The sequence below is a fragment of the Struthio camelus genome, chromosome 3, assembly GCF_040807025.1.
Source record: "Struthio camelus isolate bStrCam1 chromosome 3, bStrCam1.hap1, whole genome shotgun sequence".
Lineage (NCBI taxonomy): Eukaryota > Metazoa > Chordata > Aves > Struthioniformes > Struthionidae > Struthio > Struthio camelus.
In genome coordinates this window covers 5,300,064-5,575,353 of record NC_090944.1, presented here as the reverse complement: position 1 = coordinate 5,575,353, position 275,290 = coordinate 5,300,064, and the positions used below count along the sequence as shown (strand labels likewise).

Below are 275,290 nucleotides of genomic sequence, written 5' to 3'. Positions count from 1 at the left end.
CACTTATGGAGAGGAGAAGAAAATCACAGATGTGATGTACAGGCCATGGTATTATCTAGGTGTGTATCTTGCTGCTTCTGCTGTTGGCTATTGTTTGGGTTCTTTGCAGAAGGCTAGCCCTTGAGGTGATTGTATACATGTTTCCCAGAGTAAGACTAGCAACTGAAATACAAAGGCATGAAATGAAATGCAGCTTCCAGCAGCAATGATCTCTTGGACTGCTGGCAAGGGATGCCAATACATTCAGGCCATTGCCATTGCAGACCGTTTTGGCGCTGGGAGATGCTATGTGGAGGGGATAGCTGTTCCAGCTCAGAGATCACATCTGTCTTTGGGCACTTTTCCCCTTCTGGAGGGGTTGCTCCTTTGCCCTCCAATTGTGCACAGCAATCTTGTTGCAATTGTGAGCGGAAACGGCACACAAGCCATTTGCAGCATGCCTGCGGGGAGCTTTCTGGGGTGAAATGGGAATGGGGCTCCCTGTGTGCGTGGGCAGTGGCAACCAAGCTGTAATTTGGGGAGTAGTCACTCAATGTGCAAAACCTTTCCTTAGCTCCAAAACCAGATTGCTAGCTGTACGTTCTAACCATTCCCTCAACTGGTTTAAATCAACTAGGTGAACCAACCCCATGCCAATCCATAGGACCTATAGCATTGGAACACTACATGAGCACATTACAGGCGATTGTGGAAGGTGTGTGATGGGCTCGACCATCGACGGGAACCAATTCTGAGAAGAAAGGAAAAGAAAACTTCTGGGATGTGAGTGTTAAAATTTTAGCCTTAACATTTCACAGAATCACAGGCTCAGAGAATGGTGGAGGTTGGAAGGGACCTCCGAAGATCCTGGAGTCCAACGCCCCTGCTCAGCCAGGGTCCTCTGGAGCATATTGCCCAGGATTGGGCCAGGCGGCTTTTGAATATCTCCAGGGAAGGAGACTCCACAACCTCTCTGGGCAACCTGGTCCAGTGCTCCGGAACCCTCTCCGCACCCCCAAAAAAAGGCCTAGATTCCCTCAACACCCCCATGACAAGGCCCAGCACCGCCAAAACAACGCCCAGATCCCCTCAGTACCCCGAAAACAAGGCCCAGATCCCCTAAGCACCCCAAAAACAAGCCTAATTCTCCCAAAACAACGCCCACCACCCCCAACACAACACCATGACCACTCAGGACCCCCACGACAAGCCCAGCACCCCCAAAAAAAGGCCCACGTCCTATAAGCACCCCCAAAACAAGACCCAGATCCCCTCTGCACCCCCATAACAAGCCCAGCAAACCCTACACAATGCCCAGCACCCCCAACACAATGCCCTGATCCCCTCAGCACCCCCACGACAACCCCAGCACTCCCAAAACAAGGCCCAGCACCCCAAAAACAAGGCCCTGATCCCCTCTGCACCTCCACAACAAACACAGCTCCCCCAACACAAGGCCCATCTCCTCTAAGCACCCCCACAACAACACCCAGATCCCCTCTGCACCCCCAACACAAGGTCCAGATCCCCTCTGCACCTCAAAACAAAGACCAGCACCCCCAACACAAGGACCAACTCCCCTCTGCACCCCCCACGACAAGACCAGCACCCCCAACACAACGCCCAGATCCCCTCGGCACCCCCGCCACAAGCCCAGCACCAGGAGACACCCTGACCAGAAGGCTAGCCCGCGAGTTTATTGTATACATGTTTTGGGAAGTACGACTAGCATCTGAAATACAAAGGGATGAAATGAAATGCAGCTTCCAGCAGCAATGATCTCTTGCACTGCCTGCAAGGGATGCCATGGGAAATGCATCCTTTGGCAAGAAGCATTTTATTTCTTCCTCTCTGTTTGGCTCTTGCTTGAAATGTTCCAGCAGAGTGGTCTCACTAGGGAGGTTTATGTTTGGTTCTGCAGGAGGAGGTGCACTGGAAGATACTTTGTAGAGCCATTGTTTCCAGAGGCTAGCCAAGTGTTGCCGCAGCTTTTCTTCATGCAGCTCTTCCTTCTTTAGCGACAAAGCCACCAGTTGCCTTCTCTTGACAAGCTCGTGTTCACATTCTGGCTTCTTCTGATGCCCTTTGCTCGGATTCTTCTCCCGTTCAATGAACTCGGCAGACTTTCTCTGTGTCTCTTCCACAAGTGCTTCTCTCAGATCTTGCGGTTGATTTTCAATGCTTGCTTTCCGCTGAATCAAAAGCCCACTGGCGTCATCTTCCCTGAAATACGGTTCCAAGCCTTTCCAGAGGGTCTCATATTTATCTTGCACTTCCTCCATAAGGCTTCTTCAGGTCACATGCGGAACGTCTCCCTTTCTAATCCGATTGTTCCATTTCATTTGCAAGTCTAGGATGTGGCTCCCCAGCTGCCAGGTCCACTGGCTGTCGGTTGTTCCTAAGCTGTTGTCTGCGGCAACTTCCCGAGTGTTTTGGAAAGGGAAAACAAACTTTTCATTCAGCAGAGCCTTCCACAAGTCACTCATACGAACTTTCAAGCTCGAGAGCCTTGAAATAGAGCCCTGCGATCCCTTCTTGGCAGCTTGGAGAATTGTGCTCTTTAACTGCTGCACGTGCTGGCTGTGTGTGGGGTTGGGTGGGGCCCTGGGTGGGTTTCCTTGCCACCCAGAGGTGAGCAAAGTACTGACTGTGGGTTACATGGCAGAATGCCTGCTGGGCGGCTGGGCGGCTGTCCCTGCCATTTCCTCCAGCTTTTCCTGCAGGCGTCTTTGTCCTTGCATGTTTTGTTCCTGGGCAGTTATTTCTCCAACATTGTGGTGCACAAAGCAGCAGCTTGGCGAAAGATTGACTTGCTTCATGCGGAGAAAAGCCTGCCCAGCTAGCTGAAGGACATCTTGCATGTCTCCAGGATTTTCTCCCAAGATATTGATCAGAGTCATGTTGCCAATGCCAATGCCAAAGGTGGCTAGCTCATTGTCATCATTAAGTGACTGCTTATTGGCCACCTCCATGGCACAAAGTCCTCCCGTGTCAACAATCAGCCTGTAATCAAAGTCCACGGCCTCTTGGGGTTTCTCGTCCACCTGAAGCAGCTGCACAAACGCTCCCCGCGTGCCTCTCCCCGCACTGACGTTCCACTGCAGCCCAAACATGGCATTCAGCAGGCTTGACTTCCCCGGGCTCTGGATGCCAAGCACTGAGAGAACAAACGCTCTTCTCTCCCCTAGCTTCTCAATTAACTTGTCAAAGATTGCCCCAAGCCATCGTCACCGTACAGACGAAGCATCACCATCCACCACTTCAAGGGCATACCCTGAAACCATCAGATCGACTGCCACTTCAGGTAGTTTGCAAAAACATTCATCTTTTGAGTTCAAGGATTCTAGAGCTTCACGAATCTGCCCTACTTCTCTCAAAAGACGTTTGAGACCAATGGATGAATCATTGACTGCATTGGAGAGGGCTTCTAACTTATTCATCAATGCTGTTTTCAGACTGGTTTTTTTCCTTGCTTTTCTTTATTTCCAGGATTTGATACCTTCACTGATGATACTCTTTCTGAAGTTCCTCCAAGTGCTCAGAGGACAGGTCATCCCTAAAGACCTTCCTCCACTGCAGCAAGTATTTCTTGGTGTCTCTTGCCTGTGCCTGGAGAAAAGCAAGGACTGATTTCATCAGCTGCTTGAGGGGGAACGCTCTGTCGAGTTGCTTTCTTCGTCCTGCACACTTCTCTGGCTCAGTTTGGCTCCCATGATGTTCTATGTTCTTGTTCCTCTTTTCCTGCAAGCGGGGGAGCTCTTTCTCCTTTTTACACCATGGGTACCATAGTTGTCCTTGAAGAGGCAGTAGCTGTGATTTGATCTCAAACACAATTTCTCCTTTGTCAAGAATCCCACCAAGGTTCTTGCCTTTGCTTTGGCTCTCACACACTCTTCTGCCTCTTTAGCCACAATAAATCCACGTTGGCGAGCTGTGTCCTGACAAGCATCAAGCCTTAAAAGGTTGTTTGACCTTGCTAGTAGGTCTCTGATTGTTTTTATCAGCTCCTCTACTAATTCTGCTGTGTTTCTGTTCTGGATACCTCTTTTTACATTCTGGCTAGATCGGCCACATGCAACATTCTCTTCTTCAGTGAAAAGACAAATCAAAGGCTTTTGAGACTGCCACGGGTCACGTACAATGTTCATGCCTTTCTTGTCACTCTGGTCAGACTCAGCTAACTGAGAGCCTCCTTCACAGAAGAGATCTGCTGTAAAAACGGCAATTGTTGTTCATGACCTCTAGCATCTCCATGCAGGTTACAAAAAGCAACACAGCCGTCAAAAGTGTCATCAGCACTGCCACTGGCACAGGACCAAGAGATCTGCACAACACCTGTCATTAGAAGACAGCCTTTGGTGCTGCCTTTGCAATGTCGATGGAAGAAAGTGTCGTGTTTGTGTTTAGTCGGCAGAGCATTCAGGAGCTGAGCCTTGGAAGAGGAAGGAGAACTCCCGATCCGTATGAAGGACACGATGAGTGTGTCTGCCTGATCAATCGGTTTGTTTTTGTGCCTCTGAGTTGTGGTCTGCTCCTCTGAATTGTGGTCTGCTTTCCCAATTGTTCTGTGGCTTTCCAGCTCTTTTTAACTTGGCTGAGGGAACTCTCTTGGTGCGGTGCATGGATTTGGTAGCAGGAGGGGGAGCGCCAAGTGGCACAAAGCGAGGTTTGTTGAAATGTACTGTCTCGTGAAATCATGGGCACCATGAAACATCGCCACCTGGAGGTCCATGGCATGTGTGTGTGTCAGACCTGCTGTAACAGAGGCATCCCCTTCTTCACGCTCAGCATTGAAAAACTCACTGTCAATATCTGAGGCACTATCTGAGCACTCAGTGCCAAGGCTTGTTGCATTCGGAGTGCTCAGAACGCCTTCTTTTGCTTTGCCATGCTCCGGGCAAACCAGATACCTTCCACGGTAGTCCAGCATCAGCAGCTTGTGCCGAAAATGGAAGGGGTATTCACTGCCAATCCTGGGCTGGCTGTCACACAGGGCAGTCTTGTCGATAACCAGAAGATCTGCCCTCCCCCTTTTCCTTGCGTAGCAATTTTCTAGTCCCGGGTGTTTGATCAAGTGGAAGACCTCTTGGCCTCTGGAACGCTCATTCCTTTTAGGATCCTCCCACTGTTCTGCTGAGGGTGATGGCTTGGATGAATCTTTCTGCTCAGCCCCCTGACCGATATCAATTCTCCCCTGTTTTACAACTTCTTTCTGCAGATCACTGTTGGAGGCTACATAGTCTCCATTCACAGGGGAATTCAGATCTTGCTCCAGAGCGCCCCCAGGATCACATCCACCGCACTTTCTAAGGATCTCACGGACTTCTTCTGACAGCCAGTTTCCTATGTGATGGTTCATCTGAGCTAAGCATTTAAACTTCTGTTCTGGAGACATGTTTTTGCATGTTGCTGCTCTACTCAGCCCTGTCAGGAGCAGGAAAGCCTGAGTTCGGGGAACGGCTGGCTTCCTAAGACTCAGGGAGCATTCCTGCGCCGCCTTCTTTTCACTTCACATGGTGTTTCACTCTCGCCTCCCGCAGAGTCTTGCTCAGAGGTTTATTGACGCTGGCCCGGAGGTGGCGAAGGCGTCTAGCTCCGCGGGCGCTGGTTACTGGCACGTCTGCCCAGGCGCGGAGCCTGCTGCTGGCCCCAATCAGCTGGCCCTTGCCTGGCGCCTCCTCAGCACTCGCCGTGGCCCTCGCAGGAAGGAGGCGCATCTGCGGAGGCCCTTGCGCAGCCCTCTGAAGGCGCCTGCAGGGCAGGCTGGGCAGGCTGGGCAGAGCAGGCAGGCCAGGGCCGCTGTGCAGCCGGCGGCTGCAGCGGGAGGGGAGGGCGCCTCTGGTGGTGGGCTCCAGAGCTGCATGGTGGGCCAGCGCTGCAGGGAGGTGGCACACGCTGGCTCCTCGTCCTCTTCCTCCTCGGACTGCTCGGGGGGCAAAAGTGGCCGCACTGTGCCTTCCCCTGCCAGCGGGACGGGTGCCCAGGCACAGTGCAGGATGGACCGGCGCGGGATGTGGGCTGGCCAGTCGAGGTGTGGGGCTTTGGGGAGGCAGTCCAGCAGCTCGTGTCCTTCCTCGCTGAGCAACACGGTCTGGTTGCGCCCAAAGCGGACCCGCCTGCGTGGTGGGGATGGCGGGAGGGCTGTGGGCACAAGCAGCTCACCCAGCACTGCTGCAGGTGTTGGGGGAGCGTCCAGCAGGATGGAGGGTGGTGGCAGTGGGAGAGGGCCATCCAACTTCCATCCATCCGTGTCTGGCTCGGAGGTGGGCAGGAGGTGGCGAGGGGGCAAGGTGTCCTCGCTTGTGAGCCTGGGAGGGAGAAAGGAGGTGAGGAGGCTGCCTTGGGTGCCCCAGGGGGAAGCCCTGGTGGCAGCAGATGCTAAAGGGTGGCAGGGTGCGGGCGGAGGGGGCGCTGGGGCCAGGGCTGCAGCAGTGGGCAAGGAGCAAAGGGGCTTCCCAGTTGGTGAGCAGCAGGCATGCGGCATGTCCTGGGCATCCCGCGCATCGACCCCAGCCCTAGCCATGCCATGCCCTGCTCTTTGGGGGGCCCAGGCCAGGCGCAGGTCTGTGGCTCTGGGCTGCATCGGGCTCTTGCCTGCGGTGGGCCTGGCCAGGGCTGTGGAGGCCAGGCCTCCGCTTACCCTGCCTGCCGGCTGGCTGCACAGTCCTGCGTCTGCACCGTGGGCAGGAAGGAGGCTGCTGGAAGAGGAGGCAGAGAGGCAGTGAGCGAGGGCAGCCCGTCGGCGGAGCCCCAGCAGGGGCCGAGGGCGGTGGGCGCTGGCGGCGCTGGGCTGTCTTGGCCGGGAGGCGCTGCCGAGCGCGCCTACGCTCCGGGCCGGGGCTGCTCACCTCCGGGCTCGTCCACGCTGCCGTTGCCCAGGCTGCCAGCACTGCCGCGAGGCCCCTGCACAGCCCAAGAGAGCGCTGCCTTAGTGGCGAGCATCCAAGCTGCGCCAAGAGGCGCCCTGCTCGCGGAAGGGCTGCGCGGGGCACGCAGAGCTGAGGCTGCAGGCAGGCTTGCACGCAGCACCGTCAGGCTGCCCTTGCTGCAGGTGCTGCCGCGGCCTCAGCCCTCTCGCTGCCCGCGCCAGCTCGGGGCCATGCCCAGGCTGACTCCTACCTTGGGCCAGGGCCTTTTCCCCGCCGGCACCAACACCACCGCTATGCACAGGATTGTGAAGACGTTGACGACCGAGGGCATGTGGGCCAGGCACACCACAAAGAGGCTCAGCACCACAAACTCGCCCACGACGCTCAGCCTCCGAGGCTCCATGTCGCCACCGGAAGCACGCCGCGAGCGTGCAGCCTGCTCAGCGCTCCGCCTCCACGTCCTGCTCCAAGAGTGCCACCCAAAACACAGCACCCACCTCTGAGCACGCCGCCCCTTGCAGCCACCCTCCCCCTCCCCGACCAAGGCAGACCAGCAGCCCCCAAAGCCCTGCTCCCCACCGCCCCTCCAACGCCCCTCCACCAACCTCCCCCGACCCTGACCGCTCCGCTCTGCTCTGCGGCTCACCCTGTGCACGCTCCTCCGCACCCCAAGATCGACAGCGTCAATCTGCCACCAGGAGAAGAGCCAAAGGCCGCCGAGAGCAACTCTGCAAAAAGCAGGGCACGGTGCCCTCACTCCGTCGGCCTTGCCTGGCTGCCCGCTCCCGCGGCTGCTTTCCCACGTGTGATGCGGGGACACCGGGTCGTGAGCAGCAAGGGCGCAGAATGGTGCCCGAGCGTGGCTGGGCTTCGCGGCGGGGACGTTTGCCTGATTGTGGCACTTGTGCCCACCGAGGGAGCGTGCAGCGCGTGGTGGGCGCTGGGGGGGCGACAAAGCCAGGGAGAGTGCCCCGAGGGGAGGAGAGACTGCAGAGAGACGGAAGGAGCCAGCTCTTACCCCGCTGCCTCGCTCCTTCGCCCCAGCTCAACACCACGCTCTCCACCTGCTCGCGCACTCGCTCGCACACTCGCTCGCTCGCTCGCTCGCAGGCAAAGTGACAGCGGCACTTCCCCCAGCCCCACCTCCAGAAAGACCCCGGCATTGTGATGCCATGGTGACATCACTTCCACACACCTGGTCTGCCAGGGCACCCCCAGGCCCCACCTGACGCTGCTCTCACCCAAACCCCAACAAGGCGCAGCCCACCAAGGCCAGCCCCAACACAGCTCCCGCCAGCACAAAGCCCAACCAAAGCCCAGAGTCGTCCCTGACAAGCCCATGCCGAGCCCGTGGCTCGTTCTTCCTTTGGGCACTTTTCCCCTTCTGGACGGGTTGCTGCTGTGCCCTCCAATTGTGCACAGCAATCTTGTTGCAATTGTGAGCGGAAACGGCACACAAGCCATTTGCAGCATGCCTGCGGGGAGCTTTCTGGCGTGAGGCCCCAACTGGCAGAAGCTGCTCCTGCTTCTCTAGACTTTGTATAGGCAGCTTCCTTGTTATCCTCAAGCACAAGGCAACAGTGACTTGCTACAAGACTGGAGCAAAGGGCAGGGACCAACTGATTTCTTCTAACCCACTGGCTACCATTGAGGACTTGAGGGCGATGGAAGTGAACACTGTGGTCCCCATCAGGAGCACGTATTGTGTCTGTGCAAAGAGCGCTGCAGAATGGGCATTGCTTCCAGCAGCCGTGCAGCCCTTCAACTCCGATTGTATGAGGTTTCCAGTTCCAAGCTTTCAGATGAGGCATGGAAAATGCCTGTTTCAGGTTTGCTAGCACAGGGGCCAGAGCTTTACTCATTGCCTCCTCCAGGAGCTCTAGCTCCTTTCTTTCTTGATGCTCAATGCTTTTCAGATGACTTCTGGGAAGTTCAGAATTAGCTCCAAGTCTGCTCCCAAATTCCTCTAGCCACAGGGAGACATTGCCACAGTTCTCTTGGACAACTGGAGTTGTAGGCGCAAAGCTAGCAGCAGCAACAAGAGTCTGGAATGAATTCAGGGAAACATGGAACAAGTTCTTCAGCCTTGAATTGTTCTTGTCTAAGCAATAGTTGTTAACACACTTCTCAACGAAACCTTCTAAAACATGTTGGGGGAAATGAATGTGCTGCCTGAACTTCTCACAATTCTCTTCCTCCGCAAGAGACAGGAGAATAGCCGTTTCTAGTTGAGATCGATGGCCACTGAAAGCTGGAGAGTTAGAGCTCCTTTCCCAGGCTATATCAAGAGCAGTCTTCACAGACACTGCCTGTCAAAGAGCTCCTGAAAGCTCGTCACATAAAAAAAATCAGCAACTGCTGTGATAGAGGGCACTGCTTGGCAGGACATGTGGAAACTTGTGAAGAAGTCTTCTCTCTGGCCCCGCAGGTAGAAAGTGGGGTTGTTTGCTCTTGTGAAAGCCTTCTGCACTTTGCCTAGAGACACTGCTGAATGTCTTCTGTATCCATGAGTGAAGACATATGTGGAGTTCCTGGCTGCCGAGTCCACCTGTTTTCCTATTTCATGCAGTCTGTCATGAATGCAACTTTGGTTGTCATGCATTGGCTCCTGTTCCTTTGTGTCGATGGGGAGGCTGATGAGCTGTGTGATGCGGTCGTGAAGCTGCTCCGTTCTGGTAATAGCGCAGCTGCGCAAAGGCTTTTTCCTGAAGGGCAGTGCTCCCTTCATGACCACCTGCTTGGAAATAGCTTTGATTGGGCAGGTCTCTCTCAGGGAGCGGTCCTCTCAGGTCCCGAGTACAATTGTTTGTTGTCCCCACTGTAACACTGAGCCATCTATTTCGTAGGCCCTACGCACGGTGTCTGGTTCACTCCCCCAGGTGACATGACAGTTTTGATCCCACGCATTCCTCCAGTTCAAGTCTTGTGGAAGATTCATGGCTTGCTAGACATATGATGGAGAGATGGGAGTTTGAGACTTGTATGCCCAGGCCCCAATCATATAGACGCACCATTGGTATTATTCCAGATACGGTTGATTCTCTCTTTCATATTAACTGGAATGATCCCAAGGGGAATGGGGCTCCCTGTGTGCGTGGGCAGTGGCAACCAAGCTGTAATTTGGGGAGTAGTCACTCAATGTGCAAAACCTTTCCTTAGCTCCAAAACCAGATTGCTAGCTGTACGTTCTAACCATTCCCTCAACTGGTTTAAATCAACTAGGTGAACCAACCCCTATAGCAACCATATGACCTATAGCATTGGAACACTACATGAGCACATTACAGGTGATTGTGGAAGATGTGTGATGGGCTCGACCATCGATGGGAACCAATTCTGAGAAGAAAGGAAAAGAAAACTTCTGGGATGTGAGTGTTAAAATTTTAGCCTTAACATTTCACAGAATCACAGGCTCAGAGAATGGTGGAGGTTGGAAGGGACCTCCGGAGATCCTGGAGTCCAACGCCCCTGCTCAGCCAGGGTCCTCTGGAGCATATTGCCCAGGATTGGGCCAGGCGGCTTTTGAATATCTCCAGGGAAGGAGACTCCACAACCTCTCTGGGCAACCTGGTCCAGTGCTCCGGAACCCTCTCCGCACCCCCAAAAAAAGGCCTAGATTCCCTCAACACCCCCATGACAAGGCCCAGCACCACCAAAACAACGCCCAGATCCCCTCAGTACCCCGAAAACAAGGCCCAGATCCCCTAAGCACCCTGAAAACAAGCCTAGTTCTCCCAAAACAACGCCCACCACCCCCAACACAACACCATGACCACTCAGGACCCCCACGACAAGCCCAGCACCCCCAACACAAGGCCCACGTCCTCTAAGCACCCCCAAAACAAGACCCAGATCCCCTCTGCACCCCCATAACAAGCCCAGCAAACCCTACACAATGCCCAGCACCCCCAACACAATGCCCTGATCCCCTCAGCACCCCCATGACAAGCCCAGCACTCCCAAAACAAGGCCCAGCACCCCAAAAACAAGGCCCACCTCCTCTAAGCACCCCCACAACAACACCCAAATCCCCTCAGCACCCCCAACACAATGCCCAGATCCCCTCTGCACCCCAGAACAAAGACCAGCACCCCAAAAACAAGGCCCTGATCCCCTCTGCACCCCCATGACAAGACCAGCACCCCCAACACAAGGCCCACCTCCTCTAAGCACCCCCACAACAACACCCAGATCCCCTCTGCACCCCCAACACAAGGTCCAGATCCCCTCTGCACCTCAAAACAAAGACCAGCACCCCCAACACAAGGACCAACTCCCCTCTGCACCCCCCACGACAAGACCAGCACCCCCAACACAATGCCCAGATCCCCTCGGCACCCCCGCCACAAGCCCAGCACCAGGAGACACCCTGACCAGAAGGCTAGCCCGCGAGTTTATTGTATACATGTGTTGGGAAGTACGACTAGCATCTGAAATACAAAGGGATGAAATGAAATGCAGCTTCCAGCAGCAATGATCTCTTGCACTGCCTGCAAGGGATGCCATGGGAAATGCATCCTTTGGCAAGAAGCATTTTATTTCTTCCTCTCTGTTTGGCTCTTGCTTGAAATGTTCCAGCAGAGTGGTCTCACCAGGGAGGTTTATGTTTGGTTCTGCAGGAGGAGGTGCACTGGAAGATACTTTGTAGAGCCATTGTTTCCAGAGGCTAGCCAAGTGTTGCCTCAGCTTTTCTTCATGCAGCTCTTCCTTCTTTAGCGACAAAGCCACCAGTTGCCTTCTCTTGACAAGCTCGTGTTCACATTCTGGCTTCTTCTGATGCCCTTTGCTCGGATTCTTCTCCCGTTCAATGAACTCGGCAGACTTTCTCTGTGTCTCTTCCACAAGTGCTTCTCTCAGATCTTGCGGTTGATTTTCAATGCTTGCTTTCCGCTGAATCAAAAGCCCACTGGCGTCATCTTCCCTGAAATACGGTTCCAAGCCTTTCCAGAGGGTCTCATATTTATCTTGCACTTCCTCCATAAGGCTTCTTCAGGTCACATGCGGAACGTCTCCCTTTCTAATCCGATTGTTCCATTTCATTTGCAAGTCTAGGATGTGGCTCCCCAGCTGCCAGGTCCACTGGCTGTCGGTTGTTCCTAAGCTGTTGTCTGCGGCAACTTCCCGAGTGTTTTGGAAAGGGAAAACAAACTTTTCATTCAGCAGAGCCTTCCACAAGTCACTCATACGAACTTTCAAGCTCGAGAGCCTTGAAATAGTGCCCTGCGATCCCTTCTTGGCAGCTTGGAGAATTGTGCTCTTTAACTGCTGCACGTGCTGGCTGTGTGTGGGGTTGGGTGGGGCCCTGGGTGGGTTTCCTTGCCACCCAGAGGTGAGCAAAGTACTGACTGTGGGTTACATGGCAGAATGCCTGCTGGGCGGCTGGGCGGCTGTCCCTGCCATTTCCTCCAGCTTTTCCTGCAGGCGTCTTTGTCCTTGCGTGTTTTGTTCCTGGGCAGTTATTTCTCCAACATTGTGGTGCACAAAGCAGCAGCTTGGCGAAAGATTGACTTGCTTCATGCGGAGAAAAGCCTGCCCAGCTAGCTGAAGGACATCTTGCATGTCTCCAGGATTTTCTCCCAAGATATTGATCAGAGTCATGTTGCCAATGCCAATGCCAAAGGTGGCTAGCTCATTGTCATCATTAAGTGACTGCTTATTGGCCACCTCCATGGCACAAAGTCCTCCCGTGTCAACAATCAGCCTGTAATCAAAGTCCACGGCCTCTTGGGGTTTCTCGTCCACCTGAAGCAGCTGCACAAACGCTCCCCGCGTGCCTCTCCCCGCACTGACGTTCCACTGCAGCCCAAACATGGCATTCAGCAGGCTTGACTTCCCCGGGCTCTGGATGCCAAGCACTGAGAGAACAAACGCTCTTCTCTCCCCTAGCTTCTCAATTAACTTGTCAAAGATTGCCCCAAGCCATCGTCACCGTACAGACGAAGCATCACCATCCACCACTTCAAGGGCATACCCTGAAACCATCAGATCGACTGCCACTTCAGGTAGTTTGCAAAAACATTCATCTTTTGAGTTCAAGGATTCTAGAGCTTCACGAATCTGCCCTACTTCTCTCAAAAGACGCTTGAGACCAATGGATGAATCATTGACTGCATTGGAGAGGGCTTCTAACTTATTCATCAATGCTGTTTTCAGACTGGTTTTTTTCCTTGCTTTTCTTTATTTCCAGGATTTGATACCTTCACTGATGATACTCTTTCTGAAGTTCCTCCAAGTGCTCAGAGGACAGGTCATCCCTAAAGACCTTCCTCCACTGCAGCAAGTATTTCTTGGTGTCTCTTGCCTGTGCCTGGAGAAAAGCGAGGACTGATTTCAGCAGCTGCTTGAGGGGGAACGCTCTGTCGAGTTGCTTTCTTCGTCCTGCACACTTCTCTGGCTCAGTTTGGCTCCCATGATGTTCTATGTTCTTGTTCCTCTTTTCCTGCAAGCGGGGGAGCTCTTTCTCCTTTTTACACCATGGGTACCATAGTTGTCCTTGAAGAGGCAGTAGCTGTGACTTGATCTCAAACACAATTTCTCCTTTGTCAAGAATCCCACCAAGGTTCTTGCCTTTGCTTTGGCTCTCACACACTCTTCTGCCTCTTTAGCCACAATAAATCCACGTTGGCGAGCTGTGTCCTGACAAGCATCAAGCCTTAAGAGGTTGTTTGACCTTGCTAGTAGGTCTCTGATTGTTTTTATCAGCTCCTCTACTAATTCTGCTGTGTTTCTGTTCCGGATACCTCTTTTTACATTCTGGCTAGATCGGCCACATGCAACATTCTCTTCTTCAGTGAAAAGACAAATCAAAGGCTTTTGAGACTGCCACGGGTCACGTACAATGTTCATGCCTTTCTTGTCACTCTGGTCAGACTCAGCTAACTGAGAGCCTCCTTCACAGAAGAGATCTGCTGTAAAAACGGCAATTGTTGTTCATGACCTCTAGCATCTCCATGCAGGTTACAAAAAGCAACACAGCCGTCAAAAGTGTCATCAGCACTGCCACTGGCACAGGACCAAGAGATCTGCACAACACCTGTCATTAGAAGACAGCCTTTGGTGCTGCCTTTGCAATGTCGATGGAAGAAAGTGTCGTGTTTGTGTTTAGTCAGCAGAGCATTCAGGAGCTGAGCCTTGGAAGAGGAAGGAGAACTCCCGATCCGTAGGAAGGACACGATGAGTGTGTCTGCCTGATCAATCGGTTTGTTTTTGTGCCTCTGAATTGTGGTCTGCTCCTCTGAATTGTGGTCTGCTTTCCCAATTGTTCTGTGGCTTTCCAGCTCTTTTTAACTTGGCTGAGGGAACTCTCTTGGTGCGGTGCATGGATTTGGTAGCAGGAGGGGGAGCACCAAGTGGCACAAAGCGAGGTTTGTTGAAATGTACTGTCTCGTGAAATCATGGGCACCATGAAACATCGCCACCTGGAGGTCCATGGCATGTGTGTGTGTCAGACCTGCTGTAACAGAGGCATCCCCTTCTTCACGCTCAGCATTGAAAAACTCACTGTCCATATCTGAGGCACTATCTGAGCACTCAGTGCCAAGGCTTGTTGCATTCGGAGTGCTCAGAACGCCTTCTTTTGCTTTGCCATGCTCCTGGCAAACCAGATACCTTCCACGGTAGTCCAGCATCAGCAGCTTGTGCCGAAAATGGAAGGGGTATTCACTGCCAATCCTGGGCTGGCTGTCACACAGGGCAGTCTTGTCGATAACCAGAAGATCTGCCCTCCCCCTTTTCCTTGCGTAGCAATTTTCTAGTCCCGGGTGTTTGATCAAGTGGAAGACCTCTTGGCCTCTGGAACGCTCATTCCTTTTAGGATCCTCCCACTGTTCTGCTGAGGGTGATGGCTTGGATGAATCTTTCTGCTCAGCCCCCTGACCGATATCAATTCTCCCCTGTTTTACAACTTCTTTCTGCAGATCACTGTTGGAGGCTACATAGTCTCCATTCACAGGGGAATTCAGATCTTGCTCCAGAGCGCCCCCAGGATCACATCCACCGCACTTTCTAAGGATCTCACGGACTTCTTCTGACAGTGAGTTTCCTATGTGATGGTTCATCTGAGCTAAGCATTTAAACTTCTGTTCTGGAGACATGTTTTTGCATGTTGCTGCTCTACTCAGCCCTGTCAGGAGCAGGAAAGCCTGAGTTCGGGGAACGGCTGGCTTCCTAAGACTCAGGGAGCATTCCTGCGCCTCCTTCATAGCACTTCACATGGTGTTTCACTCTCGCCTCCCACAGAGTCTTGCTCAGAGGTTTATTGACGCTGGCCCGGAGGTGGCGAAGGCGTCTAGCTCCGCGGGCGCTGGTTACTGGCACCTCTGCCCAGGCGCGGAGCCTGCTGCTGGCCCCAATCAGCTGGCCCTTGCCTGGCGCCTCCTGAGCACTCGTCGTGGCCTTCGCAGGAAGGAGGCGCATCTGCGGAGGCCCTTGCGCAGCCCTCTGAAGGCGCCTGCAGGGCAGGCTGGGCAGGCTGGGCAGAGCAGGCAGGCCAGGGCCGCTGTGCAGCCGGCGGCTGCAGCGGGAGGGGAGGGCGCCTCCGGTGGTGGGCTCCAGAGCTGCATGGTGGGCCAGCGCTGCAGGGAGGTGGCACACGCTGGCTCCTCGTCCTCTTCCTCCTCGGACTGCTCGGGGGGCGAAAGTGGCCGCACTGTGCCTTCCTCTGCCAGCGGGACGGGTGCCCAGGCACAGTGCAGGATGGACCGGCGCGGGATGTGGGCTGGCCAGTCGAGGTGTGGGGCTTTGGGGAGGCAGTCCAGCAGCTCGTGTCCTTCCTCGCTGAGCAACACGGTCTGGTTGCGCCCAAAGCGGACCCGCCTGCGTGGTGGGGATGGCGGGAGGGCTGTGGGCACAAGCAGCTCACCCAGCACTGCTGCAGGTGTTGGGGGAGCGTCCAGCAGGATGGAGGGTGGTGGCAGTGGGAGAGGGCCATCCAACTTCCATCCATCCGTGTCTGGCTCGGAGGTGGGCAGGAGGTGGCGAGGGGACAAGGTGTCCTCGCTTGTGAGCCTGGGAGGGAGAAAGGAGGTGAGGAGGCTGCCTTGGGTGCCCCAGGGGGAAGCCCTGGTGGCAGCAGATGCTAAAGGGTGCCAGGGTGCGGGCGGAGGGGGCGCTGGGGCCAGGGCTGCAGCAGTGGGCAAGGAGCAAAGGGGCTTCCCAGTTGGTGAGCAGCAGGCATGCGGCATGTCCTGGGCATCCCGCGCATCGACCCCAGCCCTAGCCATGCCATGCCCTGCTCTTTGGGGGGCCCAGGCCAGGCGCAGGTCTGTGGCTCTGGGCTGCATCGGGCTCTTGCCTGCGGTGGGCCTGGCCAGGGCTGTGGAGGCCAGGCCTCCGCTTACCCTGCCTGCCGGCTGGCTGCACAGTCCTGCGTGTCCACCGTGGGCAGGAAGGAGGCTGCTGGAAGAGGAGGCAGAGAGGCAGTGAGCGAGGGCAGCCCGTCGGCGGAGCCCCAGCAGGGGCCGAGGGCGGTGGGCGCTGGCGGCGCTGGGCTGTCTTGGCCGGGAGGCGCTGCCGAGCGCGCCTACGCTCCGGGCCGGGGCTGCTCACCTCCGGGCTCGTCCACGCTGCCGTTGCCCAGGCTGCCAGCACTGCCGCGAGGCCCCTGCACAGCCCAAGAGAGCGCTGCCTTAGTGGCGAGCATCCAAGCTGCGCCAAGAGGCGCCCTGCTCGCGGAAGGGCTGCGCGGGGCACGCAGAGCTGAGGCTGCAGGCAGGCTTGCACGCAGCACCGTCAGGCTGCCCTTGCTGCAGGTGCTGCCGCGGCCTCAGCCCTCTCGCTGCCCGCGCCAGCTCGGGGCCATGCCCAGGCTGACTCCTACCTTGGGCCAGGGCCTTTTCCCCGCCGGCACCAACACCACCGCTATGCACAGGATCGTGAAGACGTTGACGACCGAGGGCATGTGGGCCAGGCACACCACAAAGAGGCTCAGCACCACAAACTCGCCCACGACGCTCAGCCTCCGAGGCTCCATGCCGCCACCGGAAGCGCGCCGCGAGCGTGCAGCCTGCTCAGCGCTCCGCCTCCACGTCCTGCTCCAAGAGTGCCACCCAAAACACAGCACCCACCTCTGAGCACGCCGCCCCTTGCAGCCACCCTCCCCCTCCCCGACCAAGGCAGACCAGCAGCCCCCAAAGCCCTGCTCCCCACCGCCCCTCCAACGCCCCTCCACCAACCTCCCCCGACCCTGACCGCTCTGCTCTGCTCTGCGGCTCACCCTGTGCACGCTCCTCCGCACCCCAAGATCGACAGCGTCAATCTGCCACCAGGAAAAGAGCCAAAGGCCGCCGAGAGCAACTCTGCAAAAAGCAGGGCACGGTGCCCTCACTCCGTCGGCCTTGCCTGGCTGCCCGCTCCCGCCGCTGCTTTCCCACGTGTGACGCGGGGACACCGGGTCATGAGCAGCAAGGGCGCAGAATGGTGCCCGAGCGTGGCTGGGCTTCGCGGCGGGGACGTTTGCCTGATTGTGGCACTTGTGCCCACCGAGGGAGCGTGCAGCGCGTGGTGGGCGCTGGGGGGGCGACAAAGCCAGGGAGAGCGCCCCGAGGGGAGGAGAGACTGCAGAGAGACGGAAGGAGCCAGCTCTTACCCCGCTGCCTCGCTCCTTCGCCCCAGCTCAACACCACGCTCTCCACCTGCTCGCGCACTCGCTCGCACACTCGCTCGCTCGCTCGCTCGCAGGCAAAGTGACAGCGGCACTTCCCCCAGCCCCACCTCCAGAAAGACCCCGGCATTGTGATGCCATGGTGACATCACTTCCACACACCTGGTCTGCCAGGGCACCCCCAGGCCCCACCTGACGCTGCTCTCACCCAAACCCCAACAAGGCGCAGCCCACCAAGGCCAGCCCCAACACAGCTCCCGCCAGCACAAAGCCCAACCAAAGCCCAGAGTCTTCCCTGACAAGCCCATGCCGAGCCCGTGGCTCGTTCTTCCTTTGGGCACTTTTCCCCTTCTGGACGGGTTGCTGCTGTGCCCTCCAATTGTGCACAGCAATCTTGTTGCAATTGTGAGCGGAAACGGCACACAAGCCATTTGCAGCATGCCTGCGGGGAGCTTTCTGGCGTGAGGCCCCAATTGGCAGAAGCTGCTCCTGCTTCTCTAGACTTTGTATAGGCAGCTTCCTCGTTATCCTCAAGCACAAGGCAACAGTGACTTGCTACAAGACTGGAGCAAAGGGCAGGGACAAACCGATTTCTTCTAACCCACTGGCTACCATTGAGGACTTGAGGGCGATGGAAGTGAACACTGTGGTCCCCATCAGGAGCACGTATTGTGTCTGTGCAAAGAGCGCTGCAGAATGGGCATTGCTTCCAGCAGCCGTGCAGCCCTTCAACTCCGATTGTATGAGGTTTCCAGTTCCAAGCTTTCAGATGAGGCATGGAAAATGCCTGTTTCAGGTTTGCTAGCACAGGGGCCAGAGCTTTACTCATTGCCTCCTCCAGGAGCTCTAGCTCCTTTCTTTCTTGATGCTCAATGCTTTTCAGATGACTTCTGGGAAGTTCAGAATTAGCTCCAAGTCTGCTCCCAAATTCCTCTAGCCACAGGGAGACATTGCCACAGTTCTCTTGGACAACTGGAGTTGTAGGCGCAAAGCTAGCAGCAGCAACAAGAGTCTGGAATGAATTCAGGGAAACATGGAACAAGTTCTTCAGCCTTGAATTGTTCTTGTCTAAGCAATAGTTGTTAACACACTTCTCAACGAAACCTTCTAAAACATGTTGGGGGAAATGAATGTGCTGCCTGAACTTCTCACAATTCTCTTCCTCCGCAAGAGACAGGAGAATAGCCGTTTCTAGTTGAGATCGATGGCCACTGAAAGCTGGAGAGTTAGAGCTCCTTTCCCAGGCTATATCAAGAGCAGTCTTCACAGACACTGCCTGTCAAAGAGCTCCTGAAAGCTCGTCACATAAAAAAAATCAGCAACTGCTGTGATAGAGGGCACTGCTTGGCAGGACATGTGGAAACTTGTGAAGAAGTCTTCTCTCTGGCCCCGCAGGTAGAAAGTGGGGTTGTTTGCTCTTGTGAAAGCCTTCTGCACTTTGCCTAGAGACACTGCTGAATGTCTTCTGTATCCATGAGTGAAGACATATGTGGAGTTCCTGGCTGCCGAGTCCACCTGTTCTCTTATTTCATGCAGTCTGTCATGAATGCAACTTTGGTTGTCATGCATTGGCTCCTGTTCCTTTGTGTCGATGGGGAGGCTGATGAGCTGTGTGATGCGGTCGTGAAGCTGCTCCGTTCTGGTAATAGCGCAGCTGCGCAAAGGCTTTTTCCTGAAGGGCAGTGCTCCCTTCATGACCACCTGCTTGGAAATAGCTTTGATTGGGCAGGTCTCTCTCAGGGAGCGGTCCTCTCAGGTCCCGAGTACAATTGTTTGTTGTCCCCACTGTAACACTGAGCCATCTATTTCGTAGGCCCTACGCACGGTGTCTGGTTCACTCCCCCAGGTGACATGACAGTTTTGATCCCACGCATTCCTCCAGTTCAAGTCTTGTGGAAGATTCATGGCTTGCTAGACATATGATGGAGAGATGGGAGTTTGAGACTTGTATGCCCAGGCCCCAATCATATAGACGCACCATTGGTATTATTCCAGATACGGTTGATTCTCTCTTTCATATTAACTGGAATGATCCCAAGGGGAATGGGGCTCCCTGTGTGCGTGGGCAGTGGCAACCAAGCTGTAATTTGGGGAGTAGTCACTCAATGTGCAAAACCTTTCCTTAGCTCCAAAACCAGATTGCTAGCTGTACGTTCTAACCATTCCCTCAACTGGTTTAAATCAACTAGGTGAACCAACCCCTATAGCAACCATATGACCTATAGCATTGGAACACTACATGAGCACATTACAGGTGATTGTGGAAGATGTGTGATGGGCTCGACCATCGATGGGAACCAATTCTGAGAAGAAAGGAAAAGAAAACTTCTGGGATGTGAGTGTTAAAATTTTAGCCTTAACATTTCACAGAATCACAGGCTCAGAGAATGGTGGAGGTTGGAAGGGACCTCCGGAGATCCTGGAGTCCAACGCCCCTGCTCAGCCAGGGTCCTCTGGAGCATATTGCCCAGGATTGGGCCAGGCGGCTTTTGAATATCTCCAGGGAAGGAGACTCCACAACCTCTCTGGGCAACCTGGTCCAGTGCTCCGGAACCCTCTCCGCACCCCCAAAAAAAGGCCTAGATTCCCTCAACACCCCCATGACAAGGCCCAGCACCACCAAAACAACGCCCAGATCCCCTCAGTACCCCGAAAACAAGGCCCAGATCCCCTAAGCACCCTGAAAACAAGCCTAGTTCTCCCAAAACAACGCCCACCACCCCCAACACAACACCATGACCACTCAGGACCCCCACGACAAGCCCAGCACCCCCAACACAAGGCCCACGTCCTCTAAGCACCCCCAAAACAAGACCCAGATCCCCTCTGCACCCCCATAACAAGCCCAGCAAACCCTACACAATGCCCAGCACCCCCAACACAATGCCCTGATCCCCTCAGCACCCCCATGACAAGCCCAGCACTCCCAAAACAAGGCCCAGCACCCCAAAAACAAGGCCCACCTCCTCTAAGCACCCCCACAACAACACCCAAATCCCCTCAGCACCCCCAACACAATGCCCAGATCCCCTCTGCACCCCAGAACAAAGACCAGCACCCCAAAAACAAGGCCCTGATCCCCTCTGCACCCCCATGACAAGACCAGCACCCCCAACACAAGGCCCACCTCCTCTAAGCACCCCCACAACAACACCCAGATCCCCTCTGCACCCCCAACACAAGGTCCAGATCCCCTCTGCACCTCAAAACAAAGACCAGCACCCCCAACACAAGGACCAACTCCCCTCTGCACCCCCCACGACAAGACCAGCACCCCCAACACAATGCCCAGATCCCCTCGGCACCCCCGCCACAAGCCCAGCACCAGGAGACACCCTGACCAGAAGGCTAGCCCGCGAGTTTATTGTATACATGTGTTGGGAAGTACGACTAGCATCTGAAATACAAAGGGATGAAATGAAATGCAGCTTCCAGCAGCAATGATCTCTTGCACTGCCTGCAAGGGATGCCATGGGAAATGCATCCTTTGGCAAGAAGCATTTTATTTCTTCCTCTCTGTTTGGCTCTTGCTTGAAATGTTCCAGCAGAGTGGTCTCACCAGGGAGGTTTATGTTTGGTTCTGCAGGAGGAGGTGCACTGGAAGATACTTTGTAGAGCCATTGTTTCCAGAGGCTAGCCAAGTGTTGCCTCAGCTTTTCTTCATGCAGCTCTTCCTTCTTTAGCGACAAAGCCACCAGTTGCCTTCTCTTGACAAGCTCGTGTTCACATTCTGGCTTCTTCTGATGCCCTTTGCTCGGATTCTTCTCCCGTTCAATGAACTCGGCAGACTTTCTCTGTGTCTCTTCCACAAGTGCTTCTCTCAGATCTTGCGGTTGATTTTCAATGCTTGCTTTCCGCTGAATCAAAAGCCCACTGGCGTCATCTTCCCTGAAATACGGTTCCAAGCCTTTCCAGAGGGTCTCATATTTATCTTGCACTTCCTCCATAAGGCTTCTTCAGGTCACATGCGGAACGTCTCCCTTTCTAATCCGATTGTTCCATTTCATTTGCAAGTCTAGGATGTGGCTCCCCAGCTGCCAGGTCCACTGGCTGTCGGTTGTTCCTAAGCTGTTGTCTGCGGCAACTTCCCGAGTGTTTTGGAAAGGGAAAACAAACTTTTCATTCAGCAGAGCCTTCCACAAGTCACTCATACGAACTTTCAAGCTCGAGAGCCTTGAAATAGAGCCCTGCGATCCCTTCTTGGCAGCTTGGAGAATTGTGCTCTTTAACTGCTGCACGTGCTGGCTGTGTGTGGGGTTGGGTGGGGCCCTGCGTGGGTTTCCTTGCCACCCAGAGGTGAGCAAAGTACTGACTGTGGGTTACATGGCAGAATGCCTGCTGGGCGGCTGGGCGGCTGTCCCTGCCATTTCCTCCAGCTTTTCCTGCAGGCGTCTTTGTCCTTGCGTGTTTTGTTCCTGGGCAGTTATTTCTCCAACATTGTGGTGCACAAAGCAGCAGCTTGGCGAAAGATTGACTTGCTTCATGCGGAGAAAAGCCTGCCCAGCTAGCTGAAGGACATCTTGCATGTCTCCAGGATTTTCTCCCAAGATATTGATCAGAGTCATGTTGCCAATGCCAATGCCAAAGGTGGCTAGCTCATTGTCATCATTAAGTGACTGCTTATTGGCCACCTCCATGGCACAAAGTCCTCCCGTGTCAACAATCAGCCTGTAATCAAAGTCCACGGCCTCTTGGGGTTTCTCGTCCACCTGAAGCAGCTGCACAAACGCTCCCCGCGTGCCTCTCCCCGCACTGACGTTCCACTGCAGCCCAAACATGGCATTCAGCAGGCTTGACTTCCCCGGGCTCTGGATGCCAAGCACTGAGAGAACAAACGCTCTTCTCTCCCCTAGCTTCTCAATTAACTTGTCAAAGATTGCCCCAAGCCATCGTCACCGTACAGACGAAGCATCACCATCCACCACTTCAAGGGCATACCCTGAAACCATCAGATCGACTGCCACTTCAGGTAGTTTGCAAAAACATTCATCTTTTGAGTTCAAGGATTCTAGAGCTTCACGAATCTGCCCTACTTCTCTCAAAAGACGCTTGAGACCAATGGATGAATCATTGACTGCATTGGAGAGGGCTTCTAACTTATTCATCAATGCTGTTTTCAGACTGGTTTTTTTCCTTGCTTTTCTTTATTTCCAGGATTTGATACCTTCACTGATGATACTCTTTCTGAAGTTCCTCCAAGTGCTCAGAGGACAGGTCATCCCTAAAGACCTTCCTCCACTGCAGCAAGTATTTCTTGGTGTCTCTTGCCTGTGCCTGGAGAAAAGCGAGGACTGATTTCAGCAGCTGCTTGAGGGGGAACGCTCTGTCGAGTTGCTTTCTTCGTCCTGCACACTTCTCTGGCTCAGTTTGGCTCCCATGATGTTCTATGTTCTTGTTCCTCTTTTCCTGCAAGCGGGGGAGCTCTTTCTCCTTTTTACACCATGGGTACCATAGTTGTCCTTGAAGAGGCAGTAGCTGTGACTTGATCTCAAACACAATTTCTCCTTTGTCAAGAATCCCACCAAGGTTCTTGCCTTTGCTTTGGCTCTCACACACTCTTCTGCCTCTTTAGCCACAATAAATCCACGTTGGCGAGCTGTGTCCTGACAAGCATCAAGCCTTAAGAGGTTGTTTGACCTTGCTAGTAGGTCTCTGATTGTTTTTATCAGCTCCTCTACTAATTCTGCTGTGTTTCTGTTCCGGATACCTCTTTTTACATTCTGGCTAGATCGGCCACATGCAACATTCTCTTCTTCAGTGAAAAGACAAATCAAAGGCTTTTGAGACTGCCACGGGTCACGTACAATGTTCATGCCTTTCTTGTCACTCTGGTCAGACTCAGCTAACTGAGAGCCTCCTTCACAGAAGAGATCTGCTGTAAAAACGGCAATTGTTGTTCATGACCTCTAGCATCTCCATGCAGGTTACAAAAAGCAACACAGCCGTCAAAAGTGTCATCAGCACTGCCACTGGCACAGGACCAAGAGATCTGCACAACACCTGTCATTAGAAGACAGCCTTTGGTGCTGCCTTTGCAATGTCGATGGAAGAAAGTGTCGTGTTTGTGTTTAGTCAGCAGAGCATTCAGGAGCTGAGCCTTGGAAGAGGAAGGAGAACTCCCGATCCGTAGGAAGGACACGATGAGTGTGTCTGCCTGATCAATCGGTTTGTTTTTGTGCCTCTGAATTGTGGTCTGCTCCTCTGAATTGTGGTCTGCTTTCCCAATTGTTCTGTGGCTTTCCAGCTCTTTTTAACTTGGCTGAGGGAACTCTCTTGGTGCGGTGCATGGATTTGGTAGCAGGAGGGGGAGCACCAAGTGGCACAAAGCGAGGTTTGTTGAAATGTACTGTCTCGTGAAATCATGGGCACCATGAAACATCGCCACCTGGAGGTCCATGGCATGTGTGTGTGTCAGACCTGCTGTAACAGAGGCATCCCCTTCTTCACGCTCAGCATTGAAAAACTCACTGTCCATATCTGAGGCACTATCTGAGCACTCAGTGCCAAGGCTTGTTGCATTCGGAGTGCTCAGAACGCCTTCTTTTGCTTTGCCATGCTCCTGGCAAACCAGATACCTTCCACGGTAGTCCAGCATCAGCAGCTTGTGCCGAAAATGGAAGGGGTATTCACTGCCAATCCTGGGCTGGCTGTCACACAGGGCAGTCTTGTCGATAACCAGAAGATCTGCCCTCCCCCTTTTCCTTGCGTAGCAATTTTCTAGTCCCGGGTGTTTGATCAAGTGGAAGACCTCTTGGCCTCTGGAACGCTCATTCCTTTTAGGATCCTCCCACTGTTCTGCTGAGGGTGATGGCTTGGATGAATCTTTCTGCTCAGCCCCCTGACCGATATCAATTCTCCCCTGTTTTACAACTTCTTTCTGCAGATCACTGTTGGAGGCTACATAGTCTCCATTCACAGGGGAATTCAGATCTTGCTCCAGAGCGCCCCCAGGATCACATCCACCGCACTTTCTAAGGATCTCACGGACTTCTTCTGACAGTGAGTTTCCTATGTGATGGTTCATCTGAGCTAAGCATTTAAACTTCTGTTCTGGAGACATGTTTTTGCATGTTGCTGCTCTACTCAGCCCTGTCAGGAGCAGGAAAGCCTGAGTTCGGGGAACGGCTGGCTTCCTAAGACTCAGGGAGCATTCCTGCGCCTCCTTCATAGCACTTCACATGGTGTTTCACTCTCGCCTCCCACAGAGTCTTGCTCAGAGGTTTATTGACGCTGGCCCGGAGGTGGCGAAGGCGTCTAGCTCCGCGGGCGCTGGTTACTGGCACCTCTGCCCAGGCGCGGAGCCTGCTGCTGGCCCCAATCAGCTGGCCCTTGCCTGGCGCCTCCTGAGCACTCGTCGTGGCCTTCGCAGGAAGGAGGCGCATCTGCGGAGGCCCTTGCGCAGCCCTCTGAAGGCGCCTGCAGGGCAGGCTGGGCAGGCTGGGCAGAGCAGGCAGGCCAGGGCCGCTGTGCAGCCGGCGGCTGCAGCGGGAGGGGAGGGCGCCTCCGGTGGTGGGCTCCAGAGCTGCATGGTGGGCCAGCGCTGCAGGGAGGTGGCACACGCTGGCTCCTCGTCCTCTTCCTCCTCGGACTGCTCGGGGGGCGAAAGTGGCCGCACTGTGCCTTCCTCTGCCAGCGGGACGGGTGCCCAGGCACAGTGCAGGATGGACCGGCGCGGGATGTGGGCTGGCCAGTCGAGGTGTGGGGCTTTGGGGAGGCAGTCCAGCAGCTCGTGTCCTTCCTCGCTGAGCAACACGGTCTGGTTGCGCCCAAAGCGGACCCGCCTGCGTGGTGGGGATGGCGGGAGGGCTGTGGGCACAAGCAGCTCACCCAGCACTGCTGCAGGTGTTGGGGGAGCGTCCAGCAGGATGGAGGGTGGTGGCAGTGGGAGAGGGCCATCCAACTTCCATCCATCCGTGTCTGGCTCGGAGGTGGGCAGGAGGTGGCGAGGGGACAAGGTGTCCTCGCTTGTGAGCCTGGGAGGGAGAAAGGAGGTGAGGAGGCTGCCTTGGGTGCCCCAGGGGGAAGCCCTGGTGGCAGCAGATGCTAAAGGGTGCCAGGGTGCGGGCGGAGGGGGCGCTGGGGCCAGGGCTGCAGCAGTGGGCAAGGAGCAAAGGGGCTTCCCAGTTGGTGAGCAGCAGGCATGCGGCATGTCCTGGGCATCCCGCGCATCGACCCCAGCCCTAGCCATGCCATGCCCTGCTCTTTGGGGGGCCCAGGCCAGGCGCAGGTCTGTGGCTCTGGGCTGCATCGGGCTCTTGCCTGCGGTGGGCCTGGCCAGGGCTGTGGAGGCCAGGCCTCCGCTTACCCTGCCTGCCGGCTGGCTGCACAGTCCTGCGTGTCCACCGTGGGCAGGAAGGAGGCTGCTGGAAGAGGAGGCAGAGAGGCAGTGAGCGAGGGCAGCCCGTCGGCGGAGCCCCAGCAGGGGCCGAGGGCGGTGGGCGCTGGCGGCGCTGGGCTGTCTTGGCCGGGAGGCGCTGCCGAGCGCGCCTACGCTCCGGGCCGGGGCTGCTCACCTCCGGGCTCGTCCACGCTGCCGTTGCCCAGGCTGCCAGCACTGCCGCGAGGCCCCTGCACAGCCCAAGAGAGCGCTGCCTTAGTGGCGAGCATCCAAGCTGCACCAAGAGGCGCCCTGCTCGCGGAAGGGCTGCGCGGGGCACGCAGAGCTGAGGCTGCAGGCAGGCTTGCACGCAGCACCGTCAGGCTGCCCTTGCTGCAGGTGCTGCCGCGGCCTCAGCCCTCTCGCTGCCCGCGCCAGCTCGGGGCCATGCCCAGGCTGACTCCTACCTTGGGCCAGGGCCTTTTCCCCGCCGGCACCAACACCACCGCTATGCACAGGATCGTGAAGACGTTGACGACCGAGGGCATGTGGGCCAGGCACACCACAAAGAGGCTCAGCACCACAAACTCGCCCACGACGCTCAGCCTCCGAGGCTCCATGCCGCCACCGGAAGCGCGCCGCGAGCGTGCAGCCTGCTCAGCGCTCCGCCTCCACGTCCTGCTCCAAGAGTGCCACCCAAAACACAGCACCCACCTCTGAGCACGCCGCCCCTTGCAGCCACCCTCCCCCTCCCCGACCAAGGCAGACCAGCAGCCCCCAAAGCCCTGCTCCCCACCGCCCCTCCAACGCCCCTCCACCAACCTCCCCCGACCCTGACCGCTCTGCTCTGCTCTGCGGCTCACCCTGTGCACGCTCCTCCGCACCCCAAGATCGACAGCGTCAATCTGCCACCAGGAAAAGAGCCAAAGGCCGCCGAGAGCAACTCTGCAAAAAGCAGGGCACGGTGCCCTCACTCCGTCGGCCTTGCCTGGCTGCCCGCTCCCGCCGCTGCTTTCCCACGTGTGACGCGGGGACACCGGGTCGTGAGCAGCAAGGGCGCAGAATGGTGCCCGAGCGTGGCTGGGCTTCGCGGCGGGGACGTTTGCCTGATTGTGGCACTTGTGCCCACCGAGGGAGCGTGCAGCGCGTGGTGGGCGCTGGGGGGGGCGACAAAGCCAGGGAGAGCGCCCCGAGGGGAGGAGAGACTGCAGAGAGACGGAAGGAGCCAGCTCTTACCCCGCTGCCTCGCTCCTTCGCCCCAGCTCAACACCACGCTCTCCACCTGCTCGCGCACTCGCTCGCACACTCGCTCGCTCGCTCGCTCGCAGGCAAAGTGACAGCGGCACTTCCCCCAGCCCCACCTCCAGAAAGACCCCGGCATTGTGATGCCATGGTGACATCACTTCCACACACCTGGTCTGCCAGGGCACCCCCAGGCCCCACCTGACGCTGCTCTCACCCAAACCCCAACAAGGCGCAGCCCACCAAGGCCAGCCCCAACACAGCTCCCGCCAGCACAAAGCCCAACCAAAGCCCAGAGTCTTCCCTGACAAGCCCATGCCGAGCCCGTGGCTCGTTCTTCCTTTGGGCACTTTTCCCCTTCTGGACGGGTTGCTGCTGTGCCCTCCAATTGTGCACAGCAATCTTGTTGCAATTGTGAGCGGAAACGGCACACAAGCCATTTGCAGCATGCCTGCGGGGAGCTTTCTGGCGTGAGGCCCCAATTGGCAGAAGCTGCTCCTGCTTCTCTAGACTTTGTATAGGCAGCTTCCTCGTTATCCTCAAGCACAAGGCAACAGTGACTTGCTACAAGACTGGAGCAAAGGGCAGGGACAAACCGATTTCTTCTAACCCACTGGCTACCATTGAGGACTTGAGGGCGATGGAAGTGAACACTGTGGTCCCCATCAGGAGCACGTATTGTGTCTGTGCAAAGAGCGCTGCAGAATGGGCATTGCTTCCAGCAGCCGTGCAGCCCTTCAACTCCGATTGTATGAGGTTTCCAGTTCCAAGCTTTCAGATGAGGCATGGAAAATGCCTGTTTCAGGTTTGCTAGCACAGGGGCCAGAGCTTTACTCATTGCCTCCTCCAGGAGCTCTAGCTCCTTTCTTTCTTGATGCTCAATGCTTTTCAGATGACTTCTGGGAAGTTCAGAATTAGCTCCAAGTCTGCTCCCAAATTCCTCTAGCCACAGGGAGACATTGCCACAGTTCTCTTGGACAACTGGAGTTGTAGGCGCAAAGCTAGCAGCAGCAACAAGAGTCTGGAATGAATTCAGGGAAACATGGAACAAGTTCTTCAGCCTTGAATTGTTCTTGTCTAAGCAATAGTTGTTAACACACTTCTCAACGAAACCTTCTAAAACATGTTGGGGGAAATGAATGTGCTGCCTGAACTTCTCACCATTCTCTTCCTCCGCAAGAGAGAGGAGAATAGCCGTTTCTAGTTGAGATCGATGGCCATTGAAAGCTGGAGAGTTAGAGCTCCTTTCCCAGGCTATATCAAGAGCAGTCTTCACAGACACTGCCTGTCAAAGAGCTCCTGAAAGCTCGTCACATAAAAAAAATCAGCAACTGCTGTGAGAGAGGGCACTGCTTGGCAGGACATGTGGAAACTTGTGAAGAAGTCTTCTCTCTGGCCCCGCAGGTAGAAAGTGGGGTTGTTTGCTCTTGTGAAAGCCTTCTGCACTTTGCCTAGAGACACTGCTGAATGTCTTCTGTATCCATGAGTGAAGACATATGTGGAGTTCCTGGCTGCCGAGTCCACCTGTTTTCCTATTTCATGCAGTCTGTCATGAATGCAACTTTGGTTGTCATGCATTGGCTCCTGTTCCTTTGTGTCGATGGGGAGGCTGATGAGCTGTGTGATGCGGTCGTGAAGCTGCTCCGTTCTGGTAATAGCGCAGCTGCGCAAAGGCTTTTTCCTGAAGGGCAGTGCTCCCTTCATGACCACCTGCTTGGAAATAGCTTCGATTGGGCAGGTCTCTCTCAGGGAGTGGTCCTCTCAGGTCCCGAGTACAATTGTTTGTTGTCCCCACTGTAACACTGAGCCATCTATTTCGTAGGCCCTACGCACGGTGTCTGGTTCACTCCCCCAGGTGACATGACAGTTTTGATCCCACGCATTCCTCCAGTTCAAGTCTTGTGGAAGATTCATGGCTTGCTAGACATATGATGGAGAGATGGGAGTTTGAGACTTGTATGCCCAGGCCCCAATCATATAGACGCACCATTGGTATTATTCCCGATACGGTTGATTCTCTCTTTCATATTAACTGGAATGATCCCAAGGGGAATGGGGCTCCCTGTGTGCGTGGGCAGTGGCAACCAAGCTGTAATTTGGGGAGTAGTCACTCAATGTGCAAAACCTTTCCTTAGCTCCAAAACCAGATTGCTAGCTGTACGTTCTAACCATTCCCTCAACTGGTTTAAATCAACTAGGTGAACCAACCCCTGTAGCAACCATATGACCTATAGCATTGGAACACTACATGAGCACATTACAGGTGATTGTGGAAGATGTGTGATGGGCTCGACCATCGACGGGAACCAATTCTGAGAAGAAAGGAAAAGAAAACTTCTGGGATGTGAGTGTTAAAATTTTAGCCTTAACATTTCACAGAATCACAGGCTCAGAGAATGGTGGAGGTTGGAAGGGACCTCCGGAGATCCTGGAGTCCAACGCCCCTGCTCAGCCAGGGTCCTCTGGAGCATATTGCCCAGGATTGGGCCAGGCGGCTTTTGAATATCTCCAGGGAAGGAGACTCCACAACCTCTCTGGGCAACCTGGTCCAGTGCTCCGGAACCCTCTCCGCACCCCCAAAAAAAGGCCTAGATTCCCTCAACACCCCCATGACAAGGCCCAGCACCACCAAAACAACGCCCAGATCCCCTCAGTACCCCGAAAACAAGGCCCAGATCCCCTAAGCACCCTGAAAACAAGCCTAGTTCTCCCAAAACAACGCCCACCACCCCCAACACAACACCATGACCACTCAGGACCCCCACGACAAGCCCAGCACCCCCAACACAAGGCCCACGTCCTCTAAGCACCCCCAAAACAAGACCCAGATCCCCTCTGCACCCCCATAACAAGCCCAGCAAACCCTACACAATGCCCAGCACCCCCAACACAATGCCCTGATCCCCTCAGCACCCCCATGACAAGCCCAGCACTCCCAAAACAAGGCCCAGCACCCCAAAAACAAGGCCCACCTCCTCTAAGCACCCCCACAACAACACCCAAATCCCCTCAGCACCCCCAACACAATGCCCAGATCCCCTCTGCACCCCAGAACAAAGACCAGCACCCCAAAAACAAGGCCCTGATCCCCTCTGCACCCCCATGACAAGACCAGCACCCCCAACACAAGGCCCACCTCCTCTAAGCACCCCCACAACAACACCCAGATCCCCTCTGCACCCCCAACACAAGGTCCAGATCCCCTCTGCACCTCAAAACAAAGACCAGCACCCCCAACACAAGGACCAACTCCCCTCTGCACCCCCCACGACAAGACCAGCACCCCCAACACAATGCCCAGATCCCCTCGGCACCCCCGCCACAAGCCCAGCACCAGGAGACACCCTGACCAGAAGGCTAGCCCGCGAGTTTATTGTATACATGTGTTGGGAAGTACGACTAGCATCTGAAATACAAAGGGATGAAATGAAATGCAGCTTCCAGCAGCAATGATCTCTTGCACTGCCTGCAAGGGATGCCATGGGAAATGCATCCTTTGGCAAGAAGCATTTTATTTCTTCCTCTCTGTTTGGCTCTTGCTTGAAATGTTCCAGCAGAGTGGTCTCACCAGGGAGGTTTATGTTTGGTTCTGCAGGAGGAGGTGCACTGGAAGATACTTTGTAGAGCCATTGTTTCCAGAGGCTAGCCAAGTGTTGCCTCAGCTTTTCTTCATGCAGCTCTTCCTTCTTTAGCGACAAAGCCACCAGTTGCCTTCTCTTGACAAGCTCGTGTTCACATTCTGGCTTCTTCTGATGCCCTTTGCTCGGATTCTTCTCCCGTTCAATGAACTCGGCAGACTTTCTCTGTGTCTCTTCCACAAGTGCTTCTCTCAGATCTTGCGGTTGATTTTCAATGCTTGCTTTCCGCTGAATCAAAAGCCCACTGGCGTCATCTTCCCTGAAATACGGTTCCAAGCCTTTCCAGAGGGTCTCATATTTATCTTGCACTTCCTCCATAAGGCTTCTTCAGGTCACATGCGGAACGTCTCCCTTTCTAATCCAATTGTTCCATTTCATTTGCAAGTCTAGGATGTGGCTCCCCAGCTGCCAGGTCCACTGGCTGTCGGTTGTTCCTAAGCTGTTGTCTGCGGCAACTTCCCGAGTGTTTTGGAAAGGGAAAACAAACTTTTCATTCAGCAGAGCCTTCCACAAGTCACTCATACGAACTTTCAAGCTCGAGAGCCTTGAAATAGAGCCCTGCGATCCCTTCTTGGCAGCTTGGAGAATTGTGCTCTTTAACTGCTGCACGTGCTGGCTGTGTGTGGGGTTGGGTGGGGCCCTGCGTGGGTTTCCTTGCCACCCAGAGGTGAGCAAAGTACTGACTGTGGGTTACATGGCAGAATGCCTGCTGGGCGGCTGGGCGGCTGTCCCTGCCATTTCCTCCAGCTTTTCCTGCAGGCGTCTTTGTCCTTGCGTGTTTTGTTCCTGGGCAGTTATTTCTCCAACATTGTGGTGCACAAAGCAGCAGCTTGGCGAAAGATTGACTTGCTTCATGCGGAGAAAAGCCTGCCCAGCTAGCTGAAGGACATCTTGCATGTCTCCAGGATTTTCTCCCAAGATATTGATCAGAGTCATGTTGCCAATGCCAATGCCAAAGGTGGCTAGCTCATTGTCATCATTAAGTGACTGCTTATTGGCCACCTCCATGGCACAAAGTCCTCCCGTGTCAACAATCAGCCTGTAATCAAAGTCCACGGCCTCTTGGGGTTTCTCGTCCACCTGAAGCAGCTGCACAAACGCTCCCCGCGTGCCTCTCCCCGCACTGACGTTCCACTGCAGCCCAAACATGGCATTCAGCAGGCTTGACTTCCCCGGGCTCTGGATGCCAAGCACTGAGAGAACAAACGCTCTTCTCTCCCCTAGCTTCTCAATTAACTTGTCAAAGATTGCCCCAAGCCATCGTCACCGTACAGACGAAGCATCACCATCCACCACTTCAAGGGCATACCCTGAAACCATCAGATCGACTGCCACTTCAGGTAGTTTGCAAAAACATTCATCTTTTGAGTTCAAGGATTCTAGAGCTTCACGAATCTGCCCTACTTCTCTCAAAAGACGCTTGAGACCAATGGATGAATCATTGACTGCATTGGAGAGGGCTTCTAACTTATTCATCAATGCTGTTTTCAGACTGGTTTTTTTCCTTGCTTTTCTTTATTTCCAGGATTTGATACCTTCACTGATGATACTCTTTCTGAAGTTCCTCCAAGTGCTCAGAGGACAGGTCATCCCTAAAGACCTTCCTCCACTGCAGCAAGTATTTCTTGGTGTCTCTTGCCTGTGCCTGGAGAAAAGCGAGGACTGATTTCATCAGCTGCTTGAGGGGGAACGCTCTGTCGAGTTGCTTTCTTCGTCCTGCACACTTCTCTGGCTCAGTTTGGCTCCCATGATGTTCTATGTTCTTGTTCCTCTTTTCCTGCAAGCGGGGGAGCTCTTTCTCCTTTTTACACCATGGGTACCATAGTTGTCCTTGAAGAGGCAGTAGCTGTGACTTGATCTCAAACACAATTTCTCCTTTGTCAAGAATCCCACCAAGGTTCTTGCCTTTGCTTTGGCTCTCACACACTCTTCTGCCTCTTTAGCCACAATAAATCCACGTTGGCGAGCTGTGTCCTGACAAGCATCAAGCCTTAAGAGGTTGTTTGACCTTGCTAGTAGGTCTCTGATTGTTTTTATCAGCTCCTCTACTAATTCTGCTGTGTTTCTGTTCCGGATACCTCTTTTTACATTCTGGCTAGATCGGCCACATGCAACATTCTCTTCTTCAGTGAAAAGACAAATCAAAGGCTTTTGAGACTGCCACGGGTCACGTACAATGTTCATGCCTTTCTTGTCACTCTGGTCAGACTCAGCTAACTGAGAGCCTCCTTCACAGAAGAGATCTGCTGTAAAAACGGCAATTGTTGTTCATGACCTCTAGCATCTCCATGCAGGTTACAAAAAGCAACACAGCCGTCAAAAGTGTCATCAGCACTGCCACTGGCACAGGACCAAGAGATCTGCACAACACCTGTCATTAGAAGACAGCCTTTGGTGCTGCCTTTGCAATGTCGATGGAAGAAAGTGTCGTGTTTGTGTTTAGTCAGCAGAGCATTCAGGAGCTGAGCCTTGGAAGAGGAAGGAGAACTCCCGATCCGTAGGAAGGACACGATGAGTGTGTCTGCCTGATCAATCGGTTTGTTTTTGTGCCTCTGAATTGTGGTCTGCTCCTCTGAATTGTGGTCTGCTTTCCCAATTGTTCTGTGGCTTTCCAGCTCTTTTTAACTTGGCTGAGGGAACTCTCTTGGTGCGGTGCATGGATTTGGTAGCAGGAGGGGGAGCACCAAGTGGCACAAAGCGAGGTTTGTTGAAATGTACTGTCTCGTGAAATCATGGGCACCATGAAACATCGCCACCTGGAGGTCCATGGCATGTGTGTGTGTCAGACCTGCTGTAACAGAGGCATCCCCTTCTTCACGCTCAGCATTGAAAAACTCACTGTCCATATCTGAGGCACTATCTGAGCACTCAGTGCCAAGGCTTGTTGCATTCGGAGTGCTCAGAACGCCTTCTTTTGCTTTGCCATGCTCCTGGCAAACCAGATACCTTCCACGGTAGTCCAGCATCAGCAGCTTGTGCCGAAAATGGAAGGGGTATTCACTGCCAATCCTGGGCTGGCTGTCACACAGGGCAGTCTTGTCGATAACCAGAAGATCTGCCCTCCCCCTTTTCCTTGCGTAGCAATTTTCTAGTCCCGGGTGTTTGATCAAGTGGAAGACCTCTTGGCCTCTGGAACGCTCATTCCTTTTAGGATCCTCCCACTGTTCTGCTGAGGGTGATGGCTTGGATGAATCTTTCTGCTCAGCCCCCTGACCGATATCAATTCTCCCCTGTTTTACAACTTCTTTCTGCAGATCACTGTTGGAGGCTACATAGTCTCCATTCACAGGGGAATTCAGATCTTGCTCCAGAGCGCCCCCAGGATCACATCCACCGCACTTTCTAAGGATCTCACGGACTTCTTCTGACAGTGAGTTTCCTATGTGATGGTTCATCTGAGCTAAGCATTTAAACTTCTGTTCTGGAGACATGTTTTTGCATGTTGCTGCTCTACTCAGCCCTGTCAGGAGCAGGAAAGCCTGAGTTCGGGGAACGGCTGGCTTCCTAAGACTCAGGGAGCATTCCTGCGCCTCCTTCATAGCACTTCACATGGTGTTTCACTCTCGCCTCCCACAGAGTCTTGCTCAGAGGTTTATTGACGCTGGCCCGGAGGTGGCAAAGGCGTCTAGCTCCACGGGCGCTGGTTACTGGCACCTCTGCCCAGGCGCGGAGCCTGCTGCTGGCCCCAATCAGCTGGCCCTTGCCTGGCGCCTCCTGAGCACTCGTCGTGGCCTTCGCAGGAAGGAGGCGCATCTGCGGAGGCCCTTGCGCAGCCCTCTGAAGGCGCCTGCAGGGCAGGCTGGGCAGGCTGGGCAGAGCAGGCAGGCCAGGGCCGCTGTGCAGCCGGCGGCTGCAGCGGGAGGGGAGGGCGCCTCCGGTGGTGGGCTCCAGAGCTGCATGGTGGGCCAGCGCTGCAGGGAGGTGGCACACGCTGGCTCCTCGTCCTCTTCCTCCTCGGACTGCTCGGGGGGCAAAAGTGGCCGCACTGTGCCTTCCCCTGCCAGCGGGACGGGTGCCCAGGCACAGTGCAGGATGGACCGGCGCGGGATGTGGGCTGGCCAGTCGAGGTGTGGGGCTTTGGGGAGGCAGTCCAGCAGCTCGTGTCCTTCCTCGCTGAGCAACACGGTCTGGTTGCGCCCAAAGCGGACCCGCCTGCGTGGTGGGGATGGCGGGAGGGCTGTGGGCACAAGCAGCTCACCCAGCACTGCTGCAGGTGTTGGGGGAGCGTCCAGCAGGATGGAGGGTGGTGGCAGTGGGAGAGGGCCATCCAACTTCCATCCATCCGTGTCTGGCTCGGAGGTGGGCAGGAGGTGGCGAGGGGACAAGGTGTCCTCGCTTGTGAGCCTGGGAGGGAGAAAGGAGGTGAGGAGGCTGCCTTGGGTGCCCCAGGGGGAAGCCCTGGTGGCAGCAGATGCTAAAGGGTGCCAGGGTGCGGGCGGAGGGGGCGCTGGGGCCAGGGCTGCAGCAGTGGGCAAGGAGCAAAGGGGCTTCCCAGTTGGTGAGCAGCAGGCATGCGGCATGTCCTGGGCATCCCGCGCATCGACCCCAGCCCTAGCCATGCCATGCCCTGCTCTTTGGGGGGCCCAGGCCAGGCGCAGGTCTGTGGCTCTGGGCTGCATCGGGCTCTTGCCTGCGGTGGGCCTGGCCAGGGCTGTGGAGGCCAGGCCTCCGCTTACCCTGCCTGCCGGCTGGCTGCACAGTCCTGCGTGTCCACCGTGGGCAGGAAGGAGGCTGCTGGAAGAGGAGGCAGAGAGGCAGTGAGCGAGGGCAGCCCGTCGGCGGAGCCCCAGCAGGGGCCGAGGGCGGTGGGCGCTGGCGGCGCTGGGCTGTCTTGGCCGGGAGGCGCTGCCGAGCGCGCCTACGCTCCGGGCCGGGGCTGCTCACCTCCGGGCTCGTCCACGCTGCCGTTGCCCAGGCTGCCAGCACTGCCGCGAGGCCCCTGCACAGCCCAAGAGAGCGCTGCCTTAGTGGCGAGCATCCAAGCTGCGCCAAGAGGCGCCCTGCTCGCGGAAGGGCTGCGCGGGGCACGCAGAGCTGAGGCTGCAGGCAGGCTTGCACGCAGCACCGTCAGGCTGCCCTTGCTGCAGGTGCTGCCGCGGCCTCAGCCCTCTCGCTGCCCGCGCCAGCTCGGGGCCATGCCCAGGCTGACTCCTACCTTGGGCCAGGGCCTTTTCCCCGCCGGCACCAACACCACCGCTATGCACAGGATCGTGAAGACGTTGACGACCGAGGGCATGTGGGCCAGGCACACCACAAAGAGGCTCAGCACCACAAACTCGCCCACGACGCTCAGCCTCCGAGGCTCCATGCCGCCACCGGAAGCGCGCCGCGAGCGTGCAGCCTGCTCAGCGCTCCGCCTCCACGTCCTGCTCCAAGAGTGCCACCCAAAACACAGCACCCACCTCTGAGCACGCCGCCCCTTGCAGCCACCCTCCCCCTCCCCGACCAAGGCAGACCAGCAGCCCCCAAAGCCCTGCTCCCCACCGCCCCTCCAACGCCCCTCCACCAACCTCCCCCGACCCTGACCGCTCTGCTCTGCTCTGCGGCTCACCCTGTGCACGCTCCTCCGCACCCCAAGATCGACAGCGTCAATCTGCCACCAGGAAAAGAGCCAAAGGCCGCCGAGAGCAACTCTGCAAAAAGCAGGGCACGGTGCCCTCACTCCGTCGGCCTTGCCTGGCTGCCCGCTCCCGCCGCTGCTTTCCCACGTGTGACGCGGGGACACCGGGTCGTGAGCAGCAAGGGCGCAGAATGGTGCCCGAGCGTGGCTGGGCTTCGCGGCGGGGACGTTTGCCTGATTGTGGCACTTGTGCCCACCGAGGGAGCGTGCAGCGCGTGGTGGGCGCTGGGGGGGCGACAAAGCCAGGGAGAGCGCCCCGAGGGGAGGAGAGACTGCAGAGAGACGGAAGGAGCCAGCTCTTACCCCGCTGCCTCGCTCCTTCGCCCCAGCTCAACACCACGCTCTCCACCTGCTCGCGCACTCGCTCGCACACTCGCTCGCTCGCTCGCTCGCAGGCAAAGTGACAGCGGCACTTCCCCCAGCCCCACCTCCAGAAAGACCCCGGCATTGTGATGCCATGGTGACATCACTTCCACACACCTGGTCTGCCAGGGCACCCCCAGGCCCCACCTGACGCTGCTCTCACCCAAACCCCAACAAGGCGCAGCCCACCAAGGCCAGCCCCAACACAGCTCCCGCCAGCACAAAGCCCAACCAAAGCCCAGAGTCTTCCCTGACAAGCCCATGCCGAGCCCGTGGCTCGTTCTTCCTTTGGGCACTTTTCCCCTTCTGGACGGGTTGCTGCTGTGCCCTCCAATTGTGCACAGCAATCTTGTTGCAATTGTGAGCGGAAACGGCACACAAGCCATTTGCAGCATGCCTGCGGGGAGCTTTCTGGCGTGAGGCCCCAATTGGCAGAAGCTGCTCCTGCTTCTCTAGACTTTGTATAGGCAGCTTCCTCGTTATCCTCAAGCACAAGGCAACAGTGACTTGCTACAAGACTGGAGCAAAGGGCAGGGACAAACCGATTTCTTCTAACCCACTGGCTACCATTGAGGACTTGAGGGCGATGGAAGTGAACACTGTGGTCCCCATCAGGAGCACGTATTGTGTCTGTGCAAAGAGCGCTGCACAACGGGCATTGCTTCCAGCAGCCGTGCAGCCATTCAACTCCGATTGTATGAGGTTTCCAGTTCCAAGCTTTCAGATGAGGCATGGAAAATGCCTGTTTCAGGTTTGCTAGCACAGGGGCCAGAGCTTTACTCATTGCCTCCTCCAGGAGCTCTAGCTCCTTTCTTTCTTGATGCTCAATGCTTTTCAGATGACTTCTGGGAAGTTCAGAATTAGCTCCAAGTCTGCTCCCAAATTCCTCTAGCCACAGGGAGACATTGCCACAGTTCTCTTGGACAACTGGAGTTGTAGGCGCAAAGCTAGCAGCAGCAACAAGAGTCTGGAATGAATTCAGGGAAACATGGAACAAGTTCTTCAGCCTTGAATTGTTCTTGTCTAAGCAATAGTTGTTAACACACTTCTCAACGAAACCTTCTAAAACATGTTGGGGGAAATGAATGTGCTGCCTGAACTTCTCACCATTCTCTTCCTCCGCAAGAGAGAGGAGAATAGCCGTTTCTAGTTGAGATCGATGGCCATTGAAAGCTGGAGAGTTAGAGCTCCTTTCCCAGGCTATATCAAGAGCAGTCTTCACAGACACTGCCTGTCAAAGAGCTCCTGAAAGCTCGTCACATAAAAAAAATCAGCAACTGCTGTGAGAGAGGGCACTGCTTGGCAGGACATGTGGAAACTTGTGAAGAAGTCTTCTCTCTGGCCCCGCAGGTAGAAAGTGGGGTTGTTTGCTCTTGTGAAAGCCTTCTGCACTTTGCCTAGAGACACTGCTGAATGTCTTCTGTATCCATGAGTGAAGACATATGTGGAGTTCCTGGCTGCCGAGTCCACCTGTTTTCCTATTTCATGCAGTCTGTCATGAATGCAACTTTGGTTGTCATGCATTGGCTCCTGTTCCTTTGTGTCGATGGGGAGGCTGATGAGCTGTGTGATGCGGTCGTGAAGCTGCTCCGTTCTGGTAATAGCGCAGCTGCGCAAAGGCTTTTTCCTGAAGGGCAGTGCTCCCTTCATGACCACCTGCTTGGAAATAGCTTCGATTGGGCAGGTCTCTCTCAGGGAGTGGTCCTCTCAGGTCCCGAGTACAATTGTTTGTTGTCCCCACTGTAACACTGAGCCATCTATTTCGTAGGCCCTACGCACGGTGTCTGGTTCACTCCCCCAGGTGACATGACAGTTTTGATCCCACGCATTCCTCCAGTTCAAGTCTTGTGGAAGATTCATGGCTTGCTAGACATATGATGGAGAGATGGGAGTTTGAGACTTGTATGCCCAGGCCCCAATCATATAGACGCACCATTGGTATTATTCCCGATACGGTTGATTCTCTCTTTCATATTAACTGGAATGATCCCAAGGGGAATGGGGCTCCCTGTGTGCGTGGCCAGTGGCAACCAAGCTGTAATTTGGGGAGTAGTCACTCAATGTGCAAAACCTTTCCTTAGCTCCAAAACCAGATTGCTAGCTGTACGTTCTAACCATTCCCTCAACTGGTTTAAATCAACTAGGTGAACCAACCCCTGTAGCAACCATATGACCTATAGCATTGGAACACTACATGAGCACATTACAGGTGATTGTGGAAGATGTGTGATGGGCTCGACCATCGACGGGAACCAATTCTGAGAAGAAAGGAAAAGAAAACTTCTGGGATGTGAGTGTTAAAATTTTAGCCTTAACATTTCACAGAATCACAGGCTCAGAGAATGGTGGAGGTTGGAAGGGACCTCCGGAGATCCTGGAGTCCAACGCCCCTGCTCAGCCAGGGTCCTCTGGAGCATATTGCCCAGGATTGGGCCAGGCGGCTTTTGAATATCTCCAGGGAAGGAGACTCCACAACCTCTCTGGGCAACCTGGTCCAGTGCTCCGGAACCCTCTCCGCACCCCCAAAAAAAGGCCTAGATTCCCTCAACACCCCCATGACAAGGCCCAGCACCGCCAAAACAACGCCCAGATCCCCTCAGTACCCCGAAAACAAGGCCCAGATCCCCTAAGCACCCTGAAAACAAGCCTAGTTCTCCCAAAACAACGCCCACCACCCCCAACACAACACCATGACCACTCAGGACCCCCACGACAAGCCCAGCACCCCCAACACAAGGCCCACGTCCTCTAAGCACCCCCAAAACAAGACCCAGATCCCCTCTGCACCCCCATAACAAGCCCAGCAAACCCTACACAATGCCCAGCACCCCCAACACAATGCCCTGATCCCCTCAGCACCCCCATGACAAGCCCAGCACTCCCAAAACAAGGCCCAGCACCCCAAAAACAAGGCCCACCTCCTCTAAGCACCCCCACAACAACACCCAAATCCCCTCAGCACCCCCAACACAATGCCCAGATCCCCTCTGCACCCCAGAACAAAGACCAGCACCCCAAAAACAAGGCCCTGATCCCCTCTGCACCCCCATGACAAGACCAGCACCCCCAACACAAGGCCCACCTCCTCTAAGCACCCCCACAACAACACCCAGATCCCCTCTGCACCCCCAACACAAGGTCCAGATCCCCTCTGCACCTCAAAACAAAGACCAGCACCCCCAACACAAGGACCAACTCCCCTCTGCACCCCCCACGACAAGACCAGCACCCCCAACACAATGCCCAGATCCCCTCGGCACCCCCGCCACAAGCCCAGCACCACGAGACACCCTGACCAGAAGGCTAGCCCGCGAGTTTATTGTAGACATGTTTTGGGAAGTACGACTAGCATCTGAAATACAAAGGGATGAAATGAAATGCAGCTTCCAGCAGCAATGATCTCTTGCACTGCCTGCAAGGGATGCCATGGGAAATGCATCCTTTGGCAAGAAGCATTTTATTTCTTCCTCTCTGTTTGGCTCTTGCTTGAAATGTTCCAGCAGAGTGGTCTCACCAGGGAGGTTTATGTTTGGTTCTGCAGGAGGAGGTGCACTGGAAGATACTTTGTAGAGCCATTGTTTCCAGAGGCTAGCCAAGTGTTGCCTCAGCTTTTCTTCATGCAGCTCTTCCTTCTTTAGCGACAAAGCCACCAGTTGCCTTCTCTTGACAAGCTCGTGTTCACATTCTGGCTTCTTCTGATGCCCTTTGCTCGGATTCTTCTCCCGTTCAATGAACTCGGCAGACTTTCTCTGTGTCTCTTCCACAAGTGCTTCTCTCAGATCTTGCGGTTGATTTTCAATGCTTGCTTTCCGCTGAATCAAAAGCCCACTGGCGTCATCTTCCCTGAAATACGGTTCCAAGCCTTTCCAGAGGGTCTCATATTTATCTTGCACTTCCTCCATAAGGCTTCTTCAGGTCACATGCGGAACGTCTCCCTTTCTAATCCAATTGTTCCATTTCATTTGCAAGTCTAGGATGTGGCTCCCCAGCTGCCAGGTCCACTGGCTGTCGGTTGTTCCTAAGCTGTTGTCTGCGGCAACTTCCCGAGTGTTTTGGAAAGGGAAAACAAACTTTTCATTCAGCAGAGCCTTCCACAAGTCACTCATACGAACTTTCAAGCTCGAGAGCCTTGAAATAGAGCCCTGCGATCCCTTCTTGGCAGCTTGGAGAATTGTGCTCTTTAACTGCTGCACGTGCTGGCTGTGTGTGGGGTTGGGTGGGGCCCTGCGTGGGTTTCCTTGCCACCCAGAGGTGAGCAAAGTACTGACTGTGGGTTACATGGCAGAATGCCTGCTGGGCGGCTGGGCGGCTGTCCCTGCCATTTCCTCCAGCTTTTCCTGCAGGCGTCTTTGTCCTTGCGTGTTTTGTTCCTGGGCAGTTATTTCTCCAACATTGTGGTGCACAAAGCAGCAGCTTGGCGAAAGATTGACTTGCTTCATGCGGAGAAAAGCCTGCCCAGCTAGCTGAAGGACATCTTGCATGTCTCCAGGATTTTCTCCCAAGATATTGATCAGAGTCATGTTGCCAATGCCAATGCCAAAGGTGGCTAGCTCATTGTCATCATTAAGTGACTGCTTATTGGCCACCTCCATGGCACAAAGTCCTCCCGTGTCAACAATCAGCCTGTAATCAAAGTCCACGGCCTCTTGGGGTTTCTCGTCCACCTGAAGCAGCTGCACAAACGCTCCCCGCGTGCCTCTCCCCGCACTGACGTTCCACTGCAGCCCAAACATGGCATTCAGCAGGCTTGACTTCCCCGGGCTCTGGATGCCAAGCACTGAGAGAACAAACGCTCTTCTCTCCCCTAGCTTCTCAATTAACTTGTCAAAGATTGCCCCAAGCCATCGTCACCGTACAGACGAAGCATCACCATCCACCACTTCAAGGGCATACCCTGAAACCATCAGATCGACTGCCACTTCAGGTAGTTTGCAAAAACATTCATCTTTTGAGTTCAAGGATTCTAGAGCTTCACGAATCTGCCCTACTTCTCTCAAAAGACGCTTGAGACCAATGGATGAATCATTGACTGCATTGGAGAGGGCTTCTAACTTATTCATCAATGCTGTTTTCAGACTGGTTTTTTTCCTTGCTTTTCTTTATTTCCAGGATTTGATACCTTCACTGATGATACTCTTTCTGAAGTTCCTCCAAGTGCTCAGAGGACAGGTCATCCCTAAAGACCTTCCTCCACTGCAGCAAGTATTTCTTGGTGTCTCTTGCCTGTGCCTGGAGAAAAGCGAGGACTGATTTCATCAGCTGCTTGAGGGGGAACGCTCTGTCGAGTTGCTTTCTTCGTCCTGCACACTTCTCTGGCTCAGTTTGGCTCCCATGATGTTCTATGTTCTTGTTCCTCTTTTCCTGCAAGCGGGGGAGCTCTTTCTCCTTTTTACACCATGGGTACCATAGTTGTCCTTGAAGAGGCAGTAGCTGTGATTTGATCTCAAACACAATTTCTCCTTTGTCAAGAATCCCACCAAGGTTCTTGCCTTTGCTTTGGCTCTCACACACTCTTCTGCCTCTTTAGCCACAATAAATCCACGTTGGCGAGCTGTGTCCTGACAAGCATCAAGCCTTAAGAGGTTGTTTGACCTTGCTAGTAGATCTCTGATTGTTTTTATCAGCTCCTCTACTAATTCTGCTGTGTTTCTGTTCTGGATACCTCTTTTTACATTCTGGCTAGATCGGCCACATGCAACATTCTCTTCTTCAGTGAAAAGACAAATCAAAGGCTTTTGAGACTGCCACGGGTCACGTACAATGTTCATGCCTTTCTTGTCACTCTGGTCAGACTCAGCTAACTGAGAGCCTCCTTCACAGAAGAGATCTGCTGTAAAAACGGCAATTGTTGTTCATGACCTCTAGCATCTCCATGCAGGTTACAAAAAGCAACACAGCCGTCAAAAGTGTCATCAGCACTGCCACTGGCACAGGACCAAGAGATCTGCACAACACCTGTCATTAGAAGACAGCCTTTGGTGCTGCCTTTGCAATGTCGATGGAAGAAAGTGTCGTGTTTGTGTTTAGTCGGCAGAGCATTCAGGAGCTGAGCCTTGGAAGAGGAAGGAGAACTCCCAATCCGTAGGAAGGACACGATGAGTGTGTCTGCCTGATCAATCGGTTTGTTTTTGTGCCTCTGAATTGTGGTCTGCTCCTCTGAATTGTGGTCTGCTTTCCCAATTGTTCCGTGGCTTTCCAGCTCTTTTTAACTTGGCTGAGGGAACTCTCTTGGTGCGGTGCATGGATTTGGTAGCAGGAGGGGGAGCACCAAGTGGCACAAAGCGAGGTTTGTTGAAATGTACTGGCTCGTGAAATCATGGGCACCATGAAACATCGCCACCTGGAGGTCCATGGCATGTATGTGTGTCAGACCTGCTGTAACAGAGGCATCCCCTTCTTCACGCTCAGCATTGAAAAACTCACTGTCCATATCTGAGGCACTATCTGAGCACTCAGTGCCAAGGCTTGTTGCATTCGGAGTGCTCAGAACGCCTTCTTTTGCTTTGCCATCCTCCTGGCAAACCAGATACCTTCCACGGTAGTCCAGCATCAGCAGCTTGTGCCGAAAATGGAAGGGGTATTCACTGCCAATCCTGGGCTGGCTGTCACACAGGGCAGTCTTGTCGATAACCTGAAGATCTGCCCTCCCCCTTTTCCTTGCGTAGTAATTTTCTAGTCCCGGGTGTTTGATCAAGTGGAGGACCTCTTGGCCTCTGGAACGCTCATTCCTTTTAGGATCCTCCCACTGTTCTGCTGAGGGTGATGGCTTGGATGAATCTTTCTGCTCAGCCCCCTGACCAATATCAATTCTCCCCCGTTTTAGAACTTCTTTCTGCAGATCACTGTTGGAGGCTACATAGTCTCCATTCACAGGGGAATTCAGATCTTGCTCCAGAGCGCCCCCAGGATCACATCCACCGCACTTTCTAAGGATCTCACGGACTTCTTCTGACAGCCAGTTTCCTATGTGATGGTTCATCTGAGCTAATCATTTAAACTTCTGTTCTGGAGACATGTTTTTGCATGTTGCTGCTCTACTCAGCCCTGTCAGGAGCAGGAAAGCCTGAGTTCGGGGAACGGCTGGCTTCCTAAGACTCAGGGAGCATTCCTGCGCCGCCTTCATATCACTTCACATGGTGTTTCACTCTCGCCTCCCACAGAGTCTTGCTCAGAGGTTTATTGACGCTGGCCCGGAGGTGGCGAAGGCGTCTAGCTCCGCGGGCGCTGGTTACTGGCACCTCTGCCCAGGCGCGGAGCCTGCTGCTGGCCCCAATCAGCTGGCCCTTGCCTGGCGCCTCCTGAGCACTCGTCGTGGCCTTCGCAGGAAGGAGGCGCATCTGCGGAGGCCCTTGCGCAGCCCTCTGAAGGCGCCTGCAGGGCAGGCTGGGCAGGCTGGGCAGAGCAGGCAGGCCAGGGCCGCTGTGCAGCCGGCGGCTGCAGCGGGAGGGGAGGGCGCCTCCGGTGGTGGGCTCCAGAGCTGCATGGTGGGCCAGCGCTGCAGGGAGGTGGCACACGCTGGCTCCTCGTCCTCTTCCTCCTCGGACTGCTCGGGGGGCGAAAGTGGCCGCACTGTGCCTTCCCCTGCCAGCGGGACGGGTGCCCAGGCACAGTGCAGGATGGACCGGCGCGGGATGTGGGCTGGCCAGTCGAGGTGTGGGGCTTTGGGGAGGCAGTCCAGCAGCTCGTGACCTTCCTCGCTCAGCAACACGGTCTGGTTGTGCCCAAAGCGGACCCGCCTGCGTGGTGGGGATGGCGGGAGGGCTGTGGGCACAAGCAGCTCACCCAGCACTCCTGCAGGTGTTGGGGGAGCGTCCAGCAGGATGGAGGGTGGTGGCAGTGGGAGAGGGCCATCCAACTTCCATCCATCCGTGTCCGGCTCGGAGGTGGGCAGGAGGTGGCGAGGGGGCAAGGTGTCCTCGCTTGTGAGCCTGGGAGGGAGAAAGGAGGTGAGGAGGCTGCCTTGGGTGCCCCAGGGGGAAGCCCTGGTGGCAGCAGATGCTAAAGGGTGCCAGGGTGCGGGCGGAGGGGGTGCTGGGGCCAGGGCTGCAGCAGTGGGCAAGGAGCAAAGGGGCTTCCCAGTTGGTGAGCAGCAGGCATGCGGCATGTCCTGGGCATCCCGCGCGTCGACCCCAGCCCTAGCCATGCCATGCCCTGCTCTTTGGGGGGCCCAGGCCAGGCGCAGGTCTGTGGCTCTGGGCTGCATCGGGCTCTTGCCTGCGGTGGGCCTGGCCAGGGCTGTGGAGGCCAGGCCTCCGCTTACCCTGCCTGCCGGCTGGCTGCACAGTCCTGCGTCTCCACCGTGGGCAGGAAGGAGGCTGCTGGAAGAGGAGGCAGAGAGGCAGTGAGCGAGGGCAGCCCGTCGGCGGAGCCCCAGCTGGGGCCGAGGGCGGTGGGCGCTGGCGGCGCTGGGCTGTCTTGGCCGGGAGGCGCTGCCGAGCGCGCCAAGAGGCGCCCTGGGCCGGGGCTGCTCACCTCCGGGCTCGTCCACGCTGCCGTTGCCCAGGCTGCCAGCACTGCCGCGAGGCCCCTGCACAGCCCAAGAGAGCGCTGCCTTAGTGGTGAGCATCCAAGCTGCGCCAAGAGGCCCCCTGCTCGCGGAAGGGCTGCGCGGGGCACGCAGAGCTGAGGCTGGAGGCAGGCTTGCGCGCAGCACCGTCAGGCTGCCCTTGCTGCAGGTGCTGCCGCGGCCTCAGCCCTCTCGCTGCCCGCGCCAGCTCGGGGCCATGCCCAGGCTGACTCCTACCTTGGGCCAGAGCCTTTTCCCCGCCGGCACCAACACCACCGCTATGCACAGGATCATGAGGACGTTGACGACCGAGGGCATGTGGGCCAGGCACACCACAAAAAGGCTCAGCACCACAAACTCGCCCACGACGCTCAGCCTCCGAGGCTCCATGCCGCCACCGGAAGCGCGCCGCGAGCGTGCAGCCTGCTCAGCGCTCCGCCTCCACGTCCTGCTCCAAGAGTGCCACCCAAAACACAGCACCCACCTCTGAGCACGCCGCCCCTTGCAGCCACCCTCCCCCTCCCCGACCAAGGCAGACCAGCAGCCCCCAAAGCCCTGCTCCCCACTGCCCCTCCAACGCCCCTCCACCAACCTCCCCCGACCCTGACCGCTCTGCTCTGCTCTGCGGCTCACCCTGTGCACGCTCCTCCGCACCCCAAGATCGACAGCGTCAATCTGACACCAGGAGAAGAGCCAAAGGCCGCCGAGAGCAACTCTGCAAAAAGCAGGGCACGGTGCCCTCACTCCGTCGGCCTTGCCTGGCTGCCCGCTCCCACGGCTGCTTTCCCACGTGTGACGCGGGGACACTGGGTCGTGAGCAGCAAGGGCGCAGAATGGTGCCCGAGCGTGGCTGGGCTTCGCGACGGGGACGTTTGCCTGATTGTGGCACTTGTGCCCACCGAGGGAGCGTGCAGCGCGTGGTGGGCGCTGGGGGGGGCGACAAAGCCAGGGAGAGCGCCCCGAGGGGAGGAGAGACTGCAGAGAGATGGAAGGAGCCAGCTCTTACCCCGCTGCCTCGCTCCTTCGCCCCAGCTCAACGCCACACTCTCCACCTGCTCGCGCACTCGCTCGCACACTCGCTCGCTCGCTCGCTCGCAGGCAAAGTGACAGCGGCACTTCCCCCAGCCCCACCTCCAGAAAGACCCCGGCATTGTGATGCCATGGTGACATCACTTCCACACACCTGGTCTGCCAGGGCACCCCCAGGCCCCACCTGACACTGCTCTCACCCAAACCCTGGCTGCAAGGCCAAGCACTGGAGGGCACCGAGGAGCAGCATCCCTCATCTGCTTTGCTGGAGGGTGATCCAGGCCTTGCAGCCACCACTAGAGCAGCACCCTCAGCTTTGCACAAACTCCAAGCCCAGCGTGGGGCAGAAGGAAATGCCAAGTTCTGCAGCCAGGCAGAAACAACTCCATGCACCAATACAGGCTGGGGCCAATCGACTCCAAAGCTGCAAAGGCCAACAGCATCATGAGCTGCATTAGGAAGAGCTTTACCAGCAGGTCGACGGAGGTGGTCCTTCCCCTCCACACAGCACTGCTGAGGACACACCTGGAGTACTGTGTCCAGTTCTGCACTCCCCACTACAAGAGACACACGGAGCTCCTGTAGTGAATCCAGCAAAGGGCAACGAAGATGATTAAGGCACTGGAGCATCTGTCAGACAAGGAGAGCCTGAGAGAGCTGGGGCTGTTTAGCCTGGAGAGGAGAAGCCTCTGGGGGATCATCTTAGTATGTGATTGGGGAGGGGGAGTAAAGAAGAGAGAGCAAGACTCCTCTCAGTGATGCTGAATGACAGGACAAGTGGCAAGTGGCACAAACTGAAATACAGGAAATTGCACTTAAAGATCAGAAAATACTTCTTTACTGTGAGGGTGGTTAAACACTGCAATGAGTTCCCCAGAGAGTCCGTGGCGTCTCCATTCTTGTAGAGAATACAAACTTGACTGGACATGACCATGAGCAAGCTGCTCCAGCTGGCCAAGCTTCAAGCAGCGCGGTTGCACTCGAAGATCGGCACAGGTCCCTGACCACATAAACTATTCTCGAGTCTATGGTGGCATTTGGTATATATGTCCACAGCCTAGTGGGCAACGGGTCTCCGCCCTGGGGGGTCCAATCTGTGCTCGGGGCTGGAAGTGAACCCCCAGGGCACGTGTGGCTGGGTAACAGAGGGCAGTGGCAGACAGCAGCTCTTCTGGAAGAGCTTAAACCAACTTTTATTGACAAACCAAAACATCATCATCCTAAAAACAACCCCAAAAGCTCCCCAGGTAGTGAGTAAGGGTCTTGCACACTTGAAGCTGAGAAAGGTGGATCTTCAACAGCTTAATATTGCAGTGGGCTGAAGAAAGAGACCTTCCCTCCCTCCCCCAATATACACAGCAAGAAAAGCCCCAGCCCCAAGAAGTAGTGGTCAGTACAAAATAAATAGGTAAACCAGCAGACCACGCTGAGCTCACACTGCACCAGAGAACGTGGCTCCATGGGAGCCTTCAGGCAAGTCCCACCACCACTGCTGCTTTCAGTGGCCTTAGAAAGATGCTTGAGCTGCTGGAAATCTGCCTTCCTGGGGATGGGGCAGCCCAGTCTGCCCCTTGCAGAGCCCAAGGGCTCTGCCAAGTCTCAACTGCTGTTGGGGCAGGGTGGCTGGCGTGCCCTGTGGTGGCATCAGCCCCTGCAGTCAGGGGCAGTGACCTTCAGGGCTAGGAGGGGGGCAGCGGCAGTGCTGGCATGGAGGCCAGGCTTTGGGGCTGCTCTGTGCCTTGTCCCCAAGCCCGAGGGGCTGGCGTGCTCCCAGCAAGCCCTGGCTGCTCTGCCCCGCCCCACGTCACTGGTTCATGACTGCTTTTAACGTGTCCTGTGAACAAGCATTTAGGCAGCATTCCCACAGCTCCAGCAACACAACCCTAGTGCTCCCTCTGCTTTCTGCTGGGGCAGAGGAGCTGAGCTGCCCAGAGGGGGCACCGACCTCTGCCCCCAGTGGGTCAAGGCATCTGGGACCCACAGCACGGGTGACCCAGAGTAGCCAGCCACGCATCTCTGCCAGCCCAGGTGAGGGACACAGGACAGCCTGGGGACCAGAGGCCTTCTCCAACCCCACTTCTCTGAGAGTAAAGCCAAGAAAGGGATCCACAAAGCAGAAACGCAAAATAGGAGGCACAGCAGCAGGGAGGAGATGTCCCTCAAGGTTGCTGCAAGGCAGAGGCGAGGAGAAGGGCATGGGGCTGGGGCAGGCGGTGGCACTGGGCTAGGCGTGTGGGGGTGGCCCCTTTGCCTCACGCTCCCAGGAGCTTCTTGACCATGTAGCCTGGCATGCTGTAAAGGAAGAGGGCCAGCAGGATGAGGAGCAGCAGGGCCAACACTATTTTGATGATGAGCCACTTGTAGCGGGTGCAGGTGAGGTATTTGATGGACTTGAGGGGGTTGAGGAACCTCATGAAGGATGTGTCTGGGCGGCTGTTGGGGAAGCAAGCATCTGTCATGAATGCCATGGCCACAGAAAGGGAGGGCAGGCACAACAAGCAATACAACCAACATGTGAGCCAATGCGGTGGCAGCATTGTGTCCCATCCAGCCACTCCAGGGTGCAGCAGGCTCTCTCGGGGTTGGGGCCACAGCAACCATCCCCACCCAGATGTGGCTTTCCTGTGGCTGCCCAAGTGCATGATCCTCCCCGGCTCACCGCAGTCTGCTCGCACCCTGGCACAGCCTTGACTTTCCTTTTACAAGCCCAGCTGGCAATGGAGAGGGGCACTGTGAGAGAGCCCACGATCTCCTTCCTTGGATAACCCTTCACGCAGTGAAAGAGCCTGACCTTGAGGATCAGGAGGGTTTCCAAGAGGAGCCAGCAGAATTTGTCCCAGAAGGAGTGCAGGGACTTGAGTGGGGGGGTGGGGGAGGGGGTCCTGATGAAGCTGATGTCCTGGCAACGGGTACCAGAGGGGAGGAAGAAGAGGTGGGAGGCTGGGAAAGGGGGATGGAGCTAGGAAGGGAGGGAGAGAAGGAAGAGACTAAGGAAAGGCAGGGAAGTAAATAGAGGGCACTGGAATGAACCAGGAGAGGTGACTCTGCCCCTTTTACCCTGCCCGCAGCCCTCATTCCTACATCCCCAGATAAGTGACCCCTTTCTAACCTTCCCCTGCCTGGCTACCTCCCCGGGAACCACCCGACGCAGCATCTCCCACAAATCCAGGCATCTGCTGGGGGAGAGGCGTCTCCTACTTACTTGGGTTTCTCCAGTGGGTCAGGCTCATTGCGAGCCAGCCCAGCAGGCGATTTCTCTGCCTCCTCTGCTCTCAGGAGGTGTAGTTCAGCTTCAACTTTTCCCTGCAGGGAGCAGAGAGAGGCCTGCTGAGACATGGGCAACGCTCTCCACCGCAGGCCCCAGAGACGGTGCCAGCCAGCGACATGGTGAGCAGAGGGGGCCCCATGTAGCAGAGGCAGGCATGAAGGAGCTCTGCAAAGGGGCCTCCGTGTACACAGAGGATGCACTCCCCAGGACAGAAAATCCCCCCGCTTCTCCCCATCCTTGCTGTCATCTCCAGCTCATCGTTTTCATCCCTGGCCACAAACGGCCACCAGCCTTTCACTCGCTTCTGCTTGAAGAGGGAAACCATGGTCAGCTCTGCCTCATTTGTCCCCATCTACATGCTGCACTGCTTTGCAGTCTTAGCTCCCCGGGGAAAGCGCTTCAGGTCCAGCTCGATTGCCCCTGGTAGGAGAGGGGGAAGGATACATGGTGGCACCCCTCAACTGTGAGTCTTTGGCTGGAGGCGGGCTGGGCCAACATTTCCTGCCCTGGCGAGCAACATTTCCTGCCCTGAGCTGTGTCCTGGCATCCTCCCACACATCTATGGCCATGCATCCTCCGATCTCTCCACTATAGCCTGCTTTTTGGGTCACGTCCCCACCTCCTCTCACCCTCTCAAACATCTGCCCATGGCTTCCAGCCACCCTGCACTCCAAAACTAGCTTGGGCATAGAGCTCCCAGACAGGCACCTAAGGGAAAAAGCTAATGCCTTTGCTACAGGAGCAGCCTTTGAACAGCAGCATGAAGACAAGGCCTCTTAGCCTAACTGCTCTTACCTGCAGCATCCAAAGGTGTTTGTAGGACACAATTGGCTTAAAGACCAGGGCTGTCCTTCCAGGATCTGTTCCTACATAAACCTTGTCTCATCCCACATGCCTTCCTGCTCCATCAGCCATGTAACCTCCCCCTATCCCTCCACCTTCCCTGTCACCCCAGCTCAGCTGGCCCTCCCCTCTTACCGAGGAAATCGTCGGCCGAGAAGTGGTCGGCATCCCAGACCTGCAGGGTGAGGCGAGCAGGGAGCTTGTCTTCAGTCTCATCCCAGGAGAACATGGACTCCTTCTTGGAGATGACCATCTTCTTCTCTGCCATCAGGTAGTCAAAGGGAAAGGTGGAGCGCCAGCTGAAGTTGCCCTCGCCAGTGAGTGAGGGGTAAGGGACATGTGTGTCTTGCTTGTCCTCCTGCTGGCCCTTCAGCCACCTGCAGGGCCCAGAGGGATGAGAGGGGTGGCACATATTAGCAGGAGGGAGGAGAGGGCAAAGGGCCATCCTGCGCATACAGCTGGCATGTCTCCAGGCCAGCAAGGCATGGACACACTGGAAGGACTCAAGAGTAACGAGCAATGGGCTAGGGTTGCTCAAATCACCATGTCAGCCTCGCCAAGAGACAACATGGGCATGAGGGCCCTAGAGGGAACAGGCTGATTGAGGGAGCAACATGCAAGCTGGTTATCGGGGTCCTTCTCTGGGCAGGGGGATGTTCAAGAGATGGAAAGGAGCAGGCAGCACTGCTGGGAAGTCTGGAGCAGAGCTTGCTGGAAGGAGCATTATGAATGTTCCTCAGCTTCTTCGACATGACAGGACACCTCTGTTCCTCAGGGAACTCTCAGATTTGTGTGAGTCTCTTGGTCCAGAGGGGCTGCAGCCAGCAGGGACATGGGTCCGTGCTTAGACACTTAGTACAGGGTTGTTCCCCTGGCCTCTGAGCATGCTGACACTCCCGCTCTGCCCTGCAAAACACACAGGGCAAGCAATCCCACCCCAAGCACAAAGGGAAGGCCTCTCACGTTTCAGATTCAGAGTCATCGCAGAAAAGCCACCCATGCATAAACCACCTACTTACCGGCCTTGAAACGGACAGTGACAAGACCTTGTCCCCCTCACGCACATGTACACAGACACAAATTTCACACGCCTGCCAGTATGCAGCAACGGCATGAGAGAGCATGGGTCCTGCCAGCATGTTAAAGTTCATCGCTCCAAGGGCACCTGCCCTCTGTGCAGCATGGCACTGGGAATGCCGAGGCAGGCACTGCATGCACTGCCCTAAACAACCCTCCACTGCACTCTGCAAACAGGACCAGACATAGAAAATGGAACACGTTCTCCAAGAGCAGCATGAGGTGCAAGACAAGGAGACCTGGCCCAAAAGCTCAGGGTAGCTTTTGGGAAGCAGTGAGCAGTTTAGCAGAGCTGTGGGAAGTCACTGCATGCTGTGATGTCAGCCATCAGCCTTAGATTCTGCTACACTAATCTGACCTTCCTCCTCATGCCTCTTTGCCATGACATAGGGTTTAAGCCTTTGGAGAAAGCTTGTTTTCTTGCCTGCTGCACATTGCGCTATGATCTAGTTGCATCTTAACCTGTGCGTGTCAATTTAAAATGAATGAAAGGATCTGGGAAATCCAAATCGACTCTTGCTGAAGCAGGACAGTTCAGGCAGCTCCGCAGGGACGGGAAAGGGAAATCTGGGGACCAAATTTGGCGGAGCCCATGCTGAGGGCCAGTCTCAGAGCCCTGCTATATGAGGACAGGAGAAAAGGGACTCACAAGCACGTTAAGGTAAGTCGTGGGCCAGGGCTCACTCAGAGATGGCCCACAGGTACCATCTGCCCCATGCTGAATATGGGGAGGGTCAGTGCGGTCTGAGATCAGATAACCTGAAGGGACCAAGCAGCAAGACCTCGGCCATTACCCCCGACAGACATCTTCTCTCCCACCAGGAAAGCATCATCTTCCAAAACCACCTCATCCGTGTTCCAGAAAATGACCTGCAGCTCAAAGCTGGGCAACCAGGCCAGGCAGCACAGACAGACACACACAGTAGGTCAAGCAGCCAGCAAGAGACACACAGAGGCAGAGACAGAGCACAGCACATAACAGCACCACTGGCATCATCTGGCCCTCCCCATGGGGAAACCCTTCCTAGCTGCATCACAGAACCCCCCTCTCCAAAACCAGGCCTAAGTGAGCACCAGGACCCCACCTCGAGGAGAAGTGGAAGTGGTGGCACTGGCCAGCCACATCGTACATACCCCGCTGACAAAAACGTCCCTGGATTTCTCGCCAGTCAAGTAGTCATCGTCCTCCAGGATGACCTCGTCTGTGCTCCACACTATCACTCTAAGCTCATATCTGGCAGCAGGAAGGGAGACCAGGAGGTGAGGCACAGAGGGGGGAACAGAGGGAAGGGGCAGGAGGAGATGGGGTGGGCAGAAGGGAATGGGATGATGCTGCAGGAAACAGGGCGGCAGGAACGCCAACTGCAGGGCTCCACTCGCAGCCGTCTTGTCCTAGGGACCAACAGGGCAGGAACACAGAGGGAAATGGTGCCTCAGCTCGGAGGCAGCCCAGGCAGGGTCAGAGGAGCAACAAAGGGACTTTTACCTTCATCTACTCTGAACTGCTGCATGGCCCGAGCCAAAGGCTCTAGGAGACAGCACAGCCTTAGTCTCAGGTACATTTGTGGTTACAATGCGGGTCTGTTGGCCCTGCAAAACAGTCTGAAGCCAGCTCTTTTCCTCATTTCCCCACCTTACCCACCCGGGCCACCCTCCTGGAAACACAGGACAATTTTCCCCTGCCTTCAGAAGTCAGCTCCAAAGGCTCTACCTGCTCTTGTGTCCCAGTCACTTCATCGGGCATCACTGCCTTTCCTAGGACTCCAGCAAGTTTGGAGCCTGTAAGATATTCCCAGCATTGCCTTTGGTGTGCAGGCAACTGGGGTTTCCCAGACACACTCAGTTCGCTTGGGAATTGTGCTGATGGATAAACCAGCTCCCGTGGGAGTTGCCAGAGGAAAAGCAGAAGCCAGTTTCCTTGAACTGGAAGCAGCTGCAGTGTGGACGGGCTAGAAGAGGACTGGAAGACAGTGGCAGAGAAAGGCAGCCCTGTGGCCACAATCACATCACATGGCTGCAAGTGCCAGGGACTCCTGTGGAACTGTGAGATTCCTGCCATCTTCAGTGCCAGCACCCTCCGGTCTGCTCCTGTTGCGGGGGAGGGCAGGGGGGGGCTTTCTCTGTGCTGTTCCTCTATAGCACCTAGCACTTGTCCAAGCAACACAGGGATGCTCTTCAGAGCTAACAGGCCACACCGTCAGCTCGTGTTACATGCTGAAACTCCTGGCAAAGAGGGGGGAGCTGCGTTAAATCCCTAGGATGATACATCAGCAGAACCTTGCTGAAATACAGCATCTTCCTACAGACACAGGCACTCACGCAGGTGCTCTCCAGTGCACGTGTGAAGACATACATGGGCTGATGTGTCCATGTGTAACTTGACTGGAGCTCACGTTTATCCCTGCCAAAACAGAGCGACCAGAGCCATAGCCCTTCCTGCTCCATTTTCCCCACAGGGAAGGGTGCATTGGTGTTTTCAAGGCTACTGAAATCCTCCCTTCAGCCCCTCCCGGAGGAATGTCTCAACTCCAGCACACGGGGCACTACTGAGCATGGCTGCCCCTGGCTGCATTGCAGATAAACCTCTGTTTTTTCCAGGCTGCTTCAGCAACTAGAGCTTTCTCTGGCTTCAGCTTTCCTGCAGCTGCCTGCCCTGCTCTTCACATCCAAGCTACGGCCCTCGGAGATCAGAGGAAATTGTCTCCACTTTCATTGTGCTTTGGAGCCAAACACCAGTCGACTGAGCACAGGAGTGCAAGAGATTCCCACGAGGATGCAAATATGGCCTCTGCATCCCAGCCCCCGGGGACGGGCAAAAGGGGCCCAAGGACACAGTCTAGCTGGGTAAAATTGGCCTAGCATGGATGCTGAGGAACGCAATGTCTTCCTTCTGTCTAAAGGACTCCTAGAGGGGCTGAGCATCGGAGGGCAGAGGCGGAGAGGACAGGAATGGGAAGGAGAACTCTCTAGTTCACTGTCTGCTGCCTGCTCTGTCCTACCTGCCTTTACCAAGTCTCTCCCAGTGATCCGCCTGGGGCCAGGGCCCTTCCTTGCCCAGAGCCCCAGCCAGACTGGGAAACTCTCCCCTCCAGCCAAGGGCCTGTGGACGCCCTGACCTAGGCTAACCCCTGCCCCTGGGGCTGCGTTCGGGCTGGCTGCATTGGTCTGCCCCCTTCCCCATACCAGGCACTAGCTAGCAATTTGAACTCCTCGTCTAGACTGACACAGAGAGGTGAGGAGCTGCAGGGAACTGAACAGATGGGAACTGAAGCACCCTGCAAGGGCAGCCCCACAACCTGTGGGGAAGCGGAAGACAGCATTTGATGCCTCCAGTCTTGGGATCTCTGGCCACGCCAGTCTGGTTGGGGGTCCCAGGCACATGGCTGTGCTGAGCTGGGCCATGGAGAACCAGTAGAAGAGTGGGGAAGCAGGGCTCCAGCCCCAGCCATGGGTTTTCCCTGGGGTTTGTTGGCTGGCAGATTCCTTACTTCTTTGGTTTCCTGGGGAAAATATCAATGGCAGGGCCTGGTGCCAGCATATCCATGGGGAACACGTCCACCCACATCTCCAGGCGACCCTGCAAGGCTGGAGTCGTGCAGTCAGCTCCCCGAGATCCTCCTTGCCCAAAGACACCTGCAGCATTCCCCCCAGCTCCTCCCGCCCTTCAGCATCAGTAAGGCTGTGCCAGTCCTGCCAAGGCAATGCAAGGCCTGCAGCACCACACTAAACCCTGCCGGATGTGTGGTTGGGCAGGGCTCCACTGGGCTGTTTGTCTTTTATTGCCCCAGTAGAGGAATTTTTCCTGGCACAGCATGGCGCCGAGGAAGAAGAACATAGGCATGGGGGAAGCAGGGGACCCAGAGACTTCAGGGTATGAAATAGGTGCCAACTGAAGAGGCATTGAAAATTTAGTCAGCTGGGCTCAACAGGCCGAGTGTTAAGGACTGCTATGTCCAAGTGCCACTTTTCGTAGGCTGCCTCCCTCCCCACTGCTCCCCATGACAAGGGGGGTTGCAGCTTGTCTGCCCAGCTGAGGTCTCTCCTCCCTGCTTGGAGGCTAAGCAGGCCCTGCCCTTCCCCCGGATCTTGGGCTGCGGGGACCTGTTCAATGCCCGGCTTGTCAGGGTTCAGCAATGGACGCGGCTCCACGTGCTCAGGGACCAGCCTGCAGCCTGCGCGTGGAACGTCTTCCCAGTGGTGCAGCACGGTCAGTGCTAGGCGCTCCTCTGCCTGCTTCTTCTGTCCCGTCTGGGTAAAGGGAGGACTGAGTGTGGAGAACTGGGCAGAAGAGACACCAGGGACAGCAAACAATCCCAAGCAGGACCCAACCTCCTACTGACAGCAGGACCTCCAGTCTGGCTTTGCAAACTTCTGCTGACATCCTCTTCCCCAAGGCCACACACACTGCTCCTGCTGGCTACCTCTTCCAGCTCCTACCAACTTCAAGGCAGCAGGACTGCCTAGTAGTTGCTCCTCTCCGTTTCCTTGGGCCCCCTTTGTTCTTGCACCAACACTCCCTAACTCCTCTTTCTCCCCTTTCTACTCCTAGGCACTCACAGAGAAGGTCCAGATCCCCTACCAGCCTGTATTTTCCCACGCTCAACAAGCTCTATATCCACCGACACTGCTGCCCCCCTCCTCCGCACCCCTCCTGGTCTGCATTCAACTGTGTTGCGTATATACGAGTGATTTGGACACAACCATTGTTTGGGGATGCAGCTATATGGACAGTGGCTTCCTAAGCCCTGCAAGGGCCAGGATGGGCTATCTGCATTGGTCCTTTGCCATAAACTGCCAGCAGGAAGGTTTCAAAGGCAGCTTTGGTCATGCCATGCCGTGGATGCTCACCAGTAACTCTGACAGCAACCTGGGTCGTCTATAAGACACTGTCTAGCTGGTGACATAACGCAGGCCCCACACAAGGGGGTGGCTGGAGAGACATTGCAATGCTGCAGGGGGTGATGGGATTCAGTTCTGGATGATGAGGGGACACCCCATGCCCCTGCTCCCCTCCCCACCTTCACGCCATGGGGTGCGTACCATTTTCATCCTCCATCTCCGTGGCGCCACTGAAGACCCTCGTGGCCACTTTCACTCTTCCTCCTGGACCAAAGGGCAGCCCATCCACTTGGCCCTCTTTACACAGCTTGGACAGGATTTGGGAAGGCTTCATGGGGTCACGCCACATGTTATACCCATGTCTGTGAACAAGAGCACAAGGTCAGACTTGGAGGAAGAAGGAATTTTTGTTTCCATCTGCCAGAAACGCAAATGTTACTGCCCCTCAGGAGCCAGGATTCATCAGGGAAGGATCTGAGGCTCCACATGTGAAACTGCAGAGCAAGGTAGGGCCATCCGTGCCCAAACTCTACGCTTTGCCGATACCTTTCCACCCCAGGCCCCTCACTCTGTGCTGACCCAGACCTGCAATCCCCAGCGCCCTCCACTTTGCCACTGATGCTCAGTTCTTCTGCTCCGGCCCAGCCGCTATTTCAGCAACCTCTTCATTTCTATATCCAGACCTACCAATGCCCCTCAGTCCCTTCCTCACCGCCCTGTGCTCCTGCTTACAACCTGCTCTCCTGCTACCCCACTGTGCTGGTCCCAAAGCCCATGTTAAGAGTGAGGGCACAGCACAGATTCCCTCATCATCAGGCAATGAAAGAGGGAGATCCCTACAGGAGATCTAGGCCTAGTGCGGAAGATGAAACTGACACGGGTCCAGACACCAGGTTGCACAGGGAAAGCTTGGCTCATACATGGCATAAGGCTGTGACACCCCACAAGTAGCTCGGTGCTTGCTGTAGTAGTGGTTCTCCAGGTCAATCTTGGTCTCTCCAACGAGGTCGTCGGTCCCCACCAAGTCCCAGTCGTACACCGCCACCCTCAGCATGGACTCCATGGGAAAGGTGGCCTCAATGTCAAAGGACCTGTGGCGGGAGAAAGGGTGGAGAGGGAGAACAGGCTGTAGCCATCCAAGGGTTTGGATGGCGCTCAAGACACATGCATGGGTGAGGTGGGTCTGCTCCAGTCTCTGGACAGTGTTTAATTGCACCTCCCACTGCAGTACATTCAGCTTACGTGTTGTCACTAATTCTCTGCGCGGACTGCTTCTGAACTAGCAGCCCTAGAAGGGAGAGCGATCATGAGGATCGCTTGACGCCGATGTCCCAATAGCCCTGAAACTAAACGTGTGTGTCACTGGAGAGCCGGCAATGCTGTTACTTGGGTCCAGGCCTAGCGCTTCCTAAAGTAGGCACCTATCTTGATCAGATACGGATAGCTCTTCAACACTCTTGACAGCGTTGACGAGACTGCTGACAAAGAAGGACAGATGACTTCAATGGGGACAGCTACACTGCATCCAAGGAAAGTTCAGGGCGATCAGTCCCATCTTTCGACCCCAAGCTGGGGCTATGGGATGGGTAGGGTGCAGGCCCAAGGGCTGGTGAGCTTCACTCACTCTTCAGGGTGAAGACAGGTAACAGGGCTGGGGCAACTCACTCGCCAAAGACAGGATTCAACTGTTGGGAGATGTAGTTCTCCTCATCTTTGATGTCTGTCTTCCCCAGCTTGATGGCAATATAAGGATCAGCTTTCCCATTGATGTCAGCTGGGGGCAGCTCTGTGGCCTGTAGGGAAAAGATAAGATAGGCCAGGCCAGCCCAGTCAATGCTAGGGAACAATTCAGGGACAGTCCCTATTCTCCATCCCTGAGACCAGCTGGCCTTATCTGGCCACAGCCATGTGCCTAAGTCCTTTTATAAGGTCACCTAAATATAGGGACTCAATTTAAACCAGGGATCAGTCCTGCCTTCTGCTAACCTATGTCCCTGCCTAGGCATGGATTGGGGCTAGGTGTGTTGGTCTGGGCTGACTCAGGTCAAGCCCAAGTGGCTGTGTCCCCTTCGGAAAGACATAGTCACAGTCTCCTTTGGCTTCTCTCTCATCAGTGGAAAGACGCAGGTTCCTCTAGCTAGAGACCCTCAGCAGAAACCTGACTGAGATGTCCAGAGACATCCCTCCACCTTTCTCTTTCCCTCCATGGATTTATTAGGGCCACGGGCTTCTATAAGTAGCCCCCGCAAGCAGGGGTAAGTATCCTCCATCTCTCCAGTTCAGAGTCTAGTTGGAGGTCTATAACAAGCAGTGTGCCCCAGGGGTCAATACTGGGTCCAGTCTTGTTCAACTTATTCCTCAGTGACCTGGATGAAAGGACAGAGGGCCTCCTCAGCAAGTTTGCTGAGGATGCTAAACTAGGAGGAGCGGCTGACACACCAGAAAGCTGTGCTGCCATTGCGAGGGACCTGGACAGGCTGGAGAGTTGGGCAGAGAGGAGCCTCATGACATTCAACAAAGGCCAGTGCAGGGTCCTGCACCTGGGGAGGAATAACCTGGTGCATGGGCACCAGGACAGGCTCGGGGAAAGCAGCTCTGCAGAGAAGGACCTGGGAGTCCTGGTGGACAACAAATTGACTATAAGCCAGCAATATGCCCTTGTGGCCAACAAGGTCAATGGTACCCTGGGCAGCCTTAGGAAGAGTGTTGCTAGCAGGTGGAGGGAGGTGAGGGCCTCCCCCTCTCCTCAGCCCTGCTGAGACCACACCTCGGGTGGTGTGTCTAGTGCTGGGCTCCCCAGTACAAGACAGACATGGAGCTCCTGGAGTGAGTCCAGCAAAGGGCCACTAAGATGAGGAAGGGCCTGGAGCATCTCTCCTAGGACGAAAGGCTGAGAGCGCTGCTACTCTTCAGCCTGCAGAAGAGAAGACTGAGAGGGGAGTCTCATCAATGAGTCTAAGCATGTGAAGGGAGGGTGACAGGAAGACGGGGCCAGACTCTTCTCCATGGTGCCCAGCAACAGGACAAGAGGCAACGGGCACAACCTGAAACATAGGAAGTTCTGTCTGAACATGAGGAAATACTTCTTTCCTGGGAGGGTAACTGAGCACTGGAGCAGGTTGCCCAGAGAGGCTGTGGAGTCTCCTTCCTCGAAGATATTCAAAAGCCATCTGGACACAATTCTACGCAACATGCTGTAGGTGACCCTGGTTGAGCAGGGGGGAGTTGGACTAGATGATCTCCAGAGGTCCCTTCCAACTTCAACCATTCAGTGATTTTGTGATTCTGGGATTGCAATCTCACCTGCTATCCCCTTCTCAGGGCAATGAGATGTAGCACTGGATGGGAAACCAGGTTAGTGGGAAACGTAGGTGAAAGTAGGTTGCATTTATAAAACAACAGGGACAAGGGGTTGGCAAAGAGCCACCCAGGTGCTTCCAGCAGGGCTGAGATTTCTCAAGATATCTTATCTTGACATAAGAATGGAGGTCAAGAAGGACTTTTTCCAGAGTGCACTCCATATAAAGAGACAGGCATTAGCTGGACCACATTGATTATCACTCGGCATGTGTCCCACAAGGTGACAGGCCCTTCAGCCAGATCTACTAATCCCTGCCTCCTCCTGGTTTGCTCAGCACATGCCTCATTGATTATCTAAAGGGGATTATGTAAAGAACCAGAATCTCGTAGTCTGGGCTGATCCAAATTCTTCTCTGAAGTTGAGCACTACAACGGACACCTCCATCCATCCTGTAGGCCAGGTGTCTGGACCTCACACAGGCTTAGTATCCCAATGGGGAGAGCACAAAGCTAGGAAGACGCCCCTTTCAAGGGCCCATCAGTGAGCTGCTTTAGTCCTCATGCTGCATCCTTGACCTTGCTGCCATCTGCTATCAGGTGGATGCTGGCACCAACAGCACCAAGAACTAAAAGTCAACTTCTCTGCAGCTTCAGCACCAGCTCTGGGTGCGAGCACTGTAAGGGAACACAGCATCACGCCTTGGCATACAACATGGGTTATACTCACCCAAACAACAGAGACTCAGACCAGCACATTGATGGGGTCATTGCTGGCGATCCCCTGGAACATGCCCAAGTCGGGGTCGTATCCTGCCTCCTTGCCCGTATCATCACGGAGCGGCACTTTGTAGACACAGATGGAGCCCTAGCACAAGGGAGTGCACAGCCTCAGTAGTCCTGCTGCTCCCGAGGCTCGGAGCGAGCAGACCCATCCCAAACCACCCTTCCTGAGAGCCCACTTTCTCTCCTTGTTTCTAGCCCTGTGCTGTAGTAGACAGGCGAGGTCTGGAAGCTTCCTCTGCCTCACAAGCACCCCCTGCAGAGGATACAACCCTGAGCAGAGCAACTGGACAACGTGAAGGACACCTGCAGAGGAATCAGACTAGCAAGGTGCTCACAGGCAGGGAATTCCAGGAATACAACTGGCAGAAAACCAAGAGCAATGGAAATAAAAGGTGCTGTCAAGGGAGGGGCTGGGAAATCCAGGAACTACCACGTGAAACACAGTTCATTTCCATGCTCCCTGACCGTCTGATCACTCCCTCCAGCAAGAGTTTAACTTGCATGCATTGGTGCAACATGGCAGGCAGCTCCGTGCTACTGGTGAAAAATAGTCTGCAAAGATAACTCCAGGCATGGCTTATATCCACAGCGGGTGATAAAGAGGATCTGCTTTGCCCTTGGCCTTCTGTAGGAATCACAAAAGATCTGGTTGCTGCAAAGGACTGCCCTCTGCAATGCACTCTGTGGAGCCATCTGACTCCTGGGGCTATCCTTGGAGGCTTACCCTCCCTGCAAGGAGATGTGGTTGGGTCAATGCAAATTGGTCTCTCTTACATCCAACCTCCTTTCAGCTAATGCACCTTCAGGAGAGAACCCTACAGGCAAGGCTTTCCCAAGCTGTCCCTGCCCTGACCCGACTCAGCAGCCACACTCACTCTGAACCTCCCCACTAGCCGCTCCTCTTCTGTTGTGTCGTCATCATTGTCCCCGATCTTTCCACGGAGCAGGTTGAAGGTGTGCAGCCAGTCCTCAAAGTTATCAAACTCTCTTTCCAGCTCTTTGTTGAAGACCTGTGATGACACAAAATTAGAGGGGAGCAGTTTTAAAAAAAAAAAAAAAAAAGATCCAGTGGTTACCCAAGGACAATCAAAGAGATCATGGACATTACCGTTCCCAGTGACTAATTCTCTAGGATGCCCAGTGACTAATTCTCTAGGATGCCCAGTGACTAATTCTCTAGGATGCAAAGGGATCTCCAGGTCATTGGGTCAGACCTTGATGACATAAGCACCTTCCCAAACTGATCATGTATAGGAGGGAACCTCAGCTGAATGGGCTGTGTAGCTATTCCCCTTACGTGTATAATCCGGGTTCAAATTCCTTCTCAGGCCCAGAGTCACAGATGATAATACAGTAAAGTCCATGGACCACTAACCTGAACCAGGGCCCTTTCCTGCACTGAGTCTTGGCCAGGCTAGCTATGGCCCACAGGAAGCTCTCCCCCACCCAGGGCCCATCCAAACTGCCCATGGGATAGCCTTGCCCCAGGCTATTCCCTGCCCCTGCCCAGCAGTGGGATGGGGCTGGGCACATTGGCCTGGAGCCCTGGCGCCAGGGTCCTGGTTTGGGTTGCTGATGGGCAATGCCTGGCCCCGATCCATCTCCTACTATAGCTGTAGACTCTGATTCCACCGTGGGGAGGGTGTTCTCACCAACTTAGAACATCTTCCTCCACTCTCAAGACCAAGTTGATGCCTTTCTCATACTACTCATTAAGCTACACGATTGCCTGATCCTTCAGTGCAGTTACAGAGAGCAAATCATAGCTCCCCCCACCTTTGGTTTTTTTTCTCCCCTGTAATTCCTGCAAGTACTTCTGGTTCCAGCTGCATTGTGTGGGACAAACCCCTCCAAGAACTACATACAGTGATGGCTGTGATTCCTGCTGCCATGAGGCATGTTGGGTTTCAGCCCCACATACAGCAGCTGTTTGGGCACTCAGGATGCCAGTCACCTCAGGAGCTTTAGACATCCACTGGCTGAACATGGGAGCTGCCTGATCAAATGGGGGCATCTCTGGATGGGCAAATCATACAGTCATATGGGAACCGAGGTGGGAAGGGACCGCTGGCATTCAAAGTTAGAGAAGCTTGCCCAGGGTCAAGCTCCCATGTCTCCAAGGACTGAGAGCTCTGCAAAGTTGCAGCACACTCATGATGCATAAGTTCATTGTAGGAAACAAATGATGCTTTACGTCCAACAGGAATTTCCTTTGCTGCATCTTGCGTCCATTTCCTTCTGCACTCTCCTTTGTCCTCTGCCATATCCCCCTGCCATGTACCATCAGGTACCTGAAGATGACAATTCAATCCCCCATTCACCTTCTCCTCTCCAAGCTGAACAAACCCAGCTCTCAGCCTCTTCTTCTTCTTGCATGCCACGTCCTCCAGACCTGTGACCAGCCTGGTGGCTTCCACCACTGGACTCACTGCAGTAGGTCAGTGTCTTCCTTGTGCTGGGGAGCACCAGTCAGGACAGAGAAGCCAGAAGGGATCTGACAAGTGCCAGAAAGAGGGGAAGAATCCCTCCCCTCAACTCGCTGGCCAACTCTTGCTAACACAGCCCAGCATGCACTTGGCCTTCACTGCTAGAAGGGTTCACTGCTGACTTTTCCTGTCCCCAAGATCCCAGGTCCTTTCCTGCAAAGCTAGTTACCCTGAACTCTCCGTCTATGCAGAGAATTTGACAGTCCCAAGGCACATCTCACCCAGTGCTAGATACCCCTCACACAGGTGAGATGCATCCAGCAGGGCTGATCCACCCTACTGTGTTTTCCACATGGCTAGGATCTGACTTCCATCCTGCTGCTGAGCAGGCAGAGCCTCCTCCTCCCCCTGCCAACACACATACCTTCAGTTCATCAATCTTCGGCTTGTTCTGCTTCTCAGGAAGCTCAGTGGCTCACTGCTGCTGCTTCTTCTTATTATCTTTGGGTGCCTTGGACTTCTTGCTCTTTGCCTGACCCTTGGAGCCTTTCATGGGAGAGTCATCCGGTTTGATTTCTGAGTCCAAGGGGAAGCAATGGGGATGGAGGAGATGGAAACGAGGGTGAGGTGGAGCGGAGGAAGACAGAGAAGGGGGAACATGATCACAGGCACTCAAACAAGAGGAACATGAAAGCTGACAGCTGCTACTGCCTGCAATTCCCATCTCAGTCCCACAGAAACCCTTCAGCCTCTCTCCTCTCTTTCCTCAGCTCTGGCCATTGCTACCCAGCTCACAGCATTTCCAGGAGCCCACAGATCTCCGTGTAGGGAACTCCCACAGTTGACCCGAGCAGGAGTCATTTGGAGGACTACGAAACATGGACTGAGAGCCTAGGCTCTGCCTAGTTTCAACAGCACTGAAAATATCTGATCCTGCCCATAGCACCTTCTTGTCTTCTTTCCACTTGTCCTGCTGGGCTGCTAGTACAACACCTTTCCCAGTCTTCCCTGAAGGACTCATTTCCCCATCTCACTCTGGTCTCCGCTACGTCCTTTGAAGCTGACAGCAATGGTGTTGGAGAAAAGAGAAGGGAGTGAAAAACATCAAGGGCACCTGGCTGGGCCCTGCTAGGTGCGCCCATGGAAGAGAATGCTTCCTGTGCCCAGACCCCTGACATGTGCGCAGCTTGCAGAGCAAAACCCCTGCCTAGGTGTGGCTGAGGTGACAATGCTTGAAGCTCAGTGCCAAAGCACAGACTGCTGCTCTTCAAGGGTGACGCCAATGACTAGCTGCAACAACAGGCTCTTAAGATCTCTCTCTTCAGAGCAGTCACCAGCCAAGGACACAGTACAGTCTACCTAGAAAGGCATGCTCAAAGGAGGCTGCACAACACTGCACGCTTCTCCCACTCATGTGCAATCCCCAGCCCTCACTGCCTCTATCCCGCCAGCTTTCATGGCTGCTGCGCAAGGCAGATGAGAACAGACAGATGACAACAAATAAACCTTTAATGTGGAAGAGGAAAGCAGGAAGGAAGGGCAGTGTAAAAGGGGAAAGTGAACCCTGCTCAGAATGACTGACAGAGAACGAGGAGGCATACAAGGACACCCCCCCCCAACAGCTCTGCTACTACAGCAAGCCCAGGCAGAAGCTGCTCAGAGTCATCGTCAAGCTCAGCAGCACCTGGCCTCATCTTTCTCATGATACAAAGGCTAGTCTTCCAACAGAAGCCAGACTCTCTATTTTTCCCACCTAATGGAGTCTGCATGAACAGGACAACCACCCCCTCTCCTCTGAATTCACGATCTATGGAGAGCAGGGGAAGCAGGCAGCGCTGGGAACTCAGTGCTATCTGCTGCTACCCTTCTTTACTCCACTGCCCATTTAGTCCATAGGGTGGCCCTTTGCTGAGCCCCTACGCAGAGGCTCCTAAACCTTCTCCCTCTGCCCATTCCCATATCACAGAATCACAGAATCGTTTAGGTTGGGAGGGACCTCTGGAGATCATCTAGTCCAACCTCCCTGCTCAAGCAGGGACCTCTAGAGCATATTGCCCAGGATCACATCCAGACTGGTTTTGAATATCTCCAGCAAAGGAGACTCCACTACCTCTCTGGGCAACCTGGTCTAGTGCTGTCACCCTCACAGTGAAGAAGTTTTTCCTTTCCCTAAGTGATAAGCTATACTTTTCTGTGGATGAGAAAGTGGGCTCAAGAACATAATTCCACGAGAAGAATTCACACCGTGGATTCATATAAAAAAAGGCAATTCCTGGCCAGAGCTGGTCATTTGCCCCATATGAGGTTAACTGCTTCGGTACTTAAACCCCCTCTCCTTCCTTCATCTTTCACCCTGCTATAATTTTGGATTCTTTACTTGTTGCTATAGAGCCATTCTTTTCAAAATTCCATTCATTCACCATTTGATAGGAAAACTTGGCCTCCTAACTCAGAAGATTAAGAGTTTTCCTGTAGGTGGCAACTGCTTCAGGATTAAGCGTGCAAAAATCAACATTAACGCGTGACTAGCTTTCAGTTCCTAGCACTGCTCTCCTCCTTCCCTCATTGTACAATGACTAAACTTAGTTCGAGTCTGTAAGAACAACTGTAATATAAATAATAACAGTAGGAGTCTGTAAGAATGACTGCAATACAAATAATAGTAACAAAAATTACATTGCTGTTTTTCTACACAAAGAACAAGATAAAAATCAGATAGATACCACTGCGGAATGTTATTCTCCTGCAGCTTTTCTCACATTTTTTTATTTTTCTTCTCAGTCTTCATGACTGAGCTGGCCAATCATGGCTCCTCAGGGAAACACTCACCAGCCCTGCTTACCAGGGACTGCCAAAGAGCCTGCAGGGTGGACAAGGTCACCCTTGGACAGCAGGTCCCAGCTCACTCATGTTCACAGCCCATAGTACTCTTGGTATGAAATTGGCCTCACCCAGCTTGAGGCATCTGCAATGCCCCATCTGAGCTACTGTCCCCCAGACTCCTTGAGAGAAAAACACACTTAGGGCACACTTCATCTCAGGACAGTATCTAAAATAGGTCAGAGAACTGGCCCTGAAAGGCATAGTTTTCTCTACTGCCCATTCTAGAAAACCAGAACACAGACTGCACTTTCAGCTTTAGATCACAGACTACACTTTCAGATTACACTTTTTTTTTTTTTTAAACAGATCACTCTCCAGCTTTACACTGAAGATAAAAGCAGTCAGGTTAGATGGATCCCAAACATCTTGCCTAGTTGACTCTTCCCTGGCAAAACTGGGGCAAAAGGAGGCCTCCATAAAGCCTCCCTCATGGTGACGAGGGAAAACCCTGCAAATGTGATATTAACGTTATCTGTTCTTTGCTGTTCTCAATAGACTTTGAGCACACAGCCTTGCAGCTCTATAAACGCATGGGCAAGGGGATGCGACTACTAACTTCTGAAGGCACAAAAATGCCTTCAGTCAATAACACAGATCCTAGTCACTAATCTCATTACTTCCACACAGCCTTCCTTCCAGCAGGGATGAGCTGGAGGCTGCCACAATGCCACACTCGGACTGGGAGTCCCCTGGCATTTGCAGCCTGATATGTCAGCCCAACACAATCCATACCAGGTCTGCATTCACAAAAATTGATCCTGCCTGGAGATATGCAACACAGCACGAGTATCTGATTGAGCAGAAGAGCAATTGCATGCTCGGAATTGGGTGCCCAAGCACCAAAAGGAACTCTGGTCCTACCCTTCCCTGCCCCGTTTCCTCCCTTGCTTGCAAACAGCTCACCCTCAGCAGTCTCCATTCCCTCCTCCTCCTCTGCTTCTGCTGCGGCTGCTTCCTGCTGCCAAAGTTGCTGGGGGAGAAACAAAATGAACAACGAGTGGCCAGTTGCACTGAGCTCTCTGTGCTCATTGAAAGTGCCTAGCCTAGGGGTCGCAGCTCTCCCTTTCTCCTTTGAGCAGGGAGCTAGGATCTAGCCAAACTGGAGAAATCAAAGTTGTTCAACACAGTCTTCAACAGTGACGCTGCTAAATAACTGTGCTCTGAATACAAACGAGACACAAAATAAGTACACTCAAGGAAAAGAAATCCTGCTCAGCTCTGCCAGGTGAAAGCCTGGTTGACAGTCAGGCAAGGCTGGCGAGAAAAGCAGCATGGCCCCAAGCCTTTGGCCACAAGGCTGCCCCGGTCTCTGCAAGAACAGCCTATTAGACAGCTAAAGCACTTTTACCTCTCTCTTGCACTTGTTTAAATTGTGTGTCCATCCAGGAAGCTGGACAGAGCCCAGGCAAGTGGGGATGGCTCTAGGGTATCCAAGGAGCAGTTCCCAAGGCCAGGGATGTTGCCAGTGCAAAGAGCCTTTAGTTTTAAGGTGGTTCTGTGTAACAGCGGAGGATCAGGCCCCACAAGAGAAAAGAAACACCCTCTCCCTCACTGTACAATTTTTCAGCACTGGTACGTGAGCAGGAATTCTCACAAAGGCAGGGCTCAGCCATGAGCAGGACTGTGTGCGAGGGAGAGTCTCTCGCAGGGGATGGGGCAGGAGGACGTGTCTATGTTTGCATGGCATCCTTGTGCACTTGGGCAGTTCACAGCTGAGACACTGGGAAGACGACTGGGCTGGTACCAGAAAGGGAAACGGAACGAGCACCTGGCTGGCGCAAGCCCACGTGCCCCTTACCAGCTCGGCAATGATCAGGGAGGCAACAGGCAGAAACAGCAGCTGATCGTTGCTTTTCTACCACCCCATTTTTCACACCGGGGATGGGGACTTCAATACACATACTTCCCCTCCTTCCTTAGGCCAGTGGTCCCAGCCTTAGTGCTGGGAATGGGCACTGTTTGCATTTCAAAAGCAGTCCACTGCTGTGCTGTCCCAACAGATGTTGGGACTGTGTTGTTCTGCTGGAAATAGCCGAGACCTTGTAGGCAGGGAACATCTTCCTGCACCCCTCCACTGCTCTGCACCCACTCTCCTCCAATGTCTCCATTGAAGCAAAATACTTGGACCACCAGTCCAGCATGCTCTCATCCGGCTCCTCCTCTTCTCCTTCCTCTCCTCCTCCTCCTTTCTTCTTCTTCTTCCTTTTCTCCTTCTCTTCCTCAGACTGCAGGAACAAAGGAAGCAAAGACAGAGAAGAAGAGGGATCAGATGGAAGCAAGATGTCTCTCAAAGGGCCAAGGTGATAGGTAAATCCCTTGAGAAGGCAGAACCCTCCTGGCTGGGCTGTATCATTAGCACCTGCCACCTTTTACAACTGGAGAAACTGAGGCTCCGAGTAGCAAAGGGAGCTGCCCAAGGCTCCAGAGAGACAGTGTCAGAGTCCTAAACCAGAAATGTCCTCATCCCTTTTCCACCATCCCTTTCACTCATGCATTTCCCAGGCTGAAGCACCTGAAGCTTACATGGTACCAGGCCCCCCTGTCCCAGCAAGGTATCCTGAGCCCGCTCAGTGCGTCACCATTAAGCCTTTGGGAGGTGGTACCACAACCACATAGTTGTGGTGGGAATAATCATCATGCACACTCGCAGGGTGCTGTCTCTCCTGCTCCTCCCAGCCCAACTATGCCCTGAAGTGCTCACCAAAAAGTATTCCCAAATTTGCAGGGACCAAGCCAGTGCCATAGCTATGGTCTAAACAACATAGCTCTGTCTTTGCCTTGGCATGAAGGGGCCCAGGTCCCTGCTTGCTCGGGGAGGGGTGTGGAGGATGCATGAGGGCGGCTGGTGCCATGGTGGCCACTGCCTTGCTTGCTGGGTCAGGGCCCTCCTGTGTCTGTGCTGTGCAGCCCAGCCCAGCTCCACTCACGCCCAGCAGCCAGAGGACAAGCAAGGCACAGGATGGTTCACTGAAAGCCACACAGAAGGTAGCATAGGCTGCGGAGGGGTAGAAGCACACATGCAAGGCAGATCCGTCACTTACCACCTCCACCTTCACCACTGCATCCGAGTTCTGCCGCCAGGGCTAAAAGGGAACAGGGAGAGGGAACAGCAGGCTAGTGGGCAACTGCACCACCAAAAGGCAGCAGAGTACAAATGCACACAGACACACAGGTGCACAGTGAGCTGCGAGAAGTCACAAACAGCTCCCCACGGTTGCAGGAAGCAAAGGCCTGGCTGGGAAGCTCTGCATACAAGGGAAACGTCTGCTGGGACACATCAAACCCATCTCCTCTCGGGAGAGCTCTGCTAATGAAGAACCCCAATCCCAAACAATGAGAGCACGGGCCTGGAAAGATACCTGGGCCTTCAGTATGGATAAAGACCGCTTTGCTCCCTTGGAGCTTCTTTTTGTCTAGCTAAGGAGGTTTGCAAGTGTTTGTGGTACATTTCCCAAAGCCAAGAAGCATGTGCATGCCAGGGCTTTTCACACATGCACACATGCTCTGGGGGTCCTCCTGAACACAGCTGGGCCAACAGACTCCTTGTGAATGCAAATGCAAGTGACAAGAGTTTTTTGTGCACCTGCTAGGAACTCTAGGTATAGTAGGAACTCTAGGTAGAGGTGCATTTCTAAATCCACCAAGGACTTGTGGGTTGTACGTGTGTTTGTGTGTTTATGCACATGTGCATCTGTGCAGAAGTGGCTTTGTGTGTGCTGTGGTCTTTCTGTAAATGTGCCCATGAGGGGCCATGGATATGCATGCACATTTGGAGCCCCCAACGTGCCCATAGGCACATGCATGCACACATGCTGCTTGCCTGCAGAGGAGGACATGTCCCTACAAAGGGCTTCCTGTAGAGACACAGGCATTTCTTTTGGTAGAGAGCGCTCTGGAGTAGACAGCTACAGGAGGGTGCTCCAATTTCCATTCTGGGCAAGAAAACGGTGACAGGCTTATTCAACACGTGAGCAAAGTCTGACTCCTCGAGGACACGTTGCTTGTCCCATGTGTAGACTGCTGATTTTTCAGGGCAGACCCAGTAGGTCTAAAGGGCTCTGCCTGCATCAGGATGACTCTGTGTGCCTGGATCAGCCCCGTGCCACATGCATCTGAGGTGCATGCATCTCGAGTCTGCACCATTCACAGAACGATGGTTCAGACAGAGCAACACAGGGGCAGGGTTATGCTCATGGGGGCTCATTCCTATTTAACTGTCTTCACAGGAAAACGTACCAATACCTCATTTTCTTAGCCCAGGACAGGCTGTCTTGGGGCAGCAAGCACCAGCTGAGTTCAGCCAGGACAGGACAGGACGTGACTGATTAGTGCAACTAACTATGACCCCAAGGCCTTTAATTCCAGGCATCAGTCCAACTACATGCCCAACAGCACAAGGTCGCCTCTGCTTGCGGGGGGATCACCCAGTTATTGACAATGCAGTGAAGACAGACATGCTAAAGTATGGTCTCCATCTTCTTGATGGGAACCTCAGGTTCCACCTTGACAACAAGCTCCCCCGTGGGGCAAGAGGGAGGACCTCTGATGGCCATTGCCAGAGAGCCATTGAGCAGTTCAACTGGACAGAGGACAGAGAAAGACAGACAACAAGAGAGAAAGGATAGTGCAGAGTGGAAACAGAGCTCAAGTGCGATCCTACAGGATTCAGACAGGAGTGGCGTGTGACCCTCTTGTTCAGAGAAGGACCAAAGCACGGAAATTAGTACACTGGTTGGGATTCAAACACTGGCCACCTCAGTGCCAGGAACACTGCTGGTCTTGCTGCTGTCCCCATGACTTTTCAGGTCTCCTTGCTACAAATGTCCACAGGGAAGGCACCTCCACCTAAGCAAGCCATCCCAGGCTCTCGTTATAATCGCCAGAGATCTAAGTAATTCAGTCTAGTCTAGAGCACAAGGCCCGTGCCCTGGACAGAAAAGCTACTTGCAATGACACAACGATGAGTCCAGCCCTCCAGGCTGCATTAAGTGTATTGACTATATCTCTTCCACGGGAGCCTGAGCTGTCTGTCCTGAGCAAATTCATCTCCCAGTCCTAAGGAACAGTTGGAGATTGTAGAGCCATGGAAACACAGCTGTGTTAGTGGTGAACCAGGCTTTCTTGTCTGACAGGTGTCAGGAAGAGTAGGCAGTTATCACAGTGAGACCCATGGATCAAACCAATCAAAAGGCAACGATGACCTCATGCCCCCACGGCTTCCCAACCCCTTGATGTGAACCTTGAATCCTAATTCATTTAACAACCAAGCAGACAATGCCCCATAGTCCTTACAACCCACTACCCATCTCCCTTCTTTTCTGTATCGCTCACTTGTGTGCGGTGCCCCACCAATGACCCACACCAGCCTGTCCCTCTTGGCCCAAGCCTGGTACCTGTCATATTCCAATGGTGGGCTGCCTTCTCTGGTGGGCGACAGATGAACTTTCAGACGGAGCTGACAGCATGGGACCCCACTAGGGTATAACACCCAAAAGCCCGGCACTCCACCACTCGGATGTGGAGGGGCGGGTGAAGCAGTTCATTCTCTGGGAGGTCCTGGAAGCAAAGGGGTCCTGGTTATCAAGGGCTGCATGTAGGCTACAGCATGTCTATTGTGGTGGTTGCCAGTAGGGACTCAAAGAGAGATCATGTTGGAGGAAGAGGTCTCATGTAACTCCAGCAGAGCTGGGCCTGGGAGCCATCACAGAAAGGGGATCCCCAACTAGGCTGGAGATCACTTCCTTTACTATCGTGGGCAAACGGAAGCAAGGGGCCAGCAGCCACAATTTGAGCTCCAGCCAAGCCTGGATTTTGGCCAAGGGCTCAGAGGAAAGAGGCAACACTCACCACTCCCAACCGCTTGACTGAAGTGCTGAAGTTGGCGCTTTTCTTGTAGTTCTGGATGAGAGCTGACTGGACCCCCTTTCCAGCACACTCAATTGTCCACGCGGGGCCACTCCACCTGAGCCACGTTCACTCTCTTCAGGTCTCTGAGTCCCCAGAACAACATCTAGGGCAGCAGGAGGAGGAAAGGCATACAGGTGAGAAGAACTGCCCCCAACTGCTGCCAGACCTCTTTGCTGGAGCCAAAGGAGTTGGCTTTCCTCATCCCCTGGGAGCAAGGATCCCTCACGGCACACAAAATCACCTGGGCAGCAATGGAGCCCTCAAGCTTCTTTTCCTTCTCCATGCGGCTCTGGCATGCAGCATGCTCTCTCACTGACCCCACACAAACCACCCCATGACTCACCTGCAACAGCCTAACATCTCCTTTCCAATGCCCTCAGCACTCCTCTCCTAGCCCTCTTCTGCCCTCAGACTCCATAGAGCAGGACCACATCAGTGTAGCCCATCTGCAGTGGCTCTTCATTCAGCACTGGCAGCATTTTGTCAGAAACAGGGAAATGACTGCCTCCTCCCCTTTCCTTTCTTGGGATAATAGACCAACACCATGATTAAAAGTCCCCCTGAAACGAGCTTTTTCCACCTCCTGTCCCCCCATGGCCATATTCACACTGCGCACCAGAGGAATAGTATTTCTTTGACCAGATGAAAAAGTCTGCAAAACGTGGACGTAGGATCTCTTTAGAGCCCCTGGGGATCCGATCAGCAGCATCTCCTCCTAGCAGAGGCACCTACAACAGCCGGGTGAGTCATGCACCAAACCTCACTGTCTTTATTGCCCACATCACCATTGTCTACCAAGTCAGCCTAGGGTGAGGAGCCCTGATGGATGTGTCACCATATCTCACTAGAGAGAAGCAGCAGGCATCCTGTCCTTGAGGTCCAAGATTGGTAGCCTGAAGCTCATTTGACCTATCTTGGGTTTTTCCCCTCCCACCGATACTAAGGGAGAGTCAGCGTGACTACTTCAGGTGTAGGTGTACACCCCTAATGTGCATTCCTCTGAATTGCAGACCAAGTGCCCTCTACTGCAGCTCCTAGGCTTGCTATGGTGCCCACAGTTAAGAAAGAAAGCAAGTACTAATCCAGTCATCCTGCTTTTTTTTTAGGGCTGCTGCAGCTTAACTCCCTGTGCAGCTAGTACAGGCAGGTCCTTGCAATCCAAACATCTGGCTGTAGGTGCTTAACTTGTCATCAGAACCTCTAAGATCCCTCCTGGCCTTCAAACACCCACTGACAGAGTCTTCTGCCTTACATCACCCTCGCCTAACAGCTGGAGCCCTCATAATGGGATCTGGTCGAGGCCATGACAACACAGTACCTTCTGCTGTGTAGCCATCTGGCTGCGCAGCATTCAAGTCTGGTGCCCCAAGACGAACCCCTCTGCTGTCAACGCATTTGCCTCCACTCTGTATTTACTCAGCACCGGACGAATCCCCAGTGGCACTGGCAGGATGGGACCCCTGTCAATGCCTGGGGGTCCATCGACACGAGGCAGGTCTGACTTGCCCCCAGCTCCAATCTGGAAGAGATGCATCACGGATTAAGGTCTGCTTTTTTGAACTGGGGGAACCGGCACACCCTGCTCTCCTGCACTGGGTCTTGTAGAGTCTTAGACGATTCAGCAATCCACTGACTGTACAGTACGGGCACTTTGGGAAAAGGTGTTCATAGGAGCAGAAGAGGTGGTGCTATGCTTCCACACAGGGCACATTCAGCAGCAAAGCAAACTTCCAAGCCCACCCACTAGTGCAGCTGACAGGCTGATACGGACAGGCTTTGGCCAGCTCAAAGCCTGAGCAAAGCCAGCAGGTCTCTACTCCACCACCTTCAACCACTCCAGGCATCTCCTGCTCTGTCTAGTCAATGGAAAGAGAGGGATACCTACAGAGAGAGATTAGCCCCACCCTGAGCTCCTTGTCAAAGATGCTTAGCATACACCATCTTCCTCTATGAGAGCTCACACCCCTTTTACCTGGGACCTTCCCATTGACATCTCTTGAGAGAACCAAGACTCCCATTGACAGCTTCCATAGCCCAGGGATGTTGCAGAGACTTTGTGCTGCTGCAACGCTTTAGTAGGGTTCCCTGCCAGAAAGAAGCTGGCATTCATTGCACACCAGCATAACTCTGCAGGAGCTGCCCTCACACTGAGCTGCGAGTAGCTATACTACACCCTGCTAGCTTTTCTAGGATGCATGAACTAACCACTCTTTGCAGCACCTCAGAAACAGAAGCGTGGATTAAACGCGGTTCTCCCCCACACCCCCTCCCGCTCTCTTCCCTCCCTTGGTCTGGGATGGCTCTGTCCAGCTGCTACCTGCAGTAGCTCAAAGGCAGCCAGCAGGTCGCCTGCTGTGGAGTTGCCCCGGTATATCTGGTAGCACTCCAGCTGCGGAGGGAACCGTGGAGGGCAGTACTGTTCATCTGACATCTTCACCACAGGTTGGGCAAAGGTGCAGCCCATCAAGTCAGCTTTGCCCTGGCCAGGCAAAGACAGCACTCGGGTTTTTAGCATCGGGCTTCTTGTCTGCCTTGAGAGACCAACCAAAGGTCTCCACAGTTAGCCCCACAGCACTCCCCAGTGTGGGCAGAACAGGATCAGTCTGCTGCACGTACGTGACCAAAGCTCAGTGCCACCTTCCACTGGTGCCTTTCCATCCACGAGGCCTTTCCTAATGCACCAACATCTTTAAGGAAGGTGAAGGAGGTGGCCCAGGGTTGGGGCAGCAATGAGGCCAGGACTGAGCACTGCTCTACAGGGAGAGACTACAGTAATATATCCTTGCCTCCAGCCTCACCTGAACTCTTGCTTCTGGCTCCAAACATAAGACACCAAGGAGTGCAAGAGATCAATTAGCAGCAGAGGCTCCTAGTTTCTTCTGTGCCCTGGGAAACAGGGAGGAAACATCTTCCACAGGTCAGGAAAAACACTTCTTCTCACATCTGCTGTACCAGCTGCCTTGCCAGGAGTGATCTCAGTACCTGAATCAGAAATGCTTTCCTCTGCTGAGATTCATCTTACCACTGGGTCCTGCTCATAGATCTCAATGACAACTATGGGAGGGTCGTCCCGCATTTCGTGAGCTTCTCCATATAGCTCCACATTGTCAAAGACCAGCAGCTGGTCCCAGCTTGGGCAAAGGCTTTCATTGAGAACCTGGAGGAACAGAAACAGCATTTACCACTACAGCTAGGAGTAGCAGCCAGGGCCTAAGGCCCTGAACAACGGGAGCAGAGAGGATATTGATCTCAGTTTTCCTGCACCAGGACTTTTGCAGCGCTGCGAGCAGCGGGGAGGTTACTTTGAAAATATGAGGGGATTTATCTTGGGTCACATTGCATGTCCACAACATAAAGGCTCCCTTACTTCATGGTAGGCACCCCAGGATCCCTGACTAGGGAGGGGAGAGAAAAGAAATCTCTTTATGGCACCGCTTGTCTCTTCCTAAGGTGTATGGCTAAAATAGATGAGATGTATTTTGTCTTGTAAAGGTCCTTTTCTCCCCACTGCTTATTCAGAGAATTGAGGCAGCCCTGATGCAGATGTGGACACTGTGGCAGTCTGCAGTCTATTGGGTATTAATGCTATTGCCAAGCAGTGCTTTGGATCACAGATATTTACTGGATCATACTGTGAAGGCACCTGGGGCTAAACCCATTAGAGGGTTGATGGCTTATGGGGCAAGAGACAGGAAAGAGCCACATTAGGATCTGAAGCCTGATCCAAAGGAAGGGGAATTACAGGTCTAACTCGCTTGGCAGATCTTGACCCAAGATACTTGCAGCTCCCAGAGTTCACCCCTTGCTCTGATGGTCTAATTTTCTCTGCCTGAGCATCTGCTTCCTTCTGTCAAATCAGGACAAAACAGTACCCTGCAAAGGGGTAGCCACAGGGATGACCCCATTTCCGTGAATGACCCCAGGCCTGGCCTGTCTGAGCCAGGCCACAGGCTGCAACTTCAGTGCTGGCAGCACCCGTAGGCTGGCGCTTGCTCTGCAGGCAAGTGAGCCATAGCGCATCTCCCATGGACTCTCCCAGGAAAAAACAGCAGGCAGGCACAAATTATTCCCAGCTTCCACAAGGTTTGCTAAAGCTCGGCAGCCTTCAGCACAGGAAGAGATGGCACAGAAACACCTCCTGCTTCCTGTAGGGTCCAGTTTCTCTTCACCAGGCAGCTGAAAGCTCAGTCACACAGAAACAGGGTGGCTGTGTGCTTGTGCCCAGGGACATGCAGTGAAAGGGCTGTTGGACTTGCCTGCAGCTGGGGAAGAGATTTCCAACAGGCAACCTTGCACTCAAAGGAAGCTCGAGATAGATAGTCAGGCCCCAGTGCTATGGCTGCTTTCGCACCCCAGGACCCCACGGTCAACCTGATCCATGATTCTGCAGGAGTCAGGAGACCCAGCCCCATGGCAGGGCAGCAGGATGGACAGATGAAAGGACAAGTACCACATTCAACCCCAGGGATTGCCCACTCCTCCAGGTCAGGAAATAGTGTTCACCTCGGTGCATTGGCTCTGGGTGAGGAAGACGACTCGGGCAAAGGGAGCCAAAAGGCCACTACTCTCAGCAGCAAACAAACTCCTGGCCTGGTACATGTGGGCTCGCAGCTCAAACACCTGCTTCTCTGTGACAGAGAGAGAGGGGGAAGTGAGACAGCTTGGGATGCATCCCTGGAGCTTAGCCATGGAGAGCAAGGTCTCAGAGGCACACTTTTGCTCAGGGCCAACACGGATGAAGGAAGTCGGCTTAAAGCATGGATCCTGAATGGATATGGACTTCTTCAGGGTCCTGCTCACGATGTGCAGAATGACAGCTGGGAATGGGGTAAGGAGAAGGGCGCAGAAGTCCCCCACCCCAGCTCCCCACGGGAACAGTGGGAGACCTCAGACTGGCACATGTGGAAGTATTTCCCATATTTCCCCCTCAGTTCCTGCAGGTCCTTGGCCCAAGTGGTGTTGAACCAGGCTCCCGCCTGCCTTTTCCATAGCCTGCCCTCTTACTCGTGTAAAGGAGGCTGATGCGTGGAAAGGATGGCAGGTTTGGGCCTCTGGCTGTCGTCTTCTCCTCAAAGCCACAGGGCACGCCGCTCAGGAAGTCTTTGCGCTGCTTGTTGAGGCCCAGCCACAAGTAAATCTCCATCTTGGCCTGAACTGTCCAGTCTGCAGGTCCAAAGCCCCTCTTCCCAGGTAGCTGGGCACAAGGGACAAGAGAGTTTACAGGGACATAGGAGGGGCCTTAGAGATTGGACAGACCACCTCTTGCAGTGCCCACCACCTTCTGCGGCCTCACCTTGTACCACTGCTCCTTAAACCCAGGGAGCCACCCCTTATCATTCTGGATCATGTCCGCTACTCTTTCTCATGCATCATGTTCTTCCCAGCACACTGGCTTCCTCTTCTCAAGCCACTAGCTCCCCTCCCAGCAAACTCAATAGGACATCTCTCTCCTTCCAGACCTCCATCACCTACCAGACCCATCTGGTACCCAGCTCTCATCTCCACCCCCATCCCCCCCATTCTGTCTCTGCTTCACCTCCCTCCTTGTGGTTTCAGCTCCCCCAAGGAAGACGGGCAGGCACCTTGAGGAAGACGGTCTTCACTTCGGCCCAGTCCTTTCCCATCTCCTCATCCACAATGCAGCAGAGAATATCCTTGCAAGGGAGACGCCTGTAAGCAATGCGTTTGTTATTGCTCATCATCCAGATGAAGAGGTCAGCAATAGTGTGCTGGGGCTGTGAACACCAACAAAGAGCCCTGTCAGCATCTTAGCCCTTTCTGACCCCTGAGACACCGGCAAGGTGAAGCCTAGCAGGAAAGAAACTGGGATTTACATTTGTTCTGATAAAATTAAAAAAAAAAAAAGATATTAACTCCAGATTGGAAGGCTGAAGATTTTCCTTTTCTCTTAGTTCAGTGCCCACAAGGACTGTAGGGCAGGTGCCCTGCACTTCCATTCCCTACAATGGAAGCAGTTCCCTCTCTGGACATCTCCTATCATGCCTTAGAGCCTGCTTTATTTTCTGCTGTGGCAAGCCAAAGCAGAGAAAAGAGTTACTTTATAATGGGCTATTTCACCAAGCCTAGGAGCCTCGCCCATATTGGGAAATGAGAACAGCAAGTGCCAAAACTACAACTTCCACGGGGACCAATAACCCCAAATGGCTGCAGCCACACAGACCCAGGTAGAAACTGCACGAATTTCAGAGGAACTGCAATTTTCTGCAGGAAGGAACAAAAGATTTTGCAGAAATAGCATCTTTTTGGAAATTTTGTGAGCAGCTCTAACAATATTCGGCTATTAACTGTCACCCATGAGGTGGAGTGAAGCAAGAGTACACCACAGTGATAACAATTAGATGGCTTCATCTGAAAGCTCTCCAAAGAGCTACCTACTTAACAATTTCCTCTACTTAGCAAAAATCAGAGATGGCTGCAGGCTGCTCACTTGAATATTGGGTGGACATTTGCCACCTTCTGGGGGCTGCTCCCCTGGGGAATTGCACGGCCTTGTCACGGCTCAAGGCAGGCAAAACCATCCTCTAGCTCAACTGCAAGAGGACCCAGTTCTGTTACTGTCTGGGAAGGGCTCTTCAACTTATATTAATACTCATCCTTCCCAATCCAGGAGCGTATAGGCAAACCTGGGAGGCATGGGGCAGTTTATAGACTGACTATGCAAAGTTGCCAGATGGTGAAAAGTATACTGGTGACCTATTTCAGGCCAGGGCCCTGCCTCAGGCCCTGGGCCAGGCTGGGAAACGCCCCCACCTCAAGGGGTCCCTCCAACCAGCTCCAGGGATGCCCTGTCCAGGGCTAAGCCTGGCCTCACCTGCGGACGGGTTAGGGCTGGGCATTTTGGCTTGGGCTCACGGTGCACCAGGATGGACAGCCAGGCCTCAGTTCCCACCACAGACTGGTTAATTAGCACAGGAGATATAACTGGTGTAGTCAGTGGAGGGAAGTGGTCATGCTGCCTTGGCTGAGCACTTCTATTGGGTCGTCTGAAGAGAGGTTTAAGCACCTGTCTTGACACAGGAGGAACATACAGGTCCTTTAGAAAAGGAGCAGAGCCCAACAAAGGTCTTTTCGTCTTGGACTGGCTCCTTGCAGAAGACCTGTGTCACTAGGGAACTCTCCTGCACGCAGGATTTGCCCATAAGCTGACCCAGCTAACAGGCACTCTCCATGTGGAGGGCAACTCACCTCATCAGCTAACAACCAGAGTTTCTGGAGGAAGTTTTGCACCAGCTTCACCTTGTCTTTCATGGTGGTGTTCTTCACCTGCGAGCACAGAGTCGTGGCTTGCTGACCCATGTTTTCCTGTGATTAAAAGGGAGCCCAGGACACATTGTGAATGAGAGCACAATGGAGCACAGAGAAGGCAAAAGCAGCAGACAGGTCTCCCTGCGTTTAGGAAGGCGTGGTGAGGACACAAATGCCTTAGTCCTGCCACGTGCATCCAGATAATGGTACTTCTGGCGCCCCTTTGTTAACCTCAGCAGGATATAGGAAGGGTCCCACAGCACAGAGGTTTCTGCCCCAGCAGGGCCTGCCAAGGGACAGAGAGGTGTCAGTTGTGCTTATGGCATTTTGCAGTGGCTTCAAGCCTTGTCTTAAGCATAGCCTCTCCCCTTTCCCTGACTCCACTACAAATCAGCATCTGGCAGTTCAGAAGAGGGGACATAGAGGCTTCCACATGTCACATTCATCACTCTGTTGTATGCAGCTGGCTAATGAAGCTTCATTGTGTCAGCTGGATAAACCACTTGGTCTTTGCACAGCTCCTTTCCAATAAGTTGGCCTACCAGCTCCAAATACCCAGGCTAGGGTTAGCCCTGCAGCATCTATACTCGGCAGAGTCCCCTACGTTCCTGCTTTCCCCTCTCCTGAACTCTTTGACAATAAAGCGACTCCTTTTCTGCACTCCGGGATTTCTTCCCAATGAAAAGCAGAGCGTGATGGAGGGGACGCAGTGGTGTGGACCCAAGGGTCATGTGGGACCTGTGCAAGACAGGAAGTGCTCTTGGGTCCCCCTCTTTAGCAATAAACCTCAAACCACCAATCCGCAGAGACTGGAAGTCAAGACCCCTAAGGACCAAGGTTCCCCACCGCATTGATGGGGTCCAGCCCCATTCCCGAATCTTCCTCCCCAGCTGAATCACACTTACCAGCTCCCTCATGCAGGACTCGAGTCTTTCTCGATCCAGCCTCATGCAGGAAGAGTGGTGCTGGTCCTTGTCAGCTAAGGTCACAAAGCACCTGATGGAAAAGCTCGTCAGCATGAATCCTGCGAGAGCCTGCTGGCTCTCTGCAAGCAGCCTTGCCAGGCTGGATCTCTGCTAGCAGTAGGGCACTTGCCTACACAGAAGCACCCTTGTTCTTTCAGTGTGCGCTGCAATCACAGCCAAGTGGCCTATTTACACCCAGCACTCAATGACGTGCATGAGGAGAAGGTACCGCCCAGGCACTAGCCTGTGGAGGCCACAAGACTGAGTCTGTGTGGCTTTCATCACTGGCTGGGGGTCTTTGGAATTCAGAGGCGAGTACCACCTTGCCCATGCTCCAAGGCAGAAGGCAATCAATATGGTGGTGTACTAAGCCAAGAAAATGATTGCCTGTCATCTCGGAGCATAACGCAAGGGGAGCTCATGCTCTCAGTCCCATGATCTTGCCCATATCCCGGCTGAGAGCACAGGTCCTTGGTGGGCAGCTTTTGCTAGTCTTTTACTCACAAGCACCCACTGCTCAGCTCCTCCAGGACCCCTCGGAGCCAGCGCTCCAGCTGTGGCTTCTCCGTCTTGATCGTTTCCTGCACATCACTGAGGCCTTCCTCCTGGAATGGCAATGGGGGGGAAGCAGTGAAGGGGGCAGTGGAGCAGAGCCCCACAGCAGGCTGAGGTTTAGCACCACAGCCACTCCATGAAGAGCAGCCCTGGCACTGCCAATAGCACACACCTGCTTCTTCCCCAGGCTTTCCTGCCACAGAGCTCAGCTCTGGCACATGTTTGGCTGGGGGAGGCTGGCTTCAGTTGATGTGAATTTCACCTCTCTCCACCTGCAGGCATCACAAAGGCTCCTCAGCAATCAGTTCAGGCTACAAAGGAGGCTCTGCCACAAAAGGGGCTCACTCCAGGAGTCCAGGCAGGTAAAGTCTCCCACCTTCCTTCAGCCTTCTGGGGGACACTCTGGGTCTGACCCACACCAAAATTCATTCAACCCCCAGGGTTTGGCCATTCATTCTGTGGAGTGTTTAGTATTGCGGAGCTTCCTCTTTCCTGGCATGAGTTTGATAAAGGCTCTCTGCAACGGTCTGGCCCTGCTTTGTAACAAGCTGCAGAGACATGCAGGGAGCCTGAATGTGCCAGGAATGGCCTACCCCATCCCCTGAGCCAGCTCCATCCCCAGCACATACTGACCACCTTGTCTGCAATCTTGTCCATGATGGTGGCATTATACAGTCTCCGGCGCTGGTCTGGCCACCAGCTCTTGATGTACCTGCAGGCCTTCTTCTCAAAGTATGGCACGTGGAAGCAGTTCCTGCAACAGGAAGCAGAAGGATGTTCTGTGGTAGGACCACTCCCAGCCAGGAATGGCCATTGCCCCCCACCTCTCCCAGCATGTCAGAGCGCTGGGATGGGGAAATGGATATACATGAAGTCAGGCCAAAGAGGAAAGGCGCTGGGAGTAGCATACATGAATTGCACATTCAAGGACAGAGACTCCATCTCTCCTAGCACCCTTCCGCATCTGGAGTACTGTGTCCACGTCTGGGCTCCCCAATACAAGAGAGACATGGAGCTCCTGGAGTGAGTCCAGCAAAGGGCCACTACGATGATGAAGGGACTGGAGCATCTCCCCTAGGAGGAAAGGCTGAGGGAGCTGTTACTCTTCAGCCTGCAGAAGAAAAAATTGAGGGGGAATCTCATCAATGTGGACAAGTATCTGAAGGGAGGGCGTCGAGAGGAGGAGGCCAGACTCTTCTGCGTGGTGCCCAGTGACAGGACGAGAGGCAACGGGCACAAACTGAAGCACAGGAAGTTCCATATGAATAGGAAGAAAAACTTGCTGACTGTGAGGGTGACAGAGCACGGGACCAGGTGGCCCAGACAGACTGCAGAGTCTCCTTCCTTGGAGATATTCAAAAGCATCTGGACACAGTCCTGGGCAAAATGTTGTAGGTGACCCTGGTTGAGCGGAGGTGGGGGTTGGACTAGATGATCCCCAGAGGTCCCTTCCAACCACAACCATTCTGTGATTCCTAGCACCAGACCAGTCCCCACCCAAGTCCACAGCTGGGCCAGCCATGCCTGGGGGAAACTTTCCCCTCCCAGCCAAGGCCCACCCAAACTGCCCCCAGGCATGCCCTGCCTGGGTTAACCCCTGCCTCTGCCCAGGGAGGGTTGGGGCTGCATGCATTGGCCAGGTGCTCCAGTGTGACAGCGCATGCAGGCAGACACCATGAGCGAGCACAAGTGAAACCAAAGCACTAACACCCTATTCTGAAAGCCAGCGAGCATTTCTTATAGACCCCCCTGGCCTTCACAACAGGCAGAGGTCTCCGCTGTTTGCAGAGCTGCCAGATTTCCATTCGTCTGTGGGATGGACGTGGCATGGAGAGACAATAGTCATGGCACAGAAAAGGGGGGGGAAGAGCCAGGATCGCAGGCATGCCCTGCAGAACAGGTTCATGCTTCTGGTTTGCCCAAGGCAGCCTGAGCATCCGCTGTGAGCCAGGATTCACCCTGGATAAAGCCACTGCAGATCCTGCTGCAACTGGAATCACCCTTAGGTTACAAAACAGCTTCACTTCATCTTGTGAAGCTGTCTGGGTTATTTTTAGCCAGATGATGTCAGCAGAGTCCCACAGTTGATGGGGAAACTCCCTGTGCTCTGATAAGGCAGTAGGAAAAGCAAAGCCCAGGGGAATACGCTCTGTAAAACATTTGTGCTTTCCATCTCCCTTCTGCATTCACCTTCCCAATGGGCTGCTTAACAAGTGCAGCAACCCCAGGCAGACAGTTCTATCTAGAATGCAAACAGCCTTGATTCAGGTTAGTCTCTTTCATTTCCCAGTTGAATTAAGTCAGTCAGTTAATTTTGATTAGCAACATCTATCTGCTGGTATAATAGTTACAATAATCCACTTTCAATACATCTCCTCAGGTTAAATCCGATTAGCCTTCCTGAGTACAAGTCCTTTGTATTCAAATCTTGACCAGGGATGGCGTGCAGCCTAGACACACCAAGACCCGGGTCCTGATCCCATTTGCTTCTGGGCTTTCTGAAAAGCCTTCTGAAGCTCCAGGTGCTTGCGGTAGTGATAGGCGCCACACAGGCAAGTGTGGGACTCAGGATGGTGCAGCCCCTAGAAGAGGGGTTTGCTCTAGGGTGCTCCCCAAGAGTTTAGGAACCCCGGGTGCACCACGGCCAGAGCCACCACACTGTGGGGGTGCCGTAGCCTCATGAGTGCACAGCATGAGTGCAGAGCAAACCTAGTCAGCAAAGGAGAAGGGACACCGCAGACTCACATTGTAAGCATCTGGATACCTTGGAATTGCGCACTGATAGCGGCTGACTGTGCGCACTGATAGCGGCTGACTGTGCGCACTGATAAACATGCACACTGATAGCTGCTGAATATACTGATAAGCATCCTGTTGGCATCCCTACTGTTATCACCTAAGACCATCCGTTCCGTTGTCCAGCTATGGTCTGGCACTGATCAATGAACTAAGCCCGGGAAGGATAAGAGACAGTAAGCCACATACCTCTGTGCGGACTCGGACTCACCATCAGCTGGCCTGCGGACCCCACAACCCACCCATCAGCGGGGACGCCCCTGATGCCAACTGCCAGGGAGAACCTGAATCCTCTTGGCGCAGCTCGAGCGTGGTGAGAACAAGCCGGGGAAAACTATACCGCAGGGGTGGCCCATAAGGACAAGGAAAGGGCGAGAGCGGTCATTATACCGTGCATCCGAGAGCAGTCATTGTACTGGGCTTCCGTGGCTTAACCATAGAGCTCTGATACGTGGGGGTTTTGGATTCCTTACTATACTTCTTAGCTTTGTTATACTTGTAGATTGTCTGCTGGTCATGGTTTAGTGTTGTCCAGTGTCCGTCATACGTGCAGAACCGCTTAGATCTAATACATTCTTACATCTGACAAAGAACCATCTCTCCAGTTCAGTGCAACTAACCCCAGAATACAAAAGAATCCCGGACGCCCCACTAGTGGCACGTCACAGGTAGAAAGCATCGAGTAGACTCACATTTGCAGCTGTCTGGATCACCTGTCTGTTAGGGTAATTTCTACCTGCACATCGCAAAGAATTGCCTCAATTCTACAGAGGGAGAACCTGAAGCAGACAGAACAGAACTCATCTGCCCAGTGAAACTCACCAGTTTTGGCACAGTCCCAGGAATAGGATCTACTTTCCCCATATCCTGATTCTCTGACACTGACACACGAGAACGAGGCATGCCAATAGTTAGAGGGAATGGGAATAGACAGACTGACCAAAAGAGAGAGAGAAGCTACAAATCTAGACACTGAAAGGATTAAGACTTTTACCCCAAACTCCTGCTAACCCATCCTCATGAACTTCCTCAAGCAGTTCCTGCATCCTCCCCTCTGTGTTTGTGACCTCGGCTAGCTTTTCAGACCCCAAGCGATTCCAAATGCACCTTGCCCCAGCACAAATTACCTTAATTACTGAAATCTATGCCTTATTTCAAGGTAGACTTCTTGCCAATCTCTAAACGGTCTCCAGGATGCTTTCAGATGTCAGGCAGCTAGAGAAATCAAAGACACAAAGCCCAGGCACCTCCCTCCCTCTTTCCTCCCTGATGGGCAGAAGTGCGTTTGTGCATTCACACATTTGCTGTGGCATCAAAGAGTCCTAGGGAGGGACCTGTCTTTTAGGCTGGTTTTCTGAATGTCTGAAACTTGCATGTGCAGCAGTCCATCTGCTTTTTTTAATGCCAACCAATGATTTTTGAATCCACTGGTTAACTTTCCCCTAATTTGCCACAGAGGTAGAGCGTTAAAGGTGTGGATAGCTAGGAGCGCTGGGCACATAACTGGCTGCGTAGATGAGAGGGGCCCTCTGTAGGGTAGGCTGAGAGGTCAGCTCAACCTTTATGAGACAACAGGCAATCGACAAGAGTGCTCAGCACTGTAGGCAATGGCGGTGGGTGTTCAGCTCTTCTTAGCTGTAATACCCAAGATGGGGTCTCTACAAGCACTTAGCTAAGCTCCCTTCACAGGGCACAGAGAGCTAGTGGCGGCTGCTGCTGCTCCTAGGGCTGGCTGGCTGAATGACTCTCCAGGTTCCTGGGACTGCACTGACTCCATCTCTGCTGACTCTCGGGGGAGCTCAGATACCTGGCACACATGCCAACACCTTCGGACAAGGAACTAAGTCACATCTCTCCCCACGAGCTTTTAGGTCTGCTGCTCCCATCAGCCTACAGACCATTCAGAAACCAGATGCTAATTCCCTCTCCTGCAAGGCAAGGGAGCACACTGCCTCTGTTTCCCAGCTGCTGGCAGGAGACAGACCTCTCCTACCTCACTACAACACTGCACTGTCCCTTCCCTCACTTTCCCCTTGCCATGTTCAGCAAGGCGGCCCTCTGGTGGCCAGGAGGGCACACTTACCTGTCTGTGACCAGGGGTTTCATGGGTTGAGATGAGCAAAGGGAGACCAGCTCTCCATCCTCATCACCATCTTCCTCACTTGAGTTCTGGAGCAGCTCAGACTCTGCTTCGTCCCCATCCCCTCCATCTTTCTTCCTCCACAAGGTAGGCTTGGCCATGCCATCTACGGGAACCAGATTGTTACCTCAGGAAAGAAGTCACAGGGCTATAACTCACACTGGGGTTAAACAGGCTGTCACCTGCCTTTAATTCAGGCTGGGGAGCAACTTCCTCTGCAGGAACCATGGGGGACAGTGGAGTTCAGCTTTCTGAAACCCTGACCAGGGATTACAAACTAACAACAGAAATCTGTCCTCTACTCATGCCCCCTTCCAAGCCACTAGAAACATACATCCTTCCTTTGGTGGTTAACCTCTGGAAACGCAAAGCCAGGTGCTCTCAACTGAGAGATGGAGCAGATCCACTGCTGACAGGAGATCACGCAGCAAAGAGCTCATCTGGGGACACGCATGGCTTGTGCCAATGAAGTAGCCATCACCTTCTTCCTAAACTGAGAGCCTCGGATGCTCTGTCAAATGTTAGCATGGAAAGAGGGGGTAAGAAGCCTGCTTTTGGCCTTGGCTCCTGCAGTCTCTGCCGGGCATGTTTCAAAACCAACCTCCTCAGAAAACCACCAACCTATTGTGACCTCAGAGTTGATGGGTTTGTCACCAATCTTCCTGTCCATCACGGTAGCTTCCAGGAAGGCTCCAAAGAGGAAGAACTCCTCCATTTTCCCAGGACAGTTCTGCAGGAAAAAAAACAGGCAAGTAGGATACAAGGTTAAGGTCAGCTGGATGGACCCTTAGGAGAACAAGCCACAGGGCAGGGGGTCCCAGAAGGCCACATTCAGCACCTTGAACACCTACACGGGCTCTATGAAGGGGACGTGCCACTGTCTAGGTTTTCATGGAGACTATGAGGGTTTTCTCTCCCTCTGCTCAAGCCTTCTAAGAGATAGGTGTCTGGCTGAACTCGGTGTCTAGGCTCACTGCACGTTCTTTTTGAATGACCATAAAACCTGAAAAATCTTTGCAAGATTTGTTGTCGTGCTGGGGGATCCAGTGCTTTTAGTGCAACACCAAATAAAATCCTCAGTCTATGAGACCAGGCATAACTACCAAGGGGACTGAGCAAACTATCACTAACACCCAGCACTTGTCACTGGCAACCAAAGGGTCAGGGAAGACTCACATCAGCAACTCATCTCCAAGATCTCCACAGCAAGGCTTATCAAAAGCCTGGCCCGGAAAGAGATGCCTTCACCCAGACCCTCATTCAGATCTTGGTGCTCATCCATCAGGGTGTAGTTCCGAGTGGAGCCGTACATGTTCACCCAGGCACGGCCAAAGGTGGGCAGGAAGCCTGCAGGAGACCAGACACACATGTAGTGAAGGGGATGTGCAAGAAGGAGGGCATGGCTTTGTCTCAGGGCTCAAGCTGGCTCATGGAATGGCATCACTTCCCTGCTCTGGGTATTGTACTACAGGATTGAGCATGCGTATGTGTGCGTGCGCGTGCACATGGAAAATACACACATGCAACAATATATGGAGATGATTTTGTGGTGACAGCAGTGAGGGGGATTGTGCAGCTCACCACGCCAAAGACACACACAACTACTCCGTTGGGCAAGCCACCCAGCATGAGGCAACAGAGAGGAGAAACCCTCATTAGCCACCTTCGTAGAGCCCTCTCTGCTTTTACATTGGTCCTGTCCACGTGTGCGCTAGTGCATTTGTGCATGTGTGTGCATTCGTGTGTGCATGTGTGTCTGTGTGAACATGAGAGCCTGTCACATATTCATCCATTCACGGCCATGAATTTTCTGGAAGGGCCAGTTGTTCTTGGGTGTCTTTTCTTTCAAGTTTCTGACTGGAGGCATGTTATGGGACTTGGTTTTCAGGGAATGGGTGCCCAGTGATCTCAGAAAACCACTGCAGGGAATAAAGGTCTCTCCTACTGGCCACCAAGGAGCAGCTGTCTCCAGGGCTGGGGAAGGAGCCTGGGCTATTTTGCTAACTCTCTGCCAAAGGGAAGCCTCTCTCTACCATGAGGAAGGTGTCTCAGTCCTCCCCTCATATTAGCTTTACCTTTGTCTCCTTCGTTAGAGACCTCCTGCCAATCAATGAAATGGGTCCCAATGGCCACATCATTGACTTCGTCAGAGTCTCGGACCTGGATCTTTATCCTCTTGCACAATGGGGGGAACATTCCTGTGAAGACTATTTGCTCATTCCAGAGGGGCTCGTAGCTGCTCTTCCGCACAGATGTCTTCCCCTGCCAAGTGGGAGGAGAAAGCACATGTTTCACAAGGGTCTGAGCCCACAAGCCACCCACCTTCTTTCAGACCTCAACTCCTCCCCTGCTAATGACCATGATAGCAACATGTGTTCTGCTCGGGACTTTCTTCTCCCAAATAGAGACTGCTGGAGACTGCAGACTGCTGCAACCCCCTCATAGTCTGGGCAAGAGAAGGGAACGTGGCACAGGACAAACAAGCAGCTTTGTCACACAGGTCAGCATCTACATGCCAGGACAGCTGAGATCATCCTTGGCCACGTAGTCCCAAACCTGCATAATGGCTAGCCCTGCTCACGTTATCATGTCACAAAGGTATAGCAAGCAGCTCACCCACCTTCTGCCCTGCAAAGAACACCTCCACATCGGGGTCCACCAAGTCCTTGCTCTCCCCAATGAGAGCCTTCTTCACATTGGCCATGAGGCTGGTGTTCATACAGGGCAGCCCCTCAGCTCAATAGATCTTTAGGTAGAAACGAGCCCATTGCTGCTCCAGAGGGACCCCATCTGGAAGGAGGAGGTTCCTGCAACATCAGAAAACAGGACTCAAAACAGCTCCTGGGCCTGGCAGGTTTGTCAGGAGAGACTTGCAGAAGAGGGAGAAGCTGCCCCCCTTGTGGAGCACAGGCTGTGAGGAGGTGGAAAGGTAGCCATTTCTGCAGCCCTATATTTTATCATAGTCCTGTTCCTGCCCACCCTCCCGATTCAGGACAGGGAAGGGCGGTTTCATAAGGGAAACCTTATGGCAACACATTGAGGTGCCTCAGAGACAACCTGCATCTTTCTAAAGGGATATAATCATTATCAGCAGTGGAGCCGAGGGGAAGACTAATCTCTACCTAGTTTAGACATCTGCAGCAGCCCAGATGAATGGGATGTTAGAAGGGCCTTTATCTTTGGAAAAGGCCCTCATACCCTGCCAGGGTATAAGGAGAACTGGGGTGGTTATACTGGAAGGAAACTTGAGCTCCATGAAATGGCTTCTCGTGGCAGGTCTTGCCTCTTCTCTCTTCCCCGAGAGCTACAGAGGACGCCGTGAACAACAGTTCTAAAGGAACTTTGTCCACGATAAAGTGGGATAAGAGCATGACTGCAGCATGGAACAACAGTCCAAAAGAGTTCACATGCTGCTCTAAGCCCCTTGGTGCCCTCTCTGTCCTTACAGCGAGTAGGGAGACCTCAGCCATCATTTCCCATCTTCCCTTCAACCTCACTTCTGTGGCTCCCATTCAACGGCCAACAGGAGCAACAGCTAAAAAGCACGGACATCACGTTGGTTCACATCAGGCTGGTGCTGGTATGCACAAGTGAACAACCAGCAGCAGAGGGTCTGAACTGATATAAAGGACTGGTCTGTAGTGATGTGACCTGGATTTGCATCAGTAATCTAGCAACTCTTCTCTTTCCGAGAAACAATCTAGTTGGCACTTCTGATTGCAGTGCACGACTACTAGAGGGGCTGTCAGCCTAATCGGGAAGGGATGCTGTCCTTACTGAATAATCCAAAATAAAGTGACACGAAAAGCTCATAGCTCATTCCCAAGGAAGGATACAGGAAACTGGCTCCACAAATCCTTACCCCTCAATATCATCCTCATCTGTCTCATTGGCTTTGTGTGGTGTCTTGATGTTGTCCCCTTTCCCTACCACGGCAACGGCACCCTCCAGATAACCTTTAAGTCCAGCAGTGAGACCGACCCTCAGGGTCAGAAAGGATGGCCCGTTTGCGATAGAACTGGTGCTCTGAAAGCCATGGAACAAGACAGACATTTATCACAATTACAGGAATTACTGCGAGCACTGGGCATGTCTGTCCACTTGACTGCAGAAGCCTGCATGCATGCATAAAGAGACCTCTCCAGGTGTGAGGAATTCCAGACAGAACCCCCTGAAAATCCATTGGGAGGATCTGCCCAATGTTGGAGACAGAGAAGCAATGGGATAAACTGCTTGCAGAGGTGTGGAGTTTCCATCACTGGACATTTTTAAGGCCTGGTGCCTCTTAGATGGGCGAGAAAGATCTCATCCTTCTGTGGAGTGCATCAGAAGAGATGCTCTCTTCAGATCCCTTCCAGCATCGTTTGCTGAGCACCCCTGAAATGGAAACTTAGCTCTCAGGACTCTTCAGAGGGGCAGAGTGCTACAAAAAGGCCTGATGCATAAGCTAAGATAAGATCCCAGTGATTCTGGATGTCTCTTCTCTAAAGGGAAGTTTCAGGTCTTCCTTACGCTGGCATGCTGCAAGCCCTGGGCCCTCCAAGGAGCCATGCTCTTCTGTACAGAACAGGCATTTCTTAGTCTCCTCTCCTGCAGATGGGTTTGCTTCATCAGTCTGCCAGACACGTTCAAGACGATTCACTGATTCAGTGACTTTTCAGGCAGAAGCTCAGCGGGGAGCCTGTCACGGAGTAGGGCTGATCCTTCCCAAGAGCAAGGGTATGGACTGAATGACCTCTCCAGGGACCCTTCTGGACCTCCTTTATACTAATCCCAACCATGCCTGCTTTCGCTGCGCACAGCGAGTGCAGGATGCTGAAAGCTTCCACATTTCTTTTATGGTTCTATAAAACAGGCTTCCCTGAAACAGAGGTCCTCTAAACAAAGCCCATGATAGCACAGTGGATTTTAGTAGCACTCATTGGGCCCCTCTGTGCTAAGTCAAGGCAGGCTGTAGCATCAGTGAGCAACATGACATTCTCACAGAAGCTCTAATTAACCTCTCTTTCTTTGCACACTGGGCATCTTCCTGTCTTGGTCTAAAGGCCAGCCACACAGGGCTAGACCTTCAGCTCTCGGAAAGGTCAACATCTTGCCTAAGCAAGCTAATCTAAGCTTCTTAGGAGGTCAGTGGAGAGAGAATGGCACATCTGAGGACAATTCTACCTGCGTGCATTATGCCTTATCCTAGAATGGGATATACCATCTTCTGGAGATGCTGAGGGCTCTTTTCGGACTGCAGAAGGAGCCTAGATGACATGCTTGCACCTGGGATACTAAAATTAAGTTGACTAAGTGTTGCCAAAGGAAACTAGTGACTGCCTGGCTACCTTGCCAAGACATTTGTTTGATGGTGAAGGTAGGCATCTATATGACCCCTTGCAAATTGTGGTGACATACCAGGCTGGGTGTAAACAGTTCCAACATCCACCTTGAAGGAGCCTACCAAAGTCCCACTGCGCAAGAGATTTTTTGAGTGGATCACCTGAAAAGCGAGGGAGAACAACAAGTCAGAGCTTTTTCTGTGCCCAGCCATGCTGGGAGGGGTAGGGCTGTTTCTAGAACGGTTCAGTGTCAAACATTAAAGGATTTGATGCATCTTGCTTAGTTTGGGCAGGAGATATAATCACTCACTGTGCTGTGTGAAGCACAGTGTGGTTGGCAGCTCTTGTTTAGCAGTCTTGCAAGCAAGTGTACACTTGGATTCAATAGGAAAAAAAAAGTAAAAAAAACCCCATCTTTGAAACAAGATGCAGTGTTCCAGCCACTATGGCACCAAACACTGAGACATTCTCCTCAAGGAAGTGTCTCAAAGATGCTTGAAATCTATGCTTTAATTCCCTTCCTGGGAGAAATTACACAGCCAGACTATGCATGGGATAGATGTGGATGCTCCTAGCCAGCCTGCTTTGATCTGTGAATCTACGAATCTCCTTCCTAGTCTTCCTTTGCGGCTCTGGGGAGAGCTGGAGCCTCTGTTTTGCTCTCATTATTTACAACTCTGAATTTCCTCAAGAGCTGTACCCACCCTCATGCTTCAGGGAATCCACTGGCAGCCTCAGGAAGCTCTTGCTTCTCCCCAAGCCTAAAGAGACATCCTGAGACAGGCTTAGTTTTGCCTAGCTAGGAAATACCAGAGAGCAGCCACAGAGCAACAGAGGGAACACGAGTGGAGGGGTGTGTGGCTGCAGCAATAAGGACACTGACAGAGGGACTGGGGGGGTCTGCAAAGGAGGTGAGGCTCGTAGGACATGAGGGCTCAGAGAGAGGGACTGAGCACCTCCGCTCCTGCCAGAGGTCTCGCATCAAGGGTCTAAATCCATCCCAACAAGTAAGTAAAATGGGTTGGTTTCCACCAAAGCCCACTGAAAAGGGCAACACAACCATGCTCACTTATGGACAGCTTGATGATCTTATCGAACACGACATCTGGGGGAACATGGAAATCAAAGACAAAGCACTGAAAGAGAAGGAGCATGCGTGAAAGCAGGGAAGCAGGCATGGGCTCCTCCTGAATTGAAGGACAATATTATGGTCCATATCCCACCAACAGAGACGTGTCTGGGCAGAGGAACAGCCTGCAGTTCACGTCACAGCTGCAGAGGGACCCATGTCAGCCCAACAACTGACAGCATCAGTGATCTCAGAAACTAAAATAAAGCATTAACTTCTTGGAAAGACTCAGAAAGTGGGCACAGGATCATTTAATTTGAAACTGATCAAGTGAGGGGTTTTGTTTTGCTTTGGTTCTTTGTCACCATTTTGTAAAATACCAGAGGGCCAAGGTTTCATCCCTCCTTCTGCATGGTTTCTGATTTCATCTTACTCCATCTTACTTACTAAAAGAAGAAAAAGAAAAAAAAACCAAAGTCAAATAAATGTCATTTGCTGTCAAACTGCAGTCTAGGCCTTGAGGAGCAACGAGCCTGGAGCAGCACCTCAGGAAAAATCCAGCTCACCTCATTGTAGTAAGGGCAGTTAGTCAAGTCCTTCATGGACGTGCATTTCTTTTCATCTCCAACCTCCACACAGGCCACGGGGTCCATGTTGAGCCCAACCAGCTGCCGTGCCTCAATGACTGTGATGCTGACCTGGGGAGAGAGATTCATGGACCTCCACCTTGGCTGCCCTAAACTGTGTCTCCACCTGGCTCTCCTCTCCAAGGTGCTTTCAGTGCCGGGGTGGCAGCTGGGTAGTCTCTCTTCATCACACAAAAGGGACAGGGCTGCTCCTACAAGCCTGAGCACGCTGCGGCATGGCATGGGAGGTAGGAGCATCAGAGCAGCCCTGTCCGTTCAGATGGCTCTTCTGCTCCAAGAGCACGTAAGGCACAAAGTTGAACAGATTTAGCTAAGCTGCGGGAGCAGACACTCTGCTACTGATGCCCTAACTGGCTTAACTTGCTTCTGCTAAAAAATACAAGGGGTAAACCGCTCATAAAAGGAAGCTGATAAAAGACAGCTGAGCTCTCTAAAGAAGAGGACAAGACTGCCTGGCATTGATTGCTGCACAAACTGACTTACTGCAGAGGAGCTGAGCTGCAAATGCAACCTCCTACCCCTCACCCAAAGCTGCACCAGCTTAACAAACCCAGCTCAAATCCCTTCCTCGTTTAAAGCGCAGCAAGGTAGGTGCGAATACTCTCAGACTCCTTCTGAGGAGGTAAGCAGCTAAGGTCACTGCTCTGTTCCCTCACCATTCCCAATGAAAACCAGCCTTGTGATACTCCTGTTTGCACTGGCCAATTAACTGAACCTCTTGCTGTCTTGCACATAATTCGTCTTGCACCTTCCTCCTCCTCCTTACATTCCGATTATACTATTCCAGAACCAGGGACACTCAGTCCTCGCAACTTGCTTTAGGCTTTTTATGCGTATAATTAAACCTCTTCCACATACTGCTCTACTGCATCTTCTGATGTCAACTGGTCTCTCGTGGGATTTAGAAGTGGACGCCGTATATGGTCTACAATAAACCTTTAACAACAAATCATTATTTGCATTGTTCCCAGACATCCCTAGGAACGTGCTACTGCACTAACACGCAAGGACAGAAAAGTAAACGGCTGCCGAATCAGCATGACTCGGTGAAAACGAGAAGAGGAACAAGATAACAGCAACCAGGCACCAACCTACCAGAGGAAATCCAACGAGTACTGCCAGCCAGGCCTCGTCAATTGGGAACGCTAAAACAGGTACTGAAAGCCTTTGGAAATTAAGAGAACTGTGTTGGAGATTGCCTGCTTCAAACCCTGATTACGCTGGGCTTTCTGGGCTTGTCACAATGGACAGCAAATCCAGTTAACTACTTGAGATATAGCTTATCACTCTAGCATTTAAACACCAGCTTTTTGAAAGTCATCCTCCCACAGGAACAATACCTGAAACAGTCGTTCACACGTGAGCCAGCCTTCAGACTTAAACAAATTGTCAGTTGCTTTTGTGAGCGCAGTACATTGAAACCTGCGCTGGACTCACTCCCAACAACGCCATGCCAAGATCCATAACCTGGTGCACGGGGAGGAGGCACAGCCTCGGTGGGACTCCAGCAAGCCTAGGCCTGCTCAAGTGACTGTCAGTCCTTCCTCCTGGTCCCAGAGCTGTCCCACAGGCCATCGGGGACAAAGGCTTCAACTAAGAGATTCAGCTCCTCAAGGAACTACTCTGCTGATAGTTGTGGTCCAAGAAAGCGTGAAAGAAAAGTTCTCAACTTGCCTCTTCCTCCCCTTAAACACTCCCTGTGAAATGGTCTCTCCCTGGGCTCTGAACCCCCCGAGCTGAAGTTGGGGGCACAGCGTTGTCACCTACCTGATAATCCATCGGCCTCCCAGCACTCGGCTCCATTTTGATATCAGGCTTGGACCTTCCAAAGGGCAGGAAAAAAGACCTCCGTCAAACAACAGAGGAACTCACTGCAGACTGTGACAGAGCATTTCCCAGGGTTACTCCTCACAGTGCCAGCTCCCTTGGCATGAGAGGAATATAAACTTCAGGGGCTGTGAAATGCCACTGAACATTCTTTGTTCAAGCGTTTCTGAAAACGGTTGCATGGGGCAACGTGATTTCCAGCATAGCTCAGCTCAGGGGACACATGGCTCTGGGGAGCAGGCACGTCTGAGAGTTTGCCATCACCTCCTGGCTTGCACAAGCTCACATCTGGCCTTCACCTCTTGTTGGAGACACTGGTGGTTACAGCCGTGACGGAAGCCAAGGAGACTGTGTCTGGGTCCAGTCCACCTCCTAGTCTCATGGCTTTTCGGTCCAGGTCTTCTGCTTCCAAAACAGCAGGTTCCTCTGCATAAAGGCACACAGACAAAAGAACGTCTCTTGTTGTTTCCACTCGGTGGATAATTAAAGACTCCGAGAAAGGTAACCAATACATCCTATCAACCTCTCCTGGAAATACAAAGAACAGTGGTCACCTGGTCAGGTCACAGACAACCTGGTTTAAAATGAATTTTAAAAGAGGTTTGCGTAGCGTGACACATTATTCCACCTGTGCTGTGTGCCAGCACAGTTTCATGAAGGCAATAAGCTTTGGAAAACTGAAATCCGACAAATGAGCAATGCAGACTTCACGAGGTAAAAGAGCATGTGAACATGTGCACATGTGCTGCAGCTCTAACTGCCATAAGGTGATGCACTGCTGAGGATGAAGGGAGGTGGGGAGCTGCTTTAGGGTCACTGGTTTGTTTCGTTGGCACAGGGGGAAATACTACCAAAACCACGCCTAGAGCACAGACATCGCTTTTGGGAAACAGGTTTCCTACCTCGTGGCTAATCCAAGACTTGGATCAGTTGCTTCACCATAGTCTGGCCCGGTTCTGTGAGATAATACAGAAATAACCTTGGGCTTCAGCTGAAGTGAGGGGGATCTAGGCTGGATGTTAGGAAAAGCTTTCCTAGGTGGAGAGAGGCACTGCAGCAAGTTGTGTGTGAAAAGAGTGTCCTCATTTCCACTGAGGGACCTAAGCAGATTCCATCCTGCCACGTGTGGGTGGAGGGACAGACCAGCACCTTCCCAGCTCTGCTTGCAGTGATTCAGTGGGTTTGTTTGACCCGAGCAGAACTGGCAGATGGCAGAAAGAAGCAGACCACCACTCAGGAGGGATGCTGGGAGGACTACGCCCTGTGGAGGGCAAAGGGGGAGGAAGGATACACAGCTGTGAGGCAATGACCACATGAACAGTTGTTGCAACTGTTCCCCCACCACTGGTAAATCTACATGTGAATGTACTCCACAATCTGAGAGTACAGCCTTTTCATGCCTTTGCATCCCAGATGGCTTTCCTCATCACCTTAGGTGAAGTCTCCACCACAAGAAGAATGCCCTTTCACTGGGGAGAGCAGGAAGATCACCAAGGTTTCAGTATTATGCCTCTACAGTCTGCCAAGGCCTCTACCTCTATAGTGTCTCAGGCCAAATCCCTCCTTTCTTCTCTTAAAAGCTGGCTGAACAACAACAAAGATTTGCCCATGAAGAATATCTAAAGCAACATTTGGTCTTCCTCCACAAAAAGGCATTCCCCAATTTCTTTGTCACTGAAACATCATAATTTGAGCCGAATGGAAACAACAACAAATTTCCGATCGCTAACCACCTTCTGCCTTTCCAGAAAGGTGTCCCATTTCAGCACTGTAGCAAGTATCGAGACCTTGGAACGGACAACCTTGAGGCAACAGAGCCCTACCTCTCACTGTGCTGCTGCAACGCTATTCATGCGGGTCTCCATGCATCACAGAGAAGCAGTGAAAGGGCTAAATCACACTTTTTGCTCTTACACTTGCAAGTAATCCTTAAAATAAGCCAGAAACTGCCCACCTGACTTCCAGGTTTCACCATGATCTCACAAAGCGGGTGAGATCTGGCAAAGCCTTCAGTGTAAGGCTCTCTCCATCTATCCCTGCTTCCCAGATTCCCCCATGGAGACCCTCTCTCCAGCCTTCACCCTGTCCACCAAATGCTCCCTGTCTAATCCCTGAGTTACCAACAGCATTGATGTGTGCCACTTACGGGGCCGGGGGGGGAGGGGGGTCGGGGTCGGTCTCATCCGTAAGTGGATGGGACCAGGGGCTTTCCTGGAACAGCAGTACTGGATCAGGGAACAACCTCCTCCCAGCACCTACCTTGCTTCCGATGATCATCCTTTGGTGGACGCGTCTTGCCAAGCTTCATGGCTGAAAAAACTCCTTTCCCAGCTCCGGAAGAAGACGTGGGAAAGAACTCATTGTATCCTGTACTTTTAGTGGTGTTCTCTGTGACACAGGGGACAACAGGAGGTTTCACAGAATGGTTGAGGTTAGAAAAGGGACTGCTAACTTCCTGCTCGCTTCCTCCCCCAGCTCCTTTATCTGGCAATACAAAGGGTCAACCACAGCACACCTTGCACAGGAGAGCTGACTGTCAGCCCAGGCCTCACAGAAAGGCCCCAGGCACTGCCTGCAGCCTGACACCTGCAGAGCTGCATCTGCTGTCTGAGGGTCTGTCTGGGTTGAAGCCTCACACACAGCTGAGGCAGCACCTCCAACAGCCACTGGGGAATGTGCTCTGCAGCATGTCATGACCATGCCCCAAGGAAGGACACACCACTGCAGAAAAGGGAGAGGCACCTTCTTTGCCTGCTGCCCAAACTGCTGCCTCTGCCAGCCCCACTCTAGGAGCTGGGCTCTAGGCCTGGCTCTTATATAGGCCTCTGCCCAGCAGTGACTCACAAGGGTGCTTGACCCACCCAATCAGGAGCCACCTGAAACAAAAGCCCCAACTCCCTCTGACCAGGCCAGCCCAGAGAGCTCGTTAGCAGCAGCCCCACCTAGCTAGAACTTCCCAGGAGAAGTTAAGTCAAGGCCCCCTGCAGTAGTCCTTGCCTAGCTCTCCCTTCCTGCTAGCAGCAAGCACTGTCTAGTTCCTCGGGGGTCCCCAGAAAGTCTCCACAACTTCCAACAAGGCCCACAAAAGGCCCAGGCAGAGCCCAGACACTGCTGCGCAAACTGCTGCGTCTGTTTGCTGCCTCTGTTTGCTGTGCTCTGCAGCTCATCACTGCACCATGACAAGAACAGGTGCGTTTTCACCAAAACAGAGCCATCCGGCTCTGCCTGTGCAGTGCAGATGTTGCTGTTGCCCTCTTCTCAGCACCCCCCCACCACCACCACAATCCTTTCTTGGCCTCGGCAGCTCAGCACGGCCATGCCCACCTCTCTGCCTCTGGGCTGCATCCTGCTCTGCCCCGGCCTGCGCCTCCCCCTGCTCCTGGGGCATCTGCACAGGCCACAGGCACACACTAGTGCCCTCCCCATTCCAGCACCTGCCGCAGGGGCAGACCTCTGCAGCCAAGGCCTCCCCTTAACCCTGCCTCCCGCCTCTCTGCCCAAAGCTCCCCGTCTGCCGGGGGGAAGCAAGGAGGCTGCGGCAACAAGAGCCACACAGAGAGTGAGGGAGGGCAGCTCCTCCGTGCCCTTTGGGGGAGCTGGTCTTGTCATAGGTTTGCTCAGGGGATCTGGGCCTTGTGTTGGGGGTTCTGGGCTTGTTGTGCGGGTGCTGAGGGTCACTGAACTTTGTGTTGGGAGTGCTGAGGGGATCTGCTTGTTGTGTTGGGGGTGCTAGGTTTGTTTTTGGGCTGCTCAGTGGAGCTGAGCCTTGTGTTGGGGGTGTTGGGGTTGTCATGGTGGTGCTTAGGGGATCTGGGCGTTGTGCAGGAGGTGCTGAGCCTTTTGTTGCGAGTGCTAGGCTTGTCGTGGGGGTGCAGAGGGGATCTGGACCTTTCTTATGGGGCTGCTGGGCTTGTTTTGGGGGATCTGGGCCTTGTGTTGGGGGCGCTGGGCTTGTGGGTCTGCTGAGGGGATCTGCACATTGTGTTGGGACTGCTGGGCTTGTCATGCAGGGTGCTGAGGGGATCAGGGCCTTGTGTTGGGGAGAGCAGGGCTTGTTGTGGGGGTGCTGAGGAAAGCTAGGTCTTGTTTTCGGGGGGCTGGGCCTTGTTTTGGGAGTGCAGAGGGGATCAGGGCCCTGTTTTGGGGGTGCTGAGTAGATCTGGGCTCTGTGTTTGTTGTATTGGGTTTGTGGGAGTGCTGAGGGGATCTCGAGCTTGTATTGGAGATGCTGGGCTTGTGGTGGGGGTGCTGAGGGGATCTGGGCGTTGTGTTGGGAGTGCTCGGCTTGTGGTGGGGGTGCTGAGGGGATCTGGGCGTTGTGTTGGGAGTGCTGGGCTTGTGGTGGGGGTGCTGAGGGGATCTGGCCATGTTTTCGAAGTGCTGGGCCTTTTTTCCATGGTGCAGAGGAAATCTGGGCATTGTGGTGGGGGTGCTGGGCTTGTGGTCGGGGTGCAGAGGGGATCTGGGCGTTGTGGTGGGGGTGCTCAGGAGATTGGGGCCTTGTATTGGGGGTACTGAGGGGAACAGGGGCTTGTTTTCGAGGTGCTGGATGTGTTTTGGGAGTGCAGAGGGGATCTGGGCTGTGTGTCGGGGGTGCTGAGGGGATCTGGGGATTGTTTTCGAGGTGCTGGGTTTGTGTTGCGCGTGCTGGCCTTGTTTTGGGGGTGCTGAGGGGATCTGGGCCTTGTGTTGTGGCTTCCGGACTTGTCATAGTGGTGCTGAGGGGATCTGGTCCTTGTGTTGGGGGTGCTGGGTGTGTTGTGCGAGTGCGGAGGGGATCTGGGGCTTGTGTTGGGTGCGCTGGGCTTGTCGTGGACGTGCTGACGGGATCTGGGCTGTGTGTTTGTTGTGTTGAGCTTGTGGGAGTGTTGAGGGGATCTGGGCTTGTTTTGGAGGTGTTGGGCTTGTGTTGCGGGGGCTGGGATTTTTGTGGGGGTGCAGAGGGGAGCTGGGCGTTGTGTTGGAGTTGCTGGCCCTTGTTTTGGGGGTGCTGAGGGAATGTGGGCCTTGCGTCGGGGGTTCTGGTCTTGTGGTAGGGGTGAGGAGGGGATCTGGGCATTGCGTTGGGGGTGCAGAGGGGATCTGGGCGTTGTGGTGGGGCTGCTGAGGTGATCTGGGGCATTGTTTTGGAGGTGTGGGGCTTGTAGTGGGGGTGCTGAGAGGATCTGGCCATGTTTTCGAGGTGCTGGGCCTTTTTTCCGTGGTGCAGAGGAGATCTGGGCATTGTGGTGGGGGTGCTGGGCTTGTGTTGGGGGTGCTGGGCGTGTTGTGCGAGTGCGGAGGGGATCTGGGGCTTGTGTTGGGTGCGCTGGGCTTGTCGTGGGAGTGATGACGGGATCTGGGCATTGTGGTGGAGGTGCTGGGCGTGTCGTAGGGGTACTGAGGGGTCTGGGCCTTGTCTTGGGAGTGCTGGGCCTTGTGTTGGGGGTGCTGATGGGATGTGGGCCTTGTGTCGGGGGAGCTGGTCTTGTAAGGGGTTTGCTGAGGGGATGTGGGCCTTGTTTTGGGGTTGCTGAGGGGAACTGGGGTATTGTGGTGGGGGTGCTGGGTGTTGTTTTTGGAGTGCTGGGCTTGTGGTGGGGATGCTGAGGTGATTCAGGCCGTGTTTTTGTTGTGTTGGGCGTGTGGGAGTGCCTAGGGGATCTGGGCTGTGTGTCGGGGGTGCTGAGGGGATCTGGGGATTGTTTTCGAGGTGCTGGGCTTGTGTTGCGGGTGCTGGCCTTGTTTTGGGGGTGCTGAGGGGATCTGGGCTTGTTGTGGGGGTCCTGAGGGGATCTGGGGCTTGTTTTCGAGGTGCTGGGTTTGTGTTGGGCGTGCTGGCCTTGTTTTGGGGGTGCTGAGGGGATCTGGGCCTTGTGGTGGGAGTGCTGAGGGAATATGGGGCTTGTTTTTGAGGTGCTGGGCTTGTCATGCAGGCTGCTGGTCTTTTTGTGGAAGTGCAGAGGGGAGCTGGGCGTTGTGTTGGAGTTGCTGGGCCTTGTTTTAGGGGTGCTGAGGAGATCTGGACGTTGTGTTGGGGTGCTGGGCTTGTGGTGGGGTTGCAGAGGGGATCTGGGCATTGCGTTGGGGGTGCTGGCCTTGTCTTGGGGGTGCTGAGGGGATCTGGGCGTTGTTTTTTAGGTGCTGGGCTTGTAGTGGGGGTGCTGAGGGGATCTGGGCTTGTTTTCGAGGTGCTGGGCCTTTTTTCCGTGGTGCGGAGGAGATCTGGGGCTTGTTTTGGAGATGCTGGGCTTGTGGTGGGGGTACTAAGGGGATCTGGGCGTTGTGTTGGGAGTTCTGGGCTTGTCATGGGGGTGCGGAGGGGATCTGGGCGTTGTGTTGGGGGTGCAGGGCTTGTCATGGGGTTGCAGAGGGGATCTGGGCGTTGTGTTGGGAGTTCTGGGCTTGTCGTGGGGGTGCGGAGGGGAGCTGGGGCTTGTTTTGGAGATGCTGGGCCTTGTTTTGCGGTTGCGGAGGGGAGATGGGCATTTTTTTGGAGGTGCTGGGCTTGTAGTGGGGGTGCTGAAGGGATGTGGGGCTTGTTTTCGAGGTGCTGGGCCTTTTCTTGCTGTTGCAGAGGGGATCTGGAGCTTGTTTTGAAGGTGTTGAGCTTGTGGTGGGGTTGTAGAGGGGAGCTGGGCCTTGTGTCGGGGGAGCTGGTCTTGTAATGGGTTTGCTGAGGGGATCTGGGCATTGTGTTGGGGGTGCTGGGCTTGTGTTGGGGGTGCTGGGCTTGTGGTGGGGGTGCTGAGGGGAGCTAGGTCTTGCACTGGGGGTGCTGGGCTTGTTGTGGGAGTGCTGGGCCTTGTTTTGGGAGTGCAGATGGGATCAGGGCCTTGTTTTGGGGGTGCGGAGGGGATCTGGGCCGTGTGTTTGTTGTGTGGGGCGTGTGTGTGGGAGTGCTGAGGGGAACTGAGGCTTGTTTTTGGGGTGCTGGGCTTGTGATGCAGGGTGCTGAGGGGATCTAGGCCTTGTGTTGGGGGTGCTGGGCGTGTTGTGCGAGTGCGGAGGGGATCTGGGGCTTGTGTTGGGTGCGCTGGGCTTGTCGTGGGAGTGCTGACGGGATCTGGGCATTGTGGTGGAGATGCTGGGCTTGTCTTAGGGGTACTGAGGGGTCTGGGCCTTGTCTTGGGAGTGCTGGGCCTTGTGTTGGGGGTGCAGAGGAGATCTGGGCCGTGTGTTTGTTGTGTTGGGCTTGTGGGAGTGCTGAGGGGATCATGGGCTTGTTTTCGAGGTGCTGGGCTTGTCATGCAGGGTGCTAGCCTTGTTTTGGGGGTGCAGAGGGGAGCGGGGCATTGTGTTGGAGGTGCTGGGCCTAGTTTTGGGGGATCTGGGTGTTGTGTTGGGGGTGCTAGGCTTGTTTTCGGGCTGCTCACTGGAGATGAGTGCTGTGTTGGGGGTGCTGGTCTTGTCATGAGGGTACTGCCCGGGATCGGGGCGTTGTGTTGGGGGTGCTGGGCTTGTGGTGGGGGTGCTGAGGGTATCTGGGCGTTGTGTTTGGGGTGCTGGGCTTTGTTGTGGGGGTGCAGAGGGGATCTGGGCATTGTTTTTGAGGTGCTGGACTTGTCATAGTGGTGCTGAGGGGATCTGGGCTTGTGTTAGGGGTGCTGGGCGTGTTGTGCGAGTGCGGAGGGGATCTGGGGCTTGTATTGGAGGTGTTGGGCCTGTTATGGGTGTGCAGAGGGGATCTGGGCTGTGTGTTTGTTGTTTTGGGCTTGTGGGAGTGCAGAGGGGATCTGGGCTTGTCATGGGGGTGCTGGGGGGATCTGGGCCTTCTTGTGGGGGTGCTGAGGGAATATGGGGCTTGTTTTGAGGTGCTGGGCTTGTCATGCAGGCTGCTGGGCTTTTTGTGGAAGTGCAGAGGGGAGCTGGGCGTTGTGTTGGAGTTGCTGGGCCTTGTTTTGGGGGTGCTGAGGGGATCTGGGCTTGTTTTCAAGGTGCTGGGCTTGTAGTGGGGGTGCTGAGGGGATCTGGGCTTGTTTTCAAGGTGCTGGGCTTGTAGTGGGGGTGCTGAGGGGATCTGGGCTTGTTTTCAAGGTGCTGGGCCTTTTTTCCGTGGTGCGGAGGAGATCTGGGGCTTGTTTTGGAGATGCTGGGCTTGTGGTGGGGGTACTAAGGGGATCTGGGCGTTGTGTTGGGAGTTCTGGGCTTGTCATGGGGGTGCGGAGGGGATCTGGGCGTTGTGTTGGGGGTGCAGGGCTTGTCATGGGGTTGCAGAGGGGAGCTGGGCATTGTGTTGGGAGTTCTGGGCTTGTCGTGGGGGTGCGGAGGGGAGCTGGGGCTTGTTTTGGAGATGCTGGGCCTTGTTTTGCGGTTGCGGAGGGGAGATGGGCATTTCTTTGGAGGTGCTGGGCTTGTAGTGGGGGTGCTGAAGGGATGTGGGGCTTGTTTTCGAGGTGCTGGGCCTTTTCTTGCTGTTGCAGAGGGGATCTGGAGCTTGTTTTGAAGGTGTTGAGCTTGTGGTGGGGTTGTAGAGGGGAGCTGGGCCTTGTGTCGGGGGAGCTGGTCTTGTAATGGGTTTGCTGAGGGGATCTGGGCATTGTGTTGGGGGTGCTGGGCTTGTGTTGGGGGTGCTGGGCTTGTGGTGGGGGTGCTGAGGGGAGCTAGGTCTTGCACTGGGGGTGCTGGGCTTGTTGTGGGAGTGCTGGGCCTTGTTTTGGGAGTGCAGATGGGATCAGGGCCTTGTTTTGGGGGTGCGGAGGGGATCTGGGCCGTGTGTTTGTTGTGTTGGGCTTGTGGGAGTGCTGAGGGGAACTGGGGCTTGTTTTCGAGGTGCTGGGCTTGTCATGCAGGGTGCTAGCCTTGTTTTGGGGGTGCAGAGGGGAGCGGGGCATTGTTTTGGAGGTGCTGGGCCTAGTTTTGGGGGATCTGGGTGTTGTGTTGGGGGTGCTAGGCTTGTTTTCGGGCTGCTCACTGGAGATGAGTGCTGTGTTGGGGGTGCTGGTCTTGTCATGAGGGTACTGCCCGGGATCGGGGCGTTGTGTTGGGGGTGCTGGGCTTGTGGTGGGGGTGCTGAGGGTATCTGGGCGTTGTGTTTGGGGTGCTGGGCTTTGTTGTGGGGGTGCAGAGGGGATCTGGGCATTGTTTTTGAGGTGCTGGACTTGTCATAGTGGTGCTGAGGGGATCTGGGGCATTGTGTTGGGGGTGCTGGGCTTGTGGTCGGGGTGCAGAGAGGATCTGGGCTTTGTTTTCGAGGTGCTGGGCCTTTTTTCCATGGTGCAGAGGAAATCTGGGCATTGTGTTGGGGGTGCTGGGCTTGTCGTAGGGGTAGTGAGGGGTCTGGGCGTTGTGGTGGGGGTGCTCAGGAGATCGGGGCCTTGTATTGGGGGTACTGAGGGGATCAGGGGCTTGTTTTCGAGGTGCTGGATGTGTTTTGGGAGTGCAGAGGGGATCAGGGCCTTGTGGTGGGGGTGCTGAGGGGATCTGGGCGTTGTGTTGGGGGTGCTGGGCTTGTGGTGGGGGTGCTGAGGAGAGCTAGGTCTTGCACTGGGGGTGCTGGGCTTGTTGTGGGAGTGCTGGGCTAGTGGTGGGTGAGCAGAGGGGATCTGGGTGTTGTGTTACGGGTGCTGGGCTTGTGGTCGGGCTGCTGATGGGATGTGGGCCTTGTGTCGGGGGAGCTGGTCTTGTAAGGGGTTTGCTGAGGGGATGTGGGCCTTGTTTTGGGGTTGCTGAGGGGATCGGGGCGTTGTGTTGGGGGTGCTGGGCATTGTTTTTGGAGTGCTGGGCTTGTGGTGGGGATGCTGAGGTGATTCAGGCCGTGTTTTTGTTGTGTTGGGCGTGTGGGAGTGCCTAGGGGATCTGGGCTGTGTGTCGGGAGTGCTGAGGGGTTCTGGGGCTTGTTTTCGAGGTGCTGGGCTTGTGTTGCGGGTGCTGGCCTTGTTTTGGGGGTGCTGAGGGGATCTGGGCTTGTTGTGGGGGTCCTGAGGGGATCTGGGGCTTGTTTTCGAGGTGCTGGGTTTGTGTTGGGCGTGCTGGCCTTGTTTTGGGGGTGCTGAGGGGATCTGGGCCTTGTGGTGGGAGTGCTGAGGGAATATGGGGCTTGTTTTTGAGGTGCTGGGCTTGTCATGCAGGCTGCTGGTCTTTTTGTGGAAGTGCAGAGGGGAGCTGGGCGTTGTGTTGGAGTTGCTGGGCCTTGTTTTAGGGGTGCTGAGGAGATCTGGACGTTGTGTTGGGGTGCTGGGCTTGTGGTGGGGTTGCAGAGGGGATCTGGGCATTGCGTTGGGGGTGCTGGCCTTGTCTTGGGGGTGCTGAGGGGATCTGGGCGTTGTTTTTTAGGTGCTGGGCTTGTAGTGGGGGTGCTGAGGGGATCTGGGCTTGTTTTCAAGGTGCTGGGCCTTTTTTCCGTGGTGCGGAGGAGATCTGGGGCTTGTTTTGGAGATGCTGGGCTTGTGGTGGGGGTACTAAGGGGATCTGGGCGTTGTGTTGGGAGTTCTGGGCTTGTCATGGGGGTGCGGAGGGGATCTGGGCGTTGTGTTGGGGGTGCAGGGCTTGTCATGGGGTTGCAGAGGGGATCTGGGCGTTGTGTTGGGAGTTCTGGGCTTGTCGTGGGGGTGCGGAGGGGAGCTGGGGCTTGTTTTGGAGATGCTGGGCCTTGTTTTGCGGTTGCGGAGGGGAGATGGGCATTTTTTTGGAGGTGCTGGGCTTGTAGTGGGGGTGCTGAAGGGATGTGGGGCTTGTTTTCGAGGTGCTGGGCCTTTTCTTGCTGTTGCAGAGGGGATCTGGAGCTTGTTTTGAAGGTGTTGAGCTTGTGGTGGGGTTGTAGAGGGGAGCTGGGCCTTGTGTCGGGGGAGCTGGTCTTGTAATGGGTTTGCTGAGGGGATCTGGGCATTGTGTTGGGGGTGCTGGGCTTGTGTTGGGGGTGCTGGGCTTGTGGTGGGGGTGCTGAGGGGAGCTAGGTCTTGCACTGGGGGTGCTGGGCTTGTTGTGGGAGTGCTGGGCCTTGTTTTGGGAGTGCAGATGGGATCAGGGCCTTGTTTTGGGGGTGCGGAGGGGATCTGGGCCGTGTGTTTGTTGTGTTGGGCTTGTGGGAGTGCTGAGGGGAACTGGGGCTTGTTTTCGAGGTGCTGGGCTTGTCATGCAGGGTGCTAGCCTTGTTTTGGGGGTGCAGAGGGGAGCGGGGCATTGTTTTGGAGGTGCTGGGCCTAGTTTTGGGGGATCTGGGTGTTGTGTTGGGGGTGCTAGGCTTGTTTTCGGGCTGCTCACTGGAGATGAGTGCTGTGTTGGGGGTGCTGGTCTTGTCATGAGGGTACTGCCCGGGATCGGGGCGTTGTGTTGGGGGTGCTGGGCTTGTGGTGGGGGTGCTGAGGGTATCTGGGCGTTGTGTTTGGGGTGCTGGGCTTTGTTGTGGGGGTGCAGAGGGGATCTGGGCATTGTTTTTGAGGTGCTGGACTTGTCATAGTGGTGCTGAGGGGATCTGGGGCATTGTGTTGGGGGTGCTGGGCTTGTGGTCGGGGTGCAGAGAGGATCTGGGCTTTGTTTTCGAGGTGCTGGGCCTTTTTTCCATGGTGCAGAGGAAATCTGGGCATTGTGTTGGGGGTGCTGGGCTTGTCGTAGGGGTAGTGAGGGGTCTGGGCGTTGTGGTGGGGGTGCTCAGGAGATCGGGGCCTTGTATTGGGGGTACTGAGGGGATCAGGGGCTTGTTTTCGAGGTGCTGGATGTGTTTTGGGAGTGCAGAGGGGATCAGGGCCTTGTGGTGGGGGTGCTGAGGGGATCTGGGCGTTGTGTTGGGGGTGCTGGGCTTGTGGTGGGGGTGCTGAGGAGAGCTAGGTCTTGCACTGGGGGTGCTGGGCTTGTTGTGGGAGTGCTGGGCTAGTGGTGGGTGAGCAGAGGGGATCTGGGTGTTGTGTTACGGGTGCTGGGCTTGTGGTCGGGCTGCTGATGGGATGTGGGCCTTGTGTCGGGGGAGCTGGTCTTGTAAGGGGTTTGCTGAGGGGATGTGGGCCTTGTTTTGGGGTTGCTGAGGGGATCGGGGCGTTGTGTTGGGGGTGCTGGGCATTGTTTTTGGAGTGCTGGGCTTGTGGTGGGGATGCTGAGGTGATTCAGGCCGTGTTTTTGTTGTGTTGGGCGTGTGGGAGTGCCTAGGGGATCTGGGCTGTGTGTCGGGAGTGCTGAGGGGTTCTGGGGCTTGTTTTCGAGGTGCTGGGCTTGTGTTGCGGGTGCTGGCCTTGTTTTGGGGGTGCTGAGGGGATCTGGGCTTGTTGTGGGGGTCCTGAGGGGATCTGGGGCTTGTTTTCGAGGTGCTGGGTTTGTGTTGGGCGTGCTGGCCTTGTTTTGGGGGTGCTGAGGGGATCTGGGCCTTGTGGTGGGAGTGCTGAGGGAATATGGGGCTTGTTTTTGAGGTGCTGGGCTTGTCATGCAGGCTGCTGGTCTTTTTGTGGAAGTGCAGAGGGGAGCTGGGCGTTGTGTTGGAGTTGCTGGGCCTTGTTTTAGGGGTGCTGAGGAGATCTGGACGTTGTGTTGGGGTGCTGGGCTTGTGGTGGGGTTGCAGAGGGGATCTGGGCATTGCGTTGGGGGTGCTGGCCTTGTCTTGGGGGTGCTGAGGGGATCTGGGCGTTGTTTTTTAGGTGCTGGGCTTGTAGTGGGGGTGCTGAGGGGATCTGGGCTTGTTTTCAAGGTGCTGGGCCTTTTTTCCGTGGTGCGGAGGAGATCTGGGGCTTGTTTTGGAGATGCTGGGCTTGTGGTGGGGGTACTAAGGGGATCTGGGCGTTGTGTTGGGAGTTCTGGGCTTGTCATGGGGGTGCGGAGGGGATCTGGGCGTTGTGTTGGGGGTGCAGGGCTTGTCATGGGGTTGCAGAGGGGATCTGGGCGTTGTGTTGGGAGTTCTGGGCTTGTCGTGGGGGTGCGGAGGGGAGCTGGGGCTTGTTTTGGAGATGCTGGGCCTTGTTTTGCGGTTGCGGAGGGGAGATGGGCATTTTTTTGGAGGTGCTGGGCTTGTAGTGGGGGTGCTGAAGGGATGTGGGGCTTGTTTTCGAGGTGCTGGGCCTTTTCTTGCTGTTGCAGAGGGGATCTGGAGCTTGTTTTGAAGGTGTTGAGCTTGTGGTGGGGTTGTAGAGGGGAGCTGGGCCTTGTGTCGGGGGAGCTGGTCTTGTAATGGGTTTGCTGAGGGGATCTGGGCATTGTGTTGGGGGTGCTGGGCTTGTGTTGGGGGTGCTGGGCTTGTGGTGGGGGTGCTGAGGGGAGCTAGGTCTTGCACTGGGGGTGCTGGGCTTGTTGTGGGAGTGCTGGGCCTTGTTTTGGGAGTGCAGATGGGATCAGGGCCTTGTTTTGGGGGTGCGGAGGGGATCTGGGCCGTGTGTTTGTTGTGTTGGGCTTGTGGGAGTGCTGAGGGGAACTGGGGCTTGTTTTCGAGGTGCTGGGCTTGTCATGCAGGGTGCTAGCCTTGTTTTGGGGGTGCAGAGGGGAGCGGGGCATTGTTTTGGAGGTGCTGGGCCTAGTTTTGGGGGATCTGGGTGTTGTGTTGGGGGTGCTAGGCTTGTTTTCGGGCTGCTCACTGGAGATGAGTGCTGTGTTGGGGGTGCTGGTCTTGTCATGAGGGTACTGCCCGGGATCGGGGCGTTGTGTTGGGGGTGCTGGGCTTGTGGTGGGGGTGCTGAGGGTATCTGGGCGTTGTGTTTGGGGTGCTGGGCTTTGTTGTGGGGGTGCAGAGGGGATCTGGGCATTGTTTTTGAGGTGCTGGACTTGTCATAGTGGTGCTGAGGGGATCTGGGGCATTGTGTTGGGGGTGCTGGGCTTGTGGTCGGGGTGCAGAGAGGATCTGGGCTTTGTTTTTGAGGTGCTGGGCCTTTTTTCCATGGTGCAGAGGAAATCTGGGCATTGTGTTGGGGGTGCTGGGCTTGTCGTAGGGGTAGTGAGGGGTCTGGGCGTTGTGGTGGGGGTGCTCAGGAGATCGGGGCCTTGTATTGGGGGTACTGAGGGGATCAGGGGCTTGTTTTCGAGGTGCTGGATGTGTTTTGGGAGTGCAGAGGGGATCAGGGCCTTGTGGTGGGGGTGCTGAGGGGATCTGGGCGTTGTGTTGGGGGTGCTGGGCTTGTGGTGGGGGTGCTGAGGAGAGCTAGGTCTTGCACTGGGGGTGCTGGGCTTGTTGTGGGAGTGCTGGGCTAGTGGTGGGTGAGCAGAGGGGATCTGGGTGTTGTGTTACGGGTGCTGGGCTTGTGGTCGGGCTGCTGATGGGATGTGGGCCTTGTGTCGGGGGAGCTGGTCTTGTAAGGGGTTTGCTGAGGGGATGTGGGCCTTGTTTTGGGGTTGCTGAGGGGATCGGGGCGTTGTGTTGGGGGTGCTGGGCATTGTTTTTGGAGTGCTGGGCTTGTGGTGGGGATGCTGAGGTGATTCAGGCCGTGTTTTTGTTGTGTTGGGCGTGTGGGAGTGCCTAGGGGATCTGGGCTGTGTGTCGGGAGTGCTGAGGGGTTCTGGGGCTTGTTTTCGAGGTGCTGGGCTTGTGTTGCGGGTGCTGGCCTTGTTTTGGGGGTGCTGAGGGGATCTGGGCTTGTTGTGGGGGTCCTGAGGGGATCTGGGGCTTGTTTTCGAGGTGCTGGGTTTGTGTTGGGCGTGCTGGCCTTGTTTTGGGGGTGCTGAGGGGATCTGGGCCTTGTGGTGGGAGTGCTGAGGGAATATGGGGCTTGTTTTTGAGGTGCTGGGCTTGTCATGCAGGCTGCTGGTCTTTTTGTGGAAGTGCAGAGGGGAGCTGGGCGTTGTGTTGGAGTTGCTGGGCCTTGTTTTAGGGGTGCTGAGGAGATCTGGACGTTGTGTTGGGGTGCTGGGCTTGTGGTGGGGTTGCAGAGGGGATCTGGGCATTGCGTTGGGGGTGCTGGCCTTGTCTTGGGGGTGCTGAGGGGATCTGGGCGTTGTTTTTTAGGTGCTGGGCTTGTAGTGGGGGTGCTGAGGGGATCTGGGCTTGTTTTCAAGGTGCTGGGCCTTTTTTCCGTGGTGCGGAGGAGATCTGGGGCTTGTTTTGGAGATGCTGGGCTTGTGGTGGGGGTACTAAGGGGATCTGGGCGTTGTGTTGGGAGTTCTGGGCTTGTCATGGGGGTGCGGAGGGGATCTGGGCGTTGTGTTGGGGGTGCAGGGCTTGTCATGGGGTTGCAGAGGGGATCTGGGCGTTGTGTTGGGAGTTCTGGGCTTGTCGTGGGGGTGCGGAGGGGAGCTGGGGCTTGTTTTGGAGATGCTGGGCCTTGTTTTGCGGTTGCGGAGGGGAGATGGGCATTTTTTTGGAGGTGCTGGGCTTGTAGTGGGGGTGCTGAAGGGATGTGGGGCTTGTTTTCGAGGTGCTGGGCCTTTTCTTGCTGTTGCAGAGGGGATCTGGAGCTTGTTTTGAAGGTGTTGAGCTTGTGGTGGGGTTGTAGAGGGGAGCTGGGCCTTGTGTCGGGGGAGCTGGTCTTGTAATGGGTTTGCTGAGGGGATCTGGGCATTGTTTTTTGCTGAGGGGATCTGGGCATTGTGTTGGGGGTGCTGGGCTTGTGGTGGGGGTGCTGAGGGGAGCTAGGTCTTGCACTGGGGGTGCTGGGCTTGTTGTGGGAGTGCTGGGCCTTGTTTTGGGAGTGCAGATGGGATCAGGGCCTTGTTTTGGGGGTGCGGAGGGGATCTGGGCCGTGTGTTTGTTGTGTGGGGCGTGTGTGTGGGAGTGCTGAGGGGAACTGAGGCTTGTTTTTGGGGTGCTGGGCTTGTGATGCAGGGTGCTGAGGGGATCTAGGCCTTGTGTTGGGGGTGCTGGGCGTGTTGTGCGAGTGCGGAGGGGATCTGGGGCTTGTGTTGGGTGCGCTGGGCTTGTCGTGGGAGTGCTGACGGGATCTGGGCATTGTGGTGGAGATGCTGGGCTTGTCTTAGGGGTACTGAGGGGTCTGGGCCTTGTCTTGGGAGTGCTGGGCCTTGTGTTGGGGGTGCAGAGGAGATCTGGGCCGTGTGTTTGTTGTGTTGGGCTTGTGGGAGTGCTGAGGGGATCATGGGCTTGTTTTCGAGGTGCTGGGCTTGTCATGCAGGGTGCTAGCCTTGTTTTGGGGGTGCAGAGGGGAGCGGGGCATTGTGTTGGAGGTGCTGGGCCTAGTTTTGGGGGATCTGGGTGTTGTGTTGGGGGTGCTAGGCTTGTTTTCGGGCTGCTCACTGGAGATGAGTGCTGTGTTGGGGGTGCTGGTCTTGTCATGAGGGTACTGCCCGGGATCGGGGCGTTGTGTTGGGGGTGCTGGGCTTGTGGTGGGGGTGCTGAGGGTATCTGGGCGTTGTGTTTGGGGTGCTGGGCTTTGTTGTGGGGGTGCAGAGGGGATCTGGGCATTGTTTTTGAGGTGCTGGACTTGTCATAGTGGTGCTGAGGGGATCTGGGCTTGTGTTAGGGGTGCTGGGCGTGTTGTGCGAGTGCGGAGGGGATCAGGGGCTTGTATTGGAGGTGTTGGGCCTGTTATGGGTGTGCAGAGGGGATCTGGGCTGTGTGTTTGTTGTTTTGGGCTTGTGGGAGTGCAGAGGGGATCTGGGCTTGTCATGGGGGTGCTGGGGGGATCTGGGCCTTCTTGTGGGGGTGCTGAGGGAATATGGGGCTTGTTTTGAGGTGCTGGGCTTGTCATGCAGGCTGCTGGGCTTTTTGTGGAAGTGCAGAGGGGAGCTGGGCGTTGTGTTGGAGTTGCTGGCCCTTGTTTTGGGGGTGCTGAGGGGATCTGGGCTTGTTTTCAAGGTGCTGGGCTTGTAGTGGGGGTGCTGAGGGGATCTGGGCTTGTTTTCAAGGTGCTGGGCTTGTAGTGGGGGTGCTGAGGGGATCTGGGCTTGTTTTCAAGGTGCTGGGCCTTTTTTCCGTGGTGCGGAGGAGATCTGGGGCTTGTTTTGGAGATGCTGGGCTTGTGGTGGGGGTACTAAGGGGATCTGGGCGTTGTGTTGGGAGTTCTGGGCTTGTCATGGGGGTGCGGAGGGGATCTGGGCGTTGTGTTGGGGGTGCAGGGCTTGTCATGGGGTTGCAGAGGGGAGCTGGGCATTGTGTTGGGAGTTCTGGGCTTGTCGTGGGGGTGCGGAGGGGAGCTGGGGCTTGTTTTGGAGATGCTGGGCCTTGTTTTGCGGTTGCGGAGGGGAGATGGGCATTTCTTTGGAGGTGCTGGGCTTGTAGTGGGGGTGCTGAAGGGATGTGGGGCTTGTTTTCGAGGTGCTGGGCCTTTTCTTGCTGTTGCAGAGGGGATCTGGAGCTTGTTTTGAAGGTGTTGAGCTTGTGGTGGGGTTGTAGAGGGGAGCTGGGCCTTGTGTCGGGGGAGCTGGTCTTGTAATGGGTTTGCTGAGGGGATCTGGGCATTGTGTTGGGGGTGCTGGGCTTGTGTTGGGGGTGCTGGGCTTGTGGTGGGGGTGCTGAGGGGAGCTAGGTCTTGCACTGGGGGTGCTGGGCTTGTTGTGGGAGTGCTGGGCCTTGTTTTGGGAGTGCAGATGGGATCAGGGCCTTGTTTTGGGGGTGCGGAGGGGATCTGGGCCGTGTGTTTGTTGTGTTGGGCTTGTGGGAGTGCTGAGGGGAACTGGGGCTTGTTTTCGAGGTGCTGGGCTTGTCATGCAGGGTGCTAGCCTTGTTTTGGGGGTGCAGAGGGGAGCGGGGCATTGTTTTGGAGGTGCTGGGCCTAGTTTTGGGGGATCTGGGTGTTGTGTTGGGGGTGCTAGGCTTGTTTTCGGGCTGCTCACTGGAGATGAGTGCTGTGTTGGGGGTGCTGGTCTTGTCATGAGGGTACTGCCCGGGATCGGGGCGTTGTGTTGGGGGTGCTGGGCTTGTGGTGGGGGTGCTGAGGGTATCTGGGCGTTGTGTTTGGGGTGCTGGGCTTTGTTGTGGGGGTGCAGAGGGGATCTGGGCATTGTTTTTGAGGTGCTGGACTTGTCATAGTGGTGCTGAGGGGATCTGGGGCATTGTGTTGGGGGTGCTGGGCTTGTGGTCGGGGTGCAGAGAGGATCTGGGCTTTGTTTTCGAGGTGCTGGGCCTTTTTTCCATGGTGCAGAGGAAATCTGGGCATTGTGTTGGGGGTGCTGGGCTTGTCGTAGGGGTAGTGAGGGGTCTGGGCGTTGTGGTGGGGGTGCTCAGGAGATCGGGGCCTTGTATTGGGGGTACTGAGGGGATCAGGGGCTTGTTTTCGAGGTGCTGGATGTGTTTTGGGAGTGCAGAGGGGATCAGGGCCTTGTGGTGGGGGTGCTGAGGGGATCTGGGCGTTGTGTTGGGGGTGCTGGGCTTGTGGTGGGGGTGCTGAGGAGAGCTAGGTCTTGCACTGGGGGTGCTGGGCTTGTTGTGGGAGTGCTGGGCTAGTGGTGGGTGAGCAGAGGGGATCTGGGTGTTGTGTTACGGGTGCTGGGCTTGTGGTCGGGCTGCTGATGGGATGTGGGCCTTGTGTCGGGGGAGCTGGTCTTGTAAGGGGTTTGCTGAGGGGATGTGGGCCTTGTTTTGGGGTTGCTGAGGGGATCGGGGCGTTGTGTTGGGGGTGCTGGGCATTGTTTTTGGAGTGCTGGGCTTGTGGTGGGGATGCTGAGGTGATTCAGGCCGTGTTTTTGTTGTGTTGGGCGTGTGGGAGTGCCTAGGGGATCTGGGCTGTGTGTCGGGAGTGCTGAGGGGTTCTGGGGCTTGTTTTCGAGGTGCTGGGCTTGTGTTGCGGGTGCTGGCCTTGTTTTGGGGGTGCTGAGGGGATCTGGGCTTGTTGTGGGGGTCCTGAGGGGATCTGGGGCTTGTTTTCGAGGTGCTGGGTTTGTGTTGGGCGTGCTGGCCTTGTTTTGGGGGTGCTGAGGGGATCTGGGCCTTGTGGTGGGAGTGCTGAGGGAATATGGGGCTTGTTTTTGAGGTGCTGGGCTTGTCATGCAGGCTGCTGGTCTTTTTGTGGAAGTGCAGAGGGGAGCTGGGCGTTGTGTTGGAGTTGCTGGGCCTTGTTTTAGGGGTGCTGAGGAGATCTGGACGTTGTGTTGGGGTGCTGGGCTTGTGGTGGGGTTGCAGAGGGGATCTGGGCATTGCGTTGGGGGTGCTGGCCTTGTCTTGGGGGTGCTGAGGGGATCTGGGCGTTGTTTTTTAGGTGCTGGGCTTGTAGTGGGGGTGCTGAGGGGATCTGGGCTTGTTTTCAAGGTGCTGGGCCTTTTTTCCGTGGTGCGGAGGAGATCTGGGGCTTGTTTTGGAGATGCTGGGCTTGTGGTGGGGGTACTAAGGGGATCTGGGCGTTGTGTTGGGAGTTCTGGGCTTGTCATGGGGGTGCGGAGGGGATCTGGGCGTTGTGTTGGGGGTGCAGGGCTTGTCATGGGGTTGCAGAGGGGATCTGGGCGTTGTGTTGGGAGTTCTGGGCTTGTCGTGGGGGTGCGGAGGGGAGCTGGGGCTTGTTTTGGAGATGCTGGGCCTTGTTTTGCGGTTGCGGAGGGGAGATGGGCATTTTTTTGGAGGTGCTGGGCTTGTAGTGGGGGTGCTGAAGGGATGTGGGGCTTGTTTTCGAGGTGCTGGGCCTTTTCTTGCTGTTGCAGAGGGGATCTGGAGCTTGTTTTGAAGGTGTTGAGCTTGTGGTGGGGTTGTAGAGGGGAGCTGGGCCTTGTGTCGGGGGAGCTGGTCTTGTAATGGGTTTGCTGAGGGGATCTGGGCCTTGTTTTTTGCTGAGGGGATCTGGGCATTGTGTTGGGGGTGCTGGGCTTGTGGTGGGGGTGCTGAGGGGAGCTAGGTCTTGCACTGGGGGTGCTGGGCTTGTTGTGGGAGTGCTGGGCCTTGTTTTGGGAGTGCAGATGGGATCAGGGCCTTGTTTTGGGGGTGCGGAGGGGATCTGGGCCGTGTGTTTGTTGTGTGGGGCGTGTGTGTGGGAGTGCTGAGGGGAACTGAGGCTTGTTTTTGGGGTGCTGGGCTTGTGATGCAGGGTGCTGAGGGGATCTAGGCCTTGTGTTGGGGGTGCTGGGCGTGTTGTGCGAGTGCGGAGGGGATCTGGGGCTTGTGTTGGGTGCGCTGGGCTTGTCGTGGGAGTGCTGACGGGATCTGGGCATTGTGGTGGAGATGCTGGGCTTGTCTTAGGGGTACTGAGGGGTCTGGGCCTTGTCTTGGGAGTGCTGGGCCTTGTGTTGGGGGTGCAGAGGAGATCTGGGCCGTGTGTTTGTTGTGTTGGGCTTGTGGGAGTGCTGAGGGGATCATGGGCTTGTTTTCGAGGTGCTGGGCTTGTCATGCAGGGTGCTAGCCTTGTTTTGGGGGTGCAGAGGGGAGCGGGGCATTGTGTTGGAGGTGCTGGGCCTAGTTTTGGGGGATCTGGGTGTTGTGTTGGGGGTGCTAGGCTTGTTTTCGGGCTGCTCACTGGAGATGAGTGCTGTGTTGGGGGTGCTGGTCTTGTCATGAGGGTACTGCCCGGGATCGGGGCGTTGTGTTGGGGGTGCTGGGCTTGTGGTGGGGGTGCTGAGGGTATCTGGGCGTTGTGTTTGGGGTGCTGGGCTTTGTTGTGGGGGTGCAGAGGGGATCTGGGCATTGTTTTTGAGGTGCTGGACTTGTCATAGTGGTGCTGAGGGGATCTGGGCTTGTGTTAGGGGTGCTGGGCGTGTTGTGCGAGTGCGGAGGGGATCAGGGGCTTGTATTGGAGGTGTTGGGCCTGTTATGGGTGTGCAGAGGGGATCTGGGCTGTGTGTTTGTTGTTTTGGGCTTGTGGGAGTGCAGAGGGGATCTGGGCTTGTCATGGGGGTGCTGGGGGGATCTGGGCCTTCTTGTGGGGGTGCTGAGGGAATATGGGGCTTGTTTTGAGGTGCTGGGCTTGTCATGCAGGCTGCTGGGCTTTTTGTGGAAGTGCAGAGGGGAGCTGGGCGTTGTGTTGGAGTTGCTGGCCCTTGTTTTGGGGGTGCTGAGGGGATCTGGGCTTGTTTTCAAGGTGCTGGGCTTGTAGTGGGGGTGCTGAGGGGATCTGGGCTTGTTTTCAAGGTGCTGGGCTTGTAGTGGGGGTGCTGAGGGGATCTGGGCTTGTTTTCAAGGTGCTGGGCCTTTTTTCCGTGGTGCGGAGGAGATCTGGGGCTTGTTTTGGAGATGCTGGGCTTGTGGTGGGGGTACTAAGGGGATCTGGGCGTTGTGTTGGGAGTTCTGGGCTTGTCATGGGGGTGCGGAGGGGATCTGGGCGTTGTGTTGGGGGTGCAGGGCTTGTCATGGGGTTGCAGAGGGGAGCTGGGCATTGTGTTGGGAGTTCTGGGCTTGTCGTGGGGGTGCGGAGGGGAGCTGGGGCTTGTTTTGGAGATGCTGGGCCTTGTTTTGCGGTTGCGGAGGGGAGATGGGCATTTCTTTGGAGGTGCTGGGCTTGTAGTGGGGGTGCTGAAGGGATGTGGGGCTTGTTTTCGAGGTGCTGGGCCTTTTCTTGCTGTTGCAGAGGGGATCTGGAGCTTGTTTTGAAGGTGTTGAGCTTGTGGTGGGGTTGTAGAGGGGAGCTGGGCCTTGTGTCGGGGGAGCTGGTCTTGTAATGGGTTTGCTGAGGGGATCTGGGCCTTTTTTTGGGGTTCTGAGGGGATCGGGGCATTGTGTTGGGGGTGCTGAGGGGATCTGGGGCTTGTTTTCGAGGTGCTGGGCTTGTCATGCAGGCTGCTGGGCTTTTTGTAGAAGTGCAGAGGGGAGCTGGGCGTTGTGTTGGAGCTGCTGGGCCTTGTTTTGGGGGTGCTGAGGGGATCGGGGCATTGTGTTGGGGGTGCTGGGCTTGTGTTGGGGGTGCTGAGCGGATCTGGGCATTGCGTTGGGGGTGCAGGGCTTGTGGTGGGGTTGCTGAGGGGATCGGGACGTTGTTTTCGAGGTGCTGGGCTTGTAGTGGGGGTGCTGAGGGGATCTGGCCTTGTTTTCAACGTGCTGGGCCTTTTTTCCGTGGCGCAGAGGAGATCTGGGCATTGTGTTGGGGGTGTTCTGCTTGCAGCAGCGATCTGGAGCTGTCATGGGGGTGGAGAGGGGATCTGGGCTTGTATTTCGGGTGCTGGGTCTTTTTTTAGTGGGGGTGCTGAGGGGATCTGGGCATTGTTTTGGAGGTCTTGGGCTTGTCCTGGGTGTACTGAGTGGTCAGGGCCTTGTATTGCGGGTGATGGGCTTGTTGTGGGGTTGCTGTGTGGATCTGGGCTGTGTGTTTGTTGTGTTGAGCTTGTGGGAGTGTTGAGGGGATCATGGGCTTGTTTTGGAGGTGTTGGGCTTGTGTTGCGGGGGCTGGGATTTTTGTGGGGGTGCAGAGGGGAGCTGGGCGTTGTTTTGGAGGTCTTGGGCTTGTCCTGGGTGTACTGAGTGGTCAGGGCCTTGTATTGCGGGTGCTGGGCTTGTTGTGGGGTTGCTGTGTGGATCTGGGCTGTGTGTTTGTTGTGTTGGGCTTGTGGGAGTGTTGAGGGGATCTGGGCTTGTTTTGGAGGTGTTGGGCTTGTGTTGCGGGGGCTGGGATTTTTGTGGGGGTGCAGAGGGGAGCTGGGCGTTGTGTTGGAGCTGCTGGGCCTTGTTTTGGGGGTGCTGAGGGGATGTGGGCCTTGTGTCGGGGGAGCTGGTCTTGTAATGGGTTTGCTGAGGGGATCTAGGCCCTGGTTTGAAGTTGCTGAGGGGATCGGGGCATTGTGTTGGGGGTGCTGGACTTGTGGTAGGGGTGCTGAGGGGATCTGGGCATTGCGTTGGGGGAGCTGAGGTGATCGGGGCGTTGTTTTGGAGGTGCGGGGCTTGTAGTGGGGGTGCTGAGGGGATCTGGCCATGTTTTCGAGGTGCTGGGCCTTTTTTCCGTGGTGCAGAGGAAATCTGGGCATTGTGTTGGGGGTGCTGGGCTTCTGTGAGGGTGCAGAGGGGATCTGGGCGTTGTGTTGGGGGTGCTGAGGAGATCGGGGCCTTGTATTGGGGGTACTGACGGGATCAGGGGCTTGTTTTTGAGGTGCTGGATGTGTTTTGGGAGTGCAGAGGGGATCAGGGCCTTGTGGTGGGGGTGCTGAGGGGATCTGGGCATTGTGTTGGGGGTGCTGGGCTTGTGGCGGGGGTGCTGAGGAGAGCTAGGTCTTGCACTGGGGGTGCTGGGCTTGTGGGAGTGCTGGGCCTTGTTTTGGGAGTGTAGATGGGATCTGGGTGTTGTGTTACGGGTGCTGGGCTTGTAGTCAGGCTGCTGATGGGATGTGGGCCTTGTGTCGGGGGAGCTGGTCTTGTAATGGGTTTGCTGAGGGGATCTGGGCCTTGTTTTGGGGTTGCTGAGGGGATCTGGGGCATTGTGTTGGGGGGGCTGGGCGTTGTTTTTGGATTGCTGGGCTTGTGGTGGGGATGCTGAGGTGATTTAGACCGTGTTTTTCTTGTGTTGGGCGTGTGGGAGTGCCTAGGGGATCTGGGCTGTGTGTCGGGGGTGCTCAGGGGATCTGGGCGTTGTGTTTGTTGTGTTGAGCTTGTGGGAGTGCTGAGGGGATCTGGGGCTTGTTGTGGGGGTGCTGATGGGATCTGGGCATTGTGGTGGAGGTGCTGGGCTTGTCGTAGGGGTACTGAGGGGTCTGGGCCTTGCCTTGGGAGTGCTGGGCCTTGTGTTGGGGGTGCTGAGGGGATGTGGGCCTTGTGTCGGGGGAGCTGGTCTTGTAATGGGTTTGCTGAGGGGATCTGGGCCCTGTTTTGGGGTTGCTGAGGGGATCGGGGCATTGTGTTGGGGGTGCTGGACTTGTGGTGGGGGTGCTGAGGTGATCGGGGCATTGTTTTGGAGGTGCGGGGCTTGTAGTGGGGGTGCTGAGGGGATCTGGCCATGTTTTCGAGGTGCTGGGCCTTTTTTCCGTGGTGCAGAGGAAATCTGGGCATTGTGTTGGGGGTGCTGAGGAGATCGGGGCCTTGTATTGGGGGTACTGACGGGATCAGGGGCTTGTTTTTGAGGTGCTGGATGTGTTTTGGGAGTGCAGAGGGGATCAGGGCCTTGTGGTGGGGTTGCTGAGGGGATCTGGGCATTGTGTTGGGGGTGCTGGGCTTGTGGTGGGGGTGCTGAGGAGAGCTAGGTCTTGCACTGGGGGTGCTGGGCTTGTTGTGGGAGTGCTGGGCCTTGTTTTGGGAGTGCAGATGGGATCAGGGCCTTGTTTTGGGGGTGCGGAGGGGATCTGGGCCGTGTGTTTGTTGTGTGGGGCGTGTGGGAGTGCTGAGGGGAACTGGGGCTTGTTTTTGGGGTGCTGGGCTTGTGATGCAGGGTGCTGAGGGGATCTAGGCCTTGTGTTGGGGGTGCTGGGCGTGTTGTGCGAGTGCGGAGGGGATCTGGGGCTTGTGTTGGGTGCGCTGGGCTTGTCGTGGACGTGCTGACGGGATCTGGGCATTGTGGTGGAGATGCTGGGTTTGTCGTAGGGGTACTGAGGGGTCTGGGCCTTGTCTTGGGAGTGCTGGGCCTTGTGTTGGGGGTGCAGAGGAGATCTGGGCCGTGTGTTTGTTGTGTTGGGCTTGTGGGAGTGCTGAGGGGATCATGGGCTTGTTTTTGAGGTGCTGGGCTTGTCATGCAGGGTGCTAGCCTTGTTTTGGGGGTGCAGAGGGGAGCTGGGCATTGTGTTGGAGGTGCTGGGCCTTGTTTTTGGGGATCTGGGTGTTGTGTTGGGGGTGCTGGTCTTGTCATGAGGGTACTGAACGGGATCGGGGCTTTGTGTTGGGAGTGCTGGGCGTGTTGTGCGAGTGCGGAGGGGATCTGGGGCTTGTATTGGAGGTGTTGGGCCTGTTATGGGTGTGCAGAGGGGATCTGGGCTGTGTGTTTGTTGTGTTGAGCTTGTGGGAGTGTTGAGGGGATCTGGGCTTGTTTTGGAGGTGTTGGGCTTGTGTTGCGGGGGCTGGGATTTTTGTGGGGGTGCAGAGGGGAGCTGGGTGTTGTGTTGGAGCTGCTGGGCCTTGTTTTGGGGGTGCTGAGGGGATGTGGGCCTTGTGTCGGGGGAGCTGGTCTTGTAATGGGTTTGCTGAGGGGATCTGGGCCCTGTTTTGGGGTTGCTGAGGGGATCGGGGCATTGTGTTGGGGGTGCTGGACTTGTGGTAGGGGTGCTGAGGGGATCTGGGCATTGCGTTGGGGGTGCAGGGCTTGTTGTGGGGGTGCTGAGGTGATCGGGGCATTGTTTTGGAGGTGCGGGGCTTGTAGTGGGGGTGCTGAGGGGATCTGGCCATGTTTTCGAGGTGCTGGGCCTTTTTTCCGTGGTGCAGAGGAAATCTGGGCATTGTGTTGGGGGTGCTGAGGAGATCGGGGCCTTGTATTGGGGGTACTGAGGGGATCAGGGGCTTGTTTTTGAGGTGCTGGATGTGTTTTGGGAGTGCAGAGGGGATCAGGGCCTTGTGGTGGGGTTGCTGAGGGGATCTGGGCATTGTGTTGGGGGTGCTGGGCTTGTGGTGGGGGTGCTGAGGAGAGCTAGGTCTTGCACTGGGGGTGCTGGGCTTGTTGTGGGAGTGCTGGGCCTTGTTTTGGGAGTGCAGATGGGATCAGGGCCTTGTTTTGGGGGTGCGGAGGGGATCTGGGCCGTGTGTTTGTTGTGTGGGGCGTGTGGGAGTGCTGAGGGGAACTGGGGCTTGTTTTTGGGGTGCTGGGCTTGTGATGCAGGGTGCTGAGGGGATCTAGGCCTTGTGTTGGGGGTGCTGGGCGTGTTGTGCGAGTGCGGAGGGGATCTGGGGCTTGTGTTGGGTGCGCTGGGCTTGTCGTGGACGTGCTGACGGGATCTGGGCATTGTGGTGGAGATGCTGGGTTTGTCGTAGGGGTACTGAGGGGTCTGGGCCTTGTCTTGGGAGTGCTGGGCCTTGTGTTGGGGGTGCAGAGGAGATCTGGGCCGTGTGTTTGTTGTGTTGGGCTTGTGGGAGTGCTGAGGGGATCATGGGCTTGTTTTTGAGGTGCTGGGCTTGTCATGCAGGGTGCTAGCCTTGTTTTGGGGGTGCAGAGGGGAGCTGGGCATTGTGTTGGAGGTGCTGGGCCTTGTTTTTGGGGATCTGGGTGTTGTGTTGGGGGTGCTGGTCTTGTCATGAGGGTACTGAACGGGATCGGGGCTTTGTGTTGGGAGTGCTGGGCGTGTTGTGCGAGTGCGGAGGGGATCTGGGGCTTGTATTGGAGGTGTTGGGCCTGTTATGGGTGTGCAGAGGGGATCTGGGCTGTGTGTTTGTTGTGTTGAGCTTGTGGGAGTGTTGAGGGGATCTGGGCTTGTTTTGGAGGTGTTGGGCTTGTGTTGCGGGGGCTGGGATTTTTGTGGGGGTGCAGAGGGGAGCTGGGCGTTGTGTTGGAGCTGCTGGGCCTTGTTTTGGGGGTGCTGAGGGGATGTGGGCCTTGTGTCGGGGGAGCTGGTCTTGTAATGGGTTTGCTGAGGGGATCTGGGCCCTGTTTTGGGGTTGCTGAGGGGATCGGGGCATTGTGTTGGGGGTGCTGGACTTGTGGTAGGGGTGCTGAGCGGATCTGGGCATTGCGTTGGGGGTGCAGGGCTTGTTGTGGGGGTGCTGAGGTGATCGGGGCATTGTTTTGGAGGTGCGGGGCTTGTAGTGGGGGTGCTGAGGGGATCTGGCCATGTTTTCGAGGTGCTGGGCCTTTTTTCCGTGGTGCAGAGGAAATCTGGGCATTGTGTTGGGGGTGCTGAGGAGATCGGGGCCTTGTATTGGGGGTACTGAGGGGATCAGGGGCTTGTTTTTGAGGTGCTGGATGTGTTTTGGGAGTGCAGAGGGGATCAGGGCCTTGTGGTGGGGTTGCTGAGGGGATCTGGGCATTGTGTTGGGGGTGCTGGGCTTGTGGTGGGGGTGCTGAGGAGAGCTAGGTCTTGCACTGGGGGTGCTGGGCTTGTTGTGGGAGTGCTGGGCCTTGTTTTGGGAGTGCAGATGGGATCAGGGCCTTGTTTTGGGGGTGCGGAGGGGATCTGGGCCGTGTGTTTGTTGTGTGGGGCGTGTGGGAGTGCTGAGGGGAACTGGGGCTTGTTTTTGGGGTGCTGGGCTTGTGATGCAGGGTGCTGAGGGGATCTAGGCCTTGTGTTGGGGGTGCTGGGCGTGTTGTGCGAGTGCGGAGGGGATCTGGGGCTTGTGTTGGGTGCGCTGGGCTTGTCGTGGGAGTGCTGACGGGATCTGGGCATTGTGGTGGAGATGCTGGGTTTGTCGTAGGGGTACTGAGGGGTCTGGGCCTTGTCTTGGGAGTGCTGGGCCTTGTGTTGGGGGTGCAGAGGAGATCTGGGCCATGTGTTTGTTGTGTTGGGCTTGTGGGAGTGCTGAGGGGATCATGGGCTTGTTTTCGAGGTGCTGGGCTTGTCATGCAGGGTGCTAGCCTTGTTTTGGGGGTGCAGAGGGGAGCTGGGCATTGTGTTGGAGGTGCTGGGCCTTGTTTTTGGGGATCTGGGTGTTGTGTTGGGGGTGCTGGTCTTGTCATGAGGGTACTGAACGGGATCGGGGCTTTGTGTTGGGAGTGCTGGGCGTGTTGTGCGAGTGCGGAGGGGATCTGGGGCTTGTATTGGAGGTGTTGGGCCTGTTATGGGTGTGCAGAGGGGATCTGGGCTGTGTGTTTGTTGTGTTGAGCTTGTGGGAGTGTTGAGGGCATCTGGGCTTGTTTTTGAGGTGTTGGGCTTGTGTTGCGGGGGCTGGGATTTTTGTGGGGGTGCAGAGGGGAGCTGGGCGTTGTGTTGGAGCTGCTGGGCCTTGTTTTGAGGGTGCTGAGGGGATGTGGGCCTTGTGTCGGGGGAGCTGGTCTTGTAATGGGTTTGCTGAGGGGATCTGGGCCCTGTTTTGGGGTTGCTGAGGGGATCGGGGCATTGTGTTGGGGGTGCTGGACTTGTGGTAGGGGTGCTGAGGGGATCTGGGCATTGCGTTGGGGGTGCAGGGCTTGTTGTGGGGGTGCTGAGGTGATCGGGGCATTGTTTTGGAGGTGCGGGGCTTGTAGTGGGGGTGCTGAGGGGATCTGGCCATGTTTTCGAGGTGCTGGGCCTTTTTTCCGTGGTGCAGAGGAAATCTGGGCATTGTGTTGGGGGTGCTGAGGAGATCGGGGCCTTGTATTGGGGGTACTGAGGGGATCAGGGGCTTGTTTTTGAGGTGCTGGATGTGTTTTGGGAGTGCAGAGGGGATCAGGGCCTTGTGGTGGGGTTGCTGAGGGGATCTGGGCATTGTGTTGGGGGTGCTGGGCTTGTGGTGGGGGTGCTGAGGAGAGCTAGGTCTTGCACTGGGGGTGCTGGGCTTGTTGTGGGAGTGCTGGGCCTTGTTTTGGGAGTGCAGATGGGATCAGGGCCTTGTGTTGGGGGTGCGGAGGGGATCTGGGCCGTGTGTTTGTTGTGTGGGGCGTGTGGGAGTGCTGAGGGGAACTGGGGCTTGTTTTTGGGGTGCTGGGCTTGTGATGCAGGGTGCTGAGGGGATCTAGGCCTTGTGTTGGGGGTGCTGGGCGTGTTGTGCGAGTGCGGAGGGGATCTGGGGCTTGTGTTGGGTGCGCTGGGCTTGTCGTGGACGTGCTGACGGGATCTGGGCATTGTGGTGGAGATGCTGGGTTTGTCGTAGGGGTACTGAGGGGTCTGGGCCTTGTCTTGGGAGTGCTGGGCCTTGTGTTGGGGGTGCAGAGGAGATCTGGGCCGTGTGTTTGTTGTGTTGGGCTTGTGGGAGTGCTGAGGGGATCATGGGCTTGTTTTCGAGGTGCAGGGCTTGTCATGCAGGGTGCTAGCCTTGTTTTGGGGGTGCAGAGGGGAGCTGGGCATTGTGTTGGAGGTGCTGGGCCTTGTTTTTGGGGATCTGGGTGTTGTGTTGGGGGTGCTGGTCTTGTCATGAGGGTACTGAACGGGATCGGGGCTTTGTGTTGGGAGTGCTGGGCGTGTTGTGCGAGTGCGGAGGGGATCTGGGGCTTGTATTGGAGGTGTTGGGCCTGTTATGGGTGTGCAGAGGGGATCTGGGCTGTGTGTTTGTTGTGTTGAGCTTGTGGGAGTGTTGAGGGGATCTGGGCTTGTTTTGGAGGTGTTGGGCTTGTGTTGCGGGGGCTGGGATTTTTGTGGGGGTGCAGAGGGGAGCTGGGCGTTGTTTTGGAGGTCTTGGGCTTGTCCTGGGTGTACTGAGTGGTCAGGGCCTTGTATTGCGGGTGCTGGGCTTGTTGTGGGGTTGCTGTGTGGATCTGGGCTGTGTGTTTGTTGTGTTGGGCTTGTGGGAGTGTTGAGGGGATCTGGGCTTGTTTTGGAGGTGTTGGGCTTGTGTTGCGGGGGCTGGGATTTTTGTGGGGGTGCAGAGGGGAGCTGGGCGTTGTGTTGGAGCTGCTGGGCCTTGTTTTGGGGGTGCTGAGGGGATGTGGGCCTTGTGTCGGGGGAGCTGGTCTTGTAATGGGTTTGCTGAGGGGATGTGGGCCTTGTTTTGGGGTTGCTGAGGGGATCGGGGCATTGTGTTGGGGGTGCTGGGCTTGTGGTCGGGGTGCTGAGGGGATCTGGGAATTGCGTTGGGGGTGCAGGGCTTGTTGTGGGGGTGCTGAGGTGATCGGGGCATTGTTTTGGAGGTGCGGGGCTTGTAGTGGGGGTGCTGAGGGGATCTGGCCATGTTTTCGAGGTGCTGGGCCTTTTTTCCGTGGTGCAGAGGAAATCTGGGCATTGTGTTGGGGGTGCTGAGGAGATCGGGGCCTTGTATTGGGGGTACTGAGGGGATCAGGGGCTTGTTTTTGAGGTGCTGGATGTGTTTTGGGAGTGCAGAGGGGATCAGGGCCTTGTGGTGGGGTTGCTGAGGGGATCTGGGCATTGTGTTGGGGGTGCTGGGCTTGTGGTGGGGGTGCTGAGGAGAGCTAGGTCTTGCACTGGGGGTGCTGGGCTTGTTGTGGGAGTGCTGGGCCTTGTTTTGGGAGTGCAGATGGGATCAGGGCCTTGTTTTGGGGGTGCGGAGGGGATCTGGGCCGTGTGTTTGTTGTGTGGGGCGTGTGGGAGTGCTGAGGGGAACTGGGGCTTGTTTTTGGGGTGCTGGGCTTGTGATGCAGGGTGCTGAGGGGATCTAGGCCTTGTGTTGGGGGTGCTGGGCGTGTTGTGCGAGTGCGGAGGGGATCTGGGGCTTGTGTTGGGTGCGCTGGGCTTGTCGTGGACGTGCTGACGGGATCTGGGCATTGTGGTGGAGATGCTGGGTTTGTCGTAGGGGTACTGAGGGGTCTGGGCCTTGTCTTGGGAGTGCTGGGCCTTGTGTTGGGGGTGCAGAGGAGATCTGGGCCGTGTGTTTGTTGTGTTGGGCTTGTGGGAGTGCTGAGGGGATCATGGGCTTGTTTTCGAGGTGCTGGGCTTGTCATGCAGGGTGCTAGCCTTGTTTTGGGGGTGCAGAGGGGAGCTGGGCATTGTGTTGGAGGTGCTGGGCCTTGTTTTTGGGGATCTGGGTGTTGTGTTGGGGGTGCTGGTCTTGTCATGAGGGTACTGAACGGGATCGGGGCTTTGTGTTGGGAGTGCTGGGCGTGTTGTGCGAGTGCGGAGGGGATCTGGGGCTTGTATTGGAGGTGTTGGGCCTGTTATGGGTGTGCAGAGGGGATCTGGGCTGTGTGTTTGTTGTGTTGAGCTTGTGGGAGTGTTGAGGGGATCTGGGCTTGTTTTGGAGGTGTTGGGCTTGTGTTGCGGGGGCTGGGATTTTTGTGGGGGTGCAGAGGGGAGCTGGGTGTTGTGTTGGAGCTGCTGGGCCTTGTTTTGGGGGTGCTGAGGGGATGTGGGCCTTGTGTCGGGGGAGCTGGTCTTGTAATGGGTTTGCTGAGGGGATCTGGGCCCTGTTTTGGGGTTGCTGAGGGGATCGGGGCATTGTGTTGGGGGTGCTGGACTTGTGGTAGGGGTGCTGAGCGGATCTGGGCATTGCGTTGGGGGTGCAGGGCTTGTTGTGGGGGTGCTGAGGTGATCGGGGCATTGTTTTGGAGGTGCGGGGCTTGTAGTGGGGGTGCTGAGGGGATCTGGCCATGTTTTCGAGGTGCTGGGCCTTTTTTCCGTGGTGCAGAGGAAATCTGGGCATTGTGTTGGGGGTGCTGAGGAGATCGGGGCCTTGTATTGGGGGTACTGAGGGGATCAGGGGCTTGTTTTTGAGGTGCTGGATGTGTTTTGGGAGTGCAGAGGGGATCAGGGCCTTGTGGTGGGGTTGCTGAGGGGATCTGGGCATTGTGTTGGGGGTGCTGGGCTTGTGGTGGGGGTGCTGAGGAGAGCTAGGTCTTGCACTGGGGGTGCTGGGCTTGTTGTGGGAGTGCTGGGCCTTGTTTTGGGAGTGCAGATGGGATCAGGGCCTTGTTTTGGGGGTGCGGAGGGGATCTGGGCCGTGTGTTTGTTGTGTGGGGCGTGTGGGAGTGCTGAGGGGAACTGGGGCTTGTTTTTGGGGTGCTGGGCTTGTGATGCAGGGTGCTGAGGGGATCTAGGCCTTGTGTTGGGGGTGCTGGGCGTGTTGTGCGAGTGCGGAGGGGATCTGGGGCTTGTGTTGGGTGCGCTGGGCTTGTCGTGGGAGTGCTGACGGGATCTGGGCATTGTGGTGGAGATGCTGGGTTTGTCGTAGGGGTACTGAGGGGTCTGGGCCTTGTCTTGGGAGTGCTGGGCCTTGTGTTGGGGGTGCAGAGGAGATCTGGGCCGTGTGTTTGTTGTGTTGGGCTTGTGGGAGTGCTGAGGGGATCATGGGCTTGTTTTCGAGGTGCTGGGCTTGTCATGCAGGGTGCTAGCCTTGTTTTGGGGGTGCAGAGGGGAGCTGGGCATTGTGTTGGAGGTGCTGGGCCTTGTTTTTGGGGATCTGGGTGTTGTGTTGGGGGTGCTGGTCTTGTCATGAGGGTACTGAACGGGATCGGGGCTTTGTGTTGGGAGTGCTGGGCGTGTTGTGCGAGTGCGGAGGGGATCTGGGGCTTGTATTGGAGGTGTTGGGCCTGTTATGGGTGTGCAGAGGGGATCTGGGCTGTGTGTTTGTTGTGTTGAGCTTGTGGGAGTGTTGAGGGGATCTGGGCTTGTTTTGGAGGTGTTGGGCTTGTGTTGCGGGGGCTGGGATTTTTGTGGGGGTGCAGAGGGGAGCTGGGCGTTGTTTTGGAGGTCTTGGGCTTGTCCTGGGTGTACTGAGTGGTCAGGGCCTTGTATTGCGGGTGCTGGGCTTGTTGTGGGGTTGCTGTGTGGATCTGGGCTGTGTGTTTGTTGTGTTGGGCTTGTGGGAGTGTTGAGGGGATCTGGGCTTGTTTTGGAGGTGTTGGGCTTGTGTTGCGGGGGCTGGGATTTTTGTGGGGGTGCAGAGGGGAGCTGGGCGTTGTGTTGGAGCTGCTGGGCCTTGTTTTGGGGGTGCTGAGGGGATGTGGGCCTTGTGTCGGGGGAGCTGGTCTTGTAATGGGTTTGCTGAGGGGATGTGGGCCTTGTTTTGGGGTTGCTGAGGGGATCGGGGCATTGTGTTGGGGGTGCTGGGCTTGTGGTCGGGGTGCTGAGGGGATCTGGGAATTGCGTTGGGGGTGCAGGGCTTGTTGTGGGGGTGCTGAGGTGATCGGGGCATTGTTTTGGAGGTGCGGGGCTTGTAGTGGGGGTGCTGAGGGGATCTGGCCATGTTTTCGAGGTGCTGGGCCTTTTTTCCGTGGTGCAGAGGAAATCTGGGCATTGTGTTGGGGGTGCTGAGGAGATCGGGGCCTTGTATTGGGGGTACTGAGGGGATCAGGGGCTTGTTTTTGAGGTGCTGGATGTGTTTTGGGAGTGCAGAGGGGATCAGGGCCTTGTGGTGGGGTTGCTGAGGGGATCTGGGCATTGTGTTGGGGGTGCTGGGCTTGTGGTGGGGGTGCTGAGGAGAGCTAGGTCTTGCACTGGGGGTGCTGGGCTTGTTGTGGGAGTGCTGGGCCTTGTTTTGGGAGTGCAGATGGGATCAGGGCCTTGTTTTGGGGGTGCGGAGGGGATCTGGGCCGTGTGTTTGTTGTGTGGGGCGTGTGGGAGTGCTGAGGGGAACTGGGGCTTGTTTTTGGGGTGCTGGGCTTGTGATGCAGGGTGCTGAGGGGATCTAGGCCTTGTGTTGGGGGTGCTGGGCGTGTTGTGCGAGTGCGGAGGGGATCTGGGGCTTGTGTTGGGTGCGCTGGGCTTGTCGTGGGAGTGCTGACGGGATCTGGGCATTGTGGTGGAGATGCTGGGTTTGTCGTAGGGGTACTGAGGGGTCTGGGCCTTGTCTTGGGAGTGCTGGGCCTTGTGTTGGGGGTGCAGAGGAGATCTGGGCCGTGTGTTTGTTGTGTTGGGCTTGTGGGAGTGCTGAGGGGATCATGGGCTTGTTTTCGAGGTGCTGGGCTTGTCATGCAGGGTGCTAGCCTTGTTTTGGGGGTGCAGAGGGGAGCTGGGCATTGTGTTGGAGGTGCTGGGCCTTGTTTTTGGGGATCTGGGTGTTGTGTTGGGGGTGCTGGTCTTGTCATGAGGGTACTGAACGGGATCGGGGCTTTGTGTTGGGAGTGCTGGGCGTGTTGTGCGAGTGCGGAGGGGATCTGGGGCTTGTATTGGAGGTGTTGGGCCTGTTATGGGTGTGCAGAGGGGATCTGGGCTGTGTGTTTGTTGTGTTGAGCTTGTGGGAGTGTTGAGGGGATCTGGGCTTGTTTTGGAGGTGTTGGGCTTGTGTTGCGGGGGCTGGGATTTTTGTGGGGGTGCAGAGGGGAGCTGGGTGTTGTGTTGGAGCTGCTGGGCCTTGTTTTGGGGGTGCTGAGGGGATGTGGGCCTTGTGTCGGGGGAGCTGGTCTTGTAATGGGTTTGCTGAGGGGATCTGGGCCCTGTTTTGGGGTTGCTGAGGGGATCGGGGCATTGTGTTGGGGGTGCTGGACTTGTGGTAGGGGTGCTGAGCGGATCTGGGCATTGCGTTGGGGGTGCAGGGCTTGTTGTGGGGGTGCTGAGGTGATCGGGGCATTGTTTTGGAGGTGCGGGGCTTGTAGTGGGGGTGCTGAGGGGATCTGGCCATGTTTTCGAGGTGCTGGGCCTTTTTTCCGTGGTGCAGAGGAAATCTGGGCATTGTGTTGGGGGTGCTGAGGAGATCGGGGCCTTGTATTGGGGGTACTGAGGGGATCAGGGGCTTGTTTTTGAGGTGCTGGATGTGTTTTGGGAGTGCAGAGGGGATCAGGGCCTTGTGGTGGGGTTGCTGAGGGGATCTGGGCATTGTGTTGGGGGTGCTGGGCTTGTGGTGGGGGTGCTGAGGAGAGCTAGGTCTTGCACTGGGGGTGCTGGGCTTGTTGTGGGAGTGCTGGGCCTTGTTTTGGGAGTGCAGATGGGATCAGGGCCTTGTTTTGGGGGTGCGGAGGGGATCTGGGCCGTGTGTTTGTTGTGTGGGGCGTGTGGGAGTGCTGAGGGGAACTGGGGCTTGTTTTTGGGGTGCTGGGCTTGTGATGCAGGGTGCTGAGGGGATCTAGGCCTTGTGTTGGGGGTGCTGGGCGTGTTGTGCGAGTGCGGAGGGGATCTGGGGCTTGTGTTGGGTGCGCTGGGCTTGTCGTGGGAGTGCTGACGGGATCTGGGCATTGTGGTGGAGATGCTGGGTTTGTCGTAGGGGTACTGAGGGGTCTGGGCCTTGTCTTGGGAGTGCTGGGCCTTGTGTTGGGGGTGCAGAGGAGATCTGGGCCGTGTGTTTGTTGTGTTGGGCTTGTGGGAGTGCTGAGGGGATCATGGGCTTGTTTTCGAGGTGCTGGGCTTGTCATGCAGGGTGCTAGCCTTGTTTTGGGGGTGCAGAGGGGAGCTGGGCATTGTGTTGGAGGTGCTGGGCCTTGTTTTTGGGGATCTGGGTGTTGTGTTGGGGGTGCTGGTCTTGTCATGAGGGTACTGAACGGGATCGGGGCTTTGTGTTGGGAGTGCTGGGCGTGTTGTGCGAGTGCGGAGGGGATCTGGGGCTTGTATTGGAGGTGTTGGGCCTGTTATGGGTGTGCAGAGGGGATCTGGGCTGTGTGTTTGTTGTGTTGAGCTTGTGGGAGTGTTGAGGGGATCTGGGCTTGTTTTGGAGGTGTTGGGCTTGTGTTGCGGGGGCTGGGATTTTTGTGGGGGTGCAGAGGGGAGCTGGGTGTTGTGTTGGAGCTGCTGGGCCTTGTTTTGGGGGTGCTGAGGGGATGTGGGCCTTGTGTCGGGGGAGCTGGTCTTGTAATGGGTTTGCTGAGGGGATCTGGGCCCTGTTTTGGGGTTGCTGAGGGGATCGGGGCATTGTGTTGGGGGTGCTGGACTTGTGGTAGGGGTGCTGAGCGGATCTGGGCATTGCGTTGGGGGTGCAGGGCTTGTTGTGGGGGTGCTGAGGTGATCGGGACATTGTTTTGGAGGTGCGGGGCTTGTAGTGGGGGTGCTGAGGGGATCTGGCCATGTTTTCGAGGTGCTGGGCCTTTTTTCCGTGGTGCAGAGGAAATCTGGGCATTGTGTTGGGGGTGCTGAGGAGATCGGGGCCTTGTATTGGGGGTACTGAGGGGATCAGGGGCTTGTTTTTGAGGTGCTGGATGTGTTTTGGGAGTGCAGAGGGGATCAGGGCCTTGTGGTGGGGTTGCTGAGGGGATCTGGGCATTGTGTTGGGGGTGCTGGGCTTGTGGTGGGGGTGCTGAGGAGAGCTAGGTCTTGCACTGGGGGTGCTGGGCTTGTTGTGGGAGTGCTGGGCCTTGTTTTGGGAGTGCAGATGGGATCAGGGCCTTGTGTTGGGGGTGCGGAGGGGATCTGGGCCGTGTGTTTGTTGTGTGGGGCGTGTGGGAGTGCTGAGGGGAACTGGGGCTTGTTTTTGGGGTGCTGGGCTTGTGATGCAGGGTGCTGAGGGGATCTAGGCCTTGTGTTGGGGGTGCTGGGCGTGTTGTGCGAGTGCGGAGGGGATCTGGGGCTTGTGTTGGGTGCGCTGGGCTTGTCGTGGACGTGCTGACGGGATCTGGGCATTGTGGTGGAGATGCTGGGTTTGTCGTAGGGGTACTGAGGGGTCTGGGCCTTGTCTTGGGAGTGCTGGGCCTTGTGTTGGGGGTGCAGAGGAGATCTGGGCCGTGTGTTTGTTGTGTTGGGCTTGTGGGAGTGCTGAGGGGATCATGGGCTTGTTTTCGAGGTGCTGGGCTTGTCATGCAGGGTGCTAGCCTTGTTTTGGGGGTGCAGAGGGGAGCTGGGCATTGTGTTGGAGGTGCTGGGCCTTGTTTTTGGGGATCTGGGTGTTGTGTTGGGGGTGCTGGTCTTGTCATGAGGGTACTGAACGGGATCGGGGCTTTGTGTTGGGAGTGCTGGGCGTGTTGTGCGAGTGCGGAGGGGATCTGGGGCTTGTATTGGAGGTGTTGGGCCTGTTATGGGTGTGCAGAGGGGATCTGGGCTGTGTGTTTGTTGTGTTGAGCTTGTGGGAGTGTTGAGGGGATCTGGGCTTGTTTTGGAGGTGTTGGGCTTGTGTTGCGGGGGCTGGGATTTTTGTGGGGGTGCAGAGGGGAGCTGGGCGTTGTGTTGGAGCTGCTGGGCCTTGTTTTGGGGGTGCTGAGGGGATGTGGGCCTTGTGTCGGGGGAGCTGGTCTTGTAATGGGTTTGCTGAGGGGATCTGGGCCCTGTTTTGGGGTTGCTGAGGGGATCGGGGCATTGTGTTGGGGGTGCTGGACTTGTGGTAGGGGTGCTGAGCGGATCTGGGCATTGCGTTGGGGGTGCAGGGCTTGTTGTGGGGGTGCTGAGGTGATCGGGACATTGTTTTGGAGGTGCGGGGCTTGTAGTGGGGGTGCTGAGGGGATCTGGCCATGTTTTCGAGGTGCTGGGCCTTTTTTCCGTGGTGCAGAGGAAATCTGGGCATTGTGTTGGGGGTGCTGAGGAGATCGGGGCCTTGTATTGGGGGTACTGAGGGGATCAGGGGCTTGTTTTTGAGGTGCTGGATGTGTTTTGGGAGTGCAGAGGGGATCAGGGCCTTGTGGTGGGGTTGCTGAGGGGATCTGGGCATTGTGTTGGGGGTGCTGGGCTTGTGGTGGGGGTGCTGAGGAGAGCTAGGTCTTGCACTGGGGGTGCTGGGCTTGTTGTGGGAGTGCTGGGCCTTGTTTTGGGAGTGCAGATGGGATCAGGGCCTTGTGTTGGGGGTGCGGAGGGGATCTGGGCCGTGTGTTTGTTGTGTGGGGCGTGTGGGAGTGCTGAGGGGAACTGGGGCTTGTTTTTGGGGTGCTGGGCTTGTGATGCAGGGTGCTGAGGGGATCTAGGCCTTGTGTTGGGGGTGCTGGGCGTGTTGTGCGAGTGCGGAGGGGATCTGGGGCTTGTGTTGGGTGCGCTGGGCTTGTCGTGGACGTGCTGACGGGATCTGGGCATTGTGGTGGAGATGCTGGGTTTGTCGTAGGGGTACTGAGGGGTCTGGGCCTTGTCTTGGGAGTGCTGGGCCTTGTGTTGGGGGTGCAGAGGAGATCTGGGCCGTGTGTTTGTTGTGTTGGGCTTGTGGGAGTGCTGAGGGGATCATGGGCTTGTTTTCGAGGTGCTGGGCTTGTCATGCAGGGTGCTAGCCTTGTTTTGGGGGTGCAGAGGGGAGCTGGGCATTGTGTTGGAGGTGCTGGGCCTTGTTTTTGGGGATCTGGGTGTTGTGTTGGGGGTGCTGGTCTTGTCATGAGGGTACTGAACGGGATCGGGGCTTTGTGTTGGGAGTGCTGGGCGTGTTGTGCGAGTGCGGAGGGGATCTGGGGCTTGTATTGGAGGTGTTGGGCCTGTTATGGGTGTGCAGAGGGGATCTGGGCTGTGTGTTTGTTGTGTTGAGCTTGTGGGAGTGTTGAGGGGATCTGGGCTTGTTTTGGAGGTGTTGGGCTTGTGTTGCGGGGGCTGGGATTTTTGTGGGGGTGCAGAGGGGAGCTGGGCGTTGTGTTGGAGCTGCTGGGCCTTGTTTTGGGGGTGCTGAGGGGATGTGGGCCTTGTGTCGGGGGAGCTGGTCTTGTAATGGGTTTGCTGAGGGGATCTGGGCCCTGTTTTGGGGTTGCTGAGGGGATCGGGGCATTGTGTTGGGGGTGCTGGACTTGTGGTAGGGGTGCTGAGCGGATCTGGGCATTGCGTTGGGGGTGCAGGGCTTGTTGTGGGGGTGCTGAGGTGATCGGGACATTGTTTTGGAGGTGCGGGGCTTGTAGTGGGGGTGCTGAGGGGATCTGGCCATGTTTTCGAGGTGCTGGGCCTTTTTTCCGTGGTGCAGAGGAAATCTGGGCATTGTGTTGGGGGTGCTGAGGAGATCGGGGCCTTGTATTGGGGGTACTGACGGGATCAGGGGCTTGTTTTTGAGGTGCTGGATGTGTTTTGGGAGTGCAGAGGGGATCAGGGCCTTGTGGTGGGGTTGCTGAGGGGATCTGGGCATTGTGTTGGGGGTGCTGGGCTTGTGGTGGGGGTGCTGAGGAGAGCTAGGTCTTGCACTGGGGGTGCTGGGCTTGTTGTGGGAGTGCTGGGCCTTGTTTTGGGAGTGCAGATGGGATCAGGGCCTTGTGTTGGGGGTGCGGAGGGGATCTGGGCCGTGTGTTTGTTGTGTGGGGCGTGTGGGAGTGCTGAGGGGAACTGGGGCTTGTTTTTGGGGTGCTGGGCTTGTGATGCAGGGTGCTGAGGGGATCTAGGCCTTGTGTTGGGGGTGCTGGGCGTGTTGTGCGAGTGCGGAGGGGATCTGGGGCTTGTGTTGGGTGCGCTGGGCTTGTCGTGGACGTGCTGACGGGATCTGGGCATTGTGGTGGAGATGCTGGGTTTGTCGTAGGGGTACTGAGGGGTCTGGGCCTTGTCTTGGGAGTGCTGGGCCTTGTGTTGGGGGTGCAGAGGAGATCTGGGCCGTGTGTTTGTTGTGTTGGGCTTGTGGGAGTGCTGAGGGGATCATGGGCTTGTTTTCGAGGTGCTGGGCTTGTCATGCAGGGTGCTAGCCTTGTTTTGGGGGTGCAGAGGGGAGCTGGGCATTGTGTTGGAGGTGCTGGGCCTTGTTTTTGGGGATCTGGGTGTTGTGTTGGGGGTGCTGGTCTTGTCATGAGGGTACTGAACGGGATCGGGGCTTTGTGTTGGGAGTGCTGGGCGTGTTGTGCGAGTGCGGAGGGGATCTGGGGCTTGTATTGGAGGTGTTGGGCCTGTTATGGGTGTGCAGAGGGGATCTGGGCTGTGTGTTTGTTGTGTTGAGCTTGTGGGAGTGTTGAGGGGATCTGGGCTTGTTTTGGAGGTGTTGGGCTTGTGTTGCGGGGGCTGGGATTTTTGTGGGGGTGCAGAGGGGAGCTGGGCGTTGTGTTGGAGCTGCTGGGCCTTGTTTTGGGGGTGCTGAGGGGATGTGGGCCTTGTGTCGGGGGAGCTGGTCTTGTAATGGGTTTGCTGAGGGGATCTGGGCCCTGTTTTGGGGTTGCTGAGGGGATCGGGGCATTGTGTTGGGGGTGCTGGACTTGTGGTGGGGGTGCTGAGGTGATCGGGGCATTGTTTTGGAGGTGCGGGGCTTGTAGTGGGGGTGCTGAGGGGATCTGGCCATGTTTTCGAGGTGCTGGGCCTTTTTTCCGTGGTGCAGAGGAAATCTGGGCATTGTGTTGGGGGTGCTGAGGAGATCGGGGCCTTGTATTGGGGGTACTGACGGGATCAGGGGCTTGTTTTTGAGGTGCTGGATGTGTTTTGGGAGTGCAGAGGGGATCAGGGCCTTGTGGTGGGGTTGCTGAGGGGATCTGGGCATTGTGTTGGGGGTGCTGGGCTTGTGGTGGGGGTGCTGAGGAGAGCTAGGTCTTGCACTGGGGGTGCTGGGCTTGTTGTGGGAGTGCTGGGCCTTGTTTTGGGAGTGCAGATGGGATCAGGGCCTTGTTTTGGGGGTGCGGAGGGGATCTGGGCCGTGTGTTTGTTGTGTGGGGCGTGTGGGAGTGCTGAGGGGAACTGGGGCTTGTTTTTGGGGTGCTGGGCTTGTGATGCAGGGTGCTGAGGGGATCTAGGCCTTGTGTTGGGGGTGCTGGGCGTGTTGTGCGAGTGCGGAGGGGATCTGGGGCTTGTGTTGGGTGCGCTGGGCTTGTCGTGGACGTGCTGACGGGATCTGGGCATTGTGGTGGAGATGCTGGGTTTGTCGTAGGGGTACTGAGGGGTCTGGGCCTTGTCTTGGGAGTGCTGGGCCTTGTGTTGGGGGTGCAGAGGAGATCTGGGCCGTGTGTTTGTTGTGTTGGGCTTGTGGGAGTGCTGAGGGGATCATGGGCTTGTTTTTGAGGTGCTGGGCTTGTCATGCAGGGTGCTAGCCTTGTTTTGGGGGTGCAGAGGGGAGCTGGGCATTGTGTTGGAGGTGCTGGGCCTTGTTTTTGGGGATCTGGGTGTTGTGTTGGGGGTGCTGGTCTTGTCATGAGGGTACTGAACGGGATCGGGGCTTTGTGTTGGGAGTGCTGGGCGTGTTGTGCGAGTGCGGAGGGGATCTGGGGCTTGTATTGGAGGTGTTGGGCCTGTTATGGGTGTGCAGAGGGGATCTGGGCTGTGTGTTTGTTGTGTTGAGCTTGTGGGAGTGTTGAGGGGATCTGGGCTTGTTTTGGAGGTGTTGGGCTTGTGTTGCGGGGGCTGGGATTTTTGTGGGGGTGCAGAGGGGAGCTGGGCGTTGTGTTGGAGCTGCTGGGCCTTGTTTTGAGGGTGCTGAGGGGATGTGGGCCTTGTGTCGGGGGAGCTGGTCTTGTAATGGGTTTGCTGAGGGGATCTGGGCCCTGTTTTGGGGTTGCTGAGGGGATCGGGGCATTGTGTTGGGGGTGCTGGACTAGTGGTAGGGGTGCTGAGCGGATCTGGGCATTGCGTTGGGGGTGCAGGGCTTGTTGTGGGGGTGCTGAGGTGATCGGGGCATTGTTTTGGAGGTGCGGGGCTTGTAGTGGGGGTGCTGAGGGGATCTGGCCATGTTTTCGAGGTGCTGGGCCTTTTTTCCGTGGTGCAGAGGAAATCTGGGCATTGTGTTGGGGGTGCTGAGGAGATCGGGGCCTTGTATTGGGGGTACTGACGGGATCAGGGGCTTGTTTTTGAGGTGCTGGATGTGTTTTGGGAGTGCAGAGGGGATCAGGGCCTTGTGGTGGGGTTGCTGAGGGGATCTGGGCATTGTGTTGGGGGTGCTGGGCTTGTGGTGGGGGTGCTGAGGAGAGCTAGGTCTTGCACTGGGGGTGCTGGGCTTGTTGTGGGAGTGCTGGGCCTTGTTTTGGGAGTGCAGATGGGATCAGGGCCTTGTGTTGGGGGTGCGGAGGGGATCTGGGCCGTGTGTTTGTTGTGTGGGGCGTGTGGGAGTGCTGAGGGGAACTGGGGCTTGTTTTTGGGGTGCTGGGCTTGTGATGCAGGGTGCTGAGGGGATCTAGGCCTTGTGTTGGGGGTGCTGGGCGTGTTGTGCGAGTGCGGAGGGGATCTGGGGCTTGTGTTGGGTGCACTGGGCTTGTCGTGGACGTGCTGACGGGATCTGGGCATTGTGGTGGAGATGCTGGGTTTGTCGTAGGGGTACTGAGGGGTCTGGGCCTTGTCTTGGGAGTGCTGGGCCTTGTGTTGGGGGTGCAGAGGAGATCTGGGCCGTGTGTTTGTTGTGTTGGGCTTGTGGGAGTGCTGAGGGGATCATGGGCTTGTTTTTGAGGTGCTGGGCTTGTCATGCAGGGTGCTAGCCTTGTTTTGGGGGTGCAGAGGGGAGCTGGGCATTGTGTTGGAGGTGCTGGGCCTTGTTTTTGGGGATCTGGGTGTTGTGTTGGGGGTGCTGGTCTTGTCATGAGGGTACTGAACGGGATCGGGGCTTTGTGTTGGGAGTGCTGGGCGTGTTGTGCGAGTGCGGAGGGGATCTGGGGCTTGTATTGGAGGTGTTGGGCCTGTTATGGGTGTGCAGAGGGGATCTGGGCTGTGTGTTTGTTGTGTTGAGCTTGTGGGAGTGTTGAGGGGATCTGGGCTTGTTTTGGAGATGTTGGGCTTGTGTTGCGGGGGCTGGGATTTTTGTGGGGGTGCAGAGGGGAGCTGGGCGTTGTGTTGGAGCTGCTGGGCCTTGTTTTGGGGGTGCTGAGGGGATGTGGGCCTTGTGTCGGGGGAGCTGGTCTTGTAATGGGTTTGCTGAGGGGATCTGGGCCCTGTTTTGGGGTTGCTGAGGGGATCGGGGCATTGTGTTGGGGGTGCTGGACTTGTGGTGGGGGTGCTGAGGTGATCGGGGCATTGTTTTGGAGGTGCGGGGCTTGTAGTGGGGGTGCTGAGGGGATCTGGCCATGTTTTCGAGGTGCTGGGCCTTTTTTCCGTGGTGCAGAGGAAATCTGGGCATTGTGTTGGGGGTGCTGAGGAGATCGGGGCCTTGTATTGGGGGTACTGAGGGGATCAGGGGCTTGTTTTTGAGGTGCTGGATGTGTTTTGGGAGTGCAGAGGGGATCAGGGCCTTGTGGTGGGGTTGCTGAGGGGATCTGGGCATTGTGTTGGGGGTGCTGGGCTTGTGGTGGGGGTGCTGAGGAGAGCTAGGTCTTGCACTGGGGGTGCTGGGCTTGTTGTGGGAGTGCTGGGCCTTGTTTTGGGAGTGCAGATGGGATCAGGGCCTTGTTTTGGGGGTGCGGAGGGGATCTGGGCCGTGTGTTTGTTGTGTGGGGCGTGTGGGAGTGCTGAGGGGAACTGGGGCTTGTTTTTGGGGTGCTGGGCTTGTGATGCAGGGTGCTGAGGGGATCTAGGCCTTGTGTTGGGGGTGCTGGGCGTGTTGTGCGAGTGCGGAGGGGATCTGGGGCTTGTGTTGGGTGCGCTGGGCTTGTCGTGGACGTGCTGACGGGATCTGGGCATTGTGGTGGAGATGCTGGGTTTGTCGTAGGGGTACTGAGGGGTCTGGGCCTTGTCTTGGGAGTGCTGGGCCTTGTGTTGGGGGTGCAGAGGAGATCTGGGCCGTGTGTTTGTTGTGTTGGGCTTGTGGGAGTGCTGAGGGGATCATGGGCTTGTTTTTGAGGTGCTGGGCTTGTCATGCAGGGTGCTAGCCTTGTTTTGGGGGTGCAGAGGGGAGCTGGGCATTGTGTTGGAGGTGCTGGGCCTTGTTTTTGGGGATCTGGGTGTTGTGTTGGGGGTGCTGGTCTTGTCATGAGGGTACTGAACGGGATCGGGGCTTTGTGTTGGGAGTGCTGGGCGTGTTGTGCGAGTGCGGAGGGGATCTGGGGCTTGTATTGGAGGTGTTGGGCCTGTTATGGGTGTGCAGAGGGGATCTGGGCTGTGTGTTTGTTGTGTTGAGCTTGTGGGAGTGTTGAGGGGATCTGGGCTTGTTTTGGAGGTGTTGGGCTTGTGTTGCGGGGGCTGGGATTTTTGTGGGGGTGCAGAGGGGAGCTGGGCGTTGTGTTGGAGCTGCTGGGCCTTGTTTTGAGGGTGCTGAGGGGATGTGGGCCTTGTGTCGGGGGAGCTGGTCTTGTAATGGGTTTGCTGAGGGGATCTGGGCCCTGTTTTGGGGTTGCTGAGGGGATCGGGGCATTGTGTTGGGGGTGCTGGACTTGTGGTAGGGGTGCTGAGCGGATCTGGGCATTGCGTTGGGGGTGCAGGGCTTGTTGTGGGGGTGCTGAGGTGATCGGGGCATTGTTTTGGAGGTGCGGGGCTTGTAGTGGGGGTGCTGAGGGGATCTGGCCATGTTTTCGAGGTGCTGGGCCTTTTTTCCGTGGTGCAGAGGAAATCTGGGCATTGTGTTGGGGGTGCTGAGGAGATCGGGGCCTTGTATTGGGGGTACTGAGGGGATCAGGGGCTTGTTTTTGAGGTGCTGGATGTGTTTTGGGAGTGCAGAGGGGATCAGGGCCTTGTGGTGGGGTTGCTGAGGGGATCTGGGCATTGTGTTGGGGGTGCTGGGCTTGTGGTGGGGGTGCTGAGGAGAGCTAGGTCTTGCACTGGGGGTGCTGGGCTTGTTGTGGGAGTGCTGGGCCTTGTTTTGGGAGTGCAGATGGGATCAGGGCCTTGTGTTGGGGGTGCGGAGGGGATCTGGGCCGTGTGTTTGTTGTGTGGGGCGTGTGGGAGTGCTGAGGGGAACTGGGGCTTGTTTTTGGGGTGCTGGGCTTGTGATGCAGGGTGCTGAGGGGATCTAGGCCTTGTGTTGGGGGTGCTGGGCGTGTTGTGCGAGTGCGGAGGGGATCTGGGGCTTGTGTTGGGTGCGCTGGGCTTGTCGTGGACGTGCTGACGGGATCTGGGCATTGTGGTGGAGATGCTGGGTTTGTCGTAGGGGTACTGAGGGGTCTGGGCCTTGTCTTGGGAGTGCTGGGCCTTGTGTTGGGGGTGCAGAGGAGATCTGGGCCGTGTGTTTGTTGTGTTGGGCTTGTGGGAGTGCTGAGGGGATCATGGGCTTGTTTTCGAGGTGCTGGGCTTGTCATGCAGGGTGCTAGCCTTGTTTTGGGGGTGCAGAGGGGAGCTGGGCATTGTGTTGGAGGTGCTGGGCCTTGTTTTTGGGGATCTGGGTGTTGTGTTGGGGGTGCTGGTCTTGTCATGAGGGTACTGAACGGGATCGGGGCTTTGTGTTGGGAGTGCTGGGCGTGTTGTGCAAGTGCGGAGGGGATCTGGGGCTTGTATTGGAGGTGTTGGGCCTGTTATGGGTGTGCAGAGGGGATCTGGGCTGTGTGTTTGTTGTGTTGAGCTTGTGGGAGTGTTGAGGGGATCTGGGCTTGTTTTGGAGGTGTTGGGCTTGTGTTGCGGGGGCTGGGATTTTTGTGGGGGTGCAGAGGGGAGCTGGGCGTTGTGTTGGAGCTGCTGGGCCTTGTTTTGGGGGTGCTGAGGGGATGTGGGCCTTGTGTCGGGGGAGCTGGTCTTGTAATGGGTTTGCTGAGGGGATCTGGGCCCTGTTTTGGGGTTGCTGAGGGGATCTGGGCATTGTGTTGGGGGTGCTGGACTTGTGGTAGGGGTGCTGAGCGGATCTGGGCATTGCGTTGGGGGTGCAGGGCTTGTTGTGGGGGTGCTGAGGTGATCGGGGCATTGTTTTGGAGGTGCGGGGCTTGTAGTGGGGGTGCTGAGGGGATCTGGCCATGTTTTCGAGGTGCTGGGCCTTTTTTCCGTGGTGCAGAGGAAATCTGGGCATTGTGTTGGGGGTGCTGAGGAGATCGGGGCCTTGTATTGGGGGTACTGAGGGGATCAGGGGCTTGTTTTTGAGGTGCTGGATGTGTTTTGGGAGTGCAGAGGGGATCAGGGCCTTGTGGTGGGGGTGCTGAGGGGATCTGGGCATTGTGTTGGGGGTGCTGGGCTTGTGGTGGGGGTGCTGAGGAGAGCTAGGTCTTGCACTGGGGGTGCTGGGCTTGTTGTGGGAGTGCTGGGCCTTGTTTTGGGAGTGCAGATGGGATCAGGGCCTTGTTTTGGGGGTGCGGAGGGGATCTGGGCCGTGTGTTTGTTGTGTGGGGCGTGTGGGAGTGCTGAGGGGAACTGGGGCTTGTTTTTGGGGTGCTGGGCTTGTGATGCAGGGTGCTGAGGGGATCTAGGCCTTGTGTTGGGGGTGCTGGGCGTGTTGTGCGAGTGCGGAGGGGATCTGGGGCTTGTGTTGGGTGCGCTGGGCTTGTCGTGGGAGTGCTGACGGGATCTGGGCATTGTGGTGGAGATGCTGGGTTTGTCGTAGGGGTACTGAGGGGTCTGGGCCTTGTCTTGGGAGTGCTGGGCCTTGTGTTGGGGGTGCAGAGGAGATCTGGGCCGTGTGTTTGTTGTGTTGGGCTTGTGGGAGTGCTGAGGGGATCATGGGCTTGTTTTTGAGGTGCTGGGCTTGTCATGCAGGGTGCTAGCCTTGTTTTGGGGGTGCAGAGGGGAGCTGGGCATTGTGTTGGAGGTGCTGGGCCTTGTTTTTGGGGATCTGGGTGTTGTGTTGGGGGTGCTGGTCTTGTCATGAGGGTACTGAACGGGATCGGGGCTTTGTGTTGGGAGTGCTGGGCGTGTTGTGCGAGTGCGGAGGGGATCTGGGGCTTGTATTGGAGGTGTTGGGCCTGTTATGGGTGTGCAGAGGGGATCTGGGCTGTGTGTTTGTTGTGTTGAGCTTGTGGGAGTGTTGAGGGGATCTGGGCTTGTTTTGGAGGTGTTGGGCTTGTGTTGCGGGGGCTGGGATTTTTGTGGGGGTGCAGAGGGGAGCTGGGCGTTGTGTTGGAGCTGCTGGGCCTTGTTTTGAGGGTGCTGAGGGGATGTGGGCCTTGTGTCGGGGGAGCTGGTCTTGTAATGGGTTTGCTGAGGGGATCTGGGCCCTGTTTTGGGGTTGCTGAGGGGATCGGGGCATTGTGTTGGGGGTGCTGGACTTGTGGTAGGGGTGCTGAGGGGATCTGGGCATTGCGTTGGGGGTGCAGGGCTTGTTGTGGGGGTGCTGAGGTGATCGGGGCATTGTTTTGGAGGTGCGGGGCTTGTAGTGGGGGTGCTGAGGGGATCTGGCCATGTTTTCGAGGTGCTGGGCCTTTTTTCCGTGGTGCAGAGGAAATCTGGGCATTGTGTTGGGGGTGCTGAGGAGATCGGGGCCTTGTATTGGGGGTACTGAGGGGATCAGGGGCTTGTTTTTGAGGTGCTGGATGTGTTTTGGGAGTGCAGAGGGGATCAGGGCCTTGTGGTGGGGTTGCTGAGGGGATCTGGGCATTGTGTTGGGGGTGCTGGGCTTGTGGTGGGGGTGCTGAGGAGAGCTAGGTCTTGCACTGGGGGTGCTGGGCTTGTTGTGGGAGTGCTGGGCCTTGTTTTGGGAGTGCAGATGGGATCAGGGCCTTGTGTTGGGGGTGCGGAGGGGATCTGGGCCGTGTGTTTGTTGTGTGGGGCGTGTGGGAGTGCTGAGGGGAACTGGGGCTTGTTTTTGGGGTGCTGGGCTTGTGATGCAGGGTGCTGAGGGGATCTAGGCCTTGTGTTGGGGGTGCTGGGCGTGTTGTGCGAGTGCGGAGGGGATCTGGGGCTTGTGTTGGGTGCGCTGGGCTTGTCGTGGACGTGCTGACGGGATCTGGGCATTGTGGTGGAGATGCTGGGCTTGTCGTAGGGGTACTGAGGGGTCTGGGCCTTGTCTTGGGAGTGCTGGGCCTTGTGTTGGGGGTGCAGAGGAGATCTGGGCCGTGTGTTTGTTGTGTTGGGCTTGTGGGAGTGCTGAGGGGTTCATGGGCTTGTTTTCGAGGTGCTGGGCTTGTCATGCAGGGTGCTAGCCTTGTTTTGGGGGTGCAGAGGGGAGCTGGGCATTGTGTTGGAGGTGCTGGGCCTTGTTTTTGGGGATCTGGGTGTTGTGTTGGGGGTGCTGGTCTTGTCATGAGGGTACTGAACGGGATCGGGGCTTTGTGTTGGGAGTGCTGGGCGTGTTGTGCGAGTGCGGAGGGGATCTGGGGCTTGTATTGGAGGTGTTGGGCCTGTTATGGGTGTGCAGAGGGGATCTGGGCTGTGTGTTTGTTGTGTTGAGCTTGTGGGAGTGTTGAGGGGATCTGGGCTTGTTTTGGAGGTGTTGGGCTTGTGTTGCGGGGGCTGGGATTTTTGTGGGGGTGCAGAGGGGAGCTGGGCGTTGTGTTGGAGCTGCTGGGCCTTGTTTTGGGGGTGCTGAGGGGATGTGGGCCTTGTGTCGGGGGAGCTGGTCTTGTAATGGGTTTGCTGAGGGGATCTGGGCCCTGTTTTGGGGTTGCTGAGGGGATCGGGGCATTGTGTTGGGGGTGCTGGACTTGTGGTAGGGGTGCTGAGCGGATCTGGGCATTGCGTTGGGGGTGCAGGGCTTGTTGTGGGGGTGCTGAGGTGATCGGGGCATTGTTTTGGAGGTGCGGGGCTTGTAGTGGGGGTGCTGAGGGGATCTGGCCATGTTTTCGAGGTGCTGGGCCTTTTTTCCGTGGTGCAGAGGAAATCTGGGCATTGTGTTGGGGGTGCTGAGGAGATCGGGGCCTTGTATTGGGGGTACTGAGGGGATCAGGGGCTTGTTTTTGAGGTGCTGGATGTGTTTTGGGAGTGCAGAGGGGATCAGGGCCTTGTGGTGGGGTTGCTGAGGGGATCTGGGCATTGTGTTGGGGGTGCTGGGCTTGTGGTGGGGGTGCTGAGGAGAGCTAGGTCTTGCACTGGGGGTGCTGGGCTTGTTGTGGGAGTGCTGGGCCTTGTTTTGGGAGTGCAGATGGGATCAGGGCCTTGTGTTGGGGGTGCGGAGGGGATCTGGGCCGTGTGTTTGTTGTGTGGGGCGTGTGGGAGTGCTGAGGGGAACTGGGGCTTGTTTTTGGGGTGCTGGGCTTGTGATGCAGGGTGCTGAGGGGATCTAGGCCTTGTGTTGGGGGTGCTGGGCGTGTTGTGCGAGTGCGGAGGGGATCTGGGGCTTGTGTTGGGTGCGCTGGGCTTGTCGTGGACGTGCTGACGGGATCTGGGCATTGTGGTGGAGATGCTGGGCTTGTCGTAGGGGTACTGAGGGGTCTGGGCCTTGTCTTGGGAGTGCTGGGCCTTGTGTTGGGGGTGCAGAGGAGATCTGGGCCGTGTGTTTGTTGTGTTGGGCTTGTGGGAGTGCTGAGGGGATCATGGGCTTGTTTTCGAGGTGCTGGGCTTGTCATGCAGGGTGCTAGCCTTGTTTTGGGGGTGCAGAGGGGAGCTGGGCATTGTGTTGGAGGTGCTGGGCCTTGTTTTTGGGGATCTGGGTGTTGTGTTGGGGGTGCTGGTCTTGTCATGAGGGTACTGAACGGGATCGGGGCTTTGTGTTGGGAGTGCTGGGCGTGTTGTGCGAGTGCGGAGGGGATCTGGGGCTTGTATTGGAGGTGTTGGGCCTGTTATGGGTGTGCAGAGGGGATCTGGGCTGTGTGTTTGTTGTGTTGAGCTTGTGGGAGTGTTGAGGGGATCTGGGCTTGTTTTGGAGGTGTTGGGCTTGTGTTGCGGGGGCTGGGATTTTTGTGGGGGTGCAGAGGGGAGCTGGGCGTTGTGTTGGAGCTGCTGGGCCTTGTTTTGGGGGTGCTGAGGGGATGTGGGCCTTGTGTCGGGGGAGCTGGTCTTGTAATGGGTTTGCTGAGGGGATCTGGGCCCTGTTTTGGGGTTGCTGAGGGGATCGGGGCATTGTGTTGGGGGTGCTGGACTTGTGGTAGGGGTGCTGAGCGGATCTGGGCATTGCGTTGGGGGTGCAGGGCTTGTTGTGGGGGTGCTGAGGTGATCGGGACATTGTTTTGGAGGTGCGGGGCTTGTAGTGGGGGTGCTGAGGGGATCTGGCCATGTTTTCGAGGTGCTGGGCCTTTTTTCCGTGGTGCAGAGGAAATCTGGGCATTGTGTTGGGGGTGCTGAGGAGATCGGGGCCTTGTATTGGGGGTACTGAGGGGATCAGGGGCTTGTTTTTGAGGTGCTGGATGTGTTTTGGGAGTGCAGAGGGGATCAGGGCCTTGTGGTGGGGTTGCTGAGGGGATCTGGGCATTGTGTTGGGGGTGCTGGGCTTGTGGTGGGGGTGCTGAGGAGAGCTAGGTCTTGCACTGGGGGTGCTGGGCTTGTTGTGGGAGTGCTGGGCCTTGTTTTGGGAGTGCAGATGGGATCAGGGCCTTGTGTTGGGGGTGCGGAGGGGATCTGGGCCGTGTGTTTGTTGTGTGGGGCGTGTGGGAGTGCTGAGGGGAACTGGGGCTTGTTTTTGGGGTGCTGGGCTTGTGATGCAGGGTGCTGAGGGGAACTGGGGCTTGTGTTGGGGGTGCTGGGCGTGTTGTGCGAGTGCAGAGGGGATCTGGGGCTTGTGTTGGGTGCGCTGGGCTTGTCGTGGACGTGCTGACGGGATCTGGGCATTGTGGTGGAGATGCTGGGTTTGTCGTAGGGGTACTGAGGGGTCTGGGCCTTGTCTTGGGAGTGCTGGGCCTTGTGTTGGGGGTGCAGAGGAGATCTGGGCCGTGTGTTTGTTGTGTTGGGCTTGTGGGAGTGCTGAGGGGATCATGGGCTTGTTTTCGAGGTGCTGGGCTTGTCATGCAGGGTGCTAGCCTTGTTTTGGGGGTGCAGAGGGGAGCTGGGCATTGTGTTGGAGGTGCTGGGCCTTGTTTTTGGGGATCTGGGTGTTGTGTTGGGGGTGCTGGTCTTGTCATGAGGGTACTGAACGGGATCGGGGCTTTGTGTTGGGAGTGCTGGGCGTGTTGTGCGAGTGCGGAGGGGATCTGGGGCTTGTATTGGAGGTGTTGGGCCTGTTATGGGTGTGCAGAGGGGATCTGGGCTGTGTGTTTGTTGTGTTGAGCTTGTGGGAGTGTTGAGGGGATCTGGGCTTGTTTTGGAGGTGTTGGGCTTGTGTTGCGGGGGCTGGGATTTTTGTGGGGGTGCAGAGGGGAGCTGGGCGTTGTGTTGGAGCTGCTGGGCCTTGTTTTGGGGGTGCTGAGGGGATGTGGGCCTTGTGTCGGGGGAGCTGGTCTTGTAATGGGTTTGCTGAGGGGATCTGGGCCCTGTTTTGGGGTTGCTGAGGGGATCGGGGCATTGTGTTGGGGGTGCTGGACTTGTGGTGGGGGTGCTGAGGTGATCGGGGCATTGTTTTGGAGGTGCGGGGCTTGTAGTGGGGGTGCTGAGGGGATCTGGCCATGTTTTCGAGGTGCTGGGCCTTTTTTCCGTGGTGCAGAGGAAATCTGGGCATTGTGTTGGGGGTGCTGAGGAGATCGGGGCCTTGTATTGGGGGTACTGAGGGGATCAGGGGCTTGTTTTTGAGGTGCTGGATGTGTTTTGGGAGTGCAGAGGGGATCAGGGCCTTGTGGTGGGGTTGCTGAGGGGATCTGGGCATTGTGTTGGGGGTGCTGGGCTTGTGGTGGGGGTGCTGAGGAGAGCTAGGTCTTGCACTGGGGGTGCTGGGCTTGTTGTGGGAGTGCTGGGCCTTGTTTTGGGAGTGCAGATGGGATCAGGGCCTTGTTTTGGGGGTGCGGAGGGGATCTGGGCCGTGTGTTTGTTGTGTGGGGCGTGTGGGAGTGCTGAGGGGAACTGGGGCTTGTTTTTGGGGTGCTGGGCTTGTGATGCAGGGTGCTGAGGGGATCTAGGCCTTGTGTTGGGGGTGCTGGGCGTGTTGTGCGAGTGCGGAGGGGATCTGGGGCTTGTGTTGGGTGCGCTGGGCTTGTCGTGGACGTGCTGACGGGATCTGGGCATTGTGGTGGAGATGCTGGGTTTGTCGTAGGGGTACTGAGGGGTCTGGGCCTTGTCTTGGGAATGCTGGGCCTTGTGTTGGGGGTGCAGAGGAGATCTGGGCCGTGTGTTTGTTGTGTTGGGCTTGTGGGAGTGCTGAGGGGATCATGGGCTTGTTTTCGAGGTGCTGGGCTTGTCATGCAGGGTGCTAGCCTTGTTTTGGGGGTGCAGAGGGGAGCTGGGCATTGTGTTGGAGGTGCTGGGCCTTGTTTTTGGGGATCTGGGTGTTGTGTTGGGGGTGCTGGTCTTGTCATGAGGGTACTGAACGGGATCGGGGCTTTGTGTTGGGAGTGCTGGGCGTGTTGTGCGAGTGCGGAGGGGATCTGGGGCTTGTATTGGAGGTGTTGGGCCTGTTATGGGTGTGCAGAGGGGATCTGGGCTGTGTGTTTGTTGTGTTGAGCTTGTGGGAGTGTTGAGGGGATCTGGGCTTGTTTTGGAGGTGTTGGGCTTGTGTTGCGGGGGCTGGGATTTTTGTGGGGGTGCAGAGGGGAGCTGGGCGTTGTGTTGGAGCTGCTGGGCCTTGTTTTGAGGGTGCTGAGGGGATGTGGGCCTTGTGTCGGGGGAGCTGGTCTTGTAATGGGTTTGCTGAGGGGATCTGGGCCCTGTTTTGGGGTTGCTGAGGGGATCGGGGCATTGTGTTGGGGGTGCTGGACTTGTGGTAGGGGTGCTGAGCGGATCTGGGCATTGCGTTGGGGGTGCAGGGCTTGTTGTGGGGGTGCTGAGGTGATCGGGGCATTGTTTTGGAGGTGCGGGGCTTGTAGTGGGGGTGCTGAGGGGATCTGGCCATGTTTTCGAGGTGCTGGGCCTTTTTTCCGTGGTGCAGAGGAAATCTGGGCATTGTGTTGGGGGTGCTGAGGAGATCGGGGCCTTGTATTGGGGGTACTGAGGGGATCAGGGGCTTGTTTTTGAGGTGCTGGATGTGTTTTGGGAGTGCAGAGGGGATCAGGGCCTTGTGGTGGGGTTGCTGAGGGGATCTGGGCATTGTGTTGGGGGTGCTGGGCTTGTGGTGGGGGTGCTGAGGAGAGCTAGGTCTTGCACTGGGGGTGCTGGGCTTGTTGTGGGAGTGCTGGGCCTTGTTTTGGGAGTGCAGATGGGATCAGGGCCTTGTGTTGGGGGTGCGGAGGGGATCTGGGCCGTGTGTTTGTTGTGTGGGGCGTGTGGGAGTGCTGAGGGGAACTGGGGCTTGTTTTTGGGGTGCTGGGCTTGTGATGCAGGGTGCTGAGGGGATCTAGGCCTTGTGTTGGGGGTGCTGGGCGTGTTGTGCGAGTGCGGAGGGGATCTGGGGCTTGTGTTGGGTGCACTGGGCTTGTCGTGGACGTGCTGACGGGATCTGGGCATTGTGGTGGAGATGCTGGGTTTGTCGTAGGGGTACTGAGGGGTCTGGGCCTTGTCTTGGGAGTGCTGGGCCTTGTGTTGGGGGTGCAGAGGAGATCTGGGCCGTGTGTTTGTTGTGTTGGGCTTGTGGGAGTGCTGAGGGGATCATGGGCTTGTTTTTGAGGTGCTGGGCTTGTCATGCAGGGTGCTAGCCTTGTTTTGGGGGTGCAGAGGGGAGCTGGGCATTGTGTTGGAGGTGCTGGGCCTTGTTTTTGGGGATCTGGGTGTTGTGTTGGGGGTGCTGGTCTTGTCATGAGGGTACTGAACGGGATCGGGGCTTTGTGTTGGGAGTGCTGGGCGTGTTGTGCGAGTGCGGAGGGGATCTGGGGCTTGTATTGGAGGTGTTGGGCCTGTTATGGGTGTGCAGAGGGGATCTGGGCTGTGTGTTTGTTGTGTTGAGCTTGTGGGAGTGTTGAGGGGATCTGGGCTTGTTTTGGAGGTGTTGGGCTTGTGTTGCGGGGGCTGGGATTTTTGTGGGGGTGCAGAGGGGAGCTGGGCGTTGTGTTGGAGCTGCTGGGCCTTGTTTTGGGGGTGCTGAGGGGATGTGGGCCTTGTGTCGGGGGAGCTGGTCTTGTAATGGGTTTGCTGAGGGGATCTGGGCCCTGTTTTGGGGTTGCTGAGGGGATCGGGGCATTGTGTTGGGGGTGCTGGACTTGTGGTGGGGGTGCTGAGGTGATCGGGGCATTGTTTTGGAGGTGCGGGGCTTGTAGTGGGGGTGCTGAGGGGATCTGGCCATGTTTTCGAGGTGCTGGGCCTTTTTTCCGTGGTGCAGAGGAAATCTGGGCATTGTGTTGGGGGTGCTGAGGAGATCGGGGCCTTGTATTGGGGGTACTGAGGGGATCAGGGGCTTGTTTTTGAGGTGCTGGATGTGTTTTGGGAGTGCAGAGGGGATCAGGGCCTTGTGGTGGGGTTGCTGAGGGGATCTGGGCATTGTGTTGGGGGTGCTGGGCTTGTGGTGGGGGTGCTGAGGAGAGCTAGGTCTTGCACTGGGGGTGCTGGGCTTGTTGTGGGAGTGCTGGGCCTTGTTTTGGGAGTGCAGATGGGATCAGGGCCTTGTTTTGGGGGTGCGGAGGGGATCTGGGCCGTGTGTTTGTTGTGTGGGGCGTGTGGGAGTGCTGAGGGGAACTGGGGCTTGTTTTTGGGGTGCTGGGCTTGTGATGCAGGGTGCTGAGGGGATCTAGGCCTTGTGTTGGGGGTGCTGGGCGTGTTGTGCGAGTGCGGAGGGGATCTGGGGCTTGTGTTGGGTGCGCTGGGCTTGTCGTGGACGTGCTGACGGGATCTGGGCATTGTGGTGGAGATGCTGGGTTTGTCGTAGGGGTACTGAGGGGTCTGGGCCTTGTCTTGGGAGTGCTGGGCCTTGTGTTGGGGGTGCAGAGGAGATCTGGGCCGTGTGTTTGTTGTGTTGGGCTTGTGGGAGTGCTGAGGGGATCATGGGCTTGTTTTCGAGGTGCTGGGCTTGTCATGCAGGGTGCTAGCCTTGTTTTGGGGGTGCAGAGGGGAGCTGGGCATTGTGTTGGAGGTGCTGGGCCTTGTTTTTGGGGATCTGGGTGTTGTGTTGGGGGTGCTGGTCTTGTCATGAGGGTACTGAACGGGATCGGGGCTTTGTGTTGGGAGTGCTGGGCGTGTTGTGCGAGTGCGGAGGGGATCTGGGGCTTGTATTGGAGGTGTTGGGCCTGTTATGGGTGTGCAGAGGGGATCTGGGCTGTGTGTTTGTTGTGTTGAGCTTGTGGGAGTGTTGAGGGGATCTGGGCTTGTTTTGGAGGTGTTGGGCTTGTGTTGCGGGGGCTGGGATTTTTGTGGGGGTGCAGAGGGGAGCTGGGCGTTGTGTTGGAGCTGCTGGGCCTTGTTTTGAGGGTGCTGAGGGGATGTGGGCCTTGTGTCGGGGGAGCTGGTCTTGTAATGGGTTTGCTGAGGGGATCTGGGCCCTGTTTTGGGGTTGCTGAGGGGATCGGGGCATTGTGTTGGGGGTGCTGGACTTGTGGTAGGGGTGCTGAGGGGATCTGGGCATTGCGTTGGGGGTGCAGGGCTTGTTGTGGGGGTGCTGAGGTGATCGGGGCATTGTTTTGGAGGTGCGGGGCTTGTAGTGGGGGTGCTGAGGGGATCTGGCCATGTTTTCGAGGTGCTGGGCCTTTTTTCCGTGGTGCAGAGGAAATCTGGGCATTGTGTTGGGGGTGCTGAGGAGATCGGGGCCTTGTATTGGGGGTACTGAGGGGATCAGGGGCTTGTTTTTGAGGTGCTGGATGTGTTTTGGGAGTGCAGAGGGGATCAGGGCCTTGTGGTGGGGGTGCTGAGGGGATCTGGGCATTGTGTTGGGGGTGCTGGGCTTGTGGTGGGGGTGCTGAGGAGAGCTAGGTCTTGCACTGGGGGTGCTGGGCTTGTTGTGGGAGTGCTGGGCCTTGTTTTGGGAGTGCAGATGGGATCAGGGCCTTGTTTTGGGGGTGCGGAGGGGATCTGGGCCGTGTGTTTGTTGTGTGGGGCGTGTGGGAGTGCTGAGGGGAACTGGGGCTTGTTTTTGGGGTGCTGGGCTTGTGATGCAGGGTGCTGAGGGGATCTAGGCCTTGTGTTGGGGGTGCTGGGCGTGTTGTGCGAGTGCGGAGGGGATCTGGGGCTTGTGTTGGGTGCGCTGGGCTTGTCGTGGACGTGCTGACGGGATCTGGGCATTGTGGTGGAGATGCTGGGCTTGTCGTAGGGGTACTGAGGGGTCTGGGCCTTGTCTTGGGAGTGCTGGGCCTTGTGTTGGGGGTGCAGAGGAGATCTGGGCCGTGTGTTTGTTGTGTTGGGCTTGTGGGAGTGCTGAGGGGATCATGGGCTTGTTTTCGAGGTGCTGGGCTTGTCATGCAGGGTGCTAGCCTTGTTTTGGGGGTGCAGAGGGGAGCTGGGCATTGTGTTGGAGGTGCTGGGCCTTGTTTTTGGGGATCTGGGTGTTGTGTTGGGGGTGCTGGTCTTGTCATGAGGGTACTGAACGGGATCGGGGCTTTGTGTTGGGAGTGCTGGGCGTGTTGTGCAAGTGCGGAGGGGATCTGGGGCTTGTATTGGAGGTGTTGGGCCTGTTATGGGTGTGCAGAGGGGATCTGGGCTGTGTGTTTGTTGTGTTGAGCTTGTGGGAGTGTTGAGGGGATCTGGGCTTGTTTTGGAGGTGTTGGGCTTGTGTTGCGGGGGCTGGGATTTTTGTGGGGGTGCAGAGGGGAGCTGGGCGTTGTGTTGGAGCTGCTGGGCCTTGTTTTGGGGGTGCTGAGGGGATGTGGGCCTTGTGTCGGGGGAGCTGGTCTTGTAATGGGTTTGCTGAGGGGATCTGGGCCCTGTTTTGGGGTTGCTGAGGGGATCGGGGCATTGTGTTGGGGGTGCTGGACTTGTGGTGGGGGTGCTGAGGTGATCGGGGCATTGTTTTGGAGGTGCGGGGCTTGTAGTGGGGGTGCTGAGGGGATCTGGCCATGTTTTCGAGGTGCTGGGCCTTTTTTCCGTGGTGCAGAGGAAATCTGGGCATTGTGTTGGGGGTGCTGAGGAGATCGGGGCCTTGTATTGGGGGTACTGAGGGGATCAGGGGCTTGTTTTTGAGGTGCTGGATGTGTTTTGGGAGTGCAGAGGGGATCAGGGCCTTGTGGTGGGGTTGCTGAGGGGATCTGGGCATTGTGTTGGGGGTGCTGGGCTTGTGGTGGGGGTGCTGAGGAGAGCTAGGTCTTGCACTGGGGGTGCTGGGCTTGTTGTGGGAGTGCTGGGCCTTGTTTTGGGAGTGCAGATGGGATCAGGGCCTTGTTTTGGGGGTGCGGAGGGGATCTGGGCCGTGTGTTTGTTGTGTGGGGCGTGTGGGAGTGCTGAGGGGAACTGGGGCTTGTTTTTGGGGTGCTGGGCTTGTGATGCAGGGTGCTGAGGGGATCTAGGCCTTGTGTTGGGGGTGCTGGGCGTGTTGTGCGAGTGCGGAGGGGATCTGGGGCTTGTGTTGGGTGCGCTGGGCTTGTCGTGGACGTGCTGACGGGATCTGGGCATTGTGGTGGAGATGCTGGGTTTGTCGTAGGGGTACTGAGGGGTCTGGGCCTTGTCTTGGGAGTGCTGGGCCTTGTGTTGGGGGTGCAGAGGAGATCTGGGCCGTGTGTTTGTTGTGTTGGGCTTGTGGGAGTGCTGAGGGGATCATGGGCTTGTTTTTGAGGTGCTGGGCTTGTCATGCAGGGTGCTAGCCTTGTTTTGGGGGTGCAGAGGGGAGCTGGGCATTGTGTTGGAGGTGCTGGGCCTTGTTTTTGGGGATCTGGGTGTTGTGTTGGGGGTGCTGGTCTTGTCATGAGGGTACTGAACGGGATCGGGGCTTTGTGTTGGGAGTGCTGGGCGTGTTGTGCGAGTGCGGAGGGGATCTGGGGCTTGTATTGGAGGTGTTGGGCCTGTTATGGGTGTGCAGAGGGGATCTGGGCTGTGTGTTTGTTGTGTTGAGCTTGTGGGAGTGTTGAGGGGATCTGGGCTTGTTTTGGAGGTGTTGGGCTTGTGTTGCGGGGGCTGGGATTTTTGTGGGGGTGCAGAGGGGAGCTGGGCGTTGTGTTGGAGCTGCTGGGCCTTGTTTTGGGGGTGCTGAGGGGATGTGGGCCTTGTGTCGGGGGAGCTGGTCTTGTAATGGGTTTGCTGAGGGGATCTGGGCCCTGTTTTGGGGTTGCTGAGGGGATCGGGGCATTGTGTTGGGGGTGCTGGACTTGTGGTAGGGGTGCTGAGCGGATCTGGGCATTGCGTTGGGGGTGCAGGGCTTGTTGTGGGGGTGCTGAGGTGATCGGGGCATTGTTTTGGAGGTGCGGGGCTTGTAGTGGGGGTGCTGAGGGGATCTGGCCATGTTTTCGAGGTGCTGGGCCTTTTTTCCGTGGTGCAGAGGAAATCTGGGCATTGTGTTGGGGGTGCTGAGGAGATCGGGGCCTTGTATTGGGGGTACTGACGGGATCAGGGGCTTGTTTTTGAGGTGCTGGATGTGTTTTGGGAGTGCAGAGGGGATCAGGGCCTTGTGGTGGGGGTGCTGAGGGGATCTGGGCATTGTGTTGGGGGTGCTGGGCTTGTGGTGGGGGTGCTGAGGAGAGCTAGGTCTTGCACTGGGGGTGCTGGGCTTGTTGTGGGAGTGCTGGGCCTTGTTTTGGGAGTGCAGATGGGATCAGGGCCTTGTTTTGGGGGTGCGGAGGGGATCTGGGCCGTGTGTTTGTTGTGTGGGGCGTGTGGGAGTGCTGAGGGGAACTGGGGCTTGTTTTTGGGGTGCTGGGCTTGTGATGCAGGGTGCTGAGGGGATCTAGGCCTTGTGTTGGGGGTGCTGGGCGTGTTGTGCGAGTGCGGAGGGGATCTGGGGCTTGTGTTGGGTGCGCTGGGCTTGTCGTGGACGTGCTGACGGGATCTGGGCATTGTGGTGGAGATGCTGGGCTTGTCGTAGGGGTACTGAGGGGTCTGGGCCTTGTCTTGGGAGTGCTGGGCCTTGTGTTGGGGGTGCAGAGGAGATCTGGGCCGTGTGTTTGTTGTGTTGGGCTTGTGGGAGTGCTGAGGGGATCATGGGCTTGTTTTTGAGGTGCTGGGCTTGTCATGCAGGGTGCTAGCCTTGTTTTGGGGGTGCAGAGGGGAGCTGGGCATTGTGTTGGAGGTGCTGGGCCTTGTTTTTGGGGATCTGGGTGTTGTGTTGGGGGTGCTGGTCTTGTCATGAGGGTACTGAACGGGATCGGGGCTTTGTGTTGGGAGTGCTGGGCGTGTTGTGCGAGTGCGGAGGGGATCTGGGGCTTGTATTGGAGGTGTTGGGCCTGTTATGGGTGTGCAGAGGGGATCTGGGCTGTGTGTTTGTTGTGTTGAGCTTGTGGGAGTGTTGAGGGGATCTGGGCTTGTTTTGGAGGTGTTGGGCTTGTGTTGCGGGGGCTGGGATTTTTGTGGGGGTGCAGAGGGGAGCTGGGCGTTGTGTTGGAGCTGCTGGGCCTTGTTTTGGGGGTGCTGAGGGGATGTGGGCCTTGTGTCGGGGGAGCTGGTCTTGTAATGGGTTTGCTGAGGGGATCTGGGCCCTGTTTTGGGGTTGCTGAGGGGATCGGGGCATTGTGTTGGGGGTGCTGGACTTGTGGTAGGGGTGCTGAGCGGATCTGGGCATTGCGTTGGGGGTGCAGGGCTTGTTGTGGGGGTGCTGAGGTGATCGGGGCATTGTTTTGGAGGTGCGGGGCTTGTAGTGGGGGTGCTGAGGGGATCTGGCCATGTTTTCGAGGTGCTGGGCCTTTTTTCCGTGGTGCAGAGGAAATCTGGGCATTGTGTTGGGGGTGCTGAGGAGATCGGGGCCTTGTATTGGGGGTACTGAGGGGATCAGGGGCTTGTTTTTGAGGTGCTGGATGTGTTTTGGGAGTGCAGAGGGGATCAGGGCCTTGTGGTGGGGGTGCTGAGGGGATCTGGGCATTGTGTTGGGGGTGCTGGGCTTGTGGTGGGGGTGCTGAGGAGAGCTAGGTCTTGCACTGGGGGTGCTGGGCTTGTTGTGGGAGTGCTGGGCCTTGTTTTGGGAGTGCAGATGGGATCAGGGCCTTGTTTTGGGGGTGCGGAGGGGATCTGGGCCGTGTGTTTGTTGTGTGGGGCGTGTGGGAGTGCTGAGGGGAACTGGGGCTTGTTTTTGGGGTGCTGGGCTTGTGATGCAGGGTGCTGAGGGGATCTAGGCCTTGTGTTGGGGGTGCTGGGCGTGTTGTGCGAGTGCGGAGGGGATCTGGGGCTTGTGTTGGGTGCGCTGGGCTTGTCGTGGACGTGCTGACGGGATCTGGGCATTGTGGTGGAGATGCTGGGTTTGTCGTAGGGGTACTGAGGGGTCTGGGCCTTGTCTTGGGAGTGCTGGGCCTTGTGTTGGGGGTGCAGAGGAGATCTGGGCCGTGTGTTTGTTGTGTTGGGCTTGTGGGAGTGCTGAGGGGATCATGGGCTTGTTTTCGAGGTGCTGGGCTTGTCATGCAGGGTGCTAGCCTTGTTTTGGGGGTGCAGAGGGGAGCTGGGCATTGTGTTGGAGGTGCTGGGCCTTGTTTTTGGGGATCTGGGTGTTGTGTTGGGGGTGCTGGTCTTGTCATGAGGGTACTGAACGGGATCGGGGCTTTGTGTTGGGAGTGCTGGGCGTGTTGTGCGAGTGCGGAGGGGATCTGGGGCTTGTATTGGAGGTGTTGGGCCTGTTATGGGTGTGCAGAGGGGATCTGGGCTGTGTGTTTGTTGTGTTGAGCTTGTGGGAGTGTTGAGGGGATCTGGGCTTGTTTTGGAGGTGTTGGGCTTGTGTTGCGGGGGCTGGGATTTTTGTGGGGGTGCAGAGGGGAGCTGGGCGTTGTGTTGGAGCTGCTGGGCCTTGTTTTGAGGGTGCTGAGGGGATGTGGGCCTTGTGTCGGGGGAGCTGGTCTTGTAATGGGTTTGCTGAGGGGATCTGGGCCCTGTTTTGGGGTTGCTGAGGGGATCGGGGCATTGTGTTGGGGGTGCTGGACTTGTGGTAGGGGTGCTGAGGGGATCTGGGCATTGCGTTGGGGGTGCAGGGCTTGTTGTGGGGGTGCTGAGGTGATCGGGGCATTGTTTTGGAGGTGCGGGGCTTGTAGTGGGGGTGCTGAGGGGATCTGGCCATGTTTTCGAGGTGCTGGGCCTTTTTTCCGTGGTGCAGAGGAAATCTGGGCATTGTGTTGGGGGTGCTGAGGAGATCGGGGCCTTGTATTGGGGGTACTGAGGGGATCAGGGGCTTGTTTTTGAGGTGCTGGATGTGTTTTGGGAGTGCAGAGGGGATCAGGGCCTTGTGGTGGGGTTGCTGAGGGGATCTGGGCATTGTGTTGGGGGTGCTGGGCTTGTGGTGGGGGTGCTGAGGAGAGCTAGGTCTTGCACTGGGGGTGCTGGGCTTGTTGTGGGAGTGCTGGGCCTTGTTTTGGGAGTGCAGATGGGATCAGGGCCTTGTTTTGGGGGTGCGGAGGGGATCTGGGCCGTGTGTTTGTTGTGTGGGGCGTGTGGGAGTGCTGAGGGGAACTGGGGCTTGTTTTTGGGGTGCTGGGCTTGTGATGCAGGGTGCTGAGGGGATCTGGTCCTTGTGTTGGGGGTGCTGGGCGTGTTGTGCGAGTGCGGAGGGGATCTGGGGCTTGTGTTGGGTGCGCTGGGCTTGTCGTGGACGTGCTGACGGGATCTGGGCATTGTGGTGGAGATGCTGGGCTTGTCGTAGGGGTACTGAGGGGTCTGGGCCTTGTCTTGGGAGTGCTGGGCCTTGTGTTGGGGGTGCAGAGGAGATCTGGGCCGTGTGTTTGTTGTGTTGGGCTTGTGGGAGTGCTGAGGGGATCATGGGCTTGTTTTCGAGGTGCTGGGCTTGTCATGCAGGGTGCTAGCCTTGTTTTGGGGGTGCAGAGGGGAGCTGGGCATTGTGTTGGAGGTGCTGGGCCTTGTTTTTGGGGATCTGGGTGTTGTGTTGGGGGTGCTGGTCTTGTCATGAGGGTACTGAACGGGATCGGGGCTTTGTGTTGGGAGTGCTGGGCGTGTTGTGCGAGTGCGGAGGGGATCTGGGGCTTGTATTGGAGGTGTTGGGCCTGTTATGGGTGTGCAGAGGGGATCTGGGCTGTGTGTTTGTTGTGTTGAGCTTGTGGGAGTGTTGAGGGGATCTGGGCTTGTTTTGGAGGTGTTGGGCTTGTGTTGCGGGGGCTGGGATTTTTGTGGGGGTGCAGAGGGGAGCTGGGCGTTGTGTTGGAGCTGCTGGGCCTTGTTTTGGGGGTGCTGAGGGGATGTGGGCCTTGTGTCGGGGGAGCTGGTCTTGTAATGGGTTTGCTGAGGGGATCTGGGCCCTGTTTTGGGGTTGCTGAGGGGATCGGGGCATTGTGTTGGGGGTGCTGGACTTGTGGTGGGGGTGCTGAGGTGATCGGGGCATTGTTTTGGAGGTGCGGGGCTTGTAGTGGGGGTGCTGAGGGGATCTGGCCATGTTTTCGAGGTGCTGGGCCTTTTTTCCATGGTGCAGAAGAAATCTGGGCATTGTGTTGGGGGTGCTGAGGAGATCGGGGCCTTGTATTGGGGGTACTGAGGGGATCAGGGGCTTGTTTTTGAGGTGCTGGATGTGTTTTGGGAGTGCAGAGGGGATCAGGGCCTTGTGGTGGGGTTGCTGAGGGGATCTGGGCATTGTGTTGGGGGTGCTGGGCTTGTGGTGGGGGTGCTGAGGAGAGCTAGGTCTTGCACTGGGGGTGCTGGGCTTGTTGTGGGAGTGCTGGGCCTTGTTTTGGGAGTGCAGATGGGATCAGGGCCTTGTTTTGGGGGTGCGGAGGGGATCTGGGCCGTGTGTTTGTTGTGTGGGACGTGTGGGAGTGCTGAGGGGAACTGGGGCTTGTTTTTGGGGTGCTGGGCTTGTGATGCAGGGTGCTGAGGGGATCTAGGCCTTGTGTTGGGGGTGCTGGGCGTGTTGTGCGAGTGCAGAGGGGATCTGGGGCTTGTGTTGGGTGCGCTGGGCTTGTCGTGGACGTGCTGACGGGATCTGGGCATTGTGGTGGAGATGCTGGGTTTGTCGTAGGGGTACTGAGGGGTCTGGGCCTTGTCTTGGGAGTGCTGGGCCTTGTGTTGGGGGTGCAGAGGAGATCTGGGCCGTGTGTTTGTTGTGTTGGGCTTGTGGGAGTGCTGAGGGGATCATGGGCTTGTTTTCGAGGTGCTGGGCTTGTCATGCAGGGTGCTAGCCTTGTTTTGGGGGTGCAGAGGGGAGCTGGGCATTGTGTTGGAGGTGCTGGGCCTTGTTTTTGGGGATCTGGGTGTTGTGTTGGGGGTGCTGGTCTTGTCATGAGGGTACTGAACGGGATCGGGGCTTTGTGTTGGGAGTGCTGGGCGTGTTGTGCGAGTGCGGAGGGGATCTGGGGCTTGTATTGGAGGTGTTGGGCCTGTTATGGGTGTGCAGAGGGGATCTGGGCTGTGTGTTTGTTGTGTTGAGCTTGTGGGAGTGTTGAGGGGATCTGGGCTTGTTTTGGAGGTGTTGGGCTTGTGTTGCGGGGGCTGGGATTTTTGTGGGGGTGCAGAGGGGAGCTGGGCGTTGTGTTGGAGCTGCTGGGCCTTGTTTTGAGGGTGCTGAGGGGATGTGGGCCTTGTGTCGGGGGAGCTGGTCTTGTAATGGGTTTGCTGAGGGGATCTGGGCCCTGTTTTGGGGTTGCTGAGGGGATCGGGGCATTGTGTTGGGGGTGCTGGACTTGTGGTAGGGGTGCTGAGCGGATCTGGGCATTGCGTTGGGGGTGCAGGGCTTGTTGTGGGGGTGCTGAGGTGATCGGGGCATTGTTTTGGAGGTGCGGGGCTTGTAGTGGGGGTGCTGAGGGGATCTGGCCATGTTTTCGAGGTGCTGGGCCTTTTTTCCGTGGTGCAGAGGAAATCTGGGCATTGTGTTGGGGGTGCTGAGGAGATCGGGGCCTTGTATTGGGGGTACTGAGGGGATCAGGGGCTTGTTTTTGAGGTGCTGGATGTGTTTTGGGAGTGCAGAGGGGATCAGGGCCTTGTGGTGGGGTTGCTGAGGGGATCTGGGCATTGTGTTGGGGGTGCTGGGCTTGTGGTGGGGGTGCTGAGGAGAGCTAGGTCTTGCACTGGGGGTGCTGGGCTTGTTGTGGGAGTGCTGGGCCTTGTTTTGGGAGTGCAGATGGGATCAGGGCCTTGTTTTGGGGGTGCGGAGGGGATCTGGGCCGTGTGTTTGTTGTGTGGGGCGTGTGGGAGTGCTGAGGGGAACTGGGGCTTGTTTTTGGGGTGCTGGGCTTGTGATGCAGGGTGCTGAGGGGATCTGGTCCTTGTGTTGGGGGTGCTGGGCGTGTTGTGCGAGTGCGGAGGGGATCTGGGGCTTGTGTTGGGTGCGCTGGGCTTGTCGTGGACGTGCTGACGGGATCTGGGCATTGTGGTGGAGATGCTGGGTTTGTCGTAGGGGTACTGAGGGGTCTGGGCCTTGTCTTGGGAGTGCTGGGCCTTGTGTTGGGGGTGCAGAGGAGATCTGGGCCGTGTGTTTGTTGTGTTGGGCTTGTGGGAGTGCTGAGGGGATCATGGGCTTGTTTTCGAGGTGCTGGGCTTGTCATGCAGGGTGCTAGCCTTGTTTTGGGGGTGCAGAGGGGAGCTGGGCATTGTGTTGGAGGTGCTGGGCCTTGTTTTTGGGGATCTGGGTGTTGTGTTGGGGGTGCTGGTCTTGTCATGAGGGTACTGAACGGGATCGGGGCTTTGTGTTGGGAGTGCTGGGCGTGTTGTGCGAGTGCGGAGGGGATCTGGGGCTTGTATTGGAGGTGTTGGGCCTGTTATGGGTGTGCAGAGGGGATCTGGGCTGTGTGTTTGTTGTGTTGAGCTTGTGGGAGTGTTGAGGGGATCTGGGCTTGTTTTGGAGGTGTTGGGCTTGTGTTGCGGGGGCTGGGATTTTTGTGGGGGTGCAGAGGGGAGCTGGGCGTTGTGTTGGAGCTGCTGGGCCTTGTTTTGAGGGTGCTGAGGGGATGTGGGCCTTGTGTCGGGGGAGCTGGTCTTGTAATGGGTTTGCTGAGGGGATCTGGGCCCTGTTTTGGGGTTGCTGAGGGGATCTGGGCATTGTGTTGGGGGTGCTGGACTTGTGGTAGGGGTGCTGAGCGGATCTGGGCATTGCGTTGGGGGTGCAGGGCTTGTTGTGGGGGTGCTGAGGTGATCGGGGCATTGTTTTGGAGGTGCGGGGCTTGTAGTGGGGGTGCTGAGGGGATCTGGCCATGTTTTCGAGGTGCTGGGCCTTTTTTCCGTGGTGCAGAGGAAATCTGGGCATTGTGTTGGGGGTGCTGAGGAGATCGGGGCCTTGTATTGGGGGTACTGAGGGGATCAGGGGCTTGTTTTTGAGGTGCTGGATGTGTTTTGGGAGTGCAGAGGGGATCAGGGCCTTGTGGTGGGGTTGCTGAGGGGATCTGGGCATTGTGTTGGGGGTGCTGGGCTTGTGGTGGGGGTGCTGAGGAGAGCTAGGTCTTGCACTGGGGGTGCTGGGCTTGTTGTGGGAGTGCTGGGCCTTGTTTTGGGAGTGCAGATGGGATCAGGGCCTTGTTTTGGGGGTGCGGAGGGGATCTGGGCCGTGTGTTTGTTGTGTGGGGCGTGTGGGAGTGCTGAGGGGAACTGGGGCTTGTTTTTGGGGTGCTGGGCTTGTGATGCAGGGTGCTGAGGGGATCTAGGCCTTGTGTTGGGGGTGCTGGGCGTGTTGTGCGAGTGCGGAGGGGATCTGGGGCTTGTGTTGGGTGCGCTGGGCTTGTCGTGGACGTGCTGACGGGATCTGGGCATTGTGGTGGAGATGCTGGGTTTGTCGTAGGGGTACTGAGGGGTCTGGGCCTTGTCTTGGGAGTGCTGGGCCTTGTGTTGGGGGTGCAGAGGAGATCTGGGCCGTGTGTTTGTTGTGTTGGGCTTGTGGGAGTGCTGAGGGGATCATGGGCTTGTTTTCGAGGTGCTGGGCTTGTCATGCAGGGTGCTAGCCTTGTTTTGGGGGTGCAGAGGGGAGCTGGGCATTGTGTTGGAGGTGCTGGGCCTTGTTTTTGGGGATCTGGGTGTTGTGTTGGGGGTGCTGGTCTTGTCATGAGGGTACTGAACGGGATCGGGGCTTTGTGTTGGGAGTGCTGGGCGTGTTGTGCGAGTGCGGAGGGGATCTGGGGCTTGTATTGGAGGTGTTGGGCCTGTTATGGGTGTGCAGAGGGGATCTGGGCTGTGTGTTTGTTGTGTTGAGCTTGTGGGAGTGTTGAGGGGATCTGGGCTTGTTTTGGAGGTGTTGGGCTTGTGTTGCGGGGGCTGGGATTTTTGTGGGGGTGCAGAGGGGAGCTGGGCGTTGTGTTGGAGCTGCTGGGCCTTGTTTTGGGGGTGCTGAGGGGATGTGGGCCTTGTGTCGGGGGAGCTGGTCTTGTAATGGGTTTGCTGAGGGGATCTGGGCCCTGTTTTGGGGTTGCTGAGGGGATCGGGGCATTGTGTTGGGGGTGCTGGACTTGTGGTGGGGGTGCTGAGGTGATCGGGGCATTGTTTTGGAGGTGCGGGGCTTGTAGTGGGGGTGCTGAGGGGATCTGGCCATGTTTTCGAGGTGCTGGGCCTTTTTTCCATGGTGCAGAAGAAATCTGGGCATTGTGTTGGGGGTGCTGAGGAGATCGGGGCCTTGTATTGGGGGTACTGAGGGGATCAGGGGCTTGTTTTTGAGGTGCTGGATGTGTTTTGGGAGTGCAGAGGGGATCAGGGCCTTGTGGTGGGGTTGCTGAGGGGATCTGGGCATTGTGTTGGGGGTGCTGGGCTTGTGGTGGGGGTGCTGAGGAGAGCTAGGTCTTGCACTGGGGGTGCTGGGCTTGTTGTGGGAGTGCTGGGCCTTGTTTTGGGAGTGCAGATGGGATCAGGGCCTTGTTTTGGGGGTGCGGAGGGGATCTGGGCCGTGTGTTTGTTGTGTGGGACGTGTGGGAGTGCTGAGGGGAACTGGGGCTTGTTTTTGGGGTGCTGGGCTTGTGATGCAGGGTGCTGAGGGGATCTAGGCCTTGTGTTGGGGGTGCTGGGCGTGTTGTGCGAGTGCAGAGGGGATCTGGGGCTTGTGTTGGGTGCGCTGGGCTTGTCGTGGACGTGCTGACGGGATCTGGGCATTGTGGTGGAGATGCTGGGTTTGTCGTAGGGGTACTGAGGGGTCTGGGCCTTGTCTTGGGAGTGCTGGGCCTTGTGTTGGGGGTGCAGAGGAGATCTGGGCCGTGTGTTTGTTGTGTTGGGCTTGTGGGAGTGCTGAGGGGATCATGGGCTTGTTTTCGAGGTGCTGGGCTTGTCATGCAGGGTGCTAGCCTTGTTTTGGGGGTGCAGAGGGGAGCTGGGCATTGTGTTGGAGGTGCTGGGCCTTGTTTTTGGGGATCTGGGTGTTGTGTTGGGGGTGCTGGTCTTGTCATGAGGGTACTGAACGGGATCGGGGCTTTGTGTTGGGAGTGCTGGGCGTGTTGTGCGAGTGCGGAGGGGATCTGGGGCTTGTATTGGAGGTGTTGGGCCTGTTATGGGTGTGCAGAGGGGATCTGGGCTGTGTGTTTGTTGTGTTGAGCTTGTGGGAGTGTTGAGGGGATCTGGGCTTGTTTTGGAGGTGTTGGGCTTGTGTTGCGGGGGCTGGGATTTTTGTGGGGGTGCAGAGGGGAGCTGGGCGTTGTGTTGGAGCTGCTGGGCCTTGTTTTGAGGGTGCTGAGGGGATGTGGGCCTTGTGTCGGGGGAGCTGGTCTTGTAATGGGTTTGCTGAGGGGATCTGGGCCCTGTTTTGGGGTTGCTGAGGGGATCGGGGCATTGTGTTGGGGGTGCTGGACTTGTGGTAGGGGTGCTGAGCGGATCTGGGCATTGCGTTGGGGGTGCAGGGCTTGTTGTGGGGGTGCTGAGGTGATCGGGGCATTGTTTTGGAGGTGCGGGGCTTGTAGTGGGGGTGCTGAGGGGATCTGGCCATGTTTTCGAGGTGCTGGGCCTTTTTTCCGTGGTGCAGAGGAAATCTGGGCATTGTGTTGGGGGTGCTGAGGAGATCGGGGCCTTGTATTGGGGGTACTGAGGGGATCAGGGGCTTGTTTTTGAGGTGCTGGATGTGTTTTGGGAGTGCAGAGGGGATCAGGGCCTTGTGGTGGGGTTGCTGAGGGGATCTGGGCATTGTGTTGGGGGTGCTGGGCTTGTGGTGGGGGTGCTGAGGAGAGCTAGGTCTTGCACTGGGGGTGCTGGGCTTGTTGTGGGAGTGCTGGGCCTTGTTTTGGGAGTGCAGATGGGATCAGGGCCTTGTTTTGGGGGTGCGGAGGGGATCTGGGCCGTGTGTTTGTTGTGTGGGGCGTGTGGGAGTGCTGAGGGGAACTGGGGCTTGTTTTTGGGGTGCTGGGCTTGTGATGCAGGGTGCTGAGGGGATCTAGGCCTTGTGTTGGGGGTGCTGGGCGTGTTGTGCGAGTGCGGAGGGGATCTGGGGCTTGTGTTGGGTGCGATGGGCTTGTCGTGGGAGTGCTGACGGGATCTGGGCATTGTGGTGGAGATGCTGGGTTTGTCGTAGGGGTACTGAGGGGTCTGGGCCTTGTCTTGGGAGTGCTGGGCCTTGTGTTGGGGGTGCAGAGGAGATCTGGGCCGTGTGTTTGTTGTGTTGGGCTTGTGGGAGTGCTGAGGGGATCATGGGCTTGTTTTCGAGGTGCTGGGCTTGTCATGCAGGGTGCTAGCCTTGTTTTGGGGGTGCAGAGGGGAGCTGGGCATTGTGTTGGAGGTGCTGGGCCTTGTTTTTGGGGATCTGGGTGTTGTGTTGGGGGTGCTGGTCTTGTCATGAGGGTACTGAACGGGATCGGGGCTTTGTGTTGGGAGTGCTGGGCGTGTTGTGCGAGTGCGGAGGGGATCTGGGGCTTGTATTGGAGGTGTTGGGCCTGTTATGGGTGTGCAGAGGGGATCTGGGCTGTGTGTTTGTTGTGTTGAGCTTGTGGGAGTGTTGAGGGGATCTGGGCTTGTTTTGGAGGTGTTGGGCTTGTGTTGCGGGGGCTGGGATTTTTGTGGGGGTGCAGAGGGGAGCTGGGCGTTGTGTTGGAGCTGCTGGGCCTTGTTTTGGGGGTGCTGAGGGGATGTGGGCCTTGTGTCGGGGGAGCTGGTCTTGTAATGGGTTTGCTGAGGGGATCTGGGCCCTGTTTTGGGGTTGCTGAGGGGATCGGGGCATTGTGTTGGGGGTGCTGGACTTGTGGTGGGGGTGCTGAGGTGATCGGGGCATTGTTTTGGAGGTGCGGGGCTTGTAGTGGGGGTGCTGAGGGGATCTGGCCATGTTTTCGAGGTGCTGGGCCTTTTTTCCGTGGTGCAGAGGAAATCTGGGCATTGTGTTGGGGGTGCTGAGGAGATCGGGGCCTTGTATTGGGGGTACTGAGGGGATCAGGGGCTTGTTTTTGAGGTGCTGGATGTGTTTTGGGAGTGCAGAGGGGATCAGGGCCTTGTGGTGGGGTTGCTGAGGGGATCTGGGCATTGTGTTGGGGGTGCTGGGCTTGTGGTGGGGGTGCTGAGGAGAGCTAGGTCTTGCACTGGGGGTGCTGGGCTTGTTGTGGGAGTGCTGGGCCTTGTTTTGGGAGTGCAGATGGGATCAGGGCCTTGTTTTGGGGGTGCGGAGGGGATCTGGGCCGTGTGTTTGTTGTGTGGGGCGTGTGGGAGTGCTGAGGGGAACTGGGGCTTGTTTTTGGGGTGCTGGGCTTGTGATGCAGGGTGCTGAGGGGATCTAGGCCTTGTGTTGGGGGTGCTGGGCGTGTTGTGCGAGTGCGGAGGGGATCTGGGGCTTGTGTTGGGTGCGCTGGGCTTGTCGTGGACGTGCTGACGGGATCTGGGCATTGTGGTGGAGATGCTGGGTTTGTCGTAGGGGTACTGAGGGGTCTGGGCCTTGTCTTGGGAGTGCTGGGCCTTGTGTTGGGGGTGCAGAGGAGATCTGGGCCGTGTGTTTGTTGTGTTGGGCTTGTGGGAGTGCTGAGGGGATCATGGGCTTGTTTTCGAGGTGCTGGGCTTGTCATGCAGGGTGCTAGCCTTGTTTTGGGGGTGCAGAGGGGAGCTGGGCATTGTGTTGGAGGTGCTGGGCCTTGTTTTTGGGGATCTGGGTGTTGTGTTGGGGGTGCTGGTCTTGTCATGAGGGTACTGAACGGGATCGGGGCTTTGTGTTGGGAGTGCTGGGCGTGTTGTGCGAGTGCGGAGGGGATCTGGGGCTTGTATTGGAGGTGTTGGGCCTGTTATGGGTGTGCAGAGGGGATCTGGGCTGTGTGTTTGTTGTGTTGAGCTTGTGGGAGTGTTGAGGGGATCTGGGCTTGTTTTGGAGGTGTTGGGCTTGTGTTGCGGGGGCTGGGATTTTTGTGGGGGTGCAGAGGGGAGCTGGGCGTTGTGTTGGAGCTGCTGGGCCTTGTTTTGGGGGTGCTGAGGGGATGTGGGCCTTGTGTCGGGGGAGCTGGTCTTGTAATGGGTTTGCTGAGGGGATCTGGGCCCTGTTTTGGGGTTGCTGAGGGGATCGGGGCATTGTGTTGGGGGTGCTGGACTTGTGGTAGGGGTGCTGAGCGGATCTGGGCATTGCGTTGGGGGTGCAGGGCTTGTTGTGGGGGTGCTGAGGGGATCTGGCCATGTTTTCGAGGTGCTGGGCCTTTTTTCCATGGTGCAGAGGAAATCTGGGCATTGTGTTGGGGGTGCTGAGGGGATCGGGGCCTTGTATTGGGGGTACTGACGGGATCAGGGGCTTGTTTTTGAGGTGCTGGATGTGTTTTGGGAGTGCAGAGGGGATCAGGGCCTTGTGGTGGGGTTGCTGAGAGGATCTGGGCATTGTGTTGGGGGTGCTGGGCTTGTGGTGGGGGTGCTGAGGAGAGCTAGGTCTTGCACTGGGGGTGCTGGGCTTGTTGTGGGAGTGCTGGGCCTTGTTTTGGGAGTGCAGATGGGATCAGGGCCTTGTGTTGGGGGTGCGGAGGGGATCTGGGCCGTGTGTTTGTTGTGTGGGACGTGTGGGAGTGCTGAGGGGAACTGGGGCTTGTTTTTGGGGTGCTGGGCTTGTGATGCAGGGTGCTGAGGGGATCTAGGCCTTGTGTTGGGGGTGCTGGGCGTGTTGTGCGAGTGCGGAGGGGATCTGGGGCTTGTGTTGGGTGCGCTGGGCTTGTCGTGGACGTGCTGACGGGATCTGGGCATTGTGGTGGAGATGCTGGGTTTGTCGTAGGGGTACTGAGGGGTCTGGGCCTTGTCTTGGGAGTGCTGGGCCTTGTGTTGGGGGTGCAGAGGAGATCTGGGCCGTGTGTTTGTTGTGTTGGGCTTGTGGGAGTGCTGAGGGGATCATGGGCTTGTTTTCGAGGTGCTGGGCTTGTCATGCAGGGTGCTAGCCTTGTTTTGGGGGTGCAGAGGGGAGCTGGGCATTGTGTTGGAGGTGCTGGGCCTTGTTTTTGGGGATCTGGGTGTTGTGTTGGGGGTGCTGGTCTTGTCATGAGGGTACTGAACGGGATCGGGGCTTTGTGTTGGGAGTGCTGGGCGTGTTGTGCGAGTGCGGAGGGGATCTGGGGCTTGTATTGGAGGTGTTGGGCCTGTTATGGGTGTGCAGAGGGGATCTGGGCTGTGTGTTTGTTGTGTTGAGCTTGTGGGAGTGTTGAGGGGATCTGGGCTTGTTTTGGAGGTGTTGGGCTTGTGTTGCGGGGGCTGGGATTTTTGTGGGGGTGCAGAGGGGAGCTGGGCGTTGTGTTGGAGCTGCTGGGCCTTGTTTTGAGGGTGCTGAGGGGATGTGGGCCTTGTGTCGGGGGAGCTGGTCTTGTAATGGGTTTGCTGAGGGGATCTGGGCCCTGTTTTGGGGTTGCTGAGGGGATCGGGGCATTGTGTTGGGGGTGCTGGACTTGTGGTAGGGGTGCTGAGCGGATCTGGGCATTGCGTTGGGGGTGCAGGGCTTGTTGTGGGGGTGCTGAGGTGATCGGGGCATTGTTTTGGAGGTGCGGGGCTTGTAGTGGGGGTGCTGAGGGGATCTGGCCATGTTTTCGAGGTGCTGGGCCTTTTTTCCGTGGTGCAGAGGAAATCTGGGCATTGTGTTGGGGGTGCTGAGGAGATCGGGGCCTTGTATTGGGGGTACTGAGGGGATCAGGGGCTTGTTTTTGAGGTGCTGGATGTGTTTTGGGAGTGCAGAGGGGATCAGGGCCTTGTGGTGGGGTTGCTGAGGGGATCTGGGCATTGTGTTGGGGGTGCTGGGCTTGTGGTGGGGGTGCTGAGGAGAGCTAGGTCTTGCACTGGGGGTGCTGGGCTTGTTGTGGGAGTGCTGGGCCTTGTTTTGGGAGTGCAGATGGGATCAGGGCCTTGTTTTGGGGGTGCGGAGGGGATCTGGGCCGTGTGTTTGTTGTGTGGGGCGTGTGGGAGTGCTGAGGGGAACTGGGGCTTGTTTTTGGGGTGCTGGGCTTGTGATGCAGGGTGCTGAGGGGATCTAGGCCTTGTGTTGGGGGTGCTGGGCGTGTTGTGCGAGTGCGGAGGGGATCTGGGGCTTGTGTTGGGTGCGCTGGGCTTGTCGTGGACGTGCTGACGGGATCTGGGCATTGTGGTGGAGATGCTGGGTTTGTCGTAGGGGTACTGAGGGGTCTGGGCCTTGTCTTGGGAGTGCTGGGCCTTGTGTTGGGGGTGCAGAGGAGATCTGGGCCGTGTGTTTGTTGTGTTGGGCTTGTGGGAGTGCTGAGGGGATCATGGGCTTGTTTTCGAGGTGCTGGGCTTGTCATGCAGGGTGCTAGCCTTGTTTTGGGGGTGCAGAGGGGAGCTGGGCATTGTGTTGGAGGTGCTGGGCCTTGTTTTTGGGGATCTGGGTGTTGTGTTGGGGGTGCTGGTCTTGTCATGAGGGTACTGAACGGGATCGGGGCTTTGTGTTGGGAGTGCTGGGCGTGTTGTGCGAGTGCGGAGGGGATCTGGGGCTTGTATTGGAGGTGTTGGGCCTGTTATGGGTGTGCAGAGGGGATCTGGGCTGTGTGTTTGTTGTGTTGAGCTTGTGGGAGTGTTGAGGGGATCTGGGCTTGTTTTGGAGGTGTTGGGCTTGTGTTGCGGGGGCTGGGATTTTTGTGGGGGTGCAGAGGGGAGCTGGGCGTTGTGTTGGAGCTGCTGGGCCTTGTTTTGGGGGTGCTGAGGGGATGTGGGCCTTGTGTCGGGGGAGCTGGTCTTGTAATGGGTTTGCTGAGGGGATCTGGGCCCTGTTTTGGGGTTGCTGAGGGGATCGGGGCATTGTGTTGGGGGTGCTGGACTTGTGGTGGGGGTGCTGAGGTGATCGGGGCATTGTTTTGGAGGTGCGGGGCTTGTAGTGGGGGTGCTGAGGGGATCTGGCCATGTTTTCGAGGTGCTGGGCCTTTTTTCCGTGGTGCAGAGGAAATCTGGGCATTGTGTTGGGGGTGCTGAGGAGATCGGGGCCTTGTATTGGGGGTACTGAGGGGATCAGGGGCTTGTTTTTGAGGTGCTGGATGTGTTTTGGGAGTGCAGAGGGGATCAGGGCCTTGTGGTGGGGGTGCTGAGGGGATCTGGGCATTGTGTTGGGGGTGCTGGGCTTGTGGTGGGGGTGCTGAGGAGAGCTAGGTCTTGCACTGGGGGTGCTGGGCTTGTTGTGGGAGTGCTGGGCCTTGTTTTGGGAGTGCAGATGGGATCAGGGCCTTGTTTTGGGGGTGCGGAGGGGATCTGGGCCGTGTGTTTGTTGTGTGGGGCGTGTGGGAGTGCTGAGGGGAACTGGGGCTTGTTTTTGGGGTGCTGGGCTTGTGATGCAGGGTGCTGAGGGGATCTAGGCCTTGTGTTGGGGGTGCTGGGCGTGTTGTGCGAGTGCGGAGGGGATCTGGGGCTTGTGTTGGGTGCGCTGGGCTTGTCGTGGGAGTGCTGACGGGATCTGGGCATTGTGGTGGAGATGCTGGGTTTGTCGTAGGGGTACTGAGGGGTCTGGGCCTTGTCTTGGGAGTGCTGGGCCTTGTGTTGGGGGTGCAGAGGAGATCTGGGCCGTGTGTTTGTTGTGTTGGGCTTGTGGGAGTGCTGAGGGGATCATGGGCTTGTTTTCGAGGTGCTGGGCTTGTCATGCAGGGTGCTAGCCTTGTTTTGGGGGTGCAGAGGGGAGCTGGGCATTGTGTTGGAGGTGCTGGGCCTTGTTTTTGGGGATCTGGGTGTTGTGTTGGGGGTGCTGGTCTTGTCATGAGGGTACTGAACGGGATCGGGGCTTTGTGTTGGGAGTGCTGGGCGTGTTGTGCGAGTGCGGAGGGGATCTGGGGCTTGTATTGGAGGTGTTGGGCCTGTTATGGGTGTGCAGAGGGGATCTGGGCTGTGTGTTTGTTGTGTTGAGCTTGTGGGAGTGTTGAGGGGATCTGGGCTTGTTTTGGAGGTGTTGGGCTTGTGTTGCGGGGGCTGGGATTTTTGTGGGGGTGCAGAGGGGAGCTGGGCGTTGTGTTGGAGCTGCTGGGCCTTGTTTTGAGGGTGCTGAGGGGATGTGGGCCTTGTGTCGGGGGAGCTGGTCTTGTAATGGGTTTGCTGAGGGGATCTGGGCCTTGTTTTGGGGTTGCTGAGGGGATCGGGGCATTGTGTTGGGGGTGCTGGACTTGTGGTAGGGGTGCTGAGCGGATCTGGGCATTGCGTTGGGGGTGCAGGGCTTGTGGTGGGGCTTCTGAGGTGATCGGGGCATTGTTTTGGAGGTGCGGGGCTTGTAGTGGGGGTGCTGAGGGGATCTGGCCATGTTTTCGAGGTGCTGGGCCTTTTTTCCGTGGTGCAGAGGAAATCTGGGCATTGTGTTGGGGGTGCTGAGGAGATCGGGGCCTTGTATTGGGGGTACTGAGGGGATCAGGGGCTTGTTTTTGAGGTGCTGGATGTGTTTTGGGAGTGCAGAGGGGATCAGGGCCTTGTGGTGGGGTTGCTGAGGGGATCTGGGCATTGTGTTGGGGGTGCTGGGCTTGTGGCGGGGGTGCTGAGGAGAGCTAGGTCTTGCACTGGGGGTGCTGGGCTTGTTGTGGGAGTGCTGGGCCTTGTTTTGGGAGTGCAGATGGGATCAGGGCCTTGTTTTGGGGGTGCGGAGGGGATCTGGGCCGTGTGTTTGTTGTGTGGGGCGTGTGGGAGTGCTGAGGGGAACTGGGGCTTGTTTTTGGGGTGCTGGGCTTGTGATGCAGGGTGCTGAGGGGATCTAGGCCTTGTGTTGGGGGTGCTGGGCGTGTTGTGCGAGTGCGGAGGGGATCTGGGGCTTGTGTTGGGTGCGCTGGGCTTGTCGTGGACGTGCTGACGGGATCTGGGCATTGTGGTGGAGATGCTGGGTTTGTCGTAGGGGTACTGAGGGGTCTGGGCCTTGTCTTGGGAGTGCTGGGCCTTGTGTTGGGGGTGCAGAGGAGATCTGGGCCGTGTGTTTGTTGTGTTGGGCTTGTGGGAGTGCTGAGGGGATCATGGGCTTGTTTTCGAGGTGCTGGGCTTGTCATGCAGGGTGCTAGCCTTGTTTTGGGGGTGCAGAGGGGAGCTGGGCATTGTGTTGGAGGTGCTGGGCCTTGTTTTTGGGGATCTGGGTGTTGTGTTGGGGGTGCTGGTCTTGTCATGAGGGTACTGAACGGGATCGGGGCTTTGTGTTGGGAGTGCTGGGCGTGTTGTGCGAGTGCGGAGGGGATCTGGGGCTTGTATTGGAGGTGTTGGGCCTGTTATGGGTGTGCAGAGGGGATCTGGGCTGTGTGTTTGTTGTGTTGAGCTTGTGGGAGTGTTGAGGGGATCTGGGCTTGTTTTGGAGGTGTTGGGCTTGTGTTGCGGGGGCTGGGATTTTTGTGGGGGTGCAGAGGGGAGCTGGGCGTTGTGTTGGAGCTGCTGGGCCTTGTTTTGAGGGTGCTGAGGGGATGTGGGCCTTGTGTCGGGGGAGCTGGTCTTGTAATGGGTTTGCTGAGGGGATCTGGGCCCTGTTTTGGGGTTGCTGAGGGGATCGGGGCATTGTGTTGGGGGTGCTGGACTTGTGGTAGGGGTGCTGAGCGGATCTGGGCATTGCGTTGGGGGTGCAGGGCTTGTTGTGGGGGTGCTGAGGTGATCGGGGCATTGTTTTGGAGGTGCGGGGCTTGTAGTGGGGGTGCTGAGGGGATCTGGCCATGTTTTCGAGGTGCTGGGCCTTTTTTCCGTGGTGCAGAGGAAATCTGGGCATTGTGTTGGGGGTGCTGAGGAGATCGGGGCCTTGTATTGGGGGTACTGAGGGGATCAGGGGCTTGTTTTTGAGGTGCTGGATGTGTTTTGGGAGTGCAGAGGGGATCAGGGCCTTGTGGTGGGGTTGCTGAGGGGATCTGGGCATTGTGTTGGGGGTGCTGGGCTTGTGGTGGGGGTGCTGAGGAGAGCTAGGTCTTGCACTGGGGGTGCTGGGCTTGTTGTGGGAGTGCTGGGCCTTGTTTTGGGAGTGCAGATGGGATCAGGGCCTTGTTTTGGGGGTGCGGAGGGGATCTGGGCCGTGTGTTTGTTGTGTGGGGCGTGTGGGAGTGCTGAGGGGAACTGGGGCTTGTTTTTGGGGTGCTGGGCTTGTGATGCAGGGTGCTGAGGGGATCTAGGCCTTGTGTTGGGGGTGCTGGGCGTGTTGTGCGAGTGCGGAGGGGATCTGGGGCTTGTGTTGGGTGCGCTGGGCTTGTCGTGGACGTGCTGACGGGATCTGGGCATTGTGGTGGAGATGCTGGGTTTGTCGTAGGGGTACTGAGGGGTCTGGGCCTTGTCTTGGGAGTGCTGGGCCTTGTGTTGGGGGTGCAGAGGAGATCTGGGCCGTGTGTTTGTTGTGTTGGGCTTGTGGGAGTGCTGAGGGGATCATGGGCTTGTTTTCGAGGTGCTGGGCTTGTCATGCAGGGTGCTAGCCTTGTTTTGGGGGTGCAGAGGGGAGCTGGGCATTGTGTTGGAGGTGCTGGGCCTTGTTTTTGGGGATCTGGGTGTTGTGTTGGGGGTGCTGGTCTTGTCATGAGGGTACTGAACGGGATCGGGGCTTTGTGTTGGGAGTGCTGGGCGTGTTGTGCGAGTGCGGAGGGGATCTGGGGCTTGTATTGGAGGTGTTGGGCCTGTTATGGGTGTGCAGAGGGGATCTGGGCTGTGTGTTTGTTGTGTTGAGCTTGTGGGAGTGTTGAGGGGATCTGGGCTTGTTTTGGAGGTGTTGGGCTTGTGTTGCGGGGGCTGGGATTTTTGTGGGGGTGCAGAGGGGAGCTGGGCGTTGTGTTGGAGCTGCTGGGCCTTGTTTTGAGGGTGCTGAGGGGATGTGGGCCTTGTGTCGGGGGAGCTGGTCTTGTAATGGGTTTGCTGAGGGGATCTGGGCCCTGTTTTGGGGTTGCTGAGGGGATCGGGGCATTGTGTTGGGGGTGCTGGACTTGTGGTAGGGGTGCTGAGCGGATCTGGGCATTGCGTTGGGGGTGCAGGGCTTGTTGTGGGGGTGCTGAGGTGATCGGGGCATTGTTTTGGAGGTGCGGGGCTTGTAGTGGGGGTGCTGAGGGGATCTGGCCATGTTTTCGAGGTGCTGGGCCTTTTTTCCGTGGTGCAGAGGAAATCTGGGCATTGTGTTGGGGGTGCTGAGGAGATCGGGGCCTTGTATTGGGGGTACTGACGGGATCAGGGGCTTGTTTTTGAGGTGCTGGATGTGTTTTGGGAGTGCAGAGGGGATCAGGGCCTTGTGGTGGGGTTGCTGAGGGGATCTGGGCATTGTGTTGGGGGTGCTGGGCTTGTGGTGGGGGTGCTGAGGAGAGCTAGGTCTTGCACTGGGGGTGCTGGGCTTGTTGTGGGAGTGCTGGGCCTTGTTTTGGGAGTGCAGATGGGATCAGGGCCTTGTTTTGGGGGTGCGGAGGGGATCTGGGCCGTGTGTTTGTTGTGTGGGGCGTGTGGGAGTGCTGAGGGGAACTGGGGCTTGTTTTTGGGGTGCTGGGCTTGTGATGCAGGGTGCTGAGGGGATCTAGGCCTTGTGTTGGGGGTGCTGGGCGTGTTGTGCGAGTGCAGAGGGGATCTGGGGCTTGTGTTGGGTGCGCTGGGCTTGTCGTGGACGTGCTGACGGGATCTGGGCATTGTGGTGGAGATGCTGGGTTTGTCGTAGGGGTACTGAGGGGTCTGGGCCTTGTCTTGGGAGTGCTGGGCCTTGTGTTGGGGGTGCAGAGGAGATCTGGGCCGTGTGTTTGTTGTGTTGGGCTTGTGGGAGTGCTGAGGGGAACTGGGGCTTGTTTTTGGGGTGCTGGGCTTGTGATGCAGGGTGCTGAGGGGATCTAGGCCTTGTGTTGGGGGTGCTGGGCGTGTTGTGCGAGTGCGGAGGGGATCTGGGGCTTGTGTTGGGTGCGCTGGGCTTGTCGTGGACGTGCTGACGGGATCTGGGCATTGTGGTGGAGATGCTGGGTTTGTCGTAGGGGTACTGAGGGGTCTGGGCCTTGTCTTGGGAGTGCTGGGCCTTGTGTTGGGGGTGCAGAGGAGATCTGGGCCGTGTGTTTGTTGTGTTGGGCTTGTGGGAGTGCTGAGGGGATCATGGGCTTGTTTTCGAGGTGCTGGGCTTGTCATGCAGGGTGCTAGCCTTGTTTTGGGGGTGCAGAGGGGAGCTGGGCATTGTGTTGGAGGTGCTGGGCCTTGTTTTTGGGGATCTGGGTGTTGTGTTGGGGGTGCTGGTCTTGTCATGAGGGTACTGAACGGGATCGGGGCTTTGTGTTGGGAGTGCTGGGCGTGTTGTGCGAGTGCGGAGGGGATCTGGGGCTTGTATTGGAGGTGTTGGGCCTGTTATGGGTGTGCAGAGGGGATCTGGGCTGTGTGTTTGTTGTGTTGAGCTTGTGGGAGTGTTGAGGGGATCTGGGCTTGTTTTGGAGGTGTTGGGCTTGTGTTGCGGGGGCTGGGATTTTTGTGGGGGTGCAGAGGGGAGCTGGGCGTTGTGTTGGAGCTGCTGGGCCTTGTTTTGAGGGTGCTGAGGGGATGTGGGCCTTGTGTCGGGGGAGCTGGTCTTGTAATGGGTTTGCTGAGGGGATCTGGGCCCTGTTTTGGGGTTGCTGAGGGGATCGGGGCATTGTGTTGGGGGTGCTGGACTTGTGGTAGGGGTGCTGAGCGGATCTGGGCATTGCGTTGGGGGTGCAGGGCTTGTTGTGGGGGTGCTGAGGTGATCGGGGCATTGTTTTGGAGGTGCGGGGCTTGTAGTGGGGGTGCTGAGGGGATCTGGCCATGTTTTCGAGGTGCTGGGCCTTTTTTCCGTGGTGCAGAGGAAATCTGGGCATTGTGTTGGGGGTGCTGAGGAGATCGGGGCCTTGTATTGGGGGTACTGAGGGGATCAGGGGCTTGTTTTTGAGGTGCTGGATGTGTTTTGGGAGTGCAGAGGGGATCAGGGCCTTGTGGTGGGGTTGCTGAGGGGATCTGGGCATTGTGTTGGGGGTGCTGGGCTTGTGGTGGGGGTGCTGAGGAGAGCTAGGTCTTGCACTGGGGGTGCTGGGCTTGTTGTGGGAGTGCTGGGCCTTGTTTTGGGAGTGCAGATGGGATCAGGGCCTTGTTTTGGGGGTGCGGAGGGGATCTGGGCCGTGTGTTTGTTGTGTGGGGCGTGTGGGAGTGCTGAGGGGAACTGGGGCTTGTTTTTGGGGTGCTGGGCTTGTGATGCAGGGTGCTGAGGGGATCTAGGCCTTGTGTTGGGGGTGCTGGGCGTGTTGTGCGAGTGCAGAGGGGATCTGGGGCTTGTGTTGGGTGCGCTGGGCTTGTCGTGGACGTGCTGACGGGATCTGGGCATTGTGGTGGAGATGCTGGGTTTGTCGTAGGGGTACTGAGGGGTCTGGGCCTTGTCTTGGGAGTGCTGGGCCTTGTGTTGGGGGTGCAGAGGAGATCTGGGCCGTGTGTTTGTTGTGTTGGGCTTGTGGGAGTGCTGAGGGGAACTGGGGCTTGTTTTTGGGGTGCTGGGCTTGTGATGCAGGGTGCTGAGGGGATCTAGGCCTTGTGTTGGGGGTGCTGGGCGTGTTGTGCGAGTGCGGAGGGGATCTGGGGCTTGTGTTGGGTGCGCTGGGCTTGTCGTGGACGTGCTGACGGGATCTGGGCATTGTGGTGGAGATGCTGGGTTTGTCGTAGGGGTACTGAGGGGTCTGGGCCTTGTCTTGGGAGTGCTGGGCCTTGTGTTGGGGGTGCAGAGGAGATCTGGGCCGTGTGTTTGTTGTGTTGGGCTTGTGGGAGTGCTGAGGGGATCATGGGCTTGTTTTCGAGGTGCTGGGCTTGTCATGCAGGGTGCTAGCCTTGTTTTGGGGGTGCAGAGGGGAGCTGGGCATTGTGTTGGAGGTGCTGGGCCTTGTTTTTGGGGATCTGGGTGTTGTGTTGGGGGTGCTGGTCTTGTCATGAGGGTACTGAACGGGATCGGGGCTTTGTGTTGGGAGTGCTGGGCGTGTTGTGCGAGTGCGGAGGGGATCTGGGGCTTGTATTGGAGGTGTTGGGCCTGTTATGGGTGTGCAGAGGGGATCTGGGCTGTGTGTTTGTTGTGTTGAGCTTGTGGGAGTGTTGAGGGGATCTGGGCTTGTTTTGGAGGTGTTGGGCTTGTGTTGCGGGGGCTGGGATTTTTGTGGGGGTGCAGAGGGGAGCTGGGCGTTGTGTTGGAGCTGCTGGGCCTTGTTTTGGGGGTGCTGAGGGGATGTGGGCCTTGTGTCGGGGGAGCTGGTCTTGTAATGGGTTTGCTGAGGGGATCTGGGCCCTGTTTTGGGGTTGCTGAGGGGATCGGGGCATTGTGTTGGGGGTGCTGGACTTGTGGTGGGGGTGCTGAGGTGATCGGGGCATTGTTTTGGAGGTGCGGGGCTTGTAGTGGGGGTGCTGAGGGGATCTGGCCATGTTTTCGAGGTGCTGGGCCTTTTTTCCGTGGTGCAGAGGAAATCTGGGCATTGTGTTGGGGGTGCTGAGGAGATCGGGGCCTTGTATTGGGGGTACTGACGGGATCAGGGGCTTGTTTTTGAGGTGCTGGATGTGTTTTGGGAGTGCAGAGGGGATCAGGGCCTTGTGGTGGGGTTGCTGAGGGGATCTGGGCATTGTGTTGGGGGTGCTGGGCTTGTGGTGGGGGTGCTGAGGAGAGCTAGGTCTTGCACTGGGGGTGCTGGGCTTGTTGTGGGAGTGCTGGGCCTTGTTTTGGGAGTGCAGATGGGATCAGGGCCTTGTTTTGGGGGTGCGGAGGGGATCTGGGCCGTGTGTTTGTTGTGTGGGACGTGTGGGAGTGCTGAGGGGAACTGGGGCTTGTTTTTGGGGTGCTGGGCTTGTGATGCAGGGTGCTGAGGGGATCTAGGCCTTGTGTTGGGGGTGCTGGGCGTGTTGTGCGAGTGCAGAGGGGATCTGGGGCTTGTGTTGGGTGCGCTGGGCTTGTCGTGGACGTGCTGACGGGATCTGGGCATTGTGGTGGAGATGCTGGGTTTGTCGTAGGGGTACTGAGGGGTCTGGGCCTTGTCTTGGGAGTGCTGGGCCTTGTGTTGGGGGTGCAGAGGAGATCTGGGCCGTGTGTTTGTTGTGTTGGGCTTGTGGGAGTGCTGAGGGGATCATGGGCTTGTTTTCGAGGTGCTGGGCTTGTCATGCAGGGTGCTAGCCTTGTTTTGGGGGTGCAGAGGGGAGCTGGGCATTGTGTTGGAGGTGCTGGGCCTTGTTTTTGGGGATCTGGGTGTTGTGTTGGGGGTGCTGGTCTTGTCATGAGGGTACTGAACGGGATCGGGGCTTTGTGTTGGGAGTGCTGGGCGTGTTGTGCGAGTGCGGAGGGGATCTGGGGCTTGTATTGGAGGTGTTGGGCCTGTTATGGGTGTGCAGAGGGGATCTGGGCTGTGTGTTTGTTGTGTTGAGCTTGTGGGAGTGTTGAGGGGATCTGGGCTTGTTTTGGAGGTGTTGGGCTTGTGTTGCGGGGGCTGGGATTTTTGTGGGGGTGCAGAGGGGAGCTGGGCGTTGTGTTGGAGCTGCTGGGCCTTGTTTTGAGGGTGCTGAGGGGATGTGGGCCTTGTGTCGGGGGAGCTGGTCTTGTAATGGGTTTGCTGAGGGGATCTGGGCCCTGTTTTGGGGTTGCTGAGGGGATCGGGGCATTGTGTTGGGGGTGCTGGACTTGTGGTAGGGGTGCTGAGCGGATCTGGGCATTGCGTTGGGGGTGCAGGGCTTGTTGTGGGGGTGCTGAGGTGATCGGGGCATTGTTTTGGAGGTGCGGGGCTTGTAGTGGGGGTGCTGAGGGGATCTGGCCATGTTTTCGAGGTGCTGGGCCTTTTTTCCGTGGTGCAGAGGAAATCTGGGCATTGTGTTGGGGGTGCTGAGGAGATCGGGGCCTTGTATTGGGGGTACTGAGGGGATCAGGGGCTTGTTTTTGAGGTGCTGGATGTGTTTTGGGAGTGCAGAGGGGATCAGGGCCTTGTGGTGGGGTTGCTGAGGGGATCTGGGCATTGTGTTGGGGGTGCTGGGCTTGTGGTGGGGGTGCTGAGGAGAGCTAGGTCTTGCACTGGGGGTGCTGGGCTTGTTGTGGGAGTGCTGGGCCTTGTTTTGGGAGTGCAGATGGGATCAGGGCCTTGTTTTGGGGGTGCGGAGGGGATCTGGGCCGTGTGTTTGTTGTGTGGGGCGTGTGGGAGTGCTGAGGGGAACTGGGGCTTGTTTTTGGGGTGCTGGGCTTGTGATGCAGGGTGCTGAGGGGATCTAGGCCTTGTGTTGGGGGTGCTGGGCGTGTTGTGCGAGTGCAGAGGGGATCTGGGGCTTGTGTTGGGTGCGCTGGGCTTGTCGTGGACGTGCTGACGGGATCTGGGCATTGTGGTGGAGATGCTGGGTTTGTCGTAGGGGTACTGAGGGGTCTGGGCCTTGTCTTGGGAGTGCTGGGCCTTGTGTTGGGGGTGCAGAGGAGATCTGGGCCGTGTGTTTGTTGTGTTGGGCTTGTGGGAGTGCTGAGGGGAACTGGGGCTTGTTTTTGGGGTGCTGGGCTTGTGATGCAGGGTGCTGAGGGGATCTAGGCCTTGTGTTGGGGGTGCTGGGCGTGTTGTGCGAGTGCGGAGGGGATCTGGGGCTTGTGTTGGGTGCGCTGGGCTTGTCGTGGACGTGCTGACGGGATCTGGGCATTGTGGTGGAGATGCTGGGTTTGTCGTAGGGGTACTGAGGGGTCTGGGCCTTGTCTTGGGAGTGCTGGGCCTTGTGTTGGGGGTGCAGAGGAGATCTGGGCCGTGTGTTTGTTGTGTTGGGCTTGTGGGAGTGCTGAGGGGATCATGGGCTTGTTTTCGAGGTGCTGGGCTTGTCATGCAGGGTGCTAGCCTTGTTTTGGGGGTGCAGAGGGGAGCTGGGCATTGTGTTGGAGGTGCTGGGCCTTGTTTTTGGGGATCTGGGTGTTGTGTTGGGGGTGCTGGTCTTGTCATGAGGGTACTGAACGGGATCGGGGCTTTGTGTTGGGAGTGCTGGGCGTGTTGTGCGAGTGCGGAGGGGATCTGGGGCTTGTATTGGAGGTGTTGGGCCTGTTATGGGTGTGCAGAGGGGATCTGGGCTGTGTGTTTGTTGTGTTGAGCTTGTGGGAGTGTTGAGGGGATCTGGGCTTGTTTTGGAGGTGTTGGGCTTGTGTTGCGGGGGCTGGGATTTTTGTGGGGGTGCAGAGGGGAGCTGGGCGTTGTGTTGGAGCTGCTGGGCCTTGTTTTGAGGGTGCTGAGGGGATGTGGGCCTTGTGTCGGGGGAGCTGGTCTTGTAATGGGTTTGCTGAGGGGATCTGGGCCCTGTTTTGGGGTTGCTGAGGGGATCGGGGCATTGTGTTGGGGGTGCTGGACTTGTGGTAGGGGTGCTGAGCGGATCTGGGCATTGCGTTGGGGGTGCAGGGCTTGTTGTGGGGGTGCTGAGGTGATCGGGGCATTGTTTTGGAGGTGCGGGGCTTGTAGTGGGGGTGCTGAGGGGATCTGGCCATGTTTTCGAGGTGCTGGGCCTTTTTTCCGTGGTGCAGAGGAAATCTGGGCATTGTGTTGGGGGTGCTGAGGAGATCGGGGCCTTGTATTGGGGGTACTGAGGGGATCAGGGGCTTGTTTTTGAGGTGCTGGATGTGTTTTGGGAGTGCAGAGGGGATCAGGGCCTTGTGGTGGGGTTGCTGAGGGGATCTGGGCATTGTGTTGGGGGTGCTGGGCTTGTGGTGGGGGTGCTGAGGAGAGCTAGGTCTTGCACTGGGGGTGCTGGGCTTGTTGTGGGAGTGCTGGGCCTTGTTTTGGGAGTGCAGATGGGATCAGGGCCTTGTTTTGGGGGTGCGGAGGGGATCTGGGCCGTGTGTTTGTTGTGTGGGGCGTGTGGGAGTGCTGAGGGGAACTGGGGCTTGTTTTTGGGGTGCTGGGCTTGTGATGCAGGGTGCTGAGGGGATCTAGGCCTTGTGTTGGGGGTGCTGGGCGTGTTGTGCGAGTGCAGAGGGGATCTGGGGCTTGTGTTGGGTGCGCTGGGCTTGTCGTGGACGTGCTGACGGGATCTGGGCATTGTGGTGGAGATGCTGGGTTTGTCGTAGGGGTACTGAGGGGTCTGGGCCTTGTCTTGGGAGTGCTGGGCCTTGTGTTGGGGGTGCAGAGGAGATCTGGGCCGTGTGTTTGTTGTGTTGGGCTTGTGGGAGTGCTGAGGGGAACTGGGGCTTGTTTTTGGGGTGCTGGGCTTGTGATGCAGGGTGCTGAGGGGATCTAGGCCTTGTGTTGGGGGTGCTGGGCGTGTTGTGCGAGTGCGGAGGGGATCTGGGGCTTGTGTTGGGTGCGCTGGGCTTGTCGTGGACGTGCTGACGGGATCTGGGCATTGTGGTGGAGATGCTGGGTTTGTCGTAGGGGTACTGAGGGGTCTGGGCCTTGTCTTGGGAGTGCTGGGCCTTGTGTTGGGGGTGCAGAGGAGATCTGGGCCGTGTGTTTGTTGTGTTGGGCTTGTGGGAGTGCTGAGGGGATCATGGGCTTGTTTTCGAGGTGCTGGGCTTGTCATGCAGGGTGCTAGCCTTGTTTTGGGGGTGCAGAGGGGAGCTGGGCATTGTGTTGGAGGTGCTGGGCCTTGTTTTTGGGGATCTGGGTGTTGTGTTGGGGGTGCTGGTCTTGTCATGAGGGTACTGAACGGGATCGGGGCTTTGTGTTGGGAGTGCTGGGCGTGTTGTGCGAGTGCGGAGGGGATCTGGGGCTTGTATTGGAGGTGTTGGGCCTGTTATGGGTGTGCAGAGGGGATCTGGGCTGTGTGTTTGTTGTGTTGAGCTTGTGGGAGTGTTGAGGGGATCTGGGCTTGTTTTGGAGGTGTTGGGCTTGTGTTGCGGGGGCTGGGATTTTTGTGGGGGTGCAGAGGGGAGCTGGGCGTTGTGTTGGAGCTGCTGGGCCTTGTTTTGGGGGTGCTGAGGGGATGTGGGCCTTGTGTCGGGGGAGCTGGTCTTGTAATGGGTTTGCTGAGGGGATCTGGGCCCTGTTTTGGGGTTGCTGAGGGGATCGGGGCATTGTGTTGGGGGTGCTGGACTTGTGGTGGGGGTGCTGAGGTGATCGGGGCATTGTTTTGGAGGTGCGGGGCTTGTAGTGGGGGTGCTGAGGGGATCTGGCCATGTTTTCGAGGTGCTGGGCCTTTTTTCCGTGGTGCAGAGGAAATCTGGGCATTGTGTTGGGGGTGCTGAGGAGATCGGGGCCTTGTATTGGGGGTACTGACGGGATCAGGGGCTTGTTTTTGAGGTGCTGGATGTGTTTTGGGAGTGCAGAGGGGATCAGGGCCTTGTGGTGGGGTTGCTGAGGGGATCTGGGCATTGTGTTGGGGGTGCTGGGCTTGTGGTGGGGGTGCTGAGGAGAGCTAGGTCTTGCACTGGGGGTGCTGGGCTTGTTGTGGGAGTGCTGGGCCTTGTTTTGGGAGTGCAGATGGGATCAGGGCCTTGTTTTGGGGGTGCGGAGGGGATCTGGGCCGTGTGTTTGTTGTGTGGGACGTGTGGGAGTGCTGAGGGGAACTGGGGCTTGTTTTTGGGGTGCTGGGCTTGTGATGCAGGGTGCTGAGGGGATCTAGGCCTTGTGTTGGGGGTGCTGGGCGTGTTGTGCGAGTGCAGAGGGGATCTGGGGCTTGTGTTGGGTGCGCTGGGCTTGTCGTGGACGTGCTGACGGGATCTGGGCATTGTGGTGGAGATGCTGGGTTTGTCGTAGGGGTACTGAGGGGTCTGGGCCTTGTCTTGGGAGTGCTGGGCCTTGTGTTGGGGGTGCAGAGGAGATCTGGGCCGTGTGTTTGTTGTGTTGGGCTTGTGGGAGTGCTGAGGGGATCATGGGCTTGTTTTCGAGGTGCTGGGCTTGTCATGCAGGGTGCTAGCCTTGTTTTGGGGGTGCAGAGGGGAGCTGGGCATTGTGTTGGAGGTGCTGGGCCTTGTTTTTGGGGATCTGGGTGTTGTGTTGGGGGTGCTGGTCTTGTCATGAGGGTACTGAACGGGATCGGGGCTTTGTGTTGGGAGTGCTGGGCGTGTTGTGCGAGTGCGGAGGGGATCTGGGGCTTGTATTGGAGGTGTTGGGCCTGTTATGGGTGTGCAGAGGGGATCTGGGCTGTGTGTTTGTTGTGTTGAGCTTGTGGGAGTGTTGAGGGGATCTGGGCTTGTTTTGGAGGTGTTGGGCTTGTGTTGCGGGGGCTGGGATTTTTGTGGGGGTGCAGAGGGGAGCTGGGCGTTGTGTTGGAGCTGCTGGGCCTTGTTTTGAGGGTGCTGAGGGGATGTGGGCCTTGTGTCGGGGGAGCTGGTCTTGTAATGGGTTTGCTGAGGGGATCTGGGCCCTGTTTTGGGGTTGCTGAGGGGATCGGGGCATTGTGTTGGGGGTGCTGGACTTGTGGTAGGGGTGCTGAGCGGATCTGGGCATTGCGTTGGGGGTGCAGGGCTTGTTGTGGGGGTGCTGAGGTGATCGGGGCATTGTTTTGGAGGTGCGGGGCTTGTAGTGGGGGTGCTGAGGGGATCTGGCCATGTTTTCGAGGTGCTGGGCCTTTTTTCCGTGGTGCAGAGGAAATCTGGGCATTGTGTTGGGGGTGCTGAGGAGATCGGGGCCTTGTATTGGGGGTACTGAGGGGATCAGGGGCTTGTTTTTGAGGTGCTGGATGTGTTTTGGGAGTGCAGAGGGGATCAGGGCCTTGTGGTGGGGTTGCTGAGGGGATCTGGGCATTGTGTTGGGGGTGCTGGGCTTGTGGTGGGGGTGCTGAGGAGAGCTAGGTCTTGCACTGGGGGTGCTGGGCTTGTTGTGGGAGTGCTGGGCCTTGTTTTGGGAGTGCAGATGGGATCAGGGCCTTGTTTTGGGGGTGCGGAGGGGATCTGGGCCGTGTGTTTGTTGTGTGGGGCGTGTGGGAGTGCTGAGGGGAACTGGGGCTTGTTTTTGGGGTGCTGGGCTTGTGATGCAGGGTGCTGAGGGGATCTAGGCCTTGTGTTGGGGGTGCTGGGCGTGTTGTGCGAGTGCGGAGGGGATCTGGGGCTTGTGTTGGGTGCGCTGGGCTTGTCGTGGACGTGCTGACGGGATCTGGGCATTGTGGTGGAGATGCTGGGTTTGTCGTAGGGGTACTGAGGGGTCTGGGCCTTGTCTTGGGAGTGCTGGGCCTTGTGTTGGGGGTGCAGAGGAGATCTGGGCCGTGTGTTTGTTGTGTTGGGCTTGTGGGAGTGCTGAGGGGATCATGGGCTTGTTTTCGAGGTGCTGGGCTTGTCATGCAGGGTGCTAGCCTTGTTTTGGGGGTGCAGAGGGGAGCTGGGCATTGTGTTGGAGGTGCTGGGCCTTGTTTTTGGGGATCTGGGTGTTGTGTTGGGGGTGCTGGTCTTGTCATGAGGGTACTGAACGGGATCGGGGCTTTGTGTTGGGAGTGCTGGGCGTGTTGTGCGAGTGCGGAGGGGATCTGGGGCTTGTATTGGAGGTGTTGGGCCTGTTATGGGTGTGCAGAGGGGATCTGGGCTGTGTGTTTGTTGTGTTGAGCTTGTGGGAGTGTTGAGGGGATCTGGGCTTGTTTTGGAGGTGTTGGGCTTGTGTTGCGGGGGCTGGGATTTTTGTGGGGGTGCAGAGGGGAGCTGGGCGTTGTGTTGGAGCTGCTGGGCCTTGTTTTGGGGGTGCTGAGGGGATGTGGGCCTTGTGTCGGGGGAGCTGGTCTTGTAATGGGTTTGCTGAGGGGATCTGGGCCCTGTTTTGGGGTTGCTGAGGGGATCGGGGCATTGTGTTGGGGGTGCTGGACTTGTGGTGGGGGTGCTGAGGTGATCGGGGCATTGTTTTGGAGGTGCGGGGCTTGTAGTGGGGGTGCTGAGGGGATCTGGCCATGTTTTCGAGGTGCTGGGCCTTTTTTCCGTGGTGCAGAGGAAATCTGGGCATTGTGTTGGGGGTGCTGAGGAGATCGGGGCCTTGTATTGGGGGTACTGAGGGGATCAGGGGCTTGTTTTTGAGGTGCTGGATGTGTTTTGGGAGTGCAGAGGGGATCAGGGCCTTGTGGTGGGGTTGCTGAGGGGATCTGGGCATTGTGTTGGGGGTGCTGGGCTTGTGGTGGGGGTGCTGAGGAGAGCTAGGTCTTGCACTGGGGGTGCTGGGCTTGTTGTGGGAGTGCTGGGCCTTGTTTTGGGAGTGCAGATGGGATCAGGGCCTTGTTTTGGGGGTGCGGAGGGGATCTGGGCCGTGTGTTTGTTGTGTGGGGCGTGTGGGAGTGCTGAGGGGAACTGGGGCTTGTTTTTGGGGTGCTGGGCTTGTGATGCAGGGTGCTGAGGGGATCTAGGCCTTGTGTTGGGGGTGCTGGGCGTGTTGTGCGAGTGCAGAGGGGATCTGGGGCTTGTGTTGGGTGCGCTGGGCTTGTCGTGGACGTGCTGACGGGATCTGGGCATTGTGGTGGAGATGCTGGGTTTGTCGTAGGGGTACTGAGGGGTCTGGGCCTTGTCTTGGGAGTGCTGGGCCTTGTGTTGGGGGTGCAGAGGAGATCTGGGCCGTGTGTTTGTTGTGTTGGGCTTGTGGGAGTGCTGAGGGGATCATGGGCTTGTTTTTGAGGTGCTGGGCTTGTCATGCAGGGTGCTAGCCTTGTTTTGGGGGTGCAGAGGGGAGCTGGGCATTGTGTTGGAGGTGCTGGGCCTTGTTTTTGGGGATCTGGGTGTTGTGTTGGGGGTGCTGGTCTTGTCATGAGGGTACTGAACGGGATCGGGGCTTTGTGTTGGGAGTGCTGGGCGTGTTGTGCGAGTGCGGAGGGGATCTGGGGCTTGTATTGGAGGTGTTGGGCCTGTTATGGGTGTGCAGAGGGGATCTGGGCTGTGTGTTTGTTGTGTTGAGCTTGTGGGAGTGTTGAGGGGATCTGGGCTTGTTTTGGAGGTGTTGGGCTTGTGTTGCGGGGGCTGGGATTTTTGTGGGGGTGCAGAGGGGAGCTGGGCGTTGTGTTGGAGCTGCTGGGCCTTGTTTTGGGGGTGCTGAGGGGATGTGGGCCTTGTGTCGGGGGAGCTGGTCTTGTAATGGGTTTGCTGAGGGGATCTGGGCCCTGTTTTGGGGTTGCTGAGGGGATCGGGGCATTGTGTTGGGGGTGCTGGACTTGTGGTGGGGGTGCTGAGGTGATCGGGGCATTGTTTTGGAGGTGCGGGGCTTGTAGTGGGGGTGCTGAGGGGATCTGGCCATGTTTTCGAGGTGCTGGGCCTTTTTTCCGTGGTGCAGAGGAAATCTGGGCATTGTGTTGGGGGTGCTGAGGAGATCGGGGCCTTGTATTGGGGGTACTGAGGGGATCAGGGGCTTGTTTTTGAGGTGCTGGATGTGTTTTGGGAGTGCAGAGGGGATCAGGGCCTTGTGGTGGGGTTGCTGAGGGGATCTGGGCATTGTGTTGGGGGTGCTGGGCTTGTGGTGGGGGTGCTGAGGAGAGCTAGGTCTTGCACTGGGGGTGCTGGGCTTGTTGTGGGAGTGCTGGGCCTTGTTTTGGGAGTGCAGATGGGATCAGGGCCTTGTTTTGGGGGTGCGGAGGGGATCTGGGCCGTGTGTTTGTTGTGTGGGACGTGTGGGAGTGCTGAGGGGAACTGGGGCTTGTGTTGGGGGTGCTGGGCGTGTTGTGCGAGTGCGGAGGGGATCTGGGGCTTGTGTTGGGTGCGCTGGGCTTGTCGTGGACGTGCTGACGGGATCTGGGCATTGTGGTGGAGATGCTGGGTTTGTCGTAGGGGTACTGAGGGGTCTGGGCCTTGTCTTGGGAGTGCTGGGCCTTGTGTTGGGGGTGCAGAGGAGATCTGGGCCGTGTGTTTGTTGTGTTGGGCTTGTGGGAGTGCTGAGGGGATCATGGGCTTGTTTTCGAGGTGCTGGGCTTGTCATGCAGGGTGCTAGCCTTGTTTTGGGGGTGCAGAGGGGAGCTGGGCATTGTGTTGGAGGTGCTGGGCCTTGTTTTTGGGGATCTGGGTGTTGTGTTGGGGGTGCTGGTCTTGTCATGAGGGTACTGAACGGGATCGGGGCTTTGTGTTGGGAGTGCTGGGCGTGTTGTGCGAGTGCGGAGGGGATCTGGGGCTTGTATTGGAGGTGTTGGGCCTGTTATGGGTGTGCAGAGGGGATCTGGGCTGTGTGTTTGTTGTGTTGAGCTTGTGGGAGTGTTGAGGGGATCTGGGCTTGTTTTGGAGGTGTTGGGCTTGTGTTGCGGGGGCTGGGATTTTTGTGGGGGTGCAGAGGGGAGCTGGGCGTTGTGTTGGAGCTGCTGGGCCTTGTTTTGGGGGTGCTGAGGGGATGTGGGCCTTGTGTCGGGGGAGCTGGTCTTGTAATGGGTTTGCTGAGGGGATCTGGGCCCTGTTTTGGGGTTGCTGAGGGGATCGGGGCATTGTGTTGGGGGTGCTGGACTTGTGGTGGGGGTGCTGAGGTGATCGGGGCATTGTTTTGGAGGTGCGGGGCTTGTAGTGGGGGTGCTGAGGGGATCTGGCCATGTTTTCGAGGTGCTGGGCCTTTTTTCCGTGGTGCAGAGGAAATCTGGGCATTGTGTTGGGGGTGCTGAGGAGATCGGGGCCTTGTATTGGGGGTACTGAGGGGATCAGGGGCTTGTTTTTGAGGTGCTGGATGTGTTTTGGGAGTGCAGAGGGGATCAGGGCCTTGTGGTGGGGTTGCTGAGGGGATCTGGGCATTGTGTTGGGGGTGCTGGGCTTGTGGTGGGGGTGCTGAGGAGAGCTAGGTCTTGCACTGGGGGTGCTGGGCTTGTGGGAGTGCTGGGCCTTGTTTTGGGAGTGCAGATGGGATCAGGGCCTTGTTTTGGGGGTGCGGAGGGGATCTGGGCCGTGTGTTTGTTGTGTGGGGCGTGTGGGAGTGCTGAGGGGAACTGGGGCTTGTTTTTGGGGTGCTGGGCTTGTGATGCAGGGTGCTGAGGGGATCTAGGCCTTGTGTTGGGGGTGCTGGGCGTGTTGTGCGAGTGCAGAGGGGATCTGGGGCTTGTGTTGGGTGCGCTGGGCTTGTCGTGGACGTGCTGACGGGATCTGGGCATTGTGGTGGAGATGCTGGGTTTGTCGTAGGGGTACTGAGGGGTCTGGGCCTTGTCTTGGGAGTGCTGGGCCTTGTGTTGGGGGTGCAGAGGAGATCTGGGCCGTGTGTTTGTTGTGTTGGGCTTGTGGGAGTGCTGAGGGGATCATGGGCTTGTTTTTGAGGTGCTGGGCTTGTCATGCAGGGTGCTAGCCTTGTTTTGGGGGTGCAGAGGGGAGCTGGGCATTGTGTTGGAGGTGCTGGGCCTTGTTTTTGGGGATCTGGGTGTTGTGTTGGGGGTGCTGGTCTTGTCATGAGGGTACTGAACGGGATCGGGGCTTTGTGTTGGGAGTGCTGGGCGTGTTGTGCGAGTGCGGAGGGGATCTGGGGCTTGTATTGGAGGTGTTGGGCCTGTTATGGGTGTGCAGAGGGGATCTGGGCTGTGTGTTTGTTGTGTTGAGCTTGTGGGAGTGTTGAGGGGATCTGGGCTTGTTTTGGAGGTGTTGGGCTTGTGTTGCGGGGGCTGGGATTTTTGTGGGGGTGCAGAGGGGAGCTGGGCGTTGTGTTGGAGCTGCTGGGCCTTGTTTTGGGGGTGCTGAGGGGATGTGGGCCTTGTGTCGGGGGAGCTGGTCTTGTAATGGGTTTGCTGAGGGGATCTGGGCCCTGTTTTGGGGTTGCTGAGGGGATCGGGGCATTGTGTTGGGGGTGCTGGACTTGTGGTGGGGGTGCTGAGGTGATCGGGGCATTGTTTTGGAGGTGCGGGGCTTGTAGTGGGGGTGCTGAGGGGATCTGGCCATGTTTTCGAGGTGCTGGGCCTTTTTTCCGTGGTGCAGAGGAAATCTGGGCATTGTGTTGGGGGTGCTGAGGAGATCGGGGCCTTGTATTGGGGGTACTGAGGGGATCAGGGGCTTGTTTTTGAGGTGCTGGATGTGTTTTGGGAGTGCAGAGGGGATCAGGGCCTTGTGGTGGGGTTGCTGAGGGGATCTGGGCATTGTGTTGGGGGTGCTGGGCTTGTGGTGGGGGTGCTGAGGAGAGCTAGGTCTTGCACTGGGGGTGCTGGGCTTGTTGTGGGAGTGCTGGGCCTTGTTTTGGGAGTGCAGATGGGATCAGGGCCTTGTGTTGGGGGTGCGGAGGGGATCTGGGCCGTGTGTTTGTTGTGTGGGACGTGTGGGAGTGCTGAGGGGAACTGGGGCTTGTGTTGGGGGTGCTGGGCGTGTTGTGCGAGTGCAGAGGGGATCTGGGGCTTGTGTTGGGTGCGCTGGGCTTGTCGTGGACGTGCTGACGGGATCTGGGCATTGTGGTGGAGATGCTGGGTTTGTCGTAGGGGTACTGAGGGGTCTGGGCCTTGTCTTGGGAGTGCTGGGCCTTGTGTTGGGGGTGCAGAGGAGATCTGGGCCGTGTGTTTGTTGTGTTGGGCTTGTGGGAGTGCTGAGGGGATCATGGGCTTGTTTTCGAGGTGCTGGGCTTGTCATGCAGGGTGCTAGCCTTGTTTTGGGGGTGCAGAGGGGAGCTGGGCATTGTGTTGGAGGTGCTGGGCCTTGTTTTTGGGGATCTGGGTGTTGTGTTGGGGGTGCTGGTCTTGTCATGAGGGTACTGAACGGGATCGGGGCTTTGTGTTGGGAGTGCTGGGCGTGTTGTGCGAGTGCGGAGGGGATCTGGGGCTTGTATTGGAGGTGTTGGGCCTGTTATGGGTGTGCAGAGGGGATCTGGGCTGTGTGTTTGTTGTGTTGAGCTTGTGGGAGTGTTGAGGGGATCTGGGCTTGTTTTGGAGGTGTTGGGCTTGTGTTGCGGGGGCTGGGATTTTTGTGGGGGTGCAGAGGGGAGCTGGGCGTTGTGTTGGAGCTGCTGGGCCTTGTTTTGGGGGTGCTGAGGGGATGTGGGCCTTGTGTCGGGGGAGCTGGTCTTGTAATGGGTTTGCTGAGGGGATCTGGGCCCTGTTTTGGGGTTGCTGAGGGGATCGGGGCATTGTGTTGGGGGTGCTGGACTTGTGGTGGGGGTGCTGAGGTGATCGGGGCATTGTTTTGGAGGTGCGGGGCTTGTAGTGGGGGTGCTGAGGGGATCTGGCCATGTTTTCGAGGTGCTGGGCCTTTTTTCCGTGGTGCAGAGGAAATCTGGGCATTGTGTTGGGGGTGCTGAGGAGATCGGGGCCTTGTATTGGGGGTACTGAGGGGATCAGGGGCTTGTTTTTGAGGTGCTGGATGTGTTTTGGGAGTGCAGAGGGGATCAGGGCCTTGTGGTGGGGTTGCTGAGGGGATCTGGGCATTGTGTTGGGGGTGCTGGGCTTGTGGTGGGGGTGCTGAGGAGAGCTAGGTCTTGCACTGGGGGTGCTGGGCTTGTTGTGGGAGTGCTGGGCCTTGTTTTGGGAGTGCAGATGGGATCAGGGCCTTGTTTTGGGGGTGCGGAGGGGATCTGGGCCGTGTGTTTGTTGTGTGGGACGTGTGGGAGTGCTGAGGGGAACTGGGGCTTGTGTTGGGGGTGCTGGGCGTGTTGTGCGAGTGCGGAGGGGATCTGGGGCTTGTGTTGGGTGCGCTGGGCTTGTCGTGGACGTGCTGACGGGATCTGGGCATTGTGGTGGAGATGCTGGGTTTGTCGTAGGGGTACTGAGGGGTCTGGGCCTTGTCTTGGGAGTGCTGGGCCTTGTGTTGGGGGTGCAGAGGAGATCTGGGCCGTGTGTTTGTTGTGTTGGGCTTGTGGGAGTGCTGAGGGGATCATGGGCTTGTTTTCGAGGTGCTGGGCTTGTCATGCAGGGTGCTAGCCTTGTTTTGGGGGTGCAGAGGGGAGCTGGGCATTGTGTTGGAGGTGCTGGGCCTTGTTTTTGGGGATCTGGGTGTTGTGTTGGGGGTGCTGGTCTTGTCATGAGGGTACTGAACGGGATCGGGGCTTTGTGTTGGGAGTGCTGGGCGTGTTGTGCGAGTGCGGAGGGGATCTGGGGCTTGTATTGGAGGTGTTGGGCCTGTTATGGGTGTGCAGAGGGGATCTGGGCTGTGTGTTTGTTGTGTTGAGCTTGTGGGAGTGTTGAGGGGATCTGGGCTTGTTTTGGAGGTGTTGGGCTTGTGTTGCGGGGGCTGGGATTTTTGTGGGGGTGCAGAGGGGAGCTGGGCGTTGTGTTGGAGCTGCTGGGCCTTGTTTTGGGGGTGCTGAGGGGATGTGGGCCTTGTGTCGGGGGAGCTGGTCTTGTAATGGGTTTGCTGAGGGGATCTGGGCCCTGTTTTGGGGTTGCTGAGGGGATCGGGGCATTGTGTTGGGGGTGCTGGACTTGTGGTAGGGGTGCTGAGCGGATCTGGGCATTGCGTTGGGGGTGCAGGGCTTGTTGTGGGGGTGCTGAGGTGATCGGGGCATTGTTTTGGAGGTGCGGGGCTTGTAGTGGGGGTGCTGAGGGGATCTGGCCATGTTTTCGAGGTGCTGGGCCTTTTTTCCGTGGTGCAGAGGAAATCTGGGCATTGTGTTGGGGGTGCTGAGGAGATCGGGGCCTTGTATTGGGGGTACTGAGGGGATCAGGGGCTTGTTTTTGAGGTGCTGGATGTGTTTTGGGAGTGCAGAGGGGATCAGGGCCTTGTGGTGGGGTTGCTGAGGGGATCTGGGCATTGTGTTGGGGGTGCTGGGCTTGTGGTGGGGGTGCTGAGGAGAGCTAGGTCTTGCACTGGGGGTGCTGGGCTTGTTGTGGGAGTGCTGGGCCTTGTTTTGGGAGTGCAGATGGGATCAGGGCCTTGTTTTGGGGGTGCGGAGGGGATCTGGGCCGTGTGTTTGTTGTGTGGGGCGTGTGGGAGTGCTGAGGGGAACTGGGGCTTGTTTTTGGGGTGCTGGGCTTGTGATGCAGGGTGCTGAGGGGATCTAGGCCTTGTGTTGGGGGTGCTGGGCGTGTTGTGCGAGTGCGGAGGGGATCTGGGGCTTGTGTTGGGTGCGCTGGGCTTGTCGTGGACGTGCTGACGGGATCTGGGCATTGTGGTGGAGATGCTGGGTTTGTCGTAGGGGTACTGAGGGGTCTGGGCCTTGTCTTGGGAGTGCTGGGCCTTGTGTTGGGGGTGCAGAGGAGATCTGGGCCGTGTGTTTGTTGTGTTGGGCTTGTGGGAGTGCTGAGGGGATCATGGGCTTGTTTTCGAGGTGCTGGGCTTGTCATGCAGGGTGCTAGCCTTGTTTTGGGGGTGCAGAGGGGAGCTGGGCATTGTGTTGGAGGTGCTGGGCCTTGTTTTTGGGGATCTGGGTGTTGTGTTGGGGGTGCTGGTCTTGTCATGAGGGTACTGAACGGGATCGGGGCTTTGTGTTGGGAGTGCTGGGCGTGTTGTGCGAGTGCGGAGGGGATCTGGGGCTTGTATTGGAGGTGTTGGGCCTGTTATGGGTGTGCAGAGGGGATCTGGGCTGTGTGTTTGTTGTGTTGAGCTTGTGGGAGTGTTGAGGGGATCTGGGCTTGTTTTGGAGGTGTTGGGCTTGTGTTGCGGGGGCTGGGATTTTTGTGGGGGTGCAGAGGGGAGCTGGGCGTTGTGTTGGAGCTGCTGGGCCTTGTTTTGGGGGTGCTGAGGGGATGTGGGCCTTGTGTCGGGGGAGCTGGTCTTGTAATGGGTTTGCTGAGGGGATCTGGGCCCTGTTTTGGGGTTGCTGAGGGGATCGGGGCATTGTGTTGGGGGTGCTGGACTTGTGGTGGGGGTGCTGAGGTGATCGGGGCATTGTTTTGGAGGTGCGGGGCTTGTAGTGGGGGTGCTGAGGGGATCTGGCCATGTTTTCGAGGTGCTGGGCCTTTTTTCCATGGTGCAGAGGAAATCTGGGCATTGTGTTGGGGGTGCTGAGGAGATCGGGGCCTTGTATTGGGGGTACTGAGGGGATCAGGGGCTTGTTTTTGAGGTGCTGGATGTGTTTTGGGAGTGCAGAGGGGATCAGGGCCTTGTGGTGGGGTTGCTGAGGGGATCTGGGCATTGTGTTGGGGGTGCTGGGCTTGTGGTGGGGGTGCTGAGGAGAGCTAGGTCTTGCACTGGGGGTGCTGGGCTTGTTGTGGGAGTGCTGGGCCTTGTTTTGGGAGTGCAGATGGGATCAGGGCCTTGTTTTGGGGGTGCGGAGGGGATCTGGGCCGTGTGTTTGTTGTGTGGGACGTGTGGGAGTGCTGAGGGGAACTGGGGCTTGTGTTGGGGGTGCTGGGCGTGTTGTGCGAGTGCAGAGGGGATCTGGGGCTTGTGTTGGGTGCGCTGGGCTTGTCGTGGACGTGCTGACGGGATCTGGGCATTGTGGTGGAGATGCTGGGTTTGTCGTAGGGGTACTGAGGGGTCTGGGCCTTGTCTTGGGAGTGCTGGGCCTTGTGTTGGGGGTGCAGAGGAGATCTGGGCCGTGTGTTTGTTGTGTTGGGCTTGTGGGAGTGCTGAGGGGATCATGGGCTTGTTTTCGAGGTGCTGGGCTTGTCATGCAGGGTGCTAGCCTTGTTTTGGGGGTGCAGAGGGGAGCTGGGCATTGTGTTGGAGGTGCTGGGCCTTGTTTTTGGGGATCTGGGTGTTGTGTTGGGGGTGCTGGTCTTGTCATGAGGGTACTGAACGGGATCGGGGCTTTGTGTTGGGAGTGCTGGGCGTGTTGTGCGAGTGCGGAGGGGATCTGGGGCTTGTATTGGAGGTGTTGGGCCTGTTATGGGTGTGCAGAGGGGATCTGGGCTGTGTGTTTGTTGTGTTGAGCTTGTGGGAGTGTTGAGGGGATCTGGGCTTGTTTTGGAGGTGTTGGGCTTGTGTTGCGGGGGCTGGGATTTTTGTGGGGGTGCAGAGGGGAGCTGGGCGTTGTGTTGGAGCTGCTGGGCCTTGTTTTGGGGGTGCTGAGGGGATGTGGGCCTTGTGTCGGGGGAGCTGGTCTTGTAATGGGTTTGCTGAGGGGATCTGGGCCCTGTTTTGGGGTTGCTGAGGGGATCGGGGCATTGTGTTGGGGGTGCTGGACTTGTGGTGGGGGTGCTGAGGTGATCGGGGCATTGTTTTGGAGGTGCGGGGCTTGTAGTGGGGGTGCTGAGGGGATCTGGCCATGTTTTCGAGGTGCTGGGCCTTTTTTCCGTGGTGCAGAGGAAATCTGGGCATTGTGTTGGGGGTGCTGAGGAGATCGGGGCCTTGTATTGGGGGTACTGAGGGGATCAGGGGCTTGTTTTTGAGGTGCTGGATGTGTTTTGGGAGTGCAGAGGGGATCAGGGCCTTGTGGTGGGGTTGCTGAGGGGATCTGGGCATTGTGTTGGGGGTGCTGGGCTTGTGGTGGGGGTGCTGAGGAGAGCTAGGTCTTGCACTGGGGGTGCTGGGCTTGTTGTGGGAGTGCTGGGCCTTGTTTTGGGAGTGCAGATGGGATCAGGGCCTTGTTTTGGGGGTGCGGAGGGGATCTGGGCCGTGTGTTTGTTGTGTGGGACGTGTGGGAGTGCTGAGGGGAACTGGGGCTTGTGTTGGGGGTGCTGGGCGTGTTGTGCGAGTGCAGAGGGGATCTGGGGCTTGTGTTGGGTGCGCTGGGCTTGTCGTGGACGTGCTGACGGGATCTGGGCATTGTGGTGGAGATGCTGGGTTTGTCGTAGGGGTACTGAGGGGTCTGGGCCTTGTCTTGGGAGTGCTGGGCCTTGTGTTGGGGGTGCAGAGGAGATCTGGGCCGTGTGTTTGTTGTGTTGGGCTTGTGGGAGTGCTGAGGGGATCATGGGCTTGTTTTCGAGGTGCTGGGCTTGTCATGCAGGGTGCTAGCCTTGTTTTGGGGGTGCAGAGGGGAGCTGGGCATTGTGTTGGAGGTGCTGGGCCTTGTTTTTGGGGATCTGGGTGTTGTGTTGGGGGTGCTGGTCTTGTCATGAGGGTACTGAACGGGATCGGGGCTTTGTGTTGGGAGTGCTGGGCGTGTTGTGCGAGTGCGGAGGGGATCTGGGGCTTGTATTGGAGGTGTTGGGCCTGTTATGGGTGTGCAGAGGGGATCTGGGCTGTGTGTTTGTTGTGTTGAGCTTGTGGGAGTGTTGAGGGGATCTGGGCTTGTTTTGGAGGTGTTGGGCTTGTGTTGCGGGGGCTGGGATTTTTGTGGGGGTGCAGAGGGGAGCTGGGCGTTGTGTTGGAGCTGCTGGGCCTTGTTTTGGGGGTGCTGAGGGGATGTGGGCCTTGTGTCGGGGGAGCTGGTCTTGTAATGGGTTTGCTGAGGGGATCTGGGCCCTGTTTTGGGGTTGCTGAGGGGATCGGGGCATTGCGTTGGGGGTGCAGGGCTTGTTGTGGGGGTGCTGAGGTGATCGGGGCATTGTTTTGGAGGTGCGGGGCTTGTAGTGGGGGTGCTGAGGGGATCTGGCCATGTTTTCGAGGTGCTGGGCCTTTTTTCCGTGGTGCAGAGGAAATCTGGGCATTGTGTTGGGGGTGCTGAGGAGATCGGGGCCTTGTATTGGGGGTACTGAGGGGATCAGGGGCTTGTTTTTGAGGTGCTGGATGTGTTTTGGGAGTGCAGAGGGGATCAGGGCCTTGTGGTGGGGTTGCTGAGGGGATCTGGGCATTGTGTTGGGGGTGCTGGGCTTGTGGTGGGGGTGCTGAGGAGAGCTAGGTCTTGCACTGGGGGTGCTGGGCTTGTTGTGGGAGTGCTGGGCCTTGTTTTGGGAGTGCAGATGGGATCAGGGCCTTGTTTTGGGGGTGCGGAGGGGATCTGGGCCGTGTGTTTGTTGTGTGGGGCGTGTGGGAGTGCTGAGGGGAACTGGGGCTTGTTTTTGGGGTGCTGGGCTTGTGATGCAGGGTGCTGAGGGGATCTAGGCCTTGTGTTGGGGGTGCTGGGCGTGTTGTGCGAGTGCGGAGGGGATCTGGGGCTTGTGTTGGGTGCGCTGGGCTTGTCGTGGACGTGCTGACGGGATCTGGGCATTGTGGTGGAGATGCTGGGTTTGTCGTAGGGGTACTGAGGGGTCTGGGCCTTGTCTTGGGAGTGCTGGGCCTTGTGTTGGGGGTGCAGAGGAGATCTGGGCCGTGTGTTTGTTGTGTTGGGCTTGTGGGAGTGCTGAGGGGATCATGGGCTTGTTTTCGAGGTGCTGGGCTTGTCATGCAGGGTGCTAGCCTTGTTTTGGGGGTGCAGAGGGGAGCTGGGCATTGTGTTGGAGGTGCTGGGCCTTGTTTTTGGGGATCTGGGTGTTGTGTTGGGGGTGCTGGTCTTGTCATGAGGGTACTGAACGGGATCGGGGCTTTGTGTTGGGAGTGCTGGGCGTGTTGTGCGAGTGCGGAGGGGATCTGGGGCTTGTATTGGAGGTGTTGGGCCTGTTATGGGTGTGCAGAGGGGATCTGGGCTGTGTGTTTGTTGTGTTGAGCTTGTGGGAGTGTTGAGGGGATCTGGGCTTGTTTTGGAGGTGTTGGGCTTGTGTTGCGGGGGCTGGGATTTTTGTGGGGGTGCAGAGGGGAGCTGGGCGTTGTGTTGGAGCTGCTGGGCCTTGTTTTGGGGGTGCTGAGGGGATGTGGGCCTTGTGTCGGGGGAGCTGGTCTTGTAATGGGTTTGCTGAGGGGATCTGGGCCCTGTTTTGGGGTTGCTGAGGGGATCGGGGCATTGTGTTGGGGGTGCTGGACTTGTGGTGGGGGTGCTGAGGTGATCGGGGCATTGTTTTGGAGGTGCGGGGCTTGTAGTGGGGGTGCTGAGGGGATCTGGCCATGTTTTCGAGGTGCTGGGCCTTTTTTCCGTGGTGCAGAGGAAATCTGGGCATTGTGTTGGGGGTGCTGAGGAGATCGGGGCCTTGTATTGGGGGTACTGAGGGGATCAGGGGCTTGTTTTTGAGGTGCTGGATGTGTTTTGGGAGTGCAGAGGGGATCAGGGCCTTGTGGTGGGGTTGCTGAGGGGATCTGGGCATTGTGTTGGGGGTGCTGGGCTTGTGGTGGGGGTGCTGAGGAGAGCTAGGTCTTGCACTGGGGGTGCTGGGCTTGTTGTGGGAGTGCTGGGCCTTGTTTTGGGAGTGCAGATGGGATCAGGGCCTTGTTTTGGGGGTGCGGAGGGGATCTGGGCCGTGTGTTTGTTGTGTGGGGCGTGTGGGAGTGCTGAGGGGAACTGGGGCTTGTTTTTGGGGTGCTGGGCTTGTGATGCAGGGTGCTGAGGGGATCTAGGCCTTGTGTTGGGGGTGCTGGGCGTGTTGTGCGAGTGCGGAGGGGATCTGGGGCTTGTGTTGGGTGCGCTGGGCTTGTCGTGGACGTGCTGACGGGATCTGGGCATTGTGGTGGAGATGCTGGGTTTGTCGTAGGGGTACTGAGGGGTCTGGGCCTTGTCTTGGGAGTGCTGGGCCTTGTGTTGGGGGTGCAGAGGAGATCTGGGCCGTGTGTTTGTTGTGTTGGGCTTGTGGGAGTGCTGAGGGGATCATGGGCTTGTTTTCGAGGTGCTGGGCTTGTCATGCAGGGTGCTAGCCTTGTTTTGGGGGTGCAGAGGGGAGCTGGGCATTGTGTTGGAGGTGCTGGGCCTTGTTTTTGGGGATCTGGGTGTTGTGTTGGGGGTGCTGGTCTTGTCATGAGGGTACTGAACGGGATCGGGGCTTTGTGTTGGGAGTGCTGGGCGTGTTGTGCGAGTGCGGAGAGGATCTGGGGCTTGTATTGGAGGTGTTGGGCCTGTTATGGGTGTGCAGAGGGGATCTGGGCTGTGTGTTTGTTGTGTTGAGCTTGTGGGAGTGTTGAGGGGATCTGGGCTTGTTTTGGAGGTGTTGGGCTTGTGTTGCGGGGGCTGGGATTTTTGTGGGGGTGCAGAGGGGAGCTGGGCGTTGTTTTGGAGGTCTTGGGCTTGTCCTGGGTGTACTGAGTGGTCAGGGCCTTGTATTGCGGGTGCTGGGCTTGTTGTGGGGTTGCTGTGTGGATCTGGGCTGTGTGTTTGTTGTGTTGGGCTTGTGGGAGTGTTGAGGGGATCTGGGCTTGTTTTGGAGGTGTTGGGCTTGTGTTGCGGGGGCTGGGATTTTTGTGGGGGTGCAGAGGGGAGCTGGGCGTTGTGTTGGAGCTGCTGGGCCTTGTTTTGGGGGTGCTGAGGGGATGTGGGCCTTGTGTCGGGGGAGCTGGTCTTGTAATGGGTTTGCTGAGGGGATGTGGGCCTTGTTTTGGGGTTGCTGAGGGGATCGGGGCATTGTGTTGGGGGTGCTGGACTTGTGGTAGGGGTGCTGAGCGGATCTGGGCATTGCGTTGGGGGTGCAGGGCTTGTTGTGGGGGTGCTGAGGTGATCGGGGCATTGTTTTGGAGGTGCGGGGCTTGTAGTGGGGGTGCTGAGGGGATCTGGCCATGTTTTCGAGGTGCTGGGCCTTTTTTCCGTGGTGCAGAGGAAATCTGGGCATTGTGTTGGGGGTGCTGAGGAGATCGGGGCCTTGTATTGGGGGTACTGAGGGGATCAGGGGCTTGTTTTTGAGGTGCTGGATGTGTTTTGGGAGTGCAGAGGGGATCAGGGCCTTGTGGTGGGGTTGCTGAGGGGATCTGGGCATTGTGTTGGGGGTGCTGGGCTTGTGGTGGGGGTGCTGAGGAGAGCTAGGTCTTGCACTGGGGGTGCTGGGCTTGTTGTGGGAGTGCTGGGCCTTGTTTTGGGAGTGCAGATGGGATCAGGGCCTTGTTTTGGGGGTGCGGAGGGGATCTGGGCCGTGTGTTTGTTGTGTGGGGCGTGTGGGAGTGCTGAGGGGAACTGGGGCTTGTTTTTGGGGTGCTGGGCTTGTGATGCAGGGTGCTGAGGGGATCTAGGCCTTGTGTTGGGGGTGCTGGGCGTGTTGTGCGAGTGCGGAGGGGATCTGGGGCTTGTGTTGGGTGCGCTGGGCTTGTCGTGGACGTGCTGACGGGATCTGGGCATTGTGGTGGAGATGCTGGGCTTGTCGTAGGGGTACTGAGGGGTCTGGGCCTTGTCTTGGGAGTGCTGGGCCTTGTGTTGGGGGTGCAGAGGAGATCTGGGCCGTGTGTTTGTTGTGTTGGGCTTGTGGGAGTGCTGAGGGGATCATGGGCTTGTTTTCGAGGTGCTGGGCTTGTCATGCAGGGTGCTAGCCTTGTTTTGGGGGTGCAGAGGGGAGCTGGGCATTGTGTTGGAGGTGCTGGGCCTTGTTTTTGGGGATCTGGGTGTTGTGTTGGGGGTGCTGGTCTTGTCATGAGGGTACTGAACGGGATCGGGGCTTTGTGTTGGGAGTGCTGGGCGTGTTGTGCGAGTGCGGAGGGGATCTGGGGCTTGTATTGGAGGTGTTGGGCCTGTTATGGGTGTGCAGAGGGGATCTGGGCTGTGTGTTTGTTGTGTTGAGCTTGTGGGAGTGTTGAGGGGATCTGGGCTTGTTTTGGAGGTGTTGGGCTTGTGTTGCGGGGGCTGGGATTTTTGTGGGGGTGCAGAGGGGAGCTGGGCGTTGTTTTGGAGGTCTTGGGCTTGTCCTGGGTGTACTGAGTGGTCAGGGCCTTGTATTGCGGGTGCTGGGCTTGTTGTGGGGTTGCTGTGTGGATCTGGGCTGTGTGTTTGTTGTGTTGGGCTTGTGGGAGTGTTGAGGGGATCTGGGCTTGTTTTGGAGGTGTTGGGCTTGTGTTGCGGGGGCTGGGATTTTTGTGGGGGTGCAGAGGGGAGCTGGGCGTTGTGTTGGAGCTGCTGGGCCTTGTTTTGGGGGTGCTGAGGGGATGTGGGCCTTGTGTCGGGGGAGCTGGTCTTGTAATGGGTTTGCTGAGGGGATGTGGGCCTTGTTTTGGGGTTGCTGAGGGGATCGGGGCATTGTGTTGGGGGTGCTGGGCTTCTGGTAGGGGTGCTGAGCGGATCTGGGCATTGCGTTGGGGGTGCAGGGCTTGTTGTGGGGGTGCTGAGGTGATCGGGGCATTGTTTTGGAGGTGCGGGGCTTGTAGTGGGAGTGCTGAGGGGATCTGGCCATGTTTTCGAGGTGCTGGGCCTTTTTTCCGTGGTGCAGAGGAAATCTGGGCATTGTGTTGGGGGTGCTGAGGAGATCGGGGCCTTGTATTGGGGGTACTGAGGGGATCAGGGGCTTGTTTTTGAGGTGCTGGATGTGTTTTGGGAGTGCAGAGGGGATCAGGGCCTTGTGGTGGGGTTGCTGAGGGGATCTGGGCATTGTGTTGGGGGTGCTGGGCTTGTGGTGGGGGTGCTGAGGAGAGCTAGGTCTTGCACTGGGGGTGCTGGGCTTGTTGTGGGAGTGCTGGGCCTTGTTTTGGGAGTGCAGATGGGATCAGGGCCTTGTTTTGGGGGTGCGGAGGGGATCTGGGCCGTGTGTTTGTTGTGTGGGGCGTGTGGGAGTGCTGAGGGGAACTGGGGCTTGTTTTTGGGGTGCTGGGCTTGTGATGCAGGGTGCTGAGGGGATCTAGGCCTTGTGTTGGGGGTGCTGGGCGTGTTGTGCGAGTGCGGAGGGGATCTGGGGCTTGTGTTGGGTGCGCTGGGCTTGTCGTGGACGTGCTGACGGGATCTGGGCATTGTGGTGGAGATGCTGGGCTTGTCGTAGGGGTACTGAGGGGTCTGGGCCTTGTCTTGGGAGTGCTGGGCCTTGTGTTGGGGGTGCAGAGGAGATCTGGGCCGTGTGTTTGTTGTGTTGGGCTTGTGGGAGTGCTGAGGGGATCATGGGCTTGTTTTCGAGGTGCTGGGCTTGTCATGCAGGGTGCTAGCCTTGTTTTGGGGGTGCAGAGGGGAGCTGGGCATTGTGTTGGAGGTGCTGGGCCTTGTTTTTGGGGATCTGGGTGTTGTGTTGGGGGTGCTGGTCTTGTCATGAGGGTACTGAACGGGATCGGGGCTTTGTGTTGGGAGTGCTGGGCGTGTTGTGCGAGTGCGGAGGGGATCTGGGGCTTGTATTGGAGGTGTTGGGCCTGTTATGGGTGTGCAGAGGGGATCTGGGCTGTGTGTTTGTTGTGTTGAGCTTGTGGGAGTGTTGAGGGGATCTGGGCTTGTTTTGGAGGTGTTGGGCTTGTGTTGCGGGGGCTGGGATTTTTGTGGGGGTGCAGAGGGGAGCTGGGCGTTGTGTTGGAGCTGCTGGGCCTTGTTTTGGGGGTGCTGAGGGGATGTGGGCCTTGTGTCGGGGGAGCTGGTCTTGTAATGGGTTTGCTGAGGGGATCTGGGCCCTGTTTTGGGGTTGCTGAGGGGATCGGGGCATTGCGTTGGGGGTGCAGGGCTTGTTGTGGGGGTGCTGAGGTGATCGGGGCATTGTTTTGGAGGTGCGGGGCTTGTAGTGGGGGTGCTGAGGGGATCTGGCCATGTTTTCGAGGTGCTGGGCCTTTTTTCCGTGGTGCAGAGGAAATCTGGGCATTGTGTTGGGGGTGCTGAGGAGATCGGGGCCTTGTATTGGGGGTACTGACGGGATCAGGGGCTTGTTTTTGAGGTGCTGGATGTGTTTTGGGAGTGCAGAGGGGATCAGGGCCTTGTGGTGGGGTTGCTGAGGGGATCTGGGCATTGTGTTGGGGGTGCTGGGCTTGTGGCGGGGGTGCTGAGGAGAGCTAGGTCTTGCACTGGGGGTGCTGGGCTTGTTGTGGGAGTGCTGGGCCTTGTTTTGGGAGTGCAGATGGGATCAGGGCCTTGTTTTGGGGGTGCGGAGGGGATCTGGGCCGTGTGTTTGTTGTGTGGGGCGTGTGGGAGTGCTGAGGGGAACTGGGGCTTGTTTTTGGGGTGCTGGGCTTGTGATGCAGGGTGCTGAGGGGATCTAGGCCTTGTGTTGGGGGTGCTGGGCGTGTTGTGCGAGTGCGGAGGGGATCTGGGGCTTGTGTTGGGTGCGATGGGCTTGTCGTGGGAGTGCTGACGGGATCTGGGCATTGTGGTGGAGATGCTGGGTTTGTCGTAGGGGTACTGAGGGGTCTGGGCCTTGTCTTGGGAGTGCTGGGCCTTGTGTTGGGGGTGCAGAGGAGATCTGGGCCGTGTGTTTGTTGTGTTGGGCTTGTGGGAGTGCTGAGGGGATCATGGGCTTGTTTTCGAGGTGCTGGGCTTGTCATGCAGGGTGCTAGCCTTGTTTTGGGGGTGCAGAGGGGAGCTGGGCATTGTGTTGGAGGTGCTGGGCCTTGTTTTTGGGGATCTGGGTGTTGTGTTGGGGGTGCTGGTCTTGTCATGAGGGTACTGAACGGGATCGGGGCTTTGTGTTGGGAGTGCTGGGCGTGTTGTGCGAGTGCGGAGGGGATCTGGGGCTTGTATTGGAGGTGTTGGGCCTGTTATGGGTGTGCAGAGGGGATCTGGGCTGTGTGTTTGTTGTGTTGAGCTTGTGGGAGTGTTGAGGGGATCTGGGCTTGTTTTGGAGGTGTTGGGCTTGTGTTGCGGGGGCTGGGATTTTTGTGGGGGTGCAGAGGGGAGCTGGGCGTTGTGTTGGAGCTGCTGGGCCTTGTTTTGGGGGTGCTGAGGGGATGTGGGCCTTGTGTCGGGGGAGCTGGTCTTGTAATGGGTTTGCTGAGGGGATCTGGGCCCTGTTTTGGGGTTGCTGAGGGGATCGGGGCATTGTGTTGGGGGTGCTGGACTTGTGGTGGGGGTGCTGAGGTGATCGGGGCATTGTTTTGGAGGTGCGGGGCTTGTAGTGGGGGTGCTGAGGGGATCTGGCCATGTTTTCGAGGTGCTGGGCCTTTTTTCCGTGGTGCAGAGGAAATCTGGGCATTGTGTTGGGGGTGCTGAGGAGATCGGGGCCTTGTATTGGGGGTACTGACGGGATCAGGGGCTTGTTTTTGAGGTGCTGGATGTGTTTTGGGAGTGCAGAGGGGATCAGGGCCTTGTGGTGGGGTTGCTGAGGGGATCTGGGCATTGTGTTGGGGGTGCTGGGCTTGTGGTGGGGGTGCTGAGGAGAGCTAGGTCTTGCACTGGGGGTGCTGGGCTTGTTGTGGGAGTGCTGGGCCTTGTTTTGGGAGTGCAGATGGGATCAGGGCCTTGTTTTGGGGGTGCGGAGGGGATCTGGGCCGTGTGTTTGTTGTGTGGGGCGTGTGGGAGTGCTGAGGGGAACTGGGGCTTGTTTTTGGGGTGCTGGGCTTGTGATGCAGGGTGCTGAGGGGATCTAGGCCTTGTGTTGGGGGTGCTGGGCGTGTTGTGCGAGTGCGGAGGGGATCTGGGGCTTGTGTTGGGTGCGCTGGGCTTGTCGTGGACGTGCTGACGGGATCTGGGCATTGTGGTGGAGATGCTGGGTTTGTCGTAGGGGTACTGAGGGGTCTGGGCCTTGTCTTGGGAGTGCTGGGCCTTGTGTTGGGGGTGCAGAGGAGATCTGGGCCGTGTGTTTGTTGTGTTGGGCTTGTGGGAGTGCTGAGGGGATCATGGGCTTGTTTTCGAGGTGCTGGGCTTGTCATGCAGGGTGCTAGCCTTGTTTTGGGGGTGCAGAGGGGAGCTGGGCATTGTGTTGGAGGTGCTGGGCCTTGTTTTTGGGGATCTGGGTGTTGTGTTGGGGGTGCTGGTCTTGTCATGAGGGTACTGAACGGGATCGGGGCTTTGTGTTGGGAGTGCTGGGCGTGTTGTGCGAGTGCGGAGAGGATCTGGGGCTTGTATTGGAGGTGTTGGGCCTGTTATGGGTGTGCAGAGGGGATCTGGGCTGTGTGTTTGTTGTGTTGAGCTTGTGGGAGTGTTGAGGGGATCTGGGCTTGTTTTGGAGGTGTTGGGCTTGTGTTGCGGGGGCTGGGATTTTTGTGGGGGTGCAGAGGGGAGCTGGGCGTTGTTTTGGAGGTCTTGGGCTTGTCCTGGGTGTACTGAGTGGTCAGGGCCTTGTATTGCGGGTGCTGGGCTTGTTGTGGGGTTGCTGTGTGGATCTGGGCTGTGTGTTTGTTGTGTTGGGCTTGTGGGAGTGTTGAGGGGATCTGGGCTTGTTTTGGAGGTGTTGGGCTTGTGTTGCGGGGGCTGGGATTTTTGTGGGGGTGCAGAGGGGAGCTGGGCGTTGTGTTGGAGCTGCTGGGCCTTGTTTTGGGGGTGCTGAGGGGATGTGGGCCTTGTGTCGGGGGAGCTGGTCTTGTAATGGGTTTGCTGAGGGGATGTGGGCCTTGTTTTGGGGTTGCTGAGGGGATCGGGGCATTGTGTTGGGGGTGCTGGGCTTGTGGTCGGGGTGCTGAGGGGATCTGGGCATTGCGTTGGGGGTGCAGGGCTTGTTGTGGGGGTGCTGAGGTGATCGGGGCATTGTTTTGGAGGTGCGGGGCTTGTAGTGGGGGTGCTGAGGGGATCTGGCCATGTTTTCGAGGTGCTGGGCCTTTTTTCCGTGGTGCAGAGGAAATCTGGGCATTGTGTTGGGGGTGCTGAGGAGATCGGGGCCTTGTATTGGGGGTACTGACGGGATCAGGGGCTTGTTTTTGAGGTGCTGGATGTGTTTTGGGAGTGCAGAGGGGATCAGGGCCTTGTGGTGGGGTTGCTGAGGGGATCTGGGCATTGTGTTGGGGGTGCTGGGCTTGTGGTGGGGGTGCTGAGGAGAGCTAGGTCTTGCACTGGGGGTGCTGGGCTTGTTGTGGGAGTGCTGGGCCTTGTTTTGGGAGTGCAGATGGGATCAGGGCCTTGTTTTGGGGGTGCGGAGGGGATCTGGGCCGTGTGTTTGTTGTGTGGGGCGTGTGGGAGTGCTGAGGGGAACTGGGGCTTGTTTTTGGGGTGCTGGGCTTGTGATGCAGGGTGCTGAGGGGATCTAGGCCTTGTGTTGGGGGTGCTGGGCGTGTTGTGCGAGTGCGGAGGGGATCTGGGGCTTGTGTTGGGTGCGCTGGGCTTGTCGTGGACGTGCTGACGGGATCTGGGCATTGTGGTGGAGATGCTGGGCTTGTCGTAGGGGTACTGAGGGGTCTGGGCCTTGTCTTGGGAGTGCTGGGCCTTGTGTTGGGGGTGCAGAGGAGATCTGGGCCGTGTGTTTGTTGTGTTGGGCTTGTGGGAGTGCTGAGGGGATCATGGGCTTGTTTTCGAGGTGCTGGGCTTGTCATGCAGGGTGCTAGCCTTGTTTTGGGGGTGCAGAGGGGAGCTGGGCATTGTGTTGGAGGTGCTGGGCCTTGTTTTTGGGGATCTGGGTGTTGTGTTGGGGGTGCTGGTCTTGTCATGAGGGTACTGAACGGGATCGGGGCTTTGTGTTGGGAGTGCTGGGCGTGTTGTGCGAGTGCGGAGGGGATCTGGGGCTTGTATTGGAGGTGTTGGGCCTGTTATGGGTGTGCAGAGGGGATCTGGGCTGTGTGTTTGTTGTGTTGAGCTTGTGGGAGTGTTGAGGGGATCTGGGCTTGTTTTGGAGGTGTTGGGCTTGTGTTGCGGGGGCTGGGATTTTTGTGGGGGTGCAGAGGGGAGCTGGGCGTTGTGTTGGAGCTGCTGGGCCTTGTTTTGGGGGTGCTGAGGGGATGTGGGCCTTGTGTCGGGGGAGCTGGTCTTGTAATGGGTTTGCTGAGGGGATCTGGGCCCTGTTTTGGGGTTGCTGAGGGGATCGGGGCATTGCGTTGGGGGTGCAGGGCTTGTTGTGGGGGTGCTGAGGTGATCGGGGCATTGTTTTGGAGGTGCGGGGCTTGTAGTGGGGGTGCTGAGGGGATCTGGCCATGTTTTCGAGGTGCTGGGCCTTTTTTCCGTGGTGCAGAGGAAATCTGGGCATTGTGTTGGGGGTGCTGAGGAGATCGGGGCCTTGTATTGGGGGTACTGAGGGGATCAGGGGCTTGTTTTTGAGGTGCTGGATGTGTTTTGGGAGTGCAGAGGGGATCAGGGCCTTGTGGTGGGGTTGCTGAGGGGATCTGGGCATTGTGTTGGGGGTGCTGGGCTTGTGGTGGGGGTGCTGAGGAGAGCTAGGTCTTGCACTGGGGGTGCTGGGCTTGTTGTGGGAGTGCTGGGCCTTGTTTTGGGAGTGCAGATGGGATCAGGGCCTTGTTTTGGGGGTGCGGAGGGGATCTGGGCCGTGTGTTTGTTGTGTGGGGCGTGTGGGAGTGCTGAGGGGAACTGGGGCTTGTTTTTGGGGTGCTGGGCTTGTGATGCAGGGTGCTGAGGGGATCTAGGCCTTGTGTTGGGGGTGCTGGGCGTGTTGTGCGAGTGCGGAGGGGATCTGGGGCTTGTGTTGGGTGCGCTGGGCTTGTCGTGGACGTGCTGACGGGATCTGGGCATTGTGGTGGAGATGCTGGGTTTGTCGTAGGGGTACTGAGGGGTCTGGGCCTTGTCTTGGGAGTGCTGGGCCTTGTTTTGGGGGTGCAGAGGGGAGCTGGGCATTGTGTTGGAGGTGCTGGGCCTTGTTTTTGGGGATCTGGGTGTTGTGTTGGGGGTGCTGGTCTTGTCATGAGGGTACTGAACGGGATCGGGGCTTTGTGTTGGGAGTGCTGGGCGTGTTGTGCGAGTGCGGAGGGGATCTGGGGCTTGTATTGGAGGTGTTGGGCCTGTTATGGGTGTGCAGAGGGGATCTGGGCTGTGTGTTTGTTGTGTTGAGCTTGTGGGAGTGTTGAGGGGATCTGGGCTTGTTTTGGAGGTGTTGGGCTTGTGTTGCGGGGGCTGGGATTTTTGTGGGGGTGCAGAGGGGAGCTGGGCGTTGTTTTGGAGGTCTTGGGCTTGTCCTGGGTGTACTGAGTGGTCAGGGCCTTGTATTGCGGGTGCTGGGCTTGTTGTGGGGTTGCTGTGTGGATCTTGGCTGTGTGTTTGTTGTGTTGGGCTTGTGGGAGTGTTGAGGGGATCTGGGCTTGTTTTGGAGGTGTTGGGCTTGTGTTGCGGGGGCTGGGATTTTTGTGGGGGTGCAGAGGGGAGCTGGGCGTTGTGTTGGAGCTGCTGGGCCTTGTTGTGGGGGTGCTGAGGGGATGTGGGCCTTGTGTCGGGGGAGCTGGTCTTGTAATGGGTTTGCTGAGGGGATGTGGGCCTTGTTTTGGGGTTGCTGAGGGGATCGGGGCATTGTGTTGGGGGTGCTGGGCTTGTGGTCGGGGTGCTGAGGGGATCTGGGCATTGCGTTGGGGGTGCAGGGCTTGTTGTGGGGGTGCTGAGGTGATCGGGGCATTGTTTTGGAGGTGCGGGGCTTGTAGTGGGGGTGCTGAGGGGATCTGGCCATGTTTTCGAGGTGCTGGGCCTTTTTTCCGTGGTGCAGAGGAAATCTGGGCATTGTGTTGGGGGTGCTGAGGAGATCGGGGCCTTGTATTGGGGGTACTGACGGGATCAGGGGCTTGTTTTTGAGGTGCTGGATGTGTTTTGGGAGTGCAGAGGGGATCAGGGCCTTGTGGTGGGGTTGCTGAGGGGATCTGGGCATTGTGTTGGGGGTGCTGGGCTTGTGGTGGGGGTGCTGAGGAGAGCTAGGTCTTGCACTGGGGGTGCTGGGCTTGTTGTGGGAGTGCTGGGCCTTGTTTTGGGAGTGCAGATGGGATCAGGGCCTTGTTTTGGGGGTGCGGAGGGGATCTGGGCCGTGTGTTTGTTGTGTGGGGCGTGTGGGAGTGCTGAGGGGAACTGGGGCTTGTTTTTGGGGTGCTGGGCTTGTGATGCAGGGTGCTGAGGGGATCTAGGCCTTGTGTTGGGGGTGCTGGGCGTGTTGTGCGAGTGCGGAGGGGATCTGGGGCTTGTGTTGGGTGCGCTGGGCTTGTCGTGGACGTGCTGACGGGATCTGGGCATTGTGGTGGAGATGCTGGGCTTGTCGTAGGGGTACTGAGGGGTCTGGGCCTTGTCTTGGGAGTGCTGGGCCTTGTGTTGGGGGTGCAGAGGAGATCTGGGCCGTGTGTTTGTTGTGTTGGGCTTGTGGGAGTGCTGAGGGGATCATGGGCTTGTTTTCGAGGTGCTGGGCTTGTCATGCAGGGTGCTAGCCTTGTTTTGGGGGTGCAGAGGGGAGCTGGGCATTGTGTTGGAGGTGCTGGGCCTTGTTTTTGGGGATCTGGGTGTTGTGTTGGGGGTGCTGGTCTTGTCATGAGGGTACTGAACGGGATCGGGGCTTTGTGTTGGGAGTGCTGGGCGTGTTGTGCGAGTGCGGAGGGGATCTGGGGCTTGTATTGGAGGTGTTGGGCCTGTTATGGGTGTGCAGAGGGGATCTGGGCTGTGTGTTTGTTGTGTTGAGCTTGTGGGAGTGTTGAGGGGATCTGGGCTTGTTTTGGAGGTGTTGGGCTTGTGTTGCGGGGGCTGGGATTTTTGTGGGGGTGCAGAGGGGAGCTGGGCGTTGTGTTGGAGCTGCTGAGCCTTGTTTTGAGGGTGCTGAGGGGATGTGGGCCTTGTGTCGGGGGAGCTGGTCTTGTAATGGGTTTGCTGAGGGGATCTGGGCCCTGTTTTGGGGTTGCTGAGGGGATCGGGGCATTGTGTTGGGGTGCTGGACTTGTGGTAGGGGTGCTGAGCGGATCTGGGCATTGCGTTGGGGGTGCAGGGCTTGTTGTGGGGGTGCTGAGGTGATCGGGGCATTGTTTTGGAGGTGCGGGGCTTGTAGTGGGGGTGCTGAGGGGATCTGGCCATGTTTTCGAGGTGCTGGGCCTTTTTTCCGTGGTGCAGAGGAAATCTGGGCATTGTGTTGGGGGTGCTGAGGAGATCGGGGCCTTGTATTGGGGGTACTGACGGGATCAGGGGCTTGTTTTTGAGGTGCTGGATGTGTTTTGGGAGTGCAGAGGGGATCAGGGCCTTGTGGTGGGGGTGCTGAGGGGATCTGGGCATTGTGTTGGGGGTGCTGGGCTTGTGGCGGGGGTGCTGAGGAGAGCTAGGTCTTGCACTGGGGGTGCTGGGCTTGTTGTGGGAGTGCTGGGCCTTGTTTTGGGAGTGCAGATGGGATCAGGGCCTTGTGTTGGGGGTGCGGAGGGGATCTGGGCCGTGTGTTTGTTGTGTGGGGCGTGTGGGAGTGCTGAGGGGAACTGGGGCTTGTTTTTGGGGTGCTGGGCTTGTGATGCAGGGTGCTGAGGGGATCTAGGCCTTGTGTTGGGGGTGCTGGGCGTGTTGTGCGAGTGCGGAGGGGATCTGGGGCTTGTGTTGGGTGCGCTGGGCTTGTCGTGGGAGTGCTGACGGGATCTGGGCATTGTGGTGGAGATGCTGGGCTTGTCGTAGGGGTACTGAGGGGTCTGGGCCTTGTCTTGGGAGTGCTGGGCCTTGTGTTGGGGGTGCAGAGGAGATCTGGGCCGTGTGTTTGTTGTGTTGGGCTTGTGGGAGTGCTGAGGGGATCATGGGCTTGTTTTCGAGGTGCTGGGCTTGTCATGCAGGGTGCTAGCCTTGTTTTGGGGGTGCAGAGGGGAGCTGGGCATTGTGTTGGAGGTGCTGGGCCTTGTTTTTGGGGATCTGGGTGTTGTGTTGGGGGTGCTGGTCTTGTCATGAGGGTACTGAACGGGATCGGGGCTTTGTGTTGGGAGTGCTGGGCGTGTTGTGCGAGTGCGGAGGGGATCTGGGGCTTGTATTGGAGGTGTTGGGCCTGTTATGGGTGTGCAGAGGGGATCTGGGCTGTGTGTTTGTTGTGTTGAGCTTGTGGGAGTGTTGAGGGGATCTGGGCTTGTTTTCGAGGTGTTGGGCTTGTGTTGCGGGGGCTGGGATTTTTGTGGGGGTGCAGAGGGGAGCTGGGCGTTGTGTTGGAGCTGCTGGGCCTTGTTTTGGGGGTGCTGAGGGGATGTGGGCCTTGTGTCGGGGGAGCTGGTCTTGTAATGGGTTTGCTGAGGGGATCTGGGCCCTGTTTTGGGGTTGCTGAGGGGATCGGGGCATTGTGTTGGGGGTGCTGGACTTGTTGTGGGGGTGCTGAGGTGATCGGGGCATTGTTTTGGAGGTGCGGGGCTTGTAGTGGGGGTGCTGAGGGGATCTGGCCATGTTTTCGAGGTGCTGGGCCTTTTTTCCGTGGTGCAGAGGAAATCTGGGCATTGTGTTGGGGGTGCTGAGGAGATCGGGGCCTTGTATTGGGGGTACTGAGGGGATCAGGGGCTTGTTTTTGAGGTGCTGGATGTGTTTTGGGAGTGCAGAGGGGATCAGGGCCTTGTGGTGGGGTTGCTGAGGGGATCTGGGCATTGTGTTGGGGGTGCTGGGCTTGTGGCGGGGGTGCTGAGGAGAGCTAGGTCTTGCACTGGGGGTGCTGGGCTTGTTGTGGGAGTGCTGGGCCTTGTTTTGGGAGTGCAGATGGGATCAGGGCCTTGTTTTGGGGGTGCGGAGGGGATCTGGGCCGTGTGTTTGTTGTGTGGGGCGTGTGGGAGTGCTGAGGGGAACTGGGGCTTGTTTTTGGGGTGCTGGGCTTGTGATGCAGGGTGCTGAGGGGATCTAGGCCTTGTGTTGGGGGTGCTGGGCGTGTTGTGCGAGTGCGGAGGGGATCTGGGGCTTGTGTTGGGTGCGATGGGCTTGTCGTGGGAGTGCTGACGGGATCTGGGCATTGTGGTGGAGATGCTGGGTTTGTCGTAGGGGTACTGAGGGGTCTGGGCCTTGTCTTGGGAGTGCTGGGCCTTGTGTTGGGGGTGCAGAGGAGATCTGGGCCGTGTGTTTGTTGTGTTGGGCTTGTGGGAGTGCTGAGGGGATCATGGGCTTGTTTTCGAGGTGCTGGGCTTGTCATGCAGGGTGCTAGCCTTGTTTTGGGGGTGCAGAGGGGAGCTGGGCATTGTGTTGGAGGTGCTGGGCCTTGTTTTTGGGGATCTGGGTGTTGTGTTGGGGGTGCTGGTCTTGTCATGAGGGTACTGAACGGGATCGGGGCTTTGTGTTGGGAGTGCTGGGCGTGTTGTGCGAGTGCGGAGGGGATCTGGGGCTTGTATTGGAGGTGTTGGGCCTGTTATGGGTGTGCAGAGGGGATCTGGGCTGTGTGTTTGTTGTGTTGAGCTTGTGGGAGTGTTGAGGGGATCTGGGCTTGTTTTGGAGGTGTTGGGCTTGTGTTGCGGGGGCTGGGATTTTTGTGGGGGTGCAGAGGGGAGCTGGGCGTTGTGTTGGAGCTGCTGGGCCTTGTTTTGGGGGTGCTGAGGGGATGTGGGCCTTGTGTCGGGGGAGCTGGTCTTGTAATGGGTTTGCTGAGGGGATCTGGGCCCTGTTTTGGGGTTGCTGAGGGGATCGGGGCATTGTGTTGGGGGTGCTGGACTTGTGGTGGGGGTGCTGAGGTGATCGGGGCATTGTTTTGGAGGTGCGGGGCTTGTAGTGGGGGTGCTGAGGGGATCTGGCCATGTTTTCGAGGTGCTGGGCCTTTTTTCCGTGGTGCAGAGGAAATCTGGGCATTGTGTTGGGGGTGCTGAGGAGATCGGGGCCTTGTATTGGGGGTACTGACAGGATCAGGGGCTTGTTTTTGAGGTGCTGGATGTGTTTTGGGAGTGCAGAGGGGATCAGGGCCTTGTGGTGGGGGTGCTGAGGGGATCTGGGCATTGTGTTGGGGGTGCTGGGCTTGTGGTGGGGGTGCTGAGGAGAGCTAGGTCTTGCACTGGGGGTGCTGGGCTTGTTGTGGGAGTGCTGGGCCTTGTTTTGGGAGTGCAGATGGGATCAGGGCCTTGTTTTGGGGGTGCGGAGGGGATCTGGGCCGTGTGTTTGTTGTGTGGGGCGTGTGGGAGTGCTGAGGGGAACTGGGGCTTGTTTTTGGGGTGCTGGGCTTGTGATGCAGGGTGCTGAGGGGATCTAGGCCTTGTGTTGGGGGTGCTGGGCGTGTTGTGCGAGTGCGGAGGGGATCTGGGGCTTGTGTTGGGTGCGCTGGGCTTGTCGTGGACGTGCTGACGGGATCTGGGCATTGTGGTGGAGATGCTGGGTTTGTCGTAGGGGTACTGAGGGGTCTGGGCCTTGTCTTGGGAGTGCTGGGCCTTGTGTTGGGGGTGCAGAGGAGATCTGGGCCGTGTGTTTGTTGTGTTGGGCTTGTGGGAGTGCTGAGGGGATCATGGGCTTGTTTTCGAGGTGCTGGGCTTGTCATGCAGGGTGCTAGCCTTGTTTTGGGGGTGCAGAGGGGAGCTGGGCATTGTGTTGGAGGTGCTGGGCCTTGTTTTTGGGGATCTGGGTGTTGTGTTGGGGGTGCTGGTCTTGTCATGAGGGTACTGAACGGGATCGGGGCTTTGTGTTGGGAGTGCTGGGCGTGTTGTGCGAGTGCGGAGAGGATCTGGGGCTTGTATTGGAGGTGTTGGGCCTGTTATGGGTGTGCAGAGGGGATCTGGGCTGTGTGTTTGTTGTGTTGAGCTTGTGGGAGTGTTGAGGGGATCTGGGCTTGTTTTGGAGGTGTTGGGCTTGTGTTGCGGGGGCTGGGATTTTTGTGGGGGTGCAGAGGGGAGCTGGGCGTTGTTTTGGAGGTCTTGGGCTTGTCCTGGGTGTACTGAGTGGTCAGGGCCTTGTATTGCGGGTGCTGGGCTTGTTGTGGGGTTGCTGTGTGGATCTGGGCTGTGTGTTTGTTGTGTTGGGCTTGTGGGAGTGTTGAGGGGATCTGGGCTTGTTTTGGAGGTGTTGGGCTTGTGTTGCGGGGGCTGGGATTTTTGTGGGGGTGCAGAGGGGAGCTGGGCGTTGTGTTGGAGTTGCTGGGCCTTGTTTTGGGGGTGCTGAGGGGATGTGGGCCTTGTGTCGGGGGAGCTGGTCTTGTAATGGGTTTGCTGAGGGGATGTGGGCCTTGTTTTGGGGTTGCTGAGGGGATCGGGGCATTGTGTTGGGGGTGCTGGGCTTGTGGTCGGGGTGCTGAGGGGATCTGGGCATTGTGTTGGGGGTGCAGGGCTTGTTGTGGGGGTGCTGAGGTGATCGGGGCATTGTTTTGGAGGTGCGGGGCTTGTAGTGGGGGTGCTGAGGGGATCTGGCCATGTTTTCGAGGTGCTGGGCCTTTTTTCCGTGGTGCAGAGGAAATCTGGGCATTGTGTTGGGGGTGCTGAGGAGATCGGGGCCTTGTATTGGGGGTACTGAGGGGATCAGGGGCTTGTTTTTGAGGTGCTGGATGTGTTTTGGGAGTGCAGAGGGGATCAGGGCCTTGTGGTGGGGGTGCTGAGGGGATCTGGGCATTGTGTTGGGGGTGCTGGGCTTGTGGTGGGGGTGCTGAGGAGAGCTAGGTCTTGCACTGGGGGTGCTGGGCTTGTTGTGGGAGTGCTGGGCCTTGTTTTGGGAGTGCAGATGGGATCAGGGCCTTGTTTTGGGGGTGCGGAGGGGATCTGGGCCGTGTGTTTGTTGTGTGGGGCGTGTGGGAGTGCTGAGGGGAACTGGGGCTTGTTTTTGGGGTGCTGGGCTTGTGATGCAGGGTGCTGAGGGGATCTAGGCCTTGTGTTGGGGGTGCTGGGCGTGTTGTGCGAGTGCGGAGGGGATCTGGGGCTTGTGTTGGGTGCGCTGGGCTTGTCGTGGACGTGCTGACGGGATCTGGGCATTGTGGTGGAGATGCTGGGTTTGTCGTAGGGGTACTGAGGGGTCTGGGCCTTGTCTTGGGAGTGCTGGGCCTTGTGTTGGGGGTGCAGAGGAGATCTGGGCCGTGTGTTTGTTGTGTTGGGCTTGTGGGAGTGCTGAGGGGATCATGGGCTTGTTTTCGAGGTGCTGGGCTTGTCATGCAGGGTGCTAGCCTTGTTTTGGGGGTGCAGAGGGGAGCTGGGCATTGTGTTGGAGGTGCTGGGCCTTGTTTTTGGGGATCTGGGTGTTGTGTTGGGGGTGCTGGTCTTGTCATGAGGGTACTGAACGGGATCGGGGCTTTGTGTTGGGAGTGCTGGGCGTGTTGTGCGAGTGCGGAGGGGATCTGGGGCTTGTATTGGAGGTGTTGGGCCTGTTATGGGTGTGCAGAGGGGATCTGGGCTGTGTGTTTGTTGTGTTGAGCTTGTGGGAGTGTTGAGGGGATCTGGGCTTGTTTTGGAGGTGTTGGGCTTGTGTTGCGGGGGCTGGGATTTTTGTGGGGGTGCAGAGGGGAGCTGGGCGTTGTGTTGGAGCTGCTGGGCCTTGTTTTGGGGGTGCTGAGGGGATGTGGGCCTTGTGTCGGGGGAGCTGGTCTTGTAATGGGTTTGCTGAGGGGATCTGGGCCCTGTTTTGGGGTTGCTGAGGGGATCGGGGCATTGTGTTGGGGGTGCTGGACTTGTGGTAGGGGTGCTGAGCGGATCTGGGCATTGCGTTGGGGGTGCAGGGCTTGTTGTGGGGGTGCTGAGGTGATCGGGGCATTGTTTTGGAGGTGCGGGGCTTGTAGTGGGGGTGCTCAGGGGATCTGGCCATGTTTTCGAGGTGCTGGGCCTTTTTTCCGTGGTGCAGAGGAAATCTGGGCATTGTGTTGGGGGTGCTGAGGAGATCGGGGCCTTGTATTGGGGGTACTGAGGGGATCAGGGGCTTGTTTTTGAGGTGCTGGATGTGTTTTGGGAGTGCAGAGGGGATCAGGGCCTTGTGGTGGGGTTGCTGAGGGGATCTGGGCATTGTGTTGGGGGTGCTGGGCTTGTGGTGGGGGTGCTGAGGAGAGCTAGGTCTTGCACTGGGGGTGCTGGGCTTGTTGTGGGAGTGCTGGGCCTTGTTTTGGGAGTGCAGATGGGATCAGGGCCTTGTGTTGGGGGTGCGGAGGGGATCTGGGCCGTGTGTTTGTTGTGTGGGGCGTGTGGGAGTGCTGAGGGGAACTGGGGCTTGTTTTTGGGGTGCTGGGCTTGTGATGCAGGGTGCTGAGGGGATCTAGGCCTTGTGTTGGGGGTGCTGGGCGTGTTGTGCGAGTGCGGAGGGGATCTGGGGCTTGTGTTGGGTGCGCTGGGCTTGTCGTGGACGTGCTGACGGGATCTGGGCATTGTGGTGGAGATGCTGGGTTTGTCGTAGGGGTACTGAGGGGTCTGGGCCTTGTCTTGGGAGTGCTGGGCCTTGTGTTGGGGGTGCAGAGGAGATCTGGGCCGTGTGTTTGTTGTGTTGGGCTTGTGGGAGTGCTGAGGGGATCATGGGCTTGTTTTCGAGGTGCTGGGCTTGTCATGCAGGGTGCTAGCCTTGTTTTGGGGGTGCAGAGGGGAGCTGGGCATTGTGTTGGAGGTGCTGGGCCTTGTTTTTGGGGATCTGGGTGTTGTGTTGGGGGTGCTGGTCTTGTCATGAGGGTACTGAACGGGATCGGGGCTTTGTGTTGGGAGTGCTGGGCGTGTTGTGCGAGTGCGGAGGGGATCTGGGGCTTGTATTGGAGGTGTTGGGCCTGTTATGGGTGTGCAGAGGGGATCTGGGCTGTGTGTTTGTTGTGTTGAGCTTGTGGGAGTGTTGAGGGGATCTGGGCTTGTTTTGGAGGTGTTGGGCTTGTGTTGCGGGGGCTGGGATTTTTGTGGGGGTGCAGAGGGGAGCTGGGCGTTGTGTTGGAGCTGCTGGGCCTTGTTTTGGGGGTGCTGAGGGGATGTGGGCCTTGTGTCGGGGGAGCTGGTCTTGTAATGGGTTTGCTGAGGGGATCTGGGCCCTGTTTTGGGGTTGCTGAGGGGATCGGGGCATTGTGTTGGGGGTGCTGGACTTGTGGTGGGGGTGCTGAGGTGATCGGGGCATTGTTTTGGAGGTGCGGGGCTTGTAGTGGGGGTGCTGAGGGGATCTGGCCATGTTTTCGAGGTGCTGGGCCTTTTTTCCGTGGTGCAGAGGAAATCTGGGCATTGTGTTGGGGGTGCTGAGGAGATCGGGGCCTTGTATTGGGGGTACTGAGGGGATCAGGGGCTTGTTTTTGAGGTGCTGGATGTGTTTTGGGAGTGCAGAGGGGATCAGGGCCTTGTGGTGGGGTTGCTGAGGGGATCTGGGCATTGTGTTGGGGGTGCTGGGCTTGTGGTGGGGGTGCTGAGGAGAGCTAGGTCTTGCACTGGGGGTGCTGGGCTTGTTGTGGGAGTGCTGGGCCTTGTTTTGGGAGTGCAGATGGGATCAGGGCCTTGTTTTGGGGGTGCGGAGGGGATCTGGGCCGTGTGTTTGTTGTGTGGGGCGTGTGGGAGTGCTGAGGGGAACTGGGGCTTGTTTTTGGGGTGCTGGGCTTGTGATGCAGGGTGCTGAGGGGATCTAGGCCTTGTGTTGGGGGTGCTGGGCGTGTTGTGCGAGTGCGGAGGGGATCTGGGGCTTGTGTTGGGTGCGCTGGGCTTGTCGTGGACGTGCTGACGGGATCTGGGCATTGTGGTGGAGATGCTGGGCTTGTCGTAGGGGTACTGAGGGGTCTGGGCCTTGTCTTGGGAGTGCTGGGCCTTGTGTTGGGGGTGCAGAGGAGATCTGGGCCGTGTGTTTGTTGTGTTGGGCTTGTGGGAGTGCTGAGGGGATCATGGGCTTGTTTTCGAGGTGCTGGGCTTGTCATGCAGGGTGCTAGCCTTGTTTTGGGGGTGCAGAGGGGAGCTGGGCATTGTGTTGGAGGTGCTGGGCCTTGTTTTTGGGGATCTGGGTGTTGTGTTGGGGGTGCTGGTCTTGTCATGAGGGTACTGAACGGGATCGGGGCTTTGTGTTGGGAGTGCTGGGCGTGTTGTGCGAGTGCGGAGGGGATCTGGGGCTTGTATTGGAGGTGTTGGGCCTGTTATGGGTGTGCAGAGGGGATCTGGGCTGTGTGTTTGTTGTGTTGAGCTTGTGGGAGTGTTGAGGGGATCTGGGCTTGTTTTGGAGGTGTTGGGCTTGTGTTGCGGGGGCTGGGATTTTTGTGGGGGTGCAGAGGGGAGCTGGGCGTTGTGTTGGAGCTGCTGGGCCTTGTTTTGAGGGTGCTGAGGGGATGTGGGCCTTGTGTCGGGGGAGCTGGTCTTGTAATGGGTTTGCTGAGGGGATCTGGGCCCTGTTTTGGGGTTGCTGAGGGGATCGGGGCATTGTGTTGGGGGTGCTGGACTTGTGGTAGGGGTGCTGAGCGGATCTGGGCATTGCGTTGGGGGTGCAGGGCTTGTTGTGGGGGTGCTGAGGTGATCGGGGCATTGTTTTGGAGGTGCGGGGCTTGTAGTGGGGGTGCTCAGGGGATCTGGCCATGTTTTCGAGGTGCTGGGCCTTTTTTCCGTGGTGCAGAGGAAATCTGGGCATTGTGTTGGGGGTGCTGAGGAGATCGGGGCCTTGTATTGGGGGTACTGACGGGATCAGGGGCTTGTTTTTGAGGTGCTGGATGTGTTTTGGGAGTGCAGAGGGGATCAGGGCCTTGTGGTGGGGTTGCTGAGGGGATCTGGGCATTGTGTTGGGGGTGCTGGGCTTGTGGTGGGGGTGCTGAGGAGAGCTAGGTCTTGCACTGGGGGTGCTGGGCTTGTTGTGGGAGTGCTGGGCCTTGTTTTGGGAGTGCAGATGGGATCAGGGCCTTGTGTTGGGGGTGCGGAGGGGATCTGGGCCGTGTGTTTGTTGTGTGGGGCGTGTGGGAGTGCTGAGGGGAACTGGGGCTTGTTTTTGGGGTGCTGGGCTTGTGATGCAGGGTGCTGAGGGGATCTAGGCCTTGTGTTGGGGGTGCTGGGCGTGTTGTGCGAGTGCGGAGGGGATCTGGGGCTTGTGTTGGGTGCGCTGGGCTTGTCGTGGACGTGCTGACGGGATCTGGGCATTGTGGTGGAGATGCTGGGCTTGTCGTAGGGGTACTGAGGGGTCTGGGCCTTGTCTTGGGAGTGCTGGGCCTTGTGTTGGGGGTGCAGAGGAGATCTGGGCCGTGTGTTTGTTGTGTTGGGCTTGTGGGAGTGCTGAGGGGATCATGGGCTTGTTTTCGAGGTGCTGGGCTTGTCATGCAGGGTGCTAGCCTTGTTTTGGGGGTGCAGAGGGGAGCTGGGCATTGTGTTGGAGGTGCTGGGCCTTGTTTTTGGGGATCTGGGTGTTGTGTTGGGGGTGCTGGTCTTGTCATGAGGGTACTGAACGGGATCGGGGCTTTGTGTTGGGAGTGCTGGGCGTGTTGTGCGAGTGCGGAGGGGATCTGGGGCTTGTATTGGAGGTGTTGGGCCTGTTATGGGTGTGCAGAGGGGATCTGGGCTGTGTGTTTGTTGTGTTGAGCTTGTGGGAGTGTTGAGGGGATCTGGGCTTGTTTTGGAGGTGTTGGGCTTGTGTTGCGGGGGCTGGGATTTTTGTGGGGGTGCAGAGGGGAGCTGGGCGTTGTGTTGGAGCTGCTGGGCCTTGTTTTGGGGGTGCTGAGGGGATGTGGGCCTTGTGTCGGGGGAGCTGGTCTTGTAATGGGTTTGCTGAGGGGATCTGGGCCCTGTTTTGGGGTTGCTGAGGGGATCGGGGCATTGTGTTGGGGGTGCTGGACTTGTGGTGGGGGTGCTGAGGTGATCGGGGCATTGTTTTGGAGGTGCGGGGCTTGTAGTGGGGGTGCTGAGGGGATCTGGCCATGTTTTCGAGGTGCTGGGCCTTTTTTCCGTGGTGCAGAGGAAATCTGGGCATTGTGTTGGGGGTGCTGAGGAGATCGGGGCCTTGTATTGGGGGTACTGAGGGGATCAGGGGCTTGTTTTTGAGGTGCTGGATGTGTTTTGGGAGTGCAGAGGGGATCAGGGCCTTGTGGTGGGGTTGCTGAGGGGATCTGGGCATTGTGTTGGGGGTGCTGGGCTTGTGGTGGGGGTGCTGAGGAGAGCTAGGTCTTGCACTGGGGGTGCTGGGCTTGTTGTGGGAGTGCTGGGCCTTGTTTTGGGAGTGCAGATGGGATCAGGGCCTTGTTTTGGGGGTGCGGAGGGGATCTGGGCCGTGTGTTTGTTGTGTGGGGCGTGTGGGAGTGCTGAGGGGAACTGGGGCTTGTTTTTGGGGTGCTGGGCTTGTGATGCAGGGTGCTGAGGGGATCTAGGCCTTGTGTTGGGGGTGCTGGGCGTGTTGTGCGAGTGCGGAGGGGATCTGGGGCTTGTGTTGGGTGCGCTGGGCTTGTCGTGGACGTGCTGACGGGATCTGGGCATTGTGGTGGAGATGCTGGGCTTGTCGTAGGGGTACTGAGGGGTCTGGGCCTTGTCTTGGGAGTGCTGGGCCTTGTGTTGGGGGTGCAGAGGAGATCTGGGCCGTGTGTTTGTTGTGTTGGGCTTGTGGGAGTGCTGAGGGGATCATGGGCTTGTTTTCGAGGTGCTGGGCTTGTCATGCAGGGTGCTAGCCTTGTTTTGGGGGTGCAGAGGGGAGCTGGACATTGTGTTGGAGGTGCTGGGCCTTGTTTTTGGGGATCTGGGTGTTGTGTTGGGGGTGCTGGTCTTGTCATGAGGGTACTGAACGGGATCGGGGCTTTGTGTTGGGAGTGCTGGGCGTGTTGTGCGAGTGCGGAGGGGATCTGGGGCTTGTATTGGAGGTGTTGGGCCTGTTATGGGTGTGCAGAGGGGATCTGGGCTGTGTGTTTGTTGTGTTGAGCTTGTGGGAGTGTTGAGGGGATCTGGGCTTGTTTTGGAGGTGTTGGGCTTGTGTTGCGGGGGCTGGGATTTTTGTGGGGGTGCAGAGGGGAGCTGGGCGTTGTGTTGGAGCTGCTGGGCCTTGTTTTGAGGGTGCTGAGGGGATGTGGGCCTTGTGTCGGGGGAGCTGGTCTTGTAATGGGTTTGCTGAGGGGATCTGGGCCCTGTTTTGGGGTTGCTGAGGGGATCGGGGCATTGTGTTGGGGGTGCTGGACTTGTGGTAGGGGTGCTGAGCGGATCTGGGCATTGCGTTGGGGGTGCAGGGCTTGTTGTGGGGGTGCTGAGGTGATCGGGGCATTGTTTTGGAGGTGCGGGGCTTGTAGTGGGGGTGCTCAGGGGATCTGGCCATGTTTTCGAGGTGCTGGGCCTTTTTTCCGTGGTGCAGAGGAAATCTGGGCATTGTGTTGGGGGTGCTGAGGAGATCGGGGCCTTGTATTGGGGGTACTGACGGGATCAGGGGCTTGTTTTTGAGGTGCTGGATGTGTTTTGGGAGTGCAGAGGGGATCAGGGCCTTGTGGTGGGGTTGCTGAGGGGATCTGGGCATTGTGTTGGGGGTGCTGGGCTTGTGGTGGGGGTGCTGAGGAGAGCTAGGTCTTGCACTGGGGGTGCTGGGCTTGTTGTGGGAGTGCTGGGCCTTGTTTTGGGAGTGCAGATGGGATCAGGGCCTTGTGTTGGGGGTGCGGAGGGGATCTGGGCCGTGTGTTTGTTGTGTGGGGCGTGTGGGAGTGCTGAGGGGAACTGGGGCTTGTTTTTGGGGTGCTGGGCTTGTGATGCAGGGTGCTGAGGGGATCTAGGCCTTGTGTTGGGGGTGCTGGGCGTGTTGTGCGAGTGCGGAGGGGATCTGGGGCTTGTGTTGGGTGCGCTGGGCTTGTCGTGGACGTGCTGACGGGATCTGGGCATTGTGGTGGAGATGCTGGGCTTGTCGTAGGGGTACTGAGGGGTCTGGGCCTTGTCTTGGGAGTGCTGGGCCTTGTGTTGGGGGTGCAGAGGAGATCTGGGCCGTGTGTTTGTTGTGTTGGGCTTGTGGGAGTGCTGAGGGGATCATGGGCTTGTTTTCGAGGTGCTGGGCTTGTCATGCAGGGTGCTAGCCTTGTTTTGGGGGTGCAGAGGGGAGCTGGACATTGTGTTGGAGGTGCTGGGCCTTGTTTTTGGGGATCTGGGTGTTGTGTTGGGGGTGCTGGTCTTGTCATGAGGGTACTGAACGGGATCGGGGCTTTGTGTTGGGAGTGCTGGGCGTGTTGTGCGAGTGCGGAGGGGATCTGGGGCTTGTATTGGAGGTGTTGGGCCTGTTATGGGTGTGCAGAGGGGATCTGGGCTGTGTGTTTGTTGTGTTGAGCTTGTGGGAGTGTTGAGGGGATCTGGGCTTGTTTTGGAGGTGTTGGGCTTGTGTTGCGGGGGCTGGGATTTTTGTGGGGGTGCAGAGGGGAGCTGGGCGTTGTGTTGGAGCTGCTGGGCCTTGTTTTGAGGGTGCTGAGGGGATGTGGGCCTTGTGTCGGGGGAGCTGGTCTTGTAATGGGTTTGCTGAGGGGATCTGGGCCCTGTTTTGGGGTTGCTGAGGGGATCGGGGCATTGTGTTGGGGGTGCTGGACTTGTGGTAGGGGTGCTGAGCGGATCTGGGCATTGCGTTGGGGGTGCAGGGCTTGTTGTGGGGGTGCTGAGGTGATCGGGGCATTGTTTTGGAGGTGCGGGGCTTGTAGTGGGGGTGCTGAGGGGATCTGGCCATGTTTTCGAGGTGCTGGGCCTTTTTTCCGTGGTGCAGAGGAAATCTGGGCATTGTGTTGGGGGTGCTGAGGAGATCGGGGCCTTGTATTGGGGGTACTGAGGGGATCAGGGGCTTGTTTTTGAGGTGCTGGATGTGTTTTGGGAGTGCAGAGGGGATCAGGGCCTTGTGGTGGGGTTGCTGAGGGGATCTGGGCATTGTGTTGGGGGTGCTGGGCTTGTGGTGGGGGTGCTGAGGAGAGCTAGGTCTTGCACTGGGGGTGCTGGGCTTGTTGTGGGAGTGCTGGGCCTTGTTTTGGGAGTGCAGATGGGATCAGGGCCTTGTGTTGGGGGTGCGGAGGGGATCTGGGCCGTGTGTTTGTTGTGTGGGGCGTGTGGGAGTGCTGAGGGGAACTGGGGCTTGTTTTTGGGGTGCTGGGCTTGTGATGCAGGGTGCTGAGGGGATCTAGGCCTTGTGTTGGGGGTGCTGGGCGTGTTGTGCGAGTGCGGAGGGGATCTGGGGCTTGTGTTGGGTGCGCTGGGCTTGTCGTGGACGTGCTGACGGGATCTGGGCATTGTGGTGGAGATGCTGGGCTTGTCGTAGGGGTACTGAGGGGTCTGGGCCTTGTCTTGGGAGTGCTGGGCCTTGTGTTGGGGGTGCAGAGGAGATCTGGGCCGTGTGTTTGTTGTGTTGGGCTTGTGGGAGTGCTGAGGGGATCATGGGCTTGTTTTCGAGGTGCTGGGCTTGTCATGCAGGGTGCTAGCCTTGTTTTGGGGGTGCAGAGGGGAGCTGGGCATTGTGTTGGAGGTGCTGGGCCTTGTTTTTGGGGATCTGGGTGTTGTGTTGGGGGTGCTGGTCTTGTCATGAGGGTACTGAACGGGATCGGGGCTTTGTGTTGGGAGTGCTGGGCGTGTTGTGCGAGTGCGGAGGGGATCTGGGGCTTGTATTGGAGGTGTTGGGCCTGTTATGGGTGTGCAGAGGGGATCTGGGCTGTGTGTTTGTTGTGTTGAGCTTGTGGGAGTGTTGAGGGGATCTGGGCTTGTTTTGGAGGTGTTGGGCTTGTGTTGCGGGGGCTGGGATTTTTGTGGGGGTGCAGAGGGGAGCTGGGCGTTGTGTTGGAGCTGCTGGGCCTTGTTTTGGGGGTGCTGAGGGGATGTGGGCCTTGTGTCGGGGGAGCTGGTCTTGTAATGGGTTTGCTGAGGGGATCTGGGCCCTGTTTTGGGGTTGCTGAGGGGATCGGGGCATTGTGTTGGGGGTGCTGGACTTGTTGTGGGGGTGCTGAGGTGATCGGGGCATTGTTTTGGAGGTGCGGGGCTTGTAGTGGGGGTGCTGAGGGGATCTGGCCATGTTTTCGAGGTGCTGGGCCTTTTTTCCGTGGTGCAGAGGAAATCTGGGCATTGTGTTGGGGGTGCTGAGGAGATCGGGGCCTTGTATTGGGGGTACTGACGGGATCAGGGGCTTGTTTTTGAGGTGCTGGATGTGTTTTGGGAGTGCAGAGGGGATCAGGGCCTTGTGGTGGGGGTGCTGAGGGGATCTGGGCATTGTGTTGGGGGTGCTGGGCTTGTGGCGGGGGTGCTGAGGAGAGCTAGGTCTTGCACTGGGGGTGCTGGGCTTGTTGTGGGAGTGCTGGGCCTTGTTTTGGGAGTGCAGATGGGATCAGGGCCTTGTTTTGGGGGTGCGGAGGGGATCTGGGCCGTGTGTTTGTTGTGTGGGGCGTGTGGGAGTGCTGAGGGGAACTGGGGCTTGTTTTTGGGGTGCTGGGCTTGTGATGCAGGGTGCTGAGGGGATCTAGGCCTTGTGTTGGGGGTGCCGGGCGTGTTGTGCGAGTGCGGAGGGGATCTGGGGCTTGTGTTGGGTGCGCTGGGCTTGTCGTGGACGTGCTGACGGGATCTGGGCATTGTGGTGGAGATGCTGGGCTTGTCGTAGGGGTACTGAGGGGTCTGGGCCTTGTCTTGGGAGTGCTGGGCCTTGTGTTGGGGGTGCAGAGGAGATCTGGGCCGTGTGTTTGTTGTGTTGGGCTTGTGGGAGTGCTGAGGGGATCATGGGCTTGTTTTCGAGGTGCTGGGCTTGTCATGCAGGGTGCTAGCCTTGTTTTGGGGGTGCAGAGGGGAGCTGGGCATTGTGTTGGAGGTGCTGGGCCTTGTTTTTGGGGATCTGGGTGTTGTGTTGGGGGTGCTGGTCTTGTCATGAGGGTACTGAACGGGATCGGGGCTTTGTGTTGGGAGTGCTGGGCGTGTTGTGCGAGTGCGGAGAGGATCTGGGGCTTGTATTGGAGGTGTTGGGCCTGTTATGGGTGTGCAGAGGGGATCTGGGCTGTGTGTTTGTTGTGTTGAGCTTGTGGGAGTGTTGAGGGGATCTGGGCTTGTTTTGGAGGTGTTGGGCTTGTGTTGCGGGGGCTGGGATTTTTGTGGGGGTGCAGAGGGGAGCTGGGCGTTGTTTTGGAGGTCTTGGGCTTGTCCTGGGTGTACTGAGTGGTCAGGGCCTTGTATTGCGGGTGCTGGGCTTGTTGTGGGGTTGCTGTGTGGATCTGGGCTGTGTGTTTGTTGTGTTGGGCTTGTGGGAGTGTTGAGGGGATCTGGGCTTGTTTTGGAGGTGTTGGGCTTGTGTTGCGGGGGCTGGGATTTTTGTGGGGGTGCAGAGGGGAGCTGGGCGTTGTGTTGGAGCTGCTGGGCCTTGTTTTGGGGGTGCTGAGGGGATGTGGGCCTTGTGTCGGGGGAGCTGGTCTTGTAATGGGTTTGCTGAGGGGATGTGGGCCTTGTTTTGGGGTTGCTGAGGGGATCGGGGCATTGTGTTGGGGGTGCTGGGCTTGTGGTCGGGGTGCTGAGGGGATCTGGGCATTGCGTTGGGGGTGCAGGGCTTGTTGTGGGGGTGCTGAGGTGATCGGGGCATTGTTTTGGAGGTGCGGGGCTTGTAGTGGGGGTGCTGAGGGGATCTGGCCATGTTTTCGAGGTGCTGGGCCTTTTTTCCGTGGTGCAGAGGAAATCTGGGCATTGTGTTGGGGGTGCTGAGGAGATCGGGGCCTTGTATTGGGGGTACTGAGGGGATCAGGGGCTTGTTTTTGAGGTGCTGGATGTGTTTTGGGAGTGCAGAGGGGATCAGGGCCTTGTGGTGGGGTTGCTGAGGGGATCTGGGCATTGTGTTGGGGGTGCTGGGCTTGTGGTGGGGGTGCTGAGGAGAGCTAGGTCTTGCACTGGGGGTGCTGGGCTTGTGGGAGTGCTGGGCCTTGTTTTGGGAGTGCAGATGGGATCAGGGCCTTGTTTTGGGGGTGCGGAGGGGATCTGGGCCGTGTGTTTGTTGTGTGGGGCGTGTGGGAGTGCTGAGGGGAACTGGGGCTTGTTTTTGGGGTGCTGGGCTTGTGATGCAGGGTGCTGAGGGGATCTAGGCCTTGTGTTGGGGGTGCTGGGCGTGTTGTGCGAGTGCAGAGGGGATCTGGGGCTTGTGTTGGGTGCGCTGGGCTTGTCGTGGACGTGCTGACGGGATCTGGGCATTGTGGTGGAGATGCTGGGTTTGTCGTAGGGGTACTGAGGGGTCTGGGCCTTGTCTTGGGAGTGCTGGGCCTTGTGTTGGGGGTGCAGAGGAGATCTGGGCCGTGTGTTTGTTGTGTTGGGCTTGTGGGAGTGCTGAGGGGATCATGGGCTTGTTTTCGAGGTGCTGGGCTTGTCATGCAGGGTGCTAGCCTTGTTTTGGGGGTGCAGAGGGGAGCTGGGCATTGTGTTGGAGGTGCTGGGCCTTGTTTTTGGGGATCTGGGTGTTGTGTTGGGGGTGCTGGTCTTGTCATGAGGGTACTGAACGGGATCGGGGCTTTGTGTTGGGAGTGCTGGGCGTGTTGTGCGAGTGCGGAGGGGATCTGGGGCTTGTATTGGAGGTGTTGGGCCTGTTATGGGTGTGCAGAGGGGATCTGGGCTGTGTGTTTGTTGTGTTGAGCTTGTGGGAGTGTTGAGGGGATCTGGGCTTGTTTTGGAGGTGTTGGGCTTGTGTTGCGGGGGCTGGGATTTTTGTGGGGGTGCAGAGGGGAGCTGGGCGTTGTGTTGGAGCTGCTGGGCCTTGTTTTGAGGGTGCTGAGGGGATGTGGGCCTTGTGTCGGGGGAGCTGGTCTTGTAATGGGTTTGCTGAGGGGATCTGGGCCCTGTTTTGGGGTTGCTGAGGGGATCGGGGCATTGTGTTGGGGGTGCTGGACTTGTGGTAGGGGTGCTGAGCGGATCTGGGCATTGCGTTGGGGGTGCAGGGCTTGTTGTGGGGGTGCTGAGGTGATCGGGGCATTGTTTTGGAGGTGCGGGGCTTGTAGTGGGGGTGCTGAGGGGATCTGGCCATGTTTTCGAGGTGCTGGGCCTTTTTTCCGTGGTGCAGAGGAAATCTGGGCATTGTGTTGGGGGTGCTGAGGAGATCGGGGCCTTGTATTGGGGGTACTGACGGGATCAGGGGCTTGTTTTTGAGGTGCTGGATGTGTTTTGGGAGTGCAGAGGGGATCAGGGCCTTGTGGTGGGGTTGCTGAGGGGATCTGGGCATTGTGTTGGGGGTGCTGGGCTTGTGGTGGGGGTGCTGAGGGGAGCTAGGTCTTGCACTGGGGGTGCTGGGCTTGTTGTGGGAGTGCTGGGCCTTGTTTTGGGAGTGCAGATGGGATCAGGGCCTTGTTTTGGGGGTGCGGAGGGGATCTGGGCCGTGTGTTTGTTGTGTGGGGCGTGTGGGAGTGCTGAGGGGAACTGGGGCTTGTTTTTGGGGTGCTGGGCTTGTGATGCAGGGTGCTGAGGGGATCTAGGCCTTGTGTTGGGGGTGCTGGGCGTGTTGTGCGAGTGCGGAGGGGATCTGGGGCTTGTGTTGGGTGCGCTGGGCTTGTCGTGGACGTGCTGACGGGATCTGGGCATTGTGGTGGAGATGCTGGGTTTGTCGTAGGGGTACTGAGGGGTCTGGGCCTTGTCTTGGGAGTGCTGGGCCTTGTGTTGGGGGTGCAGAGGAGATCTGGGCCGTGTGTTTGTTGTGTTGGGCTTGTGGGAGTGCTGAGGGGATCATGGGCTTGTTTTCGAGGTGCTGGGCTTGTCATGCAGGGTGCTAGCCTTGTTTTGGGGGTGCAGAGGGGAGCTGGGCATTGTGTTGGAGGTGCTGGGCCTTGTTTTTGGGGATCTGGGTGTTGTGTTGGGGGTGCTGGTCTTGTCATGAGGGTACTGAACGGGATCGGGGCTTTGTGTTGGGAGTGCTGGGCGTGTTGTGCGAGTGCGGAGGGGATCTGGGGCTTGTATTGGAGGTGTTGGGCCTGTTATGGGTGTGCAGAGGGGATCTGGGCTGTGTGTTTGTTGTGTTGAGCTTGTGGGAGTGTTGAGGGGATCTGGGCTTGTTTTGGAGGTGTTGGGCTTGTGTTGCGGGGGCTGGGATTTTTGTGGGGGTGCAGAGGGGAGCTGGGCGTTGTGTTGGAGCTGCTGGGCCTTGTTTTGGGGGTGCTGAGGGGATGTGGGCCTTGTGTCGGGGGAGCTGGTCTTGTAATGGGTTTGCTGAGGGGATCTGGGCCCTGTTTTGGGGTTGCTGAGGTGATCGGGGCATTGTGTTGGGGGTGCTGGACTTGTTGTGGGGGTGCTGAGGTGATCGGGGCATTGTTTTGGAGGTGCGGGGCTTGTAGTGGGGGTGCTGAGGGGATCTGGCCATGTTTTCGAGGTGCTGGGCCTTTTTTCCGTGGTGCAGAGGAAATCTGGGCATTGTGTTGGGGGTGCTGAGGAGATCGGGGCCTTGTATTGGGGGTACTGACGGGATCAGGGGCTTGTTTTTGAGGTGCTGGATGTGTTTTGGGAGTGCAGAGGGGATCAGGGCCTTGTGGTGGGGGTGCTGAGGGGATCTGGGCATTGTGTTGGGGGTGCTGGGCTTGTGGCGGGGGTGCTGAGGAGAGCTAGGTCTTGCACTGGGGGTGCTGGGCTTGTTGTGGGAGTGCTGGGCCTTGTTTTGGGAGTGCAGATGGGATCAGGGCCTTGTTTTGGGGGTGCGGAGGGGATCTGGGCCGTGTGTTTGTTGTGTGGGGCGTGTGGGAGTGCTGAGGGGAACTGGGGCTTGTTTTTGGGGTGCTGGGCTTGTGATGCAGGGTGCTGAGGGGATCTAGGCCTTGTGTTGGGGGTGCCGGGCGTGTTGTGCGAGTGCGGAGGGGATCTGGGGCTTGTGTTGGGTGCGCTGGGCTTGTCGTGGACGTGCTGACGGGATCTGGGCATTGTGGTGGAGATGCTGGGCTTGTCGTAGGGGTACTGAGGGGTCTGGGCCTTGTCTTGGGAGTGCTGGGCCTTGTGTTGGGGGTGCAGAGGAGATCTGGGCCGTGTGTTTGTTGTGTTGGGCTTGTGGGAGTGCTGAGGGGATCATGGGCTTGTTTTCGAGGTGCTGGGCTTGTCATGCAGGGTGCTAGCCTTGTTTTGGGGGTGCAGAGGGGAGCTGGGCATTGTGTTGGAGGTGCTGGGCCTTGTTTTTGGGGATCTGGGTGTTGTGTTGGGGGTGCTGGTCTTGTCATGAGGGTACTGAACGGGATCGGGGCTTTGTGTTGGGAGTGCTGGGCGTGTTGTGCGAGTGCGGAGAGGATCTGGGGCTTGTATTGGAGGTGTTGGGCCTGTTATGGGTGTGCAGAGGGGATCTGGGCTGTGTGTTTGTTGTGTTGAGCTTGTGGGAGTGTTGAGGGGATCTGGGCTTGTTTTGGAGGTGTTGGGCTTGTGTTGCGGGGGCTGGGATTTTTGTGGGGGTGCAGAGGGGAGCTGGGCGTTGTTTTGGAGGTCTTGGGCTTGTCCTGGGTGTACTGAGTGGTCAGGGCCTTGTATTGCGGGTGCTGGGCTTGTTGTGGGGTTGCTGTGTGGATCTGGGCTGTGTGTTTGTTGTGTTGGGCTTGTGGGAGTGTTGAGGGGATCTGGGCTTGTTTTGGAGGTGTTGGGCTTGTGTTGCGGGGGCTGGGATTTTTGTGGGGGTGCAGAGGGGAGCTGGGCGTTGTGTTGGAGCTGCTGGGCCTTGTTTTGGGGGTGCTGAGGGGATGTGGGCCTTGTGTCGGGGGAGCTGGTCTTGTAATGGGTTTGCTGAGGGGATGTGGGCCTTGTTTTGGGGTTGCTGAGGGGATCGGGGCATTGTGTTGGGGGTGCTGGGCTTGTGGTCGGGGTGCTGAGGGGATCTGGGCATTGCGTTGGGGGTGCAGGGCTTGTTGTGGGGGTGCTGAGGTGATCGGGGCATTGTTTTGGAGGTGCGGGGCTTGTAGTGGGGGTGCTGAGGGGATCTGGCCATGTTTTCGAGGTGCTGGGCCTTTTTTCCGTGGTGCAGAGGAAATCTGGGCATTGTGTTGGGGGTGCTGAGGAGATCGGGGCCTTGTATTGGGGGTACTGAGGGGATCAGGGGCTTGTTTTTGAGGTGCTGGATGTGTTTTGGGAGTGCAGAGGGGATCAGGGCCTTGTGGTGGGGTTGCTGAGGGGATCTGGGCATTGTGTTGGGGGTGCTGGGCTTGTGGTGGGGGTGCTGAGGAGAGCTAGGTCTTGCACTGGGGGTGCTGGGCTTGTGGGAGTGCTGGGCCTTGTTTTGGGAGTGCAGATGGGATCAGGGCCTTGTTTTGGGGGTGCGGAGGGGATCTGGGCCGTGTGTTTGTTGTGTGGGGCGTGTGGGAGTGCTGAGGGGAACTGGGGCTTGTTTTTGGGGTGCTGGGCTTGTGATGCAGGGTGCTGAGGGGATCTAGGCCTTGTGTTGGGGGTGCTGGGCGTGTTGTGCGAGTGCGGAGGGGATCTGGGGCTTGTGTTGGGTGCGCTGGGCTTGTCGTGGACGTGCTGACGGGATCTGGGCATTGTGGTGGAGATGCTGGGTTTGTCGTAGGGGTACTGAGGGGTCTGGGCCTTGTCTTGGGAGTGCTGGGCCTTGTGTTGGGGGTGCAGAGGAGATCTGGGCCGTGTGTTTGTTGTGTTGGGCTTGTGGGAGTGCTGAGGGGATCATGGGCTTGTTTTCGAGGTGCTGGGCTTGTCATGCAGGGTGCTAGCCTTGTTTTGGGGGTGCAGAGGGGAGCTGGGCATTGTGTTGGAGGTGCTGGGCCTTGTTTTTGGGGATCTGGGTGTTGTGTTGGGGGTGCTGGTCTTGTCATGAGGGTACTGAACGGGATCGGGGCTTTGTGTTGGGAGTGCTGGGCGTGTTGTGCGAGTGCGGAGGGGATCTGGGGCTTGTATTGGAGGTGTTGGGCCTGTTATGGGTGTGCAGAGGGGATCTGGGCTGTGTGTTTGTTGTGTTGAGCTTGTGGGAGTGTTGAGGGGATCTGGGCTTGTTTTGGAGGTGTTGGGCTTGTGTTGCGGGGGCTGGGATTTTTGTGGGGGTGCAGAGGGGAGCTGGGCGTTGTGTTGGAGCTGCTGGGCCTTGTTTTGGGGGTGCTGAGGGGATGTGGGCCTTGTGTCGGGGGAGCTGGTCTTGTAATGGGTTTGCTGAGGGGATCTGGGCCCTGTTTTGGGGTTGCTGAGGGGATCGGGGCATTGTGTTGGGGGTGCTGGACTTGTGGTGGGGGTGCTGAGGTGATCGGGGCATTGTTTTGGAGGTGCGGGGCTTGTAGTGGGGGTGCTGAGGGGATCTGGCCATGTTTTCGAGGTGCTGGGCCTTTTTTCCGTGGTGCAGAGGAAATCTGGGCATTGTGTTGGGGGTGCTGAGGAGATCGGGGCCTTGTATTGGGGGTACTGAGGGGATCAGGGGCTTGTTTTTGAGGTGCTGGATGTGTTTTGGGAGTGCAGAGGGGATCAGGGCCTTGTGGTGGGGTTGCTGAGGGGATCTGGGCATTGTGTTGGGGGTGCTGGGCTTGTGGTGGGGGTGCTGAGGAGAGCTAGGTCTTGCACTGGGGGTGCTGGGCTTGTTGTGGGAGTGCTGGGCCTTGTTTTGGGAGTGCAGATGGGATCAGGGCCTTGTTTTGGGGGTGCGGAGGGGATCTGGGCCGTGTGTTTGTTGTGTGGGGCGTGTGGGAGTGCTGAGGGGAACTGGGGCTTGTTTTTGGGGTGCTGGGCTTGTGATGCAGGGTGCTGAGGGGATCTAGGCCTTGTGTTGGGGGTGCTGGGCGTGTTGTGCGAGTGCGGAGGGGATCTGGGGCTTGTGTTGGGTGCGCTGGGCTTGTCGTGGACGTGCTGACGGGATCTGGGCATTGTGGTGGAGATGCTGGGTTTGTCGTAGGGGTACTGAGGGGTCTGGGCCTTGTCTTGGGAGTGCTGGGCCTTGTGTTGGGGGTGCAGAGGAGATCTGGGCCGTGTGTTTGTTGTGTTGGGCTTGTGGGAGTGCTGAGGGGATCATGGGCTTGTTTTCGAGGTGCTGGGCTTGTCATGCAGGGTGCTAGCCTTGTTTTGGGGGTGCAGAGGGGAGCTGGGCATTGTGTTGGAGGTGCTGGGCCTTGTTTTTGGGGATCTGGGTGTTGTGTTGGGGGTGCTGGTCTTGTCATGAGGGTACTGAACGGGATCGGGGCTTTGTGTTGGGAGTGCTGGGCGTGTTGTGCGAGTGCGGAGAGGATCTGGGGCTTGTATTGGAGGTGTTGGGCCTGTTATGGGTGTGCAGAGGGGATCTGGGCTGTGTGTTTGTTGTGTTGAGCTTGTGGGAGTGTTGAGGGGATCTGGGCTTGTTTTGGAGGTGTTGGGCTTGTGTTGCGGGGGCTGGGATTTTTGTGGGAGTGCAGAGGGGAGCTGGGCGTTGTGTTGGAGCTGCTGGGCCTTGTTTTGAGGGTGCTGAGGGGATGTGGGCCTTGTGTCGGGGGAGCTGGTCTTGTAATGGGTTTGCTGAGGGGATCTGGGCCCTGTTTTGGGGTTGCTGAGGGGATCGGGGCATTGTGTTGGGGGTGCTGGACTTGTGGTAGGGGTGCTGAGCGGATCTGGGCATTGCGTTGGGGGTGCGGGGCTTGTTGTGGGGGTGCTGAGGTGATCGGGGCATTGTTTTCGAGGTGCTGGGCCTTTTTTCCGTGGTGCAGAGGAAATCTGGGCATTGTGTTGGGGGTGCTGAGGAGATCGGGGCCTTGTATTGGGGGTACTGACGGGATCAGGGGCTTGTTTTTGAGGTGCTGGATGTGTTTTGGGAGTGCAGAGGGGATCAGGGCCTTGTGGTGGGGTTGCTGAGGGGATCTGGGCATTGTGTTGGGGGTGCTGGGCTTGTGGTGGGGGTGCTGAGGAGAGCTAGGTCTTGCACTGGGGGTGCTGGGCTTGTTGTGGGAGTGCTGGGCCTTGTTTTGGGAGTGCAGATGGGATCAGGGCCTTGTTTTGGGGGTGCGGAGGGGATCTGGGCCGTGTGTTTGTTGTGTGGGGCGTGTGGGAGTGCTGAGGGGAACTGGGGCTTGTTTTTGGGGTGCTGGGCTTGTGATGCAGGGTGCTGAGGGGATCTAGGCCTTGTGTTGGGGGTGCTGGGCGTGTTGTGCGAGTGCGGAGGGGATCTGGGGCTTGTGTTGGGTGCGCTGGGCTTGTCGTGGGAGTGCTGACGGGATCTGGGCATTGTGGTGGAGATGCTGGGTTTGTCGTAGGGGTACTGAGGGGTCTGGGCCTTGTCTTGGGAGTGCTGGGCCTTGTGTTGGGGGTGCAGAGGAGATCTGGGCCGTGTGTTTGTTGTGTTGGGCTTGTGGGAGTGCTGAGGGGATCATGGGCTTGTTTTCGAGGTGCTGGGCTTGTCATGCAGGGTGCTAGCCTTGTTTTGGGGGTGCAGAGGGGAGCTGGGCATTGTGTTGGAGGTGCTGGGCCTTGTTTTTGGGGATCTGGGTGTTGTGTTGGGGGTGCTGGTCTTGTCATGAGGGTACTGAACGGGATCGGGGCTTTGTGTTGGGAGTGCTGGGCGTGTTGTGCGAGTGCGGAGGGGATCTGGGGCTTGTATTGGAGGTGTTGGGCCTGTTATGGGTGTGCAGAGGGGATCTGGGCTGTGTGTTTGTTGTGTTGAGCTTGTGGGAGTGTTGAGGGGATCTGGGCTTGTTTTGGAGGTGTTGGGCTTGTGTTGCGGGGGCTGGGATTTTTGTGGGGGTGCAGAGGGGAGCTGGGCGTTGTGTTGGAGCTGCTGGGCCTTGTTTTGGGGGTGCTGAGGGGATGTGGGCCTTGTGTCGGGGGAGCTGGTCTTGTAATGGGTTTGCTGAGGGGATCTGGGCCCTGTTTTGGGGTTGCTGAGGGGATCGGGGCATTGTGTTGGGGGTGCTGGACTTGTGGTGGGGGTGCTGAGGTGATCGGGGCATTGTTTTGGAGGTGCGGGGCTTGTAGTGGGGGTGCTGAGGGGATCTGGCCATGTTTTCGAGGTGCTGGGCCTTTTTTCCGTGGTGCAGAGGAAATCTGGGCATTGTGTTGGGGGTGCTGAGGAGATCGGGGCCTTGTATTGGGGGTACTGATGGGATCAGGGGCTTGTTTTTGAGGTGCTGGATGTGTTTTGGGAGTGCAGAGGGGATCAGGGCCTTGTGGTGGGGTTGCTGAGGGGATCTGGGCATTGTGTTGGGGGTGCTGGGCTTGTGGTGGGGGTGCTGAGGAGAGCTAGGTCTTGCACTGGGGGTGCTGGGCTTGTTGTGGGAGTGCTGGGCCTTGTTTTGGGAGTGCAGATGGGATCAGGGCCTTGTTTTGGGGGTGCGGAGGGGATCTGGGCCGTGTGTTTGTTGTGTGGGGCGTGTGGGAGTGCTGAGGGGAACTGGGGCTTGTTTTTGGGGTGCTGGGCTTGTGATGCAGGGTGCTGAGGGGATCTAGGCCTTGTGTTGGGGGTGCTGGGCGTGTTGTGCGAGTGCGGAGGGGATCTGGGGCTTGTGTTGGGTGCGCTGGGCTTGTCGTGGACGTGCTGACGGGATCTGGGCATTGTGGTGGAGATGCTGGGCTTGTCGTAGGGGTACTGAGGGGTCTGGGCCTTGTCTTGGGAGTGCTGGGCCTTGTGTTGGGGGTGCAGAGGAGATCTGGGCCGTGTGTTTGTTGTGTTGGGCTTGTGGGAGTGCTGAGGGGATCATGGGCTTGTTTTCGAGGTGCTGGGCTTGTCATGCAGGGTGCTAGCCTTGTTTTGGGGGTGCAGAGGGGAGCTGGACATTGTGTTGGAGGTGCTGGGCCTTGTTTTTGGGGATCTGGGTGTTGTGTTGGGGGTGCTGGTCTTGTCATGAGGGTACTGAACGGGATCGGGGCTTTGTGTTGGGAGTGCTGGGCGTGTTGTGCGAGTGCGGAGGGGATCTGGGGCTTGTATTGGAGGTGTTGGGCCTGTTATGGGTGTGCAGAGGGGATCTGGGCTGTGTGTTGTGTTGAGCTTGTGGGAGTGTTGAGGGGATCTGGGCTTGTTTTGGAGGTGTTGGGCTTGTGTTGCGGGGGCTGGGATTTTTGTGGGGGTGCAGAGGGGAGCTGGGCGTTGTGTTGGAGCTGCTGGGCCTTGTTTTGAGGGTGCTGAGGGGATGTGGGCCTTGTGTCGGGGGAGCTGGTCTTGTAATGGGTTTGCTGAGGGGATCTGGGCCCTGTTTTGGGGTTGCTGAGGGGATCGGGGCATTGTGTTGGGGGTGCTGGACTTGTGGTAGGGGTGCTGAGCGGATCTGGGCATTGCGTTGGGGGTGCAGGGCTTGTTGTGGGGGTGCTGAGGTGATCGGGGCATTGTTTTGGAGGTGCGGGGCTTGTAGTGGGGGTGCTCAGGGGATCTGGCCATGTTTTCGAGGTGCTGGGCCTTTTTTCCGTGGTGCAAAGGAAATCTGGGCATTGTGTTGGGGGTGCTGAGGAGATCGGGGCCTTGTATTGGGGGTACTGACGGGATCAGGGGCTTGTTTTTGAGGTGCTGGATGTGTTTTGGGAGTGCAGAGGGGATCAGGGCCTTGTGGTGGGGTTGCTGAGGGGATCTGGGCATTGTGTTGGGGGTGCTGGGCTTGTGGTGGGGGTGCTGAGGAGAGCTAGGTCTTGCACTGGGGGTGCTGGGCTTGTTGTGGGAGTGCTGGGCCTTGTTTTGGGAGTGCAGATGGGATCAGGGCCTTGTGTTGGGGGTGCGGAGGGGATCTGGGCCGTGTGTTTGTTGTGTGGGGCGTGTGGGAGTGCTGAGGGGAACTGGGGCTTGTTTTTGGGGTGCTGGGCTTGTGATGCAGGGTGCTGAGGGGATCTAGGCCTTGTGTTGGGGGTGCTGGGCGTGTTGTGCGAGTGCGGAGGGGATCTGGGGCTTGTGTTGGGTGCGCTGGGCTTGTCGTGGACGTGCTGACGGGATCTGGGCATTGTGGTGGAGATGCTGGGCTTGTCGTAGGGGTACTGAGGGGTCTGGGCCTTGTCTTGGGAGTGCTGGGCCTTGTGTTGGGGGTGCAGAGGAGATCTGGGCCGTGTGTTTGTTGTGTTGGGCTTGTGGGAGTGCTGAGGGGATCATGGGCTTGTTTTCGAGGTGCTGGGCTTGTCATGCAGGGTGCTAGCCTTGTTTTGGGGGTGCAGAGGGGAGCTGGGCATTGTGTTGGAGGTGCTGGGCCTTGTTTTTGGGGATCTGGGTGTTGTGTTGGGGGTGCTGGTCTTGTCATGAGGGTACTGAACGGGATCGGGGCTTTGTGTTGGGAGTGCTGGGCGTGTTGTGCGAGTGCGGAGGGGATCTGGGGCTTGTATTGGAGGTGTTGGGCCTGTTATGGGTGTGCAGAGGGGATCTGGGCTGTGTGTTTGTTGTGTTGAGCTTGTGGGAGTGTTGAGGGGATCTGGGCTTGTTTTGGAGGTGTTGGGCTTGTGTTGCGGGGGCTGGGATTTTTGTGGGGGTGCAGAGGGGAGCTGGGCGTTGTGTTGGAGCTGCTGGGCCTTGTTTTGGGGGTGCTGAGGGGATGTGGGCCTTGTGTCGGGGGAGCTGGTCTTGTAATGGGTTTGCTGAGGGGATCTGGGCCCTGTTTTGGGGTTGCTGAGGGGATCGGGGCATTGTGTTGGGGGTGCTGGACTTGTGGTGGGGGTGCTGAGGTGATCGGGGCATTGTTTTGGAGGTGCGGGGCTTGTAGTGGGGGTGCTGAGGGGATCTGGCCATGTTTTCGAGGTGCTGGGCCTTTTTTCCGTGGTGCAGAGGAAATCTGGGCATTGTGTTGGGGGTGCTGAGGAGATCGGGGCCTTGTATTGGGGGTACTGAGGGGATCAGGGGCTTGTTTTTGAGGTGCTGGATGTGTTTTGGGAGTGCAGAGGGGATCAGGGCCTTGTGGTGGGGTTGCTGAGGGGATCTGGGCATTGTGTTGGGGGTGCTGGGCTTGTGGTGGGGGTGCTGAGGAGAGCTAGGTCTTGCACTGGGGGTGCTGGGCTTGTTGTGGGAGTGCTGGGCCTTGTTTTGGGAGTGCAGATGGGATCAGGGCCTTGTTTTGGGGGTGCGGAGGGGATCTGGGCCGTGTGTTTGTTGTGTGGGGCGTGTGGGAGTGCTGAGGGGAACTGGGGCTTGTTTTTGGGGTGCTGGGCTTGTGATGCAGGGTGCTGAGGGGATCTAGGCCTTGTGTTGGGGGTGCTGGGCGTGTTGTGCGAGTGCGGAGGGGATCTGGGGCTTGTGTTGGGTGCGCTGGGCTTGTCGTGGACGTGCTGACGGGATCTGGGCATTGTGGTGGAGATGCTGGGCTTGTCGTAGGGGTACTGAGGGGTCTGGGCCTTGTCTTGGGAGTGCTGGGCCTTGTGTTGGGGGTGCAGAGGAGATCTGGGCCGTGTGTTTGTTGTGTTGGGCTTGTGGGAGTGCTGAGGGGATCATGGGCTTGTTTTCGAGGTGCTGGGCTTGTCATGCAGGGTGCTAGCCTTGTTTTGGGGGTGCAGAGGGGAGCTGGGCATTGTGTTGGAGGTGCTGGGCCTTGTTTTTGGGGATCTGGGTGTTGTGTTGGGGGTGCTGGTCTTGTCATGAGGGTACTGAACGGGATCGGGGCTTTGTGTTGGGAGTGCTGGGCGTGTTGTGCGAGTGCGGAGGGGATCTGGGGCTTGTATTGGAGGTGTTGGGCCTGTTATGGGTGTGCAGAGGGGATCTGGGCTGTGTGTTTGTTGTGTTGAGCTTGTGGGAGTGTTGAGGGGATCTGGGCTTGTTTTGGAGGTGTTGGGCTTGTGTTGCGGGGGCTGGGATTTTTGTGGGGGTGCAGAGGGGAGCTGGGCGTTGTGTTGGAGCTGCTGGGCCTTGTTTTGGGGGTGCTGAGGGGATGTGGGCCTTGTGTCGGGGGAGCTGGTCTTGTAATGGGTTTGCTGAGGGGATCTGGGCCCTGTTTTGGGGTTGCTGAGGGGATCGGGGCATTGTGTTGGGGGTGCTGGACTTGTGGTGGGGGTGCTGAGGTGATCGGGGCATTGTTTTGGAGGTGCGGGGCTTGTAGTGGGGGTGCTGAGGGGATCTGGCCATGTTTTCGAGGTGCTGGGCCTTTTTTCCGTGGTGCAGAGGAAATCTGGGCATTGTGTTGGGGGTGCTGAGGAGATCGGGGCCTTGTATTGGGGGTACTGAGGGGATCAGGGGCTTGTTTTTGAGGTGCTGGATGTGTTTTGGGAGTGCAGAGGGGATCAGGGCCTTGTGGTGGGGTTGCTGAGGGGATCTGGGCATTGTGTTGGGGGTGCTGGGCTTGTGGTGGGGGTGCTGAGGAGAGCTAGGTCTTGCACTGGGGGTGCTGGGCTTGTTGTGGGAGTGCTGGGCCTTGTTTTGGGAGTGCAGATGGGATCAGGGCCTTGTTTTGGGGGTGCGGAGGGGATCTGGGCCGTGTGTTTGTTGTGTGGGGCGTGTGGGAGTGCTGAGGGGAACTGGGGCTTGTTTTTGGGGTGCTGGGCTTGTGATGCAGGGTGCTGAGGGGATCTAGGCCTTGTGTTGGGGGTGCTGGGCGTGTTGTGCGAGTGCGGAGGGGATCTGGGGCTTGTGTTGGGTGCGCTGGGCTTGTCGTGGACGTGCTGACGGGATCTGGGCATTGTGGTGGAGATGCTGGGCTTGTCGTAGGGGTACTGAGGGGTCTGGGCCTTGTCTTGGGAGTGCTGGGCCTTGTGTTGGGGGTGCAGAGGAGATCTGGGCCGTGTGTTTGTTGTGTTGGGCTTGTGGGAGTGCTGAGGGGATCATGGGCTTGTTTTCGAGGTGCTGGGCTTGTCATGCAGGGTGCTAGCCTTGTTTTGGGGGTGCAGAGGGGAGCTGGACATTGTGTTGGAGGTGCTGGGCCTTGTTTTTGGGGATCTGGGTGTTGTGTTGGGGGTGCTGGTCTTGTCATGAGGGTACTGAACGGGATCGGGGCTTTGTGTTGGGAGTGCTGGGCGTGTTGTGCGAGTGCGGAGGGGATCTGGGGCTTGTATTGGAGGTGTTGGGCCTGTTATGGGTGTGCAGAGGGGATCTGGGCTGTGTGTTTGTTGTGTTGAGCTTGTGGGAGTGTTGAGGGGATCTGGGCTTGTTTTGGAGGTGTTGGGCTTGTGTTGCGGGGGCTGGGATTTTTGTGGGGGTGCAGAGGGGAGCTGGGCGTTGTGTTGGAGCTGCTGGGCCTTGTTTTGAGGGTGCTGAGGGGATGTGGGCCTTGTGTCGGGGGAGCTGGTCTTGTAATGGGTTTGCTGAGGGGATCTGGGCCCTGTTTTGGGGTTGCTGAGGGGATCGGGGCATTGTGTTGGGGGTGCTGGACTTGTGGTAGGGGTGCTGAGCGGATCTGGGCATTGCGTTGGGGGTGCAGGGCTTGTTGTGGGGGTGCTGAGGTGATCGGGGCATTGTTTTGGAGGTGCGGGGCTTGTAGTGGGGGTGCTGAGGGGATCTGGCCATGTTTTCGAGGTGCTGGGCCTTTTTTCCGTGGTGCAGAGGAAATCTGGGCATTGTGTTGGGGGTGCTGAGGAGATCGGGGCCTTGTATTGGGGGTACTGACGGGATCAGGGGCTTGTTTTTGAGGTGCTGGATGTGTTTTGGGAGTGCAGAGGGGATCAGGGCCTTGTGGTGGGGTTGCTGAGGGGATCTGGGCATTGTGTTGGGGGTGCTGGGCTTGTGGTGGGGGTGCTGAGGAGAGCTAGGTCTTGCACTGGGGGTGCTGGGCTTGTTGTGGGAGTGCTGGGCCTTGTTTTGGGAGTGCAGATGGGATCAGGGCCTTGTGTTGGGGGTGCGGAGGGGATCTGGGCCGTGTGTTTGTTGTGTGGGGCGTGTGGGAGTGCTGAGGGGAACTGGGGCTTGTTTTTGGGGTGCTGGGCTTGTGATGCAGGGTGCTGAGGGGATCTAGGCCTTGTGTTGGGGGTGCTGGGCGTGTTGTGCGAGTGCGGAGGGGATCTGGGGCTTGTGTTGGGTGCGCTGGGCTTGTCGTGGACGTGCTGACGGGATCTGGGCATTGTGGTGGAGATGCTGGGTTTGTCGTAGGGGTACTGAGGGGTCTGGGCCTTGTCTTGGGAGTGCTGGGCCTTGTGTTGGGGGTGCAGAGGAGATCTGGGCCGTGTGTTTGTTGTGTTGGGCTTGTGGGAGTGCTGAGGGGATCATGGGCTTGTTTTCGAGGTGCTGGGCTTGTCATGCAGGGTGCTAGCCTTGTTTTGGGGGTGCAGAGGGGAGCTGGGCATTGTGTTGGAGGTGCTGGGCCTTGTTTTTGGGGATCTGGGTGTTGTGTTGGGGGTGCTGGTCTTGTCATGAGGGTACTGAACGGGATCGGGGCTTTGTGTTGGGAGTGCTGGGCGTGTTGTGCGAGTGCGGAGGGGATCTGGGGCTTGTATTGGAGGTGTTGGGCCTGTTATGGGTGTGCAGAGGGGATCTGGGCTGTGTGTTTGTTGTGTTGAGCTTGTGGGAGTGTTGAGGGGATCTGGGCTTGTTTTGGAGGTGTTGGGCTTGTGTTGCGGGGGCTGGGATTTTTGTGGGGGTGCAGAGGGGAGCTGGGCGTTGTGTTGGAGCTGCTGGGCCTTGTTTTGGGGGTGCTGAGGGGATGTGGGCCTTGTGTCGGGGGAGCTGGTCTTGTAATGGGTTTGCTGAGGGGATGTGGGCCCTGTTTTGGGGTTGCTGAGGGGATCGGGGCATTGTGTTGGGGGTGCAGGGCTTGTTGTGGGGGTGCTGAGGTGATCGGGGCATTGTTTTGGAGGTGCGGGGCTTGTAGTGGGGGTGCTGAGGGGATCTGGCCATGTTTTCGAGGTGCTGGGCCTTTTTTCCGTGGTGCAGAGGAAATCTGGGCATTGTGTTGGGGGTGCTGAGGAGATCGGGGCCTTGTATTGGGGGTACTGATGGGATCAGGGGCTTGTTTTTGAGGTGCTGGATGTGTTTTGGGAGTGCAGAGGGGATCAGGGCCTTGTGGTGGGGTTGCTGAGGGGATCTGGGCATTGTGTTGGGGGTGCTGGGCTTGTGGTGGGGGTGCTGAGGAGAGCTAGGTCTTGCACTGGGGGTGCTGGGCTTGTTGTGGGAGTGCTGGGCCTTGTTTTGGGAGTGCAGATGGGATCAGGGCCTTGTGTTGGGGGTGCGGAGGGGATCTGGGCCGTGTGTTTGTTGTGTGGGGCGTGTGGGAGTGCTGAGGGGAACTGGGGCTTGTTTTTGGGGTGCTGGGCTTGTGATGCAGGGTGCTGAGGGGATCTAGGCCTTGTGTTGGGGGTGCTGGGCGTGTTGTGCGAGTGCGGAGGGGATCTGGGGCTTGTGTTGGGTGCGCTGGGCTTGTCGTGGACGTGCTGACGGGATCTGGGCATTGTGGTGGAGATGCTGGGCTTGTCGTAGGGGTACTGAGGGGTCTGGGCCTTGTCTTGGGAGTGCTGGGCCTTGTGTTGGGGGTGCAGAGGAGATCTGGGCCGTGTGTTTGTTGTGTTGGGCTTGTGGGAGTGCTGAGGGGATCATGGGCTTGTTTTCGAGGTGCTGGGCTTGTCATGCAGGGTGCTAGCCTTGTTTTGGGGGTGCAGAGGGGAGCTGGGCATTGTGTTGGAGGTGCTGGGCCTTGTTTTTGGGGATCTGGGTGTTGTGTTGGGGGTGCTGGTCTTGTCATGAGGGTACTGAACGGGATCGGGGCTTTGTGTTGGGAGTGCTGGGCGTGTTGTGCGAGTGCGGAGGGGATCTGGGGCTTGTATTGGAGGTGTTGGGCCTGTTATGGGTGTGCAGAGGGGATCTGGGCTGTGTGTTTGTTGTGTTGAGCTTGTGGGAGTGTTGAGGGGATCTGGGCTTGTTTTGGAGGTGTTGGGCTTGTGTTGCGGGGGCTGGGATTTTTGTGGGGGTGCAGAGGGGAGCTGGGCGTTGTGTTGGAGCTGCTGGGCCTTGTTTTGAGGGTGCTGAGGGGATGTGGGCCTTGTGTCGGGGGAGCTGGTCTTGTAATGGGTTTGCTGAGGGGATCTGGGCCCTGTTTTGGGGTTGCTGAGGGGATCGGGGCATTGTGTTGGGGGTGCTGGACTTGTGGTAGGGGTGCTGAGCGGATCTGGGCATTGCGTTGGGGGTGCAGGGCTTGTTGTGGGGGTGCTGAGGTGATCGGGGCATTGTTTTGGAGGTGCGGGGCTTGTAGTGGGGGTGCTGAGGGGATCTGGCCATGTTTTCGAGGTGCTGGGCCTTTTTTCCGTGGTGCAGAGGAAATCTGGGCATTGTGTTGGGGGTGCTGAGGAGATCGGGGCCTTGTATTGGGGGTACTGACGGGATCAGGGGCTTGTTTTTGAGGTGCTGGATGTGTTTTGGGAGTGCAGAGGGGATCAGGGCCTTGTGGTGGGGTTGCTGAGGGGATCTGGGCATTGTGTTGGGGGTGCTGGGCTTGTGGTGGGGGTGCTGAGGGGAGCTAGGTCTTGCACTGGGGGTGCTGGGCTTGTTGTGGGAGTGCTGGGCCTTGTTTTGGGAGTGCAGATGGGATCAGGGCCTTGTTTTGGGGGTGCGGAGGGGATCTGGGCCGTGTGTTTGTTGTGTGGGGCGTGTGGGAGTGCTGAGGGGAACTGGGGCTTGTTTTTGGGGTGCTGGGCTTGTGATGCAGGGTGCTGAGGGGATCTAGGCCTTGTGTTGGGGGTGCTGGGCGTGTTGTGCGAGTGCGGAGGGGATCTGGGGCTTGTGTTGGGTGCGCTGGGCTTGTCGTGGACGTGCTGACGGGATCTGGGCATTGTGGTGGAGATGCTGGGTTTGTCGTAGGGGTACTGAGGGGTCTGGGCCTTGTCTTGGGAGTGCTGGGCCTTGTGTTGGGGGTGCAGAGGAGATCTGGGCCGTGTGTTTGTTGTGTTGGGCTTGTGGGAGTGCTGAGGGGATCATGGGCTTGTTTTCGAGGTGCTGGGCTTGTCATGCAGGGTGCTAGCCTTGTTTTGGGGGTGCAGAGGGGAGCTGGGCATTGTGTTGGAGGTGCTGGGCCTTGTTTTTGGGGATCTGGGTGTTGTGTTGGGGGTGCTGGTCTTGTCATGAGGGTACTGAACGGGATCGGGGCTTTGTGTTAGGAGTGCTGGGCGTGTTGTGCGAGTGCGGAGGGGATCTGGGGCTTGTATTGGAGGTGTTGGGCCTGTTATGGGTGTGCAGAGGGGATCTGGGCTGTGTGTTTGTTGTGTTGAGCTTGTGGGAGTGTTGAGGGGATCTGGGCTTGTTTTGGAGGTGTTGGGCTTGTGTTGCGGGGGCTGGGATTTTTGTGGGGGTGCAGAGGGGAGCTGGGCGTTGTGTTGGAGCTGCTGGGCCTTGTTTTGGGGGTGCTGAGGGGATGTGGGCCTTGTGTCGGGGGAGCTGGTCTTGTAATGGGTTTGCTGAGGGGATCTGGGCCCTGTTTTGGGGTTGCTGAGGTGATCGGGGCATTGTGTTGGGGGTGCTGGACTTGTTGTGGGGGTGCTGAGGTGATCGGGGCATTGTTTTGGAGGTGCGGGGCTTGTAGTGGGGGTGCTGAGGGGATCTGGCCATGTTTTCGAGGTGCTGGGCCTTTTTTCCGTGGTGCAGAGGAAATCTGGGCATTGTGTTGGGGGTGCTGAGGAGATCGGGGCCTTGTATTGGGGGTACTGACGGGATCAGGGGCTTGTTTTTGAGGTGCTGGATGTGTTTTGGGAGTGCAGAGGGGATCAGGGCCTTGTGGTGGGGGTGCTGAGGGGATCTGGGCATTGTGTTGGGGGTGCTGGGCTTGTGGCGGGGGTGCTGAGGAGAGCTAGGTCTTGCACTGGGGGTGCTGGGCTTGTTGTGGGAGTGCTGGGCCTTGTTTTGGGAGTGCAGATGGGATCAGGGCCTTGTTTTGGGGGTGCGGAGGGGATCTGGGCCGTGTGTTTGTTGTGTGGGGCGTGTGGGAGTGCTGAGGGGAACTGGGGCTTGTTTTTGGGGTGCTGGGCTTGTGATGCAGGGTGCTGAGGGGATCTAGGCCTTGTGTTGGGGGTGCCGGGCGTGTTGTGCGAGTGCGGAGGGGATCTGGGGCTTGTGTTGGGTGCGCTGGGCTTGTCGTGGACGTGCTGACGGGATCTGGGCATTGTGGTGGAGATGCTGGGCTTGTCGTAGGGGTACTGAGGGGTCTGGGCCTTGTCTTGGGAGTGCTGGGCCTTGTGTTGGGGGTGCAGAGGAGATCTGGGCCGTGTGTTTGTTGTGTTGGGCTTGTGGGAGTGCTGAGGGGATCATGGGCTTGTTTTCGAGGTGCTGGGCTTGTCATGCAGGGTGCTAGCCTTGTTTTGGGGGTGCAGAGGGGAGCTGGGCATTGTGTTGGAGGTGCTGGGCCTTGTTTTTGGGGATCTGGGTGTTGTGTTGGGGGTGCTGGTCTTGTCATGAGGGTACTGAACGGGATCGGGGCTTTGTGTTGGGAGTGCTGGGCGTGTTGTGCGAGTGCGGAGGGGATCTGGGGCTTGTATTGGAGGTGTTGGGCCTGTTATGGGTGTGCAGAGGGGATCTGGGCTGTGTGTTTGTTGTGTTGAGCTTGTGGGAGTGTTGAGGGGATCTGGGCTTGTTTTGGAGGTGTTGGGCTTGTGTTGCGGGGGCTGGGATTTTTGTGGGGGTGCAGAGGGGAGCTGGGCGTTGTTTTGGAGGTCTTGGGCTTGTCCTGGGTGTACTGAGTGGTCAGGGCCTTGTATTGCGGGTGCTGGGCTTGTTGTGGGGTTGCTGTGTGGATCTTGGCTGTGTGTTTGTTGTGTTGGGCTTGTGGGAGTGTTGAGGGGATCTGGGCTTGTTTTGGAGGTGTTGGGCTTGTGTTGCGGGGGCTGGGATTTTTGTGGGGGTGCAGAGGGGAGCTGGGCGTTGTGTTGGAGCTGCTGGGCCTTGTTTTGGGGGTGCTGAGGGGATGTGGGCCTTGTGTCGGGGGAGCTGGTCTTGTAATGGGTTTGCTGAGGGGATGTGGGCCTTGTTTTGGGGTTGCTGAGGGGATCGGGGCATTGTGTTGGGGGTGCTGGGCTTGTGGTCGGGGTGCTGAGGGGATCTGGGCATTGCGTTGGGGGTGCAGGGCTTGTTGTGGGGGTGCTGAGGTGATCGGGGCATTGTTTTGGAGGTGCGGGGCTTGTAGTGGGGGTGCTGAGGGGATCTGGCCATGTTTTCGAGGTGCTGGGCCTTTTTTCCGTGGTGCAGAGGAAATCTGGGCATTGTGTTGGGGGTGCTGAGGAGATCGGGGCCTTGTATTGGGGGTACTGACGGGATCAGGGGCTTGTTTTTGAGGTGCTGGATGTGTTTTGGGAGTGCAGAGGGGATCAGGGCCTTGTGGTGGGGTTGCTGAGGGGATCTGGGCATTGTGTTGGGGGTGCTGGGCTTGTGGTGGGGGTGCTGAGGAGAGCTAGGTCTTGCACTGGGGGTGCTGGGCTTGTGGGAGTGCTGGGCCTTGTTTTGGGAGTGCAGATGGGATCAGGGCCTTGTTTTGGGGGTGCGGAGGGGATCTGGGCCGTGTGTTTGTTGTGTGGGGCGTGTGGGAGTGCTGAGGGGAACTGGGGCTTGTTTTTGGGGTGCTGGGCTTGTGATGCAGGGTGCTGAGGGGATCTAGGCCTTGTGTTGGGGGTGCTGGGCGTGTTGTGCGAGTGCGGAGGGGATCTGGGGCTTGTGTTGGGTGCGCTGGGCTTGTCGTGGACGTGCTGACGGGATCTGGGCATTGTGGTGGAGATGCTGGGTTTGTCGTAGGGGTACTGAGGGGTCTGGGCCTTGTCTTGGGAGTGCTGGGCCTTGTGTTGGGGGTGCAGAGGAGATCTGGGCCGTGTGTTTGTTGTGTTGGGCTTGTGGGAGTGCTGAGGGGATCATGGGCTTGTTTTCGAGGTGCTGGGCTTGTCATGCAGGGTGCTAGCCTTGTTTTGGGGGTGCAGAGGGGAGCTGGGCATTGTGTTGGAGGTGCTGGGCCTTGTTTTTGGGGATCTGGGTGTTGTGTTGGGGGTGCTGGTCTTGTCATGAGGGTACTGAACGGGATCGGGGCTTTGTGTTGGGAGTGCTGGGCGTGTTGTGCGAGTGCGGAGGGGATCTGGGGCTTGTATTGGAGGTGTTGGGCCTGTTATGGGTGTGCAGAGGGGATCTGGGCTGTGTGTTTGTTGTGTTGAGCTTGTGGGAGTGTTGAGGGGATCTGGGCTTGTTTTGGAGGTGTTGGGCTTGTGTTGCGGGGGCTGGGATTTTTGTGGGGGTGCAGAGGGGAGCTGGGCGTTGTTTTGGAGGTCTTGGGCTTGTCCTGGGTGTACTGAGTGGTCAGGGCCTTGTATTGCGGGTGCTGGGCTTGTTGTGGGGTTGCTGTGTGGATCTGGGCTGTGTGTTTGTTGTGTTGGGCTTGTGGGAGTGTTGAGGGGATCTGGGCTTGTTTTGGAGGTGTTGGGCTTGTGTTGCGGGGGCTGGGATTTTTGTGGGGGTGCAGAGGGGAGCTGGGCGTTGTGTTGGAGCTGCTGGGCCTTGTTTTGGGGGTGCTGAGGGGATGTGGGCCTTGTGTCGGGGGAGCTGGTCTTGTAATGGGTTTGCTGAGGGGATGTGGGCCTTGTTTTGGGGTTGCTGAGGGGATCGGGGCATTGTGTTGGGGGTGCTGGGCTTGTGGTCGGGGTGCTGAGGGGATCTGGGCATTGCGTTGGGGGTGCAGGGCTTGTTGTGGGGGTGCTGAGGTGATCGGGGCATTGTTTTGGAGGTGCGGGGCTTGTAGTGGGGGTGCTGAGGGGATCTGGCCATGTTTTCGAGGTGCTGGGCCTTTTTTCCGTGGTGCAGAGGAAATCTGGGCATTGTGTTGGGGGTGCTGAGGAGATCGGGGCCTTGTATTGGGGGTACTGACGGGATCAGGGGCTTGTTTTTGAGGTGCTGGATGTGTTTTGGGAGTGCAGAGGGGATCAGGGCCTTGTGGTGGGGTTGCTGAGGGGATCTGGGCATTGTGTTGGGGGTGCTGGGCTTGTGGTGGGGGTGCTGAGGAGAGCTAGGTCTTGCACTGGGGGTGCTGGGCTTGTGGGAGTGCTGGGCCTTGTTTTGGGAGTGCAGATGGGATCAGGGCCTTGTTTTGGGGGTGCGGAGGGGATCTGGGCCGTGTGTTTGTTGTGTGGGGCGTGTGGGAGTGCTGAGGGGAACTGGGGCTTGTTTTTGGGGTGCTGGGCTTGTGATGCAGGGTGCTGAGGGGATCTAGGCCTTGTGTTGGGGGTGCTGGGCGTGTTGTGCGAGTGCGGAGGGGATCTGGGGCTTGTGTTGGGTGCGCTGGGCTTGTCGTGGACGTGCTGACGGGATCTGGGCATTGTGGTGGAGATGCTGGGTTTGTCGTAGGGGTACTGAGGGGTCTGGGCCTTGTCTTGGGAGTGCTGGGCCTTGTGTTGGGGGTGCAGAGGAGATCTGGGCCGTGTGTTTGTTGTGTTGGGCTTGTGGGAGTGCTGAGGGGATCATGGGCTTGTTTTCGAGGTGCTGGGCTTGTCATGCAGGGTGCTAGCCTTGTTTTGGGGGTGCAGAGGGGAGCTGGGCATCGTGTTGGAGGTGCTGGGCCTTGTTTTTGGGGATCTGGGTGTTGTGTTGGGGGTGCTGGTCTTGTCATGAGGGTACTGAACGGGATCGGGGCTTTGTGTTGGGAGTGCTGGGCGTGTTGTGCGAGTGCGGAGGGGATCTGGGGCTTGTATTGGAGGTGTTGGGCCTGTTATGGGTGTGCAGAGGGGATCTGGGCTGTGTGTTTGTTGTGTTGAGCTTGTGGGAGTGTTGAGGGGATCTGGGCTTGTTTTGGAGGTGTTGGGCTTGTGTTGCGGGGGCTGGGATTTTTGTGGGGGTGCAGAGGGGAGCTGGGCGTTGTGTTGGAGCTGCTGGGCCTTGTTTTGGGGGTGCTGAGGGGATGTGGGCCTTGTGTCGGGGGAGCTGGTCTTGTAATGGGTTTGCTGAGGGGATCTGGGCCCTGTTTTGGGGTTGCTGAGGGGATCGGGGCATTGTGTTGGGGGTGCTGGACTTGTGGTAGGGGTGCTGAGCGGATCTGGGCATTGCGTTGGGGGTGCAGGGCTTGTTGTGGGGGTGCTGAGGTGATCGGGGCATTGTTTTGGAGGTGCGGGGCTTGTAGTGGGGGTGCTGAGGGGATCTGGCCATGTTTTCGAGGTGCTGGGCCTTTTTTCCGTGGTGCAGAGGAAATCTGGGCATTGTGTTGGGGGTGCTGAGGAGATCGGGGCCTTGTATTGGGGGTACTGAGGGGATCAGGGGCTTGTTTTTGAGGTGCTGGATGTGTTTTGGGAGTGCAGAGGGGATCAGGGCCTTGTGGTGGGGTTGCTGAGGGGATCTGGGCATTGTGTTGGGGGTGCTGGGCTTGTGGTGGGGGTGCTGAGGAGAGCTAGGTCTTGCACTGGGGGTGCTGGGCTTGTTGTGGGAGTGCTGGGCCTTGTTTTGGGAGTGCAGATGGGATCAGGGCCTTGTTTTGGGGGTGCGGAGGGGATCTGGGCCGTGTGTTTGTTGTGTGGGGCGTGTGGGAGTGCTGAGGGGAACTGGGGCTTGTTTTTGGGGTGCTGGGCTTGTGATGCAGGGTGCTGAGGGGATCTAGGCCTTGTGTTGGGGGTGCTGGGCGTGTTGTGCGAGTGCGGAGGGGATCTGGGGCTTGTGTTGGGTGCGCTGGGCTTGTCGTGGACGTGCTGACGGGATCTGGGCATTGTGGTGGAGATGCTGGGTTTGTCGTAGGGGTACTGAGGGGTCTGGGCCTTGTCTTGGGAGTGCTGGGCCTTGTGTTGGGGGTGCAGAGGAGATCTGGGCCGTGTGTTTGTTGTGTTGGGCTTGTGGGAGTGCTGAGGGGATCATGGGCTTGTTTTCGAGGTGCTGGGCTTGTCATGCAGGGTGCTAGCCTTGTTTTGGGGGTGCAGAGGGGAGCTGGGCATCGTGTTGGAGGTGCTGGGCCTTGTTTTTGGGGATCTGGGTGTTGTGTTGGGGGTGCTGGTCTTGTCATGAGGGTACTGAACGGGATCGGGGCTTTGTGTTGGGAGTGCTGGGCGTGTTGTGCGAGTGCGGAGGGGATCTGGGGCTTGTATTGGAGGTGTTGGGCCTGTTATGGGTGTGCAGAGGGGATCTGGGCTGTGTGTTTGTTGTGTTGAGCTTGTGGGAGTGTTGAGGGGATCTGGGCTTGTTTTGGAGGTGTTGGGCTTGTGTTGCGGGGGCTGGGATTTTTGTGGGGGTGCAGAGGGGAGCTGGGCGTTGTGTTGGAGCTGCTGGGCCTTGTTTTGGGGGTGCTGAGGGGATGTGGGCCTTGTGTCGGGGGAGCTGGTCTTGTAATGGGTTTGCTGAGGGGATCTGGGCCCTGTTTTGGGGTTGCTGAGGGGATCGGGGCATTGTGTTGGGGGTGCTGGACTTGTGGTGGGGGTGCTGAGGTGATCGGGGCATTGTTTTGGAGGTGCGGGGCTTGTAGTGGGGGTGCTGAGGGGATCTGGCCATGTTTTCGAGGTGCTGGGCCTTTTTTCCGTGGTGCAGAGGAAATCTGGGCATTGTGTTGGGGGTGCTGAGGAGATCGGGGCCTTGTATTGGGGGTACTGAGGGGATCAGGGGCTTGTTTTTGAGGTGCTGGATGTGTTTTGGGAGTGCAGAGGGGATCAGGGCCTTGTGGTGGGGTTGCTGAGGGGATCTGGGCATTGTGTTGGGGGTGCTGGGCTTGTGGTGGGGGTGCTGAGGAGAGCTAGGTCTTGCACTGGGGGTGCTGGGCTTGTTGTGGGAGTGCTGGGCCTTGTTTTGGGAGTGCAGATGGGATCAGGGCCTTGTGTTGGGGGTGCGGAGGGGATCTGGGCCGTGTGTTTGTTGTGTGGGGCGTGTGGGAGTGCTGAGGGGAACTGGGGCTTGTTTTTGGGGTGAGGGGATCTAGGCCTTGTGTTGGGGGTGCTGGGCGTGTTGTGCGAGTGCGGAGGGGATCTGGGGCTTGTGTTGGGTGCGCTGGGCTTGTCGTGGACGTGCTGACGGGATCTGGGCATTGTGGTGGAGATGCTGGGTTTGTCGTAGGGGTACTGAGGGGTCTGGGCCTTGTCTTGGGAGTGCTGGGCCTTGTGTTGGGGGTGCAGAGGAGATCTGGGCCGTGTGTTTGTTGTGTTGGGCTTGTGGGAGTGCTGAGGGGATCATGGGCTTGTTTTCGAGGTGCTGGGCTTGTCATGCAGGGTGCTAGCCTTGTTTTGGGGGTGCAGAGGGGAGCTGGGCATTGTGTTGGAGGTGCTGGGCCTTGTTTTTGGGGATCTGGGTGTTGTGTTGGGGGTGCTGGTCTTGTCATGAGGGTACTGAACGGGATCGGGGCTTTGTGTTGGGAGTGCTGGGCGTGTTGTGCGAGTGCGGAGAGGATCTGGGGCTTGTATTGGAGGTGTTGGGCCTGTTATGGGTGTGCAGAGGGGATCTGGGCTGTGTGTTTGTTGTGTTGAGCTTGTGGGAGTGTTGAGGGGATCTGGGCTTGTTTTGGAGGTGTTGGGCTTGTGTTGCGGGGGCTGGGATTTTTGTGGGAGTGCAGAGGGGAGCTGGGCGTTGTGTTGGAGCTGCTGGGCCTTGTTTTGAGGGTGCTGAGGGGATGTGGGCCTTGTGTCGGGGGAGCTGGTCTTGTAATGGGTTTGCTGAGGGGATCTGGGCCCTGTTTTGGGGTTGCTGAGGGGATCGGGGCATTGTGTTGGGGGTGCTGGACTTGTGGTAGGGGTGCTGAGCGGATCTGGGCATTGCGTTGGGGGTGCGGGGCTTGTTGTGGGGGTGCTGAGGTGATCGGGGCATTGTTTTCGAGGTGCTGGGCCTTTTTTCCGTGGTGCAGAGGAAATCTGGGCATTGTGTTGGGGGTGCTGAGGAGATCGGGGCCTTGTATTGGGGGTACTGACGGGATCAGGGGCTTGTTTTTGAGGTGCTGGATGTGTTTTGGGAGTGCAGAGGGGATCAGGGCCTTGTGGTGGGGTTGCTGAGGGGATCTGGGCATTGTGTTGGGGGTGCTGGGCTTGTGGTGGGGGTGCTGAGGAGAGCTAGGTCTTGCACTGGGGGTGCTGGGCTTGTTGTGGGAGTGCTGGGCCTTGTTTTGGGAGTGCAGATGGGATCAGGGCCTTGTTTTGGGGGTGCGGAGGGGATCTGGGCCGTGTGTTTGTTGTGTGGGGCGTGTGGGAGTGCTGAGGGGAACTGGGGCTTGTTTTTGGGGTGCTGGGCTTGTGATGCAGGGTGCTGAGGGGATCTAGGCCTTGTGTTGGGGGTGCTGGGCGTGTTGTGCGAGTGCGGAGGGGATCTGGGGCTTGTGTTGGGTGTGCTGGGCTTGTCGTGGACGTGCTGACGGGATCTGGGCATTGTGGTGGAGATGCTGGGTTTGTCGTAGGGGTACTGAGGGGTCTGGGCCTTGTCTTGGGAGTGCTGGGCCTTGTGTTGGGGGTGCAGAGGAGATCTGGGCCGTGTGTTTGTTGTGTTGGGCTTGTGGGAGTGCTGAGGGGATCATGGGCTTGTTTTCGAGGTGCTGGGCTTGTCATGCAGGGTGCTAGCCTTGTTTTGGGGGTGCAGAGGGGAGCTGGGCATCGTGTTGGAGGTGCTGGGCCTTGTTTTTGGGGATCTGGGTGTTGTGTTGGGGGTGCTGGTCTTGTCATGAGGGTACTGAACGGGATCGGGGCTTTGTGTTGGGAGTGCTGGGCGTGTTGTGCGAGTGCGGAGGGGATCTGGGGCTTGTATTGGAGGTGTTGGGCCTGTTATGGGTGTGCAGAGGGGATCTGGGCTGTGTGTTTGTTGTGTTGAGCTTGTGGGAGTGTTGAGGGGATCTGGGCTTGTTTTGGAGGTGTTGGGCTTGTGTTGCGGGGGCTGGGATTTTTGTGGGGGTGCAGAGGGGAGCTGGGCGTTGTGTTGGAGCTGCTGGGCCTTGTTTTGGGGGTGCTGAGGGGATGTGGGCCTTGTGTCGGGGGAGCTGGTCTTGTAATGGGTTTGCTGAGGGGATCTGGGCCCTGTTTTGGGGTTGCTGAGGGGATCGGGGCATTGTGTTGGGGGTGCTGGACTTGTTGTGGGGGTGCTGAGGTGATCGGGGCATTGTTTTGGAGGTGCGGGGCTTGTAGTGGGGGTGCTGAGGGGATCTGGCCATGTTTTCGAGGTGCTGGGCCTTTTTTCCATGGTGCAGAGGAAATCTGGGCATTGTGTTGGGGGTGCTGAGGAGATCGGGGCCTTGTATTGGGGGTACTGACGGGATCAGGGGCTTGTTTTTGAGGTGCTGGATGTGTTTTGGGAGTGCAGAGGGGATCAGGGCCTTGTGGTGGGGTTGCTGAGGGGATCTGGGCATTGTGTTGGGGGTGCTGGGCTTGTGGTGGGGGTGCTGAGGAGAGCTAGGTCTTGCACTGGGGGTGCTGGGCTTGTTGTGGGAGTGCTGGGCCTTGTTTTGGGAGTGCAGATGGGATCAGGGCCTTGTGTTGGGGGTGCGGAGGGGATCTGGGCCGTGTGTTTGTTGTGTGGGGCGTGTGGGAGTGCTGAGGGGAACTGGGGCTTGTTTTTGGGGTGCTGGGCTTGTGATGCAGGGTGCTGAGGGGATCTAGGCCTTGTGTTGGGGGTGCTGGGCGTGTTGTGCGAGTGCGGAGGGGATCTGGGGCTTGTGTTGGGTGCGCTGGGCTTGTCGTGGACGTGCTGACGGGATCTGGGCATTGTGGTGGAGATGCTGGGCTTGTCGTAGGGGTACTGAGGGGTCTGGGCCTTGTCTTGGGAGTGCTGGGCCTTGTGTTGGGGGTGCAGAGGAGATCTGGGCCGTGTGTTTGTTGTGTTGGGCTTGTGGGAGTGCTGAGGGGATCATGGGCTTGTTTTCGAGGTGCTGGGCTTGTCATGCAGGGTGCTAGCCTTGTTTTGGGGGTGCAGAGGGGAGCTGGGCATTGTGTTGGAGGTGCTGGGCCTTGTTTTTGGGGATCTGGGTGTTGTGTTGGGGGTGCTGGTCTTGTCATGAGGGTACTGAACGGGATCGGGGCTTTGTGTTGGGAGTGCTGGGCGTGTTGTGCGAGTGCGGAGGGGATCTGGGGCTTGTATTGGAGGTGTTGGGCCTGTTATGGGTGTGCAGAGGGGATCTGGGCTGTGTGTTTGTTGTGTTGAGCTTGTGGGAGTGTTGAGGGGATCTGGGCTTGTTTTGGAGGTGTTGGGCTTGTGTTGCGGGGGCTGGGATTTTTGTGGGGGTGCAGAGGGGAGCTGGGCGTTGTTTTGGAGGTCTTGGGCTTGTCCTGGGTGTACTGAGTGGTCAGGGCCTTGTATTGCGGGTGCTGGGCTTGTTGTGGGGTTGCTGTGTGGATCTGGGCTGTGTGTTTGTTGTGTTGGGCTTGTGGGAGTGTTGAGGGGATCTGGGCTTGTTTTGGAGGTGTTGGGCTTGTGTTGCGGGGGCTGGGATTTTTGGGGGGTACAGAGGGGAGCTGGGCGTTGTGTTGGAGCTGCTGGGCCTTGTTTTGGGGGTGCTGAGGGGATGTGGGCCTTGTGTCGGGGGAGCTGGTCTTGTAATGGGTTTGCTGAGGGGATGTGGGCCTTGTTTTGGGGTTGCTGAGGGGATCGGGGCATTGTGTTGGGGGTGCTGGGCTTGTGGTCGGGGTGCTGAGGGGATCTGGGCATTGCGTTGGGGGTGCAGGGCTTGTTGTGGGGGTGCTGAGGTGATCGGGGCATTGTTTTGGAGGTGCGGGGCTTGTAGTGGGGGTGCTGAGGGGATCTGGCCATGTTTTCGAGGTGCTGGGCCTTTTTTCCGTGGTGCAGAGGAAATCTGGGCATTGTGTTGGGGGTGCTGAGGAGATCGGGGCCTTGTATTGGGGGTACTGACGGGATCAGGGGCTTGTTTTTGAGGTGCTGGATGTGTTTTGGGAGTGCAGAGGGGATCAGGGCCTTGTGGTGGGGTTGCTGAGGGGATCTGGGCATTGTGTTGGGGGTGCTGGGCTTGTGGTGGGGGTGCTGAGGAGAGCTAGGTCTTGCACTGGGGGTGCTGGGCTTGTGGGAGTGCTGGGCCTTGTTTTGGGAGTGCAGATGGGATCAGGGCCTTGTTTTGGGGGTGCGGAGGGGATCTGGGCCGTGTGTTTGTTGTGTGGGGCGTGTGGGAGTGCTGAGGGGAACTGGGGCTTGTTTTTGGGGTGCTGGGCTTGTGATGCAGGGTGCTGAGGGGATCTAGGCCTTGTGTTGGGGGTGCTGGGCGTGTTGTGCGAGTGCGGAGGGGATCTGGGGCTTGTGTTGGGTGCGCTGGGCTTGTCGTGGACGTGCTGACGGGATCTGGGCATTGTGGTGGAGATGCTGGGTTTGTCGTAGGGGTACTGAGGGGTCTGGGCCTTGTCTTGGGAGTGCTGGGCCTTGTGTTGGGGGTGCAGAGGAGATCTGGGCCGTGTGTTTGTTGTGTTGGGCTTGTGGGAGTGCTGAGGGGATCATGGGCTTGTTTTCGAGGTGCTGGGCTTGTCATGCAGGGTGCTAGCCTTGTTTTGGGGGTGCAGAGGGGAGCTGGGCATTGTGTTGGAGGTGCTGGGCCTTGTTTTTGGGGATCTGGGTGTTGTGTTGGGGGTGCTGGTCTTGTCATGAGGGTACTGAACGGGATCGGGGCTTTGTGTTGGGAGTGCTGGGCGTGTTGTGCGAGTGCGGAGGGGATCTGGGGCTTGTATTGGAGGTGTTGGGCCTGTTATGGGTGTGCAGAGGGGATCTGGGCTGTGTGTTTGTTGTGTTGAGCTTGTGGGAGTGTTGAGGGGATCTGGGCTTGTTTTGGAGGTGTTGGGCTTGTGTTGCGGGGGCTGGGATTTTTGTGGGGGTGCAGAGGGGAGCTGGGCGTTGTGTTGGAGCTGCTGGGCCTTGTTTTGGGGGTGCTGAGGGGATGTGGGCCTTGTGTCGGGGGAGCTGGTCTTGTAATGGGTTTGCTGAGGGGATCTGGGCCCTGTTTTGGGGTTGCTGAGGGGATCGGGGCATTGTGTTGGGGGTGCTGGACTTGTGGTAGGGGTTCTGAGCGGATCTGGGCATTGCGTTGGGGGTGCAGGGCTTGTTGTGGGGGTGCTGAGGTGATCGGGGCATTGTTTTGGAGGTGCGGGGCTTGTAGTGGGGGTGCTGAGGGGATCTGGCCATGTTTTCGAGGTGCTGGGCCTTTTTTCCGTGGTGCAGAGGAAATCTGGGCATTGTGTTGGGGGTGCTGAGGAGATCGGGGCCTTGTATTGGGGGTACTGACGGGATCAGGGGCTTGTTTTTGAGGTGCTGGATGTGTTTTGGGAGTGCAGAGGGGATCAGGGCCTTGTGGTGGGGTTGCTGAGGGGATCTGGGCATTGTGTTGGGGGTGCTGGGCTTGTGGTGGGGGTGCTGAGGAGAGCTAGGTCTTGCACTGGGGGTGCTGGGCTTGTTGTGGGAGTGCTGGGCCTTGTTTTGGGAGTGCAGATGGGATCAGGGCCTTGTTTTGGGGGTGCGGAGGGGATCTGGGCCGTGTGTTTGTTGTGTGGGGCGTGTGGGAGTGCTGAGGGGAACTGGGGCTTGTTTTTGGGGTGCTGGGCTTGTGATGCAGGGTGCTGAGGGGATCTAGGCCTTGTGTTGGGGGTGCTGGGCGTGTTGTGCGAGTGCGGAGGGGATCTGGGGCTTGTGTTGGGTGCGCTGGGCTTGTCGTGGACGTGCTGACGGGATCTGGGCATTGTGGTGGAGATGCTGGGTTTGTCGTAGGGGTACTGAGGGGTCTGGGCCTTGTCTTGGGAGTGCTGGGCCTTGTGTTGGGGGTGCAGAGGAGATCTGGGCCGTGTGTTTGTTGTGTTGGGCTTGTGGGAGTGCTGAGGGGATCATGGGCTTTCGAGGTGCTGGGCTTGTCATGCAGGGTGCTAGCCTTGTTTTGGGGGTGCAGAGGGGAGCTGGGCATCGTGTTGGAGGTGCTGGGCCTTGTTTTTGGGGATCTGGGTGTTGTGTTGGGGGTGCTGGTCTTGTCATGAGGGTACTGAACGGGATCGGGGCTTTGTGTTGGGAGTGCTGGGCGTGTTGTGCGAGTGCGGAGGGGATCTGGGGCTTGTATTGGAGGTGTTGGGCCTGTTATGGGTGTGCAGAGGGGATCTGGGCTGTGTGTTTGTTGTGTTGAGCTCGTGGGAGTGTTGAGGGGATCTGGGCTTGTTTTGGAGGTGTTGGGCTTGTGTTGCGGGGGCTGGGATTTTTGTGGGGGTGCAGAGGGGAGCTGGGCGTTGTGTTGGAGCTGCTGGGCCTTGTTTTGGGGGTGCTGAGGGGATGTGGGCCTTGTGTCGGGGGAGCTGGTCTTGTAATGGGTTTGCTGAGGGGATCTGGGCCCTGTTTTGGGGTTGCTGAGGGGATCGGGGCATTGTGTTGGGGGTGCTGGACTTGTGGTGGGGGTGCTGAGGTGATCGGGGCATTGTTTTGGAGGTGCGGGGCTTGTAGTGGGGGTGCTGAGGGGATCTGGCCATGTTTTCGAGGTGCTGGGCCTTTTTTCCGTGGTGCAGAGGAAATCTGGGCATTGTGTTGGGGGTGCTGAGGAGATCGGGGCCTTGTATTGGGGGTACTGACGGGATCAGGGGCTTGTTTTTGAGGTGCTGGATGTGTTTTGGGAGTGCAGAGGGGATCAGGGCCTTGTGGTGGGGTTGCTGAGGGGATCTGGGCATTGTGTTGGGGGTGCTGGGCTTGTGGTGGGGGTGCTGAGGAGAGCTAGGTCTTGCACTGGGGGTGCTGGGCTTGTTGTGGGAGTGCTGGGCCTTGTTTTGGGAGTGCAGATGGGATCAGGGCCTTGTGTTGGGGGTGCGGAGGGGATCTGGGCCGTGTGTTTGTTGTGTGGGGCGTGTGGGAGTGCTGAGGGGAACTGGGGCTTGTTTTTGGGGTGAGGGGATCTAGGCCTTGTGTTGGGGGTGCTGGGCGTGTTGTGCGAGTGCGGAGGGGATCTGGGGCTTGTGTTGGGTGCGCTGGGCTTGTCGTGGACGTGCTGACGGGATCTGGGCATTGTGGTGGAGATGCTGGGTTTGTCGTAGGGGTACTGAGGGGTCTGGGCCTTGTCTTGGGAGTGCTGGGCCTTGTGTTGGGGGTGCAGAGGAGATCTGGGCCGTGTGTTTGTTGTGTTGGGCTTGTGGGAGTGCTGAGGGGATCATGGGCTTGTTTTCGAGGTGCTGGGCTTGTCATGCAGGGTGCTAGCCTTGTTTTGGGGGTGCAGAGGGGAGCTGGGCATTGTGTTGGAGGTGCTGGGCCTTGTTTTTGGGGATCTGGGTGTTGTGTTGGGGGTGCTGGTCTTGTCATGAGGGTACTGAACGGGATCGGGGCTTTGTGTTGGGAGTGCTGGGCGTGTTGTGCGAGTGCGGAGAGGATCTGGGGCTTGTATTGGAGGTGTTGGGCCTGTTATGGGTGTGCAGAGGGGATCTGGGCTGTGTGTTTGTTGTGTTGAGCTTGTGGGAGTGTTGAGGGGATCTGGGCTTGTTTTGGAGGTGTTGGGCTTGTGTTGCGGGGGCTGGGATTTTTGTGGGGGTGCAGAGGGGAGCTGGGCGTTGTTTTGGAGGTCTTGGGCTTGTCCTGGGTGTACTGAGTGGTCAGGGCCTTGTATTGCGGGTGCTGGGCTTGTTGTGGGGTTGCTGTGTGGATCTGGGCTGTGTGTTTGTTGTGTTGGGCTTGTGGGAGTGTTGAGGGGATCTGGGCTTGTTTTGGAGGTGTTGGGCTTGTGTTGCGGGGGCTGGGATTTTTGTGGGGGTGCAGAGGGGAGCTGGGCGTTGTGTTGGAGCTGCTGGGCCTTGTTTTGAGGGTGCTGAGGGGATGTGGGCCTTGTGTCGGGGGAGCTGGTCTTGTAATGGGTTTGCTGAGGGGATGTGGGCCTTGTTTTGGGGTTGCTGAGGGGATCGGGGCATTGTGTTGGGGGTGCTGGGCTTGTGGTCGGGGTGCTGAGGGGATCTGGGCATTGCGTTGGGGGTGCAGGGCTTGTTGTGGGGGTGCTGAGGTGATCGGGGCATTGTTTTGGAGGTGCGGGGCTTGTAGTGGGGGTGCTGAGGGGATCTGGCCATGTTTTCGAGGTGCTGGGCCTTTTTTCCGTGGTGCAGAGGAAATCTGGGCATTGTGTTGGGGGTGCTGAGGAGATCGGGGCCTTGTATTGGGGGTACTGACGGGATCAGGGGCTTGTTTTTGAGGTGCTGGATGTGTTTTGGGAGTGCAGAGGGGATCAGGGCCTTGTGGTGGGGTTGCTGAGGGGATCTGGGCATTGTGTTGGGGGTGCTGGGCTTGTGGTGGGGGTGCTGAGGAGAGCTAGGTCTTGCACTGGGGGTGCTGGGCTTGTGGGAGTGCTGGGCCTTGTTTTGGGAGTGCAGATGGGATCAGGGCCTTGTTTTGGGGGTGCGGAGGGGATCTGGGCCGTGTGTTTGTTGTGTGGGGCGTGTGGGAGTGCTGAGGGGAACTGGGGCTTGTTTTTGGGGTGCTGGGCTTGTGATGCAGGGTGCTGAGGGGATCTAGGCCTTGTGTTGGGGGTGCTGGGCGTGTTGTGCGAGTGCGGAGGGGATCTGGGGCTTGTGTTGGGTGCGCTGGGCTTGTCGTGGACGTGCTGACGGGATCTGGGCATTGTGGTGGAGATGCTGGGTTTGTCGTAGGGGTACTGAGGGGTCTGGGCCTTGTCTTGGGAGTGCTGGGCCTTGTGTTGGGGGTGCAGAGGAGATCTGGGCCGTGTGTTTGTTGTGTTGGGCTTGTGGGAGTGCTGAGGGGATCATGGGCTTGTTTTCGAGGTGCTGGGCTTGTCATGCAGGGTGCTAGCCTTGTTTTGGGGGTGCAGAGGGGAGCTGGGCATTGTGTTGGAGGTGCTGGGCCTTGTTTTTGGGGATCTGGGTGTTGTGTTGGGGGTGCTGGTCTTGTCATGAGGGTACTGAACGGGATCGGGGCTTTGTGTTGGGAGTGCTGGGCGTGTTGTGCGAGTGCGGAGGGGATCTGGGGCTTGTATTGGAGGTGTTGGGCCTGTTATGGGTGTGCAGAGGGGATCTGGGCTGTGTGTTTGTTGTGTTGAGCTTGTGGGAGTGTTGAGGGGATCTGGGCTTGTTTTGGAGGTGTTGGGCTTGTGTTGCGGGGGCTGGGATTTTTGTGGGGGTGCAGAGGGGAGCTGGGCGTTGTGTTGGAGCTGCTGGGCCTTGTTTTGGGGGTGCTGAGGGGATGTGGGCCTTGTGTCGGGGGAGCTGGTCTTGTAATGGGTTTGCTGAGGGGATCTGGGCCCTGTTTTGGGGTTGCTGAGGGGATCGGGGCATTGTGTTGGGGGTGCTGGACTTGTGGTAGGGGTGCTGAGCGGATCTGGGCATTGCGTTGGGGGTGCAGGGCTTGTTGTGGGGGTGCTGAGGTGATCGGGGCATTGTTTTGGAGGTGCGGGGCTTGTAGTGGGGGTGCTGAGGGGATCTGGCCATGTTTTCGAGGTGCTGGGCCTTTTTTCCGTGGTGCAGAGGAAATCTGGGCATTGTGTTGGGGGTGCTGAGGAGATCGGGGCCTTGTATTGGGGGTACTGACGGGATCAGGGGCTTGTTTTTGAGGTGCTGGATGTGTTTTGGGAGTGCAGAGGGGATCAGGGCCTTGTGGTGGGGTTGCTGAGGGGATCTGGGCATTGTGTTGGGGGTGCTGGGCTTGTGGTGGGGGTGCTGAGGAGAGCTAGGTCTTGCACTGGGGGTGCTGGGCTTGTTGTGGGAGTGCTGGGCCTTGTTTTGGGAGTGCAGATGGGATCAGGGCCTTGTTTTGGGGGTGCGGAGGGGATCTGGGCCGTGTGTTTGTTGTGTGGGGCGTGTGGGAGTGCTGAGGGGAACTGGGGCTTGTTTTTGGGGTGCTGGGCTTGTGATGCAGGGTGCTGAGGGGATCTAGGCCTTGTGTTGGGGGTGCTGGGCGTGTTGTGCGAGTGCGGAGGGGATCTGGGGCTTGTGTTGGGTGCGCTGGGCTTGTCGTGGACGTGCTGACGGGATCTGGGCATTGTGGTGGAGATGCTGGGTTTGTCGTAGGGGTACTGAGGGGTCTGGGCCTTGTCTTGGGAGTGCTGGGCCTTGTGTTGGGGGTGCAGAGGAGATCTGGGCCGTGTGTTTGTTGTGTTGGGCTTGTGGGAGTGCTGAGGGGATCATGGGCTTTCGAGGTGCTGGGCTTGTCATGCAGGGTGCTAGCCTTGTTTTGGGGGTGCAGAGGGGAGCTGGGCATCGTGTTGGAGGTGCTGGGCCTTGTTTTTGGGGATCTGGGTGTTGTGTTGGGGGTGCTGGTCTTGTCATGAGGGTACTGAACGGGATCGGGGCTTTGTGTTGGGAGTGCTGGGCGTGTTGTGCGAGTGCGGAGGGGATCTGGGGCTTGTATTGGAGGTGTTGGGCCTGTTATGGGTGTGCAGAGGGGATCTGGGCTGTGTGTTTGTTGTGTTGAGCTCGTGGGAGTGTTGAGGGGATCTGGGCTTGTTTTGGAGGTGTTGGGCTTGTGTTGCGGGGGCTGGGATTTTTGTGGGGGTGCAGAGGGGAGCTGGGCGTTGTGTTGGAGCTGCTGGGCCTTGTTTTGGGGGTGCTGAGGGGATGTGGGCCTTGTGTCGGGGGAGCTGGTCTTGTAATGGGTTTGCTGAGGGGATCTGGGCCCTGTTTTGGGGTTGCTGAGGGGATCGGGGCATTGTGTTGGGGGTGCTGGACTTGTGGTGGGGGTGCTGAGGTGATCGGGGCATTGTTTTGGAGGTGCGGGGCTTGTAGTGGGGGTGCTGAGGGGATCTGGCCATGTTTTCGAGGTGCTGGGCCTTTTTTCCGTGGTGCAGAGGAAATCTGGGCATTGTGTTGGGGGTGCTGAGGAGATCGGGGCCTTGTATTGGGGGTACTGACGGGATCAGGGGCTTGTTTTTGAGGTGCTGGATGTGTTTTGGGAGTGCAGAGGGGATCAGGGCCTTGTGGTGGGGTTGCTGAGGGGATCTGGGCATTGTGTTGGGGGTGCTGGGCTTGTGGTGGGGGTGCTGAGGAGAGCTAGGTCTTGCACTGGGGGTGCTGGGCTTGTTGTGGGAGTGCTGGGCCTTGTTTTGGGAGTGCAGATGGGATCAGGGCCTTGTGTTGGGGGTGCGGAGGGGATCTGGGCCGTGTGTTTGTTGTGTGGGGCGTGTGGGAGTGCTGAGGGGAACTGGGGCTTGTTTTTGGGGTGAGGGGATCTAGGCCTTGTGTTGGGGGTGCTGGGCGTGTTGTGCGAGTGCGGAGGGGATCTGGGGCTTGTGTTGGGTGCGCTGGGCTTGTCGTGGACGTGCTGACGGGATCTGGGCATTGTGGTGGAGATGCTGGGTTTGTCGTAGGGGTACTGAGGGGTCTGGGCCTTGTCTTGGGAGTGCTGGGCCTTGTGTTGGGGGTGCAGAGGAGATCTGGGCCGTGTGTTTGTTGTGTTGGGCTTGTGGGAGTGCTGAGGGGATCATGGGCTTGTTTTCGAGGTGCTGGGCTTGTCATGCAGGGTGCTAGCCTTGTTTTGGGGGTGCAGAGGGGAGCTGGGCATTGTGTTGGAGGTGCTGGGCCTTGTTTTTGGGGATCTGGGTGTTGTGTTGGGGGTGCTGGTCTTGTCATGAGGGTACTGAACGGGATCGGGGCTTTGTGTTGGGAGTGCTGGGCGTGTTGTGCGAGTGCGGAGAGGATCTGGGGCTTGTATTGGAGGTGTTGGGCCTGTTATGGGTGTGCAGAGGGGATCTGGGCTGTGTGTTTGTTGTGTTGAGCTTGTGGGAGTGTTGAGGGGATCTGGGCTTGTTTTGGAGGTGTTGGGCTTGTGTTGCGGGGGCTGGGATTTTTGTGGGAGTGCAGAGGGGAGCTGGGCGTTGTGTTGGAGCTGCTGGGCCTTGTTTTGAGGGTGCTGAGGGGATGTGGGCCTTGTGTCGGGGGAGCTGGTCTTGTAATGGGTTTGCTGAGGGGATCTGGGCCCTGTTTTGGGGTTGCTGAGGGGATCGGGGCATTGTGTTGGGGGTGCTGGACTTGTGGTAGGGGTGCTGAGCGGATCTGGGCATTGCGTTGGGGGTGCGGGGCTTGTTGTGGGGGTGCTGAGGTGATCGGGGCATTGTTTTCGAGGTGCTGGGCCTTTTTTCCGTGGTGCAGAGGAAATCTGGGCATTGTGTTGGGGGTGCTGAGGAGATCGGGGCCTTGTATTGGGGGTACTGACGGGATCAGGGGCTTGTTTTTGAGGTGCTGGATGTGTTTTGGGAGTGCAGAGGGGATCAGGGCCTTGTGGTGGGGTTGCTGAGGGGATCTGGGCATTGTGTTGGGGGTGCTGGGCTTGTGGTGGGGGTGCTGAGGAGAGCTAGGTCTTGCACTGGGGGTGCTGGGCTTGTTGTGGGAGTGCTGGGCCTTGTTTTGGGAGTGCAGATGGGATCAGGGCCTTGTTTTGGGGGTGCGGAGGGGATCTGGGCCGTGTGTTTGTTGTGTGGGGCGTGTGGGAGTGCTGAGGGGAACTGGGGCTTGTTTTTGGGGTGCTGGGCTTGTGATGCAGGGTGCTGAGGGGATCTAGGCCTTGTGTTGGGGGTGCTGGGCGTGTTGTGCGAGTGCGGAGGGGATCTGGGGCTTGTGTTGGGTGCGCTGGGCTTGTCGTGGACGTGCTGACGGGATCTGGGCATTGTGGTGGAGATGCTGGGTTTGTCGTAGGGGTACTGAGGGGTCTGGGCCTTGTCTTGGGAGTGCTGGGCCTTGTGTTGGGGGTGCAGAGGAGATCTGGGCCGTGTGTTTGTTGTGTTGGGCTTGTGGGAGTGCTGAGGGGATCATGGGCTTGTTTTCGAGGTGCTGGGCTTGTCATGCAGGGTGCTAGCCTTGTTTTGGGGGTGCAGAGGGGAGCTGGGCATCGTGTTGGAGGTGCTGGGCCTTGTTTTTGGGGATCTGGGTGTTGTGTTGGGGGTGCTGGTCTTGTCATGAGGGTACTGAACGGGATCGGGGCTTTGTGTTGGGAGTGCTGGGCGTGTTGTGCGAGTGCGGAGGGGATCTGGGGCTTGTATTGGAGGTGTTGGGCCTGTTATGGGTGTGCAGAGGGGATCTGGGCTGTGTGTTTGTTGTGTTGAGCTCGTGGGAGTGTTGAGGGGATCTGGGCTTGTTTTGGAGGTGTTGGGCTTGTGTTGCGGGGGCTGGGATTTTTGTGGGGGTGCAGAGGGGAGCTGGGCGTTGTGTTGGAGCTGCTGGGCCTTGTTTTGGGGGTGCTGAGGGGATGTGGGCCTTGTGTCGGGGGAGCTGGTCTTGTAATGGGTTTGCTGAGGGGATCTGGGCCCTGTTTTGGGGTTGCTGAGGGGATCGGGGCATTGTGTTGGGGGTGCAGGGCTTGTTGTGGGGGTGCTGAGGTGATCGGGGCATTGTTTTGGAGGTGCGGGGCTTGTAGTGGGGGTGCTGAGGGGATCTGGCCATGTTTTCGAGGTGCTGGGCCTTTTTTCCATGGTGCAGAGGAAATCTGGGCATTGTGTTGGGGGTGCTGAGGAGATCGGGGCCTTGTATTGGGGGTACTGACGGGATCAGGGGCTTGTTTTTGAGGTGCTGGATGTGTTTTGGGAGTGCAGAGGGGATCAGGGCCTTGTGGTGGGGTTGCTGAGGGGATCTGGGCATTGTGTTGGGGGTGCTGGGCTTGTGGTGGGGGTGCTGAGGAGAGCTAGGTCTTGCACTGGGGGTGCTGGGCTTGTTGTGGGAGTGCTGGGCCTTGTTTTGGGAGTGCAGATGGGATCAGGGCCTTGTTTTGGGGGTGCGGAGGGGATCTGGGCCGTGTGTTTGTTGTGTGGGGCGTGTGGGAGTGCTGAGGGGAACTGGGGCTTGTTTTTGGGGTGCTGGGCTTGTGATGCAGGGTGCTGAGGGGATCTAGGCCTTGTGTTGGGGGTGCTGGGCGTGTTGTGCGAGTGCGGAGGGGATCTGGGGCTTGTGTTGGGTGCGCTGGGCTTGTCGTGGACGTGCTGACGGGATCTGGGCATTGTGGTGGAGATGCTGGGCTTGTCGTAGGGGTACTGAGGGGTCTGGGCCTTGTCTTGGGAGTGCTGGGCCTTGTGTTGGGGGTGCAGAGGAGATCTGGGCCGTGTGTTTGTTGTGTTGGGCTTGTGGGAGTGCTGAGGGGATCATGGGCTTGTTTTCGAGGTGCTGGGCTTGTCATGCAGGGTGCTAGCCTTGTTTTGGGGGTGCAGAGGGGAGCTGGGCATTGTGTTGGAGGTGCTGGGCCTTGTTTTTGGGGATCTGGGTGTTGTGTTGGGGGTGCTGGTCTTGTCATGAGGGTACTGAACGGGATCGGGGCTTTGTGTTGGGAGTGCTGGGCGTGTTGTGCGAGTGCGGAGGGGATCTGGGGCTTGTATTGGAGGTGTTGGGCCTGTTATGGGTGTGCAGAGGGGATCTGGGCTGTGTGTTTGTTGTGTTGAGCTTGTGGGAGTGTTGAGGGGATCTGGGCTTGTTTTGGAGGTGTTGGGCTTGTGTTGCGGGGGCTGGGATTTTTGTGGGGGTGCAGAGGGGAGCTGGGCGTTGTGTTGGAGCTGCTGGGCCTTGTTTTGGGGGTGCTGAGGGGATGTGGGCCTTGTGTCGGGGGAGCTGGTCTTGTAATGGGTTTGCTGAGGGGATCTGGGCCCTGTTTTGGGGTTGCTGAGGGGATCGGGGCATTGTGTTGGGGGTGCTGGACTTGTGGTGGGGGTGCTGAGGTGATCGGGGCATTGTTTTGGAGGTGCGGGGCTTGTAGTGGGGGTGCTGAGGGGATCTGGCCATGTTTTCGAGGTGCTGGGCCTTTTTTCCGTGGTGCAGAGGAAATCTGGGCATTGTGTTGGGGGTGCTGAGGAGATCGGGGCCTTGTATTGGGGGTACTGAGGGGATCAGGGGCTTGTTTTTGAGGTGCTGGATGTGTTTTGGGAGTGCAGAGGGGATCAGGGCCTTGTGGTGGGGTTGCTGAGGGGATCTGGGCATTGTGTTGGGGGTGCTGGGCTTGTGGTGGGGGTGCTGAGGAGAGCTAGGTCTTGCACTGGGGGTGCTGGGCTTGTTGTGGGAGTGCTGGGCCTTGTTTTGGGAGTGCAGATGGGATCAGGGCCTTGTTTTGGGGGTGCGGAGGGGATCTGGGCCGTGTGTTTGTTGTGTGGGGCGTGTGGGAGTGCTGAGGGGAACTGGGGCTTGTTTTTGGGGTGCTGGGCTTGTGATGCAGGGTGCTGAGGGGATCTAGGCCTTGTGTTGGGGGTGCTGGGCGTGTTGTGCGAGTGCGGAGGGGATCTGGGGCTTGTGTTGGGTGCGCTGGGCTTGTCGTGGACGTGCTGACGGGATCTGGGCATTGTGGTGGAGATGCTGGGCTTGTCGTAGGGGTACTGAGGGGTCTGGGCCTTGTCTTGGGAGTGCTGGGCCTTGTGTTGGGGGTGCAGAGGAGATCTGGGCCGTGTGTTTGTTGTGTTGGGCTTGTGGGAGTGCTGAGGGGATCATGGGCTTGTTTTCGAGGTGCTGGGCTTGTCATGCAGGGTGCTAGCCTTGTTTTGGGGGTGCAGAGGGGAGCTGGGCATTGTGTTGGAGGTGCTGGGCCTTGTTTTTGGGGATCTGGGTGTTGTGTTGGGGGTGCTGGTCTTGTCATGAGGGTACTGAACGGGATCGGGGCTTTGTGTTGGGAGTGCTGGGCGTGTTGTGCGAGTGCGGAGGGGATCTGGGGCTTGTATTGGAGGTGTTGGGCCTGTTATGGGTGTGCAGAGGGGATCTGGGCTGTGTGTTTGTTGTGTTGAGCTTGTGGGAGTGTTGAGGGGATCTGGGCTTGTTTTGGAGGTGTTGGGCTTGTGTTGCGGGGGCTGGGATTTTTGTGGGAGTGCAGAGGGGAGCTGGGCGTTGTGTTGGAGCTGCTGGGCCTTGTTTTGAGGGTGCTGAGGGGATGTGGGCCTTGTGTCGGGGGAGCTGGTCTTGTAATGGGTTTGCTGAGGGGATCTGGGCCCTGTTTTGGGGTTGCTGAGGGGATCGGGGCATTGTGTTGGGGGTGCTGGACTTGTGGTAGGGGTGCTGAGCGGATCTGGGCATTGCGTTGGGGGTGCGGGGCTTGTTGTGGGGGTGCTGAGGTGATCGGGGCATTGTTTTCGAGGTGCTGGGCCTTTTTTCCGTGGTGCAGAGGAAATCTGGGCATTGTGTTGGGGGTGCTGAGGAGATCGGGGCCTTGTATTTGGGGTACTGAGGGGATTAGGGGCTTGTTTTTGAGGTGCTGGATGTGTTTTGGGAGTGCAGAGGGGATCAGGGCCTTGTGGTGGGGTTGCTGAGGGGATCTGGGCATTGTGTTGGGGGTGCTGGGCTTGTGGTGGGGGTGCTGAGGAGAGCTAGGTCATGCAGGGTGCTAGCCTTGTTTTGGGGGTGCAGAGGGAAGCTGGGATTGTGTTGGAGGTGCTGGGCCTAGTTTTGGGGGATCTGGGTGTTGTGTTGGGGGTGCTAGGCTTGTTTTCGGGCTGCTCAGTGGAGCTGAGTGTTGTGTTGGGGGTGCTGGTCTTGTCATGAGGGTACTGAACGGGATCGGGGCGTTGTGGTGGGGGTGCTGGGCTTGTGGTGGGGGTGCTGAGGGGATCTGGGCATTGTGTTTGGGGTGCTGGGCTTTGTTGTGGGGGTGCTGAGGGGATCTGGGCTTGTGTTAGGGGTGCTGGGCGTGTTGTGCAAGTGCGGAGGGGATCTGGGGCTTGTATTGGAGGTGTTGGGCCTGTTATGGGTGTGCAGAGGGGATCTGGGCTGTGTGTTTGTTGTGTTGAGCTTGTGGGAGTGTTGGGGGGATCTGGGCTTGTTTTGGAGGTGTTGGGCTTGTGTTGCGGGGGCTGGGATTTTTGTGGGGGTGCAGAGGGGAGCTGGGCGTTGTGTTGGAGCTGCTGGGCCTTGTTTTGGGGGTGCTGAGGGGATGTGGGCCTTGTGTCGGGGGAGCTGGTCTTGTAATGGGTTTGCTGAGGGGATCTGGGCCCTGTTTTGGGGTTGCTGAGGGGATCGGGGCATTGTGTTGGGGGTGCTGGACCTGTGGTAGGGGTGCTGAGCGGATCTGGGCATTGCGTTGGGGGTGCAGGGCTTGTTGTGGGGGTGCTGAGGTGATCGGGGCGTTGTTTTGGAGGTGCGGGGCTTGTAGTGGGGGTGCTGAGGGGATCTGGCCATGTTTTCGAGGTGCTGGGCCTTTTTTCCGTGGTGCAGAGGAAATCTGGGCATTGTGTTGGGGGTGCTGAGGAGATCGGGGCCTTGTATTGGGGGTACTGAGGGGATTAGGGGCTTGTTTTTGAGGTGCTGGATGTGTTTTGGGAGTGCAGAGGGGATCAGGGCCTTGTGGTGGGTGTGCAGAGGGGATCTGAGCATTGTGTTGGGGGTGCTGGGCTTTGTTGTGGGGGTGCTGAAGGGATCTGGGCATTGTTTTGGTGGTGCTGGCCTTGTGGTGGGAGTGCTGGGCTTGTGGTGGGGGTGCTGAGGGGATCTGGGCGTTGTGTTGGGAGTGCTGGGCTTGTGATGCAGGGTGCTGAAGGTATCTGGGCATTGTGTTGGGGGTGCTGGGCTTGTGGTGGGGGTGCTGAGGGGAGCTAGGTCTTGCACTGGGGGCGCTGGGCTTGTTGTGGGAGTGCTGGGCTTGTGGTGGGCGTGCAGAGGGGATCCTGGTGTTGTGTTACGGGTGCTGGGCTTGTGGTCGGGCTGCTGATGGGATGTGGGCCTTGTGTCGGGGGAGCTGGTCTTGTAATGGGTTTGCTGAGGGGGTATGGGCCTTGTTTTGGGGTTGCTGAGGGGATCGGGGCGTTGTGTTGGGGGTGCTGGGCGTTGTTTTTGGAGTGCTGGGCTTGTGGTGGGGATGCTGAGGTGATTCAGGCCGTGTTTTTGTTGTGTTGGGCGTGTGGGAGTGCCTAGGGGATCTGGGCTGTGTGTCGGGGGGCTGAGGGGATCTGGACCTTCTTGTGGGGGTGCTGAGGGGATCTGGGGCTTGTTTTCGAGGTGCTGGGCTTGTGTTGCGGGTGCTGGCCTTGTTTTGGGGGTGCTGAGGGGATCTGGGCTTGTTGTGGGGGTCCTGAGGGGATCTGGGGCTTGTTTTCGAGGTGCTGGGTTTGTGTTGTGCGTGCTGGCCTTGTTTTGGGGGTGCTTAGGGGATCTGGGCCTTGTGGTGGGAGTGCTGAGGGAATATGGGGCTTGTTTTCAAGGTGCTGGGCTTGTCATGCAGGCTGCTGGGCTTTTTGTGGAAGTGCAGAGGGGAGCTGGTCGTTGTGTTCGAGTTGCTGGGCCTTGTGTTGGGGGAGCTGGTCTTGTAATGGGTTTGCTGAGGGGATCTGGGCCTTGTTATGGGGTTGCTGAGGGGATCTGGGCATTGCGTTGGGGGTGCAGGGCTTGTGGTGGGGCTGCTGAGGTGATTTAGGCCGTGTTTTTGTTGTGTTGGGCCTGTGGGAGTGCCTAGGGGATCTGGGCTGTGTGTTGGTGTTTGCTGATGGGATCTGGGCCTTGTGTTAGGGGTGCTGTAGGGATCTGGAGATTGTGTTCGAGGTGTTGGGCTTGTGTTGCGGGTGCTGGCCTTATTGTGGGGGTGCAGAGAGGATCTGGGCCTTGTTGTGGGGGTCCTGAGGGGATCTGGGGCTTGTTTTCGAGGTGCTGGGCTTGTCATGCAGGGTGCTGGGTTTTTTGTAGAAGTGCAGAGGGGAGCTGGGCGTTGTGTTGGAGCTGCTAGGCCTTGTTGTGGGGGTGCTGAGGGGATCTGGGCCTTGTTTTGAGGTTGCTGAGGGGATCGGGGCATTGTGTTGGCGGTGCTGGGCTTGTGGTAGGGGTGCTGAGGGGATCTGGGCATTGCGTTGGGGGTTCAGGGCTTGTGGTGGGGTTGCTGAGGTGATCGGGGCGTTGTTTTCGAGGTCCTGGGCTTGTAGTGGGGGTGCTGAGGGGATCTGGCCTTGTTTTCGATGTGCTGGGCCTTTTTTCCGTGGCGCAGAGGAGATCTGGGCATTGTGTTGGGGGTGGTGGGCCTTGTGTTCTGCTTGCAGCAGCGATCTGGAGCTGTCATGGGGGTGGAGAGGGGATCTGGGCTTGTATTTCGGGTGCTGGGTCTTTTTTTAGTGGGGGTGCTGAGGGGATCTGGGCATTGTTTTGGAGGTCTTGGGCTTGTCCTGGGTGTACTGAGTGGTCAGGGCCTTGTATTGCGGGTGCTGGGCTTGTTGTGGGGTTGCTGTGTGGATCTGGGCTGTGTGTTTGTTGTGTTGGGCTTGTGGGAGTGTTGAGGGGATCTGGGGCTTGTATTGGAGATGCTGGGCTTGACCTGGGGGTTGTAGAGTGGATCTGGGCCTTGTCTTGGAAAATCTGGGCGTTGTGTTGGGGGTGCTGGGGTTACTGGGGTGCTGAGGGGATCTGGGCGTTGTTGTGGGGGTGTTGGGCTTTGTTTTGGGGTTTCCAAGCGGATCTGTGCGTTGTGTTGGGGGTGCTGGGCTTTTTGTGGGGGTGCTGGGTGGATCTGGGCCTTGTATTTGGGGTGCTGGGTATGACCTGGGGTTTGTAGAGGGGATCTGGGCCTTGTTCCGGGGAGATCTGGGCGGTGTGTTGGGGGTGCTGAGGGGTTCTGGGCGTTGTTTTCGGGGTGCTGGGCTTCTTGGCGTCCTGAGGGGATCTGGGCGTTGTGTTGGGAGTGCAGAGACTGTGTCACTGGCTCCTTGATAGCCTCAGCTGCAGCCTCTTGAATGGGGCTACTCACCCCCCGGCAGGCAGCCTGCATGCCCTCCACCACTGCGCATGCCACGGCTCATGCAGCTTCCCGATTGTTCCTGTCTCCGCCTCTGGAGGCCTCCGCAGATGCTTGGAGCTGCAGCTCACCTGGGTCACAACAAGGCACAAGGCATGTGGCCGCTCCTCTTGCCCACAGCCCCTTGGCAGCACACGCAGCGACACAGTCACAGCTCTGCCTTCCCCTCTGAGTGGCATGCCACCACACCTCTGCCTCAGCACTCCTGCCTAGCTGAGAGCCACCAGAGCCACTGCCAGGGGCTGCTGTTGGCCAGGCAAGAGCCAGCACTACCTGGGCATCTTCCATAGGCAGCATGGGGGCACTCGCATGCTGCCCAATGTCTCTTTGCTCCACCTGGGAGGCAGAAAGCAGGCGACAACCCTCCCTCAGGGCTCCCTTTTGCCCCTGAGCAGGCACCCCTGCGCCAGGCAGGCCCCAAAGGCACCCAGCCTTGCCGCACAGAGGGGCCATGCAGACACACCTGCACCGGGCGCCTGGGCTGTGTCTCAGCACCAGGCAGCCTTTCGGGCAGCTCTGCGGCAGCCTTTCCATTTACCCTGGCCCTCCCTAAGCCATTGCCTGCTCTTCAGCACTCCCAACACCCATCCCCTCCTTGGCCTCTGCACCTCAGCCACGCCATGAGCACCTCTCTGCCTCTGGGCTCCATCCTGCCCTCAGTCTCCCCAGGGCCACGCCGCAGCTGCAAGGCCCACAGGCACACATTCAGGGAGCCCCCCGCATCACGGTCTCTCGCACAGCCTGATGCCCTGCAGCCAAGGCCTCTGCCTACCCTGCCTCCTGCCTTCCTGCACACTCCTCCTCCGCTTCCCTGTGCACCACACAGGCTGCTGCAAGAAGAGGCACACACAGAGTGAGCGAGGGCAGCTCCTCTGCCAAGCCTTGCCTGCGCCAGAGGCACGTGGGTGCCGGCAGCAGCGGCGATTTCTTGCTGCGACCAGCTGCACAGTGCCGCACTCACTCTTGCATGCGGTTGCTCACCTCCAGCCTCCTCCTTCCTCTCTCTCTGCCTCATTGTCCTCGGCAGAGCTCTCGCACTAGTGCAGCACGAGTGTGCTGCTGGCTCTTTTGCATGAGCAGCAGCCCCTTGCTTCTTCTCAGGCCAGCCCTTGCTCTCCACCTCTTGCCGCCTCTGCGCCTGCTCCATCCCCCGCTTGCCTCTCACCTGCCCTTCTGCAGCAGCCCAAGATGATGCCTTCGAGCCTCCAATGCGCCAGCAGCGCCCCACCAGCAATCTCGCAGGCCCTGTCCCGTTGGGCACCTGAGGGCCGAGGCAGCTTGCACCTCATGCCCAGTTTGCGCTCTGGGCCTCTGGAGGCTTCTGCACGATGCACTGGCGATGTCTCACGTGCGCCGGCCACTCTGTGTGTGCAACTTTTGGGAGGCAGTCCAGCAGCTCATGGCCTTCATTGCTCACCAGCACCGCCTGGTTGTCAGCACAACGGAGCCGGCTCTGCCTGTGCAGTGCAGATGTTGCTGTTGCCCTCTTCTCAGCACCCCCCACCACAATCCTCTCTTGGCCTCGGCAGCTCAGCACGGCCATGCCCACCTCTCTGCCTCTGGGCTGCATCCTGCTCTGCCCCGGCCTGCGCCTCCCCCCGCTCCTGCGGCACCTGCCCAGGCCACAGGCACACACTAGTGCCCTCCCCATTCCAGCACCTGCCGCAGGGGCAGACCTCTGCAGCCAAGGCCTCCCCTTGCCCTGCCTCCCGCCTCTCTGCCCCCAAAACACCCCCAGCGCCCCCAACCCCCAGATCCCCCCCGCACCCCCCACAACCCCCAGATCCCCTCAGCAGGGACAGACAAGGCTTCACTCCCCGCCCCACGCTGCCATCCACAACCCGCCAATCAGGACACAGCTAACACTCCCACACCCACCAATCAGGAGGCTCCTACCGCAGCTGTTGCTCCGGCACCTTCTAGAAGCTTCCCCGGGCCAGCAGGGAGTGAGGAAATGCCCAGAGAAAACGGGCTCCGGAGAAAAGGAGTAATGGAGCCACAACCAGCTGCTCGGGGGGAGAGGGCATCCCACCCCCTGCCCCTGCGCCTGACTCCGTAACCCCCGAGTGAAAATTAATCAGGAACGCCCCAAGGAAATGGCTGGGGGGGGGGGGGTGAGGGGAAAGGGGGAGCTGCTGAAAAACAAAGAACAGCCAAACCCCAACCCAGCCTCCTTCCCATGGGTAAATAAATAAAACCCACAGTGTGTAAGTAAATAAATGACCCCTATGGGTGATTGCTTGTGGGGGAGGAAGAAGAAAAAGACCAAAAAAAAAGTCCTGGAAAAAAGCCTGGAGAGTTTCAAGGCTGTAAAAAGCTTCCTCAGGAAATACATTTTAAAAACCTGCACACAAGCTGCTCAAATATGGGCAACCACCACCCTCCATCTGCCAAAAGACAGGGAGAAAAAAAAAGAAATAGTTGCAAATCAGAAAGGAAATGTGCCACCCCCCTCCCCCAAAAAAGTGAAAATGTGGGGAATCCTTTCCCTCTTGCCCCTCCAAGAGCCGCTCCAATAACAAATGGCGATGGAGAAGGCTGCGGTGGAGGCTGCTGCGTTTCTGGCTGGCGTGGCGAGAGCTGTCTGTGGCAGGAAATCCAGCCGGACCGCCCCGGTACGGCCTCCTGGGCGCTGCTTGCCAGATGGCTTCTCCCCTTGGCGCCACGACGAGTGCCCACGTCTTGGGCAGCTCCTGGGACGAGGACCTGCCGCTTGTCCCCCCACCCCACTGTCTCCAGCACCAGGAGAGAGCCTGACTAGCGTTGCAGCCGCTCTGCTGCTTTTCACACCTTGTATGCGCCCTGACCCCCAATACAACGCCCAGATCCCCTCAGGAACCCCCCACACAAGGCCCAGATCCCCTCAGCACCCTAAAACAAAGCCCAGAACTCCAAAAACAAGGCCCAGCACCCCAAAACAAGGCCCAGCACTCCGAAACATAAGGCCCAGATCCCGTTCAGCACCCCCATGACAAGCCGCGCACCCCCAACACAAGGCCCAGATCCCCTCAGCACCACCATAAGCCCAGCCCCCCAACAAAATGCCCAGATCTCCTCAGCACCCACAACACAAGCCCCGCACCCCCAACATATCCCCTCAGCACCCCCACAGCAAGGCCCAGCACCCCCAAAACATGCCCAGATGCCCAGATCGCCTCAGCACGTGCAAAACAAGACCCACCACTCACAAAACAAGGCCAAGATCCCCTCAGCACTACTAACACAAGGCCCAGATCCCCTCACCACCCCCAAAAAAAGACACAGATCCCATCAGAACCCCCAACACAAAGCCCAGCACTCCCAATACAAGGCCCAAATCCCCTCAGGAACCTCCAACACAAGGCCCAGATCCCCTCAGCACCCTAAAACAAAGCCCAGAACTCCAAAAACAAGGCCCAGCACCCCCAAACATAAGGCCCAGATCCTGTTCAGCACCCCCATGACAAGCCCCGCACCCCCAACACAAGGCCCTGATCCCCTCTGCACTCCCAAAACAAGGCCCAGATCCCCTAAAAGAACACCTAGCTCTCCTCAGCACACCCACAACAAGCCCAGCTCTCCCCAATACAAGGCCCAAATCCCCTCAACGTCCCCATGACAAGACCAGCATTTCCAATAAAAGCCCCAGATACCCTCAGCGCTCCTAAAACCAGGCCCAGATCCCCTCCGCACCCCCAAAAAAAGCCCCGCACCTCCAACACAATGCCCAGCACCCCCAAAGCAATGCCCAGCACCCCAAAAACACAGCCCAGATCCCCTCAGCACCCCAACGACAAGACCAGCACCCCTAAAACAAGACCCAGCACCCCCAGAAAAAGGCCCCGATACTCTCAGGATGCCCAACACAAGGCCTAGATCCCCTAAGCACCACGACAAGCCCAGTGCCCACAACACAATGCCCAGATCCCCTCAGCACCCTCATGAAAAGCCCAGCACCCCCAATACAAGGCCCAGATACCTCCAGCACTCCCAAAACAATGCCTAGGTCCCCTCAGCACCCCAAAACAAGCCTAGCTCTCCCAAAACAAGTCCCAGCACCCCCAAAACAATGCCCTGACTACTCAGGACCCCCACAACAGGCCCTGCACCCCAAACACAAGGCCCACGTCCCCTCTCCACCCCCACGACAAGCCCAGCACCCCCAACACAATGCCCAGATCCCCTCAGCACCCCCATGACAAGCCGAGCACCAGGAGAGACCCTGACTAGTGTTGCAGCCGCTCTGCTGCTTTTCACACCTTGTATGTGCCCTGGCCCTCATCCCACATTGCTTCAATCTCTGCGCGTCTGTGGCAGGAGCCGTGCAAATCTCTATGTGCACCAGCTGAGCCAGGAGGGAGAGGTGGCCCTCTTGGGACAACAGCCTCCAGTCCTGCCCGTGCAGACGAGCGTACTGGACCTGACTTGCCACAGGAGAGTGCGACCAGCTCTTGCCAGGCTCAGCAGGAGACGCCTGCACTCTGCAGCAAGGCTTTGTAAGGGGGCTTCAGGCCTGGCTCCTGCGGAAGACCTTCCCAAAGGCACCTGGCACTTTCTCTCCCCACAACCTCCCCGCCAGCACCCGCACGATGCTTCCCACATACAAGGAGAACGTCAGGAAGCGAGAGCAGGCAACAGGCCCCTTTTACTGCTTGTTGCTGGTACAGAGCTATGAACGTGGGAACATGTGTTACAGACAGAGCAGAGCCACAGGATCAAACACAAGAGAGAGACCTTGGTGAAGGGTGACATTCCGTGACATGTTTGTTGCCGAGGCCATCAGATGAGGGGATCCTATCAGTCCAGTTGGACTTTAAAAGCACAGACTTCAGCAGAGACTCTGCTTCATGGAGTCCAGAAGTCCAAAATACCCATGTTTGTATCTTGCCAACTGTGCTGGCTATTGTTTGAGTTCTTTGCTGAAGGCTTGAGTTGATTGTCTACATGTTTCGGGAAGTAAGACTGGGACCTGAAATACAAAGGGATGAAATGAAATGCAGCTTCCAGCAGGAGTGATCTCTTGGACTGCCGGCAAGGGATGCCAATACATTCAGTCCATTGCCATTGCAGACCGTTTTGGTGCTGGGAGATGCTATGTGGAGGGGATAGCTGTTCCAGCTCAGAGATCACATCTGTCTTTGGGCACTTTTCCCCTTCTGGAGGGGTTGCTGCTGTGCCCTCCAATTGTGCACAGCAATCTTGTTGCAATTGTGAGCGGAAACGGCACACAAGCCATTTGCAGCATGCCTGCGGGGAGCTTTCTGGCGTGAGGCCCCAATTGGCAGAAGCTGCTCCTGCTTCTCTAGACTTTGTATAGGCAGCTTCCTTGTTATCCTCAAGCACAAGGCAACAGTGACTTGCTACAAGACTGGAGCAAAGGGCAGGGACAAACCGATTTCTTTTAACCCACTGGGTTAGACTTGAGGGCGAAGGAAGTGAACACTGTGGTCCCCATCACGTGCACAGGCACGTATTGTGTCTGTGCAAAGAGCGCTGCACAACGGGCATTGCTTCCAGCAGCCGTGCAGCCGTTCAACTCCGATTGTATGAGGTTTCCAGTTCCAAGCTTTCAGATGAGGCATGGAAAATGCCTGTTTCAGGTTTGCTAGCACAGGGGCCAGAGCTTTACTCATTGCCTCCTCCAGGAGCTCTAGCTCCTTTCTTTCTTGATGCTCAGTGCTTTTCAGATGACTTCTGGGAAGTTCAGAATTAGCTCCAAGTCTGCTCCCAAATTCCTCTAGCCACAGGGAGACATTGCCACAGTTCTCTTGGACAACTGGAGTTGTAGGCGCAAAGCTAGCAGCAGCAGCAAGAGTCTGGAATGAATTCAGGGAAACATGGAACAAGTTCTTCAGCCTTGAGTTGTTCTTGTCTAAGCAATAGTTGTTAACACACTTCTCAACGAAACCTTCTAAAACATGTTGGGGGAAATGAATGTGCTGCCTGAACTTCTCACCATTCTCTTCCTCCGCAAGAGACAGGAGAATAGCCGTTTCTAGTTGAGATCGATGGCCACTGAAAGCTGGAGAGTTAGAGCTCCTTTCCCAGGCTATATCAAGAGCAGTCTTCACAGACACTGCCTGTCAAAGAGCTCCTGAAAGCTCGTCACATAAAAAAAATCAGCAACTGCTGTGATAGAGGGCACTGCTTGGCAGGACATGTGGAAACTTGTGAAGAAGTCTTCTCTCTGGCCCTGCAGGTAGAAAGTGGGGTCGTTTGCTCTTGTGAAAGCCTTCTGCATCTTTGCCAACCTTTCTGCTGCCACTTTGCCTAGAGACACTGCTGAATGTATTCTGTATCCATGAGTGAAGACATATGTGGAGTTCCTGGCTGCCGAGTCCACCTGTTCTCTTATTTCATGCAGTCTGTCATGAATGCAACTTTGGTTGTCATGCATTGGCTCCTGTTCCTTTGTGTCAATGGGGAGGCTGATGAGCTGTGCGATGCGGTCGTGAAGCTGCTCCGTTCTGGTAATAGCGCAGCTGCGCAAAGGCTTTTTCCTGAAGGGCAGTGCTCCCTTCATGACCACCTGCTTGGAAATAGCTTCGATTGGGCAGGTCTCTCTCAGGGAGTGGTCCTCTCAGGTCCCGAGTACAATTGTTTGTTGTCCCCACTGTAACGCTGAGCCATCTATTTCGTAGGCCCTACGCACGGTGTCTGGTTCACTCCCCCAGGTGACATGACAGTTTTGATCCCGCGCATTCCTCCAGTTCAAGTCTTGTGGAAGATTCTTGGCTTGCTAGACATATGATGGAGAGATGGGAGTTCGAGACTTGTATGCCCAGGCCCCAATCATATAGACGCACCGTTGGTATTATTCCCGATACGGTTGATTCTCTCTTTCATATTGACTGGAATGATCCCAAGGGGAATGGGGCTCCCTGTGTGCGTGGCCAGTGGCAACCAAGCTGTAATTTGGGGAGTAGTCACTCAATGTGCAAAACCTTTCCTTAGCTCCAAAACCAGATTGCTAGCTGTACGTTCTAACCATTCCCTCAACTGGTTTAAATCAACTAGGTGAACCAACCCCATGCCAATCCATAGGACCTATAACATTGGAACACTACATGAGCACATTACAGGCGATTGTGGGAGGTGTGTGATGGGCTCGACCATCGACGGGAACCAATTCTGAGAAGAAAGGAAAAGAAAACTTCTGGGATGTGAGTGTTAAAATTTTAGCCTTAACATTTCACAGAATCACAGGCTCAGAGAATGGTGGAGGTTGGAAGGGACCTCCGGAGATCCTGGAGTCCAACGCCCCTGCTCAGCCAGGGTCCTCTGGAGCATATTGCCCAGGATTGGGCCAGGCGGCTTTTGAATATCTCCAGGGAAGGAGACTCCACAACCTCTCTGGGCAACCTGGTCGAGTGCTCCGGAACCCTCTCCGCACCCCCAAAAAAAGGCCTAGATTCCCTCAACACCCCCATGACAAGGCCCAGCACCGCCAAAACAACGCCCAGATCCCCTCAGCACCCTTAGGACAAGCCCAGTACCCCCAAAACAAGGCCCACACCCCCCAACACAACACCATGACCACTCAGGACCCCCACGACAAGCCCAGCACCCCCAACACAAGGCCCACGTCCCCTAAGCACCCCCAAAACAAGACCCAGATCCCCTCTGCACCCCCATAACAAGCCCAGCAAACCCTACACAATGCCCAGCACCCCCAACACAATGCCCTGATCCCCTCAGCACCCCCATGACAAGCCCAGCACTCCCAAAACAAGGCCCAGCACCCCAAAAACAAGGCCCTGATCCCCTCTCCACCCCCACAACAAACCCAGCACCCCCAACACAAGGCCCACCTCCTCTAAGCACCCCCACAACAACACCCAAATCCCCTCAGCACCCCCAACACAATGCCCAGATCCCCTCAGCACCCCAGAACAAAGACCAGCACCCCAAAAACAAGGCCCTGATCCCTTCTTCACCCCCACAACAAACCCAGCACCCCCAACACAAGGCCCACCTCCTCTAAGCACCCCCACAACAACACCCAGATCCCCTCTGCACCCCCAACACAAGGTCCAGATCCCCTCTGCACCTCAAAACAAAGACCAGCACCCCCAACACAAGGCCCAACTCCCCTCTGCACCCCCCACGACAAGACCAGCACCCCCAACACAACGCCCCACTCCCCCCTGCACCCCCGCCACAAGCCCAGCACCACGAGACACCCTGACCAGAAGGCTAGCCCGCGAGTTTATTGTAGACATGTTTTGGGAAGTACGACTAGCATCTGAAATACAAAGGGATGAAATGAAATGCAGCTTCCAGCAGCAATGATCTCTTGCACTGCCTGCAAGGGATGCCATGGGAAATGCATCCTTTGGCAAGAAGCATTTTATTTCTTCCTCTCTGTTTGGCTCTTGCTTGAAATGTTCCAGCAGAGTGGTCTCACTAGGGAGGTTTATGTTTGGTTCTGCAGGAGGAGGTGCACTCGAAGATACTTTGTAGAGCCATTGTTTCCAGAGGCTAGCCAAGTGTTGCCTCAGCTTTTCTTCATGCAGCTCTTCCTTCTTTAGCGACCAAGCCACCAGTTGCCTTCTCTTGACAAGCTCGTGTTCACATTCTGGCTTCTTCTGATGCCCTTTGCTCGGATTCTTCTCCCGTTCAATGAACTCGGCAGACTTTCTCTGTGTCTCTTCCACAAGTGCTTCTCTCAGATCTTGCGGTTGATTTTCAATGCTTGCTTTCCGCTGAATCAAAAGCCCACTGGCGTCATCTTCCCTGAAATACGGTTCCAAGCCTTTCCAGAGGGTCTCATATTTATCTTGCACTTCCTCCATAAGGCTTCTTCGAGTCACATGTGGAACATCTCCCTTTCTAATCCGATTGTTCCATTTCATTTGCAAGTCTAGGATGTGGCTCCCCAGCTGCCAGGTCCACTGGCTGTCGGTTGTTCCTAAGCTGTTGTCTGCGGCAACTTCCCGAGTGTTTTGGAAAGGGAAAACATACTTTTCATTCAGCAGAGCCTTCCACAAGTCACTCATACAAACTTTCAAGCTCGAGAGCCTTGAAATAGTGCCCTGCGATCCCTTCTTGGCAGCTTGGAGAATTGTGCTCTTTAACTGCTGCACGTGCTGGCTGTGTGTGGGGTTGGGTGGGGCCCTGGGTGGGTTTCCTTGCCACCCAGAGGTGAGCAAAGTAGTGACTGTGGGTGTTCACATCAAAGCGGATGACATTGCTGAAGCAGGTGACATGGCAGAATGCCTGCTGGGCGGCTGGGCGGCTGTCCCTGCCATTTCCTCCAGCTTTTCCTGCAGGCGTCTTTGTCCTTGCATGTTTTGTTCCTGGGCAGTTATTTCTCCAACATTGTGGTGCACAAAGCAGCAGCTTGGCGAAAGATTGACTTGCTTCATCCGGAGAAAAGCCTGCCTGGCTAGCTGAAGGACATCTTGCATGTCTCCAGGATTTTCTCCCAAGATATTGATCAGAGTCATGTTGCCAATGCCAATGCCAAAGGTGGCTAGCTCATTGTCATCATTAAGTGACTGCTTATTGGCCACCTCCATGGCACAAAGTCCTCCCGTGTCAACAATCAGCCTGTAATCAAAGTCCACGGCCTCTTGGGGTTTCTCGTCCACCTGAAGCAGCTGCATAAACGCTCCCCGCGTGCCTCTCCCCGCACTGATGTTCCACTGCAGCCCAAACATGGCATTCAGCAGGCTTGACTTCCCCGGGCTCTGGATGCCAAGCACTGAGAGAACAAACGCTCTTCTCTCCCCTAGCTTCTCAATTAACTTGTCAAAGATTGCCCCAAGCCATCGTCACCGTACAGACGAAGCATCACCATCCACCACTTCAAGGGCATACCCTGAAACCGTCAGATCGACTGCCACTTCAGGTAGTTTGCAAAAACATTCATCTTTTGAGTTCAAGGATTCTAGAGCTTCACGAATCTGCCCTACTTCTCTCAAAAGACGCTTGAGACCAATGGATGAATCATTGACTGCATTGGAGAGGGCTTCTAACTTATTCATCAATGCTGTTTTCAGACTGGTTTTTTCCTTGCTTTTCTTTATTTCCAGGATTTGATACCATCACTGATGATACTCTTTCTGAAGTTCCTCCAAGTGCTCAGAGGACAGGTCATCCCTAAAGACCTTCATCCACTGCAGCAAGTATTTCTTGGTGTCTCTTGCCTGTGCCTGGAGAAAAGCGAGGACTGATTTCAGCAGCTGCTTGAGGGGGAACGCTCTGTCGAGTTGCTTTCTTCGTCCTGCACACTTCTCTGGCTCAGTTTGGCTCCCATGATGTTCTATGTTCTTGTTCCTCTTTTCCTGCAAGCGGGGGAGCTCTTTCTCCTTTTTACACCATGGGTACCATAGTTGTCCTTGAAGAGGCAGTAGCTGTGATTTGATCTCAAACACAATTTCTCCTTTGTCAAGAATCCCACCAAGGTTCTTGCCTTTGCTTTGGCTCTCACACACTCTTCTGCCTCTTTAGCCACAATAAATCCACGTTGGCGAGCTGTGTCCTGACAAGCATCAAGCCTTAAAAGGTTGTTTGACCTTGCTAGTAGGTCTCTGATTGTTTTTATCAGCTCCTCTACTAATTCTGCTTTGTTTCTGTTCTGGATACCTCTTTTTACATTCTGGCTAGATCGGCCACATGCAACATTCTCTTCTTCAGTGAAAAGACAAATCAAAGGCTTTTGAGACTGCCACGGGTCACGTACAATGTTCACGCCTTTCTTGTCACTCTGGTCAGACTCAGCTAACTGAGAGCCTCCTTCACAGAAGAGATCTGCTGTAAAAACGGCAATTGTTGTTCATGACCTCTAGCATCCCCATGCAGGTTACAAAAAGCAACACAGCCGTCAAAAGTGTCATCAGCACTGCCACTGGCACAGGACCAAGAGATCTCCACAACACCTGTCGTTAGAAGACAGCCTTTGGTGCTGCCTTTGCAATGTCGGTGGCAGAAAGTGTGGTGTTTGTGTTTACTCAGCAGAGCATTCAGGAGCTGAGCCTTGGAAGAGGAAGGAGAACTCCCGATCCGTATGAAGGACACCATGAGTGTGTCTGCCTGATCAATCGGTTTGTTTTTGTGCCTCTGAATTGTGGTCTGCTCCTCTGAATTGTGGTCTGCTTTCCCGATTGTTCCGTGGCTTTCCAGCTCTTTTTAACTTGGCTGAGGGAACTCTCTTGGTGCGGTGCATGGATTTGGTAGCAGGAGGGGGAGCACCAAGTGGCACAAAGCGAGGTTTGTTGAAATGTACTGGCTCGTGAAATCATGGGCACCATGAAACATCGCCACCTGGAGGTCCATGGCATGTGTGTGTGTCAGACCTGCTGTAACAGAGGCATCCCCTTCTTCACGCTCAGCATTGAAAAACTCACTGTCAATATCTGAGGCACTATCTGAGCACTCAGTGCCAAGGCTTGTTGCATTCGGAGTGCTCAGAACGCCTTCTTTTGCTTTGCCATGCTCCTGGCAAACCAGATACCTTCCACGGTAGTCCAGCATCAGCAGCTTGTGCCGAAAATGGAAGGGGTATTCACTGCCAATCCTGGGCTGGCTGTCACACAGGGCAGTCTTGTCGATAACCTGAAGATCTGCCCTCCCCCTTTTCCTTGCGTAGCAATTTTCTAGTCCCGGGTGTTTGATCAAGTGGAGGACCTCTTGGCCTCTGGAACGCTCATTCCTTTTAGGATCCTCCGACTGTTCTGCTGAGGGTGATGGCTTGGATGAATCTTTCCGCTCAGCCCCCTGACCGATATCAATTCTCCCCCGTTTTATAACTTCTTTCTGCAGATCACTGTTGGAGGCTACATAGTCTCCATTCACAGGGGAATTCAGATCTTGCTCCAGAGCGCCCCCAGGATCACATCCACCGCACTTTCTAAGGATCTCACGGACTTCTTCTGACAGCCAGTTTCCTATGTGATGGTTCATCTGAGCTAAGCATTTAAACTTCTGTTCTGGAGACATGTTTTTGCATGTTGCTGCTCTACTCAGCCCTGTCAGGAGCAGGAAAGCCTGAGTTCGGGGAACGGCTGGCTTCCTAAGACTCAGGGAGCATTCCTGCGCCTTCTTCATAGCACTTCACATGGTGTTTCACTCTCGCCTCCCGCAGAGTCTTGCTCAGAGGTTTATTGACGCTGGCCCGGAGGTGGCAAAGGCGTCTAGCTCCGCGGGCGCTGGTTACTGGCACGTCTGCCCAGGCGTGGAGCCTGCTGCTGGCCCCAATCAGCTGGCCCTTGCCTGGCGCCTCCTGAGCACTCGCCGTGGCCTTCGCAGGAAGGAGGCGCATCTGCGGAGGCCCTTGCGCAGCCCTCTGAAGGTGCCTGCAGGGCAGGCTGGGCAGGCTGGGCAGAGCAGGCAGGCCAGGGCCGCTGTGCAGCCGGTGGCTGCAGCGGGAGGGGAGGGCGCCTCCGGTGGTGGGCTCCAGAGCTGCATGGTGGGCCAGCGCTGCAGGGAGGTGGCACACGCTGGCTCCTCGTCCTCTTCGTCCTCGGACTGCCCGGCGGGTGAAAGTGGCCGCACTGTGCCTTCCTCTGCCAGCGGGATGGGTGCCCAGGCACAGTGCAGGATGGACCGGCGCGGGATGTGGGCTGGCCAGTCGAGGTGTGGGGCTTTGGGGAGGCAG

At 57.4% G+C, this 275,290-nt stretch overlaps 1 pseudogene; it reads right to left on the bottom strand.

Annotated features, from left to right (window-relative positions):
* Nucleotides 1–48,415: 48,415 nt before the first annotated feature.
* On the bottom strand, nucleotides 48,416–263,857 carry LOC138066517 (otoferlin-like; annotated as a pseudogene).
* Nucleotides 263,858–275,290: the final 11,433 nt, after the last annotated feature.